The 254940-nt window shown below is 40.1% G+C and overlaps 2 protein-coding genes and 1 pseudogene across 2 annotated transcripts; all 3 read left to right on the top strand.

The window, feature by feature from the left end:
• The first annotated feature begins 7124 nt into the window (after positions 1-7124).
• On the top strand, positions 7125-7235 carry LOC149318852 (U2 spliceosomal RNA; annotated as a pseudogene).
• Positions 7236-43049: 35814 nt separating this feature from the next.
• Positions 43050-56447, top strand: LOC149318851 (protein NDNF-like). The gene is made up of 4 exons (XM_089510570.1): positions 43050-43440; positions 45418-45618; positions 48856-48989; positions 52661-56447. The coding sequence occupies exons 2-4, from the start codon at positions 45431-45433 to the stop codon at positions 54016-54018; spliced, it is 1680 nt and encodes a 559-aa protein (XP_089366696.1). The 5' UTR covers positions 43050-43440; positions 45418-45430; the 3' UTR covers positions 54019-56447.
• A 37201-nt stretch (positions 56448-93648) lies between these two features.
• LOC149318850 (protein bicaudal C homolog 1-like) lies at positions 93649-238913 on the top strand. The gene is made up of 21 exons (XM_089510569.1): positions 93649-94270; positions 149018-149064; positions 161097-161166; positions 199574-199653; positions 203786-203944; positions 205988-206041; positions 206825-207019; positions 209092-209343; positions 211844-211975; positions 214918-215104; positions 215909-216067; positions 216863-217059; positions 218718-218859; positions 220536-220692; positions 223013-223178; positions 226415-226454; positions 228053-228207; positions 232936-233089; positions 234240-234400; positions 235615-235714; positions 236163-238913. Exons 1-21 carry the CDS (start codon positions 93649-93651, stop codon positions 236291-236293), a joined length of 3360 nt encoding a protein of 1119 aa, XP_089366695.1. The 3' UTR covers positions 236294-238913.
• The last annotated feature ends 16027 nt before the right edge of the window (positions 238914-254940 follow it).

The raw sequence follows: 254940 nt of genomic DNA, 5'->3' as shown, positions 1-254940 counted from the left end.
AATAGCATTGTGTGTGTAATTTTCCATTCACCCACATCACAGCACAGAGTTCAGTCACTAATTTTTCCACCATTGCAAACAGGTTTTTTTTTTTTTTGTGTTCCAGTTATTGCTAACCAGTCTTTAAAAAGAGCCAGTGTGGTGTAGTGGTTTGAGCGTTGGACTATGACTGTGGAGACCAGGGTCCAAACCAACCCTGTGATCAGGTTCTCTGTCAAGTCCTGTAGGCTCAGGACCATGGCCTCCGATTGAATCTATCCACCTAGTATATGATTTTCCTCTTTTTTAAACATTCTCCAGCTTTCCTAGCATTATTATCTTTTCTAGTGAGTTCTGTCTGCACATCCTGTGGCCAAAGTATGACCGCCTCAGTTTAGTCATCAAGGGAAAGTTAAGGCTTGATTTGTTCTAAGACCCAATTTGTTTCTCTTTTTTCACAGTATCCTCATCATTCTTCTCTAGCACCACATCTCAAATGAGTTGATTTTGTTTCCATCTGCTTTCTTCGTTGTCCAGCCTTCACATCCATACATGCTGATGGAAAATACAAAGGCTTGGACAATCCTAACTTTAGTGTTCAATTTTATGTCTTTGCACTTTAGGCTCTTCTCTGGTTCTTTCATAACTCTCCAGTCCTGGTCTTCCAATTTCCTGGCCACAATATCCATTCATGTCAATGAGTGATCAAAAATAGGGGACATCTTTAACTATTTCAATTTCCTTGTCATCTAGGTTGAATTTATATACATTATGCACGGTCATTAATTTTTGTTGTGCTTTATGATGTTTCTTCTACCTGTTATTTCAATACCATGGGCTTCTACTGTTTAAAAACATTATAATAATAATAATAATACATATTGTTCTCATATGTAATTTTAGCTAGAGAACTGGAGGAATATCTTATACATTGCATGTCAAGAAATAAAGGTTTGCCGGGGGGGGGGGGTGTCTAGGACTATCATACTTTGGCCACATAATGAGAAGGCATGGATCACTAGAAAAAACAAGAATGGTAAGAAAGCTAGAGGGTGAAAGAAAGAGAAGAAGACCACAGGCCAGAGATAGACTCAATCATGGAGGTTATGGGCAAGGGCTTGCAGGATCTGGGCAGGGAAGGGAGGATAGGGATTTTTGGCAATGACTCATCCACACGGAGCCTTATTCATCCACAGGCCCTTATTGCATGAATCAGAGTCAACTCAAGGCCAGCTAACAGCAACAAAAGACCTTGTCTACATTGCTTAAAAACTTGTTAAAAACTCACCCTTCCCCTGGATTGGGGTGATTAGGTGGCATGAGACATGGCCATATCTGCCCCAGATTTGGCCTCTACTACCTTATTGCAATTTTAAAACTCTGGAGTTTGTCCTACAGTTCATGCCCCTGCTGCTTCTGCTGCAAGCTTGCCATCACCTTAAAATGTTTCCCCCTCTTCCTCAGGGGCAACACCACCAGCGGTTCTCAGCTGCTAGATGAGGTGACCAGATTACATGCTGGGTGTCTTGGTGTGTAGAACGGGAGTGTCAGTGGAGAGAGGAGGAGATAATCTGTTAAGGGCAAGAATTGGCCCTTAGGTTTGACAGTGGCAGAGGGGGCAGCTGAAGAGGAGAAAGCAGTAGTGGCAGGGGCAGCAAAGGCAGGTATGGGGGTGGCGCAGTGGGGAGCAGTAGTGTCGGGTTCAGGAAACTGCAAGGACAGTCAGATAGTGTAGGCAATCTACCCAGTATCCCTGCAGATACAAAATACATGAGGTAGTTCCAGGGCGGGTATTGGATACCATTCAGACTTTTGCCCGTAGACTAGCCCTAACTTTCGAAGTCACGCTTTGGAAATAGTTATATACTCTTGGGGACAACAGCTCTAGCCAACATAGAGATCTGAGGTTTTGTGATTAGCCATGTTGTAGCTTTCATCAAATACAGTCAGCCCTCCTCATTTGGTGCTTTGACTTTTGCAATTTGATTATTCATAGATTTTATTAACATGTTATCTATAGGAATCTCTAGGTCCTCCAGCTTGACTCTGTGGCCAACATCCACCAGACACTGCACTGGTAGATCCAGAATTCCTAGAAAAAACACTTACCTGGGCATTTATAAATCTATCAGTGTAATTCCATGGTCAACATCCAGCAGATGTTGATCACAGACTTGCGCTGGAGGACCTAGAGATTCCTAGACAGGTTAAAAAATCAGTGTTTTGTTATTTGCAGTTTTTCAACTTTCACATGGGTCCTGTGGTCCTATCGGCAGTCAATGTGGAGAGCAATACACATCCATTCAGTAGTAAGCCCCTCTAAATTCAGAAGATGGTATTTTGCCAGCTACTAGAAATGCAGTCAAGATGACATATTTTGTGCTGACATTATTTTGCTGTTGGATCCCAGCAAGGCTAGCCCAAGGCATTTTTCTGCTAAACTAAGCCATGTTATTCTAGCAAACGAGAAAGAAAATCTGACAAGTATCTTTTTCACTTACTGTTGTTAATAGCTGTCAATGTGCCTTCAATTTATGGCATCCTTATGAATGAAAGACCTCCAAGTCAACCTATGATCAACTAGTCCTGCTCAGGTCTTGCAGACTCATGGCTGTGGCTTCTTTGATTGAGTGATCTCAATCAATGTGGTCTTCCTCTTTTCCTACTGCCTTGTACTTTACCAAGCATTATTGTCTTTTCTTGTGAGTCATGCCTTCTCATGATGTGGCCAAAGTATGGCAGCCTCAGTTTAGTCATCTTGGTTTCCAAGGAGAGTTCAGGCTTGTTTTCCACTAGGACCCATTGTGACAGAGTTGTTAGGCAAATCTGGTCTCCTGGCAACAAATCATTGTCCAGGAAGGCTATGAGGGAATTAGAATGTATAAAGGCAGGAGTGAGTATCAATTCATTTGGGCTACAGACAGGAAGACAGAGGGTTTTCAGTTAAGATCAGATAAGGATTTTGACAGGGGAGGGAATTCGGTCCAGTTAGTCCAGAGGGGACTGTGATTCAGTTAGACTAGACAGGTCTGGTTGGTATTCTTAGGGGCTGTACAGACATCCCCAAAGGAACGGCATCCTACCACCCCTTTCAGCATCAGATCAGAGCTGCGGCAACCACATGCTGTGGCTCCAGCACCCTATTTTTAAAAAGTTGATTTTCTTCCTAACAGCTTTCTTCACTGTTCAGCTCTCACAAACATACACAGAGACGGAAAATACAGTGGCATGGAAAATCCTACCTTTATTGAATATATTTTTAGAATTCAGGATCTTGTCTAGTTTGTTCATAGCTGCTCTTCCATGTCCTACATGCAATCTCTGCTCTTATAACTGTTTGATCCAAGGTATGAAAAATCTTTTAACTATTTCAGTGTCTTCTTTGTGTATTTTAAAGTTATATAAATCTTACATGGTCATTATTTTTGTTTTAGTAATGTTATCAGTTGTAAGCCTGCCTTTGCACTTTCTTCCTTGTTTTTAATCAGTAATTCCTATATAGGTCTTCAGTGTACTGTTTTCATCAGCTCTTTATTTCTGTTTGGTCATGTATTGTGTTCCTCTGCTGGTTTTGGAGCATACCCACTTTTGGTTTAAATTTCCCTTTGGTTTCTTCAATTTTGTGAAAGAGATGCCTTGTTCTTTCTTTTTTGTTGTCTTCTATTTGTCTGCATTTATCATTGCTTTGACTCTGCGTTGACTCTTTGTTTCCCTTTGTTTCTGCACACTTAAGATTAACAAGTTCTTCTTGATGTGTGATCAATTTCCTCATGGACTCCAGCACTGAGTCTTTCCATCTCTTCTTGTTCTGTCTCTGTTGTTGGAGCATGACCTCAGATTATGGTTATGTTGACAGATCTCCCCTGAAGTCTTATTGATATTATTTGGTCAGAGTTTGCATTATATCCTTTGACAGTTATTTCTCCATTTGTCTTCAATATTAATGTCACCCCATTTCTTCTTACATTTTCATTTCCTGAGAAAAACACTGTGTAATTACCTCATCAAAATGTCCCATTCCTGCCCACTTTAGCTCACTTACTCCAAGTATTGCTATGTTTATATGGTCCATTTAATGTTTTACTACATCTAGCTTTACCTGCTTCATGCTTCTCACATTTCATATTCCTATAACATTTGTTGTGCTTTGAACTTTCTTTTCACCTCTGTGCACTTCAACAGCTGAATGCCCTTTCAGCTTGAGTCCAGTTGTGTCATTAGCAACGGACCTACTCATAGTTGTCCTCTGCTGTACTCCAATAGCTTGTTGAGTGTCATCCGACCTGGGATTTTCATCTTATAACACTGTCTCTTGTTTTATTTTGGATTTTCTCATCATTGGGGGGTTTAACTGTGCCTCCTTCTGTGCAGTACTAACTAGTGTTGGCCATGGTGCTGGTGTCGTTATCTCGGAAAGTTCCTCCGACAGTGTCACTCTCCTCCACTACTGCTATAGGTGTTTGGCACATTTAGTCTGACTCTTCAGCAAAAGTCTGTCCAACATGGGAGACCTTACCAGCAGTACTGCTATCATCAGCAGTACTCTTGCCTCAGAAAAGCACAACATCGCACCAAGGAACAGCAGTGTCATTGGCAAGTCTCCTTACCTAGGTGACCCTAAAAATACAATGCAATGCAATACGATGCAGTACAGTACAAATAAATAAATATCAATTTTTTGTGGGTTTTTCAGGCTATGTGGCCATGTTCTAGAAGAGTTTATTCCTGACGTTTTGCCAGCATCTGTGGCTGGCATCATGAAGATGCCAGCCACAGATGCTGGCAAAACGTCAGGAATAAACTCTCCTAGAACATGGCCACATAGCCCGAAAAACCCACAAAAAACTATGGATGCCGGCCACGAAAGCCTTTGACTTCACAAATATCAATTTGATGCCCTTACATATTACCCAGAATTTGCTGTCTGAAGTGAAAACCACACATTGCCTAATAATAGGGTCAGTTCTGGTACCCATAATGAACTTTGAGTGCATCAACATTCTACAAAATAAAACAATATGTTATTACCAGTCTTTGCTTCATTGCATCTGACCTGCCCCTGCCCCATATGAATGTCAATCTGTGTTCTGCCTGATTACTGCATGTGCACTGCCTCAGTCAACGCAGCTCATAGTCATAAACCTGTGTAGAGCTGAGGGCCAGATGAGATGACATATTTAATGTGTCTAGCTTTGATTTTAAAAATAACCACCACCAGGAAGGGAGAGGGTCAGGGAAATTAGGATTAAGCCCGTGGTCTATTGGGAAGAGGGTTAACTTTTCACTTTTCATTCACCCCAGGAGAGAATCCAGCATTGGAGGAATAGGAACACTGATCCAGTGGTTGGTGTGGTCTTCACTGGGCCCAGGATCCAAGCAGAAATGTATTCCTTCATCGTGTGCTGTGATCTGATCCTCATTACTGATCTCCCTCTTCTCGGTGTTATTTTTAATGTAAACCAAGATGAGTTAACAAACATTCAAATTTGATCCTAACATTAGCTATGAATAAGAAGTCATTCTCAGTATTTACTGCAGTGAAAACGCATGCTTTTTGTTGTTATCTTGGCACCACACAAAACTGAAACTAAACTCTCTGTGGTGTCCTTCCTATTTGTTATCCCTCAGAGTGAAAAATCCTGCTGCTGCAGTGCAGAGGCTTCAGCTAAAGAGGAGAGACAACAGCTGCAGACAAAACTAGGGGATGGCTTTATCGTTTTAATATGATTAGCCTCAGACAAATGTCATTTCTTTATCTTGGTCACAGGATGGTCTGTCTGACCCAGCATTAACTAAAAATTAATCCTAGTTGAAATCCTTTGTCAAGTTATTTACCAGACCTTGGCTTTTGGAACAGCACAGTTCCCTCACCACCACAACCTTGCAATAAAAATAATACTACCCCACATCCCTGACTCAGTAATTCGACTGTGTCTTTGAGAAGGAAAATAAAGAGCACTTGATGTCTGGTGAGAGCTGATTCTGCAGCCTCGGGGCTCAGCATCGAAAAGGCTGCTTCTTTTTGTTGGTTGGTCTTTTCCCTTTTGTATAGTGAAAGCTTTCAGAATATGACGTGGTCAGCTGAATACATATAACACAATTCTCAGCTGATCATATTGACTGGGTGGTTTGGGGAAACCCTAATCCCAAAAACTCACTTTTCTGAGCTCTGGATGACATAAAGGAAGGGAAATGGCATCAGTCTGTCCAATTGTGACTGGGCTGTGTATTACACAGAAACTTTGAAGTTGTCTCTTTGGGATACTGTGAAACTGCATTATCCCTCACTTCCTAAAAAGCACTTGACAGAAATGTTTCTTTTACAGCAGGAGAAGCTTGTTGGCTGATGAAGATTCTCTTGAGAGGGTTCAAGCAAAATGAAAAGAAGAAATGGAATGATCATGGCATGGTTTCCTGTTGATATCTGTAATGAGATCATCAGCACCATTCTTTTTTCTTTGCCCATTGAGAGGTTTTTCAGAAAAGTTTTAAAAGAAGCAGTTCTGTTGGCCAAGCTCTCACATAGAGATGAAGATATATCTATTGCTTAAGATTTCAGTGAATATTTATTTTGGTTGAAGGGGAAGTGGTGGGCTAATTTTTGAAGTGATCACTTTGGAAAAAAGAGAGAGAGGAGGGGAAATATTTTGCCTAAAAAAGGTTGTGAATTTATATAACATTTATATATGCTAATTTATATGTACAGACACATATTTAGGAATAATTACTATAACAATACAATACAAGCAGAGGGAAAAATCTGTGACAGTCTGTGACTAGCAATATAAAAAGAAAGAGAATACAACAAGGTTATTTTTTAGAAAATGGACAAACCAAAGAATAAGATGGATGGCACTTCCAAATGAGGGAGGGTGATGGTTTCTACACAGGCTGGCAGAACAGTCCGTGCAGCTGCACAAAATTTAGTGACACTAAAAATAATTCTTGCATTTTCATCAAAAAGTGGAAAGGAAACATAAAAAGAATCTGAATGACCTGGTAATGTAACTAAAGCAGGTTCAATCAAGGTTTTCCTAATGCCACAGTAAAAGCAATAAAGAAGAACATTGGTATGGTCACTGGTAATCAGAGGCCCACAGTTAAGCATGACAACTTTCCAGGGTAGAAATGAAGATAGCCAAATAATTACTTCTTTTCCTTTAGGCTAAAATGCAGTATAGTGTCTGTTCTCATCACTTTAATCTGTGATGTGCACTGAATCATATTACATTGTATTGGATTGGATTGGATTGGATTGGATTGGATTGGATTGGATTGGATTGTAGACCCAGCTTGGTGTAATGGTTTGAGCATTGGACTATGACTCTGGAGATTAGCATTCGATTCCCCACTTGGCAGTGGAAATCCACTGCATGACCCTAAGCAAGTCACTCACTCTCAGCCTCAAAAACCCTTGTGACAGGCTCACCTTAGGGTCTCCATAAATCATAAATGACTTGAAAGCACATAACAATATCATATTTTATTGAGAACCAGTATGCTATAGTCAGTGGTTAGAGAGTCAACTGCTGGTTGTAATCCCCACTGATCTATGGAACACACTGTGTGACCCTACAACATAGGATAAAGTGAAGAAGATGAGGAAACCCACATCTACCACCTTGAGCTCATTGAGGGAAAGATGGAAAATACAGTGGACCCTTGTTATACATTGAGGTTTGGTTCCAAGATCCCCCGTTGATAACAAAATCCATGGATACTCAAGTCCCATTAAATATAATGACATAGCAAAATGGTGTCCCTTATAAAAAATGGAAAATCAAAGTTTGATATTTGAAATTTATACTTTTTTTGGAACATTTTCAAACCGTGGATGCTTGAATACGTGTATAAAAAAATCTGTGTATAAGAAGGGCCGGCTGTAGTTATAACTAATAAATAGAAAGAACAAAATAGTCTAGAAGACTTTTTAGGAATACATTTTCACTCACACACTCAAATCTATACGTTAGTCAACAATGTAGAGAATGGATGGTTTGATATTGACCTTCTCAAATACTGAGTTCTTCAGGCATCACTAGCGCCAGTGCGACATCCAAAGTCAGCTCTTTGATTTTGTTAAATGCCACAGATCGTGTCACATAGCAAAGTGCAACAGTAAATCTCATTCTGCCCATTCATTTTCTAGTCAGTCCAAAAATTACTCTAGCTAAGTCACATTTCTCCAGAATGTAAAGGGCTCCCAAATTTATGCCATGCTGCACAGGATGATTCTTTAATGTAGCATTGACTACAGTATGATTTATGCTTTAAAAAATCCTGTCCGAAATCATGAAATTCAGAGACAGAGAAACATATTACTAAGAAGGAATGGATTTCATTTTACATGCATAGAGTATTGCATCCAGCATGGTTTCAAAGGTCTTTGTTCACACAGAAGAAAGAGTGGGTATGCCCATGACAGATAGTCTTTTTTGATCTGTAGAGAAACTGGTTTAATTATTTCCCATTCCTTCTTTTGCAGATTTTGAACTTAAAATTACCGAACATGATTCAGATAATCAATGCCATTTTGACATCTACTCCATGATATAAATCAGAGAGCCAATTCAATTTGGGCCAAGTGAAAGGAATCACTATTGATATAAATGTCATGATATTCAAGTGCCTACAAAGTCTATCTTTCAGGAAGGGACTTGTTTATATCTCCAAAAAGAAGAAAAGATTGAGTAAGCCATGCTTTCAAATGGTGGGATTCTTTAACTTTTCAAATTTCCAAAGGGTTAGCCGTGTTGGCTTACTGTTGCAAAGACAATGAAATAGTCCTGTGGAAGATGAACAAATTTACTAGATAACATGATGTTTTATAGACCGTAGACCACTTCCTCAGGTCTTTGGAATATTATCTGTGCTTGATGTTTAGACTCAGTACTCAGAGTTGTGGGCAGGAATATAGGCAGTGAGATAAGAGTGGGAAATTAAATGCAAAAATATTGATAATACTGGTCATTCATAACATGCATACTGCTATCTGAAACATCCTGACACTTGTGTGACAGTTTACAGCCAGATTATAGGCTGTCATCCTGTAGGTTTATTCCAACTAGAGTAGACCCATTCAATAAATTGGTGAACAGTGAGTCAACATGTGGGTAGACCCATTAATTCAATGGGCCTGCTCTAGCTAGGACTAAAAACAGGATTTAGGTCATAATGCTATAAAAAATCATTGTCCCAATTCAACCTTCTGCTGATAGACTGGAAGTTCCTGAACTGAAGTGTAACTCAGCAATCTTTCACTTCCATCTCCCTTAGAAATATCATGACTTGACAGGGACACCACTGGGTTTAAAGCTGATTCCATAAAAATCACAGTGTTTGGAGATGAGTTTCTGTATGTTTTTTCTTCTCTCATATGTGCCTTTAATTCCTTGTAATGTTTAGCCACCTAAAATTAGCATGTAAAGAGATCTTGTAGCACCTTTGAGACTAATTGAAAGAAAGAAGTAGGCAGCATGAGCTTTCATAGACTTAAGTCTACTTCCTCAGATGCATTTGGTGGAGTGGAAAGCCAGGGACAGACCTATACATGCCATTACTGTGTGAGAATGTTGATTCAAATTTAAAATCATTTGCGTATGGAAATGAAGTGGCAGGTCCAGTTTTAATGATGGCTGATTGGTGAACAAAGGCACTGGAAGCTTTAGCCTGTAGGTGAGGAGAATGGATGACTGTAGGGAACAGAGAGTGATATGATGAACAGGTCAAGGGTGACCTCATGAGGAAGGGTGTTAGATAGTGTTGAAATGTGTGTAGTATGCCAGGAAATCATTATCTTTGTTCAACCAATTGTTGATGGACTGTAGTCTGTGGATGAATTCCGGTTCTGTTGTTTCAGTTTCCAATCTCCCTTTGTAGTTCTTTTGTTCAAGGATCACTATTCTGACGTCTGAGATAGAATGCCCAAGGAGATTGAAATGTTCTGCTACTGGTTATATCTTTGAATTCTAGAATTAACATGTTGATCTTCTTCTGCCTTTCTGACCAAGCCTGGGGGCTTTTGCACAATACATTGCTTTGAATTAATTAATTCTCAAAGCTATAGTTTTTTGTGGGCTTTTTGGGCTATGTGGCCATGTTCTAGAAGAGTTTATTCCTGATGTTTCACCAGCATCTATGGCTGGCATCTTCAGAGAATGCTGACCTGGAAGAGTGTGTGTGTGTGTGTGTGTGTGTGTGTGTGTGTGTGTGTGCGCGCGCACGCACACACACACACACACACACACACACATATACTGTGTGACCCTGGGTAAGGAGTAATGATTCCATGTTAATCTGTGTATTGTTCTGTTGTTGATGGCAGGGCCTCGGGGCCCTCATGAGTTTCATCTTAAGACTCAGGCAAGTGAAAGCAAGGCTGTAGTGGCATTACTCAGAACCACCTGGGCACACTGCTGCGCCTGCTGAGTGGATACCCGTGAGCAGTGTACAGAATCTTCCCCATGGATGTCTCATGGCTGGTGAATTTGCTCTGATTTTTAGTTCAATCTTTAAAGGAACTATCCAGCATGCTGTGCTTTTTTGGAGGTCCTCATAGATAGTTCCTTTAGAATTCTGATTTTTGTCCCCAGAGCCATATCTGGAACAGAAGGAGTGATGACATTCTGGCACATTTCAGCCAAGTCACAAAAGGATGAGGCCACAACATGTGAGACCAACGACATCTGATGATATTCCAGCTCTTTCCAGGACTTACAGTGAGGAATCAAATGGCCATATGTACTGGTTAAGTGACAGTTTGCATCTGTGCATGTGTATTTGTGTACATGTCTTTGTATGTATACATGTGTGTTCACAAGTGTACACATAGTAGGCTCATAACTCCCAAGCCAGCATCATGTGTGACCCTCAGGATCAAAAAAGTTGCGTTCCCTTGTTGCATATCTAAATACAAGAGAATGTTAGTAACAAACTATTTGAAGCTGACTGTAACTTTTTATCAGTTCTATTCTTTTCCCCCTCTTTAACCTACTTGCAGACTGTTAATATTAGTGACAAATTAACTTTAAAAGAATTTGGTGTACAGTTTTCATGGCTTATCTCCAGGCAGAAAGCAAGGGTACAAGACATGAGGAAAGGGTTGTATGCAAATTTTTAGCTCAGCTGGCACAGCAGCACCTTGATAGATTTGTTGCTACAACTTGAAAAGACTCTACTGGTGGTATTAGCTACACCTGATTTGGTGTCAATCAAATCTGCAAATTTTATAAGCATGCCCTCTATTCCTTAATTCAGATCATTGGTAAAGATATTCAATAGCACTGGGCCCAAGACAGAACTCTGTGGCAACTCTCTAGTCACTTCTCTCTAGGATGAAGAGGAGCCATTACAGAGCACTATTTGGGTTCAGCTGTTCAACAAATTACAACCACCGAACAGTTGCATTGTCTAGCCCACATTTTACTAGCTTGTTTTCCAGAATATTGGGGGGACTTTGTCAAAGGCCTTACTGAAATCAAGATATGCTATATTCACAGCATTTCCCTCATCTTCCAAACTGGTAATTTTATCAAAAAGGAGATAAGATTAGTCTGGCATGACTTGCTTTTGAGAACCCCATGTTGACTTTTTTGCTATTATGGCATTCCTTTCTAAATGCTTACAGGCTCTCTGTTTAATGAGCAGCTCTAGAATCTTCCTTGATACTGATGTCAGATTAACCAGGTGGTGATTTTTTGGGTCCTCTTTTTTTCTCTTTCTGAAGATGGGGACAACATTTGCCCTTCTCCAGTTCCGTGGGACTTCTCCTGTTCACCAGGAATTCTCAAAAATTATTGACAGTGGCTCTGAGATTACTTCTACCAGTTCCTTTAATATCCTTAGAAGTAGTTCATCTGGCCCTAGAGACCTGAATTTACTTAGATTAACCAGGTATTCCTATACTACATTTTTACTTATTCTGTGCTGCATTCCCTCTACTGCATCATCTGCTCCATTTCCCTTTTTCTTTTGTGAGAAGACTGAGGCAAAGAAGGTGTTGAGGAGTTCTGCCTTTTCTCTGTCCCGTTAGCATTTTGTCATCTTTTCCCATGGAGTGGCTCTACCATTCCCTTCTTCTTCCTTTTGCTATGAACATACTCCAAAAAGCCCTTTTCATTGGTATTAACCTCTCTAGCAAGCCTGAGCTGAATCTGTGCTTTAGCTTTTCTGATTTGCTCGCTACATATGCTATCTATTTGGTAATTTCCCCCTTTTTCCATATTGTACATATGTCCTTTTAAAAACATACCACAGTCAAAAGTTCTTTAGTCATCCATCCTGGTTTTTTAGAAACACCTTCTATTTTTCCTCTTCATTGGAACAGTTTGACATTGTGCTTTCAATATCTGCTTTTGAGAAATTCCCATCCATCCTGAACACATTCTCTTTTACTATTCATGACCCCCAATATTTCCCTATGTTTACTGGAATCAGCTCTCCTAAAGTCTAGAATGTGTGTCTAACTATGCTTGGCTTCTCCTTTCCATTGTATAACAAACTCCAGGAAAGCATGATCACTCCCACTTAAGGATTTTATCCCTTGCACCCCGTTATCTAGGTCATCCCTGTTGGTTAGGATCAGATCTAAAATAGTTGATCCCTTCATTGCCTCTTCTATCGTTTGGACAATGAAATTGTCTGCCAGGCAAGTGAGACATTTACTGGAACTTAAACTCTTGACTGAGTTTGACTTTGAGCAAATATCAGGATAGTTGAAGTCACCCATTACTACTACATTTCTCATTTCTGAGTGTGTGGTCATCTGTTCTAGAAAGGCATCATCCAGTTCCTCAGAATGACTTGGGGGTCTGTAGTAAACTTCCACAAGACATCCCTGTTGTTTCCATCCCCTTTAATTTTTATCCAGATGCTCTCCACCTGGCTTCCAGGATTTAACTCCTGGATCTCTTCACAGGTGTAAACCTCCCTGACATATAATGCTATTCCTCCTCCTTTCCTGTTCGGCCTACTTCTCTTAAAAAGTTTACACCCCTCTATTACAACATTCCAGCCATGAGACTCATCCCACCAAGTTTCAGTGATGCCTATTATATCGGTAACTTTCTTTACCATTAGCCCTTCTAGTTAGGGCAACTGGAATGTGAAGTTCAAGCAGAGCTGAAGGAGCATATGATTCCCACCTTTCTAAAGTAAACACTGAAACTATACAATAGGCCCAGTTTTTCATAGTACCCCTACTCCTTTGAAGAAAGAGATACTACAGCTCAGTGCTTAAGCACCTGTTTTTCCATCCAAAATGTCCCAGACTCAATCTATAACTGCTCCAAAAAGGGCTTAGCAAGTTTCTTATTTCAAATTCTGGAGCATCACTGTCAGTTAGTGTAGGAAAACACTCTAGGCTTGACTTAGGATAAATGTTCATCCTCTGTTCCACATCCACCTGCAGAGGAGAAGGTGAGAAGTGAATAGAAAACACTCAGTTGGTTCCAGAGTTTGTGTTTCTTAAATCACAGTGGCATTAGATAAAAGCACAGGTAAATTGTTCTTATATACTGCAGTTATCCATGTAGGTGCAACCAGGATATATGTGCAAAATGAATTCCAGAGAAAAGAAATCACATTGGAGGCTATTAAGACTTAAGAGAAAGGATATACCTTTGATCTCAGTGGATGAGCATTTCATAAGTAGGAACTTCAGACAGAAGTTACTTTGACATAGAAAGTGCCTAAATGGATCATTTGGTATGCTTTGCAAAGATAAAAGGGATTATCTTTTGTTTTTACAATTATAGCAATCTCTTTGCTAACAACTTGACGGTAAAGATAATTAGAAATTATTTGGATTTGTACGAAGTACAGCCACAAACTGGCAAGCGTCACCAGTGCTCTATTCATCTTCCCCTCGTCTTCTTCCTAGCTGATCAGGGAATAATAAACACAAACATTTGAGAGAGGAAATAGCAGGTTTTAATTCAATTAGCTGCTTTAATCGCAGAATGCAAAGGCAATTTTCATAGCAAGACCATTTTAAGAATATCTACATGCCTAATCATTCTGTGCTTCTCATTATGCAAAAATGTAGCTTTCATCGGAAGTATTTATAGTGCTGTGTAACACAGGGAGGATAAATACACTATAGAAGGATATTAGAGAAAAACCTGTTGGTTTTTTCCTATTTGCATAAAAGTGTTAGCCTTTCACATTCTGCCCTCTGCTGGCTACAAATAAAAATGACTTAAGAGGAGCAACATTGAACTACTGTATAAAGAAAATCTGTCACAGGGCAAATCAATACTGATTAAAAAGACAGAAAGTCCTACATTTTGTTCCTGTTCTTTCCAATTGTACTTTGGTAGTCTATAGATGTTTCGTTTATTCCAGTATGATCAGATACTTTTTATACCAGCTGTCTAGGTCAGTTTATTTTAACCCAGCATAATACTGTCATTGTGGTGTAGTGGTTTGAGCATTCAGACTGTGATTCCAGAATCCCCACTCAGCCATGGAAAGTCATTGGGTGACCATGGGCAGGTCATACTCTCTCAGCCTCACAGAAGGCAAAGGTAACCCCCCTCTGAATAAATCTTGCCAAGAAAACCTTGTGATGGGTTCGCTCTACACAAAATTGGGAAAAACATGAACAATTGGGGACTTTTCAGTTCATCTGGGAAGTGTATGGAAAATTGTGCCGCTGGGAAATCAAAGTGCTAACAAGCAGCTGCACTGAGGAGAGAAGATGTCATCTTTTTCTCTTGGAGAGCCAGTGAGGTATTGAAAAATGTTAACAATGGATTAATCAGGGATTTGGACCTAGGTTGAACTGCTCCAAAAATCCAGCCCTACCATCAGGCAAAGTGTGGTGACCATCTCAAAACAACTGGCTTTCAGTGTCACAAAAAGGCACGAACTAATTTTTGTTGTTGTGTGCCTTCGAGCCAGTTCCAACTTATGGTGACTGTAAGGCAAACCTATCATTGGATTTTCTTGGTCCACATTCCTCTGAGGTCTGAGAAAGCATTACTCGTCAAAGGTCACTTAGTGGATTATAGTTATTTATTATTGCTGTGTTTTTACTGTCAGGGAAGACAGGAGACAAAATTCAGATTTTCCGTTTCAGATGCCAAAACAATTTGCTTGGCCTTGGTAGGACCAAGCTGTCAGTTTGGTGCATTGAGGGGGCTACTTCAAGTGGAAGAGTGGTGAATGTTGTTGAGGACCCTGCTTACCACTGCTGAACCAGGCTTCTGATTCTTGATCTGAGATGTCTTTAGAGGCAGAGATCTTGGGTGTGGTGACCTGGTAAATGTCTGGTGCTGGCAGCATAGGAGTTCTTTCTGGGCACTCCACCCACAATGCCTGGCTGTGAGAGAGCTTTAGCTTTGGTTTAACTTTGCATCATTTCACTGTAGCAGCAATTCAATGTGACCAGAGTTCAATTCCCAGCTTGGCTATGAAACCCACTGGTTAACCTTGGGCAATTCACACACTCTTAGCCTCAGGGGAAGGCACTGGTAAACCTCTGAACAAATCTCCCCCCCCAAAACACACACACACACACACACACACACACACACACACGATAGGGTGTTTTAGGGTCACTATAAGTCGGAAACAACTTGAACATACACAACAACAAAATGGCTGGGGCACTGTATATCTTAGGTTGCAAAAGGTCTTAGGCACCCTTGCTGATCCAAGTATCCTATTAACTGCTACACCCCAATGGGTTTCATTCTCGGTTTCACATACTAAAATGAAGCTGGGGTCACTGTAAACCCTTTGGAAGTCAATCAGCAATTCTACGAGTTCTCTTACTGCTAAGCAAATTTACAGGCATAGAAAATTTGTGCTTAAGAAGTCTGCTTTGAACTAGTGTTGTCCACTGGTCTACTATAGACAACCTGAAATTTTAGGAACATACAGAACACAACATTTAGTTGTGGTACCAGTGTAAAGGAAGTTGACCATAGAGCTTGTGAGCCAGTATAATACACACACACACACACACACACAATGAGCTGCATGGCTAAGAAGGGGAAGAAAATAAAATCCACAGCTGAGTAATATACCTACTAGGACCGTGTGTGTGTGTGTTTTTAAAGTGAAGCATTCTGGTTGCACACCAGGAGTGGAAATACCATTGTACTGAGTATTGTAAGACTGTGCTACAAAGCACAGTATTATTTTGCAAAGTTATTAATTCAGCTGTCCACTATATTATTATTATTATTATTATTATTATTATTATTATTATTATTATTATTATTTCTATTCATAGAGGTGACCAAAATCAGTGTATTAACCTCTCACAAGACACTCTTCATCTTCATCCAAGTTGGCTCAGCCAGAAAAGATTCCTATATGGACTGCCTTCTAAAGTTGACACCTGTGGATTAGGATTTGACGGTTTATCCAGTTTAAGACACATGCATGGCCAGCAGATGGGGAAACGATATTACCTGGCAAATAGTACTATATATAAATGTCAGCTATTGGCATAAATAATGGCAACAACGTTGCTCAGATGACACATGAGAATCCACAAAGCTCAAAGTGTCTTTGCTTCAAATGTGAAATAGAAAGTGCTAAAAGTGTAAAAATAATAGCCTAGTCTTGCTTTTGTCAACTACGCAGCAGGGTACACATGCCTCTAACATTTTGCTCTGAGTACAGTGGGCCCTCAAATCCCATGATATACAGTGGGGTAATAAAATGGTGTCCCTTATATAAAAAGCCAAAATCAAGATTTGTTTTTGGAAATAGGGGGGGGGGGGTATTTTCAAGCCATGAATGGTATAATGCATGAATGCTGAATCCTATTGTTTACATGACACTCCTACATAGGGAATTGTCAAAAGGTAGGAACAGCCTGGGCATTTCAGGTCAATAAAATATTGTACAGTGTGAGAACCAGCTTTGCAATTGTGCATGCCTATAACTGCTTACAGATATCATGTGAGAATTTTGTGTGTCCACCAGGATGTATTGATATGCCAGTGATTCACAAACAATTTTCTACTGTCCTTCTCCATGAAATCTTTGTTCTCTTCCTACCAAGCATACATAGAAATCAGAAATAAGATGGTATGGAAAATCTTGCCTTTATTATTCAATGATATATCTTTACACTTCAAGTTCTTGACAAGTTCTTTCATAGCTACCCTTCCAAGTCCTAGTCTGGTTTTTTTGATTGCATTCCCTATTTTGATTAATAACTGATCCATGGCATAGAAAACCTTTGTAGACGTCTTCATCATCCACTTTAAAATTATGTAAATCATCTGTGATCATTATTTTTGTAAATTAAAATGGACAGGAATGGCCCACTTTGAAGCAGGCACCCACATAGTCTTCTACTCAGGGAATGAAAAGATACAAAGAAATGGGGTGGCTTTCATACTAAGAAAAGATAACAGCGAAAGTAGTCTTTGGTGCATTACAGAGCGCCCAAGAAGGGTGCTCTGCCACCGCCGCCGGTTGCCACGTCCAGGAACCGCAGCGGCCATACTGCGCAGTTCCTGGGCACAGCAAGAAAGAAGTGCCGAAATGGTGCTTCTTTCTGTGCCCTGGAAGTGGCGCCGCGAGGCACTTGTCACGCACTCACGGTGTCACTTCTGCTGCGCGACATCCAGATGCTATGCATCCGTGACGTCAAAATGGCGGCCCCCATGTGGATGGGCGCTGCCATTTTGTACGGACTCGGTCCGTACTAGGGTTGAGGGGTGTCTGGAAGGGACGCCCCTTCTCAACCCTACTACGCCCCTTCCTAACCCTAGCACGCCATGTCTGTAACGCGCCATAGAATACAAAGTAAAATCAGACTAAATCATCTCAATAAGGCTACATGGGAAACCAATGAATATCACCATAATTCAAGTATATGCACCAACCATAGATGCAGAACAAGAAGAAATTGATAGATTCTACAAAGGAATACAGGAAGAAATTGACAACACACCAGCACAGAATGTCAAGCTGATTATTGGAGATTTGAATGCCAAAGTTGGAAGGAAAGAGGATTCAAAAACAGTAGGCAGATTCAGATTAGGCATAAGAAATGAAGCAGGTGAGCATCTGATAGATTTCTGTGAAGCCAATAACCTATTCATTGCAAACATATTTTTCATCCTACCAGAAAGAAAGTTATACACATAGACATCACCAGAAGCCAAGATGACAAAACTCAGATTGTCGTACTTTGGACACATCATGAGAAGGCATGAATCATTGGAAAAAACAGTAATGCTGAGAAAGGTAGAGGGAAGTAGAAAGAGAGGAAGGCCACATGCAAGATGGATGGACTCTGTTAAAACGATCACAAGTATGAGTTTGCAGAAGTTGAGCAGAGCAGTGGAGGACAGAGGGTCTTGGAAATGTCTCATCAGCAGGGTTGCAGTGGGTCAAGATAGACTCAAGGACAGTTAACAACAACCCATACATGTTCCTTCCTCTAATTACTGAAGCTGGGTTTATGATTCTACCACATTTGGGTTCCCCTGCTAGCTTATTAAAAGACAGCTACAATAAATACCATGTGCAACCAGTCAGTAATTCATTTCTCATGACTTTTTAATCCCCCAGTGTAGACCAGGATGTGAATGGCAAACTCCACCAATATGAGATGGGAATTGCTATTTGCACCTGCCCTGGGAACTTTATTATCTGAGCAAAGGGGAAAGTCTCTCTCTCTCTCTCTCTCTCTCTCTCTCTCTCTCTCTCTCTCCCTTGAGCCAAATAGTAATACACACTGTCTTGTTAAAGCCAGGCTGGAAGCAGCACCGCTACATACTTTTTCCAGATGTGTCTCCATTCCCTCACGTCTCTGACAAAAATTATACACCTGACTCCCACACACTGCTATTTGAGACCTAACTTGGGATACCGGAGTCCTTAGGAGATCTGGCTCCTTTCAAATGTATTAACCCTTCCCTTGCATGAGATAGTATCAGCCCACAAATATTAACACCTGAGGCAAAGGATGAGATAACTCCATTCCAAGTGTGGAATCAAAGTGGACTGGCATCTAAATATTATTATTTCAGCGCTGCTAGTTGGATAACACCTGTTCAGTTTAGGATGTGCAGGACTGCAGAAGAGAGAGATCCTCTAACAAAGGAGAAAGGTCTGGGGATTTAAGAGTAATTGTTGTACATCTGCCACTCTTGCCCCTAGCTATCTGCCATCTGAGGCAGTTGCTTCACTTTGCCTAATAGTAGTGTCAACACTAAGGGTATATCTACACTGTAAAAATAATGCAATTTGACACCACTTTAGCTATCATGGCTTCGTCCTACAGAATCCTGTGATTTGTAATTTTGTGAGGCACCAGCACTCTTTGGCAGAAAAGGCTATCTTGTAAAACTACAAATCCCAGGGCTCTGTAGGATGGAGCGACAACACTTAAAGTGGTGTCAAATGGCATTATTTCTATAGTGCAGATGCATCCTAACATACACAGGCAGGAAGGGGATTGCCAATAGAAACATTTCCCCCACAAATATAAGAATCTGTGGCTCCCAAGAGGCATTGGTTTGTACCTGAAATATATAGAGCTCTCCACCAATAAATATAATCAGTTATTGTTCAATTGACTGATGACATATGCATACATTTTGTATGACATACAAAATAAGTCTAAAGAGGAAAACACATCACTCTGCCATTACAGAAAATGCATGAGATGTTTAAGGCTCAGGAAATGGTCTTCATTTTCTCTCTATGGTTGTAAAAACTGAACAGTGAAGAAAGTTGGCAGGAAGAAAATCAACTCATTTCAAATGTAGACAGTGCTGGGGAAGAGTTGTACAGATACTGGCTGCTACAGAGACAAATGAATGGGTCTTACAGCAAGTCAGCCTGAACTCTCACTAGAAGCAAAGATGACAAAACTAAGGGTGTACTTTGGACATATCATTAGATGACACGAATAACTGGAAAAGATGATAAAGGTAAAGTGGAAGGCAGTGGCAAAACAGGGAGACTGCAATATAGGTACACTGATTCAATCAAGGAAGTAACGGCTCTGGATTTGCAAGACATGAGCAGAGTATTTGATGACAGGGTCTCTCAGAGGTCTCATTCATAGGGTTATCACAAGTCAAAGTCAACTTGATGGCAAACAACAACAACAAAGGCATTCAAACATGGCTGAACAATTCTGGGAAATGCAGCCCAAAGTAGACATATTATTCTAAGCTATGTTTTGGAATGATTGTCTATAGGTCAACAGTAGAGCACAGGCTTTACATGCCAAAATTTCTGGGTTTGGTCTGAGGCATCAATGTACCGCAAGCAAAATCAACATCCACCAATCACCTTCTGTCTAGAACCCTGGAGACCTGCTATTAGTCAGTATATTCCAGGGGGTGGGTTATGTGAGGCCCTCTAGATGTTATCAGACTGCTCCTTCCAACAACTCTTGCCACCATCATTATTAGCAAAGACTGACAGGAGTTGTAGTCTATCAACATTAGGAGGGCCACAGATTCCTATACAGTCAGCCCTTCTTATACACAGATTTTTTTATACACGGATTCAAGCATCCACGGTTTGAAAATGTTCAAAAAAAGTATAAATTTCAAATATCAAACCTTGATTTTCCATTTTTTATAAGGGAGACCATTTTGCTATGTCATTATATTTAATGGGACTTGAGCATACACGGATTTTGTTATCCAATGGGGGATCTTGGAACCAAACCCCAGGGTATAACAAAGCTCCACTGTATAGATGACCATTCAATGTAGACCAGTGTTTTCACTTTAGGCAACGCAGCTTCAGAGTATGGTGTAGGGTTTGGGTGTCAGACTAGGACTCTGGGCAACTGGGGCTCAAATCCCACTCAAACATGGAAACCACTGGGTGGCTTCCACTGGGTGACCATGGGAAAGTCATACACTCAGCCCTGGAAAACCACATGATAGGTCTACTTTAGGGTTATCATAAGTTGGAAACTACTTGAAGGCACACAACAACAAAGGCAGCTTGCCCTGTTCCTGAGGCATCCAGAAGAAACTATGGCGCGTTACAGACCGCCCCTTTGGGGCGGCCTGTAGGCGCACCTTTCCCCGCTGGATCGAGGCCTCAGAGGCCAGAGTGGCAGCCACTGAGGCCCCGATCCGCCGCTTTCCTGGCTGTGGGGAAGCGGCAAAAGGCCCCTTCCCCGCAGCCTGGAAATGGGTGTCCTTGGGGCTTCAAGCCCCAAGGACACCCCGCGGTGGCGGGGAGAAGGAGAAAGGGGCCGTTTGGCCCCTTTCTCCTTTGGTCCACTGGGCACAGCCGTCTGAAGGCTGCGCCCAGCGGACCAAACCAGGAAGGAGCTCTGAAACGAAGCTCCTTCCGGGGTTGCGGAAAGGGCGCCCTAGGCGCCCTACCGCGACCCCAATACGTCACAACCGCGCCGCCTTGTTTGGAGGCGGCGCGGTCGTGACGTATTGATGGTGGCGGACGTGTGGAACAGCCGCCGCCATTTTGTGCGTGCGCAGTGCGCACTAGGGTTAGGGCGGTGCAGAAGCACCGCCCCGCCTTAACCCTAGTACGCGCTCCGCGCGTACTTTTAAGCCCGTCTGTAACGGGCCTATGTTTCTTCCAATTGCAATCCTTTATACATGTCTGGTCAGAAGTGGTAGTCCCATTATGTTCAAGGGGACAAATTCTCTGGTGAATGTGAATAGGATCCCAACCGTATGGCTTTCTGAGGCTAAAGAGACTCAAAATTACTTTAAAACCAGAGAATGGTGTGATTAAAAAAAAAAACACCAGGGTCTCCCCAGATTTTCAATAAAAGAAATAGCTGACTGTGAAGTATTGTAGTATCCTATTGCTTTCTCCATCCATTATACAATATGTGGGTCATCATCACTTATAAACAAGAGTTAATCGCAATTTGATTACTCTCATCTCCACTGCCAAATTGACATGTCTGAGCTTCACAAATATAAACAGGGGAAGTGAAAGATGGTTTGAATGACTATCAGTCACAAAGATAACCAAAATGGAAAGGGATCACTTTCCTTCATCCTTAGGCCCAAAGACAGTAGGACATGTACCAAGCATAGTTCCATTTGAATTCATTTATTCTGTAGGTGGATTTTGATATAGGCTGGTGTTTGCAAGAGTTCTGCCTTTGCTTAGGATGTAATTTTGCAGCAAAAGTTAAACACAGAGAGAAGCCAACATCTTTTTAGAGCTGAAATAATAATCATCAACCTTTTTTCAATTTCAGCAGCTTTGCATTTGAGCAGATTATCTTTTCTCTTCCCCCCTCATTTTTTTTTTAAAAAATGCTCTAAACCACAACCAAAATCTTGGAGCGTGATAGGCTTTATAGGAAAGAGATTAATGCAATATTATCTAGCCGAATTGAGGGAGCTCAACTGGGTTTTAACCTTTTGAATTTGTTACATTTGCAGAAGCAAAGCAAATGTAATAAGCAAAAGCTAAATGTCAAGTGTTATATGCTGTGTTGTCGCCACTAAAGAGGCTAGCCTGACTCTGAAAAGGAAAACATCTTCACTCTCAGGTTCCTGTTAACATTTGGCAGAACAAGAGTGGGATTTTTAAGTGTCTTCCTGCTTATTAACTAAATTATATATATAGTGTTGCTCAAAAGTAACATCTTTTGCACCAGCTGCACCTAATGCTTAAATAGGCTGTTTTATTATACTTTCCAATTTATCAGGGCATATTTGTTCCAACTTCCCAAAACCTGCCATTTTTCTTTCGTATATATTTTCTAATGCAGTTCATGCAGATCTGCAGCAATTAGCATTCCTTCTAATTCTTTGTTCAGGTTTTGAGCACTGTTGCTTGTACAAAAATGACAGTGGCACCTGCCCATAACTAGAAACTATCAACAGGCTTATGGGATAGTTCATAAAATAGTCCACTTGGCTCAATGTTATGGAATTCTGGAATTTGTAGTTGCGTGATATATTTAGCTTTCTCTGTCAGAGAGCTCTAGTGCCACATTAAAGTACAATTCCCAGGATTCCCTAGCACTGTGCCAGGGCAGTTAAAGTGGTCTCAGACTGGATTATTTCTGCAGTGCAGATGCAGTCTACCTTTCTGTTTACTCTCTTACAACCAGAAGCGGCATTATTTCTGCAATACAGGTTAGACCAGTGAGGGCAAATCTTTTAGGGGCCATGTGCCCGAACTAAAAGGTCTCCTGGCACCAGGTGTTACCCGGTGCAGGGGACTAGACTTCTGGGGCAGGACTTCTGGGGTGGGACTGTCCAGACAGCTGAAGGCCCAGGGGGTGAGAGGAGAAGAAGAAGAACATGTGCTAACCACTATTTTGTGGTCTTTCAGTCTTTCTCTTCCATACTTAAGTTCATGGTTAGCACATTTCCTTCCCTTAACTGTTTTGCATTCTTCCCTTCATTCTGGAAGCCTTTCAACTACAACAATCCTGATCGCTTCGTATCAAGAGTGCAGGTATGATGTTACTTGACCGCTGTGCAGCCATCTTATTTGAATAATCACTAACATGAATAAAATCAGGAATCTTTGGGCTGCTTCAGTGGACATCTTACAAGCAAGCAAGTTTACATTAAAAGACTAATGAAGACCTTGGGGAGAGGTAATATAATACTGAGTTGGATAGAGAATTAATCTTCAGAATAGGGTGGCTTGCTACATATTACCGCAGGCAGCCATGACAAGCCAGTGGACTGTTACATTCTGAAGAGAGATAATTGGAAACGCTTCTCCTACCATCATTAAGGTAATTTCTGGAAAATAAATTGGTGGTATTGAAATGTATTGGGGCAATTAAATAGCGAAGGTCATCTGAAGGGCAAGTAATGGCATTGGTGCGATAATGGAGATAAGTAACATGACTAATGTGGTTTGGGTTGTTCCTAATGAATTAATCTGTCAACCTTTTGGCCTACTTTTCTCCTGTTTACAGTCCTGGAAACAGAACTATCCTCTGCTATGTTTTATTAACTTACTTTTGAATAATGTGGTCAGCCTTCATGATTTTATCTGCTGCTCCCATACAGTAGAAGATGAAAAATATTTTTCCTTGTCATCTGCCTAAGAGAGCCATAATTTGGATGCTGTTGTTGTTGTGTGCCTTCAAGTCATTTCCGACCACAAGGTGAACCTATCACAGGGGTTTTCTTGGCATGTTTCTTTGGGAAGGACATTGCCATTGCCATCCTCTGAGGCTGAGAGAGTATAACTTGCCTAAGGTCACCCAGTGGATTTACGTGGATGAGCTGGGATTCAAACCCTGCTGTCTAGAGTCATAGTCCAATGCCCAAACCACTACAACACACTGGCTCACAATTTGGATGCTACTGGTGGCTTTTATGTATTTCAGTACAGGGTTAATAATGCCTACAATTTTGTGGCTAAGTAAATAACAATAATATATATTGTACAGTGCTTCGTATACATTGATCAGGTTGGTATGATGTCCTATAACATGCATCAGATATTGTCAGTATATAAAAGAAGGAAAAACAGAAACTGGGGAGCATCTAAGGGAAACCACGGGAGAACCTGGAGACACATCTCAAGATGCTCAATACTAATAAAATAACAATATTTGGGGCATCTTGAGATGCATCTCCAGTTTCTTCTAGACAGTGCCTTTACTTCTGGTGTGTGTTAGGATACATTCATACAAGATACAAGATTGTATGTAGATTGTAAGCCTGAGGGCAGGGAACCGTCTAATTAAAAAGATTGTATGTACAACGCTGTGTAAATTTACAGCGCTTTATAAATAAAAGTTAATAATAATAATAATAATAAGATGATTTTCTCACCAGAAAGGAGGCATAGGAAGGAACAACAGCAGCTGCTTATTGACTTGACCCTTTAATTATAAAAAGAAAAGTAACTTGTTTTTATAGTTATAAGCTTTTATAGTTACATTTTGGGATATTTCACAAGACATTCTTTGTGTGTGTGTGTGTGTGTGTGTGTGTGTGTGTAGCTCTCTCACTCTCACACCTTAATTTATATTCCTTAGACCTAGTTCCACATTTGAGCATGCATATAGTGTATTTTTTTATTTCAATCGCTCTGTTGTCCCATTTTTCTTTCCACTGTACAGTATTTTCCTGTCCCTTAGGAAATCATAATTGCCCCATTTTTATAATTTATATCTATTTCATGATCAAAAGGACCACGTTGCTGTTACAGCTGTAGGATTAACCTTTTTTAATGCTACAGCCACAGTCCACACTATTTTGGGACCACATTCCATTGCACAGCCAAGTACACTTAATGTTGTTATCGTATACACACTTTGACTCAATCCCATTGAAATCCTAAGAATATATTCTAAGTAATCAATCAAAGCATGGGAATTAGAAGGCATACATTTGAAATAAATGAAGTTTAATTCTGTGCTGGATTTTGGTCCTAAAGTGTTTTTTTAATATCCCTCGGTGCGCATAGCAGAGCATTAGATAACAAACACACCACCCAGTGGGAGAAAGAGAACAGTAACATACTTTTTAATGAAATAAAGCAAAAAATAGTATATCAAAGACTTTCTGCTTCATTAGCATTTGGTAAATTGGCCTTGTTTTAAAAAAAGTATTGATTTTTTGGGGCTTTTTTATTTACAAAAGGTAAAATAAACATTCAAGCTCAAGCTTGAATGTTTCCTTGTGATTCATCTATGCTTGTTAGCAGAAATCACATAGGTTTCTAGTTACTGATACAATAAATGCAGACATATTTTTGCTCAAAAGTAGCATACTTTTTTCATTAATTATGAAAAGGCAAAGTCAGGTTTTCAGAGTTTTAACTCCTAACAGATATTCAAAGCTAAACCTAAACATGTACCAACGTTTCCACACAAATAGTGGGCATCAGTGCTGCATATACCTATCTAGGGACCCAGTAATTGGGTTTCCCTTGTAAAGTGTGATGTTCCACCAAGTCTCTGGTTCATCTACATGACCATACCAACCAAAGGCTTTGTAGCATCCTAAAGATTAATAAGACTGTTATGTTCACTGAGTTGATACTACCATAAAACAGACTGGATGCCTCAGGTGGTTGATACAAAGGAACAAGAAATTGTGAGTAACAAAGAGAGGGGAAGAGAGAGGAGTATTTTTTACTCTTACTGATGGGAAGAGGCATTTTGTTGATTTTCTGCTGCATATGTCAAAATAGCATGCCGGGCCATACATATACACTTTAATTTGTGTAGGTAGAGCACTATTTGCCTCTATTAACAAAATGTTTACATTGGTCCTGCCCTTCAGGGAAGTTTTTTTTCCCCCCAAACACATACTCATCTCATTCACATATTACACTTTTAGGTGTACACTTGAAAAGTCTTTGGTATACGTCTATATATTTCAAGGTAAGCACTGATCCCAATTTACACAGAAATTTGTCTTTTAGGTTGGGGAAACTACAGTTTCTTTGCAGGTAGTACTGCTCTTCTAGGCAGAATCCTCTGGTGAGGAACTGAGCTAGGACTCTGGAAATTTCAGTTACTGTTTGCAACAGGCTCTTCTTTCTCTGAAAGCCCAGATGTTTTTGAAATGAAATTGAATTGCATTCCGTGGTTAATAAAACAATCTGCAAATGCTGCATATAAGCCCTGAAGAGTGGAAGAGATGCTGTCCCAATTATACAAGAGCCCTCCCATATTAAAATAACATTTACTTTAAGCAGATCACCCATAGTTTCTGGTGAGCAGTAAATCTGAATCTATGTGCGTAACAGCATAGCAAGCTGCCTTATGCCAAGTCATGTCATTAGCCCAACTGTCACCTCAGTACAGTCTATATGATTGTCAGCAGTACTCCAGAGGTTCAGAAAGGATCATCTCCCATCATCAGATGGAGATGTCAGTCATTGAACCCGGGACCTTCTGAATGCAAAGCTGTCTCACTGAGATATGGCCTTCCTTTGGCTAAGGATGCTAGATTCAATATGAGATCCTTTTGCTCACAACAAACAAGGGTGGAATGGGAGAGACAGCTTCTGCAACTGTGCGCAAAGCTGCACACAGTGAAATGTCCGTTTCTGGGGTACTATGGCTGTGCATTACAGAGGGAAATTGGCAGTTGTAATATGTGCAGCCTGGAGACCTCATATGATCCTCCACGACTCTTCAGGAAGCCATCAAACCCTCCAGATTTCCCAGACAACCCTCTCTGTGCCAAAATTCCCTTTGGCCAATGACTTGCCTTTTTCCATTTCTCCACCTGTCCACTTCGCAGAGTATTTGATGGGACCACACAGTGTGTTGGGCGCTCAAATGTGGCCCTCAGACCAAATTTGTTGGCCATCCCTATTGTAGACAAGCTATCCTTCAGTAATGCTTCCCTTACCAAGTGTTAGAAGCAGATAGTGCTTTATTATTCTGAGAAATACCGAAGGTCAATACTGAAAGGAGGTGATTTGCATGCCAGGCACTGGGTCAACCCACTGAATACAGAATGTGCTAAGACAAGACTCTGAGTGAACATGCCTAGAAGGGTTGTGCTGCCAGTGCATCCAAAGAACTCCATGATTGAACTTTTGACTTCCCTTGTGTTCAAGCTATGCTGTTAGAACTTCAATGACATATTTGCTACGGGTTTCATATTTCTTCATAATTATCAGAAAACATCCCTTCTGCAGTTTTTATTTGGTGCAGGGCAGCAATATTCTTAGTCCTACATGAATTGCCTGAGGTTGCACTTTACAATAATACCAAGTAAAACACAGAAAGCTCAAGCAAGGATTGTTTTATAAAAAATGAAAGAAAGGAAATGAGAAGGAAATGAGAAAAGGAAAAGAATAAGGAAAAGAAAAAAATGGGATGCTGCTCTATTTAGCCCTTGCTTTGATCAAGTCATCCTGCAGAGAGATAACTAGAGGCTTATTTACTGGGGCCTCATTAAAGAGATGTTCATTCCCAAAGGGCAACAAAATGATCTCCCATTACTATTTTTATAGGAGCATCTATGCAAACTGTCTCGCGGAATGCACTTCAAGCATTTTAACCACCCTCCACCAAGCCGTTAAATGCACCAAGCATTTAAAAACAAAAACAAAAAACCCAAGAGTACAAAAGTGTAAAAGAAATCTCATCATTTAACATGTAGCTAAAATTATTGCTGATGTAAAATAAAAATCTTTCCAGTTATTGATAAAAATATACATTGTCATCATAAATATCAGATTAATACTTTGAGTCTCTATGCCAATTTATGGCAATTTAATTTAACACTCTCTTCCTCCAAAGCTCTTGTTAATTAAACCCTGACCACCCATGTCTTTGTCACAGTTTTAATGGTGTCTCCCCACCATGATGCCTGATGTACTTTATGAACCACCCTTTCTTAGATTTTTCAATTCCATCAAATAAACAGGCAAGGAGAATGCTGCCCGAAGGGATGGATTTTTAATCCCTTGACCTATAATGCTGTGGTCCAGCCGCATCTCTCTAGAAGCTCAGCCCAGCTGCTTATGAAGGGATTTTCCTTCAATACAGGTTGATTGTCAGCTTGCTTGGTATCAGGGGTGTATCAGACTGGTGCATCCAGTTTACTTTAAAAATGAAAATGAAAATAAAAGAACAGATTGTTCAGTTTTATATGTAGCTGACAGGTGATTGTTAAAATCAATGGTGTGTCAACATTAAATCCCCCCCCCCCCCCTTCGTTAGGTCTTTTACCATTCTTCTGTTGAGTGAAAGCAAGAGCAAAATACAGCATCACTGAAGATTGTACATTTGGGTCACCATATGTTATACAAAACATTTTACAAGGGATGACTGGGATAATGTGCGTTTAGCTCTTTTCCACTTCTCTGACTGGACTGTTAAAATGGAAAGCATTGAGATAAGAGAGAAAGCAAGAGAGTCCAAAAATGTAAACATGATGCACTCCTTTTTGAGGACAACAGGGGCTGTGAAATTAAGTTGGAATTATACAACCTCTCTTTCTCTCTCATTCAGGGGTTACTCAGAAATAATCCTGGCAGAATGTGGTTGAATCTTTGTTATTTGTATGCATTTTGAATGCATCTGATTAAGTTTGGGGACAGGCTGCTAAAAAACAAACAAACCACTTAACCTGTGATAATTAATCTCAGGGTTTTTATCAAGTTTTCCTAAAAGATCCGCATTGTCAGTTGTGCGAATAACTGATGTGAATAGACTCGGGATAAACTGAGATAAAACTTTGCATGCTTTGAATGGGTTTTAAATACATCTGCATTATTGACTCCATCTTTATTCCCAGTGCTGACACGTGTCAGCAAGAGAACTCACAGAGATGCACAGAAGGAAAATATGGTGTCAACAACAAAACTGGAATGCGTGACTGAGGTTATTTGCATAGTTGCAGTATTATTATTATTATTATTATTATTATTATTAGCCCGCCTCTCCCTTTCAGATCGAGGCAGGTTCCAAAAAATAATCAAATAACAATTACATAGTACAAAAGTCATAAAATCACAGTCCTGATTCCCAATGCTAAAAATCATTTGAACGATCCCCTCACTGTCTTTCTCTGTCTCTCTCCACATTCTTCAGTATCCTTGCTTCTGATCTTTAATATACCAGGTTCTTCTTTCCCATTCTCTAAAAGGTGGGTGGCAGATAAATCTCCTAAACTGCCCCAGTCAGCTGGAAAACCATGTCTCCCCCCCCCCCCCTTTGCCTAAGTGATTTTTTTTAAAAGAGAGGAAATCAATAGTCAATTATGGGGTGGGGGGGCTTCTTTTGACCTCGGCTTCTGCTTCTTTCCCACCTCGGTCTATTGAAATATCAAAGCCTTCCTCTGGGCCCCCACAATTCTTCTAATTTATACCCTTGAGGGGTAATCATTCTTGCTCCTCTTTCATCTGTACCCTGCCACAGTGTCTACCACAACCTAAAGCCCGTTTCTAGATGTTTACCAGCTAACATGCTGCATAATGGAATATTAAAAAGTGTTTTATGATATTTTTGTATAAATTGTAAGAGAACACTTGGAATCCCTCTATAATTCTGTATGAGTGAGCTGCCAGACTTTTGTGAGGCTACAGTTTTCATATATATTCCCCCCGCCCATGGGCTATATTTTAATAAACGTTTTCTTATTATTATTATTATTATTATTACAGAGATTTTTTTCTATTCTGACACAGCTGCGGGATTATTAATTTTCTTTGAGGGTGTAATTCATCCCTTTCCCCACACCATTTATATATGCCCCTTGCATTATATTCCTATAGAGATATTTTCAAATTTAATAATAATTGTCATAAAATTAGATCATGTTGTTATTGCTACTCAACTTTATGGGGGAGGAGGATTTAGTTATTTGTCTGTTTGACAAAAAGGAAAAGAGAAAAACCCACTGCTCCAGCATGTTCTGCTATATGTGTGTAAATTAAAATCGATTTTAGGACTTAAAACAGAAAGAGATATATAGAAAGTTTGTCATAAACCTGGTGTAGTGGTTTGAGTGTTGGACTAGGACTCTGGGAGATCAGAGTTTGAATCCCCACTCAGCCATGGAAACCCACTGGGTGACATGGATCAAGTTGCACTCTCTCAGCCTCAGAGGAAACCAATGACAAACCCCCTCTGAACAAATCTAGCCAAGAAAATCCTCTGATAGAGTCAGACTTTCATTCAAAATTAAGGGTTGAATGTATCTGGTTTAGACTTTCTATATTATTGTTATATGTCTTGAAGTTATTTCAGATTTATAGTAACTTCAATGCATATAACAATACTGAAAGTCTAAACCACAGATATTTGACCCTTACCTTTGAATGCAAGTCTGATTAAAAAGAGTCTTATGCTATTTTCTAAACAGTGGCAAGATTAGAATCATTATAAAAATATGACAGGAAAGAAACTGAGATACAGAGAAAACCTAGCTCCATCTCTGCATAGCTGAAATGTCATTATCATTAGCAAAAGTATCATCTCTAGTGGACTGTAGTTCTCATAAATGCGCCACCACAAATGTCTTGCTGAGGTTTACCTTGCCACAATCCAGTGGTGGAAAATGTGTCAATCTCCAGATGTTGTTATTTCCATGAGTCCTAGCCAACATAATGAACAGCAAGGCATCATGGGAGCTGCAGTCTCACGAAATCTGGAGGGCCACACACTCCACACACTTTGTCTGGGTTGCAGATTAAATAAAACATGCCTATTTCCCCAATGTAGTTAAAGTGGAATCATATTGCTATAATCGTGTGGTGTGAAGGGTTCCTTACTCTTGTCCTTGAATTGAGAATTTCTTGAGGGGTTGGAGAATCTTCAAAAGACTATGGCCTGTTACAGACAGGCCAAAATAAAGCTGCTTCAGGTCACTTTGGAGGTATGCTATTTAAATGATGCATGGGTCCTAAGAGTCTGGAGGTCGCACCAAAGCCACACTCCATTCCTAAGCACTGGAGTGCAGCTTTGATGCAGCTTCCGGATTCTTCGGATGCATGCATAATTTAAACAGCATACCTCCAAAGAGCCTCGAAGCAGCTTTATTTTGGCAGTCTGTAGCAGGCCTATGCTTTGATAGCCACCTTCAATTCAGATCTCAATAGTGGTAAGATTTCTTCCCATCCCTAATAATAGTGTTTGCCCCACTGTAACCAGTCATTTGAGATGTGGTGCCAGAGAAGAGTGCTGAGGATTCCATGGATGGCCAAGAAGACAAACAAATCAAGCCGAAACTCTCCCTGGAATCAAGGATGTCTAAATGGAGGCTGTCCTATTTTGGCCACATCATGAGAAGGCATGAATCATTAGAGAAAACAATAATGCTATTGAAGACAGAAAGCAGCAAAAAGAGAGGAAGACCACATACCAGATGGTTGGACTCAATCAAAGAGGCCATGGCCCTGAGCCTGCAGGAACTGAGCAGAGCAGTGGAGGACAGGGGGTGTTGGAGACATCTTATCCACAGGGTCAGCTTGAGAGCAATAACAAGAACAACAACAAACCAGTCAAGTGGGACTTCAAGCAAGGACCTTCCAGGGGATGTGAGTGGGTCCCTTTTGTTTCAGGAACTGCCTAGCACACAGTTCAGAAGTACTTGAAATCTATCTCCCACTCCAGTCTTCAACAGCTATCCTAATGAAGACCTGTAGTTCCCAGAAAGCTCCACCTCTTTCCTTAACTAAAACAGTAGGAACATGAGATTATTGGCTCCCCAAAATCTGCGGCATCCCAACAAGTGCATTCCAATTGGCTACTGCAACATGCTGCTTGGTACACAACCGGAAGCACTAACTGGGATATCAATGGCCCATTTCACACTGTAATTCAAAGACGAAGTTTAGTGCAGACAACTGCCAGGCAAGTCATAAAAATAAATGAGTGTGTTTGGAGGGGATAAATCTTGAATGTCAGGCGCCACCAGAGCTAATCTAATATCAGAAATAGGGCTTAAGGCATATTGACTTCACAGATCTGCAGCTGTGTCAGCAGAGGGAAGGAAATTAGTTAGACCAGTTAGTCTTCCTAGCTGTGTCCCATTCCACTGTGAATATCTGCACATAAGATAATGGAAAGCCATAGTGAATAGTATAAGAAATGAAGCTTGTTTACTTCTGCATTGTAATAACAACAAGCAGGAGTGATCACAAAATGCTGCAGTATGGTGTGTTCTGGTTCAGGGTGCCAGGTAAAAGCCCAAACTCATTTCCAGTTTATTCCATTTCATATTCGAACCCTTAATCAGGGTTCTATAGGTATTGATCTACTTGGGATCTATTCCAAGTTGTAGTTTGAATTTTAGAGGAGTAATCCAAGGTCCAAGGTTCTGAAATGTTATTTCCCAAATAATTTCAGCCCTATGGACAATTCTTTTGATGTCACTCTTAAAATCCAGAGCTGATTTACCAAACCTTTGATATGGGAATCACCAGCAGCTTTTGCCATTCAAGTAATGCAGATATCAGTTGTCAGATACATTTGTATGAACTTCTTCTGGTAACAAAAGGATTGTACAAGAAGTGATATGACAGAATTCCCAACGGATTCACATCTAGGAAGCCTCATTCACATGGGAAAGACATCAAATAATGAGCATACAGTTGTGAGATAGATTGTCAGCATCACAGATGGGCAGCATGAAATCCATGCTCTGCACGTGGCCTTCAGCAGCTTTAAATAAAAGCTGCTGATCCCAGAGGAGCCTTTTTATTCCAGTTTTGAAACATATGCTTGTTTTTTTATGCTTTCATATATACACTTACATCTTAGATAAACCCCTTGAAAGTAATATGTGCAAAGATTCTTAAGGTAAGCCCTGAAAAGCATCTCCCTATATGAGCTCATTAGAGTCATCTGGAGAGGTCCTTCCCTCTGTTGCACCACCTTCTCATGCTCTTTTGATGGGAACAAGGGAAGGGGCCTTCTTGATGGCTGCTCCCAAGCTCAGGAACTCCTTCCCCAGAGAGACCAGGATGGTTTCATCCTTGCTCTCCTTCCAGCAACAGGTCAAAGTATTTTTATGCCACCAGCATTTTTCAAACTGACATTGATTAAAGGGTTTATATATTGTTTTAAATGCATTTTAATATTTTAAGGTTTAATATTTTAACTCATAAATTTTAACTTATTAAAAAATCTTATATTTATACTTTTATTTTGATGTCTCTATGTTTTTAAACTTAGAATCCCAGAATCCTAGAGTTGGAAGAGACCCCCAAATACCATCCAGTCCAACACCTGTTATGCAGGAAGACACAATCAAAGCACCTCTGAGAGATGGCCGTCCAGCCTCTGTTTAAAAACCTCCAAAGAAGGCGATTCCACCACACTCCAAGGCATGTGTTCCACTGTCAAATCACTCTTGATGTCAGGAAATTCTTCCTAATGTTGAGGTGGAATCTATTTTCCTGCAGTTTGAATCCATTGTTTCTGGTCCTGTTCTTTGGAGCAGCAGAAAACGATTTAAAACATGTATTGTTTTAAATACATTGTTAGCCAGCTTGAATCCCATTAACAGGCAAGTGATGAGATATAAATGTTTAAAATTAAATAACTATTTTCCCCCATACATAGGACTCTCTCTAGATTTTAGAGCAACCTTAATACTGTAGTTGGGGGAGCAGCAAAGTGAAAGCAAACCAGAGAATTTCTGGTTAATTAGAACATATCAGAGAGGTTGAGAAAAGCTAAATGAATGTCAAGAAGACAGAAGAGTTAGACTTCCCCAAGGGAGACCTAGGTTCAAATCTCTATTTGGTCTTGAAACACTATCTTTCAGTGTACCTTACATTATAGGGTTGTTGTAAAGATAAAAATGAAGAGTAGGAGGTCCATGTACACTGACTTAAGCTCCTTGAAGCAAATATTATAGGCTACACCTGTACATAATACAGCAAACTTTACATCAGCCCTGTCAAGTAACTGGTAGTATTTTCCGATTATTAAAAATAAGAAAAATAAGAACATAATAAGTTATTTTAAAAATGATTTCCCTATTAACATCTTCTTCATCCTCATGGATTCATGGCTAAGAGGAGATGGTGGTATTTCCACTATTGCTTCCAATGATATTGGTGTAATTTACAATTTCTCAAATGGAAACCTTGACCAGGTCCATATATTTTATGAATCCTTCAAGATGTCAGACACCATCTGGCTACAATTTTTTCCACATGCTTCCCTTATACAGATCCATGGGGGATGGGAGAAAAGCAAGGCCATAATAGTTCATTCCTCTGATTTCCCCAGACACCATTTCCACTTCTTTTTCTTCAGCATGCAATAAAAGATTATGCTCCCTCAGTATCATCAGTTGTTGAAATTGGACATCTCTTGACTATCAAAATATATTTGTAATTGCAAGTTAATCCCTCCTGTATTGTCTATAATCAAATTCCCTCTTTGGTGTGTTGCAACATAAGGCTCACTTTGAAAATTGTACTCTGTTCAGAATTAAAATTTTATTCAGCTCAAAAGTGAGAAGCTCTTGAAAGCAATTTAACTCCTCTTAACTTGCTGTCTCAGAATTCCTCAAATACTTTATTGACTGAAGTGAAACCACCCCATGAATCAAGGGCCAAAAGCAGATGGAAGGGAAAAGCTTCCTGGGGTTTCCTAATTCATGGGGGGTTCATCCTGGGGTTTCCTAATTCATGGGGAGAATCCGCTAACTGCACCACCAGATCCCACAACAGGCCGACAACCTATGCAGTCCACACCACCCCCTATCATTGCTAGGATGGTCCTGCCATAACAAGCAATTGTACCTACAAGTCATGCCATGCCATGTCATTACTTTCTCTGATCTGCTGCACATGCATGTGCACAAGTGCAAGGATAATCTGCTAGTAGCAATCAATCACTTCTCCCATTCCACCCAGTGCCATCCTATTGGACAGCTCATGTGACTGTCTGTTTGAACACATGATCAATTGACTGTTCATATGGTGTATTAATGCGCCCAGTGACACATTGGCACAGCACATGCCTGTCTAGCCATGACACACACACACCCTGTCTCCTGTCTCCCTCTTCCCCAAGGCCTCCTGTTGGACCAGCCAGTTTGTTAATGATTTTATTAAATCCATTTTATTGTTTGCAATATGATGTGTTTGTCATTATTTTGCTTCACAGGGTATGTGACGGGTCAGTGGTGCTGCTGACCACTCATGCGCTTGTGCAATTGATTTGTGGGTGAGCGAGAAAAAAAATTACGGCAAGCAATGATACAGAGGCCACTTGGCCTCTTACTCATCTCTGTACCAACACACAATCCGCTTCGCTTTTTCATCCAACCACCCACCCTAAGAGCTCAAAACACTGCAAATTGCAGCAGTTTTCACCCTACACCCGAAGCCCTTCACATCCTCAACCTCAAAAGCAAACAATGAAAATAAAAATAAAATGGCTGAAACTGGAAGTGACTAACACCACTTCTGGTCATGCTGGGTGCACTAGTATGGCCCGCCGGGGGTAGGCCCACCTACTCAACAGTTGCCCACCTTGATCTAATGGTAGGAATGACTCTTATTCCTATTTAGGCTTTTACTTGAGCATTATTTGAGCATAATTCAACTTCAAATGGTAGCAAGACAACCCATTGACACAATAGTGGTTATGTAGATTTATCATGAAGTTCTTTTAAATGCCCTTGAAATTCCACCATATACTCTAGCTGGCTTGGAACTTGAAAATTCACCCCAAAATTTGCTTAAGGTGAAAATTTATGTCAAATGGGCTACTCTTTGATTTTTCTGAAAGCCGGTGACAGAAGGGGGCATAGGAGGGGGGAGAGCCACCCAAATTTTAAATGCCCTCAAATGCCCTACCTGGATGAATAGATTTGAATTTGGCTGTGAATGTTTATTTCCATATATGAACATGCAATAACAATTTTAAAAAGAGCCATAGATATACTGAAGTTATATATAGATAATAACATTAAGAGGAAGTAAAATTAAACTTCTGGAAACAAACACACAAGGCAAATGCTATCAAATGGAAGCATATTTAGTTAAAATTAGTGGGAGGAAATGAAGCACAAAACAACTAGGATGGTTTAAAGATACAATTTTATTTAAATACTGGTTATGCTTGTTTTGTTTTGTTAAGCCAAACATAAATGTATATAAGCGCATTAGTATAATATGTTAAGGTTTTTGTAATCTATTTCGTAATATGCAATAATAATAAAAAAACACTGAGGCAGGCTTTTAATGGTTCCCTTGCTTTTGCCATATTGAAAAAACAGGATAGTGGTGTATATGGCTGCAATTATAATAGGTGGCAAAATAATCAGCATCTGTGAAATGTAAGGCTAAGATATTCATTAAATTCCTACAATCAAATACTCTTGTTTATATGGTCCCAGTGGGGATAGAGAGAAAGAGGGCAATAGCAACCATCTAACCTCCATGTTGTATAAAATATTCATGGCACCATAAAGCATCTGAAATCCAGCATTTGAAATACAAGTCTGAGGTAGCCAATGTGATTGGGTTCCTTATGATCTAATCATTTTGGTCCCATATGTAGTCCCCAATCTGTTTAGGATTGTTAACATTCCAGGGTATTGTACAGCCTTCCCTAGAGAATGCTGGGAAGAATTACGGATAGTGATGGGAACAGATGGGATGTCAGGGACTGAAAAAAACAGTGAAATATAATTTTTTAAAAGGGGGGATGGAGAAATGAGGACAGTTCTTAACTCCTTCCCTGCCTGCCATGCTTAGAGGCGATCATAAACAATTGGGTCAAATCAAAGCTTGGAAAAGTTAAACCCCTGCTAGCATGGCCAGAGTTGTCATCAAAAAACTAACTTTTGCCAAGCTCAGCTCCTAACCTAGTCTAGTTAATTAACAGAAAGCATTATTAGTAGCATTTTAGAAAGAATTTCTTTTTCCATACCATATGAAAGCAATCCTCTGTGCCCTGTCTTCAAGGTGAGATTGTAGATTCATGGCACTTTTTTAGTTTGAAGAGGTCTTGGTGGTCATCTGTGCTAGTGCTGCCAAAAGTGTGGTCCCCAAACCCTAAGCTAGTCAATGTGGGTCACTGGCAAGTTTCAGGAAAGAAACAGTTTAGTTAGGGAACTCAAATATGGTGCCATTCCCTTGAACATAGCGGGGGGGGGGGGATCTGCCAGACTCCTACATCAGATAGCCTGAGAAATATTGACTTACTCCAGATTTCAGTGCAAGAGTCTTGCAACTCAAGCATCCTTGGAAGATGGGCATCCAGCCTCTACTTAAATACCTCCAATAAAGAAAAGCTCATTGCTGCCTGAGGAAGTCTATTTTGCTGTTTGCTGGTTCTTACCATTAAGATTTCTCCTAATATTTTTTTTCAAAATCTGGTTACCATATATAGTCGACTATAAGTCAACCTCATGTATAAATCTAGGGCAGGTTTTGGGGCCAAACATATGGATTTTGATATGACCTGTGGATAAGTCGAGGGTAAAACCTAGCAATACATGACAAAGGATGTAAAGGTTGAAGTAAAGGAAAACGATGCTAAAGATCTTTAAAAGTTTTGACAGGCACAATTATTTGTTCTTACCCTAAAGACTGCATGGATGAGATAGTAGGGAGGGTTGATGCTTCTTTTAAGTGCTTCAAAAAGAGATTAAGCTCTCACCTTTCACCAGGGCATGGTTCCTTTTTTAATAAGAATTAAAGTACAGTACTTACATTGGCCCGTGGATAAGTCGACCCAGGTTTTTTGGATCTTTTTTTGACTAAAATTTCTAGACGTATACATGAGTATATACAGTACTTGACATTGGCACCCAGCCATTTTAGTCCTTCCACCTGGAACAGCAGAAAACAAATCTGCTTCACCTTCAGCCTGACAGTCCTCCAGGTAGACTACTTGAAGACTCCTGCCATCTGTCCCCTTAATCTTTCCTTCACCAAACTAGGCATACCCAGTTCTTTTAAAGATTTTTTTTTTCATAAGACCTTGTTTCCAGACCTCTCACCTTCTATACCTGTATCAGGACTACATCATTCCATAAAGAATGCAATGAGCAAGTTCTCCCTTTCCACAATCCCCTGGGACATTGACAAATGGTTTCAGCTTCAACTGTCGGTCAGAAATCATGTACAAAAGAGTCCTCGACAGGCTTGAATTATTTTATTTTTGATGTGTTCCTTTCTTTAGATATCCTGTTTCTGCCTGGTAATTAAAAAGAGTAGTTGTTGTTGTTGAATTGGTGCATGAGCAGTGATCTTTGAGCACTACTATCTATTGGGAGAAGAGAGCGAAGGATTAGTTCTATTTGTGTTTGCTTAATCCTTTGGCATGCATGACAGCAACGCAGTAGCCAAAAACCAAAATGTAGGATTATCCCGTTAAAATGATGCACAGATTATGGGGTTAATGTGGCCTCTTTCTGTGATCTTTTGCAATTTCATGATGAGGTCAGAGGAAGAGCCTGGTGTTTTGAATTTTCTAGCAGAAACAAAAAGAAACAAAAAGGTAACAGTTCTAAGAATCAATATAGAAAGAAGTGAATCCAGTTGAAGTCAATGGTATTTATGTGCACATCATTATGGTTTAGGCATGGAGCAGGCAAAGAGGCAGAAAGAGAAAGATAGGAGAGGACATGAGGAGGGAAAAGGAAAGTGGGAAAGAAAGTGCATAGGGGAGCACATGGAGGATGGGAGGTGGCAGAGAGCATGTTCTCGTACTTGGAGGTAGAAGAACACTTGGGAGGAACACACAAGGGACAGTAACATAGGATGTGGATTAGGATGATCATGGGGGGGGAGACACGAGGGTCCTATTTCACAAAGTGTGAAAGCTTCACTTGCTGAAATCTTCACTGCCTAATTATGAAAAGTACAAGAGCCCTGTCTTCTTCCCTATGTGGCCACTGAAGGAAAGATACCGGGAGAAAGGAGTAATACACAAAGAGGAACAGAACCATAGGGGGTCCACTCAGTAGCATCACTAGGGGTGCGGGTGTGCGGATTGCACAGGTGACACCACTTCTGCTCAAATACTTGTATTTTGGCAGAAACATTGTAGCATTTGTGAAGTCGAAGGCTTTCATGGCCGGCATCGATAGTTTTTTGTGGCCATATTCTAGAAGAGTTTGTTCCTGATATTTCACCAGCATCTGTAGCGGGCATCATCATTTTTCTGAAGATGCCAAACACAGATACTGGGAAAATGTCAGGAACAAACTCTTCTAGAACTTGGCCACATAGCCCGAAAAACCCACAAAAAACTATTGTAGCTTTTGCCTGTATCTCTTTCAAATGCGTTAAGAGATTGTGGGAGTCAGGTGAACCTCAATGGGAGAAGAAAGGAGGGGCCCCAGAATTTTTTTAAACTTAAAAATTAATATTTCTAATTTTTAATTTAAATAAAATAAATTTTGATTTAAAAAAAAACTTTTAAAATTTTATTTAAAAACATTACATTTTAACCAGATCGTCACTGTGTATAAGTAAATACATTTAGATTATGCGTATGATATTGTAATTTGAAGATATAGTTTTAATTTTGCTAGTTGTTTATGTCAGAACTATTAGCATTATATTCAGTGGTATATGGGAATTATAATTTATGAATAACATTAGTGCCAAATAAATTTACTAAAGATTCTATATGGTGTGAAATGGGAGAAGGAGGTCAATGAGGGGGGTTACACCATGACTTACTGCACTGGGTGACACCAAACCTAGGGATACTACTAAGTCCACATGAAGTGGGAAGGGTCTGCCTGTGAGAGTAAGAAAGCAAATAAGTGGATTCAGCTTTGAAATGATACTGAGCACTGCTTATATGTTCAAAAATACTGTACATGTAATTGCCGTTGAAGGATCTTATAGGCTGACAGAGTGTATCTACACTATACAGTTATATCAGTTTGGAATCACTTTAACTGCTGTGGTTTAATGCTATAAATACTAGTGTGTGTGTGTGTGTGTAATGCTACAAATACCAGGATTGCCAAGGCTCTTACAATTCTCCACAAGAGAGTTCTAGCTCTCTCTTCCAAATTATAGCTCCAGAGTTCTCTGGCAGAGAATTTTAAGCAACTCACCAAACTGCAAATTCTAAGATCCCATAGAATGGAGCCATGACAATCAAAATGATATTGAGCTGATATATCTTTATATAGGTAGATATAGATACACCTGGAGAAGACTGCATGCGTGCATATAGCCATGTAAAGATGGAACTGAAACAGATACAGAAATTGAGATGCTTTGATATGTTTGATGACCTGCTGTTAATGTCCTAATTCAGGACAATCCCTATAGATTAATACCCCACCACTTTTTACTCTGCTGTACTGCTGTAACACTACTCAGAACCCTGTCATAAAAAGACAGACCTTCCCTATTAATTGTGCGACAGTGAACTGTAAACATGACCTGCCATCAGTTCAAGAATGTTACCCTTTCTTTCCTTTCCAAAGCTACTAGGATTAAAGACCAAACATGGGACCAAAATGACTGCTCCAATCAAGAGAACTTTCTTCCATCTCTAACAGCCATTATTTTTTACATTTTGGTGTTCTTGTCTCCATTGTTTTACAGTCTCACATGCAGTTGGTGAAAGAGATGTGGCATTTTTAAGGCCAGTTAGGGCCAAGAAACTGCATTTGCTCAGCGGGAATATTCATTGCTGTTGCATGAACTCTTCTCTGTAGTAGCAACAATGTGATATGTTGACTCTTATCAAGTTGGCAGTAGGAAACTGACTATGCCATACAGAGTGAGTCCAGGCAGAAAGGAAGACAATGAAGCAATGCACAGCCTATCAAACGGAAGTCACCTTTACCCAATATATAGGGGGAATATACATACACACAGCATGCCACACAACTCAGATTTGACAATGCATTCAAATATACAAAGAAGGAAGATCATCATCATATTTCTAACTCTAAATAGGTGCAGGGACTGAGATGCTTCTATAGAGGTGGGAAGGATTTGACCTAAAGCCTATTTTTATGGGGCGGACGATGATAAATATCAGGACCACAGTGTGGGCTAAAGTTTTAAAAGCCCCCCATGCTGATGATAGGGTCCTAATCAGTTTCCAAAAATGTCCTACAAAGTACAAAATATAAGGTCTTAAAACCTAAAGGGCTTCATTTTCAGTTGTACATGGAATGGGTAGTGTGCCATCTGGTCCCACATCACAGAAAAAAAATATATCCTGGAATCATTCTGTGCTGAAGGACTATTTGAGAAAAGGTGTTTGGACCCCATTAGTTAAATCCACATAGTTACAAATTAAATCACCAGCCTGGTAGCCATACTAGTTTCACACTTCCTCAGAAGCAAGATAAGAAGTTTCAAAGGAAGGTAGAGGCCTTATACCTATAATAGCTGTTTAAGAGGAAAAAGGATTTTAACAATATGCAAGTTAGAGAACTGCTAATATCTATCCGTACTAAGTTTCTGTACAATTATTAAAAGGAAACTTCTATTCATTGTATTTTTCATGTGACAATTTAATTAGTCTAAACAATCATTGTAGCCCCCAAGCAACTGCCCTGGGGTCAATATCCTGTGCATCTGTTCATATTCTGAGCACCCACCTCTTTCACTGTTGCTCTCTCACCAGTGTTTGATATTAATCCATTTCTTCTAGGAATTCTATGCATAGTGACAGTAGAAATTGGCATCAGGGGATGGAAGGGCCCATATGGCCTCAGGAATGGGACTTCTACCTCCATCCCACACATACATCATCTGGACCACTAGTTGGGTCCTGGCTGGGGTATGGGGCAAGTCAGCCTCCCAGATTAAAACTGTTCCTCACCTCTGCCTGTGGACTTCTACTCATACAAAATATTTGCCCCGGTAATATACAGAAGAGGCACTTTAGTACTCCCATATAGTATTTCTATTCATATGATAGTGGGTTGATTTGCCTGTTCTTATCTTTGCTACTGAATATCCATTTATAAGTATAACGTAATAAAACTGTACTGTAGGAGCAAGCCTATGTATACTTGGGGAAAACATTCCACTGAGGAAAGTGTGAAGTTACTTTACTTCTGAGTAAACATGTTGAGTAGCCAGCTGCAGTGTAGTAGAGTCTCCTTCCTTAGAGGTCTTTAAACAAAGGCTGGATGACCATCTGTCAGGGATCCTTTGATTGAGATTTCCTGCATGGCAGAATGGACTGGATGGCCCTTGTGGTCTCTTCCAACTCTATGATTCTATGGTTCTATAAAATGGAATGTTTACCCATTTCCCCCTAAAGCTATGTTAAATTACTTAATGGGTTTAGTGATTGCCTTGGATTATGGGGTGAATCTCTTTGTGGTTTCTTTTTTTACAATATATTTTGGTTATCCAGTCCCTGCTCCCGCCCTCCCACACACACCTTTTCACTGTTGATGTTCTTTCCTCTGCATTCCACAGATCTTAAAACTGAGCATACAGATAGTGGAATATTTTTAAAATTAAATGCCCATGATTTCTTGAAGTGCATGCCCAAGATCAGTGAATTCTCAGATTCCAAAAACATGCCTACAGTTCTAATGGAAAACACTGTTGGGGGTATGTTCTGTTCCTTTGCACCCAATTGCTATTTGTGCAGAGAGATAACCAAGCTCTTGACTTGCTCATACTAAGAAAGGGTTAAATGAACACACACACACACACACACACACACACACACACACACCACTTCACAGGCACAGGCACTCTTTTGCATTTCTGTCAAAGACCCATCCTCCAAGCAGCACCAGTGGGGCACGGTGCACCTTCACAGACTAGCTGCGTGCCTGACACCTTCCAGAAGGGAGGTGTTCTCAAAATTACAATAGAATTGTCAGGGTGGGACTGTCTGTTTCTGAAGATATCCCAATGGGCCAGGTTTAAAGAAAAACAAGAGAACTTTCTTGCTTTCTTTGCCTGTAAGACCGAAGGCATTTTATGTACTCCTTCTGCTTGGAACAGATGGAAAAATCCATTTAGAGCTGTTAAACAAGTTTCTCAATTGTGTTTTCCACCTGCCAGTGAAGTATTCAAAAGTGGAAACTGGAACATTTGACTTGGATTTCTGGACAGAAAGAAAGTTGCCCAGATAACATCTGCCTTCAGGTAAGTGAACTAAACTGTTGTGACTTCTTCCATCTCCTGGGGAAAAAAGGTGAGGGACATTATTTCTAGATATATGTTTCTGGCAGTTTTATTTAATTAAGAAAAAATAGATTTAAAGGCATTATTCTGTTTGGATTAAGCCTGTTGTTTCTGTCTTTTTTTCTGGAGTCAATATAAAATGGGGACATTGTTTACCTTTTGGATGTGTGTGTGCATAGGAAACCTGAAATCTCCGTCTATGCATAAAAGTTAGAACATTTTGTTTAATAGATGCATTTTGAGCAAAAGAATGGGGAAAAAGATATCTCAGTATAAAGCAAGAATAATAATATGAAGGCTTTTATTTATGTACTCAATATGCAAAAGAATGTTTGCAAGCATCATATATTGCTGTTCAACCACTTGCTTTTATACATTATGCTCCATTTATTGACTTCCCTTCAATTTTTCCCATCACATTTTCAAACCTGGTGGCAGTAAATAACTGCCTAAGGTACAGAACAGAATGGGACATTTCTCAGCTGGTGACAGCTGCTAGCTGCTATACAACATCTTTAACAAAGATTTGAATAACAAATTCTGTTTCAGTAGAATGATAACTACCACTGATCCAAGACAGGCACATTAGACAAAATTGTAATGGCTCCTTGCTTTTGGAGAAAAAAGAACTTATGCAAAGTAACAAAAAAAAATTTCCCTTGTCTATGCATATTTACACCTCTTTGTTGACATTTTTTACAAATTGTATTTTCCTGTTACCTTACTGTTTACTGCTTAAGCAGGCTTCCTCTCAAGCTGATGCTGTTCAAAGAGCACCCCCTGCCTACAGACACTTTGTTCTGCAACAGCTATCTGTTTTCCAACTTGGCAGCTCCCCTTCTTTCAATCCTTCCCTCCCTCTTCTTTTCTTTCTCTTTCTCTCTATTCACATCTAAAACAATACTCTTTGCATATTATCAGTTTTTATTGCAACAAATATTAAGTGTTTTTTGTGGGTTTTTCGGGCTATGTGGCCATGTTCTAGAAGAGTTTCTTCCAGATGTTTCGCCAGCATCTGTGGCTGGCATCTTCAGATATTCAGTGATTACTCCTTTGTTATATGGGATCCAAACATCTTCCCACAAAGAAGCACTTTTGTTTGAGAGGTCATGTTTCCCCAGTACTAACAAAGAAAACACAGTCCTTTCCCACAACAAGTTCCATCCTGTGCACTGTAGTTTAAAGTGCTGCCTAGATCACAGATGTGGGATCTCTGGTCCTTGGACCAAATGTAGAGATGGTAAGAGTATTGGAAGTATGCAGGAAATGGTTGAAAAACATATTTCTAGAGTGTGAAGAAACCCCAAAGAGAAGAATACTGGACTGATAAGACTTTTCAAAATTCAGGACTTATTCTACAGAAAATTCACATTCTGTTCTGATCAGAAAAAAAGATTTCTGCACAGAAAATAATAACAATATCAGATGTGGATTTTGTGCAGAATAAGCCTTGAATTGCAAATTGTCTTTGAAAATAGCACAGTTCTCAAAGTCTCCCTTGCAAAAAGAAGAAAATTGCTAAAATTACTTACCGCTTCCTTCAAGAAGAAAATAATGAAGGATTGGATAGCTCAGTGTGGCTTGTGCATGTTACCCATCCAGCCACAAGCTTCCTATGTTATTAAATGAGAGTCTGTGTAAAACACAGTGCAATGTGGTATACAATTCAGGAAGGTGCCCAGGAAAGAGGGTAGAATTGTCTTAGATGGTGCCTGTTGCTGGCCTGGCTTGTAGGGACATTCCCAGTGGATGTGAAACTGTTATAAATGAAACTCATATACTGATATGAAATTAATATGTAGGAAGGACAGATCAGAGATGTAAAAGTAATCACAGACAAAGCCTCAATGCTGTATTTGCTATTTAACATCTTATAGCTAATTATTAGAAAACAATAAAGAGGTAAGAAAGTCTATTCTTTTTTTCATTGTCCACCAGGCCTGTAGCAGAGATGACGTCAAGATTCCAACCCTACCTGCTTTCCTGGCTTCTCTTGGCCTTGTGTTTCTGTCACTCTGTGGAGATGGCCACTAGTTTACAGCAAAGCTTCAAGAGTGATCTCCTCCATTTTTATCACACGTTGATTCTTCCAGATGGCAAGGAAACCACAGTCCATCTCTTGAAGGATGTACTGAAAAGGTACAGGGAATTTTATATGTCCTTTCATTTTTCCCCATGGCAAGCACTGTGTCTGTCTTTCTGTTCGTCAGTCTGCCTGAGTATGAGCCTTCAAGTGATCTGTCGACCTATGGCAATGTCATGAATTTCATAGGGCTTTCTTAGAATTGGAAGAGACCACAAGGGCCATCCAGTCCAACCCCCTGCCATGCAGGAACTCTCAATCAAAGCATCTCCAACAGATGGCCATCCAGCCTCTGTTTGAAGACCTCAAATCTAAGGAGGGAGACAAAGACTATTCAGAGGTGGTTTTGTCAGTTCTTTCCTCTGATATACAGCTGGCCTCAATTTTGCCATTTTATATAAGGGACACTATTTTACTATGCCATTATATTTCATGGAACTTGACCATCCATGGATTTTGATATCCATGAGAGATTATGGAACCAAAACCCAGTGGATACCAAGGGCCTACTGTATAGCCTAGAGCACTTGGTATTCACTGGCAGTCTCCCATCCAAGTACTAAATTAGCTCATTTCCAACTTATAGCAATGCTAAGGCCATAAGGAGGTTTCTTGACAAGGTACATTCAGAGGAGGTTTGCCTTTGCCTTTCTGTGAGGCTGAGAAATTGGAACTTGCCCAAGGCCACCCAGTGGATTTCCATGACTGAGTGGGGATTCAAACCCTTATCTCAAGAACGATATTCCAAAACTCAAACCACTACACCAGGCTGGCTCTCTTAGACATGTGTACGATTAATTTGAATACAATATTCCTCCACCAAGGGAGTCTCACACAAAGTAATTAGTATGTAGAGAGATCTTATAGCACCTTTGAGACTAACTGAAAGAAAGAAGTTGGCACCATGAGCTTTTGTAAATATCAATCTACCAATGTATCTGAGGAAGTAGACCAAAGTCTACGAAAGCTCATGCTGCCAACTTCTTTCTTTCAGTTAGTCTCAAAAGTGCTACACAATCTTTCTACATAGTGACTCCACAGGCTAACATGGCAATATCTTTGAATTCAAAATAATTAGTCAGTATATCTCAAAGTAAAATGTAAAAGTAATGCCCAACAATTCCCACTCAACCATGAAAACCCACTGGGTGACCTTTGGCAAGTCACACGCTCTCCGCCTTAGAGGAAGGCAAGTGTAAACCCTCTCTGAACAAATTCTGCCAGGAAAACCCTGTGGAAGCCTTAGGGTCACCATAATACAGAAATGACCTGAAGGCACACACCTGAACAACACCAGAAATGACAAATGAGAACAAAATACTTTTTTAAAAAATGTAATATTATATAATATTTTAGTAATCCACTACTTTTTAGTCATCTTTCCAATATTCCTGACAAAGACATAGTTGGCTGGCAACAATGCTGAACAGGAGAACTTCAGTTCTATATTAGGATGCAATACAATATTCTGTGGCAAAATTCACACAAAGGAATGTATGATTTACCTCTTGATGATATTTCCTTGACCAAGTTCAACGAATATGTGTTACACACTAGAATCTGAAGCTCTATGCAATTACCAGATTTTGGAGGGCAGGCAGTGCTTCTTTCTTTCATCAGATTTTCCCCCTTTATCCCTAAGATACCAATTAATTATATTACCATTTGTGGATCGGATGCATGTTCAGGTAGAAGAGCTACAGTGAGGAAACCAGATGGTTCACTTCAGACAAAGGCACTGTTCAGAAAGCTTCCATAAGCTCTGTACTGAATACCAAGTTACATAATATATAACATGACTGCAAGAGCAAGCTGAAAAACTCTCTGAGGGACAGTAAAAATATAAATTCAGATAATTGGTTGTGGTTTTAAAATATTGCACCTGTTCTCAACTATGGCATCTGGATGAGATGTAATTCTGCATAGCTGGTCTCTGTTTGAAGCATACTCACAAAATCACGTCTGTTTTATGAATATCCCCATTTAAAACTTAGGCTTTTAAAAAAGGAAGGAAGGAAGGAAGCCTATAAATTCAACAAAATTCAACAAAATTCTTTGGGTGTTTTTGCTGCAACAAGATTAGCAAGTCTCACCTCCACAAAAAATCAATTCACATAAAATCATAGTATGACACAAAGTTTAGAAAGCATAAATGCCAAAAAAAGAGAGGTGGGGAGATGCAACTGTGGATCAGAAATGATACCACAGTTCTTCTAGATTGCTTTTCCTCCACCAAGTGCCCTCTTACAAATCCTAGCTTCTTCCAGTTGGCATTGCCATTGGCCATGCTGACTGGGGATGATAAGAAATATAGCCTAACACATCTGGAAGGCACTGGGTTGCTCCAGTCACCCTCAGCAATCCAAGGCCCCATAAATTTGTGGTTGCAATATTGGCCATGTTTATACATAACATTGAGCCAGACATCCCAGTTTAATAAACCACAGTGTAAATAATCTGTTCGCTCTTATATGATCCCCCTTTGCATGAACAGAAAACATGATGGGAAGAGTTTTGAATGATACTTGAGCCTGGAATGAATGTAGCTGAACAAACTGGGAGCATAAGCCAGTTTTAAACTGGCATATCTGTTTGGTTTACAAATCTTGGTTTGTTTGGATATAATCTTGGGCTTGGACATCTCATGAAACTTACCCCCTCTTCAGATTCTGGTTTATTTACCTGTGTGCATAAAAGAAAGAACAAAGCACAAGTGACTGATCAACGTACATTATTTCCCAGTTCATTTACATTGTAGTTTATAATGCCAGGATTCCTAACCTATCATGACAGGTGAATGCTTACTGTAGCTTTGTGATGTCCTTCATTAATTTTCTTTTTATATACTGAGGAAAATCTATTTTCCCCTCAGATATGTTTCTCTAGCTCTTCACCTACTTCATACATCAATTGCCAAGGGGTTTTTTCCCCCTGTATTGCCCTAGTAATCTCCTCCCTTCTCATACTCCCTGTTATATCTGCCTAGGCATTTCAGGTACTATTATTGCAGAAAATCTCACAAATGCTTTTTCCTTTTCTGGCAGTGAACTTACCAACCAACAATTACAATTAAGTAACTAAGGATTTACTAATCTTTCATGACACCCAGAACACAGGTGTCTGCCTCCCCCATTCCCTCATGATAGAAGCATTTGTATAACACCTTCACTGACTACAATGGGACAAAATTCCAAGTATCTTCTCTGGCTTACTTGATGTATCTTCTGTGGCAAACCTGTGCTGTAAAGTAAGCCTCAACAGACATTTCATTCCATGTATCATTTTATTTCCAGGTACTATTTTGTTTTAGGGGAAGGCAGAACATCAGCACCTCTCACAGTGACAGTGACCCCATGCGATGTCCCCATTGAGTGGAGTTTACGGGTCCACAGATCGTCAACAAACTACTTTGGAAAAGCAGCTCAGGGTAAGAGGTACATTCAAGGACAATCTCAGATGGATAATTAAGGTCACAGAAAGAGAAGAAAAGAAAAATATTGATTCCTTCCTTGGCTTTAGTTCTCCAGACACCAAAACAGTTCCTAGTATCAGAACTGGTGGACTTGAGGGTGAGAGAGGAGATAGGAAGAGCATTATGAGAATGCACTGAGAAATACTGATTGAGAAATACAGTTGGCCCTCCACATTTGCGGCTTTGAAGTTTGCAGATTTGATTATTTGCAGGTTTCATTAATATGTTCTCTCTAGGAATCTCTAGGTCCTCTAGCGCAACTCTGCCAGAAGTTGACCAATGAGTTGTGCTGGACAACCAAGAAATTCCTGGACAAAACACTTCTCTTTGTAGGTCCTCCAGCATGACTCTATGATCAGCTTCTGGCAGGGCTGGAGCGTGGCTTTGGCGCAGCTTCTGGCCTCTTAGAACGCATGCATCATTTAAAAAGTGTACCTCCAAAGTGACCCAAAGCAGCTTTATTTTGGCCTGTCTGTTCAGCCCATAGTTTGATTAGGTAGTTAGAATCTTGTGTTAGAGAGTGCTGATGCTGAATATGAAGAAGTCTCTAGCAGAGAATTCAAAGTGCCTCAATAAACCACAACTCCCAGGATTTCATAAGATAGAGCCTTGCCAGTTAAATTGGGATCAAATGGCTAAATTGTGCAGTGCATGTCTATATCTGATGGCTTATTGAGAGCTATACAGTACAACTGGAAGTAACACATTGCAAGCAGTGGTGTTGCCCAAAATGCATTACTTTGGGAAGAAACAAAAGTATAATGACATAATGACCCCATTGCCATTGCTCTGGAGGGTGTAGTAAGTAACATTTACTAGGTACTCCTAAATTACTAGAGTGGGCAGTAATTTTGTGTGATTTCTTTTTACAAATTCTTGGCTGTTTAGTAGCCATCCAGCAGTTGTTTAAAAAGGAAAGGGAAGGAAAGTCCATCACCTTCCCAGGCATTCTGTTCCACTGTTGAATAGCTCTTACAATCAGGAAGCACCATATATACTCACGCATAACTCAAAAGAATTCCACCAAAAATTGACCAAAAAAATCATGGGTCAGGATGGAACTGCTGGGCTGTGGAGGAGGAAGAAGGGCAAAAGGCTCTTTTACCGCTTGGCTTTCTCCCAAGGAGATAGCTATGCAATGGAGGAGCCCCACAAAGCTCTTTCACTGCCTAGCTTTCTCCCAAGGAGTGGGCTAGGCAGCAAAGAGGGGTGATTGCTTGCCCCTCAAGACTCCTCCACTACCTAGCTTTGCTCACCTATGCTGAGCCCCAAAGTTTGACCCTCAAGCTATCCATGGGTTATGCCAAATTCCATAATTTTATCTTCAAAACCTGCCCTTGACTTATACCTGAGGTCAACTTCTAGTCAAAGATATACAGTACTTCCTAACATTTAGTCAGAATTTGTTATAAATCGAATCTATTGGCTTGAGTCTTATCTTCTAGAACCCCAGAAAAAAATTGTCCAATCTTTCAAAGGCCATCTTATGATATATTTAAAGATGGCCATTGTATCAGTCTGCTCCAACATACCAAGTCCCCTCAACCATGCCTCATAGGGCTTTGTTTCCACACACCTTAACATCTTGGTTACCCTCCTTTTGGATGTGGTCCAGCTTCTCCTTCTTGAATTGTGGTGAGCAGAACTGGATATAATATTCAAAAGCAAAATAAAATGATGTTAATACTTTTCTTGAGTTGGACACTATACTCCTGTTGATGCAGCCTGGAATTGCATTAGCTTTTCTTTTCTTTTCTTTTCTTTTCTTTTCTTTTCTTGTCACCATCTCACACCATTAACTCCTGTGGTCTACTAAGCCCCATAGACTCAGGGCTTTTCCAAACTACAAAACTATAGTACTTTGATTCCACTTTAACTGATATGGCTGCATCCTATGGAGTCCTGGGATTGCTAGTTTGGTGAGGCACTAGTGCTCTCTGGTAGAAAATTCTTAACACCTCTTAAAATAGGATGTGATTAGGATTGCAGATGGAACCATGACAGTTAAAGTGCAATCAAAGTGCTATGATTGCATAGAATGAATCAAATATGTTTCTAAGTAGTATTGCTCTGTTAAACAGTGTAACATAGTGGTTTGAGCACCTGACTATGACACTGGAGAACAGGGTCTGAATCCCCAGTTGGCCATGCAAACCCACTGGGTGATCTTGGGAAAATGACACTCTCTCAGCCTCAGAGGATGCAATGGTAAATCTCTGAAGAAACACGGTAAGAAAACCCTGTGATAAGTTTGCCTTAGGGTTGCCGTAAGATGGAAACAACTTGAAGGCAAACAACACACAAGTATTGCTCTGCCTACTAGTGTTAGGATCTGAAGCCCTAGCATACTGTGCTTGTCTCTCCCTGCTTCTTGTATGTGGAGAAGAGGGGCTAACAGCACATTAATCCTCTTTTTCCTTCTGCCTGCATGATGTGCTGCTCAAAAAGGCAAAGGTGGAGGTAAATCCAGTGCCAATCATAGGATAAAACAAGTTGAAACAATCACTTCAAGATGCAGGTTTAGTTTATCCTGAAATGACAACAGATTGTTAATTCTTTCATTTGTAGTTATTATATTTTTCCTGCCAGAGATAAGAAGAACTGCTTGTGGGATGTTATTGTCTCATGCACCAGAAGAACCTGGCTTAATTTGAGGAACTATGTACCTTGACTTTGGGTGTAAGGGAGAAATCATTTGCTTTTCCAATTCAGGAAGCCAATGTCTCAAGTTAACCCTGGATAATCTTCTTCATCAGCCCTACCATCCAATCTTTTAAAGCAATAATATGGACTGTATATATTTCCTGAGGCATCTAAGCCTCAGGCAAAGCATCCAGGGCCCTGGGTGGTGATGGTTAGCAGCCATCCAAACCATTCTAGCCATCCTCCTGCTCCTTGCTTCTTGGTACACAGCTAATAGCCATGCCAGGCAAATTTCCTGACAGTCTCTTCTGGCTTTTGTTGACCAACAAACCAAAGCTGTCTGGCTGCCTTACCCTACCCTGCTAACCTTGCTTGAAGAGTGACATCCTTGGGATGAGATGGGATGCCAGCAAGACAGCTTACAATAAGCAAAAACAATAGCCACTCACCACATGAATCAGAATGAACCCATAATGAATCAGGTGTTTTAGGAGTGCTTTGGTGGTGTATTTCTGTGTGGCAACGGTTAGATTAGATAGCCCTTGAGTAATGCTTCCAACTATGATTCTGTGAGTTTTTGATTAGTGGGAACATTGCCTTCCTCTTGCTTCCTTGTCCCAGGCTTCCCTGCTCTCTTTGAGGATAGCTGCCTTCCTGACAGTAGCTAGGGGAGGAATGGATATTGCTGTGATCTATCCCTGTTGTAATGCAAAGTATTTGGGTGTGTATATTATTCTTTGTCCTATTAAAATCCATTAGATTTACAAAAGACCTTTGCTTGTTGGATATGAAGACTGAAAGAATGGGTTTCTTGATATCCAACACAGCAGTCTGCATTTTGGATCTTCCTTGGTTCCATAGCTATGGGGGTTATCATGATGACTAGCTGTATTTCAGAATTTACCACTATAACTTTGTCAACTCATGCCTTCCCATGTCCCGAAAATGTTTAAAGAATTGACATTTCTGTGTTTCACTGACAGATAAATTGGATGTTGAGGAGTCCCTAAGGTATCAGAAGACTACAAAGATAGTGTCAACTCTCTTTAGCTACAGAGGCAATTCTGTGGAAACCTACACAGGGACATCATACTATTCTGCTGTCTATATGTTTGAATTCCTTTCCATTGAGAGAGATACTCACATTACAGTGTATCTTGCCACTGACACAACTTCAGAACACCTATATCCAGAACTACCAGCAGATCCACGAATAGATGTCATTGGGATTGGCCACACCACAGTAACTCTAGCTTGGAAGCACAGTCCAACAGCCCTGCAACACAAAGAAAACATCCAGTACTGTGTTTTGATGAACGAAGAACACAACTACAAGAGTCTGTGTGCTGCAGAAACTGCAATAAAATCTTCTGGGATGAAATCATCTCAAGCACTGGCAATTTCTCTGCCTGCACAGGGACTTTTGCTGGACCCTCAGCAAGTGATGGTATTGTCCAATGGTGAGTTAAGCATCATCAGCAAAGCTAGCAACGGGGAGGTGAGGCAGACATGTGTGGGTACCAAGAACACCTATACCATACCCAACCTTACTCCCAGCACTCAGTACTACTTTGATGTTTTTGTGGTCAACTTCCTTACCAATGCCAGTGCCACCTATACTGGAACTTTTGCCCGAACTCTTGAAGAACCTGAGCCCAAAGTGACTGACATGAAAGATGGGAAGGTGATACAACTCATCCTGGATGGAAGACAGCAAAAATTCTACACTTTGCAATATCGGGCAAGGCATAAGCAGGTCCAGTTTGCCTTCCAGTCTTGTAGTGGCCAAGTACACATTGAAATCTCAAGAGAAGATAAAGTGCTGATGTCAGAAGGCTTTGCCGGCTTGAGGCACTTCATACTGAAAGGAAGGTTGGGCGACACCTATGTGATACGCCTGGGGTCTACTGAACCTTCAAATGCCTCTGTCAAGGTTCAGGTGTCATCTCTCTTCCACAAGCCTTTCTTCCCAGCTCTCCCAGAGAGTTTAAAAATTAAGTCCTTTAGCAAGCTGAGGACTTGTGATTCAGTCACAATTGCCTGGCTAGGAACACAGCAGCTCAGCAAGTACTGCGTATACAAGAAAAAGATTGAAGAGGACCAAGTTTGGATGGAAACGAGGAATGCCGATAGGTGCTCCGGACCTGAGTCAAGGCAAAAAGGTGACAAGGTCCTGTGCAAATACTTCCATGAAGCTAATTTACAACGAGCGGTGACAACAGAAACCATCAAGGGTCTGGAATCAGGGACCGTCTACTTGTTTGATGTTTATCTCATTGGTCCCTCTGGGATTCCAGTCAGGTATTACAGCAAAGTTGTAAAGACACGGAAGAAATGTTGAGCATCCTTTAATTGTTGGCTCCTGAAGAATTATGAAGCTAGAGGAGCATGATGTACATTTATGGCCCACATTGCTCAAAATGTGCCAGAACAGAAAACAATGTTTTACACCGTACGATTTGAGAGTAAGCAACTCTTAGTCTAGAATTGTAGACTTGCTTTTGGGACCTTTCTCCTATCATTTGTGAAATTTCTTATCTGCAATTTCTCAAAGAGCACTTTATAAACCAAATGTTTGACATCAGAATTGAAATATTCATCTCGAAATCTGTAAGATGTCAACCTGAAAGAAGGACTAACAACAACAATATAGCAGCAAGCACATTTTGCAAGGTGATTTTTCAACGAGCATTCAACTATTGCATCCCAGCCCCTTAAACTTGCATATCCCAGTTAATATCAGTTCGGATAACATCACAGATGGACAGAAACAATGTTCAGTGATAATTTGACCCTGCAACATGGGAACTGAATACTTGGATTGGGGATGAACTGAAATTAAGACTCTTGTCTTTGCATCATTTTGTGTGATCATTTCTAATGAGGCTGATACCTAGAGATGGAAAAGTCAAGGGAAGGGAAAACTTTTCATTTCAAAGACATTCCTGCTTCATATATTTCTGCTCTGAATCTAGTGATACACCATAGTTCCTAGTCATCCCCTACTGTGAGGGGGTGCAATATGAGGACAAACATGCATTGGCTGAACCACTATTGACAGGGCCCTCTGTATATTGTGTCACCTTTATGTAAACTCTTTCCCAAGAAGGACAGAGAAATTGTCTCTGCCATAATCTGAGCCAATGTGGTCTAGTAATTTGAGGGTTTGACTAGGATTCTGGGAAGCCAAAGTGCACAGCCATGGAAATTCACTGGGTGATCTTGGGCAAGTCACGCTCTCTTAGCTTTTAAAAAGAGCGATCACAAAAACAAAAACCTCTGAATAAATCCTGCAAAGAGTTTCTATAAATTGGGGTTGACCTGAAGACACATATCAATAAGTATGCCATAATTTATTTTTGGCAAAAATGTCACATGCTTACTTATAATAGTATTTGATATTCTGCCCATAACTGATATGCTTTTTGCAATTAAAATGTTTTAAATTAAACAAAGCATATAAACATGACACCCTCCCCAAACTAAGAAATAATTTGGTGGGTTTGGATTATTTCTGAAGCTCATTCCTTAACTGAGGTATGCCAAGGTGAGGAATGAAAAACACTCAGCTTGCAGCCACAAAGCATAATTTCAGAGTTGCTTAAGAAGTTTTCTTAGTCTAGACAAGTCCCTTTAGGATTTCCTTCTAAATGTACAAATTTCTGGTTCTGCCATCAAAATTCAGGTTGAGGTTTTGTTTTTTTTTCTTTCAGATTTAGGGAGGCACTTCCATAGGGTGCAATCATAAGGAAACAGGTGGACAAAAGAGATTAACTTTCTGTCACTTTTTTGGTGTGTGTGCTTCCAAACACATGATAAATAAGCAGCAAAACCTGTAAGACCTCAAAACCTGTAAGATCTCAACCTAGAAAGTGAATTTAACAACTGCTCTCCTTCTTTAGCAAGACCTTGGTCAGATATTATTATACTTAACACCAGAAACCCACAAACATTTGCTCTGTTGATTCTTTTCCTTGAGTGTATGAATCTCAATAACACTCCTTACAAGGAATTGGCTCACTCTCAGCTGTCTACCTTTTTGCATGTCCTTTTGTAGAGTTATCTCTTTCATTTCTAATCAAGTGTAATAAGTTCCATCTGACACTGAATGTTTGAAACCCTGTTACTACCTTGAAGTAACATGCAGAGAGGGGAGCATGTTACTCTGTGTCCCTCCATCTCTAGTTCCATCCTTCTCTTCACATAGAGAACAATGACTGTACTGTGTTTTGCATGGGACTCTGGGAAATGGTTTCGGCACAGTCTCAGGTCATGCCATCAATAGCCAGACCAGATCAGCCTCATTGTTGCTTTTTATGAACTGAAACTGTGTTTTAGAGAACATAAAACCCTTCTCTGTAACTGAAAGTTGCAGGGGATGGTCAGTCATAGTGAGCAAGACTGTCTTTCAGGGAAGATATGACTAATTTTCTCCAAACTGGCCCTACTATTAAGCAAAGTATAAGGCAATTACTTCAGGGAGCTGATTTTGGCTATCATGAAGGGGCTACAGTTTATTATTTATTTCAATTGGTTTGATTGTATCTGTTATTGTTAGAGATGGGGAAAGAGGCTTGTAATATTTTCTACATAAGGTGCCATGATCATTTCCCTCGTATGAATACTCTGCACCTTGACTTCTTCTGTCTTAGGCCAGAGTTGGCACTCCTAGCAGAACAGGTCATCAGGCCTTTTCAAGAAATCCCAAGATTTTCCAAAACATGAATGTACAAATACAAGAACGTTTTGTTGAATAAAATATGATACAGACTTATATTGTTTTATAGATGCTGTGTGCTACCATCACCTTCTTAGTGGAGAAGTTCATAGGGCTAGGATCTACAAAGTTAAAGGATGGTGAAATTCACATAATGGCCAAAGATTAATCGTTGGGGAACTGTCACTTATTTATTATACACTGCCATGACACTTTAAAAGTTTAAAAATACATTTTTAAAAAAGGAAAATCAATACGCTAGGCCAGGTTCCTATAGATAGTTGTGTCTGAATAACTGTTATTGGATAGGAAAACAGAGCCTAAGCCCATTTTGGTCTCATTTGGAATTACGCGAAGTTCCTTCCCAAGTATTTCATGCTTCCTGTTAGCATGAGAGACTAGCAATTGCTATCCTGGAATGCCTAAATTTTACCACAACACAGGGATCCAGTTGAATTTTATTTTAAAGCTGGAATGTCAGCCTCCACCTGATGAACTGTCAGATCCTCATTCCCAAAAGTTCAGCTGCCAAGCTTCAGATGTCGTTCTGTGGCTTAATCTTTGGAGACAGAGACTGTTTCTACAACAGATTTGCAAAATTCTTTGATGCAGGGCTCTTTTCCTCTTTGGATTTTTTTGACTTAAAAGGGAAAACCTCTTTCTTCTCTTACACAGATGTGGAATTGAATTATATTATTGAATTCCAATCCAATCCATTAGAAGATATAAAAAAGACAATGGCTTCATGACACACTACGGCTCCATTCCCACTGGCAGTTTTGCACTGGAAGGAACTGGGCAGATTTGGGGGGGGGGGCTCCTGAATCTCTCTGTAAGCAAGTGCTCACTACGTATCAGGGGCATTTTAACCCGAATGCCCTCTTGGGGAAATCGGGTTTAACACGAAGGCGCCTGCTGTCAATCAAACAATCGTCATAGGTGACGTTTGCAGCACTCATTGGGGCATCGGAAGTATGCTTCCCCCCCCCCCCTTTTATAAATACAACAATCCTCACTAGGGCACATGTAACAAGAGGAATCTACTCAGACAGTTTTGAACCCAGGGAAACTTAATTTTGCAAAGCAGATCTATTACTTTCACACATCAGTATTAACAGAACAGTCCTGAGAAAAGATTATTACTATATCAGCCACTTGAAAGCCCTGCATCATCTTTACACAGTTCTTTGAAGATTTATGGTCAGGACCAACATTTGCATGTTTCTGCACTCTATCCCACTCCCACAATTGTATAATTATGTTTTGTTTTTTACTTTAATATCAGTTTGAAGCCATGGAATGATATCCACAAAACCTCATGGTGAAATAGATTAATTACTTAAGGGCACAACTAGATTCCTGCTCCACCATCCCTTTTCCCCATTTTTATGCTCCATTTTCCTTATAATAACAAAGAGATTGACTTACCCAATGCCAAAATGCTTGCATTTTCAGGAGCAATTTTGTGGATGGCCAGTGCTGATAAAATAATTATCACTGTCAATCTTTCCACATTTAATTTCCCTCTCATCTCAGTATTTACCCTATCTACATTCCCACACTCAGTCATATCTACTGTATATGTATCACAAGCTTTGGATAGTTCTGATGAAGTGGATTATAGTGCACTAAAAAGAATGCTGTAATAAATGTGTTAATCTTTATGGATTCACAGGATTCTGTTGCTTTGGAGCAACAGGCTAATACAACCGATCTCTGGAAATGACAAGGAAATACAAAAACCTATGTATGACCACTAGAGTGCAGCACAACATTAGGGAAGAGGAAGAAAATGTGACTAGCAGAGTTGACAAACCCCCCAAAATAAGGCCTTTAACATTGCAATCACAGACATTTTTGGAAGTAAATTAATTAACTTCAGTAGGGCTTACTCTCAAGTAAGTCTTTGGCACACAGTGAGCATGCAAAGAAAACCCTAACTAACTGAATATTTTTTAAAAGAACACAGAAATCAATAGCCCAATCCTCAAATAGTGTATTTGTTGAAGAACAATATACTATATATACTCATGTATATATAGTATATTGGAATTCAATATATACTTTCCATTGTTATACAATGGAAAGGAGAAGCCAGGCATAGTCAAACACGCATTCTAGACTTTAGGAGAGCGGATTTCAGTAAACTTAGAGAAGTATTGAGGGTGATCCCGTGGTCATAAATACTAAAAGGGAAGGGAGTTCAGGCTGGATGGGAGTTTCTCAAAAGAGAGATACTGAAGGCACAATTTCAAACAGTTCCAGTGAGAAAGAAAAATGGGAGGTGTCTCAAGAAACCAGGATGGATGACTAAGGAACTTTCAACTGAGTTAAGTTTGAAACGGAACATGTATAAGAAATGGAAAAAGGGGGAAATCACAAAAAAGGAATTCAAAGAAATAGCAGGCATGTGTAGGGGTAAAGTCAGAAAAGCTAAAGCACAGAATGAACTCAGGCTTGTTAGAGAGGTTAAGAACAATAAAAAGGGCTTTTTTGGATATGTCCGCAGCAAAAAGAAAAAGAAGGAAACGGTAGGGCCACTGCGTGGAGAAGATGGCAAAATGCTAACAGAAGACAGGGAAAAGGCAGAATTACTCAACACCTTCTTTGCCTCAGTCTTCTCAGAAAAGGCAAAGGGTGCTCAACCTGAGGATAATGGAGCAGAGGACAGAACAGGGGAATTTCAGCACAGAATAAGTAAAGAGATAGTAGAGGAACACCTTGTTAATCTAAATGAATTTAAGTCTCCGGGACCAGATGAACTCCATCCAAGGGTATTAAAAGAACTGGCAAAAGTAATATCGGAGCCATTGGCAATCATATTTGAAAACTCCTGGAGAACAGGAGAGATCCCAGCAGACTGGCGAAGGGCAAACGTTGTCCCCATCTTCAAAAAGGGGAAAAAAGAGGATCCCAACAATTATCGTCCAGTTAGTCTGACATCAATACCAGGAAATATTCTGGAGCAGATCATTAAACAGAGAGTCTGTGAACATCTAGAAGGCAATGCCATAATCACAAAAAGTCAACACGGGTTTCAGAGAAACAAGTCATGCCAGACAAATCTAATCTCTTTCTTTGACAAAATTACCAGCTTGGTAGATGAAGGGAATGCTGTGGATATAGTATATCTTGATTTCAGTAAGGCCTTTGACAAGGTTTCCCATGACATTCTTGCAAACAAGCTTGTAAAATGTGGGCTAGACAAAGTAACTGTTAAATGGATCTGTAATTGGTTGACCGGCCGAACCCAAAGGGTGCTCAACAATGGCTCTTTTTCAGCCTGGAGAGAAGTGACCAGTGGGGTCCCACAGGGCTCTGTCCTAGGCCCAGTGCTATTCAACATCTTTATCAATGACCTGGATGACAGAATTGGGAGCATACTTATCAAATTTGCAGATGACACCAAATTAGGAGGAATAGCTAATACTCCAGAGGACAGGATCAACATTCAAAATGATCTGAATAGACTAGAAAGCTGGGCCAAAGCTAACAAAATGAAATTCAACACAGAGAAATGTAAGGTACTGCACTTAGGGCGGAAAAATGAAATGCACAGATATAGGATGGAAGACACATTGCTGAATGAAAGTACATGTGAAAGGGATCTAGGAGTCCAAGTAGACAATAAGTTGAACATGAGTCAACAGTGCGATGCGGCAGCTAAAAAGGCCAATGCAATTTTAGGCTGCATCAATAGAAGTATAGTGTCTAGATCAAGGGAAGTAATAGTGCCACTATATTCTGCTCTGGTCAGGCCCCACCTGGAATATTGTGTCCAGTTCTGGATACCACAATTCAAAAAGGACATTGAGAAACTGGAATGTGTCCAAAGGAGGGCGACTAAAATGGTGAAAGGTCTGGAAACCTTGCCCTATGAGGAATGACTCAGAGAGCTGGGGATGTTTAGCCTGGAGAAGAGAAGGTTAAGAGGTGATATGATAGCCCTGTTTAAATATGTGAAAGGATGTCATATTGAGGAGGGAGCAAGCTTGTTTTCTGCTGCTCCAGAGAACAGGACATGGAACAATGGATGCAAGCTACAGGAAAAGAGATTCCACCTCAACATTAGGAAGAACTTCCTGACAGTAAGGGCTGTTTGACAGTGGAACACACTTCCTAGGAGTGTAGTGGATTCTCCTTCCTTGGAGGTCTTTAAACAGAGGCTGGATGGTCATCTGTTGGGGATGCTTTGATTTGGATTTCCTGCATGGCAGGGGGTTGGACTGGATGGCCTTTGCGGTCTCTTCCAACTCTATGATTCTATGATTGTATGAATAAGTCTAGAAATTTTAGTCAAAAAGCTGACCCCAAAAACCTGGGGGTCAACTTACATTGATCCATGGGTCAATGTAGATACTGTACTTTAATTCTTATCAGAAAAGGAACCATCTCTGGAGAAAGGTGGGAGCTTAATCCCTCCTTGGACCAGCTAAAAGAATCACCAATCCTCTCTCCTCTCTCATCCATCTAGCCTTTAAGCACTCCTGTCATAATTTTTAAGTTCTTTGGCATTGTTTTCCTTTGCTTCATCCTCCAAGTCTTTTTACATGCCCCTAAGTTTTACCCTCAACTTATCCACAGGTCATATCAAAATCCATTATTTTGGCCCCAAAATCTGCCCTCAACCCGAGGTCGACTTATAATCGATTATATATGGTTGTACTGATCAGTACTGTAAATTTTGTTGGAGAGGCTGTGTGGTCCAGAAAGCTGAAAGTGCTGTCAAGCAGGAATGCCAACTTGAGTGCCATCAAGTTGGGGCATAACTTGAGAAAGGGAGTATGGCCTGAGGAGGGCTCTGGAGTCCAGGTTCTGAGGCCTTAAGATGCAGTCTTTGGCTGTGGTCTAAAGTTTTTCATCCTTTGCTGTAAAGGCTCTGGTTCTGCCTGGCTTCTCAGTCTGAACAGCTTGTCTTGGAACAGTGATGCAGACCAAGTTGCCCTCATATGGCCCCAGCTGCTCCTCTGCTCAGTGGTTTACATAGGAGCCTGTTTAGCTGCCTGCCTGTCTGTGTGTCCTCATTTATTTCTTCCAGACTACTAGCTCTGACAGGCTTTTCCAGGCTTTTCCAGAAAATCAGTCTGCAAGACATAAGAATTCTTCTGTCACTGATTTGTTACATGGAACTAAACAGCCTTCTGTTTAAATAAATCCTATTATTATTATTCTAGGGATGGGAGGAGACACCTTCCATCACAGAAGTTTTCTGCTATTGGGATATTTCATTTTTAATGTATAGTAGCTGGGAAATGCTGGAAATGCTGTTGCTATTCAGAGGGGTTTTGAAATGTGGTTTCATCATTAGCACCTACAGGGCAATGTGTGTGGCATCACAAGTAAAACAGTTCTTCCCTATTTCTCCATCATGTTGTCAACTGAGTCAGATCTTAGCATGCCAAAGGGGAAAGTGATCGGCAGTTGAAGCATGCTTGTCTTTTTAACACAAACTTTTGAGAGGACATGTTAGTTTCATGACATACAGTTTTCACCACTTGCAGCAGGTTTCTAAACTTTGCTAATAGGACCTGTTACTAAGGAGAAAATCTGGACATTTGCCTTAAGAGTGGACAGTGTCTGTTCTCCATGAAGAACTTCAGCCCTGCTGGATCAAACTACACCAGCCTGTTGTCTCACATCAATTGGGATAGTTAAGCAAATGGAAACATACCAATATGGAAACAAAAACTTGTCACACCTTCTCTGCAATAGCACTATGGTACCACTTGGGGATGCATGTTCCCACAATTAGTCTTCCACACTGTCTTGCTGAACCCAATTTCCTACCAGTGTATGCTCTATAAAGCACACTGTTTACTTTATCTTCTTTTTTTGCTGCAATTGTTCAATTGTGATGTTTTGACACTTTCCCAATAAAAAAATTTTAAAATTGTTTCAGCCTAATTCCCTTATTGCACCATTGTGCAATATGAAAAAAATACCTACCAAATGAAAAAAATGATACCTACCAGAGAACAGAGCAAAAGCAACACTCCTGTGCACCATGATGATCTCTTTGTCCAGACATTGGAAATGGAGTAACTTCACCCTGCATGGGGATAGGGAAACTATTGGCAACCGTAAAGCAAACCTGTCTTGAAGTTTGCTCAGCAAGTTTCTTCATAGGGGTTTGCCATTGCCATCCTCTGAGGCTGAGAAAGTGTGACTTGCCCAATGTCACCCAGTGGGTTTCATGCCATAAATACCCATCATCTAACCTTCTTAGAGCAGAAGTGGTTACTGAGTATTTTCATTGGAACATGTAGGGCTGCCCTGCAAACACTAAAATACAGCACAAGCACACTTTGCCCTGAGAGTCAACGAGCTAAGAAACTGAAATGATACCTTTAGGCCAGATTCTATTTTATATTTATTGAATTGATTTATGTAATCATTTGTATGGCACTGCTTAGGGCTAGGTATAAATCCAATATGCCACTTCAGGTAGCATAAAAATTTGTGGGCCTTCCCTTTCCCAACCTTCGGAGCCACCCTCAAACCAATGGAGGGATGTTGCTGCCCTCCAGAGCATTGAAGGAGGGGAGGGTAAGGATGCTCATGGAATTTTGCAGGGAGAGAAATCGTGCTCACATACACAAGCACAGATATACTGGTTCCAGCTCTTATACAAATGAGCATTCAGCAAAACATACACACTCTTTTCATTTTCATTTTTCCTGTTTTGATGTTGTTGTTGCTTTCATTAATTTTTTTATACTGTTATGAGCTGAAATTATGTTTGGTTTCTTTGCTTGTATTTGTGGTGGTACTTCTAATAACAATTTGTAATGTTAATAACGATCTGTAATTTGGAGATGTTTCCCTCATGTATTTGTTTGATTACCTGAATTTTTCAAGAATGAGTTACATATTTTAAAGAGTGGGCTACCTGGTAAAGCAGCAGAGCAAAGAAACCAAACATAATTTCAGCTCACAACAGCATAAAAAAATAAATCAAATCATCAACAACAAAATAGGAAAAATTAAAAGGATAATGCAACCCTCATTAAAATGTTCAAAACTGAGGCCACATCTAGTCAGTGAGCAGAGAGCTCCAAGGGGATGGACCCATTATTGAGAAGTTCTTCACTCTTGTGTCTGCTTAAACCTTATTGGCAGTCCTACAAGCAGGGACTCTGGAGATTATTACACATGACTTCTGAACCACAATTGCAACAGGAAAAAAAGCAACTTTGGCGATACTGCATGATGCCACCTCTGACCTGCAGCTTTTCTGACACCAACCAATCCTTCTCATTGATGAGGAAAACCTGTCAATGGCCTCACAATCATCTCCAGGTTGAAAACGTTACTGCTAGGGCAGTTGCATAATTGGGAGTCATGTGGTGTTAGTGTCCCCTTCTTTCCTCTGCCCCTTCCCCCTAACTATCCCCAAGCACTCTGATACCCTAGTTGTTATTGAGGGGGTTTTTTTCTATTTATTTCCTTCTTCTTTAAAAAAAACTTAACTCGCAATAATTTGTGGTAGCACAGCTCTGCAATTGTGTGGAAAAAGTGGGAAAATAATATTTTAAAAAAATAACCAAAAGGCAAGCTAGATAAGACATAAGGCAGGGAGACAGAGTTAAGGGAGAACAGGAAAAGAGTGGCCCCAGTGGCACAACTGAAAAGATATGCAGTGATACCTGCTTTGAAAGCAGTGTGTTCCCATTTATTTCACTAACGTGATTGCAGGAAGAATGGAGCTCATGTGCTAAAGCCCTCTAAAATTGATCTTAATCCCAAGGCAGGTTGTTTTGAATACATGCAGCAGTCCTTCAAATAATCTGGATTCAACCCATATCCTGAAAGGTGGGCTGGAAAGAATTGTACCCTCCTCATACAGATATTTTCTACATTTGTTTGTTTTTGTACATAAATACCCAACTCTACATCCAGTGAGAAAAAGGAAGTGTGTGTGGCTTTTCTCCTCTCCACTTTATCCTCATAACAATCCTGTGAGGTAGGCCCAGCTGAAAGTGAGAGAGTGACTGCAGGTCTCTGAGTGAGCTCAGCAGGCACAAAAACCTGGGTCTCCTAAATCGATGGCCCATTCCACATGGGCGTAATAGTACGGACTGGGTCCGTAATAGGGTTAGAAAGGGGCATCCCTTCCAGACGCCCCTAACCCTAGTAAGGATCGAGTCCGTACAAAATGGCGGCGCCCGTTCCACACGGGCGCCGCCATTGCTACGTCACCACCGCGCTGCCTCCAAATGAGGTGGCGTGGTTGTGACGTACTTGTGCCGCACCAGGGCGCATAGAGCACCCTTTCCGTGGCGCCAGAAGGAGCTCCAGAACGGAGCTCCTTCTGAGATTTGCATCACTGGCGCAGCCTTTAGAGGGCTGCGCCAGCGACGCAAGACAGAAAGGACCAAGTGGCCCCTTTCTGCTTGTCCCCACCGCCGTCGGCTGTCCTTGGGGCATGAAGCCCCAAGGACACCCCTTTCCAGGCCGCAGGGAAGCGGCCTTTTGCCGCTTCCCTGCAGCCTGGGAAGCAGCAGATCGGGGCCCCAGAGGCTGCCGTTCTGGCAGCTGAGGCGCCGATCCGGCGGGGAAAGGAGCACCTACAGGTCACCCCAAAAGGGCAGTCTGTAACACGCCTAAGTCTCATATTCTCAGACTCTGTCTGTGCTGGCACTCACAAACTGTGTATCTGTAAATATATGATGAACAAATGGGGAAAGTTACTATCACCCAGGATTGGGCCACCTAGTATTTCGCTCAAACTGTTAATCTGGATGTTTTTTCTTTGTTTTAGACAATTTATATCTTGCATTTTCAACCCTAAAAGGGAGCTGGTAACCAAGATAACACCCATTCTAACAATCTAATGTTTTCTCCCTCACATCCTTGAGTCAAAAGTTAAATATACCAGCTATTTGGATAAGACTTTCATCACCTGTAGCATGCTGCCTTTTATTTGCTCGGATGTCTTAAACTCCTGATTAAACAAGGTATTCCTAAAATGTGTGATAATAGATGGGTCAATCAAAACATACCAAACATTCTGTTCCAAAATGGATTGAGAAACAGCTTTTTTTTTTTTTAATTCAAACACTCTTTTGCAACATCTTTAAACTCTTCCATCCCTCCCACCACCATGGAAGACAGCTGCGGAATTTTCACATGTTATCCTGTTTTCTTATTAATCCCAGGATTTTTTTTTAAAGTCAAAAATAAAAGGCAATAAGGATTGCAACAAATAACACAGAGAGTTACTTTTCAAACACTGCAATGAGCAACTGCAGCTGATTGTTCTATAACAAATAACAGGAGCAACTTTTTAAAAGTCATATACTATTTTATGCTATTAGTGCATAGAAATGCAAGCAAGATTTCAAGCATCTGCAATAAGATATTACAATATGATATAATTCATGGCTTCGTGGCTGTAGTTCTGCACACGTACAGCACACTCCATCTCAACCCCCCCTGGTTTTCCATTTCCTCTGCCCAGAGGTTAGCCACTGCCCAGTTTTTACTGGGATAGCCTGGAGTCCCCCCCCCCCCCATGAGTTTTTCTCCTCTAAATATGCTTTGTATTAGAAACATTTCCAAATTTCCTCCAAAGCTCTTGACACCTCCCCTAAGAACATGAATAATGTTTTCATAAGGATTGGGTAAAATAGGAATTGGTCTTAGTGTAGATGTAAAAAGCTTGTAACAAAAGGTTGCAATGTAGAATCTGTTTTCAGCATTCTTGACAACCCATTCCATTCTGTTCCTCCTCTTCTGTCTAAGGATTTCCTGTCCTCTCCACCAGCACGCACTATTAGATTGCCACTGAGCATATTCAGCCCTCACTGCACTGTGTAGTTGTTTTTATTTTTAAAAAATGTACTTCTGTGAATCATGTGGATCCCCTACCCTGCTGGTACCTCTGTTTGGTGTATAGATTGTGCCATTTTTGGCATGTAAGCAATGCCGCTTATACAATTTGTGATTGTGAGATGCCATGCCACAAAGTCACCTTTAATACAGCTACCATGGGTGCAGAAATTATTCACATGCGAACAAGCTTGTTATGGCTCTCTCTATTTGAAGCATTCAGTTGCCACTGAGCATTCACCAGCATTCAAGGACTGGCCCTCAGTCATCAAGTGCTTGTTCACACAGAGGGATCTTTACTTGGAAGTGGAAGGAGAGTAAGGAGGGAGGCAGCCTAGTCCCATGGGGAAGAGCAGGGAGTCTGGGAGTAGTTACACAGTCTGGGAGCAGCCACCAAGAAGGATCTTTCCCATATCCTCACCAACTGCCTGTGAAAGCAGTGGGATGGAGAGAAAGCCCCTCTATGAGGATCTTAAAACTCAGGCAGACTCATATGGGGAGATATGGTAACTCTTAGGGGTGAAGTAGGCCAGCAGCTTGGAGCAGACTCTGGCCACTCCAGTCTCAATCAGCCCACAATCTGCCAGGGATCCCAAATGAGCCTTTTCTGTGCAACTTTTGCTGGCAGTTTTGGGCTTGGAGAGACTTCTGGCCAATCCAGAAATGGCTGGAAGCTGCTCTTTTTAGCCTTTCTGTTTTGGGCCTTAGAGTGATTTCAGAGGGATAGCCATGTTAGTCTGGAATATCAGTAGGCAACGGGATCTTTTAGCACCCTTCTGCCTAACTGAGCAAAAGAAGCTGTATCATAAGCTTTCATAGACCTAGTCGGCTTCCTGAGATACACTCTGGTTTCTGATTGATTGATTGATTGATTGATTGATTGATTGATTGATTGATTGATTGCTGTTTGTTGGCTGAAGACTTTTGGCTGGCCTCTAAGTACCACAATGTTGTTGTTTGTATTGTCATTATACACTATACATTTCTAGAATTTGAATGTGCAAAGCCCAGGAACCAATGAGTGGTATAAAGATTTTAAGAATAAATAAATAAATACATAAGCAAGAGCCACCGAATTCCAAAATGTGAGCAGATGTGATTGTTTCCCTCTGTAGTTTCCCTTTCGTAGGAGACAAATTGCTCTGCAGCTTTGGCTATTTGTCTTGCTACTCAGATTCATCTGAGCCTGTTCATTTCTAAATGAAGTCTAATAAAACAGTCCTCTTGCTCACTCGCCTGCTCCAGTAATTCCTGTGTGTATGTGGTTCTTTTCCAGCTAGATCTATGAATAATTTACCCGCTAATGACCCCTTTCTCTGTTTATGAAATGATACTCTTAAGAATAGTAAGGCAGGACATAAGTAGGAGCCATATGTTTCTTCTCGAATTCCTGCTCGACAAATGACCTGAAAATTGCTGTTGCAAGAACTTCTAAAACATATGGCTACGCAAAGGGAATTTTAAGTTCTTGTGTGGGTTCCAAAAACTTTCCAATTATCAACAAAAGATGGCATACCAGCCCAATTACTCCTGAAAGATTCCAGTCAAGACGGAGACCAAGTAACCAAAGTTGTGTGGGCGTAGGCAGTTTGAAATGACAGGAATCGCAATGCATTTCAAGTGTAAATAAAGTACGGAGACCATTTATATATCTCTCGCACGTCCAGACAAATGCATCCCTGCTGTGCTGAATGTGCTTGCAGAAGGAAGTTGGGACTTTTTCGGCATCTGACCAACACTGATCTCAAGCCATCATAAACTATTAGAGGTAGTGCTCATTCTCTAGTGTCACAAAACCCCTGCAACAGCCTTTTCACTTCATTTGTCAACAACGGGCAGACAAAGGACAAGGGCCAAGCTCTTACATAAGGAGATAAAAATGTCCTGAATGGCTATCAGTTGTGTTGTCCCACAACAGGATTAATTATTAGAGGGAAGTGAGAAGGGGGAGAATCTTTCACAAACTCTGCCAAATAGCCTTTGGCTGTAGGATTTATATCTGCCTTCCTCTACCTCTTGATATATTGGACTGCAACTCCCATTACGTCCACATGACCTGGAGCTGTGGAAAACCCATTACATCTGGAGGGTACCAGGTTATGGGAAAGATTAATATAAAGCGTTAGCACAAGCATAGATAGTGCTTATCCTATTGGAATGGTAGGTTATGCCATAGGCAGGAGGACTCCTATTGATGCAGGAGTAGTTTAGCATTTTTGTTCAAGGCTGTGGAAGACAGTGCACGTGTTGTTGTGAATTCACCTATATAATGCTTCCATTCAATACAAGTGTTGAGTAGCATAATCAATGTGTGACTCTTATGTGGAAATTGTTTAAATTTTGAGACTTAATGTCACTTAGGGGTGAAGCAGATGGGTAGCTTGGAGTGGCCTTTGACCGCTCCACGCGCAATCACCCCCATGTCAGCCTGGGACTGCGACAACCGGATAGCGCTGTAATCACAAACTCCCATTGGTTCTTTTCCAGCTAGATCTATGAATAATTTACCTGCTTTAATCCACTCCTTTTGCTGGTGGCTTTGGACTGCCTTAGCTGGTCTCAGAGCGGCTTCCAGCTGCTTCAGAACTGTACATCATATAAACACCATGCCCTTGAACCACCAGAAGCCACTCAATTGGGCCCATCTGCTTTGGGCCCAAGGACTTTATCACACGAGTCCCATTCTCACTGCAATCATGCAAATCAATGAAAATACAAGCATACCGGTTTCATGACCACCAGTCATTATCGCACATCTTTACAATAATGTGACAGAGGCTGCTGCTGCCATTGTACTCTCTTGTGCACTCCCCATTAATCCCACCTCCCTACCTTATGTCCCATTAGCATGCCTTTCATTTAATTTCATTTCATTTTTTAACCTTTTTAAATACAAGTCCTCAGTTTGGGTAATGCAATTTAAGATTTTAAAAAACAAATCAGGATGCTTTGGAGTAGAGAGGGGGGAAATAGGGGAAGAGTAGGAGGTTTTGACATGATGTGACTGCCAGTGTTGCGACTGCAGTGCAGTTTCACACTTTAGGAGTCCTGGGACTGCCATGCAAATGGGAGTTACTGCCAGATTTGCTCATCAATGAAAAGGGATGCCCTTGCCACACTTGGCAGACACAGCAGCAATAGGTTGAAGGCAACGTCATGTGATATGTACCACCAAAGGCACTATTTTATGACTTTAATCCTGGTTTCAAAACTGCATGTAGTAATCACCTGTGAGTGGATCCCACACGATATGAATCACTGCTTCCAGACACAGTGTAAGGAAGTGGTAAGAATCATGCAGCCCTCCACATGCATTCATTCATTAAGGTATTTGTATCCCACCCTCCGTCTCTAAAGAGTCAGGGCAGTGTGCAAAAAAATCAATGTGATCATGTTAAAATGATGTAAACAGTCCATTTTAAAAGGTTAAGAGCTTGTTTAACAAGATAAAAGAAGACAGATTAAAACTGGGTTAAAATAGTTTACAACAAATTTAAAACCATTGACATGTGTAGATTTTAGTAAGCAACCATATTCTGGCTTGTTACAAGAATGAGAGCAATACTGGCATCCATCAGATATTCAAGGGAAGGTATTTGGTAACTGGCATGCCACAGCAGATGTTGTTGGACCACAACCCTCAGCATCCTCACATCCTTATTGTCTATGCCTGCTAGAACTGCTGCACCATCCAGGGGCTATGTAGTTCCCCACCACCACCACACACACGCACGCTTAAGGCAAATTATATGTCTAATAACGAAATCAGTACCCAAGAAAATGTAATGTGTGGATATGCAATATTTGTGTCTCTATAGATCATGTAATTCAGACCTGTGAAATCAGACTGATTTGATCTTGACTTGGCAAGCTGCCTCTGGCTGTGGAAATACCACAGATTCCTGAGAACTGTCCAGGGGGTATAAAACTGCTTTCTCAAAGGAGACTTAGAGATGGATGATGCCAAATGGTTCTGCTCTGATAAAAGTTTGGGCAGACTCAAATTTTCCATCCAGATGTCTACCATACTTTTGTCTTCACCAAGAATCTGTTTTGCCCAGGATTAACTCAACCAGCAGGCAAGATGTGATGAATGTCTAAGAAAGCAGGCATAAAGGAGATTGAGGGAGGGAGCAAGGAATAGCAGAAAGACATTGAAAGAAACTTTCTTTCAGTAGAAAGATGCTGAACAAAACAGCAAAAGACTGTGCCGTGTGGTGTTCTCTGTGCCCCCCGAGCAACCCTGCTTCCCTCAAGCACAGTGGAAAAAATGTCTGTTCAGCAATGTTCTAAATGAACTCCAGCTTCCAGTCAAGCCAATGTATACACATGCAATGAGGTGGCAAGGTTTGCCTTGGTCCTTACCTTAGGCAGCAAGCTACTCTGGGCTTTCCTTGGCTATACATGTCCATTTGTCTCCTGAATTAACACTGTGCAGTGACATGGATCATGAAACTGTGGTCCCAGAGGCCAACAGACACTGGATGTTAGTAGCTCCCATGTCAGTGGGATACTGAATCCACTCTGGGTTTTAGTCCAAACTTTAAAGCACCTATCCATTGTGCTGTACCTATTTTGGAGGTGGGGTTTAGCACCATGGATAGCTCTTCTTATGTTTGCAGTACAATCCACAGCAGCTGCTGCACCATCCTGGAAACCACCAGCTGGCAAGGCCAGTGATCATGGCAGAAAATAACCTACATTGAATGACTGCCGCCTTCTAGTTCACATAAACATGCTAGACCCTTGTGATTCCTTGGTCTGGCTCAGGTTGTTTCTGTCTGAAGAGAAAACGTAAAGCCATTGCCAGATGTGAGCTAAAGTGAAATCTGCTGGCTTCCTGAAGGGAAAGACAATCATGCCATCTCTCTGACAGAGATTGATAACCTGCACTCTTCTATTATAGGGCCAGGTTATGAAAAGATGCATTTTGCAAGTCTGAAGTAGATTTTGCAAGACCAGGGAAGGTTTTCAGATATAGCTGGCATATTAGGCACAGCAAGACAATTGCTGCATGCTGCAGACTTCAGCCATTAGGGAGGAGCAATTTCATTTGTTAATATTTTATTTCAGGGATGGGGAGAGGCACGAGTGAGATATTTTACCTGACAGGCCAAAATAATTTAGTGGCTTTGGGTACTAGGTACCTTGATAGGGAGTCTTTGCTGATCTCTCTCAGGGAGCAAAATATCCTGGGGTGGACCTAACCATGTTTCAGTGGTAACAGAAAGATTTGTTTCTGGAAAACAGTTCAGAGCTGTCTTCCTGCAACAGCCTCACTTGTAAAATCATTGAGTGCCATAACTTTATCAATTATATCATGTTATTATTTCATTAATATGTCTTAAATGGCAGCTGTCTTCCCATTCACTAAGTTTCTCTTTCCATATTTTCCTGTTCCCTGTACCATTGTAGTGGCTGCCCCCTCAGATCCACTATCTCCTATCCTCTTCTTAGAAGGCTGAATGGCTGTACACCTATAGATGATAATGATATGCAAAGGAATCTTGTAGGGGATAATGCTGTAATGGTAAATTGCAAATTAACAGAAAGCAGCCACCCTCCTTGTGTTCCCCTGAAATGGCTCCACCAAAGGGACAAACCTACTTTGGTGTCACACCTGTGGCAACCTCACCAATGACAGACTCACTCCTGTTGGACTCATGCATTTATTTGACAGCTCTACAGTTGGGGTAGGTGGAACTGGCTGGAAGAATCTGCTGAGTCCCAACTGATCATGGGCCTGAGTCTGCAAAGAGGTATATCCTCCCCACCCTCACCTACACCCCCACCCCAAATTTGCACACAATTGCACTGGTATAGCACAACCAGAAAGTAGCAACAACAGCAGTTGGATGAAGAGTGCTTGCCTTTGGTTGACTCTCCTGGGCAGGTCTCAACAGAGGTGGGATGGACAATATTCAGCAATAATTTAGGTGGATATATTTCATCATGGAAAGATGTTGAACAAGGTGGCTGTTGGCATCTCTTCCAATTCTAAGATTCTTTCATTGTCTAACTGGCATTTTAGAATGTTAGTGTCAGAAGAGAAGGCAAGGGCCTTCCAATGGAACCCGGAGGTGTCATGTATAGAGACTGAGTGAAAACAGTCCTGGTGGATAGGAAGCCAGGATCCCTGAAATCACCTGGCAAGAAGCAAGCTCTGCCAGTCTAGAAGAAAACATCTTCTGTTGGGCAAGATCTCTTTCCATGAGGAAGTTCCTTGTGATGGTCAGGTGGAATGTGTTTTTCAGTGTTTGGAGTCTATTTCCCGGTGTCCCAGTTTGTGGAGTAGGGGAGTGTAGACTTGCTGGATTGTCAAAAGTATAGCTCTTAAAATATGTGAAGCCCTTTCCAAGAGAGAGTGTGGATTTATAGGGGAGTCCTACATTTTTGGGTTGGCCCAAATTTATAGGGGGCATGCTTCATTTTTACACTGGTAGAGCCAGAGTTGGAAATCCTATCACACCAGAAGCAATTTCAATTTGAAACACACCCACCACAAGCCAAACTTTTTAACCTATCAGTGCAAGATCTATTTCCTGAGCCCCTTAACCCTCATGAATGTGGACGGATGACTGTAAACAAAACACAACCAAACCATTGAAAATCTTCCTTAATAGTTTGGCCTGACTGTTGAGCTGAACTATTATATTCAGAAGCTCTTCACCAGGAGTGAGGAACTTTCAGCTCTCCAAATGTTTTGATTTGAGCTTCCAGCAGCCATGAACAATAGTAAGGAATTGTGGGAGACGTAGTCCAAAAAAATCTGGTAAGCCAAAAGTTCCTTACCTCTGTTCAAAGCCTTGTTAGCATCTCATCTTTCACTTTGTTCATACATATGGTTCCATCCACACACATCCCAAGCTGTATTTGATCACTTAGCAATATTTGTAAATTAAAATTGTTCAGCGCTTTCTTTCCAGCAAACTATAGCAATAAACTCTTGTGAGACCAAATGCCCTTACTGACATCATAACTTTCCCATCTGTATGTATTTATGTTATCCCTTTTATATATATAGATATATAAAAGGATCATGCCATGAGAGCCAAGTATTACATCAAAAACAGGCCAACCATAAAAATTCTGATATTACTGTATTAAATGAGAAAATTTTCTCAGGCTTAGAAACATTTACTTTTTAGACTACAGCTCCCAAAATGCCTCTGCCAGGATGGTAGCCATCATGACTTGGAAAACTATAGTCCAGAAGTAACTTTTCCAATCTCTGGATTTTCTCCAAGCTTCTGCCTCTCTTTTTATTCATATAATGTGTAATGATTTTCATAATCCCCACTTTGCATTGAATGAACGTAACAGGGGAAAATATCATTCACAAACTCCATTGATGCCACACATTAGCAGGAAAGTAAGCAACCAAATAGATCCTTGGGTTACTCTCCCATACGTTCTTGGAAGTGGTTTCCAGATTTGTCTAGAACAAAAAATAAATCAAAATTCATTCTTAACAGAAACCAGGGCTTTTCATACAGTATTGGAACACATTTTATTACAAAATATTATGACACAATGTAATATACTTTTATTGAAGAAGCTCTCAGAAATGTTAGCTGTGCACACTAGTAAACCAGCCATAAACCTAATAATGTTTAACACAAGGGCAAGGAACATGTGGCTTTCCATATGTTGTTAGAAAGCAGCCCCTATCAACTTTACCCAGAAAAACCAATGGTGAGGGATGATAGGAAGTGCAATCTGATGTCTGGATAGCCACATGTTCCCCTTCCCTTGTTTAATTGAATATTTAATCTTAAAATGAACCTAATCACATTTACTATGGAAACAGTTATACATTTACCAACACTTTTGGATGAGCCAAAGCCATTTTACTGCCAGGGAAACAAAACGATACCCACATTCACACTCAGTTCCTCACATAGATACTGGCTATACATACAGCTTAAAGTTCTCATAATGAGACAGCATCAGAATTGGCCCAAAACATTTTGATATCTCAGCCCACAACTTCAAAAACTGTGTAATACCCTGAATCAATCAAAAAGAGGGAAACTCACAAACACCTCTCCTTGTAAAAAAATTAATTAAAAAATATTAAATAGTGCTTTGCTATCCTTTTATAGCACCCGAAGTCTGCTATCTAAGGCAGTTACTTCTCTCTGGCAAATAGTAGGGCTGTCTCTGCATTTACTAACAGGATATGTGGTTGTGAGTAACCATTTACATGTATTTGGACTAGAGCTGAATCACATCTATGCTCTCCTTGCATCAAGCCTAAAGCACTTCAGTACCTAAGAAAAGACTGTGTTGATAATTTAATCCAACCCGCTGTTCACAGACGTATTTAAAAGGCATCCTAAAGATCCAAAAAATTAGGAGACAAAGTAGGGGTGCTATTCTGTTGAGAACAATTACAAAAGGGAGAATCATTCCTAATATACAGAGGCTGTCGGAATTAATGGGAATTCTAGGTGCTTGACAACCTTCCTTGTTCATTGGTCATTGAACCTTTAAAACAAGAAGTTTAAGCCACTCTTGTGTCATACAGAACTGATGGATTGCATTTGACGTGTGGGTTTCAAGTTGTCTAGTCTACTCTAGAGTATTTTTGTACAGATTATTTAAACATTTCAATTTATGACTGATCTACAAGTAGATTACCAATTTGCCTTTGAACAAAACCAAACCAAATTCATTTCAGGTTTTATTTCCTATGCTATAAACCCATTACTGTTCTTTCAACTTATATCCCACCTTTCTTTTTTAAACAAGACCTCAAGGCATGCTTTATTTCTTTGCATTATACATATAGCACTGAAAACAATATCAGAAGTTCATTTTAGTATACAGATTTGCCTTATGCCAAATGTTTCATTAATATGAGCAAAAAAGCAACAATGAGAGAGGATAAACAAGGAGATGGGAACCGCGGTGATGCCAATATTTTCCTCCCAGACTGAAGATAAAAAAGTATTGCTCTTTATCAGAACAAACAGTGGTATCTTGCAAGCCCCACTGGAATTTCCAATATTAACCTACCTGTAAACTAAGGGAAACATTTTCTCATAGCTCAGGAATCACATTAGCATAGCAGTTGGCTTTCTACGATAAGGAATGTAGCTTGTCGGAATTCAGACTAATTACAAAAGTGAAGGGCTAAGGGCCACTGAAAGGAGGCACAGGTTTAATTACTTATCGCTTTGCCTCTTTTATCATTCATAGTCTTAAGGGGGACCAAAACCTTTCTTTCACTGAGAAATCCAAAGAAGTTATTCAGTAGATGAATTACTTGATCAGTTTTAAACACCATGGAGATAATTGCACACCTTTTTTCACTCAATCTGGGCACAGGGCTTAAATGGGTAAAAATGGATCATAGCATACTCCTCCTTGCCCAACTCAGTCGCATCATGAACCCGATCCAGACTTCTGGCATACTTTTCGAAGAATGGGAAAATATTGTTCATTCAAAAAGTATGGATCAGGTAGACAATGCGGCTGAGTTGGGCAAGGAGGCACGCAATAAGATCCATTTTCACCTGTTTAAGACCATGCCCAGATTGGACAAAAAAAGGCATGCGATAATCTCCTATATCATCCTATGTGATCCAGCCCAAGTTTTAAGATTCTTGGGGCGGGGGCTTCCTTTCAGTCCCACACCACAGGATTTTATCACATAGGGAAAATCTGGGGTTTAAACAGCTATTATCCTGTGAAAATTGTGTAATCACGATGAACCCTCACACACATCATGATTAAAGTGCCATTATCCTGAGAATAAACAGGCAATAAACAACAACAAATCATTCACAGGATTTCCCTGTGAATGATTTGTTGCTGTTTATTGCCTGTTTATTCTCAGGAAAATGGCACTTTAATCACGACATTGTGTGAAAATGTTAATCGCAATTGCGCAACTTTCATGGGATAATTGCTGTTTAAAACCTCAATACATGAAAGGAACTTTTTGGTGGCTGGACCCCAAGCTTCAGACTCTCCTGAGGAAGACTGAGCTGCTCTCTTCTTTGCTCTTCTTCAACCAGCAGGCAAACCACTTTTTATTTAGACAGGTTTTCTGTTATTAACTGGTTGTTGGAGAAGGATCTTTTCATGAGGAATGCTGTACTTGTAGTCTCGTTGTTATTTTAAATGATTTCAAACTGCAATGGGCCCTTGGTTTCTGCTGGAGTTTAGTTCCATGAGACCCCATGGATAGTGTGCTATAGTGTGCAAGTAAGGGCCGGTACAGAAGGCCCTAAAGGGGTGGTTTGACACTGCCCCTTTCAGTACCGGATCGGGGCCACAGCAACCGCACGCTGCAGCCCCAATCTGGCATTTTTCCAGCCCAAAAAGAAGCAGCACAATGCCACTCCTTTTGGGGGCAGAAAAAAGCCGCCTTTTCTGTGGCAGCGGCAGCGGCAGCTCTTCTGCACTCCTGTGGCACGCAGCGTCTGAACACCGTGCCAATGGAGTGCCAAAACACTGCCCACTGTCTTGTAGGGCAGGTGGCATGACACTGGTTTGGGGTGGCATTGGGGCGTGTGTCATCTAAACACCAAGGCCCCATGTCACCGCCAAGCCAGTGCTTACTGCAGGTCTGTTTTGGCCCTTTGTCAAGAAAATGTCAGTCTGCATAATGCATAATACTTGGTATCCACTGGAGCTTGGTTCCAGGACACCCCCTTACCCCAAGTCCCAGTAAACACAATACCAAAATCCACGAATGTTCAAGTCCCATGGCATAGTAAAATGATAAAATCAAGATTTGCCTTCTGGGTTTTTCTTTTTTTTTTTTTTTCATGTTTCCATGCCATGGATGGCTGAATCCATGGATAAAGAACCCATGGATACAGAGGTCCAGCTGTGGGGTATCTCTGGTCCTGTTAATATGAAAAACAATACATGCTACAGTTGACCCAGGCCCTGACAATCCCAGCTCAAAATCTGGGTGGGACCTAGAGATGCCTCCAGTGATATCATATTATATACCAACCACAGTGTTATGCATTAACTACCAACCATAGTTCCTCACATCTTGTCATTCAAACACACACACACACACACACAGAGAGAGAAAGAACATACATTCCTGTTTTGAAATTAAGACAGAGTTAGTTAAAGGGGCTGTTTACAGATCAAGGCAAAAAAGTGGGGATTATTTCTTCTCTCTTACTTCAGAACTTATCGCTCCACTTAAAAATCAGCTTATCTCATCTGAATTCAAGCCTAAATCGGGAGGCGAACTCCAGTAGCCATTTTTCCAAGTGGGAAAGCTCCTGGTTTCAAAATAAGGCTGCCGGAGCTCACATGGGATCTGGGCTGCTGCTGGGCTGTACTCACCCAGTGGCTTCAGTGGCAAAATCCTTAGTGAAATAAGAAACATCTAATCTACCCTACTTGCTTTTAGCCAGAGCAGATGGTGATTACTATGAGGGTAGGAGGAAACTAGCACAGGAGTAAATGCACAGGCCCTGTGGTGAGTCTTTGCAAGTTGCAGCAAGAAATCAGTTAAGCCTAGAAAATTTTGTCTCACACTGCAGCTTTAACTGACCTGAAGGTTTGCACCCAGCCCTTTCTTCTTGCCCAGAGGCAATTCCACCAAAACTAAATCATTTGCACACTTGTCTCCTGACTGAAAATGATCCATGAAAACTAGAGGCTCAGGGCCAAGCCCTGAGATATAGCCTACTAGTGCAAACAGAAAATCTCAGTGTCCACATTGCACAGATCATTTGAAAACATGGTCCACTAATTAAAACAGTCTATACAAGGATGGCCCTGCCAGCAGCTACAGCAGGAATGGGCACTGTGTTGCTGGACTGCAGCTGTCAGCAGTTCTAGCTAGCAGAGATAATGAAGAGGAATGCTGGGAGTTGCAGTGCAACAACCCTTGGCCATACAATTTCTAGCCCTGAGATATCTTAGGTGGCAAACATAGGGGGGGCAGCAGTCACAGTCCCACAGTTGTTCTTCCTGAGCCCAGCAACAGCAGCCAGCAGGCATAGTGTGTCTCTGTTGGGTTGGCATGCATAGCTAGTAGGTTGTGGTGGGGGTCTCAAAAATCACACAGTATTTTGGTCAATAGAAGCACAGCAAAGACAAAGCCATGCCAGTGGAATTCTGTAATGCTGAAATGCAGTGGCAAACTAAATGTAATGGTATGTATTTTTCTTTAAGCAGAAGTAGTAGGATACCTTCATGTTTGTTTAATGATTAAAAGAATGTTCTGACTCGGTGAAGTTACTTATTATTTCATCTTGGCTTTTAAAAAAAGAAAACAAAATGATGCCACAGGAATTTGGAGATAATGGTAATATTTTAACCTATGTTGCCTTCCTTCTAATGACATCATTATATTTACAAATCACTGAAAGGCATGAATCAAGGAGTATAAAGTCTAATAGTCACTACTTCCCCCAAACAGCATAACATTCCAGGATAGCCTTGCACAGCATCAGTTCCCTTGTAAGGAAAGTATACCAAAGACTGGCAGTAGTATCTCTTTATTTACAAACATATAAGCTGATCAGGGAAAGGAAGGCAAGCAGCCAGACAAGCAAATCTTTCAAGCGATTATTAGTTCAGCCCCTAAACAACAGCAACTCCTTAAGACTGCTTCTTGTCAACTTGAGCTTTGAAAATGCACGGTGCAATTCTGTGCATATTTACTATGAGGAAAATAGCATGGTGCTCAGTGGGGCATAAGTAGAGGAAAGGCATTTCTTTCTTTGTTTATTTTATTTCCTTTATCTTTCTAAACCCTCCTGCACCTCTTTTTTGTATTTTATTGTGTTTTCCTTTTATCCTACCCTTCTCTCACCCAAGGTGGCTCAAAAATAAATGAAAACAAAATGTATTTCAAAAACCAATAAATAACCAACTGTCCCAATTAGGCATGGAGAGTCCTGATTAATGCTCTGTTGTCCCACTTTTTCAGCTGCTTTTACAATGTTCCAGTTTCTCTCTTCTCCTCCCACTTTCCACCATCATTCCATCCTTTACTTCAAAATTGCTACAAACTAAGTTCAAATTCAAGTCATCTGAAGGAGAGGAGAGTTGGGGAGGATCTTGCCATTCCCTGTAGAGTTAGGCAAAAGTAGACTATTGCAGCTCTTCTTGGGCGGGATACAAACCGCCATATAGTACGTATAGGATACGTACTAGGGTTAGGAAGGGGCGGTGCTTCCGCACCCCCCTAACCCTAGTACGTATCCTATACGTACAAGATGGCAGCGCCCCTTCTACATGGGCGCCGCCATCTTTACGTACTGGACGCATAGCGTCCAGACGTGTTGCGGCGCCTATGACGTCACGAGTCCGTGCCAGGCGCCTCGCGATGTCATAGAGGCGCCGCAAAAAGAAGCTCCGAAATGGAGCTTCTTTTTTGCTCCGTGCGGGAGCCGCGCGGTTTGGCTGCTGCGGCTCCCGCACGGAGCAAATGGCGCCGGCGGGGAAGCGCCGCAAAGCGGCGGTTTGTATCCCGCCTTAGTGTGTCTGTTCTTCCTCATTAACAACTTTTTCTATCTTGATCATACTCTGATGTTGCTTGGCCGTATGTGTCCTGGCTTTCATCTGTGAAATATTGGAGGGTCTGGAAATCACTAGCCAAGCTCCATTCCAGATCATCAGCCCTCACATATAATTAATTATCAGAAGGACAATTTTTATTGCAGACGAGGAATCAATTGTGAACAAGAAATCTGGCTTACAGGGAAGCTCTGTCCTCCTTGGACAAAATTATGTTTTGATCCATACTTTTTTGTACCTGTAATAAATAAATAATAATTTGTCAAATTCCAGGAGTATTTTGTTTTAGTTCATTTTTCACAATTGCTGTCATAATGTGCTTTCAAGTTGTTTCTGACTTATGGCAACCTTATCACAGCATTTTCTTGGCACGTTTGCTCACAGGAGGTTTGCCATTGCCATCCTCTGAGGCTGAGATACTGTGACTTGTCCAAGGTCAACCAGTGGGATTCAAACCCTGCTCTCCAAAGTCATAGTGCAATGCTCAAACCACTATAGTACACTGACTCTCCATTACTTTGCAAAAAAACAACAACCCAAACTTGCAAACTTCTTCATATCTGTGACACAAAGAACTTCAGTTTTTTTAAAAAAAAAAATTGTAAGCAAGCAAAGCAAAATATATTTTATTAAATCATCATCATCATCATCATCATCATCATCATCATATAGCTTGCCCATCTAGAATGGGAAGGGCAGCTATAAAAGACCTAGATGAGAAACTAAGCACTCAAGTTAGAATTGTCCCATCTTTTGTACTTCCCATCTCCATGTGCAGAAGTGAGAGTTGGACAGTGGAAACACAAGACAAGAAGAATATCAACTCATGAGGTCCTTGAACAGGTCAAGTCTGAACTCTCCCTGGAAGCCAAAGTGATCAAACTGAGGCTGTCATACTTTGGCCAAGGCATGAGATGGCATAACTCATTAGAAAAGACAATAATGCTAGGAAAGGTAGAAGGTAGTAGAAAGAAAGGAAGACTGCAATCTAGATGGATAGAATCAATTAGGGATGCCATGGACCTGAGCCTGCAGGATCTGAGCAAAGCAGTTGAGGACAGTGGGGCTCGGAGATGCCTCATACACAGGGTCACCATGAGTCAGTGTCCACTTGAAGGCATTTAATAACAAGCAAAAGAGTGGTCCCCCTGCTATTAAGAAGAAAGAGAGGCTCTTGAACCTCCCGAGTCCCAAGCAGGCAACAAAAACAAAGTGGCTTATCACCTTCTCAGAAAGCGATTGCACACAACTGATAAGCAGTGCTGATTGAATGTGGTAGATAAAACATGCATGCCAGGTCCATGATTCACACGCTACTTGCAAGCTTTGCTTCAAAAACAGAAGACTTGAAACAAATATTTTGGTAATTCATAGAATGATTAAAAAGACTGAGATGGGGGTTAGGAAGAAGCAGGTTTGGGAATGACTATAATATTAGGGATCTCAGGGCCACTCTCTTCTCTGGTTCTTATAGCAAGGAATTTTAGGATGAGAGCACTGCCTCGAAAATTACACACATCTGTGTGTTCTTGGCCTCTTTCATTGCAGAGTGCATTGGAGTAGCTACTGTAAATTGTTTTCTCTTCAAAGTAAAGTTCGGAAAGATTTCTTTCATTGGACTATAATTCCTATGTGCTTTTAAAAAATACGCTAGCACAGTGGACTAGCAGAGCTAGTACAAAACAGAGCTGGAAAAACCTGGGATATTTTTTTCCTAGTTAATGTAGAGCTTGGAAAACATAACGTCCAACCACACAAATATTTTCATATTTGGACAAATTTGGTCTTTATTATTTTAATTATATGCTCTGGATAGCTTTGGTTGATACTTAATGCATCATGCTTCAATACACCAACAGCATATTCAATACACCAACATCTTTCAATTTCAAGTTTTGGCCCTGAAATCCCAAGGCCTATGATACTCCAGACACAGCAATCCTCCTTAATATAAGTAGGTAGTGATTTATAACTCAAAACAGATCTGATCTGATTATGTCCAGACACATTTAGAAAGTGCAGGGGTTTGCTATTTCTTACCACTGAGCTATAGTACTTACCTAAAAATAGAAGTAGATGGGGATTCCCATACAGGCTGGTAAAACTTTCTGAAAATTACTGAAGTTTCCATAAGCAACAAATATGCCTCTTCTGGTACATTAAAAGACTTACACATTATTTGAGCCATAACTTTTTGTGGACTGCAACCCACCTCATTTGATGCACGGTGTTGCTCAATGGACAGGAGATTATTTATTATATACATATTTGGAGTGGGATAGGGTTGGAATGATTGCAGTAAGTGTGGTCACAGAGGACTTAAATGAAATAGGTATAAAAATCAATTACAATTTGGAAAAAGTGGAGGCACATTCTTGCTCCAAGCCCTTAACCAATACAAGCATTTATTTCTCATCCCATTTGGGAAGCTTGATAGGTAGATATGTTTCATCCATGGTACAGCAGAGGGGGTGGTGGTATGGTGAGAGACCTATTTGTACATGGTAGACCCAGGTCCAGAGAGTGTCTGATCAAGACCCTTTCTCCCTTTGAGACCTCTTGGATGCAATTGAATTAAATTGCATCCTTTTTAGCTCATCTTGTTAGGAGGAAAGAACTCCCTTGCTCACTTACTCTGTTTGAATGCATGTGTATAAACGAAGATGCTTGCATTAAAGGGAGAGTGGCAAAAATATATAAGTGGATGTTACACGAGACTTTCGGTTGTGGGCTGATTCACAAAGTGGGGTGGGAGATGGATTTAAACATTCAAATAACAGATTCAGAGTTTCTTAAAATCTGGAACACTCCCCCATATAAATCTAATTCTATACCCTTGAAAGAAACCACTCTTAAAATTGTGCATAGATGGAACTTCACACCACTACAACTTGCACACGTTGCTAAGAACCCCACCTCGTGCCGTTGGAGAGGGTGTAGTAATAGAGGTACCTTCCTGCACATGTACGATTGTCCAAGTGTATTTGCATTTTGGCATTCAGTAGTTAACTTAGTTTCAGAAATCACTAATCAAAAATTGTCCCTTCTCTAGAATTTTTATTGCTTTCAGTGTTTATTAATGAAAACAAGACATCACACAATAAAGATATTATTACATTTTTGTTGGCATTGGTCAGGATTGAAATTGCCAGGGCTTGGAAAACTGGAAAGGTCAATATGACTGATTGGTGGTCTCGATTTTGGAATTTTTGGTTTATGGAAAAGCTCACTGATCAATCTAGAAGGTTGCGGGAGTGGAATCTTCCTCTGCCTTTTGAAGAACTATGGTCCCCACTTATATCTTATCTCAACAACATTGGAGCAGAAGTGGGTCTTCCTTTGCAGTATGATTCCTTTTCGATGAGCGAACTGGTGCAAAGAAGGTATCTCTGTGTTCTGAGTCCATCCCTTTTTTAAAAAAGAAAAAAAAAGAAAAAGAAAAAAATCAATTACAATTTGTAACTATGGCCATTATGATGCATGGATATTTTTGTAATAATAGGTTGGTTCATACTGTCATATGATGATGATGATGATGATGATGATGATGATGATGATGATGATGATGATGATGCAGCCATTTTGAGGCCACGATTAGTACTCTGGAAGACCAAAGTGTTTCCTCGCTGTTTTTCCTCCCCTATTTATATATCTGGTATATCTTTACTTTCTTGCTTGGAGGACCAGCATGTTTGTCATAGACTACTTTCTGACTAATGGTGGCATATAATACACTAACATAAGACGTTTTACTCCTGATGTCGTGGATGATGGTATGATTAACGCTTGTAATAGTGTGGTCACAGTAAGCATGGGGCAGTGTTGGGTCTGCTTCCTGTTCTTATATTTCTGCATGTATCATATAAAGTAGTCTGCAGTCTTTCAAGACTTACTCTGAATAAAATATCTTAATCTTTAAATTGCTGCCAGGTTCCAGTCTGATTTTGCTATGACAAATTTAACTACTCCCTTTAGAGAGGTTTAAACACATATTCCTGAAGTTTGATATATGTTTATGGGTCAGTTGAATAAGCTATATTTATGGGTCAGTTGAATAAAAACAAACAAGCAAACCTTAAAAGACAGACAGAAAGAGAGAGATTCAAACTCTTCGGTTTTATTAGTTGCTTGCTAATTCTGTAAAAACTCTGTATTGTTGTTTTGTGCCTTTATTTCTACCTAATGGTGATCCTAAGGCAGACTTATCACAGGATTTTCTTGACAATATTTGTTCAGAGGGTTGGCCTTCCTCTGAGGCTGAGAGAGTGTGACTTGCCCAAGTTCACCCAGTGGGTTTCCATGGTCAAACAGGAATTCAAATCCTGGTCTCCAGAGTAGTAATCCAATGCCCAAACTACTGGCCTCCCAGTCTACTTTGAAGGCCTAAGCACAGTCTATGCTGCTCCTGCTTTTAGTTGACACTATTATCAGAGCCAGTATAGTATAGTGGTTTGAGCATTGTACTATGGACTTTATTATGGCCCCATACAGACAGGCCAAAATAAAGCTGCTTCAGGTCACTTTGGAGGTATGCTGTTTAAATGATGCATGGGTCCTAAGACTCCAGAAGCCACGCCAAAGCCACACTCCAGTCCTAAGGATAGCATTTCTATTACTTGTTCTTTTTAACAATTAAAGTATGTTCACTTTATTCAGAATATTTAAATATTAACCAGAAACTAACAAATTAGAAAGCATTCAGATTTTTGCCTTTGTTTTACCATGGCTTTAGATTTCTCCAGTGGAGCAACATCATGAAAGCTTAGCTGGCTGGCATTCATAGTTATCGCTTTGCTCTGGACCCACTCACATAAATTCAGGGAAAATTCCATATGCTTTCCATTTAATGAGGTCCAGATTATATAGTATAAAATATAAACCAAGGGAAATACTACCAACCTCCTATATGGTGAAATACATACCCATTATGTGTATATTTTATTACTCAATATAAATGGAACAAGTTAAATGAAAATAAGATATAAATAACCATAGATTTCATTTTATCAATATGGTATGTTAATTTATATTTATATGTTCTGAATAGCAATGCCTAATTATTTTAAATTGTTACCACCCACCCATGTACAGATAGGTACCACTGAGATTTAAGCAGAATTCACACCCATAATTATGCCTTTTAACAGTGTGCTTAATTTTATACTCATGATCAATGGGAATAGGATTAGTTCTGGGTGAGGCCTACACTCACAACTCAGTTCAGAATTAGACTGGACAACAATTTGTAAAAAAATAATAATAATTTTATTGCATTTATTTTTTTATTTAATTTAATTTTAATTTTAATTACATTTACATTTATTTTACTTAATTTTTGGTTAATTTATTTTTAATTTAATTTTATTATTTAATTTATTTTAATTATTATTAGATTTTCAATTTGATTTTACTTTATTTTTTCTAATTTTTATTTTATTTTAATTTTTATTTATTTATTTTCCATTTATTTTTATCATATTTTTAATTTCATTTTTATTGTTTTTAGTTTGTTCATTTAATTTAATATTAATTATTTTTTATTATTTTATATTATTTTATATTATTTTCTTTATTTTTATTTTTTATTTTATCTTTGTTCTTTTTATTATATTTTTAATTTTAATTATAGTTCTTTTTATTATATTCTTAATGTTATTTTATTTTATTTTATTTTATTTTTAATTTAATTTTTTCTTTTCTTTGTCTTTTACTTTGAGGTGGAACAGACTGCCATGAAGGGGCTTCAAGCCAGAATGCCAGATTGGGGCCACAGCAACCGCACACCGCAGCACCAATCCACCTTTTTGCCAGCCCAAAAAGAAGTGGCAAATAGCTGTGCAGGCAATCAGCTTCCAGGCATCATGGTGTCATGTGTATGCCATGCCCCCAAGTCAGCTGGAAGCTGGCTTTCAATGGCAGTTTGTACCCACCCTTTTTATTTAACATATTGTTTTAAATTTAATTTAATTTTTATTTAATTTTATTTTTATTTTACTTTATTTTATTTTCTATTTTAATTTAATTTAATTTTTAATCTAACTTTTATGTTTATTTTATTTTTGATATAATTTAATTCAATTTTATTTTATATAATATTATATTGTAAATTTAATTTAATTTAAATTTAATTTTAATTTAATTTAATGTTTTATTCTTCGTTTTATTTTTATTTTATTTTGCTTTATTTTATTTATTATGAGCCAAAGCAGATGGCTCCGAAAGTCTGGCTCTCTACCGCACCTCAATTACACACCAGTCGACTTCTATCCAGTTTGAAACCCTGGAAACCCTTATGGAAACCCTAAGGCAAACCTATCACGGCATTTTCTTGGCAAAATTTGTTCAGAGGAGGTTTGCCTTTGTCTTCCTCTGAGGCTGAGAGTGTGTGACTTGCCCAAGGTCCCCCTGTGGATTTCCATGGCTAAGCAAGAATTTGAACCCTAGTCTCTAGAGTTGTAGTGCAGTGCTTGTACCATTACACACGTTGGCCCTACCTCTGCATTCGTCTTACCCTGTTAGTGTCAGAAAAGCATTTTCTGCTACATCTCAGCCAGCAAGCTTGTTTAGGGTATATTGGCCAGTTTCCATTGGACCCAGACCTCTGTCATCTATTTTTTTGTTGCTATACTGGGGTGGATTTCTCCCAGTGTGGCCAGCCCTCCTAATAGTACCTCTGTCTCAGGTCACAATTCTTGAAAGAAGTTGTTCCCCCTTCCCCTTTCTGGTTGGCCACATGGAGAACAAATTTAGGATCAGTGTGGTGGATTGCTGCTAATGTACTAATAAAACTTCCTTTTAAAAGGAGTCTTGGGTAAGCTCTGCTTTCCTGCTCCTGCATCAACAAGCAGAGAGGCTTCAATATAAGGTATCATTTTACCTATTCAATGCTGCATACTTGGTACTGGAGGGAAAGTTAATCCTTCATTCATTGTGGGATTCTGAGACCACAGAGCAGCTGAGATCATTATAGGAATCATTATAAAGGAATATAACAGAATGAGAAAATCGGTGTTATTCTTTGCTTTGATCAAAAACTACCAGCCACACAAAAAATTACCGCGTTATACATGCCAAAGTCAACTTCAACCAATATTCTGTCTAAGTACTGGTGCCACGATCTGCCAATTTCCCAGCTGTCTGCACATGTCATGTTTTTCTAAGCATTAAGAATGTGGCTTTCCGATTCATTTAAATGTAATTTAATCTGAGCTGTGCACTTGGTGCTTTATGGCTACACTGAAATGCTTGGGAGGAACACTCTAGATTGCATGGAACCCATGCTCTACAATGTGATGTGTTGAGTCTAAGGATTTTGAAGGGGATATGGGAGATGCTATGTTAATGGCATCCAGGCAGGGATGTGCCCTGCTCTTACAGCCAATGGAAACAGGTTCATGGCACTTCTGGGCAAGGATACTGGTCCAGGATTTTGATGGGGTGGCCATTAGAAGACTCAGGAACAGTCAGATTCAACCAGAATCTTTCCTTTCATACTACAGTACAAAACTGCAGCACTATGATTCCACTTTAACTTGTCATGGCTGAATCTTATTTGCAGTTTAGGAAAAGACATTTGCATCAACTTGCAACCCCTGAGATTTCATAGGATTCAGCCTTGGCAGTTAAAGTGGAGCCATAGTGCTATAACTGGGTAATGTGAAAGGACCCAAGTTCTCAAAGAACATTATCACACGGGAGGAATGTCTCTCAATTTCAAAAGAAAAGAAAGTAGGGCCAATTCAAAAATGAACGTAAGTACGTGGATGGTTATCACACTACAGAAGAACACAGTGCCCATCCCAAAGTCAAAGCAGTGCGAATGCAAAAGAAATTGTCATATGAGCACATAATTTTTGTAGTCTAGAATTCAAATTAGCATTCCTGCACATGTGCAGTGAGGGCAGAATCGGATTGTGACCCTTTTACACTTTCCGCGAGTCTTGCTTCCGGTTCCCATGGTTTTGTTGTTTCACGTTATTTGTTCATTCATTACCCCTTATTTCACGTTATTTAGGCAATTCACATTATTTGTTCATTCATTACCCCTTATTTCACGTTATTTAGGCAATTCACCAAGTCAAAATCAGTCTAAAGCAACCTTGTACTTGGTCTGAGCTTTGGACTATGGCTCTAGAAGGCAGGGATTGAATCCCACTGGGTGACCTGGTGCAAGTCACACTCTCTCAGCCTCCTCCGAAAATAGCAATGGCAAACCCCATCTGAATAAACCTGCCAAGAAAACCCTGTGACAGGGTCATGAGAGAGAAAGAGAGAGCCAATCCCTTCCTTCCAGTTGGAGAGGATGAGTTTGCAAAGGGAAAAAGCTGGAAAGGACTGAGAGGATGAGGGAGGGAGGCAGTGTGTGTGTGTATTGTATTTCTGTGGGGAGAGCTGCTTTTGGGTAGCCTTCCCATTTAGCAACAGCCAGTTAGCACCTCCTCTCTTTGGTCATCTTTCCAGAAACCAAACTATAATATAAGGAAACAAAAATGTGTGTGTGGAGGCTGTTTTATATCTCCAGTGAGCCACTGCAGCTTTGCCCCCACATGTTTAGAATTAAGGACTATATTGCCAATTGGAGCACACTGACTTTAATAAGAGACCTGTGTATCCATTATACAGTTTTGCAGCTAAAGGGGAGGAAAAAGTGTGAAAGACACCTTAACCCCATCCCTCTCTGTTGATAAGTTTTGTGGTGAAGAAAGGAGGGAATGGTGGAAAAAGTTGTAGGCACCTTACCCATACTTCCCATATGTGATATAATGACTAAAACAGTATTATTTTAGAAATCTTATATGATGGGGTAAATATAATGTAAGTATAATTACAGTAATTAATATCAAATTGCCACCTTAAATATAGGCTTTGGAGAAAAAAGATGCTGAGTCTTTACCTTTAAGTAAAATATAGGATCCCATAATTAAAGGTTTATTTCCATTGTAAATAAAATAAATGTAAATGTATAGGATGTATGGCTTCTTTTGTGTTTATTATTCTTTATAAGCCCCCTTATTCACATTGTCATTTACATTCCTGTTGATACAGGGTTGGAACATAGTAGACTGAATGCCATCCGACTTGCACTGGGTTTTTCATATATTATCTTAGGAACAGTCACAGCAATCCTATAACAAAAAACAAAAGCATTATACTTGTATTACAGATCCCGTTCGATCTTGGAAGCTAAGCAGGGTCAGCCCAGGTTAGTACTAGGATGGGAGACTGCCAATAAATTCCAGGTGCTGCAAGCTATATTTCAGAGAAAGGAACTACCAAAACCACCTTTGAGTACTCCTTGCCTAAGAAAACCCTATGAAATTTATGAGGCTGCCGTAAGTCAACAAGCAACTTGAAGGCTCACCAACTTGGAAGCATCTGAAGAGGGATTAGACAAATGCATGGAGAAGATGTCTATCAATGACTAACCACTAATAATGCTGCCTTTTTCCCCGCTTTCTAAATCACAGGCAGTATGCTTTTGAATACCATTTGCTAGAGAATACAAGCAAGAGTAAGCTATTGCGGTCATGTCCAGCTTGAAGGCTTCCTTCAGATAGCTGGAAATAGAATGCTGGCCTACACAGAACTTTGGACTGATCCAGCATTGCTCTATGTTCTCACATTCTCTAGACCAATTAACTCCCTTCTGAAGTACCATTTTCCCATGAAAGAAAAAGCTATGTGTGGTTTACATGCATATGTTTGAGTGCATATGTTTCAGTGTAAACACTCACTCATACACACACACTTTTTGAAACAGATAGTATTTACTTCTGACTGAATAATTCATAGATAAGACTTCATAGCTAAGATGACAGTGTAGAAGTATTTTGCAAGGTCTGTGAGCTCTATAGCACAGAAGGCAGAGAAAGAACTTGTGACCCTCCAGATTGTTGCTGGATTCCAGCTCCCATCATTCCTAACATTTTCCCCTACAAGCTGTAGTTGATGGGATTTGGAATCCAGTTTCTGGACCAATTTGAGATATAAAGGCCATTTCTATTCTCCTGGGGGAAAAAGGGACTGAATGCCTCCTCCCAAAATTTTCCAACATTTTTCTAGACTTTCACATATCTGGGAGAAGGTGATCAATTTTCCACTCCTCTTTTATAAGGTGAGGAGGAACTCCTTTCCACATTTACTTGACTGCCAAGAACAGTGTTGCCAATCACCCTTGAAGGAAATGCCCCTGAAAATCCCCCAAACGCCCCCAAATTCTTTCACTAGCTCCAGCATCTCCCTGTGTGCATTGCATCGGGGGCATACACATCCAGTGTACCTCCAGTGCTGATCTGGAACAAATCTCAGTGCCACATCTGTATGTTATAGATGGAAAATAAATCAGGGAACAGCTTTACAGGAATATCATGTCTTCATCTGAAAAGGTCCTCAGGAAAGAGGAGGAGAACATCTGCAAGAATACCATTCCACACCATCTGAACTGAGGACAACCACCACAGCATCTGGATTAAATGAAGGGCTTATGACTAACACCATCATGTCTGTCTGTCTGTCTGTCTGTCTGTCTCTTTCTTTCTTTCTTTCTTTCTTTCTTTCTTTCTTTCTTCTGTATGATTTTTAACAGTTGCCTGATGAAGAAGCCAGTAAAGCTTCGAAAGCTTGCAACACATATAATATACATTTTGGTTGTTCCAATAAAGGTATCACTCTTTGGTGGCTTTTGGATGACACTGTACTTTGCTATATGACCAACACGGCTACCCTTGGATATGTTCCCACAGAAAAGTTACTTTTGGAGACCACAATCACAGGCCAGGCTGCAGGGAGTGGAGGTCACCTCTGGAAGCTGTAGTCCCGCCCAAAAAAGTAACCTTTCCATAGTCTGGCATGACCAGAACATCTGCATGTGTGCATGTTTCTTTCTCCATGCTTACTCTGCAGGACCTTCTGCCTCATCAATGCATCTCCAGGGAGTCCTTGAAAGCATATGCTGAAAGAACCCTTTGTGTGTTAAAGTCTTAAAGGGATCTGTAATACAAGTGTAATGCTTTTGTCTTTTGTTACAGGGTTGATGTGACTGTTAATAAGATAATGTATGAAAAAGCCAGTGCAAATGGGGTGGTGTTTGAACGTCTGTGTTCCAACCCTGTATCAACAGTAATGTAAATGACAACACGGATTTGTTGTTGTAAGCCACCCACAAGTTGATCTCGACTCATGGCGACTCTGTGGATGAGATATCTCCAAGACTCTCTATCTTCTACTATTCTTCTTCGTTCTTGCAGATTCATACCCATGGCCTCCTTAATGGAATCCAATCATGTAACGTGTGGTCTTCCTCTCTTTCTCCTTCTCTCCACCTTCCCTAGCATTTCTAGGTCTTTTCTAATGAGTCGTGTCTTCTCATGATGTGGCCAAAGTATGAGAAAGCCTCAACTTAATCATCTTGGCTCCCAGGGAAATCTCAGGCCTGACTTGTTCTAAGGCCCATTTGTTTGTCTTTTTGACAATGTGAATAAGGGGGTTAATAAGGAATAATAAACATACAAGTATGGAAATAAACCTTACAGTGGGAATAAACCTTTAATTATGGGCTCTTATATTATATTTAAAAGTAAAGACTCAGTATCTTTTAAAGGGACCACAGAAAGGATATGCTGAAAGAGAAGTATGTGTATCAGGGGTTATTTACACTGTGAAAATAATCCAAAGGATGAATCAGGGTTAAATCTCTGCAGTTCACACACATGCCGAATGCATCCGATTAATTTTGGAGGAAGGCTGCCAAAAAACCCCGCTTAATCGGGGATAATCTGTATTGGGGTTTCCCTGAGTTTCTTTTTAAAAGATCTGCATTGTTGGTAGTGTGAATAACCGATGCAAACAGAATAGAGCCAGGATAAAACAACACATACCAAAAAAGGAGAGGTTCTGAATGCATTTGCATCATTGGCTCCATCTTTTATTTGTACGTGTGAAGTACCAAACTTGCAGAGATGTGGGTCGATTCAATTCCATAGTCTGAATAACAAACAAAATGCATGAGATGGTTTGCACAGTTGTGCTAAAAAAAATACCTGTGTGAACGACCCCTTAGTCTTAAAATTGCCACCTTGAATATCTGTATTGCTGCCTTGTTTTTCTACATTGGGGAAAAGGTGGGATATAAGTAAATAAAATAACAATAATAATTAAAGGAAAGAAACATCTCCTTTGAGTTGCAAATGGACGTTAAATTTCCTTGACTTTGAAAATCTCCCAGTGACCGCATGGCCAAAAAAGGGGGAAGGTGCCAGCCTGCAGATAGCCCTCCCTAACATCTGTTCTAAGACCAGAAACAGAAAATGCAGGCCTAGGAGTTTATCAGACAGAGGCAAATTGCTGAAATCCCACATAGAAACAGGATTTAAAAGTCTGGGGGGAGGGGGGGCTGCAAAATTGGGTTGTTTTTTAGATGTGTTTGTGTAGAGGAGAAATAACGCGGCATTAAAGCCAAACCCCGCTTTTTTACCAAAAGTAAAAAGGAGTGGGTTTTGGAGACTTTCCAGTCAGGTTAATGTGGCATCATTTTGCTTTCATATGAATGTCGTCTGAAAATCTACCCACTTTTGTGGGTTTTTCCCCACTTTTTGTTTGGATTAACTTCCGATGTCATTTGAAAATTTACCTGCTTTCAGTTTAAATTCAGTTTCTGCACAGGATCCGTCCTGTGTGATAAACTCCTATGACTAACATCTCCGTATTTTTACCCCCTCCTGTTTGTCTGACAAACTTGGAAACCTTGCGACGTGTTATTGTGCCATTTTAGTTGGCCCCATAAAAGTATCCTTGTTTGACTGTTATTGGATTCACTATGTGGCCAACAGGGCCACCCTTAAATAAATTAAAGAGACGTGTGAGCTTTCAAAGATATAGCTGCGTTAGTCTGTAGAACCAGTATGTAGAGAGCTCTTGCAGCGCCTTTGAGACTCCCTGAAAGAAACTCGCAGCATGAGCATTCCTAGACTTGTCTACTTCCTCAGATGCATTTAGTAAGCAAGGGCCCAAACAGACAGGCCAAAATAAAGCTGCTTTGGGCCACTTTGGAGGCACGCTATTTAAATGACACACGCATCTTAAGAGGCTGGAAGCCGCGCTGAAGCTTAGGACTGGAGTGCAGCTTTGGTACGGCTTCCGGCCTCTTAAGAGATGCTTGTGTCATTTAAACAGCATAACCTCCAACATTATTTATAGCTTTATTTTTCCCTTTCAGGCTTTATTTATTACATAGGCTTTATTTTATTTTATTTATATTATTTATTTTGCCCTGCGTGTTCAGGCTTTAATTATTACATAGGCTATATATATATATATATATAGAGAGAGAGAGAGAGAGAGAGAGAGAGAGTGTATATGTATATATATATATATATATATATATATATAGGCTCTCTCTCTGTGTGTGTGTGTATATATATATAGGCTTCTTTCTCTGTGTATGTGTATATATATATATACACAGACACATATATAGGCTCTCTTTCTCTGTATATATATATATATATATATACACATATAATACTTTCTAGCTTTCTTTTTGGCCCCTTGAGCTTCTAAAGGTGGTAGTAAGTTCCTAAAGCGCTGCCTTTTTTGAGGAGGAGAGGTCTTTGCAGACCAAAGTGATTACAAAGTCCCCTCAGCTGGGCCCTTCCTTCCTTCCTTCCTTCCTTCCCCTCAGCAGCCCCACTAACTTTGCAGGACTGGGGCCCCAAAGATAAGAAGCCAGGAGGGAAGGAAGGCAGCCCTGAGGGAAAGGCGGCGGCGGCAGAAGTCGGGTTGGCGCCTTAAATCCCGGCCCTTTCCCCCTGAAGCAGCAGCAGCCCAGTCCTTTTCTCTTTCTTGGTCCCTCTCCTGGGGCCGCCCTTTTGGAGGAGGCTCTCCCTCCCGCCCTCCCCCTCCCTCCCTCTCGGCCCCATGGAGGAGGAGAAGGAGGGGAAGGAGGAGAAGAAAGAGGAGGCGAAGGAGGGGATGCTGTGCGGACTGCGGGCGGGTTGGGGGCGCAGCAGAGCCGCAGCCGGCCCGGCGGGGCAAGGGCTTTGCAAGGAGGCGAGGGGCTGCAGACACAGCCCCCCTCGGAGCCCCAGCCAGGAGCAAGAGCTGGAAGCTCTGGAGGGAAGCTGGGATGGAGCCGGGGGGCTCTGGGGCCAGATAGCTTCCCGAGGAGGAGCTGCTACTACTACTACTACTACAGCTGCTGCTACTACTCCGAGGCGGAGAAGAAGGGACGAGGACGGGGGCTGCTGCTGTTGCTGCTGCTCCTGCGGGGAAGACAGGGCAGCGCTGGCCCCTTCTTCCTCCCCTTCCTCCTCTGTGGCGGGGATGGCGGCTCCTGCCCAGGGCTACTCGCTCCCGGACCCCAGCGGAGGCGGAGGCGGAGGCGGAGGAGGCTCCAACGGCAGCGAGCGCAGCGCAGACTCCCCTCTTGCCGACCACGAGCCCCTCGGACCCCCGGCCTCCGCCTCCGCCGCCTGCAGCCCCGAGTGGGGCGAGGAGAGGTTCCGCGTGGACAGGAAGAAGCTGGAGGCCATGCTCCAAGGTGAGAGAGGGAAAGCAGGCTTCCCCATAGGGATACCTAGGAGGGTACTTCCCCCATTGGGATGCACTGGGGGATACTTCTCCATAAGGAAAGCATACTTGGCCCATAGGGATGCATTGGGGACACTTCCCCCCAAAGGGATACGTTGGAGGATATTGGCCCATCGGGATGCATTGGGGAATATTTCTCCATAGAGAAAGCCTACTTGGCCCTAGGGATACATAGGAGGAGTCTTGCCCCTAGGGAAAGCCTACTTCCCCATAAGCATGCATTGGGAGATACTTCTCCATAAGGAAAGCATACTTGGCCATAGGGATGCATAGGAGGAGACTTCTCCCATAGAGATGCACTGGGAGATGCTTCTCCATAAGGAAACCATGCTTGGCCCTAGGGATACATAGGAGAAGACTTGACCCTAGGGAAAGCCTACTTCCCCATAAGGAGGATACTTGGCCTTAGAGAAGGCATACTTGGCCATAGTGAAAACAAACTTCCCCATACCAATACATTGGGGAATACTTATCCATAGGGAAAGCGTACTGGGCCATATGGATACATAGGAGGATAGGTTTGTTTGGAGGCTTTTTTTTTTTTTGGTGGGTTTTCAGGTTATGTGGCCATGTTCTAGAAGAGTTTGCATCTGGGGCTGCAGGGATGTAGCCAGGATTTTGGGAAAGGGGGGGGGGGGTCCAGACCAAGTGCCACCATTATAATAGGCCAGTGGTGACGAACCTATGGCACGCATGCCAGAGGTGGCACTCAGAGCCCTCTCTGTGGGCACATGCTCTGTCACCCCACCACAGAGTTTGTTACTAGAAAGCCAGGGGAACATGGCACTTTGTGATAAATAAGTGGGTTTTGGGTTGTAGTTTGGGCACTCAGTCTGTAAAAGGCTTGCCATCACTGTAATAGGCCTTGGGTGCAGCAGCGCAGCAGCACACACCATTCATTTTATCTAATGGAAGGGGGGGTCCGGACCCCAACCCCCCCCCCCCCGGCTACGTCCCTGGTGGCTGGCATCTTTAGAGAAAACAGGATATTTGGTCCTAGGGAAAGCATACTTCTCCATAGGGATACATAGGAGGATACTTCCCCATAAGGATACATTGGGGGACACTTGCCCATAGGGAAAGCATATTTGGCCATAGGGGGAAAATTCTCTATAGGGATGCATTGGAGGATTCTTGCCCATACAGAGCATACTTGCCCATAGGAATACATTGAAGGACACTTGCCTATAGGGAAACATTGGGAGATACTTGCCCATAGGGATACATTGGAGGATACTTGCCTATAGGGAAACATTGGGAGATACTTGCCCATAGGGATACATTGAAGGAGACTTGCCTATAGGGAAACATTGAAGGAGACTTGCCTATAGGGATACATTGGAGGATACTTGCCCATAGGGAAACGTGGGCAAGTATGTAGCGAGATCTTGTAGCCCCTTAGAGACTAACTGAAAGAAAAAAGTTGGCAGCATGTGCTTTGCCAGACTCAAGTCTACTTCCTCAGATGCGTTAGGCAAGCATGGTTTCTCTATGGACATGTCTGATTTTTTCCATAGGGAGCTGAATTTCCCTCTTAATAATGGAATCCTATGAGCAAGTATGGTTTCTCTGTGGGCAAGTACTGCCATTGGTTTTTAGTACCTCCCCCCCTTCCAAGGCAGCGACCCTATCATAGGGTTTTCTTGGGAAGTTTTTTCAGAGGGTAAGGGTTACAGTTGCCCTCCTCCTGAGGCTGAGAGAGTGTGACTTGGCCCAAAGTCACCCTGTGGGTTCTTCTGTCAGAGCTGGGATTTCAACTCAGGTCTTCACTGAGTCATAGTCCAGTGCTCAAACCACGCTGGCACCTCTTGTTATTGTTTTTGTTTTAGTCTCATTCACTCTATTTGTGGCCCCTGTTTTCCACAGCAGTATGAGGAGGGTTCTGGGCAGAAGATGTGTCGCCCTCCTTGACACATGGCAAGGGGGGAGACAACAAACTACACTTCCCAGAATTCCATAGCCTTGAGCCATGGGAGTTAAAGTGGTATCAAACCGGATTATTTCTGCAGCGTGGATGCAGCCGCCGTTTTATTCCACTGACTCGCATAACTTGCTCTCTCCCACCAGTCAGGATCCACTGCCCTACCCTGGGCGACTGGCTGACAACAGCTCCCCAAACTAATCCCTTGGAGAAAGGAAAGCTGGTGGTTGCTTGCTATGGGTTTACCCCAGGTGTGTGCCAGCAGGGCCCTTTCCCAAAGGGAAACAGTTTGATCACACATCAAGGGCAGACCCATGGCAAGGAACAAGAGAGGGGTATCCCTCCCTTGACTTGGTAGTTTTCTTAATGACTTCAGAGCCCCAAACAATTGTTGTTGTATGCCTTCAAGTCATTTATGACTAACAGTGACCCTGTCTTGGGGTTTTCTTGACAATATTTGTTCAGAGAGGGTTTGGCATTGCCATCCTCTCAGGCTGAGAGAGTGTGACTTGCCCAAGGTCACCCTGTGGGTTTTGCTGCCTGAGCAGGGATTCAAACCCTGGTCCCCAATCACAGTCCATTGTTTAAACTGCTACACCATCATGGCTTTTAATGACAAGTCTCTTCAGAGGGGGTTTCCCTTTGCTATCCCCTGAGGCTGAGAGAGTGTGACTTGCCCAAGGTCACCCAGTGGGTTTACACTACCAAGCTGGGACTCAAACCCTGGTCTCCAGAGCCCTAGTCCAACATTCAGCCACTGGCTCTTGCCTCAAAGAATAGATAGATTCAACCATGCATCTGAGGAAGTAGGCCCAAGTCTAGGAAAGCTCATCTTCTCAGCTTCTTTCTTTCAATTAGTCTTAAAGGTGCTACAAGATCCCTCTGGGTAAAGAATAGATGAGGTGTCCTTGGACAGCCTTGATTGCCCAAGATAGCTCCCAGGGCCTTTGAGGGCACAGCTGGCAAAAGAGTAGTGGATGCCCCTGTGTCAGTTGCTTAGAAATTCTCCCTTCTAGTTCTGAGGAAGGTGTCACTCTTTCAGACACTACTGGGATAAATTACTACGAGGAATTGGCCTTGTGGAGTCAGGATGCCGTAGTGGTTTGAGCATTGGATTATGGAGTTTATCACACGGGAGGAATTTATCTTAATTTCGAATGAAAAGGAAGTGGAGCCAGAACGCATTCACGTGAATTTGCCAGTTCAGCGAATTTACGTAAATTCGAATTGCGTTCGAACTGACTTCCTCTTGCCCCAAAATAGCTTGCCATTGCCCGAAATTGCATGTGGTAGTCTATCACGCAATAACGTTAAACCCCATGATTGCATTAGGATTGCCATTGGATTATACTTCCAATTTCCCTTGTCTGATAAACTCCCATGACTCCTAAGACCAGGGTTCAAATGTGATTTTGGGGAAGCCCACTGGGTGACCATACTTAAGTCACAGTCTCTCAGCCTCAGAGGATGGCAGTGGCAACCACCACCACCCCTTTGTCAAGATAACTTCATAATAGGTTTGCCATAAGTTGAAAAAGACTTAAAGGCACACAACAAGAAATTGGCTTTGACCCAGTGGATAGGAATGGAGGCTCAAGGGGTACTGGTGGACCAGGGGGATGTCTGCTGAGACAGAGAGGCTGTGCCTGCCAGATTGTGATAGAATATGATAGAGTTTCCAGCCACGTCTTCCTTTTCTCCATTTCAAACCAAAGTATCTTTTTTTTTCCTTTCCCTCTCTGTCTATTCTGGGAATGGAGGCTGCTGCAATTTGATGCTTCTGGGATGCCTCAAGTTCAGCCTCTTCCCCTCCCTGGAAGTGGCTGCTAAAACACAATGCTAGAAAAAGTCTGCAGAGGAGACACTCTCGCTTGCTGTTTTCTCTCCTCCCATCTCCCATTTTTCCTTCCCGGCTTGTTTCCCAAATTCATCCAGTCCCAGATGTGTTTAAACTTTCCTTTCTGCAGATGTCAGTGTTTGTAGCCTCTGCTCCTTTTAGGGGGGAGGGCTGGAAGTGTTTCACTCACTTAAGGCTGCTAGATGCATCCAGAAGTGAACTTTAATAGATGGCTTGTGATAAATGAATATTTAATTAGGCTTTTCTTGGGTTTTGTTTTTTTTTTTTTTTGCCTTTGCTTTGTTTTATTAAAAGAAGACACACTTTAACACAAACAAAAGTTGGTTTCACAGCATCCTTGGGGCAGTAGGTTTTACTGGCAAAATCTTGGCTCTGCTTTATTAGCTTTAATTATGAAATCCATACTTTGAAATGAATGAAACTCAGCGCCAAGTGATTCACCAGGTTTTAGGTCTACAGGCAACCTTTTCAGTAAAGACAGGGGTTTTTGGCTCATCTAGCATTTTTGGCATGTGAATACTGTATCACAAGCATCTGTGGCAGCAGAAACATTTAGAAATGATCTCAAAGTGTCTGCAATATCTGTGCTCTGAGCTGATGTAATCTGGCCCATAGCCCTGCCCCATGCACAAACCAAACAGAATATTCTTCTGGTGCTATACTTTTCTAACATATGGAATCAGTTTCCTCCTAATCCTTCTCTGTTGTTGACTTGTTTTATATGTGGGTGTAGCAAAGGATTCTGCGACATAGGATAATATGTGCTGCCAAGGTCGCTTGAACTTAGTTCTCATCCCAGGCAAATGGATGTCACCCCCAGACAAATTGACAGCATGATCTGTATTTGAAGCTTTTAATAACTGTATGATAGTACCATCTTTGCTTGTGATGTGCACATGGAGCTGTGAGCCAGCATGGAGTAATGGTTGGATCATTGGACTGCCACTGAAAACCTGGGTTTGAATCCCTGCTCAGCTGTGGAAACACAATGAGTAGCCTTGGGCAAGTAATACTCTCTGTCTCAGAGGATGGCAAAAATTCCCTCTGGACAAATCTCGTCAGGAAAACTCCATGATAGGTTTGCCTTAGGATCACCAGAAGTCAGAAATGACTTGAAGGCACCCAACAACAAAGTACAGAAGGGGGGAAAAGTTTGACCTGTGAGCCTCAAGTGGCCCCTAATCCGATGAGGTTCATATGGTCCCTCATCCTTTTATAACCCTAAAGCTTCTTTCCTGACCAGTTAGAACCATTGCTCACAATTTTAAAAAATGCAATTTTGGGATTATTTTCACCTGAACCCCATCCTCATGCCTCTGCTTTCATTGGAGTCCTTTTCAGAAAGACACTAGGAAGTATCAGAATGTCACTTTCAGTTGTCATGTTGAAAGGGACTGGGGGGGGGGGAACCCTAGAGGTATTTTCATGTGCTGTAGAGAGCAGTGGAAACAGTGTAGTTGAGGAGGAGATTGGCTTCTCTCCCCTGCCCCAAGTTGCACACCTCTGGACCAATGTCTAGTTAATACAGATTTTGGAAAGTTTTGTAGTACTAAAGAATGCCACTTATTGAATTAATATTTGTGCCATGAGTATGAATAGATTTCTCATCCTATCATCATTTGTGTAAAAAGTTTTCATTGCCTTTAGCAATGTGGGCCTAGCAATTTTCTGCAGTTTGGGTAGCAGGAGGTTTTAAGTGCTCTGTAAGGCCGCATTTGCACTGCAGAAACAATCCAGGTTGACACCACTTTAACTACATGACTCAATACTATGAAATTCTGGGATTTGTAGTTTGGTGGGGCACCAGAGCACTCTGGCAGAGGAGGCTAAATGTTTCACAAAAGTGCAGTTTTCAAAATTCCATAGCATTGAACCATGGCAGTTGAATTGGTGTCAACCTGGATTATTTCTGCAGGGTGATTCAACCTAAGTCACCTTTGAGATAACTTATCCAGCATTACAGATCATCTTGTTATGGAGCATAGTAATCTTCGTATGGAGCTTCTGGTTTCTCTGGGTTCTGTTGCACACTGTTTGCAGCCACTGTTCTGCAAAGGAAAAGTCAGTTGTATTGCACAAATAAACTTAAAAACCCAAAAAGCTTGCATATGATGAAAAGTGCATATCGGAAAATATTTGAGGCCGAGAGCTGATTGTTTCCCCGATTGTATTGTATTCTCTTGCTGGAAATCAAGGTAATCAGTTACTGACAAAATATGTACTGCGAGTGCTTATAAAGGCAAATATACGGATTAGAAATGATTAGATAGGCACAGTAGTTGCGTAACAAATTGAGCTTGTAACGGTCCTTCAGTTTTATTGATGGAAATCAAAAATAACATTACATTCTCCTTTATAGATTATGTAGAAGAAGAGAGATGGGGAACATGAGGCCTTCGATGTGTTTTTGGACTGCAATTCCCATTATTCTCATTATTACAATGCTATCTAGGTCATGCTTCATTACAGTGCATCAAACCCTAGAATGCTACACTCATCCCAATTCTGATATATCTGATAATGTTGACACCAAAAACAAAACAGAGTAAAACAAAGAAACCTAATCATACTTTTACTGAAGGATGTGTAGAAAATCTGGTCTCATGTTCATTGTTCTTGTTTACATGGTTACTCTTTCCATATATGCGTGTGTGTGTGTTTATGTTGTCCATGTGTAGGCATCACATTTGGAATGCTCTATTCCAATGGTCATACCACAGCTTTTTATCACTTCACTGAACTTTGGGTAGCAGGAAAGTGGTTGGTATGGCTTGACCATAATGTTTGGAATTTCTTTCAAATTAGATTGAGTCTCCTGGGGGTAGGTTAATCTTTAAGCAGTTGATATTTTGTTTTGCTGATAGAGCGATTTTGGTATGCAGCTGAACAGAGAGTTCACAGTGCTTACTATAATTGGTACAGTTTAGCTTTAAATCTGAAGATGTCTGTTAAAAAGGCAGAAAACTATTAGAAAATAGTAATGGGGTGCTTGTGGGATGGCACAAATTGCTGAACTGCAAATTGCTGGTTGATTAGGGAAGAGTTGAACAGAATTCCAAACTGACGGCAAGTTTGAGACCTATCACATTAGATATGTTTGCCCATCATGGTTATTAAAAGAATCCAAGTAGGGCTGAACAATTGAGTTCAGAGGTAGTAAATTCTTAGTGAAGAATGTGGAGCTTTCATTAGACCCTTTTAACCTCCTAGACAACTGCCATTCAGTATCAACTGCAAGCCCCATTAGCCCTAATCAGCATAACCTGCGGTTAGGGGTAATAAGAGTTGTCATTGTATGTCTTCGTGTCATTTCTGACTTACAGCAACTCTAAAGTGACCTTATCATAGAGTTTACTTAGCAAGATTTCTTCAGATGAGGTTTGCCATTCCCTTCCTCTGTGCCTGAGAGCATGTGATTTCCCAGGGTCACCCAGTAGGTTTCATGGCTGAGCTGGGAATTGAGCCTTGGTCTTCAGAGTCATAGTCCAGCCCTCAAACTACTATACCATGTTCTCAGTATTTCAGGCCTTCTATTGCATTCCTGTAAATTAGACAACATGTTCTCCATCCTAATAGATTATTTGAATGAAGGACTCGGTGGTGAGTGTGGAGTCTCCTTGGTTCTTGTGGCTATCTTATCATTTTGACATTGGACAACATGGATCATGATAATCCTTCTGGCCTATGCTGTGGAGGCACTACCTTGTGTAGTGGTTCCACTTCTCACTTTAGTGTAGAGAAGGAGGTACTAAGATCTGGATGTGGGGAACCAATTGATCTAAATAAAGGTGTGTAAAGTGTCATCCCTTGAAGGAGTGGTCCCCAAACCTTTTTGGACTGCTGTCCCCTTTTCTCTTGGGTGACATGTATGGAGTGGGCGCACAGTGAAATAACTAGAGTAGCTTACCTGGCGTGATAGGGATAGATGCCCTTTCACATCAGTCCTATATTAAGAGTAGAAGCTTACCCACAGCTCTGAGGGAGTAGATTCCAGATTGTGGGAGCAACACAACGGAAAGCCATCTCCTTCATGCCTTTCTCAAGCAGGACTCCACAGATGAAAGTAGTCCTAAGTGAACATGTCCTTAAGATCTTAGTATTTAAATAGGTTTATAATGAGACAGAGTATCCCTTGGATAGTCAGATCTCATGCTGTTTGTGGCTTCAAAGTTTAAAGACAATAGCTTGAGTTGGGTGTGGAAAGCAATTGTCAAATGAAACAATGTGAAGTTAGTAGCATGTAGCAGTTAGCAGCCTAGCTATCTTCTGGATGTGTGTCTCAAGGACAGTCTTGAAGTGTAGTTATGATGCACATACGAACCATTGAAAACTGCCTTTGGAGTATCATGTACCATTGGTTTGTGTCCTCACCTCCAAGGTTGGCTTCTAAGGCTGGGAGGAGGCTTGACTCTTGTCATGCTCCCCAGAGGGTGGCACAACACTTTGTGTAGTCCTTTAACAAACTGCTCATAATCAGTAGAGAAAAGTCTTATTCATTCCACATGTAGAGTACTAACACGATGTACCACTGTGAGATTTTCCAGGAGGAGAAAAATGGCAAATTACCCAGTTAAAATTTATCATATATAACTAGAATGAGCAACTTGCTGGACTCTGGAGGACTTCATTACAAATATGTTGCAAGCTGGAGGGCCTTGACTGATTTGAATAATTGCATAGTGGAATGCGATTCCACTAATTTGATCAGCATACTGCTTTATGACCATGATGGATTCCTAGCTGTGGGGAACTTACTGGCATTAATTCTGTATTAGCACTGGTATTACATTATTATCTCAGGGAAAAAAATCTGGAGCAGGCCTTGTGTGCCAATGGGAAATTTTACTATATAAATATACAAATCTTGAACAATCAGCCTGTATTTATTGAGGGCTAGGGGTCAAAGGATTGCAATAGGAATGTGTGAGCAATGTCACCCAGAGAAAACATGCAGCCCATGCGCAATATATTACTTGTGAATGTAAAATGCACTAAAGAAAAGCAAAATGTGGATACCATTGTGCTCCTGATTTACTGCTGGTAATTGATGGATTTATCCCAACTGCTGTAGACTTAGTATTTTGCCAACAGTAGCTTGCCATGAAATTACTTTTGGGAGATGGAGTAGTAATTTACTACATTTAACGTTTGGTCTGCTGGAAAGAGGCAGCATGGCTAGTTTGAGAGCTGAGTATTATGCAGCCTCACGCATCCCCAAAAAGTTAAATGTGTACAAAACTCTTTAGTTGCTTGCCTACGTGTACCTGTGTTAGTCATCTGTGCCACATTGATGGCATATACAGGGAGGAAAATACCAATTATATCACTGTTTCTAAGTGCTTCCCTGGCTGGGTTTGCTCACCACAAGCCTGGTATAATACCTCTGTCCCAGACAGATATAGTTGCCCTTTTGAAAAGCAGAGCCATTCCATGCTTATTTATCCAGTGAAAGGAGAGACCCATGGCTGAGCAACAAAGAAGAGCTCCAACAATTTTATCCTCACTGCAGTAGCACTCCAGATAGCAGAAAGAAAACAAATGTCCAGGAAGAATGCCTCCAAAGCTTGTTGTCAAATGATTCAGACTTTCATATATGTTGATTCCTCAACTGCCAACAGGAAGATTGGCAACTCAAGGCCCTCAATAGCTAGAACTTCCATGTCTATAGATTTATAGTCCTCTACAGAAGACCTTGCAACATGAGAAGAGTTCCTTTCCCCCTTATTAAATTAAAGTATCTTATAAAACTAGGTGTGAGTCTTAAGGCAAACCAGGTAAGCTACATGAAGACACCATTCTAAAACTGTATTTCAGCAAACGTGCTTTGAATAATTCTTTCCAAGACCAGTTTCAGGTCATTGATGAAGATTTACTAAAGCTGATATCTACAAAGACTAGCATGATACTCAAAGGCGGCTTTCAAAACTTTTAAAATTTATTTTATTTGAATGTTTGCTTAGGCATATTTGTTTACTAGTCCATCTTCCAGGAATCATTTAAAAATATGACAAGTTATTTAGTTAGGTTCAGAAAAATGTATACTAACCGTGCCCAGTATTGCTTCAATGATGAGAAGCTGATTGGACCCTGTGAGTATGTGTTCAGGCTTTAGAACTTTTGAGAGATGAGGGGATGGTTCTCTATTTACACAGTGTTACTACTTTTTAGTGACAACTTGTTTCAAAATTTATGTACAGTGTGTCAATGAGTTTTGTTTTTTTTTTAAAAGGGGGATAGGGGTTGATATGTATTCTTTGTTATAAAAATGTAAAGGTAGTCCCTTGACATGAATGTCTAGTTGTAACCAACTGTAGGCGGCGGTGCTAATCTCCGTTACTAAGCCAAAGAGCCAGCGTTGTCCGCAGACTACTCTGTGGTCATGTGGCCAGCATTAATGCACAGAACACTGTTATCCTCCCACTAAAGTGGTACTTATCTATATACTCGCATTTGATGCTTTTGAACTGCTAAGTTGGCAGAAGCTGGGACTAGTGACAGGAGCTCACTCCATCATGCAGCACTTGAGCCTCGAACTGCCAACCTTCCAATCATCAGAATTGGTGTCTTAACCACTGTGTGCAAAACAATTTCTTAATATACCCCTTTAAGTTTGTTTTTGAGTTTGATGAACTTTCTTCAGGTTGATGTTACCGAACTGACTTGGTATTTTTGAAAGGACAAAGTGATGCATCACAGTTTACTGGGTCAGTCAGAAACCTTAGCAAGTATTGTTTATGCTCAGATTGGCAATAAGGGGGTTTAGCCCAAACAATTCTGGAGAATTTCAGGTAGCCCATTATATTAATGATGTCTTCTTTTATACCATGGATTGCCAGCTTGTGGGGGCATATTATTTATCCCTGACTGTTGGTGGCTGCACCCGCCCACCATTGTAAATGGTAAAGCTGCCAAGAAGTCAGCAATAGTGCATGGAAACATGCCTCTTCCCACCAACAAAACTGCACCCCTGCCAGCTTGCTGGGAGGATGCTGCTGCTGATAACCATAGGGTGCCTGTGTCATGTTGCCAAGCATTTTGGGATATTGGTTGGGGTGGAAACATTGGTGGTAGTGGGATGGGGGGAAATGTAGAAATGAATGAGTATATTGTGCATGTGATGCACAGCAGAACAGTCATCCCTTCACATCCATGGATTCGGCATCCACAGATTCTACCATTCACACCTTGAAAATAAAGAAATATCAGAAGACAAACCTTGATTTTGTCATTTTATATAAGAAAAACAATTTTACTGTGCCATTGTATATACCGTGGGCCCTTGGTATCCGCTGTGGTTTGGTTCCAAGACCCCCATGGATACCAAAATCTGAATGCCCAAATCCTATTAAATACAATGGCATAGTAAAATGGGTGTCCCTTGTAAAAAATAGCAAAATCAGGGATTGCTTTTTGGAATTCATATCTTTTTAGAATATTTTGAAGCCATGGATGGTTGAGTCTGTGGATAAAGGACCTGTGGATATGGAGGGCTGACTGTAATGGGACTTGAGTATCCATGGATTTTGGTATTCACGGTGGGTTCTGGATAACAAGGGCTCACTAGATTATAGTGCAGAAATATAAGGGAAATAGTCCTTCATGTATGGAAAAAGATGTAAATACACATTTAATAAATACATTGTTTAAATGGTTGTTACCATTTCTGAGCTTTATGTTTTTCTATTTCAAATGTGTTTCCTTAAAAATGGCGAGTCAGCATGGTGGCTAGAAAACTACATTCTACCACTGGTTTAAAAGAGCTGGGTTTGTGCTGACCTATGCATATTCAAGTATTTGGTTTTATCAGGGACATAGCCAAGGGGGGGGGGTTCTTGGGGTCCGGACCCCCCCTTCCATTAGAAAAATGAATGGTGCGTGCTGCTGCCCCGCTGCACTCAAGCCCCATTATAATGGTGGCACTTAGTCTGGACCCCCCCTTCCTAAAATCCTAGCTATGTCCCTGGTTTTACCTATCATGATAAAAGGGCTCTCTGTCCTTCAGTGATCAGCACAGATGTAAAAACTATTTCCAACAGTTCAAGTTACTGTTCAGAATAAGAATTAAATTCTGGCTTCTCTGGAATAGGTAGGTGCACAAAGCAGGAAGTTCATTCTTTCCTATATAAATACTTTACAGTAATAATAAACCGCTGAAAGGATCCAAGTCGCCATCTCCCTAAGTTTTTAATGTACCTCTGTAGCAATTTGCTTAGCAAACCAAAATACTGAAGTTTCAGGTTAACCATCCACATTCTGCAGTAACCAGGAATCTTTAATAGCATTTACATTTTGCATTTCATGTGTGCACAGCAGGAAGGCTTCAGTTTCTTTTTCAAGCTTTCATGTGCCAAATTTGCTGATTAGGCTTTCTTAAAATAAAAATAAATATACAAAATGGATTTGTGGGAGTTGTAGTTTTTAAAGTGTTCTTATGTTCCTTTGTTAACTATTGTGATAATACCACTTTCTCAAATTTCAGTGTTTCTTTAGTAGTATAACAGGCTATCTTGGTTTGGCATGAACCTCTTGGTTAAGTATTGCTAGCTTGCACATTCTTGTTGGTTACATTATAATCTTTACCTACCATTGGAGAATTTGTCCTGTTAAATGCTTATTGTGGACAGACTGATTAAAAACCTGCCTGAGTAAACATTTCAGTATTTATTCTCCACACAACCTAGAAAAATGAAATATCTTCATAATTGTATGTATTTAATATTTTGAAATGGTTAATGGGAACCATGTGTGTTCTGTGCGCACACACACAAAAGCACATTCGGGCATACATTCCCATCCACTCACCAATCTTAGAAGGCTTAGAAGCTCCTCCTTAAGAAATTAGGTGAAAGAAAAAGATAGAAGCTGCCTGTTAAGCAGGTTCAGAAGTGCAGTAGCAAAAGAGGTAGTGGCCAAAGAGTTTGGAGGGAGTTGGAGGGAGTGCATGTGTGACTGCATGCACTCTTAGTGAAAGATTATACTTAATAAACACATTCAGGGGTACTGTGTTGGCCATATTAGCAAAATAAAACACCCCAAATCCATAAAACAATGATACCTTTATTGGACCAGCCAAAATGCACAATAAAGAGTTAACTCAATTGCCTCCCACCCTAAACTTACTATTGGAACCAACTAGAGCCAGCTGTGATACTTTTAACAACTTCTTCGTGGACAAAATCACTCAGATAAGGGCCGATCTGGATGCGGACATTATGACAGAGATAGAAAGAGAGATGTCTAGTGACTCTGTGGACTATGTTAGACTGGATCATTTTGAGTTTGTAAATACCAATGAAGTGGACCAGCTTCTTGGAAGTGTCAGGAAGATGACATGCCCCCTCGATCCTTGCCCATCATGGTTGACTGCCCAGGTAGGGGATGCAACAAAAATACTATTACAATCCATAATTAATGCATCCCTCAGGGAGGGTAGATTTCCATCAAAATTAAAGCAGGCAATTGTCAGACCACTTTTAAAAAAAACCCTCCCTGGATCCCCTGGTGAGAAAAAACTACAGACCAGTCTACCTTTTAGCATTCTTGGGCAAAGTGATCGAGAGAGTAGTTACCTTCCAGCTCCAGGTTGTCTTGGATGAAGCCGATTATCTAGACCCATTTCAAACCGGTTTCAAGGCGGGATACAGAGTTGAGAGTGCCATGGTTGCCTTAGTCGATGATATCTGGGCATTGAAGGGGGAAGTGTGACCCTGCTGGTGCTCTTGGACATCTCAGTAGCATTCGATACCATAGACCACGGTATCCTTCCGGAACGCCTGAGGGAGTTAGATATTGGGGGCACTGAGTTCCAGTGGCTCCGGTCCTGCCTCTTGGGCAGATTCCAGATGGTGATGCTGGGAGACAGCTGCTCTTCTAAGAGAGAGCTGACATCTGGCGTCTCTCGGCACCATGCTGTTCCCTATGCTTTTTAACATTTACATGAAGCCGCTGGGTGAGATCATCCGGAGACATGGGGTTTGGTGTTATCAGTACGCTGATGACACCCAAATCTATTTCTCTGTGTCTCTGACTGTTGCAGTGACTAGGGATGGCATCTCTCCTCTGAATTCCTGCCTCGGGTCAGTAATGGGTTGGATGAGGGAAAACAAACTCAGGCTGAATCCAGAGAAAACAGAGGTACTTGCGATAGGTACCTCAAGATGGAGATTTGTCAGCCTGTCCTGGATGGGGTCACACTTCCCCCTAAAGGATGAAGTTCGCAGTTTGGAGTACTCCTGGATCCGTCTCTGCAGTTGTCATCTCAAATAGATGCGACGGCCAGGAGTGCTTGGCGTCAGTTTTGGTTGATACGCTTAGATTTCTGTAATGCACTCTACTTGGGGCTACCCTTGTACCAAGTTCGGAAGCTTCAATTGGTCCAAAAGGCGGCAGCCAGATTGGTCACCAGCACATTTAGGTTTGACCATATAACACCAGTGTTAAAATCTCTTCACTAGCTGCCAATTAGCTTCCGGGTTCAATACAAGGTGTTGGTTATTACAGCGCTACAGCGCTATATAAATATTATTATTATTATTATTATTATTATTATTATTATTAACTTTAAAGCCCTACATGGCATGGATCCGAGTTACTTGCGGGAATGCCTCTCCCTACACAATCTGCCCCGCACTCTCCGAACATCAGGGAACAACAACTTCCCATAGGGTGTTTACAGCTGTGGTTCCAAAATTATGGAATAGCCTACCGGAAGAGATTCGTCCCAACAAAACCTTAGATGCCTTTAAGAAGGCACTCAAAACAGATCTCTTCCGGCGGGCTTATCCATCAGACTCCATATAAAAGCTTATGATGATGTTTCACTCTCGACTGTGATTATTGGCTACTGATTAACAGTTTTTTAGAGAACTAATAGGAATGTGGTAAATTCAATATTAGTGTTTTATCAACTGTATTTGTATTATTGTATTATTTTATTGCTGTAATCCCGCCTTGAACCTTGGGAGAGGCAGGAAATATAAATAAACATCATCATCATCATCATTATTATTAGCCTGTGAAGCTCCACTGGCTTCTTCATCTGGTGAACATGTTAAAAACCATACAGGAGAAAACAAAATATGATGATGCTAGTCATGCATCTATGCCTGCCTGCATAGATATCCCTCTGTACCATCTCAGCTCAGGGCAACACCAACAACATCTTAACAAAATGCAGGCCTGTGACTAACACAATCATATTTTGTGTTCTCCTGTATGTTTTTTAACATCTTTGCCTGATGAAGAGGCCAGTAGAGCTTCAAAAGCTTCCAACGTGTATTTATGCATTTTGGTTGGACCAATAAAGGTATCATTGTTTTGTGGATTTTTGATGTTATTGTATTTTTATTACCCCTAGTATGAGCCATTAACAATTGTAGCAGTAGAGAGGGAACACCATGTACATAAAACGAGGTCATTAAAATAAATGCATTTTTTAATGGCCAGTGATTAAAAATAAGATGCATTTTTCCTCAGAGATTATGTGCCTATTGGTCTGTGCCTTTCACCTGTGTGGAATAGGAATTACTGTGTTAGATTATTCAGTGTACAATAAACAAGATGGATGCATGTGATAAACAGACATTAAGGTTTCATTTATTCCTCTAAAAAAACCATCTTGTCTTATAATTCATTTACCTTTTTAAAAATTATATTGCTTCTTCATCATAAGTGATCTCACAGCCATGTGTGTAAAGTTATAAAAACAGTGGAGTACGTATAACAGTGGAATTAGACAGAGGCATAAGGCCTCTAACCCAGGTATGGAGGTTTGTCAACCGGTCCTGGACAGGGTCACACTTCCCCTAAAGCACTGTGTTCGCAGCTTGGGAGTGTTCCTGGATCCATCACATTAAATGCCAGCTCAAATAGAGTGCTTGCTATCAGCTTTGGTTGATACGCCAACTGCGTCCCTTCCTGGAGCCTGGGGACCTAAAACCTGTGGTACATGCACTGGTAACCTCATGACTTGATTTCTGCAATGCGCTCTACATAGGGCTACCCTTGTGCCTAGTTCAGAAACTTCAGTTAGTCCAAAACATGGTAGCCAGACTGGTCACTGGGAGTTCCAGGTGTGACCATATAACACCGATTTTAAACTCCCTTCATTGGCTCCCCATTAGTTTCCGAGCACAGTACAAGGTGTTGGTTATGACCTTTAAAGCACTCCATGGCTTGGGTCCAGCTTGTCTACAGGATTGCCATCTTCCATATAATCTGCCTTGCACACTTAGGTCCACTGGGAAAAATCTACTGCAGCCAGCGAAAACTAAGCTGGCTGCGGTTACCCAGAGGACCTTCTCTTCTGCCGCTCCCAAGTTATAGAATGGCTTGCCAGAGGAGACCTGCCATATTACCAATCTTGGCAGCTTTAAAAAGGCGGTCAAAACAGATCTCTTCCGACATGCCTTCCCAGATAAGCATCTCGGTCGCCCCCATTGACTACCCTATCTTGTCCGTTTTAATAATTTTAACGGTATTGTTTTATTGATATTGTTTATAACTTTGATTTATTGGTTATGGTGGGTGGGTTTTTGGGACGTTATATTTTATTATATTTTAATATTTTAATGTTGTTAGCCTGCATTAGAGCAGGGCAAAAGGGCTTTATTTTTCTCTAGTTTTTGCCTCAGAGCACAGCTTCATCTCAGTTTCATCCTGCTTTGGACTCATACATCATGTAAAAGCTGAGGCTCAAAATGGGGTTAAACTTACTCTTTTTTGCCTGTGTGGACAGGCCCTAACTCAGCCGTTTTAATACTATCTACTTAATTGTGCCTTATTTTATACCTCATTGTTTTTATTGCTATCAGTTTTTTACTTATGATGTAAACTGTCTTGCATGCCAATGTTGGGAGGAAGATGGAAAATAACTAGTCACTGTCAGGTGTCAGTGTTATATTAGGATACATTTGAAATATGGGGCACCACTTAATCTGCTTTGGGAACAGTGTAGTTTTAGTCTTATTATGAACAATAGCAATTTCTATTTAAAATATTTCCATATCACACTTCTGTGCAAACACCTCCATCAGTCTGATGGAAAGAATATATTCATTGGTGTCACCAAATAGTTGAAGTAATGCCAAGCTTAGGTAGGTAAAAAATCAGTCAGTCTAATCTTTGTTACATTTCTCAAAATTTCCCTAGTTTTTTGTTCTGTCCCAGTTCTGTATCAGGTTGCAAGACGTCTTCCTGCATAGAAATTTTTGCATATTTTGATTTGAGTTTTCTTAAAAGTATGCATTTCCTAGCTGACTAAAACATTGTGCCCAATTTTCTGAAACACATGCATTTTTATATGTATGTGTGGTTTTGTGGTAATTTTTCTTTGCCAAAATGTATTGAAACTCTTGAAAGTATAATATAAGCTTTCCCAGCCAAGATGCCATTCGCCTTATTGCCAGTTCCAAGAGCTTCAAAATGGGTCTTTTCAGAAGGGAAATATGAACCCAATAAATTCCTTTTCCTCTTCTAAGGGATTCAGGGAGATACAGCAGTGTTTGTGCTTATAGCTTTGGGAGATAAGGTGGTCCAAGGGTGATTTGCCCAGGGCTTCCCAGTGATGTTGCCAAAATCATTAACTTTTTCTTTATTAAAATGTTTATATCCCACACTGTAGTATAGGAGCTCAGAGTAGCATACCAATTTAAACAATTTTATAATGTTAAACAGCAAAATACAATTTAAACTAACTAAAAGCGTATGAATCAGTTCAACAGTTTAAAACTATGGATGTATGCAGATTTATATGAAATCTTTAAGTTTCAAAGGCTTTAATAAAAAAAACCATGTTTTAATTTTGCACAGGAATGAAGTCAAAGTCAGCAGCACTTAGGCCTCCAAGGGGAAGCTATTCCACCACTGTGGTAGCACAGTAGCAAAGGCCTTTTCATTAATTGTTGTACCCTTATAAGGCCTGTGGATGAAGTTAATTTGTTGTACTTGAAATTCTTTGGTCAGTAAAGCAATCTTTGAGAAATACTTCTTTAGCTCATAATACTGAAATGTTGAAATTGAAAAGTCATCACCAGGAGTAATCTAGACTGGAACTGCAGGGAAGGCAGGGGAAAAGCTTCCCTCCCCTGCCGTGTGCCCCATTCAACAGCCCTTAGCAATGATTGATAATAAAGAAAGCTCTCATTGGCACAAATAGATATCCCTTTTTATTATTGGTAACTATTGCATATAGAGTTCCCAGATCCAGGTTACAGGATAAGGGAAACAATCTTATGATGAGAGTACCACCCTAAGAAGATTTTTACCCCCTGTATGTTGCTCTCCCCCATTGTTACTGTATGATTTGGGGAAGCTATCGACTCTCCATAAATCTCCTTCCCGCTCTCTTTTATCACATTATTTAGGCTTTCTTGTTTGATAGCTTTTTATTAGAATGCCATCCTCTCTGCAGCAGTATCTGATGCTGAGTTAATATACTTAATGACAGTACCAGCACCTGCCCCTTGTGGCATTCCTAGGCCCTGTCTCTCAGGTTTAGGGTCTGGGATGTCTCTAGGTCTCAGGGTTTAGGGTCTGGGATGCTCCACACCTGGCAACTGACCTGGCTGGCAGGTAGGGGTGGAAAAGTCACCTCTTGGAGAGAAAAGGATTTAAAAAAATTTGCACAATCTGCAGTTCTATAGAATTAGAGAATCCCTAACCTCAGGCTTTCCATCTAAAATACTTCTTTTTTCCCATTTAATTTATATCCCGCCTTTCTCTTGGAATGAGATAAAGAAGATGAAAAAGGAGGGGAGTACAATACGATGGTTGAATTGGGTTGTGTAGATGAATGAGAATACTCCTTTTTGGGATCAAAGTGTTTTCAGGCTTGCAATGCATCTGTACCCCTTCTGGGGTGTCATGCTCTGTGCTAGCCTACTCATCTCTTTCTTCTATTGTTTCTCATCTCATTTTTCACTTTCTGACCATGAGCTTGATCTTAATCTGCTTGCTGCTGCTTCTGTTTCCTTGAATCACAATGATAAGTCCTCCTGATGGAAATCAATGCCATTTGTGTTTTTCCCATTGGAAGGATTTATTTACCCTCATAGTAAGATGTTACATCACAGATTGCATCCATGTCCCTGAAAATATTACTGATTTGCTTGTTTGGGTGGAGGGGTAGCTGAATTTTGAAGCAGTTTTCCACCATGGTTGGTGGTACAGGGGCTGTGTTATAGAGAAGCTGAACTACAGTCCCCACTGTGGGCAGGGGTGTAATATAATTTGTATGTGCACGGCACAAGAAAGAAACCTCCATATATAGATGAGCTTGTTTCAGATATTCCTTCCCAAAAGAATGTGAGGAACTGAGCTGATTTGGCTAGAAGGCAATGGGAATTTGTCCATTTCTATTGTAGACATGGGGTTGGAGGATAAGGAGAAGGAAGGGAGGACTTGGCATCTGCAAAAGTTAAATTTTGATTCATTTGCCATTAAGTTTTATTTGCTTCAAGGTTAGAAGATCTTTGTTGAGAGAATCCAGTTGTCTATCTCTCATAATCCCTTACAGTTGGTCCTGCTGTGAGAGTTGAACTTCAAAGACTGTGGAGGGCTAAAAGTTTCTCACCCCTGATTTACACAGTTTCTCAGACAGGCAGATAAAGATATGTGCACATGGCACACATGCCATGTTTGGGCAGACATTTTCCTAGTTTATAGTAGAGTGAGTGGCTTCAGCCTTCAATATGTGTAAATAAGGTTGCTTCTCATGACAGGGGCCTGCCTGAAACTATGCGGACCAGTGCTTTAAAAAATCCTGAAGAGGTCCAGTCTTTGAAAACAACATCCCTTCCCACAATCCATGCTGTAGCATAGAACAACACAATAGACAATAAAACAAGGATGGGGAGGATTTGCCACGTGAGTGATACTCTTAGCTGATCCTGATGAATAAACCAGTTCTTAATATGTGTTGCTAATAGCAAGGATACTGCACCTAAGACTGCATTCACAACTCTCATCTATAGTTCCAAGAGTTACTGTAAGACTGTCTCACTAAGAATGTAGGCTCTGGTATCTACACAAACGTAGAACTTCCACTGACTTGAAACACTTAATTGTGGAGTGTGTGAACTGATTTTTACAAATTTTGTTAAACATTGTTGAAGGTCCCCTCAACTATCTAAATTTTTTGAGAAGTAGACCAGGGTGACTGCTACAAAAAACTACAAACATTTCTGTCAGTTACAAAGAGCACTGTCCCATTCAGAATTGGCTTTTCCATTGACCTTAATGACATCACAAACTCCTTTCCCTTTCAGTGTTTATAATTGGGTGATATCCCTTGTTCAGTAATGCTCAAAGGGAAAGGAGTTCATGATACATGGTAGTTTGTTGAACACAAGATATTGAGGGCACAATTGCTAACAATTCGAGTATGAAAGAAAACTGTCTAAAGAAACCAGGGCGGATATATCAAGAATTTTTGGATGAGCTCATATTTAAAAGTTCAGAGTGAGCTCAGGGTTGCTAAAGAGGCAAAATAATAAAAGGGGGAGGGAGGGAAATGAGGCTATGTTCAGAGAGAAATGTAAGGTACTGCATTTTATTATTATTATTATTATTATTATTATTAACCTTTATTTATGAAGCGCTGTAAATTTACACAGCGCTGTACATACAATCTTTTTAGTTAGATGGTTCCCTGCCCTCGGGCTTACAATCTAAAAAGACATGACACAGAAGGAGAAGGGAGTGGTGGAGGGAAAGGATAAGAGGTCCAGCAGTTCCTCTCTACCTCCAAGGCCTGGACCAAGGCAGATGGACTGGAGGGAGGGCTTGGCTAGATGGATAGATTCAAAGAGAGAACCCACAGCCATGAATATGCAAGAGGTGAGCAGAGCAGTTGAGGATAGGGTGACTTGGAGGGATCTCACTCATAGGGTTACCATAGGTTGAAGTCAACTTGTAGTTGATAACATAACAAAACATCTGCAAAACCATATCCATTTTTCAAGAGAGATATTGACAAGTTGGAATGTGTCCAGGGAGTAGCAACCAAGATGGTAAAAGATTGAGAAACCAAGTCCTATGAGGAATGATAAAGGAAACTAGGTTGAGAGGTGTGATAGATGTATTTATATGATGTCATGTAGAAAATTGAGCAAACTTGTTTCCTGCTGCTCCAGGGACTAGAACACAAGCCAATGGATTCATATTACAAAAAAAAATATGGATAAAATAGATTGCTAAACATGGGGAGGAACTTTTGACTGTAAAAAATTTTCGATGTAAAAGACTACCTCAGAGAGTGGGTGGATTTTCCTCCTTTGGAAGTCTTTAAAGAGTGGTTAAACAGCCATTTTTGGAAGTGTTCTAGTTGTGTCTTTCTGCAAGGCAAGAGGTTGTACTACATGGCCCTTGTGGCTCCATCCAACTCTATGATTTTATTATCATTGGCCAAATCAGAATTAGTATACAGCACTTGACATCACTTCACTGCTTTGAGTTGTCTGTATGAAAGTTGCCTAGAAAAAGGAGTCAAAATATTAGAAAGGGAGAAAAAAGACATTGAAATAGTATTAAATTATGGAAAACAGTGGAAGTGAATAGGTTGAAAAAGAATAACACTGACTCAACTATTTTCCCCATAGAGGAAATACTTTCACTCTCTGAAAGCAATACTCTCAATTGCAAAACCCAAGCAGACTAATACAAGGCCTTTATTTTATTTTATTTTTAAAAATCAAAGTATTAGCGTTCCTCTTTTTCATAACTTTGTATCTTCAGGTTGAGAACTAAAATCTTTAATTCTTCAGGTTTTGGTGCACTGAAGCATACTAATGGCAAAAATGTTCAGAGCAATGAGATGTATTCTGAAGATACTGTATTCTTGGCTTTAACTTAAAGAAATTTACAGTATAAATGAAGACTAAATTAGGACTTTCTGAAACTATTTGACACAGAATTCTAAAAGTGCAGAGAGTGTTGATATTTTTTAAAGAGAATGCTTGATGAAAGAATATACAGTTTACTTTGGAAATGTCTTTGAAGGAGCTGTTGCTGGTAATGGGTAAATTCTACCCTATATCCACACATATTTGGAACTGAATTTTTGAAATAGTTTCAAAACCCTTGACCAAAACCCTTGCTTGCTCCCACAAACAATGTTTGACTTTGCAACCCATCTATCCCTTAATTAAAAACTTGAATTTTGAAGATTGTGCTGGCTCCCCACATTGTCATAAACTTTGTAATTCTCTTGGGAGGTCCATTCTGCCTATGAGAATTACTGTCTGAGTATTTTATTTCTTCCAAACTGCATAGGGTGTGCAGTTCTCTATGGTACTTACTCAGGCATCAGTGCTTGGTTTATTTTGTCAACTTCTCAAACAATAGTTGCTGTAAAATGAGCAGTGTGATGCTCTTTCCAGGCCTTGGTAAGGAATTGTGAAAGTGGGCACAGTTCCCCATAGGTTAGCTGTTGATGACTTGTGTTAAGAAGTCTAATATGACCTGGGCCTAACATATCTTAGGGCTCAAAAAGACAGGCCAAAATAAAGCTGCTTCGGGCCACTTTGGAAGTGTGCTCTTTAAATGACACATGTGTCCTAAGTAGGGTTGCCATAACCCTCCTGCCGGTGGGACATTCCCGGTTTTTCACCACTAGGGGGCGTCACTGCATGGTTTCCTCCTTGACTCCCGGTCTGTTGCCAATCTGGTGACTTTCACACCAAAATGGGTCCTTTTCAGAGCCTTTGGTGTGATTTTGGTGGTTGGTTTTAATGGTAATTTTGAGAGTTGAAATAAATTCCAATTATTTTTATTCAATCAGGGCTACGTTTTATTGCCATATTAACATTACAGGGACTTTTCAGGGATTTTGACTGAATATTTGGTGAGATACGGGGGGATTTGGTGAGTTTTGGCCAAACGTTTGGGGAATTATCTTCAAGGCTTGTTGGCAACAGGAGGTTGCCAGACTCAGGAAGAGGAGCACCTCCTCTGAGCGCCTCCTCTGGTCCCCACGTGGACCGGTCAGGAGCAAGGCAGCAGAGGGGAGAGGGCCATTTCCTTTGGCACCGAGGCGAGGATGATGATGAGGAGGAGGAGGAAGAGGAGGAGGAAGAGGTGCGTGGCCATTTTCAATATTTATGTTGCCCCTGTGTATTTTTTCTAACTTTGACTGCCAGGGCTCAATGCTCTGGAATTCTGGTGTCTGTGAGGCATTTTTTAGCCTTCTCTGTCGGAGAGCTCTGGTGCCACAATAAACTACAATTCCCAGGATTCCATAGCACTGAGCTCTGGCAGTCAAAGCAGTGTGTTTTGGACACAGATATCCTCCTTTTGTGAGTTAATGAATGAATCCAGTCCCTAGCCTTTCTATCTCTCTCACACTCTGCAGGAGTAATAACCCACTTTGAGACTGCTTTAACTCAATGGTAGGGAATCCTGGGAATGCTAGTGTTTGGGAGACGTTGAGACTACTCTGTCAGAGATGGCTCTGAGGCCACAATAGACTACAATTCCCCAGATTCCCCAGCACTGAGCAGTCTCAAACTGGACCATTTCCTCAGTGTGGATGCACCTGGGGAGGAATTCTAGGCACTGCAGTTCAACTACGTTTGGAGGGTTATGTGACTCCCTGTCAGAGATAGGTCTGGGGCCACAGTGTACTACAATTCCCAGCATTCCCCAGCACTAACCCAGGACAGTTAAGTCACTCTCGAATTGGATTATTTCCTCAGTGTGGATGCAGCTTTGGTGAGGAACTCTGGGCATTTCAGTCCAGCTATGTTTTATTTCTACAGTGTATTTTGGACCAGAGACAAGGTGACCAGACATCCTCCTCCTTTTCCAGGACATGTCCTCTTCTGTCAAATGTCAAAATGTCCTCCATTTTGCTCATGCCTAAGAAACATGCATTTATATTAACATTTTTTAAAAAATTATTTTTTTCCGCGTGTCCTCCATTTATTAAAAATGTGTCCTACATTTGAAAATGTTGTCCTACGTTTGTCCCGGTTTGGAGGTCCTGGCTTATGGCAACCCTAGTCCTAAGAGGCCGGAAGCCATGCCAAAGCCACGTTCCAGTCCTAAGGACTGAAGCACAGCTTTGGCACAGCTTCTGGTCTCTTAAGATGTGTGTGTCATTTAAACAGCATACCTCCTAAGTGACCTGAAGCAGCTTTATTTTGGCCTGTCTTTTCAGGCCCATAAGCATCATCTTACTCTTACTCTTCATAAAACTCCCTCAGCCATCTCGTAGTAGATGCTCTTCAGTTCTTTTCATGAGTTGAGATCTGTTAGATGATGCAGGGTTTTTTGCCTTTTCTGATTTGACTGAAGATCTTTTGTTTACTGAGGCTTCTGCTCAGTTTTTCCCATCCTGGTGTCCACAGTGTTGGGCTGTGATGCCATTATTCCCAGTGAGCAGGAGACTCTAGCTCCCAGGATCCTCTTCTGCCAGAATTTCCTAATCATTGCAGCTGGCTGAGGAATTCTAGGATTTGCAGTCAATCACTTTTGAAGGTCATCATGCTGGAGCACCTGATGTTTTTACTTTTAAATGTTAGTATTTTAAGGTCTATTGTTTACTATAGTTTCTTTTGAATCTTAACTGTTAAGATGCATTGCTTTGGACAACTTGTTTGGACAGCCTGCAAATAAAAAGGAATGAATAACATCATCAAGGATCCTTGGATACAACCATTCTGTCTAAGCAATCCCCCCGCCTCTTGCTTGGTTCCAATGTGGAAATGATTTCTAGTTTCATTGTGATGAAGACTGAAAATGTGAGTGAGTCATTCTTTCCCTCTACCACTGCTGTAAAACAGGAATTCCCCTGTCGATTAACTCAATATGTTTGATACAGAAAGGATGACACGTTTAACATCTCTAGCTCCAAAGCTGTTGATGTTGCTAACTACCAGTTAGCTAGATTTTAAAATAAGTATTGACTAATCACAGGCTTTCTAGTACTGAGAAACTCAAGAAGACCATTCCCACCAGAACACTCAAATGTTCAGATCTGTACTTATTTGTTTGAAAATTCTTTTGGAATGACTTCTAGTCTAGTCAGTGATCACAAATATGGCTACTTCTTGAAATTAAATACAAGAAGCTGAGAAAATGAGAAAGTGTGACAAGTTTAACACTGCCTTTCTGTTTACTCCAAGCAGAAACCTTTTGTTGTATATCATAAAGTAGTGGCCATGTTTTTACAAAACAGTAGCCAGACTTCTGGCTGGTTCAGCCCCTCTGCTATTAAGAAAAGCTAGACACACTTAACAGCTGTATCATCCTCAACACACCTGATTTGGTCTGATCCCAGTTGTTCATGCGTGATCAAACCTGGAGATAATAAATTACTGCTCCATTATAAGGCAGAATCATAATCTACAGTTAACTCTTGGTTTACAAATTTTGGCTTATTAGTGAGAAATAAATAATAGGCTCTTGGTTCTCACAACATGCTAAACTAACAATTTTTGCTTAGGTGCTTATGCTGGCCAGAGGAACTAAGCAAATGAGACAGAAGATCCAGCATGCAGGCTTTCTCTTGATAAACCAGGATGCTGCAGAACTAAAGTTTGCCCTTCTGCAGAAATGCATCCTTCTGTGTAATATTTATAAAAGGAAACTATCAACTGAATTTGTTCGCATAGTTCATATTTTTAACATAGCCCATTGTTTTCTCATTTTAGGCCTTTATTTCATTAAGTTAGATATTTATTGTTTATAAATTAATGTATTTAGTGCAGATCACTCTCAGTTTTATTTTCATCTGCAAAGTCATCTAAGATTACGGTGTGTGTTCAGTCCCTGCTTGGCAATGAAAACCTACTGGTTGACCTTGGGCAAGCCATATTTTCTCAGAGGAAGGCAAAAGCAAAACCTCTCTGAGCAAAACTTGCCAAGAAAACCCGTCATAGGTGCCCCTTAGGGTTACCCTAACAACAACAGGCACACAACAACAATGGGGTAGAACCGTCTTGGTGGCTGGTCCCAGACTATGGAACACTCTGCCACAGGAGGCTACACTGGCCCCCTTCCTGTTCACTTTTCACTAAGAAGTAAAGATTTTTCTTTGGTGGCTAAGGGATTATGTGGAAAGGTCTTTTAATGGCATACCTGTACCAGCATGGTGTAGTGGTTTTGGATTAGGACTCTGGAGACCAGGGATTGAATTTCCACTCGGCCATGAAAACCTAATGGGTGGTCTTGGGCAAATCACACACCCTCAGCCTTAGGGAATGGCAAAGGCAAACTGAACAATTCTTGTCAAGAAAACTCAATGATAGATGTCCCATAGCATCACCATAAGTCAGAAACGATTTGAAGACACACAAAAGCAACAATGTTTTCCTTTAGTGTAATGTTTCCCAAAAACTCTAGAGTGCTTTTCAACGTTTGAGACCTGCTCTCATTTTATTGATGTCATGTTTGTTGCTTGAGCCCTGTGGATCATCTAATGCTCATATCTGCTTCCTATAAGCCGAAAGACACACCTGTCCATTAGTTGGCCACTGTGTTATAGGGCCCCTAGAAGATACACCACTGTGGAAACTTGACAAGAATCTTAGCCTCTCCGACAAGACCAGAAGAACAGTAGGAAATACTAGACTCCACCTACCTAATGATTAAATGATACAAGTATTTCTGTCCACTTAGCCCCCTGAGAAAGGAGCAACAAAATTTGCATTCTTAAAACATCTGGGCTGAATCTGAAGTGCTGGATTTTGTCTTTAAATGCCTGCATAGATTGGAGCTAAGGTACTTGAAGGACTGATTTCTACCATATTTACCTACCTGGCTAAGGCCATCATTTTAATTCTTCCCCTAAGGGTGCCCACCAAGTGAGGGGTGGCAGAGAAGGCTTTTTCAATGTTGATTTAGGGAGGGAATGCCCTCCCCAGAGGGGTTGGCCTGACACCTGTATTACATGACGGAGGGAGGTTTGCACTCGGTAAATACTGTTTTATTTCCTAAAGAGTTAAGGACTTATTTTAATACATTTCTTTTTTTAATGCATTTCTTTCTTTTTTATTTTAATGCTACTGCTGGCTTTTCTTTTGGCGTTACTTTGTGTTGTATTGTTTCATCACTGCTGCCATTTCTATGTTGTTTTCATCTTATGCTGTTTTATTGCCATTGTTTTAAAGTTGTGTTATTTATTTAAGCGCTTCGATAAAAAAGTAAATAAAGGCCTAAAATGGGCCATGGGGACTAAAACATGGAAAAATCCCCCCCCCCCCCCACAGCCCCTAGACTGGATTGGGGACATTTGGAGGCAAACTTTTGTTTGTTAGTTTGTTTGCAGCGGAGGTTTGCTAGCTGGAGTAATGTGGCCCCTGAGCCTTGCACAGTTGTCTACCCCTTTTCTAAATGAAATTCTTAGGCAAAAATAATCTAGGCTTGGAACAATGGTTGGTTTGGGGTACAGAGTTGGAAACGATGACTAGATGTTATACTTCTTTCTTCCAGGTTCACCTATTGTATACATCAGTGTATCTTGATGTTAAAAAATTATCTATATAGTTACTATCTTTGGTTGAGCAGAAACTTGTTTAGTTCATGTTTCAAGAATAGTGCACTCTGACTGCTCTTTTCTACATGCTTTAGTATATCTTATGCATCATTTGTCAAAATGATTTTTAAATGATTTAATGAATATTGTTGACAGAGTGCTTTAAAATAATATTGCCCTAATAGAGTGTTGAAAGGTTCTATGAAATGGAGTTCTTTTAAAAAATGTAGCTAAGGCTTTGAAAATAAATTAGGGAATACTTGTGGTTTGCCTGTAGATTAAGAAATGTCTGAGTAAGAATAGAAAGTTTCATCTCTGCCTGAGGATGTCTTATTCATTAAGGCAGCCTCAGCAAAAGTTTGTTCTTAGAAATTCTTGGCTAGAGCTCATCATTTTTCTCCAGGACCTCTGTTATTGACAGTGTTCGATAGTTAGCAGTCACTGATTGACACTAACCTCAGATTGTCTGATATGAACATGGTAGCAAATCATGGCCATGTAGATCAAGAAACAAGGGGAGGATATGTGTGAGTGTGTGATAGGATGGAATAGCAAACCACGGTTTGGGTGTAGCTTGGAAAAGATAGTGTTCTCATCTACAATTTGTGTCCATGCTGACTGATAGATTTTGAACGTAATAAACATAAGGAGGTTACCTTTCCAAACTGTAGTTTCAGAAGAGTAGGAATGCTGTGTTTGAAATGAGCCTTTTCTTAGGGAGAATGGTAATGTATTTTCCATGTGCATACGGACAAGCAGATCAGAAGTAGGGCCAGGGCTTCAGCTGCATTTGCTGGGCAGATGAAGGGCATCCATATGAACCAGCCTGGCATTCTGAGAGAAATCCAGAGGGCTGTGCTGTCCTTACATGCTAGGTTTTCCAAGTAGCATGTTCTAATAAAACTAAAGCATACATTTATGTGTGTTTGGCTCCTCTGTCCTGAGTGACATCCTAAGTAGTGACACCACTGCTTGTTCAGCATCCAGGCACACTGAATTCTGAAAGATATGTGATCATGCAGATCAAATAATTTTTGCATTGATGCTTGTGTTCCCCATTTGCTGTTTCCAGAATATAGTTCATTCTAATTTTGTTAGCCATGGGAGGAGCAAGAGCATTGAAGACCTATCCCTTGCAGCTGAAATACAGTTAACTCTCTGCCTTTTGAGAGAAACATCTTTAGTCTTTCCTTAAAGGAGCACTGCTCTTTGCAACAATCTGGATTCTGCCTCTTGGTGCAGTCTGCTTTTCTTTGCTATTCTGATATTGTGACAAGTACATGCAGCCCACTCTGTCTTGGTCTAGGGATGCTTCAGGAATTTGATACTGGCAAATTCCAATTGCTAATATGTGAATCAGAACATATCCATCCATTGGAATACATGCAGAAATAACACAGGCTGGAAATCAATCTGTCCATCCCAATCCGAGGTCATCTGAGAGTACAGGACACACAGCTGTTCTTACTTATTCCCTCCCTACTCTTGTACTTGCTGATGCAGCCACATCTGACTTCCCAGCAAATGCTGCAGGTTGTTGCTCTTTGGGCTAGTGACACATAAAACTGGCCGTCAGACAGCAGCAGCTGAATCAACATGAGACAAGAGCTTGGACAAATTACTATTTAAGACTGTAGCTCCCAGAATCCTCAACCAGAATGTAACTTTCCATCTGCAGAACAATGTGTCTAAGCTTTTTGGGAGACCCAGGAGATCATAGAATGAGGTTGCTTCGAGCAGAGAAACTGGGTTCTTGTTTCCTTTGCAAAAGCTCTCTCCAAAGTTTTGAAAATGAAAGGTCTGTACCCATTGGTCTTATATACGGATACTCTTTTCAGATCCTGATGCTTGTCCCATGAAGACTTCTTTAGATTAGCATGATCTGTGTTTAATTATATATAGAATGATCAGTCAGTTTGGCTTCCAAATGTGGAGACAGTTTCAGTCTGTAATCCATTTTCTGCAGAAACTCATGGTCTATAGTATTTCATTCCATGGAATGGAATGTAAAAAACACCCTTTTTTGTGGCAATGTGTTCTTTTGTCTCTGTTTTGTTGGCTAAAATGGCAACAAGTGGAATGTTGTGACTTTATAAGGAAGACATCTTTTTTGGCAAAATCTTGCATGATAACTAAAAGATGTCTTCACTTGAAGTCAACAAACTATTCCCATCCCTGTAATTATTTGTAGACCTACAAAATTTGCAAATACTGAGGTTGAATCTGTTTCTGGTAGCCCCATCCCATTTTGACATAAAGTGACACCAGTCTCAAGATGATATCCTTCAAATATTGGAGACTTGCACTTGGACAGCTGCAAATTTCAAGAAGAGCAGATTGTACTTATAGGCTGTGTTGGTGAAATGTTTTCAAGTAGTTTCCTTTCATTAAAATTACAATCGGCCCTTCTTATACACTGATTTTTTATACACGGATTCAAGCATCCACAGTTTGAAAATGTTCCAAGAAAGTATAAATTTCAAACATCAAACCTTGATTTTCCATTTTTATAAGGGACACCATTTTGCTATGTCATTATATTTAATGGGACTTGAGCATCCACGGATTTTGTTATACATGGGGGATCTTGGAATCAAATCCCAGCATATAACAAGGGTCCACTGTACATGACTAAGGGGTCGTACAAACAGCTCCCAAGGGGCGGCATGCAGCTGCCCCTTTACTGGCCAGATTGCGGCGACAGCCACTGCACTCTGTAGCCCTGATCCAGCTTCTGGAGGATGGAAAAAGGAGCTGCGATGCAGCTCCTTTTTGCACCCTCTAAAGGGCGTCACAGCCGCGGTGGGGCAGCTTTATGATGTCCTTTTGGAGCTGCATCATCTAGATGCAGCGCCAGGGTTACACCATGATGCTGCATGCCATCTAGAATAGTGCGCAGCATCGTGACACGAGGGGGATAGAGTCACGGCATCCAGTGTGCAGATGCTCCATCTTGACTCCACCCACAGGCCAGCACTTTGTCCCAGCCTATACCGGGCCTTATTGAGGGAATTCTACCAATTGGTTGCTGATCATTCTTAGCACGTATCATTTGTTACCTCCAAAGAGCCCCTTGTATATCTATATTTGAGATCTATATCTTCAGCCCTCCCTTCCCAATTTTGGGCTTGGCATCAGCAGATTTAAGCATCCACACATGGCAAAACCCATTGCTGCTAATGGCCATGTGTGAATGTAGCCGTAGCAGAGTGACCACGCATGCACCACATTAAAAACCACAGAATTGAGGTCCTACATTTTTTTATCTGCAGAGGGGTCCAGAATGGAGCCCGCATGGATATTAAGGGCCAACTGCATATACTTCCATAAATACACACTTTAGCTCTTCCATCTCTACAAACCATTTGTCATGTTATCCTCTTTTCTCCTCTTTTCTTCTCTTCTCTTCTCTCTCTCTTTTTGCCTTAACAGCAATGTGTTCTGATTTCTCAGTTAGGGAAGCTATGGATAGTGCTAATCAGGAAATTCCTCTAAACCGAGGTGTGTGGTTTTGCATGGTTGTGGTGAACCAGGAATGTTGTGATGTCTGAACTAAGCCACTATGTCTCTGTGTTTGCAGCTACAGTGGCCAGCCAGTAAGTGTGGGACATCTTTGGTGCTAAAATTGTACCTTTCCTCAACATTTTTATATGGGCCCATTTGTCTAACATTTGGGGACTTGTGCTGTAGAGGATTGTAGGGTGGGAAATAGCCAAAAGGAAGGTTATACAATTGATTCTTCTGCATCCTCCTCCTGTTGAGATAGTTCTATGATTTATAATTTTTAAAAGGCTGGCTTCTATATGCATAAAGAAGTTCTTGACTTCACAGATTACTGGACAGTACTAGGTCTATAAAAGACAGACGATTGGAGTTTCCAAGCAAATAGGCTATCAGATTATTGAGGTGTGGTGAGTGTGTAATGGCCTTTGGGATGCTAAGAAAGGGAGCTAATTCCACGATACAGGAGGTCAAGGATGTTACTGTGCCACTTAAATGTACATAATTAGCCTTTTGCTAGACTCTTCATTGCCTCAGGCCAAAGCAGTGGAAGCCACTTTCAAGAGGGGGTGACAGAGAAGAGATACTTGATTGTTCAAAGGATGAAGAAATTGAAGCACCAAATATCATCTGCACAGAAAGAATTTAGCTGTGAGGTTGAGAATGCCAAATAGTTTTAAAAATATTGAAGTCATTACCCCAAATTCTCTGGTGATTCTTCCAGTGTTCATAATGCTGGGGGATGGGCAGGGCTGGTGTATTTTTAAGGTCGTCTGTGAATTGTTGGTAGTTGAGCAATCAAAAGAGCCTTGCCTGTGTATTTGAGGATAACAGCATAACATCTAAACCTCATCTGTTTCTCTTTCTGAACGAGTACCAAGTTTTCATATGAAGAACACGTGTATGCCAGCACTAAATAAATATAGAATCCTCTTCTATTTCTTCTTGCAGTTTGGGTGTGCTAAATACACAGGAACATACAAGCCAGTTACAGGTCAGAATTGTTGGAGTTTTTAACCAAACCTAAATAAATGCTGCTATTTCATAGCTCAGACTGTAGTCTGTTTTAGTTTCAGTCCAGAATAGAATAGCCTGCCACTAGTGGTCAGTAAAGATCTTTTGTCTCCTTTCCCTTGTTAAGTATTTCAGTGTTCTGAACTTTCTTACTGCCACTGTTCATTGTAAAGCAGAAATGCCTAAGCTCACATTTTCTTGGTGGGTTAAACATTCTTCTGCCATTCCTAGCCTACATTTCAGTAAAGACAACATTTTAGGATAATATTACGTATTTCTTACCCGCCTTTCCCCATGGATCAAGATAGGGAACAACATATAACACCAGTTAAAAACACATAAACTACTTAAAACACATAATACTAATTAAAAAACAAACAAATAAAACCAGTACATATTATAACAATCAATCCATAATGGAAAGGAAGTCATAATTTAAAATGCACAATTTAAATATTATCTGGATAGGCCTTCTGGAAGAGACTGGTCTTTAATACTCTTTTAAATTCTGACAACGTATCCAGCTGTCGAATCTCTTCTGGCAGGTTGTTTCAGAGTCTAGTGATGTCTAAGGAAAAAGTCCTCTGAGTGAGAGTTCCCAACCTAGTCCTGGCTGATTCAAGTATAGGTCCTCCTGAGGACCTGAGTGTATGGGGTGGATTATATGGGAGGAGGCTATCTTGTAGGTAACCTGGACTTAAACCATGTAGAACTTTAAAGATAACAGAGGCCCCATATACACAGGTCAAAATAAAGCTGCTTCAGGTCACTTTGGAGGTATGCTCTTTAAATGATGCATGTATCTTAAGAGTCCGGAAGCCATGCCAAAGCCATGATCTAGTCCTAAGGACTGGAGTGCAGCTTTAGTGCAGCTTCCAGACTCTTAGGACACTTGCATCATTTAAACAGCTTACCTCCCAAGTGACCCAAAGCAGCTTTATTTTGGCAGTCTGTATGGGACCTAAGTGACTATACATACAGCCTCTAAGGAATGGTGCAACACCACTCTTTTCCTAGCCAGATCTGGGGGAGGGGGGGGCGGAAACCTGATTCTGCGGCCCCAATCCAGTCCTTTGAGGATGTCATAACCATGATGCCACAGCTATACGATGCTCCTTTGGTGCTGTGTTGTATAGATGCAGTGCTGGAGGAGCGCCATGATGCTGCATGCTGTGTGGAGTGGCACATGGCATCAGGGTGCCCTGGGGGTGGAGTTGTGCATGCATTGTGAGGATGCTATGCCCCAACTCTGCCCCCATGCCAGCCTTAACGGTCGGTGTGTACAGGGCCTAACACTCTGGATCTTGGCTAGTCACTAATTGGCAGTCAGTGGGGGGATTGTAATACTGGTGTAATATGATCACTCCTAGATGCATCAGTGACCAATCTAACTGCTGTGTTTTGAGTTAATTGAAGTTTTTGAACTTAGAACTCCATGCAGCCCAATATACAGAAACCTAGCCTGAGGTTATCAGTGTGTGCACTACCATTTTTTAGTTCCTCTAGCTTTAGGAAGGGACACAGCTTGCATAACAGCTGAAGCTGATAATAGGCATTCTTGGCTGTTGCATCTATCTGATCTGTCATTAGGAGTGACACATGTAGAAGCACTCCCAGGCTGCAAACAGTCTTTTTGGTGGAAGACTGGTTGACACACCTCCAAACCGCAGTTAGGAACCTTGACAGTAAGCATTTCTGTCTTGTCTGAATTCAACTTCAGTTTGTTTTTCTTCATCTAGCCCATTATCTCCTCTAGACATCCATTTATTCCTTTGCTGAGGCTCTTTTTGAAGGCATGAGGAAATATATTTGGATGTTATCAGCCAAATTACAACATTGTAAAAGTTTAACTTGCATTTTCCATGTTTGATTTGTATGCAGTTTTCATATGTCCCTCCTTGTATGTGTGAACTTTTGAATCATACCTGAACCTGAAGTTTAAGAAGCCAATGAATGTCCTCTCCTCAGTTGCGTAGAACTTGGTACAGTGTAATTGCCTGGAATATTTAAAGGAACCTCAAATGGTGAAAACACAGAGTAAGTAAAATAAATATAAATAAACAATTGTACTGCTTGGAGGGTCATAGTAAATAAACCACTACCTCAATTGTCTCCCTGTTTTTTTTACAGCTGAGCATGTTCCCACCCCTTATTTTTCTATTATTTCACAGTGATTGTAAAACAGATCAGTGTCACAGTGTTTGCTAAAAATTTTACCTGTTCTTATTACTGTGATAAATCATGTTCCTCAGGATTTTCATCTATTTTATTTCCTGTATAACATAGTGAGAAGCATTTCTTAATCAAGATCCTTAAAAAGAATCTACTAGACCCATACTGTTGTTAGATCAGAATCAATAAATGTCACCTGACAGAAATGTCACATTCTCTTTCTGCTTCCCGCCTGAGTCCTTCTTGGTTGCGGTCACAGAACACAGCAAGTCAGGTATCTGCAGGAGTCCAGGGCTGTTTCTTATGAGATGGTTCATGCTGCCCAGTTGCTCCCATCTGCAGAAGGAACAACTAAACAAATCCTGAAGTGTTATCTGTGTTTTTTTATTGTGTCATCTGAACAACAGTGCAGTTTCTGGCTCATATTTCTCCCAGAAAAGCACAGAAGCCATCCACAAGTTTGTTTCTCTGATTTTTGAGATGAAAGAGGTAAAGTAGAGAGTTGACTGTGTCTGCATTCAGACAACAAAATAAACAATGCTCGGTGTTTTTGCCATTTCCACTTGAAGTGGGAGTGATCGACAGCATATCTAATCATTTGTATATAGTATACTGCTCAAAATTGGTAAGTCAGAGTTCCTGTGGATCCCTGGCTTGCCTCCTTCAAACAAAGAATAGAGTAAATGTACCATTCAACTTTTCTACTTTGCCTACCAGTAAGAACGAATGGCATTTCTGTGCTTCATCCAGTACAAATGCCTCATGCATATTCTAGGATTACAGGTGCTCATAGCCTGGATCAGATTTAATGGCTTTCCTTGTTTATCTTTGTAAGTCTTCACCACTTCATTGTGATCAATAACAGTGAATACCAGATTGAAGATTTTGGACATAATAATTTGACTGTGAAGAGAGTTTGGGAGAAAATGAAATAGTAACACATAGTCTCTTACATTGCTTTTTGTTCTTACAATGCGAATGTACAGATGAGATGGAATAGCAAAGTAAAAATTAGATGGCTTTGGAATTTTAAAACACCCGCTGTCTTGCCAGAACTAGCCTTCAGCAGCAAATACAGCATTCTCCTTTGCAAATGGATGATACTTCAAGGAGAAAACTGGAGAGTTTAAAAGTATGTTTAAGTTTTCCTGGTCCATTTCTTTTTTCTTTACAATCCCAGCCTCTACAGCCTTCCCATTCCTGGCCCAGGAAAGCATGGGGTTGGAATCAGGCTGGAGTAAGGAGTGGTTACAGAACAAAAGCAGTGAACAGAGGAAGAGTTAATACCCTTGTATCTATATCTCCTTTTTTCCTTTGTTAATGTCTACATCCTTCTTTCTACACTTCTTTCCACACTTTGAAGGTGAACATATGCATATACACCTTGATTTGCTGATGATCTAGTTCTTACATTAATATTTAATCTGAAAAGACAAATAGATGCTGGAAGAAAATAATGACAACATGACTCCTGAATAGTTCTAATTACTATGCAGGAGTAGGTATGGCTCTCGCTTTAAAACAGGTTGCACTTACACTAGATTTTTTATCACGCTGAGGTAAAGCAATTACGTTGAATGCCAGGTCTGAAATAGTTCAGGTTTGTTCTTTTTTGGACACTTTGAAGCAAAAAAAAAAAAAAAAAAATTGCTAGGAGGATATTATTTAAGGGGGGGGGGGATTCCTCCTGGGGACCAAAAAGTGATCCTTGGGGCTGCCTGCAGTCCATAAGCCACACTTTACCCACCCTTGACCTAGCTCATATCAGTACTCATAAAACCAACCAGGTTATTGTGCTTGATGTGAACAAATGTGATGGTGGACTTTAGGGTTCCTTATCTCCTGGAAAACCCTGCTATATGAAGAGTAAATGGGTTGCTGCTGTCTGGTGGTGGTAGTAGGGGGAATACAAAGCAGAGCTTATTGAATTCAGCTGGAATTGTGGTCTTTTATCAGTTTATTCCTGTCTCAGTTTTAAACAATTGCTTGCTTGAGGTAGTTACATGAGAGTGAGCTGGAAGTCCAATAGCTTTATTTTATGTTTTTTAAAGGCATACACGTACTGTGCTGGCAATGAATTTGGAAGGTTATTTAAGTCAAGTACACAGAGCTGGTTTTACTTAACTGTTTGTCTAAAGAATGCACCCTGGCAGTAGACACATATAGCAGTATCCAGAGCGGTTTAAAAAAAATAGCGTTGGCTTTTCCTGTTGGGTCCCTAACATTCCTTCCAAATTAGTGCAATTCCTATGTTTCCTTTAAAGTGAACAGGCCATTTGGTAAAAGGTTTTGAGAGTATTTGCTGGAGGGATATAATTTAGTTGGAAATGTTAAGATTCACTGCATCCTGAAGTCACATGTCCTCATTCTCTAAACTATCTCACCCTCTAAACATTTGACACACCATGGAAATATAAATGTGATTTGAAAATACTAGATAGTGTCCTGTGCTATGCTACTAAACAAAAACCTGCTGTCTGGCAAACTGTACTGATTCATTCTTATTTAAAAGCATGCTCCATCAAAAAGAAAAAAGTGTATCTTTGTGCATGAGGGATTACTCAGCAGTTGTAGCTGTGGATAGGAGAGAGCCGGATGTGTTTTGCTATCTACTCTGTATGTTGGTGACAGTGTTTTCTTCTATTGTGATGTGATTCACAAATTTTTATGAGCTGTCTTCTACTACTACTTGTGTGTGGAACTACCTTCATACTTTGCAGGTCAGATAGGAGCCAATGTTTGCGATTAATGGTTGATGAAGATGTCTCCCCACTTCTTCCGGGCATTAAGTTCCAAATTCTAATCACGCTTGGCCTGGCTGTGAGATAGGGGCTTGTGTGGTCTACTTTGTTTTTCTCTAGACCCCTGAGGTCCACCTATTAAAAATAGTACTAGGAAGGAGAATGCCATACACTTGTTGCACAATCCTATGAATGTTTTTCTGAAAGCATTTCCTGGTAAGTGCATTTTGGGACTGCACCCTAGGCAGGGTGGCCAGAAGTCTTCCTTTTCCAGGACATGTCCTACATTTCAACCTTCTGTCCAGGAGGAATTCCAAAATGTCTTTCCTTTTGAGCATGACTAAGAATTTATATTTATATCAGTGTTTGTAGCTTTTATCTTCTAATGTACAACGTTTTTATTGAATGTCCTACGTTTTTCAATGTCTTGTCCCCCTTTGTGGTTATGACATCTGATCACCGTAATTCTAGAAAGTGAGGAAGAAAGGTATTACTGAACCATTTTGGTTTTGTCCTGAAGATGCCTTTATGTTGATTGTTTTTCCTAATGAAGATGGAAAGGTATCATTTTAATCATCATACTTAAAAGAATTGGACCTGAATTGGGTTGCCTTTACCATTCTCAGAGGCTGAGAGAGTGTGATTTGCCCAAGGTCACCCAGTGAGTTTTTATGCTTGAGCAGGCAATCGAATCCTGATCTCCAGAGTTGTAGACCAGTGCTCACACCACTACGCCACACTGGCTTACATCCATTTTAATATGCTGTGGTTTCAATGCAGCCTTATGTTTGGTTGTTTTTGAGATTTACTAATACATTCCATGCTTTATTCAGTTGGGAAATAAAGTAGAATACTTGCATGTTGTCATACGCACAACTGGGAAAGAACACAGATGTGCCTATAATTGTTTTGTGCTCTTTTAATTTGTTCAACTTCATCTATTGCAGTTTTAGCAGTTAATCATTTGCTTTTCAATATTTTTTTGGTGTTGTGCAAAAATAAAATGTTCCTTGGCTTGAGCTCTGCTGCAAGGGAAGTCAGGCGGCTCTGTTCCAAACAACTTCAGTTTTTCATTTGTTTCAACATTTGGAGAAATAGTGTGTGATACTTTTGTTGTTTTTTCAAGACCTTTTCTATCACATCAGTTCACAAATATTACCTTGTAGAATGCTGTAAATATGGAAGCCATGAAAGAAAATACCTTGCTATCAGATGATAGTTGGACTTTGTGCTCATTACTTATATCATTAGACATAGTTTTCTGGTAAATATGGTAAACATGTGTTTATGTAAATATTCTGAATTTGTCGCCGTATAATGTGCCAACATAGTGGGATGTATGTTAGGTTATTAACAAAATATATTCATGGGGTTTAGGGGCAGCCCCCTCTGTGAAAATGAAAGTGAATTAGACCCAAGTGGGTCTAATTCTGTAATGAAATATAATTAAAAATCACAAATGCTATCTTTTTGTCTGAGTGAACACTTCTCTAGGAATCTCTAAGTCCTTCAGGGTGACTTTATGGCCAATTCTGTTGGATCATAGAATCACCCTGGAGGGCCTAGAGATTCCTAGAGAGAACATACGGATCAAATATGTGAATAATCAAATCCACAAAACGGAAACTAGTGAATGTGGGCAGCCAAGTGTACTCCATTTTTTCTTCTTTTTTAAATCACAGGTTGTGGGTGGTATAGTATAGAGAACTGGAATTGCAAAGTTCTTCAGTTCAGATCTTCACTCAGGGACTTTTCACGCTACACTTTTATAGGACTATGGATCCATTTTAACTGTCATGGCAATACCCTGTGGACTCCTGTGCGTTACAGTTTAGGGAGAGATGCTTAGAGTTCCCTGTAAAGAATTAAAGTGCGACTACAAAACCTAGGTTCCACACAATTTAGCCATGCCAGTTAAAATAGAATCATATTGCTATAATTGTGTGGCATGAAAGGAGTCCTATCTGTATGCCTCAGCTGTCTCCCCCTACTTTGAAGGAAGAATAATAATGCTGACTTGATGTATTGGATTGTAGTAAGGTTTACAGTCCCTTGGTAGGAAGCACTTTCAGTAATTGACAGTACGATGCAAATATTAAGTAGTAGGAATGTGCTTACTTCAAGTCCTCAGTAACGAGCGACAGAATGTGAAACAATCATTTATTTGAATCTGGTCCACCACCACCATCACCACTCCCATTATTGAAACTTGTTACTTTTAAAACCAGATTGTATGGAGGTTTGCTATTAAAAGATAGGGTCCTGAAACTACTTTAGGTTTGCCCAGGACTATATACTGAACTTTTTGACTTGAATCCTAAATTTGCTTTGGGAAGTCCCTTCAGCAGAAATCGACAAATGTTGACTTGACTTATGGGAAAGCCAAGATGTCATTCCTGATGGTTGTCTGAAATTCAGAAGTACCCTAAAAGCATCTAGAAGGCTATTTACAGTATACATTCAAATCCCAGTGAGTTGCTGGGGATCAGTCCTTTCCCTTAACTAGGCTTGCTTTGTATTAGGTTCTGGAGGTAAAGTATCAGGGAAAAACCTTCACACATGCCACCAGAGCTACCCACTGACCTGTCTGCTCCTAAACCCTTTGCTCTTTATGGTTTTTTAAAGAAAGGACAAAAAAAAAAAACAACCAACAACAACAGAGCAATATAACACAGAGCTATGATTGTTTGAACTTGACATGTGGAAGTAGCTCTGCAGTTCTTTGGAGCTGGACCATTATCTCTAGCTGTAAGGGGTATGTGACAGACTTTGAGAAATGCGTAATGGTATGGAAAGACTTCAGTGTAAGTATTTAGGGAAGTGTCAACAAAAGTGAAGTCGAAGGCTTTCATGGCCAGCATCCATAGTTTTTTGTGGATTTTTCAGGATATGTAGCCATGTTCTAGCAGAGTTTCTTCCTGACGTTTCACCAGCATCTGTGGCTGGCATCTTCAGAGAATGTTTGCCTGGAAAGGACTTGGCTATATATTTTGTGTGACCTGGAAAGGCAGGAGTGATTTGCATGTATATTGTTTGTTGCTAATGGCAGGCCTCAGGGTGTGAAAGTCTGCACAAGAGGATTAATGTCTGCTTGATAGTGCTCATTGTCTGCTGGGAGAGTTCTCATTTGCATTTGTTGAGTCTTTATCTTGCTGTCTTTCAGGACTGGTAGCCAAACCCTTAAAGTAAACAAGGGTTTACTGCATTGCCCACCTTATACTGCCAATCCCAGGAGTGCATTGGATAGAACCATGGCAGTTAAAAGGGGAACCATAATTTCTATAACTACATAGTGTAAAAGGGCTTCTTGGAGGCTTATGCTACACAATCATGCACATAATCCTTGGAACTTCCTTGTTTGTTTTTGAAACCGCTGTACTGGATTCAAATTTACTCATATAGTGAACACATACATCAAAATGGGTGGAACTTAAGTTGTGACTAAGGTCCAAAACACACTGCAGAACTAATCCAGTTTGAGACCTCTTTAACTGCCCTGGCTCAGTCGTAGGGAACCTTGGGAATTGTAAGTTTATTGTGGCACCAGAACTCTCTGACAGAGAAGGCTAATGTTTCACAAAACTACAGTTCCCAGAATTCCCTAGCATTGAACCAGGGCAGTTAAAGTGGTCTCAAACTAGATTATTTCTACAGTGTGTTTTGGACCTAAGTGAAGTTTCAGTAATTATAGTGTGTTGCCTATAATTATAACTAAGGGTGCAGCCACACTACAGAATTAAGGTACACCACTTTAACGGCATTGACTCTGTGGGATCCTGGGATTTGTAGTTTGGTGACATATTCCACCTGGTTTGGGAGAGAGCTCTGGCGCCTCACCAAATTACAAATCCCAAGATTCCACAGGATAGAGTCATCACTGTCAAAATGGTGTCAACACGCTTTAGTTCTACAGTCCGACTCATCTTTAAATAGGGAATGAAGGAAGTTGGAGAGTTGGAGGTTTTATATTATGCAGCAATAAGAAAAAAGAACATTACTCAGTAACCTTAATGTTTCTTGGTGATGCCTGAAGCCGGTCTAAAGATACATAGATACCCTTCTTGTGTCAGTAAAAACCTTTTCTGTTTTGGTACCTCATATCTGCATCCTCAATCTGGATTTAGTACATTGTCTCCGGAATGGACTGGTTACTAGTTCTACATTGTCCTGCTAGTAACTAGTGCAGTGCCAACAAATTCTCTCTTCCTTGATTATTCTCATTCAGTTTGGTAGGGAAAAATGTTCCTTTGCAAAATAATTTCAAAGGAATAAACACCAGAGGAATTCTAATGGATGATGTTCAGAATCCATGTGCTTACCTGACAAGGTGGCTGAAGGCATGTGCATGTGAATGTCTCACCTCTATGGTGCCAAGCAGCTTCTCACACTTGACTTAAGTCATAAGGTGATTTCCTCCCCTAGGTTTCTCCAGATCTGGATGTGATCTGAGTTCTTGTAGAGTCAGGGAACCTGTAGACTGATGAGGAAATGTTTATTTGAAAGAAAAGATAAATACAGCATCCTTGGCTGCCTTGCAGTATTATGGTAAGCTCAGTGATATCACCAAAGAAATTGCAAAGGCCCCTGAGAAGGAATTTAAAAAGAGAGACTTTTTCGAAGAAGAACAGAACTTGTGGAAAACTGGAGGACAGCACTAGGTTCACTTCTTTCCTACAGGGAAAGAGCTGTTTTAGAAGCATATGCAGCTGAGAGAAAACAATATGTACAATGGCATCTATGAAGTGCAACATTTCCACAACCTTGGGGAAAGTACTAAACACTGATATTTTGGCTGAGCTAGAATCCTGATTTTTTTTCCTTGTTGTCCTTTATATGGGACACATAGAAAATGTTTTCCAGATATTCTCCATTCTTTGGTGAATTCTCCCCATTACAGATCCTGAGAATGCTACTGCATAGATGATGTGAGAAACAATGTCTTAACTGCAGCACAATTGCATGTGTAGTGGAAGTGCAAAAAAAAAACCAAACTTGGGTGCAAGGGGAAAAGCAAGCAGTTTTGCAACCTCTAGTAATTAATGGTGAGCGCCACCTCTGTAGGAAAGCTTTTCAACTCGGTGAAATTTAATGAAATAGTCCACCTTACATCCTCATCCCCCTGAACCTAGTTACATCAGTAGTGGGCATACTCCAGAACCTGATTTTTATAATGGCTCAGAAGGCCACACCACATTGTCATGATTCCCATTGAGGGGACTAGAAGTGTATGACTTCTGACACATAGGAACTGGATGTATGTTTACCCGACAAGGTAGTTAAAGATATGTGTAAGTGGGTTACTTCTGATACATTTCTTCCAAAATCTGGGAGAAATAGAATGTTGTTTGGATTTTATGCTCACTGGCAAGTGCCTTGTGTATGATCAGTAGATTTCCAAAACAGCAGAAAACCCCTTCATCATCCCATCTCTTCGAGTCTGTTCAGATCCCAGAAAACCTTGGAAAGACATAAATATTGCCAAAAGCTACACCCTCAGTGGTGAAACATGCTTGCTTATAGGCAGGTTGGCTTATAGGCAACCTCCTAAAACAGTGGTTGCTACCCTACTACATGATCACCACTGGCTTTGCTGACTATGCCTGATGGGAGTTGCAGTCTAAGGAAGGGCCACAAGCTGCCTGCCCTTGCCTTAAAATGACCATCATGCTGGCAGCACCTCACGGTGGCTTGGTTTTGATAGGATGTGCAAAATATAATGCATATGACCACATCCTCATAACTGATTGCAGCAGAAGAATGAAAATAAGTAATAATACTCCCATGTAAAAGTGTTTAGATCGTAGGAATGGTAAACTACCAGTTGCTAAAGTCATTTATTTAACATCTATATGAAGCCGCTGGGTGAGATCATTTGGAGTTATGGAGCTGGGTGTTATCAGTACGCTGATGACACCCAAATCCATTTCTCCATGTCTCGTTCGTCGGCCTTGAATTCTGATGGCGTCTCCTCTCTCAATGAATGTCTTCGGGCAGTAATGGGCTGGATGAGGAAAAACAGATTGAGATTGAATCCAGACAAAACGGAAGTGCTCACGGTAACGGCCCCGAAACCAAGAACTGGGTTGCAACCTCCAGTCCTGGATGGGGTCACACTCTCCGTCAAGGACTGTGTTCGCAGTCTGGGGGTGCTCCTTGACTCATTGCTCCTGATGTCGAACCAGGTAAATGCGACAGTCAGGAGCGCCTGTTATCAGCTTCGGCTGATACGCCAGCTGCGCCCTTTTCTGGAAGTAAGGGATCTTGAGACTGTTGTGCACACGCTGGTAACCTCATGTCTAGACTTCTGTAATGCGCTCTACATGGGGCTACCCTTGTGCTTGGTCCGGAAACTGCAATTAGTACAGAATATGGCAGCCAGAGTAATTTCTGGAACATCCAGGAAGGACCATATTACACCGGTTCTAAAGTCCCTCCACTGGCTGCCCATTAGCTTCCAGACCCAGTACAGGGTGTTGGTTATTACCTTTAAAGCCCTAAATGGCTTGGGTCTAAACTATCGTCGGGACCCCCTTCTCCCCTATAATCCTCCCCACGCACTCCGCTCCTCTGGGAGAGGCCTACTTCAGCCACAAAAATCTAGGCTTTCGACTACCTCCCAGAGGGCATTTTCCATCGTCGCCCCCAGACTGTGGAACGGCCTGCCGGATGAGATCCGTCTACTTACATCCTTAGACAGCTTTAAAAAGGCTGTTAAGACGGATCTCTTCTGGCAGGCCTTCCCAGAATAGAGAACCCGGCCTTAGAAGAACGTCTGGGAAAGATACTGCTGCTCCCACTGATTGTTTGCGGGTGTGAAGTTGCTGACTTTTTGGTCAGTTTTTAACTTGTATGTTTGTTTGTGTATTTTTTGTTTTGTGCCTTTTTAAATACTGTATTGGATTTAATACTTTTTTAAGGAGGGGAGGGTATTAGGGATTTTATATGTTCTGTATTTTTAACTTTGTTAGCCGCCCCGATTGTTCTCAGAGGGGCGGGATACAAATAAATTTTATTATTATTATTATTATTATTATTATTTATATGGTAGTGAAACAGAAGCTGCAGGAGCTCTCTGTCTTTTGGCTCTTTGCTACTCAGTGAAGACATTTTTATTCTGCAAGGCATTCAATCTTCTTGAATCAGTGGTTGCAATTATTTGATCACTTGATATACAATGATGTTTATGCTACCTGCTGCACTTATCCTGTTTTTTTAAATTTTATTTTAGCACTTATGTGATTTGTCTGGGCATTAGCAGACCTTGAGAAATGCAGCTAGGTGCTTAAAGTGTGATGTGATATGATGAGTATTATGAGATGATGGCTATTCCACCCTGCATTCCCTTGTTTCTTTTTTAAAAGGTACTTACACTGTTCTTGGCTCAGAGTCTATTTTTCCATCTTTCCTTTTGTTTTTTTCTCTACTGCTTCTCTGAACCCACTCACCTAGGGGAAATCAAGATAGGTGTGATTTTGCACCCTGTTTTATTTCAATACAAAATATTGTTTTTTCTTCATCATAGTGGTATCTAAATATAAGACATTTTGAAGTCTCTGTAGTCACCTGAATTTTTGCCTGCACTTCCTCTCCCTTTCTCCTTTCAACTAACCCTGCCCTTTCCCTCCCCTGTGCCCCATTAATTTTGAGGCTGCTATCTTCATTTTTCCCTCCAATGCAATAATGTGACAGATGGTAGAAGGAGAACCAACCTGGCGTAGTGGTTTGAGTGTTGGACTACAACTCTGGAGTTCAATTCCTAGTTCAGCCATGAAATCCACTAGGTGATCTTGGGCAAGTCACATGCTCTCAGCCTCAGGGGAAGTCAATGGCAAACCTCCTCTGAACAAATCTAGTCATGAAACCCCATGATGGATTCATCTGAGGGTCACCATAAGTCAGAAACAACTTGAAGGCACACGACAGTAACAGAAAGAGACAGAAATTTAAAAAAAATCAAAAGTAGTGATAGCCAGTCTGTAAAAACCATAGATGCCCCACATGAAAAATAACTAACAAGATGGTTTCAGTTAGCAGACCTCCAGGATAGACACCTGGTAGGGAAAAAAAAGCAAAGTATCATATATGGTTAAGAGTTCAGGCTAAAACCAGGACGTGCAAGAAAAATACAGGTAAATGGCAAGGTATCTTTGTAGCATAGTGAAATAGCCCAAATCCTTTTAAACAAACCTGCAAGACCACTTGGCCAATTCACATGTCATCACAGCATAGCTAAACATAAAATATCAAAGAAAAGAAAATTCAACATCTCTTTGCTGGTGACAGCAAGAAATGTGAAGACTTGGAGCTAGAACTCCAAAAGGTGTTGAAAAATAAATAAATAGAAAGGTGTGTTTATCATTACTAGTTTGTTCAGTAGCAGCAAAGATCACATCTGAACATTCACCAGAACTCAAAATGGAAAAAGAAAGGAGAGGACAGGGAGGAGTGAGTTGCCTAGATTGATTGGGAACAACATGTAGCTAGTGGGAATCCATAACCCTACCCCACTTCAAACACAAAAAGAGGGAGAGTGCCCTGGCCTCCAACAAATACTCTGACCAGATCAGTTCTGGACCGAATACCACAGGCAATAATGGAAAGCACAGAAGGACACCAGGTGGATTGTTTGGATCACATCAATGTAATTGGCACAGTGCCATGGCCAATATGTTTAAACAATGTTTAAAGCCTGTCTTGATTTCTTTTTACTTTCTTGTTGGATTAATTGATTCTGAAATGTGAGGCTGGATAGAAAAAAAATTTCTTAATTTTTTTCCTGTTCCCATCTAATACATTGTATAGATGGAAGCTCATTGTTTGGTCCCAATTGTTAGACCCATGGTTAGACCCATGCAATAAATTGTTGAATGATGAGTCAATTCATACATTAATTTAGTGTTAGCTATGGCCTCCCCTAGTCAAAAATAAAAGAGGATTTAAGATGTAGTGTATCTCCATGTCACATGTTCTACCTGTAAGCATGACACCAATTTTTACCTGTAAGACATACACAGTCATGGGGCCAACCAACTATGGTTTGTTTGAAAATATTCAACCACACAAAAATTCCAAAAGGCAAACCTTGATTTTGCAGTTTTTATATAAGGGACACACCAGTTTACTACTGCATTGTATATAATGGGACTTGAGCATCCATGGATTCTGGTATCCATGGGGGTCCTGGAACCAAGACCCAGTGGATATCAAACACCCACTGTAATCCCTTAATTTATACGTCAGTAATGTTTACCAGGCTTGCCTTCAACTGCATGTTGTAAAATTTCATTAGTAAATTTAAATAATGTGGTGCTTCTGGGACATAAGTTGGAAATGGAACAAAATATTACAGTGTGTTCTGCCCATTCCCCTTCGCAAGAAAGGTCCAGTTCCTGCCTCCAGAGACCTAGAATAAGAAGGATGAATATTTCATTGATTGTGGGGGTGGAGTGAAATCCCTCCTTGAAAGAGGGAAGTTGTCCCTTTTCCTTTTCCTTGCTCTTGAAACATTATTGTATAATATGAGTCCATCTTTCAAAAAAAATTCTCATTGCATTTATCTCCTCAAACGTAATCTCCTCTCACAAGCATGCTCCCTGTAAAACTGTGTGGCATGTCAGCATCAGCAGGTCAGTTTACTGTATCAGAATGGTGTGAATTATTATAGATTTTCTTACCTGTGTAGAAGGAGTGGTGAAGCTTCGGTTCTGCAAATTTTGTTGGATTACAATTCCCATCATAGCTCATCATTTGCCATAGTGGTGTGGGCTGATGGAGCATGTCCAAAGGAGAGCAACTAAAATGGTGAAGGGTCTAGAAAGCATGCTCTATGAGGAACGACTTAGGGAGCTGGGGATGTTCAGCTTGGAGAAGAAAAGGTTAAGAGGTGATATGATAGCCCTGTTTAAATATTTGAAGGGATGTCATATTGAGAAGGGAGCAAGCTTGTTTTCTGCTGCTCCAGAGACTAGGACCCGGAACAATGGATGCAAGGTGCAGGAAAAGAGATTCCACCTCAACATTAGGAGGAACTTCCTGACAGTAAGAGCTGTCTGACAGTGGAACAGAATGTAGTGGAATCTCCCTCCTTGGAAGTCTTTAAACAGAAGCTGGATGGCCATTTGTCGGGGATGCTTTGATTTGGATTTCCTGCGTGGCAGTGGGTTGGACTGGATGGCCCTTACAGTCTCTTCCAACTCTATTATTCTGTGATTCTATGATGGGAATTCAGAATTCCAAGAACTTTGGAAGGAGCCACACATCATTCATTCATACACTCTAAAGCAGGGGTAGGCAACCTTTTTGAGCCGGGGGCCGGGTTGCTGTCCCTCAGACAACTGGGGGGCCGAAGCCAAAAAATAAATAATTAAATATTTTTTTTTAATTAAATAAATAAATAAACCGGGACAAATGTAGGACAAAACTTTCAAATGGAGGACACTTTTTTTAAATGAAGGACACGTGAAAAAAATGCTGCTTTTTTAAAAAAATGTTAATATAAATGCATGTTTCTGAGGTTTCTATAAACAATTGCCCCCCTTGTCTGCCGCTTGCCCCCCCTTGCCCACCTCCTCCTGATAGGCCAAAGGCCCCACGCCCTCATGCGAGAGGCCAAGGGCTCCGGCGGCAATCGGCGGCAGGACCGGGCTGGGGCCAGTCCCAAGGCCTTGCCGGGCCGCATCCGGCCCGCGGGCCGTAGTTTGCCTACCCCTGCTCTAAAGGCTCTACTGCTGTCAACATTATGCCAATCCTGGAACCTCATGCCTCCTTGTTGAGTTTTTAAATGTCACCTTCCCTTTGCTGTGCAGTTCTGTGTATTTAGAGTGTGAGACAGAAACTGTTCCTTTAGTGTTAGATGGCCTTACTTTCATTTATAAGGATATAGGCACATAGTCACCAGAATTTATTTTAAGTGATATTTGATGGTATAATTATTTTTACCCTCAGGTATGTTAGTGAGCATATATAAGGCCATAATAGTTGTAATAGTGTGCTACAACTCCATCCCTTATATGAATTAATATGCTGGCTATATCAATAACTTAATCATTTGGAACATTGTAATCTCCTAGCCATATACTGTGAGCTATCTGGTCCTTTATAAGCCCTACTCCACATTGGCTGTGCTCAATTCATTGTGTGACTTTAAAAAAGATTTAAGATGTAGGTGTATATTCTTGCAGTCAGTAACTCTCCATCGGCCCAGTACAACACAAAACTCTAGCGCTGTTTAGGTGTTTGAAACGTAGCTAAGAGTAACAATTTTTTTATGAATTGATTTAATTTGTTTAACTTGTGAGGGGGAGAGTACTTTAACCCGCCACCCCAGTGGAGGATTAATCTCCATAATCTCTATGGAAATTATCAAATGGGGAATGAAATGTCCTTGTTCCATCCTTTTCCCATTCTCATAGTACGATCGCGAGAAAATTTTCATACGACGTCACGCTTATCTGGACATTATCCCATCCAGAAAGCACAATTTACCACAATTGTGCGACAGACTTCCACACAACAACATGCATAATTGTCCTGTTATTGTCCTGTCATTGAAGCAGCATTGCCTAGCATTTTGCATTAACGGGAGTGTTAATGCAATGCTGCTTCAATGCTGGGACAATAGTGCTGCAGTCTGAAAGCCTTTTGCAGGATCACAGTCAAAGACGGGATAAGGACGGGGTAGTGATGATCTGAAGAGGAAAAATCAGGATTCCCTCTTGCATGGAGAACCTCCATGTATAGGGAAACGAGGTGTGAAGAATCCTTACAAATTTTCTCGTCTTTGAGAAATCTTTATCTTGATGCATTGCTCCCCATGTGAGTGACAGAATTGAAGAGGGAAGGACAGGTCCTCCCTTCCCATGTGTTTACTGTCAATGTGTCCCTTCATAGGGCTTAAGTTTTTTTCTGGAATCTACATGTCTTTTTCTAGATTTGCCATGTTGAGTCTGATTTCAGACATACAGTGGAAGCTTTTGTTGGATCTTTAACAAGAATAGACAATTCATTTCTCCATGTATCAGTGCAGAAACAGCTGAGAAAATACAACTGTGCTCACCAGTCTAGTTTTCTGTTGTGCTTTGATCTTGTTGACTTAACAGTGACTTCATTTCCTTGATGTCAAAAGTAGGAGGATGCTGATAATGCGAACAGACTTAGAAAAGTAGCTTTCTAATGTATTTGTACTAAATGCAGATAAATTATATTCTGAACTTGTATCAAAATGGTCAGTGTATGTCCTATTGCTGTCACAATTCATACTGAGTTCTCATAGCACAGTTGCTTGACACATACATTTAGCTGCAAAATGGAGTATTGTGATGGGTTTTGTACTACTGAAAACCAAGCACTTTTGAACAGGATGAATTAGGTCAAGAAACCATAAATGAAAGGTTGCCAATGTAAAAAGGAGTAGGTTACTTTACTATTAAGATCCTAAATCCAATGGTTAGTCCTGATTAGAGTAGGCCCATAGGCTCCATGTGAACTTGGTGAGTCCACACTTAAGTTTAATGAATTCAGTGGGTCTACTCTATCTTGTACTAACACTTAAATTTAGGCTAGTAGTTAATTGGTTTTAGGACTGTGGATATTGAGAGTATAAATAGGGACCTATGTTGCTACTACAACCTCTAGATACATTATGCACTTTGTATTAAATGGATAATTTTACTCTAAAAAAGACAACAATTCTCCATTCTACATTTACACCAAATTTTCCTTGGCTTAATAAATCTTTATGCTCTTTTAAATGTACTAAGGGTTGCTACAGTAATCTGGAATTAAAATAACATGTAAGTAGAATTTCAAGACCATTTGTATAAATTTGATCTCAAGAATATTCAATAGTACTTTCTCGTGGCTAAGTAGACAAAACCTTGAAGTTCTTGGGTACTATAATAGTTAACACCTGTTTCAACTTTCTGCTGTTAGTTTTGGATAGAATCTTTGCAGCCCCATATTGGCTGAAAATGAGAAGTGTATGAAATGCAATATTGCAAGATAACTATGGAAACCACAGGAGTAAATCTGAAAATATGAATTGTTTGACATATACGTTTGGAGTGAAATAGATACAGTTTTCAGCACACCTGTAGTTTATATAGAATAGACTGCTTTCTTAGGAATGGTCTGCTAGTCTTTACAAATAGTATAACAGAAAAATGCACAGTCTGTTAAACTAGAGACGTTAACAGGAGACTGTGTGTTTTAATAATGGGAGAAAAGGACTTGCTGTCATCAGATTAGGCCAGGGATCCTCAGTATTTTAATTTCTGTGATACATTCTGTTCAACTAAGCAAGAATCCAAAGGTACATTTTGTTACACAAATCAGCCTCTTCGGTGGTTTTCAGATTTTATCATAACTAGCATAGTCGAGTAGTGAAGCGTTATTGAAGTCGAGTAGTAAAGAGTTATTTCAGACTATTCAATGTTCCACATGTTACGGAAATCGAGAAAGAGATGCAGTACAAGAAGGGTCCAATGTTTCCATGCCTCAAAGGATAATGGCCATTTTCTTATGAGCAAAGTGCCTAGCAAAATTTGTAGTATTTCTAAATTAAAATATAGAAATATTTGCCAGAAAGCAAATAAAACTTACTGGGTTTGTTTGTTTGTTTGTTTGTTTGTTTGTTTTTTGCTGGGGGGCATGTACTGTAAAACCTGTTTTATGACTTTCCTTGGTTTAGTCAGGGCTGGCAGTTTGTTTGCTGTAAAGGGCATGAAACCAGTATAGAAAAGCTGTGGTTGTGATCTAATAAACATATATATCAGAGAAATAAATGTGCAGCATGGATAGCAAACCTCATAAATCATGTCTCTTTTGAGAATGGCATGAATAGTTCTTCTTGATTGTCATTACATTTCCTCAGAGTTATCTGTTGGGTCTGGTTTGGATGTTCAAAGGTCTTTTGCAGTATGGCCCATGAGAAGAAAGTAAAGATCACTCACTTGTGACCATTTGAGTTAGGCATTGCAAATAAAATTATGCATATCTACGTCAACTAGATACTGTCAGTAGTACAGATCTTGATGTGATGTTGGCTTCTGTCTATCTAAATTTGATAATTATCATTGTGTATAGCCTGTGGATAGGGACAGAATTCTTGAAGAAACTCATCATGTGTATAGAGTTTATCACACTAAGGAGATCCCGCTGAAAAATGGGATTTAAACTAGATTTGAATTTTTTTAAAAACCCCGCAAATGCAGGAAGTTTATCACACATAAGGACTGCCAAAGTGAAATAATGCAAAATTAAACTAGAAGCAAAGCAGAGAAAAATTGCAGCTTTTTACTTTCAGGAAGTTCTGAAAGTAAAAAGCTGCCATTTTTCTCTGCTTTGCCTCCGTTTTAACTTTGCATTATTTCACTTTAACAGCAACATCATGGGATAAACTTCCCATATTTGTGGGTTTTTTTAAATTTAAATCTACTTTAAATCCCATTTTTCAGCGGGATCTCCCTAGTGTGATAAACTCCTATATGAAGTCGAAGGCTTTTATGGCAGGCATCCATAGGTTTTTTGTGTGTTTTTCAGGCTATGTGGCCACATATCACCTTGTGTGTGTTTGGCTCTTTCCCTTCTTGGCTTCTGATGGGGGGAAGCACTAGCTAAGGAAGAAAAGAGTAGTAGAGAAATGACTCCTTGCAATGAAGTATGGTTTTTCTTATAAGAGGGTAATGAGTCCTCAAACAAAGGAAATCTCTCCTGGTTTTTGTCGGTAATGAATCCTCAAACAAACGAAATGTCTCCTGGTTTTCAACCATTTTCCAATATTCTGTTCTTAAACAAGATGCTGAATAATCTAGATGAATGAGATTATTTGGCTAGTTACAGGATAATATTACATTGCCTTCTTCATGAGAGACCTATATTAGGAAATAGACAGAGTGTGTATCCCTGTTCTACTTCATATGTTGTCAGCTTTCAGTACTATCAAGGCATATCTGTCTTGGGATGGGACATAGGGGCATTATTTTACTCTAGCAGCCATCCCTCTTGGTATGTCTTTTCCAGAAGGTTGTCCTGGGCATGCCTGTTTGATGCTGTGACTACTAGCCTGTGGTGTTCCTCGGGGCTCCATTTTGTTCCCATGTTATTTAACATACCATTAAAACAGCTGGAAGATGTTGTTGGGAGTTTTGGTTTAAAGTGATTGGATGAGGATGAAAAAGTTCTGTTTAATTAGTATTATAAATTGAAGTTTAATCCAAGCAAGATGTAACTGCTTCCAGCCATTTGAAAACCAAATCAATGTATTCAGTCTGTGCTAAGTGCGGTTACTGTATGCTTCTCTTCAAAATTTAAGCTTACAGTTTGGGTAATATTAAAGGGAAGGAAGAAAGGATGAAATTTCCACCATTGTTTTTATATCCACAGAGGGGAAAATAATTGAATTGAGTTTGTTACAAAACATACATAATTGTAAGTTCAACATTCTTGAATCCATATTTTAGTACCTGTACTGTTTTGAAAAAGAGAAAGTTCTTTTTAAAAATGAAAACACAGTTCAACATTTTACTGTAAAAAAGGCAGAATTTTGAATTGAAAATGGATGCAAAGTCTCATGCAAAATGGCCAGTCTTTTGATGATCCTCTGCTGAAACTGTCAGCCTACCATTTCTATTCCTTTCTGCCTTCTCTTCCTCCTCCTCCTCCTTAAAAATAGAGCTTTATGTTTATCATTAAATGTTTAGCTGCATTTTGAGTTGCCTCATATCTGTCCCACAAGGCAAAAACAAACCCGCCAAATCATTTTGTGATGAAATTGTGCAGACAGTCGGTTTGGCAATTTTTTCTCAAGACATAATTCCCAGTAAATATGGACCAAAGAACTCATTTCAATTTAGTCAATACTTAATGGTGAACAGTCTAGTACAGGTGAAGTTCTTCTGAAGAGATTCTCAGCTGCATTTTTTAAATCTTGCTAGTCAGCTAGATTTTTGGTTTTCATCTTTTATAGTGAGGATAGTAAACTTTGGAGAGCTTTGGGAGAGTTTGGGAAATTCTCAGGTACTCTGCTGTTCACAGTCTCAATAGCAGTGTTTAGAAAATTCAGATATTTATCCAATACTATGAAAGTTTGCTTATCCCCAATAAATCTTAAATGCTTGGAACTGGCAGTGGAACATAAGAGCTTTATTTTTAAAAAATAGCCCTGTATCCTTAGTATGTATAGCAGAGGTTTCAAGGTTAGTATAGTATTCACTGGACTTGTTTTTCTCGTGTGAAAAGCTAGATATTGCTTGCTTATCATTAGTATGATCAATAACTAAGAATGACAACCATGGCTTTTTAAATGAAGCATGTTGAATTATGTTTAATCTCAAACTGAAATATCAAAGGGAGCATTTAACAAATAAAAAGTCTGTGGCTGAATAAAGTCAGTAAGTTTTATGAGTGATAAGAAACTGATTACTTACAAATATGCAGACACACTTGGTTTATTCATTGAAGGAAGTTCAAAGGCTACATATAGTACTTTAGCTGTGATTAAATCTAGCCCTAGACTCAGACCCAGAGAACCACACAACTGATTCTTAGTGCACATGATAGTTTTATTGAACCAAATTTATTGAACAGACCCTCTCCCTAGTAAGCCATTGATGAGTGAACATTAATGAACAGGCATTAAAGGCAGATTGTCATATTGCAAGGTGATTGTGATTGTCTGTTCAAAATAATAATAGTACAATACCAGTGGACATGCCCAGGTGTTTAGCATTGCCTAAAGTATCTCTTTGACTCCCAACCCAGTGTTTGAGATGTTTAAAAAATGAGCAACAAAAAGTGTGGACTGCCTGGTCAACTCTTAATAGCGACGTAGTCAACTTGAGCCAACATGACATAGTTGTTTGAGTGTTGGACTATAGAATCATAGATTTGGAAGAGACCGCAAGGGTCATCCAGTCCAACCCCCTGCCCTTCAGGAAATCTAAATCAAAGCATCCCCGACAGATGGCCATCCAGCCTTTCAAATGTTGTGGGACTATCACATAGCATTCCTCAGCACTGGCTATCCTGGCTGGAGCCGCTGGGTAATTGGAATCACATCAAGACTATTTACACTTTAATTGCATTATTCTAATGCTATTTAGCAAGAACGATACAATGGCAAAATTGCAACACTTTCACACGGTGTTGCAATAATGGGGCATTAATGATTCACAGAGGTAAAATAACGCTTTTACATTCTGCATGTTGAAAGAAGAGCTTGTGATCAGAGAGAAAAATGTGTATTCTCTCACTGCTAAGGAATTCTCCTGTGACTCACAAGTGTGACACAGAATTCTGCCAAATGGCAAACTGGTGGACTGAGGGATTCAGTTTATTTCCAGAAGGTTTAATGATGTATTCTCAGTGGCATTATTGAAATATGATTGCCTTTCACACATTCACGATATCACTAATGAAGTGCTATTGGCAAGCCATTAACAGCTTTTTGTTGTTAATGAGAAGTTGCACTAACATAATAGTTTGATGATGGGACAAATACAATATGTGTACAAAGTCATGTGAAAATCTTCCTGCGAGCACACAAACATGGCAAGAGCATAGCACGTTTTTCCCATTTCTTATCCCTGTGCAATATCTTGTGCTCTTGATCCTGCAAAATGAAATTGATCTGAAAGTGCAGACTTCTTCCACTTAAATTACAAGTATTGAAATATGTGTTAAGCAACCAAAGTCTTGTTGTATATTGTCTCATCTTTCATTATTTGCATGAATTATGCACAATTCATATACACATATGCGAAAATAATTCCTTTGTAATGTCTCTTCCATTTTAGATAATACTGTTGTTGATCCCTGATTTTGCAAAGGAAATTTCAAACATAATGGATTGAAAGCATCATTGCAATCCTGATTAATAAATAGTGCCCTCTGTGCCTTTTGTGGGAGAGCTAGTTGATGATATTCCTTAATCTGAGATATGGAAGTACTTCAGGGACGATGCTGCACATTAGGAGGGGCATTATGTACATTTATTTAATTATGTCCTTTTTTATTTTCAGCTGCTGCAGAAGGAAAAGGCAAAAGTGGAGAAGACTTTTTCCAGAAGGTAAGAAATAGTGCACTCGTTACTGTCTGCACTAGTTATTATGGGTTAACTTTTGAAAGAATTGTGCCTGGAGTATGATCTGGGTGAGAGCCAGCATGGTGTAGTGAAGACCTGATTAACTTGACAGTAGGTAGGGGCCAAAATTAAAACAGGTTAAACTTCTTTGGGCTGCAGATAGGTTTTAATGAAATATTAATTGATACTATTAATTAGAATTAATTAATATTAATTCCATTCTCATCCTCCTCTGCCCAACCCTCTCCTCAGGAGAAAGGCAAGTGGTAGAGGAGCTTTGCCTGTCCTCCTCCTCCTGGACTTATCCTCAGGAGAAGGCCAAGTGATGGAGGAGTCTTGAGGGTTAAGCGTTTGCCCCTCTTCCTTCTCTGCTGCCCGGCCTTCTCAGAAGAAAGCCAAGCAAATGAGGAGCCTTGCAGGGTGAGCATTTGTCCTTCCTCCTCCTCCTCCCCCCCCCCCCATCCTTCACTTTGGGAGAAAGAGGGGCAGTGGAGATGCCTTGAGGGGCAAGTGTTTGCCCATGCTCCTGCTGCTCCTCCTCAGGGGAAAGCCAAAAAGTAGAGGAGCCTTGCAGAGTAAGCGTTCACCTGTCCTCTTCCTCTTCTTCTCTGCTCGTCCTTCTCAGGAAAAAAACAGGTGGCGGAGGAGCCTTATAGGGCAAGCATTTACTCTTCCTCCGCAGACCGCAGGGCACTCTCCTCAGGAGGAGGCCAAGCAGTGGAGGAGTCTTTAAGTTGTTCCACATCCTCACAGGCTGCCCAGAATGCTTTGGCAGGCAGCTTGCAGCCCCTGGACCATATGTTGTGCAGGCCTGATGTAGTGGCTAGGACTCTGAAAGTCCAGGATTCAAATCTTCATGATATCTGGGCCTCAGAGGAAGCCAATGGCAACCACACTGTGGACAAATCTTTCCAAGGTCATCTTATGTCAGAAATTACTTGGAGACACACAACAACAGTAGCAATGATCCAGTCAGTCAGTTTATAGTGCCTCCTTCTGTGCTGTACTAACAAGTGTTAGCTATGGTCCTACTGCCATTGTCTCTGAGAGGTCTTTTACCAGTATCCCCCACTCCCAAAAAATCTGCTGCTGCCGCCGCCACCCTATAACTGTTTGGCATGTCAGCACATTTAGGCTAGCTCCTCAGCAAAAGTCTGTCAGACATGGGGGACCCTATTGGCAGCACTGCTTCCATGAGCATAGTCTCTTGCCTCACAGGACCATGCAGTCCCACCACTGTGGAAAAGCAGTACCATTTGTGGTTAACATAGCAAGATTTAAATATTCATTAACTTTAAGCAGGTAACAGAAAATACAGACTTGCAGGAGCTTGCATTTTAATGGCATTTGAAAGTGTTTCTGATGAAATTTGGTGAGAAAATCCTTTGAAACACTTTAAACTGTTTTTAGACAGTGAGGTAGTTGCTCATGGCTTACTCATTGTCTTGTTTGTCCAGTTGCTTCCAATCTTTCTTTTTTCTTTTTTAATTCTCATGTGAAATTAAAAAAGCAAATTTTGTGAAAAGGGAAAACTATACAGAACTGGAAAGCAGTAGTAGGAAAAATTATCATGTGGATTCAGGCAACAATGATCATAGCATAACTCACCAGTTTTTCCAGACAGGAAACTTTTTCACAGCGAACACACACTTGGTGGGATTTGTGAAGAAATGAGGAAGAGATCTTTTGGCTACTATGCAATAAACAAATAAGTGGGTTATTATATTCAGCTTTGTCTGTCTTTCGGCATGAGTTTATGTGAGCCAGAGATGTAGAATCAGTGGAACTGTATGCACAGGCACAGGAGTAGATATAGACAACAAGTTTTGAGCATTCAGGAGCAACTTTTGAAAGTTCCCTGTCTGTTTCTCTGCCACTCTCTTATATTCTCATTCTCTCTCTCTCTCTCTCTCTCTCACACACACACACACACACACCATCCATCCCCAATTTTTTCTTTATGCTTTCCTTATTTCTCTTTCTCATGTTCCATCCTCACATATCACATCCATACTTGAGGGTGATTTTGTGGGTGTTTAACAGCTGGGATTGTTTTTAGGCATCTCAATAGATGCCTACTTTACAAAAGAAATAATATACTTCCTGCACAGATTCGCCAAATATTGCCAAATGCAGAAGGCTGGTATGGCTTTCCACACAGATACATGCCCCCTGTGAGTCATAGGGCACATATTGAGCATGGGATGTGACAAAGAGATTCCTCTGGGACAGCCATATGTGCTGGAAGAGGATTGTGCTCTGTGCTATAGCATTGCCACTGGTCACTTACTTTCTTTATTTGAATATTGAAGTAAACATAATAAACCACCAAACTATTATTTATTAGATTTATTACTTAAATGGATGCATACTAATTCTTTTCCCTTTCTGGGGTTGGATAGTTCTCCTCCATTAAAAGGATAAAGTCTTCATTACAAGACCATACAATGCAGAGACACAAAAGAAATCAAAAGCTGTTTTTAACTATGAGTATTTGTATGAATATGAGAAGATGGCTTGAGTACTCGAGAATAACTGCTCAGTCAGACTGTTTTACATTTTACACACAGTTGGGGCTGGGGCAGGGATTCACAAAAACCTGATGACTGTTTCTCCAAGATCTGTGTTGTGTTATACAACAGAGCCAGACTTTTTAATGGCTTCAGTTTAGAGAGTTTTAAAAAACTATTTGCATAGATTTTTCTAGCCAATTTCATGTGTCAGAATGTTGATTAAGTTTAATGTCCAAAACATGATTTAGTTACAATCCTTTGCATTTGTTTGATTTTATAGAACTTAAGCTACATAATATAATGTGCTGAAGTGACTGTAGTGGATGCCTTTGTGAATGCTAAGCAGGGGTGCTGCTTTGCAAGAGCCACTAATTACTCCTTTTGGAGTTAAGTTAAATGCAAATGTTATTAATGTAATGTACTGTGGCCAAATCGGTCTGCTAGAACTGTGAATTAGGTGATTTCCTGGATATGAGAATTGCAACCCAACACTGCCAGTTAAGCCTTGTTTATAACACTGCCCAAGCAGCTGTTTATAGCCTATGCTGTGCTTTGGCATCCAAAACACAAATGTAACATTCCTTGGAAGAAGATTTGGGAGTATGCCTATAGGAGGGCACACAATTCTTTTGACCATAAGGGGCCACATATGATACTGCTCATGGACATTATGTGCATTAGAGATCTGTGTGAGTGTGTACATGCACACATGCATACACCAGCAATCCTTTTTCCACACTGGGAGGGAATGGAGAGCCCACTCCCCCCTCTCTCTCTGACACACACACACCCCAGCAAGAAGAATGTGATCTGTATAAGATCCCTGAGGGAGGAAATAGAGATTTGGAGATTCTGTGTAAGTTATTTTTCCTTACTGCTAGCAACTGCAGGAGGAAACCAGTGTTTGTAAAACTGGTAGGAAACTAAGGGGGGAATTAACAGGGGAAGGAGAGGTATCAGCAAAATCCTGAACACATGCTTAAGGCCTTGTGCAGCCTTTAGACCATGGGTCATTCAAATCTAGGTTACATAATTGCATGCTTGCACCATATCACGTCTACCCACAGACTCTTTATGTTTAGACAAATTTACACCTGGCTATTCTCAACTGTAACAGAAATGAACCTCTTTCAGAAACCCAATTAAAAATGGAGTATTTTAATGAGGATTAACAGAAGCCCATCTGTAGCAAACAGACAGTGAGAGAATGTAGATGTGAGAGAGTAGGGAAGTTGTGGTCCCATGGACATTATTATGTCTGCAGCTGAACGCGAATCAAAGCCTTTTAGATGGCATCCCTTAGAGGAATGCCATCCTAATGTTTAGCATATTTTTTCTTGTTCATTTGCTAGTTGGATAGCTTCAGATGTAATGATTTCAGCTTTATAATGGTTTATTCATCCAGGAGTGAAATGCATGCCTGTTAGTGTCTAATGCTGTCCAGTAATTTGTGATGGTGCCCACAGCTACTTGAAATCTTTGGAACCATGGGTGACACTCTTAAAGCAGTGATAGAAATTATTCTCCTTTATAGGCTTACTACATCAGTCGTTGATATTTTGGGCAACATCTGACATATAACATGGCTTCTGCCCAGTGACTGATGGATGTGACCCTTTACCTGGGTTCTGTGCCACACTGAGTATGGCCATTTGAGGGGTAGGAGTACCTGGTGGATATTTAGCTTGCCTCAATCAAATCTTGGATTGTTACTCATTAAAAAGTAACATGTTGGCAGTGTTGCTTTTAAATTAATGAGATGTGTTACTTCAAGAGTGGCAGTGCAATAATACATTACAAATACATATGTTAATTAAAAATGAAAGAAATAAATTCAAATGTTTAATAAATATATTTTAGGAAATTGCCCCAAATTTTCCAAATGACCTTCCCATATCATTTCAGAAGTACTGAATAAATGTTATTTGGTACACTATTTTTTTAGAAACAATGTTAAAGTTAATTAAAGCATTATATGCTTATTGTCCCATCCCCAATAGTAGCAGGTACTGTCATACTTTCAATAATACATCCAAGCTATGATTGCAATTTCAAAATAACGTTGCACTTCATAAATTGTTGCTCATCAGTTAATTCTGTTAGTATCACCTTTGGCCTGGTTTTATGCATGCAAGCATACAAGTGTAGCACTCTGATTTGCAACTAAATGTGTGTACCACCGCCACTGTTTTTTGAGATGATATGCAAGATTTCTTGTGTGGTGGCTCTTCCACAGATATTGGGGGAAGTATTTATGAAGCTGCTGGTCAGTTCAATAGCACTCATGAGATACTGTGGCAATAATGCCATTCAAATACATGTAAAGAGCTTGTTTGTATAAAGAATGAACTTAAGTCTGTCTATCTGTTAATAATGGCTTGAATATGTAGAACAGCCATCACTCATCCTTACAAATGGAAGGCATAAATTTGATCATACTCTTCACTTTAGTGAATTAGGCTCCGATCCAGATATTATTGGACTAGAATTCCCAGCATCATTAATGTGCAATTCTGTGAGGGTTAATTTGGGAACCCAGCTGTTTTGTTGTTGTTGTTGTTTTGCAAAGTTTAGAGAGGCTGGAGCTCCAATTCCAGAGTGACAGGTATTGAGAGAGAATTAGTTAATGGGGAATGAACAAGTTGGAAAGAATATTGTATAGAGAAGGAGGGAAGGTGGGGCAAGAAGGTTAAATGGGGAAGGAGGGAAGTTAGAGTGAGAGAGCTAGGGTATAGCCACACTGCAGAATTAAAGCAGTTTGACACCACTGCAGTGAGTATCCTAAAGAGTTTGTAATTTGTAGTTTGGTGAGGTGTTCAGCCTAGTCTGTCAGAGAGCTCTGCTACCTCACAAAACTACAGTTCCAAAGACTCTATAGGTAGAGTCATCACAGTTAAAGTGGTGCTTTAGTTCTACAGTCTGACTACACCTGTAGATAGGGAATGAGGAAAGTTGAAGAGATAGAGGCTTAAGTTATGCAACGGTATGGATTATAATGATCAGGAAAAATAACAATGTACTCTGTAAACTTAATGTTTTTTGGTGATGTTTGAGGCCAGTCTAAGTTACCTTTCTTGTGTCAGTAAAATCTTTTTCTGTTTTGGTACCTCTTACCTGGATTGGAAGTGTTGTTTGGGATCTCTGCAGCTAGATCATAGTCACCTGATCCCAGGCCCCATTCACACTGGCCCAGTTAATGTGGGTGGAACTGGGTAGATCCAGATGCACCTCCCCTGAATCTCTCCATTAGCGAGTGCCCACTACGATTGAGGGGCATTTTAACCTGAATGCCTTATCGGGTTTAACTTGAGGGCGCCTGCTGTCAATCAAGCAATCGTCATAGGTGATGTTTGCAGGGGCATCGGAAGTGTGATTCCCCCCTCTTTTTTTTTAAAGAGCCAGGCACAAAATGCCCCAAAGTGCGCACGTCAAAATTTAAAACCTCTTTTTTCTATGTGTGTGTGTGGGGGGGGGGGCATTTGGGCCAGTGCAGGTTATGATCTGCCCCGGCCCCATTTTCAACCCCAAAATGCAAGTTAATGCATCCTGTATCCCCCACTCCTTGCCACCCCAGAATGCCTCTTAACATGTAATAATAATAATAATAATAAATTCCTCACCTCGGAAATGCCAGAAAAGGATGCGATTGCGTTGCATTCTTTTTTGCAATTAAAAGGCTGCCCCTGAATTCCTTAGAGACAGTAGCAAAAGTATGTATCATTTTTGCCAGTTGCCTAATTTACAAGAGGAACAAATGTAACATTCGAATTGTAGGATTGATTCGCAAAGGGAAAAAAGTGTAGCCCATTTGTAACATTTCCCCTTTGCTGGAAGCCAGCAAATAGAAGGGAAAGTGAACAAGCCATGTTCTATCCCTCTATATATCTGCCTCAGGGGAAAAAAACATGCACATATTTTGTCAAAAATAATTTTAAAAAATAAAAAAGGGGGATGGGAAGGTGCCTGATGGGAGCTCCATTCATGCCCTGCCTTTGACTTGACCTGAACTGACCCCTTTCGTCCTGCTACATTCTCTTCAGAGGAGCTTTGCCATTGCCTTCCACTGAGGCTAAGAGAGAGTGACCTGTCAGTTCCAACTGACCCATGGAATCAATTGGGAATAAAAGGGAAATGCAGCACAGGCATTCTGACTGTAGCACCCGCATATAACACCAATAATAATAATAATAATAATAATAATAATAATAATAATAATAATGGCTCTTAAGTTCCAGGAGAAAGAGGAAAGCAAGCACCCAAAAAATCATGCACATAAATTGTCAAAAGAGGCTGCTTCTGCTGCATCCATTTCCCTACATCCCCCAGCTTTGCCCCCACAGCCCTACTTCCCTGGGCAATCCTCCTCCTCCTCCTCCTCCTCCTCCTTCCTTCTGACCCTCACCTCCCTCTGCCCTGGCTCTTTCATCCTCCTCCTCCTGCTCCATTATAGGATGCCCTCCAGGCTCCCTTCTTCCCACGGCTCCTTCCTCCTCCTCCATCATCATCACTTTCTCCACTCCCCTCTGACAGCCCTTTGCAGCCCTCGTTACCCTGATTTCTCCTTTTATCCTCTTCATGCTTTGCATTCCCCTTTTTCCTTCGGCTCTTTCCTTCTCCCCCTCCCCTCCAATGAGGGGAGGGAATGCTCTGACCTCTGCTTGCCCTCTGACCTTAATCCCTCCCTGAATTTGCCCCAATCATGACTGAGGGCAAGTTCATATTTAGCGGAACCCGGGTCTTTTGAGAAAAGACGGTTTTTAGCCCGATTTTGGATACACCGGGGGTAAGGGGCATGGATTGTGACAGAATCGGGCCCAATATGAACTTCACATGGAAGAATCAATTTCAAAACTGGTGTAAAAGGTAATGTGAATCCCCCACAGTGAACCTACATAAACATACTTTACTTTTCAAACCAGTGGTCTGGGGATACCTTAAGACCTTGATTAGGATCTTGTGATTAAAATGGCTAAGGAAGGTGGCAAGTAAGCCAGGAATAGGTTTCTGAGGAACCACCCTAAAGAGGGGTATTGTGACAGTGCTTCAGTCCAAAGGTTGTTGGACTAGAGTTCTCAGGATCCCTAGCCAGCTTAGCTAATACAGTGGATCCTCCCTATACGCGGGTTTGCCATACGCGTATTTGAGCATACGCGCATGGCAAACCCGGAAGTTGTTCCTCTCCTCCCCTCCCCTCCCCCCTCCCACCTACCTACCTACCTACCTAAACTAACCTACCTTCCCTCCCTCCCTCCCTCCCTCCCTCCCTGTGTCGCCGCACCGCTGCTGTCGCCGCCGCCGCTGAAAGTGGCCCGGATGCAGCCTGGAGGTCTCTTGGCCTCCAGAAGCAGCACCCAGCCGTTTTGTGGCAGCGGAGGCCGAGGCTGTGAGGGAGAAGAGGCTTGGCCTCGTCCTCCTCGCGGCCTCGGTCTCCGCCACCGCAAAATGGCCGGCTGCTGCTCCTGGAGGCCAAGGGGCCTACAAGCTGCAGCCGGCTCTTGAAGAGAGGCGGCGACCAGGGAGGAGGAGGTCAGGCCCCGTTCTCCCTGGTCACCGCCATGGGGAAGAGCCGGCTGCAGCCTGGAGGACAAGGGGCCCTTGTCCTCCAAGCTGCAGCCGGCTCTTTAAGAGAGGTGGCGGCCAGGGAGGAGGAGGCCAGGTCCCGTTCTCCCTGGTCGCCGCCGCTCAGGAAGAGCCGGCTGCAGCCTGGAGGACAAGGGGCCCTTGTCCTCCAAGCTGCAGCCGGCTCTTCCTCAGCGGTGGCGACCAGGAGGACAAGGCCAGGCCCCTTTCTCCTGGTCTCCGCCGCCGAAGGAGAGCCGGCGGGGCCTGGAGGCCCCTTGTCCTCGAGGCTGCAGCCGGCTCTTCCTCAGCGGCGGCGACCAGGGAGAACGGGGCCTGGCCTCCTCCTCCCTGGTTGCTGCCTCTCTTAAAGAGCCGGCTGCAGCTTGGAGGACAAGGGCCCCTTGTCCTCCAGGCTGCAGCCGGCTCTTCCTGAGCGGCGGCGACCAGGGAGAACGGGGCCTGGCCTCCTCCTCCCTGGTCGCCGCCTCTCTTAAAGAGCCGGCTTCAGCTTGTAGGCCCCTTGGCCTCCAGGAGCAGCAGCCGGCCATTTTGCGGTGGCGGAGACCGAGGCCGCGAGGAGGACGAGGCCAAGCCTCTTCTCCCTCGCGGCCTCGGCCTCTGCCGCCACAAAACGGCTGGGTGCTGCTTCTGGAGGCCAAGAGACCTCCAGGCTGCATCCGGGCCACTTTCAGCGGCGGCGGCAACAGCAGCGGCGCGGCGACACAGGTAAGGAGGGAGGGAGGGAGGGAGGGAAGGTAGGATAGTTTAGGTAGGTAGGTAGGTAGGTGGGTGGGTGGGTGGGTGGGAGGGAGGGAGGGAGGGAGGGAGGGAGGTTAGGAAGGAGGGGAAAGAGGAAGGAGACTTTTCTGTCCAATGGCAGCGCACGTGCACGCGCGCCGCCATTGGACAGAATACTGCTTTGAGCATACGCGGATTTTGGTATACACGGGGGGGCGGGGGTCCGGAACGGATCCCCCGCGTATACCGAGGATCCACTGTAGTAAGAAATACTACAAGTTGCAAATCAGCAATACTTGGTGAGCTGCATGATTTCCATGTCTGTTTTACATGTTCACTGGGCAATATAATTGTTCTAGTCTGTATTCATGTCAAAATATGTGCCCACATGGATCCGCTAATGGCCCATCCACCATGTCATGCCAGTGGTGTCCATCTTCTTTGGAACTGTCACATGTTTAATGTAAAGCATTTTGTTAAATAATCGCATTGGACAGAGATCTTTATGCAGACTCCAGTTGGCATGGAAGGCAGCATTCATAGAGATGGTGACAGTTATGCTCCTTGGGCTCATATAAAGGGGGCATTCATCTGTGATGACTAACTCTTGAGACTGCTTAAAATGTTGGAAGTTGAAATATATACGTGCTTCCATCTCCAGTCCGTGGGCTGAAATACCACAGAAACCTGAGCGATTTTGCATTCTAACTTAATACCACTCAATTTCTTATTTCACATCTGGCTTTGGGAATTCTCAGCTATAGATACATGTCTTGGTAGAATTTCACTCGCTTGGAAATAGTCTTCCAGCTGCAATTTATTATCCCATGGCTGCTGAAACCCATACAAAGTAAAGTGTGCTGAGCCCTGGCTGACATTTCTCACTTTTTCCACATGGCATCCCACTCTGGAAATAGTGGCTTTAAGGAATTCTATTGATATAGGCAATAGAAATGAGCATCACCGTAGAGGTTTTTAGGAGTGTGTGTTTATTTTTCAAAGTTTCCTCTGTAAGGGACTAGCAAAGGATGCACCTGAAGTTTCTCTAACTTTAACCATAGACATATGTTCTTAGATCTACATTACTTTAAACTAGATTATTTCTTGCAGCTCTCTCCTGTATTCAGGTTACTAAGACATACTTTGTTTTGATTCAGAATCTGAGGCCCCCTTGACCATGACTGTGAGCATAATAACCAGCTGTATCAGTCAAGTTTATTGTTGTCCTGTTCCTGAGGATGTCTCCTGACTGGAACAATATGGGAATTCATGCAAAACTCAGCAAGGAACCGAGTGCATCCTTGCTGCAGTTTTGGATCAGTCACATCACATGCAGAAATGTAACAGAATTGCCCTTCCCGGCAGGAGGAAAGTTTAGAGCAGCGAATCATGCAGAGAAACAGCAATACACCTCCCTGGTGGGTGGATGATTTGGATTTAGAAGAGCCTGTATTAAGTTAACTTCTTGGAACAATCCTGCATTTCTCTTTTGCTGTGCTAATTGCTCCTTTAGCAATCTTGTTCTTGCAGTAAATAACCAGTTGTGATCCTGGAACATGTTTCAGGTGAATGTATGAAAAGTTCAATAAAAGGTATATTTTATATAGAATGAAGAATGTTTATACTGACACATAGCTACAGAATTTCCCCCCTAAAATAATATATTAAATTGCACTGTTAAGATAACTATCATCTCTCCTGCTGGCTCAGTGTACGTGTTTCATACTGTGTGAGTATAACACCAAGTTGGATTGTATTATGTTTTCAGTAGTGTGATCTGTGCAGCTTTCAGTATGAGACTCAGCTGAGATATATTTCTGCTTAACCGAGGCTAAGCAAAGATAAGCATCCCTTAATGAATTTGTGTGCTGCCAAATCAAGATAATGAACAATTTGTTACATTCATTGATTAATTTTAAAAAAATGAACAGAGCTTTAATTTTTTTGTGTGTTAGGAGATAAGGCATGGCTAATCCTGAATTAATCTTTAGAAATAAATGTGGAATCCCTGTGGTATCTGAACTAAGAAATCCTTCTCACTGATGAATTCTGGATCCTGATCATGTGCCATTCAACACAGTGTTGTTGAATTTCACATAACCTGCTTGTCTAAATCGACTTTAAACTTTAAAGGGCTCACCACTGGTTTAACTTGTAGTTGGTATGATATTTTAAATTACAGTAAGCATGTAAGCCTTTCTTGCTTTACAGAACTGCTTTCAGGGGAATAATATATGGTAATTCAATAATAGGGAGGCAGTGTGTTGTAGTGGTTTAGATGTTTAACTACGACTCTGGAGACCAGGGTTCGAATTCTTGGTCAGCTATGGAAACCAAGCTTAATCAACAAATCTTGGCAACAAAAACCTGTGATAGGTTTGTCTTAAGTTCCCCATAAGTCAGAAATGTCTAGAAGGCACACAGTAACAATAATTTAATAATGTTTTGAAGACAAATGATGCTGATTTATGTGGATCAGATCTAGAACTATACTCTGGCTGGCTGGGCAACATCTTGGGATTATTATGTACAATGTTTTGAATCCTTTGGAGAAAGGACAGGATCTACATGTAACAAATACATTTCAAAGGGGACTTTATAATTAATTTTTAATAAATTTGAGAGAAATCTGAGGGAAAATGTGGAGAGAAGGCCTTTGAAAGCACAAATGTAACTGGGAAGTTAATAGAGAAGAAGAAATTGGTTAAAATTTAACTTCTCCTTGACTTTTTATTAGATCACTGTTTTGGTAAAGTACATAACAAATTAGAAACTGATATACACTATGTAATAATTACCACTGAGGTTTCATTAAGCTTGTGTTCAGATAGCAAATGATGGCCTGTTACAGACTGCCAAAATAAAGCTGCTTCGAGTCTCTTTGGCGGTATGCTGTTTAAATGATGCATGGGTCCTAAGAGTCCGGAGGTCGCACCAAAGCCACACTCCATTCCTAAGCACTGGAGTGCAGCTTTGGTGCAGCTTCCGGATTGTTAGCACTCATACATCATTTAAATAGCATACCTCCAAAGAGACTCGAAGCAGCTTTATTTTGGCAGTCTGTAACAGGCCAATGTCTTGCAGAAAGGTTCAGAACAACCAGATATCAATCTTGCAGAGATTCAGAACCACTGCATAATTCTGTATCTGATAGTGGTAAAAGACAGAATATGTTTACATTGAGCATTTTTGTCCTTTTAACAGATTATGGAAGAAACTAACACCCAGATTGCTTGGCCATCTAAGCTGAAGATTGGGGCAAAATCAAAAAAAGGTAAATGTTTGTTTTGCTCTATAAAAATAAGGATACATTTTCATTACTGTCAAATGAAAAATCTCCAGCTGTAGCTAAAAGTAATCAAATATCTTGTAACTAAGGATTCTTTTGTCTTTTCTGGTTTGTTTTGGACTGTAACAGAATTTATAGCAGGGGTGGGCAAGTGTGGAAGACTAGGGGGCCATATTAGCCTTCCAGGAGACCTAGGAGGGCTGCACCTGCTCTGGCAAAAAAATGTTTATTATTTGGCCCCCAAACACCATTGGTGGGAGATTTGGGGTGTTTTGGTGTCTTCCTGAGTCCCTGGAGGGCATTTTGGGAGTTTTGAGGCAAATGTGGGTTTTGTTTTGTTTTAATGATTTGACTCCTGGAGATCAAGGAGGACTCATATTTTTGGAAATCCCCTCTATGCCCCTTAGAGATCATTGTTTGGGCATTAGGGAGCAAAAAACAATACTCCAAAATTTTTTGCTTGCAACCTCCCCCCCCCCCAAAACCCCCTTTGACTCCTGGGAGGCTCTGGTGGCCAAAAAATGGCCCTAGAGAAGGGAGCGCATGCAGGTTGCAGACCACACTTTACCCGCACTCGATTTATAGACTGTGCACATTCAGAGTTATTGGATATATATGTAGCCTGTTTGTAGACGAGTTTGTGTATAAACGTATTATGCACTTGTGTTATCAGTTTATGAAACCTGGTTACTAATTTTCTCAACTGGTAATGTTTTTTTAAAAAAAGGATTGACAGAGTTAAACACATTTGCCTAAATCCATTTGCTAATCCTCGATATAGTAGACCCATTAAATCACCAGAATTTACACAAGTGATGGAAGAAGAAATTGGTTAAAATATAACTTCTCCTTGACTTTATATTGGATACATATTTAAGTAAACAGCACGAAATAAATGTGCCTGTTCTAGTTGAGTCTTACATTTAGGCCGTTATGCATGCTGAATTTAAAGAGTTTGCCCTTCTGGTAATACAGCAAAGTTAACATCCTATGGTCTTAATATTGCAATCAAACATTATAATCATCCATTTTGTTTAGATGACACAACCCAACAAAGCTCTTAATGATACAAAGCAGGATTTGTGGATTATGTTTAAAGAGAAATATGGTACTGCTGCTGATGCTTACTGAATCAAATTCATGTTATAAGGAATTTTGTAGCCATATTTGGACAGTGTTTTTCAAGGACATGAAATCAGCCTACTAAATTCAGATGTATAATTCTGTGGCTTGAGTGGTTTTTTCAGTATCAAGTTGTATGGTTTTGAATGAAATACTGTATAAACCAATTCTATAGCTTCTGGAAATGTATCATATCGACAGAACATATGGTTCTCCTTCCCTATTAGAGATCCCTTCACATGACTTTACATAAAGGAAGGTGAAAGAAAATAAAAGACTATTCCAGTTTATGTTCTTCATCTTCAGACACAGATTTTTTTCATTACAGTCCGCCCTTCTTATACACGGATTTTTTATACACTGATTCAAGCATACACGGTTTGAAAATGTTCCAAAAAAGTATAAATTTACCTTGATTTTCCATTTTTTATAAGGGACACCATTTTGCTATGTCATTATATTTAATGGGACTTGAGCATACACGGATTTTGTTATACACGGGGGATCTTGGAACCAAACCCCAGCGTATAACAAGGGTCCACTGTAATGTTTTCAGTAAATATCACGTTAGAAATGAATGAGCATATAGTTCCATGTATTTATGCAGTAGATGTGCCATCAGTTGCAGTGTATGTGTTGCGTGCCTTCAAGTCGTTTCTGACTTATGGTGACCCTAAGGCACTTTCTGTTTCAAAACAGGTCTTACATTTGAGGCCTAAATTGGCCCAGAGTGGACTCATAATGTGATAGAAATCCTCCCTCCTCTTTAGAGGGTGCTTGAGGTTAAAAAAGAAATTGGAAATTTTTATAAAAGATTTGACCCAGGGGGAAAAAGGAATAATATTACAAATTACTTCCTTAATGGCAGCTCTCAAAATGGATAATAACATAGGGGGAAAGTCTAGTTCATCATTCGAAAAAATGATTGCCATATGTAGAGACTTACACTTGGACTTTATAATGTATAAAGATGGGACCATTTGGGCCACTTGGCATGTGTTCCAAAACATCAGTGGCACAATTTAAAAGGCTCTGATCCCTGCTCAGGCATGGAAACATTCAAGTCACACTCTCTCAGCCTCAGAGGGAGGCAAAGGCAAACCCCCTCTGAACAAATCTTGCCAAGACAACCCTGGGATAGAGTCACCATAAATCAGAAATGACCTAGAGACACAACAACAACACTAACACCCATCCATCAGATCTCATACTGTGAGGGCACCTGGATCAAGGCTTCAGATGTTGACCAGGTGTATCAGTGTGTGTATGCTAGTGATTTAAGACTTAAAAAGTGAGCTTAAATTGAATCCCACATTTAAAACATCACCAGTACACATTGTGAGGACTGGGACTATGTGCATTTTAGACCAGTTGGTGATTTGACATAGCTCCAAAAATCCTCATTGTTAAAATAGTCTAATGTAGAAGTTACCTGTGCATGATTGACTAGATCCTTCCCCCCTTAATCATTTTGCACTCGATTTTTATATCTTGGGAAGAAGGTATTGGCAACTAGTTAAATTTGGAAGTGAATGGACATTTTTGTAATCATTTTAATATCTGTAATGTGTTATAAATTATTGGACCTAATTGCAATTTTTATAGCAACCATATGTGTATGCCTAACTGAAGTGAATGAAATTTATCAGCGGGGAGGCTAAAGTTGTGGCATAGTAGATATGTTCACATGATTATAATTGATGTATTAAATATGTGAAATAACTTTACAGTCAGGAATTTCTCACAGAAAATGTAAAAAAGCAAAGCAGTCCTTTTTCCCCTAATTATGTTGTTATAATTCATTTGTTACCTATCAGGGTATGGCAGACCTTTTGACTCAGTTACTTCCTAGCTTTCCAAATGCTGCATGTGCACATGGATTTTATTTGTGTACAACTATTCTCTCAATCTATGTGCACCATCGTCGTAAAGCACTGGGGCTGCATGAACCCCACAGGCTTCCTTGGAGGACCACATTCCCACTATACCTGCTCCTACTAAAATAAAGAAACAAATAACCACAACCCCCATGGGGGACATGGGAACATTCCCAGCATGTCTTTAGCCTTTCCTGGCCCCTTAGAGTGCTTTTTTAGACTTTTGAAACAACACATTTGAAAATTGTTGCAAAAATTTGTTTTGACACGAGGGGTCTGGTGGGGGGGGGGCAAGCATGATGAAAATGGCCTCCACACCTCCTATATGTTATTTTGAGCTATTGTGATGCAAAACACTTTTTATTTCCCCTCCCAAAAATTGGTCTCCTGGGAGCAACATACATAGCCCCCATGCAGCCCACAGGCCATAACTTCCCCATCCTTGTTGCAAAGAGATGCTCTTGGTTTTTTGACTAATTTCTTGTTTTCTGTCTGAAAAACTGGCACAACAACAGGTGCCTATAATAGGTTGGCAGATAAGATCTAAAATGAACAATTTTAGTGGGGAGGGCAATAATAGGTTGGTTCGTCATAAAATATTATGTGTGGCTAATCTTTACTTTTAAATATGGACCCTTCTTCTGCATCTTGGTTTCTAAGAGCCAAAAATTGTTGTTCACCTTGGGGACAAGCTTTCACAAAACTCCATTATGTAAAATAAAACCTTCCAAAGAATTTGGCATCTCAAACACATTTCAGATTTTTTAAAGAAAACGGCTGGATGAACTTATGCAAAAAAGAAAAGGGGTTTTTTTTACATAACACTGAACCACACTGTAAATATGTGAAAGCATGATGATGTTGTAACTTACCGTAGTCTTTGCAGCAGTTTTATTTATTTTAAAAAATATGTGGAAACAGAACAAAAACAGTGAGTCATGCTGTTATGAAAAGTAGTTTCATGTAAAAATGTGTTATTGAATGTGGATAGAAATCGGGGGTGTAATACTTTTATATCAGAGGGCAACATGGATCATCCCTCACCACACCAAGCCATGCCTCCAACGTAGTTTTTACATTGTCAGATCCAGTCAGATAATAATTTCCTTTATGGAAAACAGATCAGCTTTGTTAAGAAGACTTATTTATTTCCACATCTTTGCAGTCAACTTCCCCCACCTTTTTTTTCTCTCCCCCTTTTCTTTTCTTTCTTCAGATATTTACAGATTAAACAGATTCACATCCTTTTCGGGTTTAGTTCTAGGTTCTTGGCACTGAAAAATCTCTCTGGGGGAAAATATATGGGACAGGGTAGATGGGCATTTTAGAAGTAGCTCTTTCTGCCCTTGAAAGGGTCATGAAATCTGGCCACCCCCCCTCCTCCGCTTTCTGTCTAAATCACCTATGATGAAAATCCACAAGTGCTTCTCACCTGCCCAAATTTAATCTCACAGGTTTAGGAATAGTGTAGAAATAGCTTGTATAAGCTAAGGCTAAACATTTAAGCATGTCAAGGAAAAAAATACTGGTTTAGTTGTGAGGTTCCCCCCTCCTCTTCCTTACAATAAATATCCTTCGAGCCACAAATTAATCATTTCTGTCTCCTTTGAGTCTGAAATATGACTTTGAATTTCAACTATTCATTTATTTTGGCTTTGACTTCATCTATTGTTTCCTGTGTTATATTAAGCACTTATTAAAGTCCAACATCATGCTCTACAAATGGTTTCATATTTCACTGTTGGCTGCTGAAGAGGTAGTTGTGGATGCTCTTCTTCACTTCACTGTTGATGAATTGGACTAGTTTATTACCTGACTGAAATTTAAATCTATCTGATGTCTGGCCAATGGCCTAAAGTTAATGGGCCATTTTAAAATCATTGTTATTATTATGTTTTATTTATATAGCGCTGTAGACTTGCACAGTGTTGTACATACAAACAATAAAATAGATACGAGTAAACCTGCCCATGGCGTACAGTCTAAGAAATAGTAGCATAATACATATAAATAATACATAACAATACAGGAAAGGGTTCAATAAAACAGCAACAAATTAAAAACGTCAAATAGCAAATAATTGTCACACAATGCCTGGGAATGCTTCTCTGAACAGGATGGCCTTCAACTCAGTTTTGAAACTGGTTAAAGAAGTGATGAGCCATGTTTGTGGGGGAAGGAGGTTCCAGGAGTGAAGGGCAGCAAGTGAAAAGGGATGAATCCGGGATGAGACAGTGAAAATCCTAGGTTGAGACACCAGACCTTGACTACTAGAACAGAGGGCCCAAGCAGGAAGGTGAGGAGAAAGAAGGGTAGATAAATAAGGAGGGGCCAGCCCATGTCGGGCTTTAAAAGTCAACAGCAGGAGCTTATACTGAGTATGGAAATGGAGGGGGGCAGTGAAGGGATGACAACAAAGGAGAGATATGGTTGGAGCGGTGGGTGGATGTAATAATGCATGCAGCTGAATGCTGGACAGAAATTAAAGGATGGAGGTGAGAAAGAGGAAGCCCAGCCAGAAGGATGTTACAGAAATTACATAACTCTGTAAGCAAACATGTTACATATACTGTATAAATGATACTCATCTCTTCTCTGGCCCACCTCATTGCTATAGTCCTTAATGACAAACGGGAAGACAGTCTTGCTACCAATGATAATCTCAATTGTCAAGCTTTTGAGCAATGTACCTTCAGTTCAACTTGTTGTTGTTAACTGCTCTTGAATCAATCTGATGATCCTGTGAGTGAGACATCTCCAAGACTCGCTGTCCTCAACCTCTCTGCCCAGGTACTGCAGTTTCAGGCCCATAGTCTCCCTGACCGAGCCCATCTGGCATATGGTCTTCCTCTGTACTTTTCTTTGCATCATATTCTTTTCTAATGATTCATGCCTTCTCATGATTTGACCACAGTACGTCAGCCTCAGTCAGGTAACCTTGGCTTCTAGGGAGAGTTTGGACTTGATCTGTTCTAGAAGACATTTATTTGTCGTCTTGGATGTCCATGGGATCCTCAGCAGTCTTCTCCAACACCACATTTCAAATGGGTTGATTTCCTTTCTATTGGGTTTTTCACTGTCCAACTTGCACATCCATACATAGTGATTGGGATTACTATGGCTTGGATGATCCTCACTTTAATGTTTAGAGTTGTATTTTGGCTCTTTAGGATCTTGTTCAATTCTTTCATAGCTGCTGTTCCTAATCCTAGTCATCTTCTAATTTCTTGACTGCATTCTCTGTTCTGATCAATTTTTGATCCCAGGTATGGGGGACTCTCTGACTAATTCAGTTTTCTCGCTGTCTAGGATGAATTCTTGTTGATCTTCCATGGTCATTGTTTTTGTTTTCTTAATGTTCAGCATTAAGTTGATCTGGGCACTTTATTCTTTAACCTTCTTCATTAATTTTTCCAGGTCCTTGTTGTTTTCTATTAGTAATATTGTGTCATGTGCACGTCTTAGGTTGCTTTTCTACTTTGTCATTGATACGGTCAGCTGACTAATCAATAAAATTTGTAGTCTCAGTTTGCTATGTTCTTTCCTCTGATCTTCAGTCCCCTTGTCTCTGAGTCTAGGCCTGCTTTTTGTACTATATTTTCTACAAACAGATTGAATAAATGGGGTAATAGGATGCAGCTTTGCCTGGTTCCTTTGCTGATTTGGGAACCATCCTGTTTCTGCATATTCAGTTCTGATGGCAGCCTCTGTCCTGAGTACAAGTTACACATTACAACTATCAAATGTAGTGGCACTCACATTTCTTTGAGAGCATCACATAGCTTTCTGTAATCTATGCAGTCAAAAAGTTTGCTCTAGTTCATAAAGCACATGCAGATTTTCTTCTGGAGTTCCCTGACGTGCTCCATTATCCATTGTATATTTGTTGTGTGATCTCTAGTACCTCTTCCTTTTCTGAGACCAACTTGTACCTCTGGAATTTCTCTCTTCATGTATGGCAGGAGTCGTCGATGCAAAATTTAGAGCATGATTTTACTTGCATGGGAAATAGTGCAACGATTCTGTAGTTATTGCAATCTTTTGTGTCTCATTTTTGTATGGAAGGGAATGTCTTCCAGTGTGTTTTCCATATTTGTTGGCATATTTTAATTAGAACTGTATTTTAGTTAGAACTAACTCTGTGGATTCTAGCAGTTTATCGCTATGTCACCTTTTTCTGGTAATTTATTCTTAGCAATTGCTTTGAGTGTGGTTTTGTGTGTGTGTGCAGGAAATAGCATATCCTTCATAACACACACACACACACACACACCCCACTTGCAAATTTGTTGCAGAGTAATTCTCAAAAAGCAAATAGTCTTTGAAAACTGTGATGATTTTGAAAACTCCAAGCAGGCAGAAGATTGCTAAAATTTCTTGATTTCATTCAAGAACAGTGTCAGTAAAGAATTTCTTTCCTGCTGTTTATATAGCATGAGCAGACATGGTTAAATCCAATTTTAGCCACATCTAGAGTGGATTGATTGAAATAAATGGAGCTTGCTAGTCATGAAGTGTCAGTGGTTTCAGTGGATCTGCTACAGTTAGGATTAGCTATAGATTTAGCCATTACCTGTGTGATGGAAGAAGTCCATACGGCAAATACCTGTCAAGAGATATTGTGTACCTGTTGCCTAATGGAAATCTTGGATAGAAATTGCTATGGAACATACCTAACACACATACGCCCTTGCAAACATATGTGCCACATGTACATGTGCCCTGGAAAAATTGGTACTGCTTGTGCGAACTGGGTACAGTGACCCTCTGTGAAACATACTTGCTTTCTTTTGTTTAGTATATTTTTAGGTTATATTTCAGTATAAAACCTCCCAGGTTGGCTCAGTTTAAAATAGTAAAAATAGCAAATACAATAACAATGTAATATTAAAAGCGGCAGAAGCAACAGAATGTAACAATTCAGTGAAATCCATGAAGAAGTTTTAAAAAGCGATAAAACTAGTAAAAATCTGGACAAATGTTAAGTGCTTGCCTGATGGTCACATTTGGTATTAGGTAATGTTCTCTAGCAAAACCACGCGGTAAAGTGGAAGACAGTAGGAAAAGAGGGAAGCCACACTCCAAATAGATTATGTAGCTGAATCAAGACCCTGAACTTGCAAGATCTGAGTAGGGCAGTTGATAACCAGGGGTCTTGGAGGTCTCTCATTCATAGGTTTGGTGTAAGTCAGAGTTGACATGATGGCAAATAGCAACAACAATGTAGAAGACTGTTCTACATGCAGGATAACACAGCTGAAGAAGATTTATCTCCAGTCATTACTTGAGACTATTGGGGGGGGGGGGGGGGGGACAGCATTTGTTTAGCAGCATGCTTTAGAAGGCATGTTTTCCACTACCTAATTCGCATGTCTTTTGAGAGAGCAGGAAGGACTTTCTAGCAACAAAACATAGTTTGAATTGTGGGAGCTGCAGTCCAAAAAATAATCCAAGCTGCAGAGATAAATGTCACTTAAGATTACTAGACATCTTGACATTGTCACGTAATGAGCGCACGGCAATGTACCGATTTTGAGATAGAATTCCAAGCTTATGGTGGGACCTTTTTTGTTCGCCACATGAAATGGAAGCTTGTAGTAAGATAACATCGCATGACCTCAATAAGTAAGTTTTGAATTGCCATGCATCTGAGATGATCTCATTATTCTGTGTTTATGAATGTTTCTTATCCCCCCTTTGTTTCAGGCTGTATACTTTCCAAGTCCCTTTAAAAGGAAAAGGCATTGCTTACCGCTCTAACCAGAAATGAAATAAAACAAGGAGACGGCAGCTGTGAAAACAGCCTAAATTGCGTGGTTGCTGTCTTATCTCTTCATGCTTGTACTGAATGCTTACCGTGTGTCTCCTTGTTTCCATAGCTACCTGCTAAGCAGTTGTGTCCTCTTGTTTGGTATGCTCTAGTGTCCGTCAGTCATTGCCACCATTGGAAGGAGAAATCAAGATCACTTGCTTTGTTGAGGCCTGTCTTATTTGTCAGTAGCATTTTATGTAAAGTACTTTTTGGAGGGTTTGGTTCCCAAGATATAAAGTGTAGGTCTGGTGTTGGGTTTTTTCCTTTTTCTTTCATAGTTCACTAAGGCGTGTATGTGTAAATCTTGGCATTTTAATGTTTCCTCAGTGGTCCCCATGACGACTGAACTGCTCATAGATATTCTGTCAAGTTTTGCTGTGGGATCAAGTAGCATTCCTTCATGGTTCCCTTCTGGACTTCCATTTGCCCAAAGAAGCAACAGGGAGGGGGAAGTGAAAGAAATGTGTTCCAGTTGACAGAAACCACCAAGAGAGCCAGGAAAGGCTTGAAAGGTGTGAAGCATTGTGGCTCGGCATGGGAAGCCCCCTTAGACGAATATATTTAAAGGCACTTTTAAAATGAATTTAGTATCTGCCCTACAGCTGAGTGTGATCGTATGTCAGTGTTGTTTTGGATTTAGGTCTTCAAGATTGCTGTTTTGTACACTGTTGTCAGAGTTCAAACTATTTTTGATGTATGCATACAGTGCTCACAAACACCATTGCATTTTTGTGTTAAATACCCAAATGCAACATGGAAGACTCCCAGCAGACTGCCAAACCCAACTTCTACTGTAAATGCTTCCTAAATTGCCTCGTTTTAATATTGCTTTCTAAATTTCAGCAGAAAGGGGTACATAATAAACGAGCCTTTAATTATGAGAATTTGCAACCCCCCCCCCCCCCCCCAGGCCTTGTTTTAAACAAATGCAAACATTTTAATTAAAAATCCTTATAGTTCTATTATGCCTGTCTGGCTGAATGCCTATAGGATGAGCTACCCTGGTGAAGAGAGCCAAAAAGTGGAACTAAATCCATAGTCCCAAGCAAGATGATCACAAGCAGATGTCTCGTTGTTTGAGAATGAGTCATTATTTTTTCTATAAACAGGATTCACCAGATCTGACATAACCTGCCTTTCTTTTCTTTTTGCATATTGGTTAAGTGTGACTTGGCCAGTAAGAAAAGTTACTGGAGCATAACAGTTTGTACCCAGCCTTAGGTAGTGGGGGTGAAAATTAGGCCTAGCCCATGAGTAGCTGCACTAGTATGTGGAAGGGAAAATATTGATAGGGCATGTAGACAAAGCATGGCATTTTGTGGACGTGGGGGAAAAATAATGAAAAGGAGCAAGACCTATTTGGAGAAGACCATGAAAAGCAAGGTATGTCATAGAAACAAACTTTGGAGGAGAATTTAGAAGCATTGCATGTTGGAATATGAATTCCCAGCCAATATGACAATACTGTAGCAATGTTGGATGAGGAATTCTAGGAGCTGTAGTAATCTTTTACTGTTCAGTAACCCAGTACGCCATCAAGGTAGGATTGGGAAAATCTGCCAGTTTAAATTTCAAAAAAATTAAACTTAAAGTTCTTTATGTCCCATATACAAATAACATTCTGAATTTACTGAAAACTATACAAATATCTGAAAATTATCTGAAAGAAAATTCTTACCCATTTAAATGGATTAGGTAGGCATTGAAAACAGCATACTGGAAATGCACCCGCTTCTGCTTCATTGCTGTACCTCAGCAGCGCACTTCTGCATCTTATTGCTGCAGCTGCATTTTTCTCTTTTCACCGCTAGCATGGTTGAATACACAGGTATTTGAAATCAACATCTGTAGAGTTAAGGAGTCAGAGGTGTGGGCCTCTGTGTGTCACTCTTTGCAGGTTTAGTTTCTCTCACAATGGGATTTTGTTGATCTAAAATTATTATCTTCCATAATATGAAGACGTTTGTGAAGTTCAGTAAATTTTTACCACAAATGAGCAGGAATAGCAATGTAATCTATCCATCCCTACATCACGCATGCTCCTCTGACACAATTGGGAATGCCTCTTAAAGTTATCCTTGTTATCCACTCTTTGAGATTTCTTCACATTGTCCAGCAGTCTTGTCTCAAGACTGTTGCAAGCTGAGATAATTATTTATTGGCATTCTTTGGAGGAATAAAGGAAGAAAAGTGAAGGAGAACAGTTGTCTACGTCTGGTTGGAAGTAGGTCTCATTGAGAATTCGTCAGGGCTTACTTCCAGGAATGCATACATAGGATTGCATCCTCAGCCTGTTATTACAATGCTAAACGTTTTCTGTGGCTACTCCAGGGTCCCTAAATCCTATCAGATTTCCTAGGGATAGACGTATCATCCGGTACAATTCTTTGAGTATTTGTAGAAAACAGTAATCCATGTTTGGCAACACCACCTGTAGTATATCACCTGTAGATTACTGTTAATTGTGAAAACACACACACACAACAACAACAACAACAACAACAATAATAATCTACGCTGTCAAATTTTGTATTCCCCAAAGATTTCAGAGAGATATTTTAATACAGTAAATTTGCTAGTTAGGTTGGGACATCTAAAGGCCAACTGTTTTTCATAGTGAATTCTTTATTTTCCCCACTCGCAAAGCCACATACTTTAGACAACTATTTTAAATTGCCTCTATATCTCAAAATTCAATTGATTCAATCTGCCTTCAGTAATCACAATTTAACACAGCATAGCAGGAAAGGCTTCACCGGCATTTGGACACAGTGTAGGGATTAATCAGAACACACTCCCAAATGAGTCTCATTGTTGGAACAGTTGTTGCCAGTTCTGTTTCAATTAATTAATGTTGATTAGTCAGCACTTCATTTGAGTCTTTAATAGCTCCTAGAAGTGCTGTACTCATATCAATAGTGTGGAGTCTCTGGTGGGAATTTCTTGCAGCAACATATGTGCACAAGAGAGCTCCAAACTGTGATTTTATATTCATAAGAGGTTGCTGCCAAAATATTACATGTGCACTAGAAGCATATACGTATACATTTACTCATCCCTCTCCTTTCTCTGTGTATTATGAAAAATAAGATCCCAACAAAGCCATGCAGCTCTGATTTCTCAGGTGTCTGCTTACCTTAGCTTCTCATCCACCCTTTTTTCAACTTGCTTCTAATTACTAGGGAAAGTTAGCTATAAGAGAATCTTTGAAATTCTTATAGGAAGCTTATGGATTTCCCTCCTAGAGTTCCATCAGTCATTGTCAGAAGCACTGCAAAACTCTGCTTATTTGATCTGGAGTCATAGAATCATAGAGTTGGAAGAGACCGCAAGGGCCATCCAGTCCAACCCCCTTCCATGCAGGAAATCTCAATCAAAGCATTCCCCAACAGATGGCCATCCAGCCACTGTTTAAAGACCTCTAAGGAAGGAGTGTGTTCCACTGTCGAACAGCCCTTACTGTCAAGAAGTTCCTCCTAATGTTGAGGTGGAATCTCTTTTCCTGCAGCTTGCATCCATTGCTCTGGGTCCTAGTCTCTGGAGCAGCAAAAAACAAGTTAGCTTCCTCCTCAATATGACATCCCTTCAAGTGTTTAAACAGGGCTATCATATCACCTCTTAACCTTCTCTTCTCCAGGCTAAACATCCCCATCTTCCTAAGATTCAACAGCCAAGATTAGGTTACTAATTTGTGCATTGTGTTTTGTAGGTTGATTCTCTTATTTACAATTGTGAAGATTGAATCTTCCTTATCTGGAATTCCAAAATCCAAAATAATCCAGAAACCAAAACTTTTTTCATGGGTGGCTGACATAATGAGACCTTTGCTTTATGATGGTTCAGTGTACAAAAACTTTGTTTCATGCACGACATTATTTTAAAAATATTGTATAAATTTACCTGGAGGCTATGTGTATAAGGTCTGTATGAAACATAAAGGAATTTTGAATTTAGACTTGGGTCCCATTTCCAAGATACCTCATTATGTAAATATATGCAACTACAGGTATTCCAAACTCTAAAAGAAATTCAAAATCCCAAACATTTCTGGTCTCAAGCATTTTGGATAAGAGAGACTCAGCCTATATATACTTGTTACCCATTATGAGGCCGTAGGAAGAGATTCATCCAAATAAAGTAAACAAAATGACACAGCTGAAATATTTTAAGGATATTGGCCTGTGAGATCTATGTTAAGCTATCCAAAGCACTCTCTTCTGTCTAAGCACTTGGGCCGTTGTGGTCTTTTCAGATTTTTTGTACTTACTCTCATAAAGGTTTTTCCTTTGACAGGGTTGTCAAGTTGTGTCAGACTGTAGGGGGCGGTGCTCATCTCTGTTAGTAAGTCAAAGAGCCAGCATTGTCAAAAACAACTTTTGTGATCATATGGCCAGCCAGACTGCACAGAACCCTGTTACCTTTCCACTGAAGTGGTACCTATTTATCTACTTGCAAGTTTACATCTTTTTGAACTGCTTGGTTGGCAGAAGCTGGGACTAGTGACAGGAGCTCACTCCATCATGCAGCACTTGGGCCTTGAAGTGCCAGTCTGCTGATCTTGTAGTCACCAGAGTCAGCATCTTAACTGTGGATCCACCGCGTGTCAGGGTAATGAAGATAAATTGCACAAAAAATTAACATGCATTTAGAGTAAATGTATCTTAAATCATACAAGACAATAAAATACAGAACAGGAATGATGGGGGGGGGAGGGATCAAAACTGGGGGACAGCTTAGAACTCGCAATCCTGATACAATAAAAATGCTTTGAAAACTCTTCTAAATGAGCCAGTGGAACATATCTAATGGTTCTCCCTTGAGAGGGTGTTCTATGAAGAGAGAGGAATAGCACTCAAAAGTCCTTGTTCTAGTGCTGTACTAATATAGTCTTAGGCATCTTCATGACCTGAAAAAAGGATGTATAAGTATATCTCTGTTCATGTGGGGAATCACATATAGAAGATGCTCTCCCAAATATCACTGTATTAGCACTGCCTATATAGGCTTGTAGCAAAATAGGGTCAGTACCTCTTCTGCCAAAGCTGCTTGGGTAGCTGGAACAGAAAAGATTTTACTAATTTGAAAGGAACCAGCATGCCCTTTCTTTTCCAGTGATGACAGGAGGAAATTGCTATTAATGCCCTAGACTGTAGTATCTATGAAAGCATATCATAAAAATGTGGAAGAGGTATGTGTTTTCAGTGCTTGCCACACTTCTGGGGAAAAAAGTATTTAACGTGTCAAGTTCCAAAACAGCATATGAGTTTTTCCAGTAGTCTGACAGTTTTAGCCTATTGTTGGTAAGTTGTAAGTTCTAGGAGTTTTTTAATTAGTATAACTGAGGGTCTTTGGTTGGCTGACTATTTTTAATTTTTTGTGGGTTTTTTGGGCTATTTGGCCATGTTCTAGAAGAGTTTATTCCTGATGTTTCACCAGCATCTGTGGCTGGCATCTTCAGAATATTTCTCTGAAGATGCTAGCCACAGATGCTGGTGAAACATCAGGAATAAACTCTTCTAGAACATGGCCACATAGCCCAAAACCCCACAAAAAACTATGGATGCTGGCCATGAAAGCCTTCAACTTCACATATTTATTTTTACATTTTTATCCTATCCTCTTCTGGATTAAAAGAGTTAAATATATATACAGTCGCCCCTATTTTTTTGTGGACCTGAGGTCCACGGTCTTGAATAATTCATGCCAGGGCAACCTCCATTATTTTTAATGCCCCCCCCCTCTGCACCATGTGCCCCATGCACACTCAAAGGCACGGGCCCCATTCAAGCCTATGGGGCTTGAATATAAGTGAGTCTCCATTTTTGGGAGGGGCGGAACAGATCCCCCCATGAAAATGGAGGTCCGAATGTAAACTCAGAGAATCTCTTTCCTAAGCAATGAAATATTTAGTTGGTATTCAAATTTTTGAGCACGTTAATAAAGCAATATTAAAGCGATCTAACTTATAACCATACACAGACTTATATGTTTTGGCACAAGCCACAAGCTCCATTCTTTCAAAGTACAGTATTTCATCAAAAGCAATCAGCAGTGGAAAACTGTATGTGAAACAAAGAAATCGCTTCTAGTCACATGACCTAACTCATCCTTCACCAGTAAATCTTTCCTGTCTCTTTCAGAAAACAAACTTCTAGAAGAAATAAGTTGTTGAGCAGTTTCATGGAGCATTCTATTTATTTTCTTTACATTTGTATCCTGCCTTCCTTCCAGTGAGCTCATAATGACAACAACTGTGTGAGCTTGGTGAAGCTAAGAGAGTACCATAACTGTCTCAAAGATGCTCACCACAGTGACCTTCTATAGATTCTTTGTTTTAGTTTGCAGTACAGAGATACTAAGGTATTTTTGTTCTTGAATTAACAAAAAATCCTGACATGTTCTTCTAATCACCTCTTATTTAGTAAAGGAAGGGCAATCTCTACATCAGAGCATCGTATAAGGCTAATAGCCAAGCCTCACATATAGAATGGCTAGTAATCTAGAATACATTCAGAACATCAGATATATGGAGAGCTGTCTGTACACATGGGTGGTGAGTTGTGCAACACAGTGTACAGATGCCTGGTATGGTTTCTTAGCAGTTGATAAGAGAAAATTAGCTTTTGGCATGCTCCGAAGTATACTAGTGAGCTTTACTTCACTTGGAGCACATAACTGAAGCTAACAGTTTCCACATGTTTCTCCCTGTAAAGCAGAGCTTTTAACTCTCGTCTGTTCTCATGAAAAATAGCAGGGAGTACTGACCAGTATTCCATTTCATATTTCAGATATAATTTCTGTGCTACGGCAGATAGAACTTCTGTTGCTGGTGTCACTCCTGCTGGTTTTCATACCTCATGCAGTATCATTGCCAGACTTGTTCTTGGTTCAGTTCCAATTATACCTTAAACCTGATTTCTTTACACATGTTTTTGTTAGAAATGATATTCTTCAGACCAATCTCAGATATAGAACTGTAAAAATAATTATGCATATTGATAGCATGTAACATTCATTTAAAATCTTTCTCATGATAGAGAGGGTGCACTGGGGCGATGGCTTGGAATGGGGATGCACTGAGCAGAAACAGGGTTAAACCCACATTTCCTTTGCTGTGTGTTCTCAGCTCTTTTCTTGACATTTTTAAAGGCATTAGAGCACTGCTGAATGCATTAGCATGTGACATGTCATTGCTTCCCTGAGAACAGCTTCACCCCCAGGTTTCCTTGACATTAAGTCTCACATTTTGGAAAACAGTGTGTTTGTGTATCATTCCTTTACAATATGCATCCCCCCAATACTTTAAAGAAAATGTTGCATGATTGAGGATGCCCGAAGCACAGTTGATTATGGGCCCTTTCATGCAACACAACTGTAGCACTGTGATTCCACTTTGTAAGTACTGTAGTTCCACCCTGTGGAATTCTGGGACTAGCAATTCAGGGTGGGGGGCATTTAGAATTCTCAGCCAGAGAGCTCTAGTGCATCACCAAACTACAGATTCCAGGAATTGCATGGAAGGTAGCCAGGCCCATTAAAGTGTTATGATAGTGTGAAGGAACCCCAGTGTTCCCTTTCAGAGCAAACTGAAGTGGTGAAGACCACTAAGATTGAAGCCAGAATGGGACACTGAGAAAATGCATTAGCTTATTTTATGGGAATTCTAAATTTTGGAGTAGTACCGTAAAAATATTCCTTGGGATGCGGTGGCTTAGTGGTTAAGATACCAGTTCTGATGATCCGAAGTTCAGAAGGTTGGCAGTTCAAGGCCTGAGTGCTGCACAGTGGGGTGAGTGCCTGTCGCTAGTCCCAGCTTCTGCCAAACTAGCAGTTGGAAAGCATGCAAATGCAAGTAGATAAATAGGTACCACTTCAGTGGGAAGGTAACAGCATTTGGTGCAGCCATGCTGGCCATATGACCACCAAAGTAATCCTCGGACATCGCTGGCTCTTCGGCTTAATAATGGAGATGAGTACCACCCCCTACAGTTGGTTGCAATAGACATTCATGTCAACCTTTACTTTTTTTAAAAAGCCCATATCAAAAAAATTGGTAGACTTGTTCATTAGCCTATGAAGAATGTGCACCGTGTATACCCACAAAATGCAGAGTGCTAGAAAAGAAAGAAAAAATTTGAGCTGCATATGGCCTTTTGGGGAGTGTAATGGTTTTGATTCCCAAGTAGAAGAAATATAGTGGGCCCTTGATATCTGCTGGGGTTTGGTTCCAGGACCCGCCCCACCATGGATTACAAAATCTGAGGTTGTTCAAGTCCTGTTAAATATAATGCCATAGTAAAATGGTGTTCCTTATATAAAATGGTAAAATCAACATTTAGTTTTTGGAATTTATATGTTTTTAAAATATTTTCAAGCTGTGGATTCTTGAATCTGAGCATAAAAAATCTGTTGATATGAAGGATTTACTGTACTCATGTCCTGTCAGATTAGGCTACAGCATTTTTGTAGGCTCTGTTGGTTGGAAATTTGTTTAAAATGGCAGCTATGAAAATTATTTAGCGGACTGTCCTTCTGCCTTCCCATTTCTAGGATTGACAAGAGAATTTATGCGTGTGTGCACTCATGAATCAGCCTGCTCACAATTGTCTTTACTACAGATGTCCCAGACGAGTACATGTGGAGCAACCTCAGCATGTGCTACAACTGCTCTGCATACTTTTCAATCACGCATGTGTACTGTTCTTGCATGTGCGGAGGAAAAAAATTTCCCAGTCTGAGGAAATTGTTCATTGTGCAAGTGTTCCCAATTTGCAGAGCAGAACAAGTTTACAGCTGACATATTACTCAGTTTGATCTGTGATTGTTTCTTCAAGATATGAGGAATCATGTAGCCTTCCAGTTGTTGTTGACAGCCCTAGCCAGCATAGTCAGTGATGAGGAATACTGGGGGATGCAGTCCTACAACATCTGGAATGCTATATGATTCTCACCCATCTTCTAGAAATTCAATTTCCTGTTTAGTTTGAACAAGTAGATTCCCATGTTATACTGATAATCCCTTTACATTTGGGGTCTTGGAAAAGAAATAGTAAAAACAAGTAGAACTTAGTGTAGGATTGGCTAGGTTGAGTGAAATTTTTCTCCATGTCCAATCACTTCCTTATGACTTGAGGATATTGCTGTTGCACTCAAAACTGATTGATAAAGTAAAGGCAACCTATTCTCTAGGATTGGAAGAATGATTGCACCTTCTAACTTGATTGAGGAGGGAGTTAGCTTGTTTTCTGCTGCTCCAGAGACTAGGACCTGGAGCAGTGTATGCAAGCTACATGAAAAGATATTCCAGCTCAACATTAGGATGAACTTCCTGACAGTAAGGGCTGTTTGACAGTGGAACACACTTCATTGGAGTGTAGTGGAAACTTCTTCCTTAGAGGTTTTTAAACAGAGGCTGCATGGCCATCTGTCAGAGATGATTTGATTGAGATTTCCTGCATGGCAGGGGGTTGGACTGGATGGCCCTTGCGGTGTCTTCCAACTCTATGATTCTATGACATTTTTCAAAGACAAAGTTTTGCTGTGGAGTCAGGAGTCAAGCTGAACCCAGAGAGAATGTTTGTGTGTGTGTGTGTGAGAGAGTGAGAGAGAGAGAGAGAGAGAGAGAGAGAGCAGAGACTGAATCCTGGAACTGTGAGCATCTAGTTAGTTCTATTAGTATTCTGTAATATTGATGGATTGGGTTTGTTTTCCAATCCAGTTGGCATCCCTTTTAAACAATTTTCTTTATTATTATTTCATAATGGACCACCTTGATTCCCCCATCCTACCCCCCTCTCCAAACTGAAAATCACTTACTGGGTTCCTGTGTGGATTCAATTATGCATATGAATTCTCAATTCGTGCAAATGATTAAATGTTTTGGTAGGTTTTTTTGTGGGTTTTCAGTCTATGAGGCCATATTCTAGAAGAGTTTATTCCTGACGTTTCTAGAACACAGCCTCATAGCTCAAAAATCCCCACAAAAATTAGGGATGCCGCTCAGAAAAGCCTTAGACTTCACACTAAATGTTTTATTTGAAACTATGAGCCACTTAGGATGCATTTCTCTCTAAGTGTCTGACTTAAACATCTTTCTCTTTCAAAGCCCAGACCTCTTTGGACTGCAAACTCCAGTACCCACCATCCAGCATAGCCTGTGGCAATGCTGCCTTGATTGCAGTAGTAGTCCAAAAGAGTGGGTTTTCCATACTGTATGCTATCCCCACAACTTCCTTAGTATGGAAAGGATGCACTTGATTTAGGCTGTATTCTCTGTTTCTGTCATCTCCCCATAAGTTCTAGGAAGGATTTCAGAGGGCTTAATCATGGCATAAGGAAGGTACTGTATAGGGAGTGGGGACAGGGAGAGATCATGGATGGTACACCAGACATTTCTTTTGTCTCACAGTAGGGGAGATGTTTCTGTATTTCTATACATACACTTACCAGGTTGAGATTTCTTTCTAGAAAATAATATTTGAAGAAGCCCTGAGCTTAAGAATCTCAATGGCACTGGTATTCATGTTGCATTCAGATAGGTATTAGGCTTGTGTGGAAAAGCCAATCCAAATTCTTGCATCTCCATATCAATGTATTATCTTTAAATCTTTATTTACTGTGCTTCACAAGGTTAGCTCAGTTTTTGGTCTTGAAAGACAATTTTAATGCATTATATTTCTTTGCATGGCAGATGAGAGGAGCAGAGAGAGGAAAGAACTGGTTTACCTATTGCTTCACTATTTGGTTTTAGAAAAAACAAATCACACTTGGGACAGCATTCCACTGCTGCAGCAACTGAGACTGAGTAGCTATTCCATTGACACGAGACACTGTTTTTGATGTCATAAGCAGCTGGGCTGAGAGAGCCTCTGGAAACATTGGAGCACTGTCTGGGCTCCAGGGACAGTGAGCGCATGTCCCTCCAAATGTTAGCTGATTGCTGTTTTCACCAGTCTCAACCAGCATACGCCAAGGAATCATGAGAGTTGCAATCCAACAAGACCACCTCTTCCTCAATCCTTCTATGCAGCAAGCCCCCTATGGGGTGGAATGGGCTTTTGGACCATAAAATAATATATTAAATAAAATATAACATTGTTGTTGTTGTTGTTGTTGCTGCTGTTGTGTGCCCTTAAGTCCTTTCTGACTTATGACAACCCTAAAGTGACCCTCTCATGGGTTTCTTTGCAAGATTTATTCAGAGGAGGTTTGCCATTGCCTTCCTCTGAAGCTGAGAGAGTGTGACTTGCCCAAAGTCACCCAGTGGGTTTCATGGCTGAGTGGGGAATTGAACCCTGGTCTCCTGAGTTGTAGTCCAACACTCAAACCACTATGCCGATAGAACATAGAGGATGTAAATGTCATTGAAGAGAGCTATCATGGTTGTAATTATTTGAGCATTGGATGATGACTCTGGAGAATCGAGGCCCCCATAATACCATAGGATTGCTATAAACCCCACTTCAGGATTGCTACAAATTGGAAATAACTTGAAAGCTCTCAACAACAAATGCCATTAAAGATGAGATATGGCTAAATATTACCTACTCAGTTTAAATGGCATTGCTGTGTGTAAGAGACGACTAGCAACATTTCAGAAGGACCATGCTTGTATGTAGGTTGTGTGTTGTAAGAGAGTGAGAGTGAATGAAGAGGGAGAGATTTATGTAATATTACTGGAATCGCTTACCTTAAGGAAATGCCAGCTGCATTTGCTAATTCCCAACTGTGCTTTTATAGCTTTCTCTAAAATCATAAGCAACTTAAAAATAAGTTGTTGTAAAGTTTGAAATTGTAGGAACTGTGTTTAAACATATCTGGAATTGCACTAACAAGGTTCCTGATAACCTTCTAAAAACACTTAAGTTGTTGTAGTTTTACAAGTGCAATGAATTTGGGTTGGTATTTGTGCTCACCCTGAGATGAGGGACTGTATTTTATGCATACACATACCAATTAGAAAGTACAACAAATAAATGTAGTTTGACCATGTACTTTGGTTCTTAACTAAACTATCCCAGTACACCTACTACTTTCATAAGCTCTTGTCCAGGGTTTGGAAAAGTTACATTTTTGATTTAGAGCTCTAGAACAAGTGGCCATAATGGCTGGGAGATGCTGCTAGTTGTAATATGAAATAAGTAACTTTTAAAAATAGAAAATTTGTTATTTTCCATTCCTCCTCTTAGGCAGATCTCTAGTGCAATTTATTGAATTCAAGGATGCATATCCACATTTGGTTACATATGTATATATTTCCCCTTTTCATTTAAATATGTAATGCTGACTTGTGTTTTCTGTCACACATCTCTTTAAGCTTCAAATCTCCCATATTTTGTAGTTTTGCTCTGAACGTGCCAGCAGTGGATGGCTTTACTTAATGTTTACCCTGAACTTCTGGAAAGAAGGAGAAACCCTCTTGACTGGGTGGTCACTCATGTCAAGAATGTAGCATATTGCTAGGATTTCTGGGTTTTTAAAAAATGTGGTTTATATTTGATTATCGGCTTTGTGGGTAAACAAAAAGAATCTGTGCTGTAGTCACTGTGGCTCCAAACAGTTGCTTTACACATACTTGCTTGTGTTTTTCTTTTTAAATTGGCTCACAAAATACATGCATCTTAAAATCACAACTTTAAGTACCTCTTGTAAATCAAAATATTTTACTTAAAGTATCACTAAGGCCATTAGTACTTATCTTTGCTCAGTTCAAAATTTGTACAGCATGTTTTTTTCTGAAGATGTGTTTATTGTTTAGAAAGCCATGTGAACTATTACGTTTTTGAGCCTTTATGTTAGAAGCTACATCTGTTTTTTGTTAAAGCATTGTCTGCAGTTGAGAAACACAGTGTACAATTTGTGTCCGTGAAAGAAATAGGTTTATTTAGAAATAGGTTTATTTTACATTTTCAAAACATTTCTTAACATTCTGTGTGGATAGTCTTAACATGAGATTTCCATAGGCATTGTTGATTGATCTCTGTTAGATCATAAATGAGAGATGAGGATAATGTCTACCTGTGCTGTATTGAGAAATGAGCAAAGTACAGAACCCAAAAGAGGGAGGTCACAGGAGTCACGTTGATTATTTTTTACATTTAAACTCATTTCCTCTTGTAAGAACAATGAAACCTGACAGACATAACCTATGAACCTTTAAATGGCCTAGGTTCCATTATAGATAGATAAATATTTATTATGGTCACAAACCAGCATAAGAGGTTCGATTATAGGTTCCTCGCATTCAGGCATTCAAGAAAGCTCCAAACTGGTCTTTCCTTTTTATATCTGTAGTCCATTCCCAACAACCTTGAATTAGGCTTGCTTTTCTTAGTTCTGATATGGCTTTTAAGGTATATTATGTTCAACACCTTCATTGAATATAAAACAATCTGTTCAAGTTTATCTTCTGAGAAGGAGAATATAGGGCTTCAACAGACCAGCACTAAATGCCAGCCTCAGGGCAGAATGGGGGCATGGCATGGGCACGACGCACACCCCAATGCCAGTGTTATGCATGCGCATGATGGGTGGCGTCATGGCATCCTGATGACGCATGCCAAAAAGGAACGCTGGAAAGTGCCACCATGGCAGCAAAGGTGCTTTTTTCCCTGCTCCAAAAGGAATAGCATATTGCCACTTCTTTTGGGACTGTTATGTATAAGGCACCTTCGTGTGTCCACATAAAGTGAGTTTGTAATTTGAGCTGGAGTAACAAATTCTCTAAAAGAAAAGAGGTACAATACATGTTTTGCATATAGAAACCCCTAAGTGCAATTGCTGGCATCTCCACTTAGAGAAACTGTGGAGAGCTGTTGTGCCTTAGAGCAAGCTTTCTTAAGCTGTCTGATGTAGCAAACTACCAACTTTTTTTGTAAATATGGTGTCTGGGACCAGCACTGTATTTACACTCATTGGCTACAATTATTTCTTTGTGAAGTCGAAGGCTTTCATGGCCAGCATCCATAGTTTCTTTTTTTTTCCTTTTTTTTTTGGGGGGGGGGTTGTTCAGGCTATGTGGTCATGTTCTAGAAAGTTTATTCCTGACGTTTCACCAGCATCTGTGGCTGGCAATTATTTCTTTGTTTCCTGGAAACTCTCCAGGGAAAGGCAACTGATGGCTCATGGACTGGCACTGGCCCATGACTACTGCACAAGGATAGGTGGGTTATTTCTGTACTATTAATTAGATGTAAGTGAATCCATCATTTGAACTCTTAATATTTTTGCCAGATTTTAACCCAGAAAAGCTGACAAACATACACAGATGGCTTCTTCAAATCTTACAAATACTGTTTCTTCTCAGCACTCCTTTGAAGGGAAGAGCCAAAGAGCTGCCCTGCTACCATTTTCCCACATAGACATTCAAAAAGGCCAGAAGCGGTGCCATGACAGAAAGAGTAGTGGGATCGGTGCTTCTTTTAGGTGCTCTAAGCTCTCACCTTTACCACTCTACATAGAGAAGGACATTGTTGTTGTTGTTTTATAAAAGTGATAGTACAGTACTTACTTTGACCCGTGGATAAGTCAATGCAGGTTTTTTTGGGTCAAACTTTGCATTTCAGCTCCCATTTAGCCTGGAGAAGAGAAGGGTAGGAGGTGATATGATAGCCCTGTTTAAATATTTGAAGGGTTGTCATATTGAGGAGGGAGCAAGCTTGTTTTCTGCTGCTCCAGAGACTAGAACAGGATGTAAACTGCAGGAAAAGAGATTCCACCTCAACATTAGGAGGAACTTCCTGACAGAAAGGGCTGTTTGACAGCGGGAGACACTCCTTCCTCAGAGTGTAGTGGAATCTCCTTTCTTGGAGGTCTTTAAACAGAGGCTGAATGGCCATCTGTCAGGGATGCTTTGATTGGGAGTTCCTGCATGGCAATGGGTTGGACTGGATGGCCCTTGTGGTCTCTTCCAACTCTGTGATTCTATGATTCTAAGTCCAAAGCGCCTGGAGGACCAAAGTTTGGCAATCAATGATGTAGATGGTGAAACAAAGAAAAATTATGCCAAAGAATTTAAAAATTTCCGCAGGCATAACTGTGTTCACACTAATGGATGGCTGGATGGATGGGAGAAGAAAGAGGGTTAGTGCTTCTTTTGGGTGATCCAAGAAGAAATTAAGCTCTTACCTTTCACCAGGGATGATTCCTTTTTTGATAATAATTAAAGTACAGTATTTACATTGATCCATGAATAAGTCGACTCAGGTTTTGGGGATCAATTTTTTGACTAAAATGTCTAGATCAAGAGTTCCCAACCTTTTTGACTCGCGGAGTCCTTTTTAGAACCAATCTCTATGGCAGAGCCCCTAAGAGGTCTACCCTATGTCTTGCAAGCGAATGGTATTTAGGAGTAGTGTTACTTTTTGTTTCTTATTCTTTAATTTCATTCCGTTTTTATTTTTTTAAATTTTTCCTAGAGCAGCTACAGAGCACCTAAAGGCTCCCTGGAGCACAGGTTAGAACCACTGGTCTAGACTTGCACATGAGTATATACAGTAAGTCCTGAGAAAAATAAAGCAAGTGTTCAAGTACAAATGCAAGAGCCCTTTCACACTGTATGGTAATAGTACTATATTTCACTTTAGCTGCCGTGACTTCATCCTAATGAGGCACTAGAACTCTCTAACAGAAAATTGTAAATGGCCCTCTCTAATATTCAGTTCCCAGGATTTTATACAATGTTGCCATAGCAGTTAAAGTGCCATACAATGCTGTAGCTGCATAATGTGAAAGAGACCCAGGAGTGCATATTATCAGTCTCCTGTTCATGCTGAATTTCCTGTTCATGTAATTTAGCTGAGTCTTCCAACCAGGCCAGCTTAACCAATGTTAGTCTCAGGTCCCCCTGTAAACTTTATACCAAGGTCTCTTTGCACAAAGTTCAACACATTGTAATCCAGTCTCTGTTCTTAAAGCTGAGATCAAGCCTGTAATTGGTAATTATGACCCAACATGGTGTAGAAGCTTGATCTGAGCATTCCACTATGACTCTGGAGACCTGGGCTTCAATCCCAGCTTGGCCATGGAAACCTATTGGGCAAATTACATGCACCCAGCCTTAGAGGAAGACAATATAAACCTCCTCTGAACAAATCTTGCCAAGAAAACCCCGTAATAGGTTCACTTTAGGGTCTCCCTAAGCTGGAAATGATTTGAAGGCACACAAGGCATCTCCCAAAACTATGAAAATGAACAATTCTTATTTTTGAAACAACTTGAGATTAGTATATGGTAGCTTCAGAAACACAGAAGGATATTGATAAAAGCTAACTGAAGAATGGGCTAGTGTGATGACAAGGGAGTGGTTTAACTAATAGGATTTGAACCAAGGGAGAGAGAATGCACCTGGAAACAGTAAACTATGGAGTCCCTTTGATGGTTGTGGCTGGTCTGTGGTTGTTAAGCTAGAGTAGAAAGGGTCTAACAGTTACCAGTCTCTCAGGATTTAAAGCTGGCTCCAGCTGTAGACTTCCATGTGCCTCTAAGCAGAGGACAACAGTATCTTTAAACACTGTGATGTAAGGTTTAGCACTTGGAATTCATATAATACCCTATCTTGACACAATGTGTACTGTATGATGAAAAACAAAATTAAATACCAAGTTTGTTGCCAAGATATTTGCTGAATGTCATACTAGAAGTTAAATCATTTTTGGTATATTGATGCTTTTTCATTGCTTTACAGCCCATCTGTTTTTTGTTCTGTGCTCATGTTAGTGTCTCCATATTAGAAATACACCCATATCAGGTTATTTTGAGGAAGTGGGCTGCCTTGAGGATCTGTGACTTTGGCTTAGGTTCCATTCTCACAAGTCCATGTTTCCTCCCCTTGTTAGTGTGTATGTATTTTTTATCTTTCTACTTGTCCAGCTGTAGTTGTGGATTAGGAGGAGAATGAAACAGCTTCCTTCATCTTTACCTTGCCATGACAATGTTTGAGGCTGATAGCATATAGTGAAAAGAGAGAAAACAGCTGTTATCAACCTTCCAGTCCCAGGAACATAACCATAATCAGTAAGCTGTAAATAGTAGTAGTATTGTTGCCTTGTCATCTCATTGTAAGTTTGCTTTGAGATTCTCATGCAAGTTTCTGTGTATCACCTTGGATAAATTAATTCAGATATAAATGGTCCATACTCCTTTTGTTGTTGTTGTTGTTGTTGTTGTTGTTGTTGTTAACTGCCTTTGTGTTGATCTCCACCCATGGTGACCCTGCTGATGAGACATCTCCAAGACCCTCTGTCCTCCACTGCTCTGCACAACTCCTGCAAATTCAAACTCGTGATCTCTTTAAGAGAGCCCATTCATCTAGTGTGCGACCCTCCTCTCTTTCTACTTCCCTCCACCTTTCCTAGCATTATTGTTTTCTCTAATGATTTATGTCTTCTCATGATATGTCCAAAGTAGGCAACGAAGGCAGTTAAGAACAACAACAAAAATGAGTATCAGCCCAAAATGGTATGTGGTGGTTGTAGAATAAATTAAAAATGGTGCTTCCCACATGACAGCAGAGGTTGAAGAATAATCTAAATTATTATACATCTACTATCCTTTATTGGAACTCTGAAATCTGATGTCTGGGGTAGGCTGCTTCACCATTACTAACCCAGGAGATATGCATCATCCAATGGTAGAGAGAGATGGGACCTCTCTTTACATCTCCATGCAGATGGCACACACACCATTCAACAGTATATGCATGCAGATATTTTGTTCCTTTATTGAGCCGGGGGGGGGGGGGTGATGGCTTAGATGGGCCCCGCCAGAGGCTATGATCCAGCAAGCTCCACCACTCTCCTCTTCCCTCAGGCAGGGGTAGATCCTCCAAGTGCCCTCCCCACTCTTCTCTTCCCCTCTAGGACACAAAAAGTTGGGGGGCCTCCAAGTTTTGCAAAATTACTGCTGTAAAACATAGGAGCCCTGGTGGCGCAGTGGTTAAATGCCAGTACTGCAGTCATTCATGCACAAACAACAAAGTTGTGAGTTCAATACCATCCGGGGCTCAAGGTCAACTCAGCCTTGCATCCTTCTGAGGTCGCTAAAATGAGTACCCAGACCGTTGAGAGCAATTAGTTTACAGTTGTAAACTGCTTAGAGACTGCTTAGTGTGGTGTGAAGCGGTATATAAATGAAGCTGCTATTGCTCTGATTTAAACATATAATGCCATTTATGAATATATTATTTGATACAAAACATCATGACAATAAAAATACAGAGAGATATTTGTATGAATTCTTAAAAAAATAAAATGACAATTTTATTGTTGTCACATGAACCTCATTCTTGCATAATATGAAGCATAAAGGTATTAATTCACAGCTACAGTGCCAAATTCTGGAGAAGCTATGGAAGAATGAAAGGAAGGAAAACACGTACATACATTTCAAGGATCAGTAGTATGATGCTTTCAGATAGTGACCTCAGTTCATCATCACGTCAGTGTAGCAATAGCACTTACATTTTTATACCACTTTATAGTGCTAAGCACTCTCTAAGCCAGTGGTTCCCAACCTTCCTAATGCCGCAACCCTTTAATACAGTTACTCATGTTGTGGTGACCCAAACCCATGAAATTATTTTCGTTGCTACTTCATAACTGTAATTAAATAGGTGTTTTCCAATGGTCTTAGGCAACCACTGCTCTAAGCAGTCTACAATATTTTAGCCGGTTGCCCCCAACAAGCTGGGTACCCATTTTACCGACCTACTAAAGGATGAAAGGCTGAGTCAACCCAGAGCCCTGCAGGGTTGAGCTCACAATGTTTTTGTTGCAGTACCAGCAATTATTTGGTATTTAACAACATTGTAATAATTGTGCATCTTGCTTAAGGAGGGGATTGCCAGACACTTCTCCTGATCCTGCTTGCTCACTTTGAAGCACAGAATGCCTGTATGGGCCAGCTTCAGGGCTCTGAAGTTAATCAGAAGGGGAGCTTTTGTTGCTACGCGAAGAGGATCTGTCTGTGGCATCCGAATAAGACAGCCACACACATAAGGGATACTTATATTTGCAGCTTCCTCCACCTGAATTCTGGCCATTGCCTTGCCTTGTCAACATTTCTTAAGTGCAAAAAAAATGTTACTAGCATGTAATACCTCAGTCTAGATGTCTCAAGTAATACTTGACAGAAATTATATAGAGAAAGGTGCATTTATCAAGTAGATATTACACTTAGAAATGTTTGGGGAGCATGTTAATATGAACAGAAGTGCAGGTTTTCAGGTATAAGGTGTACCAGATACTTTAGCAAGTGAGTCTAGGAAGGTCTGCCTAGGACTCTGTTTCACTCTGTAGATCTGCCAGGAGCATAGGAAAGTTTCAGGACTAAAAGAAGCTAAGGGACCAAAGTGTCAACCTGGACTACATGCTAGTTCTGGCAGAAGGCCTTGTGTTTGACATTCTTAATCAGAAGCACATGTCCTTTGCTTGTAGCTAAAGTCCCAGAAGCTTTTAATACAGCACTATGTTAGTCATAACCTTGGTAACTAATGTAAATTAACTATGTAGTCCTGTTTCATTTATAGGTGTCATGGTGCTAATACAGTACCAGTCAATAGAGATGAGAATTCTGTTAAATTATTTTTTAGTCATTGCTTTCCACTATATGGCCTACTGTGAGCGTGTGACAAACTGGCAGTTTCAGTATTGTTCCTCACAATTGGATATTTGTATGTAAAGAATGTGTTGTCATGCTCAATAATTATTTTGCTACTCATCCTAGATTGCAGGTCAGCACATTTCTTCAGAGGCCCTTTTAGTGCTGTTTGCTGTTACACACTAGAGTGCAAAAGATTCCAACTTTCTGGCTCTCCTGGTTGCCAAGTCCCAAAATGGAAAGGGGGAAAAATACATAAATGATCCTGAACAAGCAAGCAAATAGGGCTCAATTTCTTTTCGAGGCATGGTATTTAAAGTCCATTTTGAATCCTCCAAGCATTCCCCACTAAGGGCTGACTCATAATGAAGAATATTGTTGGAAAGGTACCACCAGAATCATTTTACATCTTTTGGAATGAAAATGGGGATCTGTTTAAAATATGCTCCCTTTAAGTGACAGCAGCTGCAAAGGTCTCTAGAAAGAGAACATGTTCTTTTCTACAAGAAAGAGGAAAACGGTCTGTCATTCAAGGACTCTGATAATTGATTGCAGCAAAGAGTAAGGTTTTTGATTAATTCTTTGTAAACAAAACAAAACAAAAACACAAAATAGAAAAACTACATGTATATCTATATTTAAGAAGCTAATTGTGAAAGAAACTGATTCTGATATTCCCAGGGATATTCATTTTACTTTTGCTGCCTCTCAGAGTTTTGCTTCATAGTTTTAGCACAGATTTCCATGTGTATGTTAGGTTATTTTAAATGGCTTCTTGTCTAACGGTATTAGAGCAACTTAAATGTGATATGAGGAATTATAGATGTCCACTACAGTCTACAGAAATCCTTGACCCCCGCCCTCCCACTTCTTGAAAGTGCTAGTTTTCAGCTAGCAATTTATCAGTCTCTTAATCTAGCAAATGTTGCTAATGTGGGAGTCCCAGTCTGATACTCTTAAACTATGGGGCCTGTAGAGAAATTCTGCTTACATAGTAATATATAGGAATTTGGTAGAAATCCAGATAAATAACAGCTAGCATTTTAAGGGTTTGATGGGATTACCTAAATATCCACTCTCATCTTTGCATACAAAATGTATGAAGACTAAGAATTATGAATTTTGGCACTAAATGAAGTAATGACCTGGTTACAGTTTCAGTGCATTGGACCTATTTTTGCCTACAAGTGTAGAGGAAACAATTTCTGAAATCATTCTTGTTGAATCCAAAACGAATGTCACTTGAGAAGGGTGTTTGTGTACTCACTCAAAACACAAGCTCTGTGATTCTTATTGTAGCCACAGCAGGGACAATTCAAGACCTTGGTGTGTTTCTCCTCCAATAAATTGTTGAACACTAATAAATCAGTGTGTGGAAAAAGGTTTGCTTTCATGCCTTGGGGCAACTAACGTAATTGCTGCAGCAGTTCTTGTCATCTGCATTTACTGGATGATCTTAAAGTTGTTGAGCCAAAAAGTAATAAATCTCTTGGAACAAAGATATTAAGGTATTTGGCTGCTAGCTGGTTACAACTTTTGCCAAAATCCTTTAGAAACAGAACTGAATGTTTCCAAAGGAATGCTTCATAAAAAGCACAATAAACTTTGATAAGACGTTGAGGGATATTGTGTGTGTTGTGGTTGTGTTCACATAACAGAGTTTCTGCTGAAAGAAGTATACAGTAGGATAAATGGCTTTTTTTTTTCTTTTCTTTCCCCCCCCCCCCTCTTCTTTTGTTTTTCTTTTCTTTTTCTTTTTTGCGATTCAATCCAATGTGTTAGTTTTAGATCAAACACTACTTGGTGGAGTGAGATTGCTTTGTGTAAGTATTCTCTTGTAGTTTGCACGCTTATTGTGGTAGCATTTACTCCTACAACACTGGTGACTACTCAGACATAGGGGTCATTGGCTACTGTGCACTCTGTGCTGGACAATGTCAGTATGTGCAAATCTTCTTTGTAAGGATTTTGAGTCCTTTCAGTGCCTCTTCTAGTATTATAAGATACCTTACAGTGTTAGACCAGCCTCCCCATCATCACTCTGTGTGTATGTACACATGTACCTTTATCCAGCTATTAGAACTGAGTTTAAAGAAAAAGCTTGGTTGCATCCAACCTACACTATTTTCAAAACAACCACTAGCAGCAAAATGGCAGCACTGACTTCTGAGATGTTATCGGACCTTTTTATCAGCACAGATTCCTTAGAAGATCACTGAAATGTTTTGTCTTCGATATTCTGGCCTAGATCAGGGGTAAGATGAGCCCTACCCCTAGATCAGGGTAGGCCCCCCAGATATTGTTGGTCAATAATTCTTATCAATCCTACCCAGCCTGTGATAAGATTATTGGAATAAGATTATCCAGCAGCCACTAAAGGGTCACAGTTGCCTTGTTATATAGCCTTCATCTCCCATAATGATGGGAGAATCCTCATTGGTAAATTAAATTCATAATGTGATTATGGGACCCAAGGCAGATTTTTGATGGGCGATGATAAAGAAGCCTAGTTGGCCACAGCATGTATTGGGTTCTCAGTTTTGCCAGATGAAGAGTAAGAGTGTACACACCCAATCACATTTACGTATAGAAAAGATTGCCTTACCACATTTATATTGGTGTGGGCCATTCAGATGCTAGGAATCCAATGAGAGGATTATTTTTATTATTGTTATTATTATTTGGAGGATGCTGCGCCTAACACCAAGACTTTTGTGCCTTTTATCTATTGACTCTTCTGGGCAGGATGGTCCTATAAGGATAGGCTAGATGGAAAGACAGAGGCAAATGGAAGTTCTCTAGCAATATTTTATTGATGGACATCTTCCTAAATGGTATACATTTTGTGAGCTGTCTTGCGTCCAGTTTAGGAGAGAAGAAACATAATAAATAAAACAAGCAAGCAAGCAGACAAGTGGTGGCTATTTACTCTTGAGCAAGTAAGAGCTGACAACAGGATTTGAGTGCTAAGAAGTGTCTGGAACCTATATGGTTTTTAAAAAATTCAAATTTCTTTGAGTTTAGCCATGCCTGACCAAGGTTTGTGGTTAGGAAATCCAGTGATTGAGCTTCTGAATGCGTTGGTTTTGTTATGTGCCTTCAAGCTGATTCCAACTTATGGTGACCTTATCCTATGCTTTTCTTGGCAAGATTTATTCCAAGGATGTTTCCCAGTGCCTCATTCCTGAAAGAATGTGATTTGACCATGATCATCCACTGGGTTTCCATGGTTAACTGCAAGTTCTAACAGCCATAATCTGCAGAGACTATGGTCAGGAAAGCTTGGATTTGCAGTCCAGTATCTGGCTGAATTATTTCCAACCATACTTTAAAACAACTATTGCTAGAGAGAGCAGTAGTCATTTTCTGTGGTCTTTGTTCACCTGTGTAAATTAAAATTACACACTCGATGGATGCATTTTGTGGAGTTTCCCACACAGTGGAATTCATTTTGTGGAAAACATGTTCCTACTTAACAGATTCAAACATGGTTTATATTTGTAGTTTTTTGTGCTAATAAACTGCTGGTTGGAGTGGGAAGGAGGAGAGTTGGAAGACGAAATGGGATTTCATTGTTCATATAAAAAGATAGTGCCAAATAGCAAAAGTCTGTTGTTCATTCCTGTGCAGAAAGCTTCCAAGATTTCTATTTCTGTTGTCCTCAACTAGTGGCAGGGTCATAGTGAAGTTTTTGGGGGTTTTCAGAAAATTACACATTGTCCTCTAGATCTGTGGTCCCCAAACTGTGCCCTATAAGGGATTTTGGACTTCAGCTCCCAGAAGCCTGGGCCATGTTGGCCAATAGTCTGGCATTCTGGGAACTGAAGTACAAAATCCTTTAAAGAGCAGGTTGGGGACCACTGCTCTTGATCCTCTTTTGTTGTGTATGTGGTTCAACAAAAAGGGCAGAAACACAGCACACGTGATGAATGTGAAGATGTTAAACTCCATTGCTCTTGATCATATGGCATTATAGATAATTTGAAGAATGAATGTTTATTGAGGTACCAGTGCTCCATTAATCATAACAAAGTGTCAACTGTGTTTAAGATTCTGAAGCATGCTAATTTCATTTCTCTATTGTAAATTCCAGTATTCCAAAAGTGCTTACCAATGCATTAAATTAAATAGCTGTTCCAGATAGAAACATTTGCCATTGATACAGACTGCATGACAATATTGGCTTGACTCACATGAACAGAGTTCTCATTTCAGATGATCCTCCAAACTATTTAGATCAGGGTTGGAAAAGCACTTTGGGTCTAGGGGCCAGGTTTTTTTTGGCCCCAAAACTTACAGCAGGCTTAAAACAACGAAACCAAAAGAAGCAGGAAGTTCATAAGGCTGAACATAGTTGTGCATTTGATATTTTATTTTTTCCATCAAAGCAGGATCAGAACCATGATTTGAAGTGATTTTGTTAATGCTTTGGAAGGATGCTAACAATGAGAGTGAAATCATGAAGTTGAAGGGAAGAGAGTGCATCTTTTTCCAGTCCTCCTAACTAATTTTGAAAGAAAACAAAACAAAACAAAAACAAAGTAAGCATTTGTTAGGGCCAAGTTGAACATTTAGGCTCACTGTGTATTTACACGTTGACATCTGTCACTTTGCCACACTCTGGCATTTCCTTTAAGTTTCACTAACCCAATTGGGGCACGAGGCAAGGATTGCAGCCAATAATAAAGAGATATTTAATCTTTCCCTCCCCAGCTATAACCCCTCTCCTTGTAGCATTATGAATGATTTTAAAATAAAGACATGAATGGGAACTTCTTTATAATCTGTATTTGCACCAAGGACAACATTCTTTGAGATGGTCATGGCCGGGGACAGAAGGATGGACTCCCTTCCCCATACCCTGCAACCTCCCACCATGCCTGTCAAGATCAGACTTAAAAGGCAAAAATGCATACTACCTATTAAGAATAACTTCTCATTGCTCCCTAAGTTATTGGATAACTTGTGAATTTCATTGTCCAGTTGAATGGTTCAGCTTTATCATGTGAAAACATGATGGAGCTTGAAACCTTACTCCAGTCTACCAATCCAGTCTTCAGTTTTCACTTGTGTGTTCAATTAATGATAGTTTCTGTTGTCTAAACCCAATAAATTGCAGTTACTTTTAAATATCACTTCTTTCAAGCATACCAAATTCAAGCCATAGTGTATGAACTCGATTTGTTTCCACAAACCACAGTTAAGCTTTATCACAGTTTAGGGTTCAGGTGTAACATTACACTATGTTTAATGAAATCTAAAGCAGGAAGCTTCCAATTTCCTTGTAGCTGAACTGGGGAAGGAAAGGGGAGAAGGAGTATGGCAGCCTGAAGGGAACATGCCTACATGGTAAGATGCAGTTTATCACAGCATCCCAATACAACCAACTTGTTAGATGATGTCCTTCAAAATTGTTGTCATAAATGTGTCTCCAATTTGATTGTCATGTTGAAAATATAGATCAGAGCTTCTAGAAAACAATAATACTGTATGTGTTTTTTAAGGAATTTAAACATTTCAGAGTTTCATTTTTTTGTACCTTTTGTACACATGCATTTTGCATTTTCTCACTTTCTTAAATAGTTTTAAACTGTTGATGGCAAGTTGAGATGCATTCTTTGTAGGTGGGTGAATGGAGAGACCAGTATTGTTGCAAAATGTTAGGTGTGTTTTAGTCATAAAATTGCTACACCTTGTCTTCTATCAAGGTTAAGTGTGGCCTGTTTTAAGTACTTTAATGGCTGTCAGGTTCTTATGTTTAAGTCAGAATGTAGCTAGCTTTAATATATAAAAACACTAGATGGTGCTATCCTTCTGTGATTATATTTGCTACACTTTTTCTATTATCTGAAGTTGGTTCCGCCTCTATTTAAAATCCTGCCAGCAGAATTTGAAAGCAGCAGCACTTCCAGGAAGTGGTTATTCCTCTTTGTTCTCTCAGTGCATAGTGTGAATTGACCCAGCCACATATGTTTTGTGTGTATTGATAAGGAGTTGCCCTAAAAGCATTTAAAAACATGTGCTAATTTAGACAGTACATGCTAATTTTGCAGCCATAGATGTTTTTTGCTGTTTACAGTTAGGGCAGTGGTACTCAGAACATTTTACCATTGGGATCCCTTTTTACATCTACATGTGAATGTCATGCTCCCCAACTTGGCATAGTGTGTGAATAAAAATATTTTGTTTATTTACTGTATCTATTTTCATTTGCACATTCATGAATATTCATATTATAACATTTTATACTTTGACTTTGATCAAATCTGAACAATTTTATTTTATTATTTTCAGTATTTAACTCAAGGCATATGTAAATGTTACACATAAAAGAGTTTAGTAAGAGAAGGAGAAGGAGGAATCAAGGGCTCCAACCTCATGCTCTCCTTAAGCAACTCACATGTGCCCCACTGGGGTTCCCACCTCACCTTTTGAGAACCACTGGGTTAGGGAAATGCAGTGTGCCTTATCAAGAAACTATGCATATATGTTTTCAAAGAAGTAGCTATGTCAATCTGTTGCAGCATTTTAGCAGCATTTTAAATACAAATTGATCTATTTCAGAAATGATCTTGTGGATATCAATCTCCTTCTTCATATGTCCTGACAGTGATATGAAAACTACAGACTTTCAAGGACAGTTACACAATTGTAGGAGGGCAATAAAGTGTACTAAGATAAAGAAAAATGCAGATTTTGACCCTGGCCATAAATCGTCCACAAGCTATGTGAGATAATACGTACAGGTCTTTCAAGTGGCTGCTGGTAGTCTATAAAATGGACAGTTAATATTGATGTGTGAAAGTAATAAATCTACTTACCAAAAGTCAGTTCCTTTGGGTCAAAACCTTCTCTGAGGAGATTCTTTTGTTATATGTACAGTTGCAAAGACTTGTGTATTAATATACGTTGTATGTCATAGAGCCATTGTCAGTGTTCATACCTCTGTGGATGGATTGGAATTGGTGACTATATTGCAATCCAACCATTCCTCTTTCTAGTTTTTCTTTGAAAGTTTTCTGTTCAAGAACCTCCACTTTGCTTATTGCATATTCAGCAGAGTTGAAATGCTCATGTATAAGTCTAGAAATTTTAGTTTAAAAATTGACCCAAAAACCTGGGTCAACTTATCCATGGGTCAATGTAAATGTTGTACTTTAATTGTTATGAAAAAGGAACCACCCCTTTCTCTGAGTAGAATGGCAAAAAGAGACAGCTTAGTTTGCCTAAAAGAAGCACCAACTCCTGCTACTCTCACTGTCATGGCACTGATGCTGTTGTAAAACATTTGGTGCTTCCCCTCAAAAGGAGGAATTGGGCTTTGAAGGATTTGGATAAGACATTTGTGTATGTTTGTCAGTTTTTCTGGGTTAAAATCAGCCAAATCACCACATTAAAGGCTGTAATTACTGCTATTGCAGTCGCCATTTCCTTTGCTTTGGCATCTCATCCTTTTTGACATGTGTGCATTTTCTTAGCCCTGCCAGAGGCTGGTTGCCTCTCCCACATTTTGGCCCTCAAACCTGCCCTCAACTTACATATTAGGTCGACTTATATTCAAGTATACATGGTAGTTTCTGGTTATTGCTATTTCAAGTGTCTGATTTGTGTCCATTTCTCAACCAGAAAAATGAACAGATTCCTCTCCTTTTTACCTCCCCCCCTTTTTATGTTTAAATGTGTTATCACTTAGAAGAGATTTTAAACAACATTCCCAAAGATTAAAAATACACTGTAAGTCAGATGGCAAAATCCAAAGAAAACCAGATATTTCTTAAGTTGAACATGGGGAACTTTTGAACCTCCTTATGTTGGCAAACTACTACATAGTCCATCATATATTGTTATTTGCCAGGCCAGCTAAAACTCATGGGGACTGACGTTGAACAATATTTGGATGTGCCCAGTTTGTTTGCCCAGTCCTGACTTAGGTTTGGTCAGTTGCCTCAACTACTTGATGAGCTCTCTATCCAAATAGTATCAAGCATTAAATGCAACACAGAGGTGAAGTTGAAGGCTTTCACAGCCAGCATCCATAGTTTGTAGGTTTTTCAGATTATACAGCGGTGTTCTAGAATAATTTATTCTTGAGGTTTCACCAGTATCTGTGGTTGGCATCTTCAGAGAAATCTCTGCAATTCTCTGAAGATACCAGCCACAGATGCAGGCAAAATGGCAGGAATAAATTGGTCTAGAACACAAGCCATATAGCTCAAAAAACCCACAAAAACCTATGTAATACAGAGGCAAAGCTAACATAGATAATGAAATTCTAATTGCAATCAAGTATTTATAATATGTGAATAAAAATATTTGTGAATGATATTCAGGAGGTAGAACAGCTCTCAGCAGTTTTTAAAAAACCCTTAAAAACCACAAGGAAAGCCCAAAGAGTGACTTACTCAAATAAGTGACTTATTTAAGTGAAATTAAATCAATATGTCTATAGTAACTAGAACACAGCCATTACGTACAGTGTGCAAAGGGATATTGTAGCACCTCTGATACTAGGAGAAAGACGTTTGTAGCACATGCTATCATAGGCTGAATCTGCTTCATCAGATAAATGGAGTGAAACACCTGTGCTCACGAATGAGCAGGTGTGTGTGTGTGAACTGTAATAAAAATGCAAAATTTGTGAGCATGGTGATGAGGGGACTAGTTCAGTTTTAACTGTGGTAATTTTGGGGGGGGGGGGGGGAGTTGAGAAGAAAGGTATTGCCTAAAGTCAAGATGGATAGATACTGATATGAATGGCTGAGGGAGTTCTTGGAATGTAGTATGGTGCTGGCTGAGAACCAGAAAGGAGTTGTGATCAAATGGGCAAGAGAGCCCTCATGAGGCTTAACCCTGTGCATTTGGCACTTCACTCCATGCATCTGATAAAGTAAACTCTAGTTTACAAAAGCTTATGCTACAAACTTATTTCTCTCAGCCTCAAATTTGCTACAGTATCCCATCGCATACTGGTCCAGGATAACACAGCTATACCTTTGAATTTCTCTTGGCATGTGCCTTCAAATCACCTGAGGACCCATGAATTTCATAGGGTTTTCTTAGGGAAGGACTACTCAGAGGTGGTTTGGCCAGTTCCTTCCCTCTGCAGTGTAGTTAATCTGCTGAACAGAAGGTGCCTGATTTTAAAGGCTGTAAGTGGTATTTACCTTAACATATTCAAGGCTGGAGATATGCCCATTCCTGCCATTTTCTAGCAGATGGTACTTTAAAAATAAAGTGAGGCATCCTTCTTGAAAGCATTTTTGGTGGTACCAAAATCAGTTAAAGTGGCCATCCCAATACTATCACTCCTATTTCCTTTTATTTAAGTCAAGGTTGGCATAACAGGTTTTATATTGATGAGCTCTAAGCAGGCTTGTCAAATGTACTCTAGGGAATTTGGGCAAGGAGGCATTCTTTGTGTGTATGTTTTCCTCCCTGCTTTAGATGGCTAAGATCATAGGTTGACTGGAAAGCCTTTAGCCATTTTTGAGGGCTGATAATGCCATCAGTTGTTTTAAAAACTAGCTTGAAGGTTTCTCCCCCGGTTCTGTTTAGAAGAATATCTTCACATGACTTACTCTGCGTGATTCTGTGATAATGCACTGAACCTGTTGTGCATGGAAGCAAGCAGTTTTACATTCCAAAAATGTTAATATATAACCTGGAAATTCTGTTTCCTTAAAGCAGAGTGCCACAACTGGCTTACACATTCTGGAATAACTCAGTTTGAAATTCCATAAAATGCACTTGTTTAGAGAAGCAAATTTGTAAACAAGCTGCAGAAAGTTATGGATGGATTCTCTAGAAAGGACTGTAGCAATGATGTTCATGTGTTGTATACCTAATGTGATGTATCTTACCAGTGAGAGACGTTACCTAAGCCAGAATATTTGATTGTATTAGGAAAGGGGGGTAATTTGTTGGTCTGTTTCTATAACCTAATGCACAAAATAATGGTTCTGTGTTTTTCTGTTTTTCTTTCAAGATCCCCACATTAAAGTCTCTGGAAAAAAGGAGAATGTTAAAGAAGCTAAAGAAAAGATCATGTCTGTCTTGGACACAAAAGTAAGATGAAAATCAGCTACGAGTTTTGGATTAGAATTTCAGGTTCCAAGCTTCTGTTTTTTGGAAACTCAGCAATGCTGAATTCATCAGCATATTAAGGTTAACCTTCTTGGGTTTCATTAAAAAGCAAACATTTTTCATTGAAATTTACATTTACATGGATAATACAGCCAGTGGATATTTGCATGCTAAATTTGATCTACTTTCAAGTAATTTCAAGTAGTTGATGTGTGCATGCTGTAAAATGAGCCAATGACAGCACCCAAAATTAACTATGGAAGGATTTGGGAGTTTTTGACAGAAAATTTCTCTTTAAAAAGATCATGAACATCCTGATCGGATTAAGTGCTTCTTTTTAGCTGCTTCCATACAAGCTACTGTCAATGCTGTAGCATCTAAAGATTTCTCCATCCTGTGAGTTTGGATTTGAATGGAAAACCCCCCTAAGAATGGTATGGTAAAAACAAAAGCATCTAGTTGTCCTGGTTCATTGTTGTTAACTGCCCTCAAGTTCACCCTACTCATGGTGGCCCATAGTTGAGATAGCTCAAAGACCCCCTGTCCTCCACTTCTCTGTCTAGGTCATGTAAATTCAGACCTGTGGCCTCCCTAATTGAGTCCATCCATCTAGTGTGCAGTTTTCCATGTCTTTTAAAGCAAGGATTGGGATTGTGTGGCTCTCCAAATGTTGCTGAATTGCAACACTCTTCAGTGCTAGATGCAGAGTCATTGTTGAGGAATGCTGGGCTTTGTAGCCAACAACATCTAAAGATGTTGAAGATGCTACAGCTCCCTAAGGAATTCTGGGACTTGCAGTCTAGAAAATGACTTTTCCAAGTTCAATGAATATGACTAATGAAGTCATGTTTGTTTCTTTCTCATGCTTCATTTCCACTCCTGGAAAACACGGTAAGTATCAAGTGTCTGTAAGGCTATCAACTGGTTAGGAATGTGAAGCAGCATAATCTACATTCAGCATTAATAGCTGCTTTACTTTCTTCTATAGGTGTGATACACAAACCCACAAACCCATCCCCCACAAAAGTTTCCAGTGTAACATAATGCATATTGACTATAGATCAAATTCTGAAAGTAAAACAAATGGTTTTTAAAGTTGCACTATGTTGTTGTTTCTTCTTTTGCTAAATGTCAGTATAATCAGCTTTTCTACAGTGTCCTAAAACATTTGAAATATTTGAATAGAAAATATTTTGAGCTGGGCTGCATCCTCACTGCAGAAACAATGCAGTTCGACACCACTTTAACTGCCACATCTCAATCCTATGGAATTCTGGGATTTGTAGTTTGTTGCAATAGCAGAGCTTTCTGATAGGGAAGACTAAATGTCTAACAAAACTTAAAAAACAACAACAGAATTCCATAGCATTAAGCCATTGCAGTTAAAGCAGTGTCAATCTGGATTATTGCTACTGTGCCGATGCAGCCTAGGTAATTAAGATAGAAAAGCTCAATATCGCCTCCCACAGCCACACATATGTTGCTGAAATGGTATGGCAACATATATCACTTATATAAAGAAAATAATTGACAGCCTGGTGTCTGGAAATCTGTTTCTCCAGTAATTATATTACTGTTCCCATTACAATCCCCCTCAATCTTGAGTTATTTGAATCTTTTTTATAGTAAGACACTTTCCTGTACTAGGACAGTCATATATTGTAGTGTACTTACATTCTTCTGCCCCATGCGTGCAGCATATGATTAAAATTAACTGCTTATAATATAAAAGTATAGAGCCAGATACTTTGGATTTTTAGACATATAAACATAGTCAATGTAGGCTTTGAGGAGGTAGAAATCCCTTTCAGGTACCACATGGGATCTCTGCAGCTGAATATTGAATGTACAATAAGAGACGTGTAAAACAATATTTAACCTATACCAGCAGAATTCAGAATACACATGTGGAACTAGAAAGCAGAGTATATAAATAGCATTTAAGTGAAGAGCGGCCAAAAGCTTTGCAAGTATCAGAATATGAAACACAAGCCGATTACATTTGGAACAGTCTCTTTACCTTGAAAAAATGTAAGAATTTTTCCAGTGTGTTTTGGCTTGACTCTAAAATGCCATGGATTTACCTTAGCTATTGGATCTACCAGAGACTAGTAGCTTTGTTTATTTGGAAAAGCAGAATGTTCTTGTTGAAGTTATTTTAGTTATTAAAAGTGGTTTCAATATAATTTACAACTCTAATATTTGCCTAAAACAAAACCCAGAAATTCAAGAACTGTGTGGTGAACAGGTTATTTTGGCTGAAGAAATTTAGTGAGACCTTGAAATTCGTGTTTGCTGTAGGGAGAGAAGACATCAGTAGTTTTTTGTGGGTTTTTCAGGCTATGTGGCCATGTTCCAGAAGAGTTTATTCCTGACTTTTTTTTCCCCTCCTGGTTTTAGAAATAAATGGTGGAGGAACTTACAGTTACACATTTTTGCGATCTTCGGCTTAATGTCAAAGATATAGCAGGAGGTTGGACAGAGAACTGAAACAGCTGCAATGTGAACTGTTGGGTACATAAGGCCTGCCAGAATATTTTGCCCAGAATATATTGTACCCTTTAAATTAGTGCAGAAAAGTACTAACCTGGGAAAGATTTGACTAGCCTGCATTTCTTTCCATTATAAGAACTGGTTGAGGGTGGAAAGAGCATTCTGTCCATCCCTTGCCAGCATTGTCATGAACAAAAAGCTGCCTAGTAAAAAAAAGAAGTGCAAAATAGAAACAGAGCAGGCTGATTATATTGGGTACAAAGAGCACTCAAGAGTCTTTGTATCCAGCCTGTGTTGTTTCTGTGATGGTGGTGCAGGATGGGCATGAAGCATGAAAACACAGGTGTTTGGATGCAGAGGGTTGAAGTAGCGTGTGACTCTGCAACCACTGCATTTGGTTTTTATGCTTGGCAAGCAGGAGGTAAAACTCCAGCCTTCACATCCAGTTTAGAACTCAAGGAGGTTGGCAATTGCTGAGTCTCTTGCCACTGCCCCATCATGTTCCTATGCACCTTAATGCAGAAGGAGGAGTTTGCATCCTGTACATCCAGCATAGAAATATAGTAAGTTAATAGGGGAGGAGGGTATTACTCTGTCTCTCCTCTGGCGGTTTGTTTGATTTAATTACTGGAAGCAATCTCTGCAGCCAGCATAGAAATTCAAGCAATCTAGTTGAGAAAGCACAAGAGTGGGCCATCATTCCTGTGCCAATCTATTGTGTTTCTGCACTTACTGGGGATTGGGGGATTAGTTTCATTTCCTCATTTCCAGCATGGAAGTCTAGTGAACTGGCAGAAATGGGATGAGCCAATTGCTTCAGAGTCTGCATCAGTCCCTTATTGCTTTGGGTGACCAGGATAGTACTGAAAAATAAGACTGATTGAGATGTCTCAGGATGCTCAAAAACCTGAAAAACGGTAGGGGTATCTGCTGTTTATAATTTGGTATTCAAAGGTACAGTACCTCTAAGAAGATTCAGTTCTTCCATTTTTGATGGCTATTGGTAGACAAAATTGGAGAGAACAGGACTAACATTTCTTAAAATCTCTGCTGGATGGAAAATGGTTTATGTGAAGAAAATAAAAACAGGGTAACAAGAAGAATGGTAAGGAATGGTAATAAATCCTAATACAGTTTTAAAAAGTTACTCAGGTTTACTGCTTAGAGAAGCCTAAGAGATTACTTATCTTTGTACAAAAAAGTAAAGGAATGCACTATGTTTTTAGACTGTACAGATACATTGATAAAGGATGCAAAGAATTTTTTGGATGTTTTTACAATAAAAAAATTATTTCCAAATTTCAGTTATCAATAGATGGCAAGAACACTTTGTTAAACCACAAATTATTTCTAACAGATTATGCATTCTTTCTCATAACAGTTTTCATTTCACTTGCTATACTTAAAAGCAAAGATGTTTAAAAATTTACAATACTAAACATTTGGTTTCTTCCTCCTTCATCTTCTTTAGTAGGTGAAGAAGGCGGAGGCCAAAACATGTTGTTCATTTTATATATTTTAGATCTGTTTAATTGTGTGTGTGTGTGTGTGTGTGTGTGTGTGTGTGTGTATGATTGCATATTAAAAAAACTGAATACAATGTACCTTGGCCTTTTTTCAGAGTAATCGTGTTACCCTGAAGATGGATGTATCTCATACAGAGCATTCTCATGTGATTGGCAAAGGAGGAAATAATATTAAAAAGGTGATGGAAGAAACAGGCTGCCACATCCATTTTCCAGATTCTAATAGAAATAACCAAGCAGAAAAAAGCAATCAGGTAAGTATTGTCCAATATTGTGTGTAGCCAATTCATACATATGAATCATGTTTTAATTGTATCCTGTTTAAATGCATATCTTACAATTTAGAGGGGAAAGCACATAGCACAGTCTCTTTGGGATAGCACTTTGGAATTAGTATATATGTATATTGGAAGAAGGAGCACCTAGCATCTTGTATATGTATGATTCTGCATTAAGAATGTTCCTTTCCTGCACAGAGTGTTAAGAGAGTGGGAGGAAGGCTAACTTTGAGAGTTTCTTATTGATTTTCTGATTTTCCATTGATAGAAATCTATGCATTCAAAATCATTCTGCTCCCCTAACCCACTTAACTTCTTATCTGTTTTCAAGGTTCATATAATGCAGACCCACTTGATGTTACATCCAATTTTGTTTGACAATCTGTATTATTTTGAAAAATTGCAGAATTTTGGTTTACTCTCTTCTGAAATGTAACTAATTTTGTCCAAATGCTTAATTCATTTTGTCCTTACTTAAAATTACAGTGTGTACAGTTATGCACAGATAGTAGTTTTTTTTCTGGCCTTGGCCATGCAGTCTTTTGTGGTGTGTGTGTGTGTGTGTGTGTACGCTCATGCACATGTGGATCATACTCAATTTCCATTTTCTTTAGCAGCTTCCATCATGCAGAAAAAGCATACAGTCGCCCCTCCAAGTCTGCGGACTTCAGATCCACGGACTTGAAAATCCACAGAGGGGTGACTGTCATTAACATCAGTGGGGCACACACCATGCATGCATGTGCCCCATTCAAGCCTATGGGGCTTGAATATGCGCACATTTTGGAACTCGTGGGGGGGTCCAGAACAGATCCCCCGTGGGTTCCAGGGCTAACTAGTTGTAAGAAGGTGGTACAGTATACTTTCTTTCTTTAAATTGTGGATTAGTCAAGAGTACTAAGGCAAATCAGCAAGACCAATTTGTATGATGTGTTTGCAAACCCTTCACCAGATCTTTGCCGCCTATGGAACACCATTTTTTTCCACTCCGTTCCTTTAGTATTTACATTGAAGGAGCAATGGAAGTAACTTATAGTGTTTTTGTAGGCAAACAAATAACTTGGCCGCATGATCAAAAAAGATCAAAAGATTGCAGAATGCATACATACACTACAAATTGTTGTGTGGTGATAGTGGTGGTGTGCCTTCAAGTTCTTTTTGACTTATGGTGACCCTAAGGTGAGCCTAGCACAGGGTTTTCTTGGCAAGATCTGTTCAGAAGGATTTGTTTTTGTCTTCCTCTGAGACTAGGAGAGAATGTGACTTGCCTAAGGTCATCCAGTGAGTTTCCATGGCTGACTAGGGATTTGCATCCTGGCTTCCAGAGTACAGACCACTACACCACACTGAATACAGTAGCCATACTTGACAGCCAAAAAAAATTAGCTTGTAAATGTTACCAAAAATAATACTAACATAAAATACACTCGTCCCTCCACATTTGCAGCTTTGTCTTTTGCAGTTTTGATTATTCACGAATTTTATTCATATGTTCTCTCTAGGAATATCTAAGTCCTCCAGTGCAGCTCTATGGTCAACTGTAAAGAAAAGTCACACTGAAGGACCTAGAGATTCCTAGGGAGAACACTCCACTAGGCATTTGTAGATCTTCCAGCACAATTCTATGGTTAATATCTGGCAGATTTTGATCTTAGAGTTGCACTGGAAGAGTAGAGATTTCTACAGAGGTGTTCTATTAGGTAAAAACATAGTGTTTTTGTTATTTGCAGTTTTTCCACTTTCACCAGGGTCCTGTGCCCCTAAACCCAGTGAATGTGGAGGGATGAGGGTAGTTTAAACATCTAATTTTATGTACAAGCAATATTTAAGTTCATTTTTCTGCTTTGAGGCTTAAATTACTTTCTATAGGTATTTAGTGTGTACCTCACATTTGATGCAAACCATCTTAATTGTAATTTGATTCAAAGTAAGAAATCAATAATTCTATCAGAAGAGCCAACAGACTCTTTACTGTTGTAATCATGATTTGAATTTAGATTTTTGTTCCAATTTCCATAGGTGTCTATTGCTGGACAACCAGCTGGAGTTGAGTCTGCTCGAGTTAGAATACGGGTAATTATGATGTTAAAGCTCAATATAACATTATGTTTTAAACAAGTAAAACAAAAAGATTTTTTTCCACATTTGTTAATTCTATGTACTTCAGAGTTTATGGCTCAATGAAATAAAGGTGCTATGTGAAATATTCCTCAGCTTGTTCCCAGTAGCATTTTCTATCTGTCTAGGTCTTCCCCCCTCCTGCCCCCAGACTACTTATTCCAGTGAAATAATGTGGATGAGAACGTGTGTTCTTTCCTATGCTCTTGGACCGCAGCTCCCATCAGTCATAATGAAAAGTGATGAAAGTTGCTGTACAGACTACACATAATGCATTTCAGGTCTAGATAGTTATCTTGGTCAAAGACAGGTGACACTACAAGCCATTTTAAGTAAGAAACATGGGAGAAAATACATGGAAATTGAGGTCTCATGCTCTGTACTGCTATCCAAAATGGCTCTTGCAGAACAATTTATGAACTTTTCTTAAATGTCTTTAATTTGTTTAGATAGTTATTTTCAATGTAATGTATTCTGTAGGATCACTGCTCACCAAATTTCAACTTGCATGTTTGTGAACTGAGTTCATATTTTAGCGTTTTATATAGAAACCATAGCAAAATGTGACTTCTGTTCCATTATGAGGGTGACTTTATGATGTGACTGCTAGCTTGTAGACTTCATAAAATATATCTTGAGATCATTTATCTTCGTATTTTTGATGTGTGGATTCATAATAAACTGGATTCTTAATTGTGCTGAATATTTGCTGTGGTTTTGTTTTTATTTTTGTTCTAGGAACTGCTCCCTTTAGTACTGATGTTTGAATTACCAATAGCTGGAATCCTTCAACCAATCCCTGATCCCAATTCTCCCACAATTCAACACATATCACAGACGTATAACATTTCAGTGTCCTTTAAACAACGTTCTCGGACCTATGGTGCTACAGTTATCATCAGAGGATCTCAGAATAATGCTAGTGCTGTGAAGGTAACATCTGGCTAAAACTGTTGTGATTTTAAGCAAAGTCTAGGTGGCTTAAATGTTTGTTTGATCATCTGGCTGTTGGTCAGTTCCTCCCAGCACCAAACATTTCCCAGGAATTATAGATATGTTTCACAGATGCTTCCAGAATATAGCTGTCTCTGAACAAAAGGACAGAGTAAGCTTTGTTTCAGGCTTGTCTGCTGTGCATAGTGGAAATTGCTATTTGAGTTATTTTGCAGGTTGTAATTTTATGATACCTCAATATGGATAGAAATTTCATGTGTTGTATACATATATTTAGAATGAAATGTGAACATCAGACACATTTGAGTAAACGGGCAAAACTTGTGCACATTGGGCAACTAGATTGCACCCATCTCTTTTAGATCCCACAAACTCCTGTTTACAATCTAATGTATTTAGGATTGACAGATGACAGTGTTAAACAAAGAAAAGTGGGGGACTGGAAGGTCCCCACCAAATATGTCAGTGTTACTTTAAATGTTGGGGAAATTAGCTTTGCTAGAGCCTGGGTAACCTTTAAGGTTGTTGGCACTTGTGTATACTGGTAATAACTGAGGAGAACTCCACATTTGGGTGAATTGAGAGGGTTTTATTTAGAAAAATGCAGAGTGCAGCCACATCCACAAACACACACACACAAAATAGCAATTAACACAGACACAGCATTGAGAGCTAACAAAAATGGAAATGAGGAACCTGGAAAGTGCAATGTGAGTTGTTGATTTTTTTTAAAGAGGGTGATATTTACCTGTCCGAAGAGTAGACCATGAAAAGCAGCAGTGGCTCATATTGAGGTTTGAGGGCACCACAAAACATATATGGAGTGCAACTATATGCATGCTGCAGAGAGGCTAGGTTTTTGAGACCAATACTTATACTTGAAAATTAGTCTCTGGGGGATAACAAACACGTGATGTTCTTGCTCAGGAATCAAAAATGGCATTCCAGACTGGTTGATGGCTTTAATTTTAAGATTTTTTTTTTAAAGTGATTGAAGGAGGACAACCCCAGGGTGAATTGATAGGGAGGTTGGCTGGAAGCATGGTTGTGGGTAGGCAGAAAGACCTAGTATACTACATCAATGTGTATTCATGTGTTGTATACAAAAAAAAATGCAATGAGACCCCCTTTGTCTCTTGGTGCAAGAGGATATACAGATAACTTGGGGGAAGGAAGGCGTAATCCATTTAGCCTTAGTTGTGTTATTATCTGGATTGTCCACATGCCTCGAATCTTCACTCCTTTTCTCCTGGTAACCTTACCTCATGTTCCTAAAGGTCATTGTGATATCTCAAGATCATTGTGGCTCCAGATGCGAAATTTGAAAATATGGGAATGCTAATCTAGCTCAGGGTATGAAGGATACCAACAACAATTATTCCTGATCATGCTAAGTTAAGATTGTGGCACTCTGTACAAAACACAGTGGATTTCTTGTGTGTGTGCGTGTGTGCATGTGTGTGCATGTGTGTTACTTACTATGATGAAAAATGATGCAGGCATGTAGATCAAGCAGTGTCCATGGTCCCACTGTCATGTGTCATAGCATGTTTGTCTTTTTCCTTCAACGTCGAACACTGCGCAGTTAAGAAAAAGAATACTGAGAGTACTTACTTGCTCATGAGTTTGCATTGTCTGTGGCTTCATGCAAATGCATCTTGCTCATGTTCAGTTTATTGCATGAGAAAATATCTTCCAGAGTTTTCAGAAGAAGGAGTTGATTTAATTTTGATTTTAGAAATCCAGTTCACTTAGGTTAGGACTCACCGCCATGGATTTGTAGTTCTTACAATTATAACACACCCTTCAAACAGATATTAGATAGGTCATCATATCCTTACACAATCCCATGAGAGTGATCAGAGAAGGTGGGTCTGGCCCAAGATCAGCTGGTATGGATTCAAACTTGGATCTCTGAATTGCTGTAACATAGATGTGCAAATATTTATATGTCACTTCACTATTACTTTAGAGATGTCTTAATTCTTTCTTGGTGTGCAGAATATATGGTGAATAATGACAACTTTTCTCAATCTTTTTTTTTTAAATAGGAAGGAACAGCTATGCTTTTGGAACACCTGGCTGGTAGCTTGGCTTCTGCGATCCCTGTGAGCACGCAGCTAGATATAGCATCACAACATCATCTCTTTATGATGGGTCGAAATGGCAGCAACATCAAGCATATAATGCAGAGAACTGGTGCTCAGATCCATTTTCCCGACCCTAGTAATCCACAGAAGAAATCCACAGTCTACCTCCAGGGCACTATTGAGTCAGTCTGCCTTGCCAGACAGTATCTCATGGTAAATTCATCCATATTAAAATCTGGAAGCAACAATAGAGATGCTGGTGTGGTTCTTCAGTATTACTCATGTAAATGTTAGGGATGTGAGTTGGCCAAAAAATACACATTCAGTAAGGAGCAGGGAGTGGTTGCCATTCCCGGTCTCCAAGATCAGAGGTGCTTAATTTTCTGCAAAGTAGTAGGCAGTCATGTGTGTGGTCTGTATCACTTCAGATTCACTGCAAGTATTATTTCACATTACTGAAAGCTTTGATGCAAAAGAGAGGGAAAAATCACACAAAACACTGGCAATTTAGGAAAGTGAGCTTGGTTGAAGCCATTCTTTCCTTGCATCTAGTTTTGTAAACAACATTATTTTTTTACAGAGCAGAGAAACCCAAATACAGATTACTGTTTCAGACCTGTTTGTATGATCTGTCTGTTTCTAAATGCAAGTTTGTCTCCTTCATATGATATGTACTTCAGTCTTCTCATAACACATAGATGTACATATAAATGAAGGTATCATGAGTATTTGTTGTTAACTGCATTCAAGTCAATCTTGATCCATGGTGACCCTGTTGAGACATCTGGAAGACTCCCTGTCCTCCACTGCTCTGCTTAGTTCCTGCAAATTCATACATGAGTCCATCCATGTAGCATGTGGTCTTCCTCTCTACTTCCTTCCACCTTTCCCAGCATTATTGTTTTTTTCTAATGAGCCCTGTGTTCTCATGATCTGTCCAAAATTTGACAGGCTAAGTTTTGTCATTTTGGCTTCTAGGGAGATTTCTGCCTTGAACTGCTCTAGTATCCATTTGTTTGTCTTTTTGGCTGTCCACAAAATCCGCATCACTTTTCTCCAGCATCACATCTCAAATGAATTTATTTTCTTCCTCTCCCTCCACCACCACCATTTCTCTTATTACAGCTTTCACCTTGCCTTTTTTTTTTTTAAAGAATTTGGGGTTCATCTTCACATGGCTGTTCATTCCATATGTATTTCATTTTGTCATCTCTTTTATATTACTCTTCTGTGTATTGTATCCAATGTCTTTTTATTCCTTTCTGGACTCAAATTATGTTATTTTTAATCATATAGTGTCCCTGTCCTTGGTCTGAATTTTCCATTGATTTCCCGGATCTTGTCAAATAGATCTCTAGATCTTCCCTCTTTTTTGTTGTCTTCTATTTCACTGCACTGGTTGTTGCAGTAATTTCCTTTTCTTTATGCAATGGACATTGTACTGTTGCATTCATAGTTCTTAGTATGTTCCTATCTCCCTTTTGTTTTTGGATTTTGGAATACTTGCATTATAAATAATGAAGTATCTCTGAGGTAGGACCCAATCTAAACATGAAATTCATTTCAGTTTCATATACACCTTATACACATAGTCTGAGAATAATTTTATACACAATATTTTTAATGATTTTGTACATGAAACAGTGTATGTATACTGAATCAGAAAGCAAAGGTGTCACTATCTGAACCACCCATGTGGACATTTTTGGATTTTGGAATTCTGGATAACGGAAGCTCAACTGACATAAAGTTTTAGCAAGTAGTAATCCTGTTTATTAAATAAGACTTAGCATAAAATTAGAAAACTGAAGAAAATATTCACAGCAATAAACTTACTCCTATTTGACTTGTTTGATACCTTTTGTTGCTGCAGCTGTATTTATATAAACTTCATGTTTTATTATTATTGAAGCATTCTGTGATCACAACTGTTGACTTAATGTGGAGCATCTGGACTGTCAGTAGGGATATATGGGATAGTTCAAGTTGGTTTATAAAAAAAATGTCTTTGAGGTACTACCTCGTCTCCAAAAACGACTTGTAGGAGGGCATATTATCCTATGGGCTACATTTTACCAACCACATCTTCAACCTGTCATCTTTCCCAACAAAACTGAATTAATCTAGGTTGTACAACTGAGTTCGTCCCATCTGTTTGTACATCACTGTATATTGTGTGTTTTCTTATTTCACCCTATCAACACTTACCAAGAAAATGTTTATTGTAACATTTGTTTACACTCCACTTTTAAAAAAAACATATTTGCATCCAATGACAAAGGAGATAACAGGGAATAGGGTCCCTCTATCTGATTTGTAGTCCTTATGTCTAGTCACATTCTTGTAATGGAGAATAACTGGGAAGATAGATAGATAGAACATAGCTGCCCCGATTGCATTTTGTAGAGAGGCAGATTTATTATTATTATTATTATTATTATTATTATTATTATTATTTTCTAGTGTGTGTCATTTTTTTTATATAAATGAACTGGGCCTTTCCAGAATCTGTTAGTGCTAGAGTTTCAGGTCAGAAATATGTTAAAGATATCTTGAATTCTATATAAACCTGGTGCAGAAATGTTGCTCATACTGATAGTTAAATACATAAGATTCTACACTGCTGGACTGCATAAAAAGCACTAAATTCTTTCTGTAGTTTAATAAAACTACAAGAGCGATGTCATGTTGGGATTTGTATTTAATGTTTCAGGGCTGCCTTCCTCTTGTGCTGATGTTTGATATGAAGGAAGAAATCGATGTAGAACCACACTTTATAACTCAGCTAATGGAACAACTAGATGTCTTCATTAGTATTAAACCAAAGCCAAAACAGCCAAGCAAGGTTAGTAGAATATTTTTACTTTCTTGTTAGTAGAATATTTTTACTTTCTTGTGCAAGTGAACCCTTCATTGTGTAGCCTGAACTAAACTAAATAACTTGTTGATTCTACATAAATTGTTTGAAAATCCAACTTGTTTTTTTAAAGGAATCACATACAGTTATTGTTACAAAGGATCTATGTAGCTAAAGTACAAACTGGCTTTTGCTCAAACCAAGCTGGACAAAATTGTCCCTCAAGGCTGTTTCAGTAGCAACCAAGACTTCTATTTTTTTTTCCTTTCAAAAATTGTATAATTGTCCATCTGGGGGATGATGTTCTACTCTAAAACAAGGTATATCTCCTGACAACTCTTTTTTAATTATGAAAATCCAGTTATACTGGAAGTGGGTTTCTCAGAGCCACATTAGAGGGACTGATCTACCCTGAGAGAGTCCTGAGGCAAATGGAAAAATTCTCCAGAGATTGCCCACACCTATAATAGGAGGATACTCAAGTCAAGGGATGAGGAACCTTTGGCTCTTTAGATGTTTTGGATGTTGTCCATGCTAACTGAGGCTGAAAGGAATTGTAGGACTCAGTATCTGGACCATTACTCAAAAGTCTCTTTCAGTTACTCAGGAGTTTTGTGAAACCCTACCATTTAATCTTTATCCTGAATACTCCTGTCCCATGGAGGGCTATAGGCAGACTGTGCTCACCATCCTACCACTGTCTTATCATCATGTGAGCCCCCTGTGTCATTGCTGCAGTCACCAGCTTTCTCCTCTGGTGTGTATAATGGGCTCCCAAACCATTATATAGCACTGCAAAGTAAGGCTTTTCTGAGTGAATGTTGTAGGTGGGGATTCTGGTTTCTGCAGCAGCACTACCACCAGAGGATCCATGTGGTAGTGGGGAAACACATGGCATTGGAATTTATGGGCCTCAACAGATGGTCCTAGTATGTTGGTTGCTGATGCTAGACCTGTGAATGCCTTCAGTAATATGCTTCTAATGGCCAAACAAGGAAGATAAAAGCAAACATGCATCTGTCCAGTGAAAGGACAGAATCGCTTTTGGTGTCTTTCAGTATGGGACATCAGAGAAGAGAGAGGAAGAATAAGTGAATCATGAATCAAGGTTGCCCTCAAATAGAAGTAGAAACATGATTCCCCCCCCCCCCCCCAGAGGAATACACATTTCTCTTTGTGTGAATGAGATGTGCATCTCCCCACACAGGATCTGTCATCATTCTGCATGATATACTGCAATTGTGTCTTGTGCAGAGGCAGCTTAAATTGTCTGGATTTAAAACAGAATTTCTTACAAGTAGTAGGCCTGTTAAATTTTATACACTAATGCAATTTTATACAGCCCTGTAAATGAACAGGTAGGAAGAGAAAATATATATATATATTCATTCAATATTTCTTGGGAAGCAAGTACTAAACATGACAGCACTTTTATCTAATCAGTAATGAGAAATACCTATCCTATTATTCTGATTTCAACTTACAATGATAACCATTTTAGTTAATAAATATTAATTAATAGCTGGTTTTATTTAAACTGTATTTGTTGGACTGAGTTCAGAACAGTTGAACTACTCATATTTTAAGTTGAACAGGCAGCTTTTCCAGGGAGGCAACTTGGGTAAAAGCCATATTAAACATTCTGTGGTTTGTTGGTTTGTTTGTTTATGTAGCAGTACTTTTGTAAATTTATTTATTTATTATATTTATTTGTATCCCACTCTTTTCCCAGGACTGGGACTCATAATAATTCCATTTTTTAAACAAAACAAAACAAAAAAACAATTTCCACAAGGCTTCTAACATCTTTATTTCTACCATTAATTGAGAAGTTTGAATACTTGAACAGCAGTACAGAAATCACTGTTATACTATATTATATTCAGTTATATGTGAATAACTGTACCACAGGTCATCATACCGAAAGTATCTGTACAAGTCATCACTCAAAATATGTCAAAAACTACCTGTGTAGAGATAGTTACCAGTATACACATATACAGAATGTATATAGAACCTGTGCTGCCTGTAGCATGAACATCCTTTATGTGTCACATGCAATAGAATATTAAGTTTCTCATAATTCTTGTTCCAGTCTGGACCTTTTCACGTGTTAGCCACAGCAAATCTCAGAACACATGTAACACAAAACTACTATTACCACAAGGAATTAATAGGATACATATATTTATTAGGTCCTTACTATGTAAGTCATAGGTTTTCTAGAGGACAGTGTTACATATATATCAGACAGTTGGTGGGGATAGGAGTATTAGTGGGTCCAGAATATAGTGTTCTGGGGCCCTGAATCTAAAAATAAGAATAATCAGTAGCGTCCAAAGTTTTTTAATAAGCTTTCTTCCTAAAATAGAAGCTTTCAGCTCACATACTTGGAAAAATGGTGTTTGCTGGCAAATGTTGCTTCTTAAAATGAGGAACAGGTGGGAGGAGAGGTTATCTTGGATAAATAAGTCATGGAATGCAGGCCATTAGAATATGCATCTTTCATTGGAAATCTTATTTTCCTGTGTACATAAAAAGTAGGCAAGGTATTCAGTTACCTAGCATGATTCTAAACATTATTTACATGAATTGATTTCTGCCTAAATGCTAGTTTAGTTCCATCTTTTGAAGTATTACAAAACATAAACTTAGTTTGCAATAACTGTGTACTTTCTCTCATAACTAAGAAAACAACATGCATTTACCATCCCTGGGTTCTGCAAGTCTTTGATTTTAGGAAAATTTACCAAATGTTACATAAGGACTGCTAGTTTTGGAGCCTTGGGTACTCGCTTTCTGTTCATGCCAGAGAATAAGTTTGGCTTTGAGAGTGGGCTTTTAAACGTTTCCTCTTATTGATGCCAGTTGTAGAAAATGGTTTAAGTGTTTTGTTATACTCTTACAATTGTCTATTTCCTCTTTTACAGTCTGTAATTGTAAAAAGTGTTGAGAGAAATGCCTTAAACATGTACGAAGCACGAAAATGTCTCCTGGGCCTTGAAACCAGTGGAGTCGCCATCGCAACAAGTCCGTCCACCATCTCCTGTCCAGTTGGTCTCTCCTGTCCTGGCTTGGATATCCTATCCTCAGCTGGACTAGGACTTACTGGACTTGGTACAGTTTATTATAGTTTATAATATTTTGGAACTTTATTTAATGAGAAGTCAAAGGTTTTCATGGCCGGTATCCATAACTTTTTGTGGTTATTTTTAGGCTATGAGGCTGTGCTCTAGAATAATTTATTCCTGACATTTCGCCAGCAGCTGTTCTAGAACATGGCCTCATTGCTCGAAAAACCCACAAAAAATTTAATGAGTTGAAAAAATAAACTCTGTATATTGACTCTGTGTATATACATTGCTCTTGAACAGGAAGGCTGCATCTGTGCATCAGAAATAATCCGGTTTAACATCACTAACTGCAATGGCTCAATTACAACTCCCAGAATTTTGTAGCATTGAGCCATAGCAGTTAAAGTGGTGTCAAACCGGAAACTGGGTATGTCGAGATAATATGTAAAATACACACTTTTATGCATGTAAAAATCTGTCAGCGAGGCTGGGAAAAGATGAAATGAAAAATACAGGAGAAGAAAACCAGTCAGGTTCAGTGTTAATCAGAGTTCCAGTTAAGACACAGTGTATTGCTACTGGCTTCCAAATTAGGTTGTTGACCCCTTGAAAAAGACCAGGATAGGGGAAGGAATTTGTGTATTATCCCGAATAGTATTTACTTAATGATAGCATCCTGGAAGAGAATCAGTTAAATTTGTAACTATTGGGTGGACTCCTCTGTGAAAATACAAATCTTTTCTAATGTGATATTGAAACATTTTTTTTAAGAATTTGCTTTTTATATTGTTTCTCTTCTCTGTGAGATTATGTAATCTGACATTGTTGTATGTTTATTTTTTTACAGGTCTCTTGGGTCCAACTGCCTTATCTGTCAACACATCCAGTGCTCCAAATTCCCTATTAAATGCTCTAAATAGTTCTGTTAGTCCTTTGCAGAGTCCAAATTCAGGCACACCAAGCCCAACTTTGTGGGCGTCATCAATAGCCAATACAAATGCTACAGGTTAGTATAACATACAGATTTTTAAGTTTTGTTTTTTTTTAAGAGCAAAAGGGGAACTTGAGTTTGTTCTATTTAAATGTAGCATTTTAATTCTGACGAACAATAACAAAGGTGTATAATGTTAAAGTAATGCATTCAACATAACATGTCTTCATTTTGTTCTCTTTAATAATGTAACATCTGCCACCCAAACCTGGATTATCTGTCTCTGATGAAGATCATATTTGAGTTAGGCTGCATCTGTACTGCAGAAGTAATCCAAGTTGACCCCACTTTAACTGCCATGGCTCAATGCTGTGGAATTCTGAGATTTGTAGTTTTGTGAGATATTTAGCCTTCTCTGTCTGAGAGCTCTGGTGCCACAACAACCTACAAACATCAGAATTCCATAGCACTGAGACACGAAAGTAACAGCAGTGTCCACTTGGATTATTTCTGCAGTGCAGATGCAGCCTTAGTATCATAACACAGCCTTGTTATTATTTGAGCCTTGCCTTGCATAGTGAAGGTCCCAGGCTAAATTGCTGGTATCCACAGTATCAATGATATGAAAGATCTGTGCCTGAGATCACAGAAGTTTGCTACCAGTTTAAGAAGGACTTTTTGGCTTAAACGGAGCAGTGATCTGACTCACTACATGTTCATAATCCGTATAATTTCTACTCTTATTTTAATTTAGCTATCAACTCATCTGTTTTTTTTTAAAATTCAGGGTATTTTATTCTGCCAGATACTTTTTAAAACAGCACAAGTTAAGAAATATACTAATTTAGACTTCCTTAAATTTCATTACAGGTTTTTCTGCTATTCCTCACCTGATGATGCCATCCACTGCCCAAGCTACGTTAACAAGTATACTTCTATCAGGAGTGCCAAATTACAGTCAGAATACACCATCTCCCCCTCCAGGTTTAACCCCAGTTGATATCCACATGAATGGCATGCACACAGAAAACAAGAAAAGCCCTACTTCATTAAATGGTCATGTAAAGGTAAAAATTTAGGCTGCAATCCTGGACATGCCAAGGACTGTGCTATCTATTCTGTATATTATGTCCAGGCTAATTGAATTTGTATACAGGTTGAGTTTCCCTTATCTGGAATTCTGAAAACCAGAATATTCCATAATTCAAAAGTGTCCACAAGGATGGCTGAAATAGTGACAGTTTTGCTTCCTGATGGTCCAGTGTACCAAATACACCAAATAATTTAAAATATTGCGTATCAAATTATATTTAGGCTGTGTGTACAAGGTGTGTGTTGTTGTTTGTTTGCCTTCAAGTCATTTCCAACTTATGGCAACCCTAAGGCAAACCTATTATGAAGTTTTCTTGGTAAGATTTGTTCAGAGGTTTACCATTGCCTTCCCCTGAGGCTGAAAGCATGTGACTGGCATGCTGGCATATGAAACCTAAATGTATACGGTGTATAAATTGTATATGAAACCTAACTTAATTTCTTGTTTAGACTTGGGTCCCATCAGGATATCTCATTATGTATATGCAAATGTTCCAAAATCAGAAAAATTCCAAAACATTTCTGATCCCAAGCATTTCAGATAAGGGAGGCTCAAGTTGTAAATGGAGTGAAGGGGTGGATTTAAAAAAAAAAGACACAGTATACATTTTGATGCCCTGATTGAGGTCATTTTTAAAGTCCGTATTAACTGTCACAAAATGTGACATGATGTTCAAAGATAGAAATTATAGTAAAAAAAAAATGTGTATGTCTGTATGAAATGGGACACAGATGAGATATATGTTTTGCATTTTGCCCTGAAGCAGACAGTATTCCAACATAATGGTGCCACTTGAATTAGCAGTGTGTATTATAATATTTTGATTTTTCAGCTTTGCAGACTGTGGTATCCTCTCTACACTATAGCTTTCTTCCCACTTGGCTTCTGTCATTTCTGTATCCTTAAGGAAATACCAAATGCCTAGAACTGTATAGTGTGTGTTGGGGTTGGTGCCAGGGGCAAGTACTTTTCCTCTTATTCAAGGTTTTTTCCTCCTGCAATCTGCCTAAATTTTTTTCTGGCAGAAAGTAAATAGCCCACAGTGACTAAATCAGCTCACTTTGTTGAAAGAGAAAAAGTATTCATAGATTCTATAATGTATATGATCAAAATCTTATATTTATTAAAGTCATAAAGATTACTTTCAGTTGCAACATCCTGAATTGGATGGTAAATTGGCATAAATTTGTTGCTATGCAAAGCAGCAAATGAATCACTTATGAGAATTGCAGTGACTTGCCTACAATAAGGACTGAAGGGCAGAGTAGATGTGCTAAAATCAACAAGAGTATTAGATAAGACAAATTTTGGGTCACCAAGGAGCAAATCCAAGATGCTGGTTCAGACCAAAATCTCTCTGTTTTTAAGTGGTCTGATTTCTGTTTACTGAGTGGTCTGACCTCTGTTCACAGAAGGTGGAGTAGAAAATGCAGGCTGCAGTGGCTTTTCCCCTATATAGGCTTTCTCACACTTCTTTTACTATTCATAATAATCAGTGATTTGCTAATCTGAAATTATCCCAAATTATACACTGCCAGGCAGAAGGTTGGAATGCAAGTTCTTAATATTTGTTTTCAATAACATTGTGTTAAAGCTTAAAACAATGATTAAATATGCTTGTAATTATTCCAGACCTCAGCTATGAAGTATACCACACTTTCTGCTGCAGCACTTGGTGAAAATGTATTGAGCACAAACCACAGTGATCCATCCAGACAGACAAATAGCCATAATGCCTCTGAACAAGTGACCACCAAGGCAGATGCTGGTGAAGGTATAATCAAAATTAGGGTATAATCAAAATGAGGATTATGTTATTCATTTTTGTAATCATTCTCTACTCTAGGGGGACATTATTACCATTCTTGAGAGATTCAAGAGAAGCTTATGGCTGAAATGACAGTGAATCTTTCTAAACACCAGCTGAGATAAGAGTGTGCTGAAAAGCTAAGGAGATTTTGAGAATTTAATGAGAGGCTCCCTGCATAACCAGGACTCTCAAGTACATTTTGCTAAATATTAAAGATCAAATTGACCTTGTTTTTGTTCAGAAATCAAATTGCTGGGTTATGGGGTCTTAAATTTTTTTTGCCATGCTTCACATGATTGGGTTCTTCAGTGGTTTGGTACAGAATAGCTTTGATTTGAATAATAGCTTTAAGAATCACGATGTATTGTTACAGGCATAGTTCTTGGGCTTGTTGAGGTAAATGTTCAACATGAATTTTTATTGGAGTTTTTGGAGGCTAACAGATTTCTTACAGATTTTACCCATACATAGTTTTAAGCTATTTTAAACTATAAAGTTGTTTAATATGTGTTTAGTTCATCTAAATTATTTTTATTATTTTAAATTGTTTTAAACTGTCTAAATTGATTTTTCTTGCACACTGTCCTGAGGTCCCATTGTACAGAATGGGGTAGAAATATATAAATTAATAACTTGTTCTTCCCTCCCCTTAGTTGACAAAAGGAGGAGGTTTAAAGCTTCTTGCTATTTTGTTGTAAACATAATTTCTCAGGTTTAGGCAAAATCGGAAACTGTGTTTTAAGTCAAGCCAGATCTTTAAATCTCTTCCATGAACACACAAATGCACATCTGAATGCATAAAGGAAAGAGTTGAATGTGGGAGCTCTGAGGTTCATGTTAATCTTTATGTCTGACAATAAACCATGATTTTCTGTTATGTCTGAACTGGACCAATGAGTGCTAAAAACAGTTAGGTTTTAAAAAAAAACTAGTCATATAACTAATCTCTGTTAATTTCATAGATGTTTTATGGATTATGTAGATACTTTATACACTAAGAGTGTGAGATTCAGTGCCCATATAACCTAAGTTCTGCCCCAAAGAAATGGGAATTCTTGGGTCTTCATGGAAATTATATCAAACAAGCATATGTCTCCTTTATTATTATTGTATTGTTTTGCCTATTACTGTAATAGTTCTGCAAATATTGTATTTAATTTGTCATTGTTTACAAAGCTGTGAACACAAGATCTGTTGTTGTTGTTGTTGCTGTTGTTTACAGAGATATATGGTGTTAAAATCCTGCTCTCCTGATTTCTAGAGAGCTTCATCATCTCCCCATCTCTTTCACCACCATTAGCCTGCATACTTTCAGTCTTTTCAGAGTGTTCTTCTCTTTAAAAAATATTGTTTTTCAATTTTTTTTTCTCAAATGAAACTCAATTCTTTATGTAATTCCATGTTCAATGCTTCCAAAGTGTGGTTTCAGAGTACTTGCCATCTAGGTTGGACCTAGAATATTAATGAATCAGTACTGGTCTCTACAGTTTAAAACATCATCTGTGATAGGGTCACTATTGTTGAAGAATGTCACTGATTATCTGGTGAGCCCTTACAACAGTAGCATTTTACTCAGCTTAAATTAACCCTGTTGGATGCTCATGCTTGATATGCATGCACTGTTTCTCTGCACTTTGTAGGTTGCAATGATGCCTTTGTGGAGGTGGGCATGCCACGAAGTCCTTCACATTCAGCAAATACCAATGATCTCAAACAAATGATGAGTTCCTCCAAACAATCTTGTTCAAAGAGGCAAACAGTAGAACTGTTGCAAGGCACCAAAAACTCTCATTTACAGTATGTAGCATTTTTAAATATAATATTGTGTGAAGTAGTAGCAACATTTTTAGATTCCCTTTCGTATGGTTTGGGTATTGTCATCAGTAAAAATCTTACTCTGTATTTCAGGCACATACCCTAAAGTGCCTTGCTTCTCAGAATCATTCATTTACAGGGTGAAGTTACTGTATTTACATTCATAATGATGTGTAATTGGTTTATATGATTTTTACTGCATAGAAATGCTGTCTGTATGCTAATAATACTTAGGATTTATGTAGCATTTCTGTGTTACTTTGCTATATTGTTTACATCAGGTAGATAAGCTAGTTCAATATCAGTATAATCCTATATCAGACAAAAGGTTGGTTGAAGCTGAGAGAGAAATAGTTAGAAAAGTCTACCTAATTAATTTAAGTGAGATTTAAACTAAGAATTTGCTTATTTACAGCTCAATCTTTTACCTTCCTGATTAGTTCTGGGTAAGAAATGTGTCACATTCTCAGAGTATTCCTCAGATTCCTCAGTCAAGAGTTCTCTTTTCTATCTGTAAATATAAAAGCTTCTTTTTCTTTTCTTTTTTCTCACTGGCCTGGTATATTAAGCTGTGGAAGGACTATATGGAAGGGGTTTATGATGTAACTGATACTGACAAAGAGTGAACACATTATATTCTTCTTTGTCATGGTATTTTCATTACGTGCTTAACCCAGTGTGTGTTGTAGGAAATGAGTACAACAAGATGGCAACTATCATGTAAGATGTTTTCATAATGAAGGTCAAGGTGGTTCATCTGGCAGCCTTTCTCATGGTTATCTAGTTCTGGACAAGCTAATAGAAAGCTTGGAATAACAGGAAACATCACAGTCACTGGCCCTACAATATAAATTTAAACTGAAGTATGTTTAGGGAATGGGAGTGAAAATTGATCATACCTCCCTAAGCAACCACTCTAATATTAACAGAAAAAAGAAGAGGAGAAGACTTCAGCATAGTTTGGAAGCCAGGTGGCTTTACCTTTTGACTTGTAGCCCAATCCAGATACACATTGGGAATGGTAAGAGAGGGAATAATGCAGTCTCCCTAAAAAATCTTGCATCGTAATTTGAACTGCATACTAGTATGTACTCATTCCATCCTGTTGATAGTCATGACAATAAAAACTCTATGATACCTTTTTTGTCCCAAAATACCACTAAATCCATGGTAGGGGACAGGATCAATCCCAGGGACTGGATTGACATCGAGGACACCCCCAGTAGGGTAGACCATTGCTATTCAAAATGACAGTCCAATGATCATTGCTGATCCACATGCTGTTGGCTGCCAGTCTACAGCAGGTTCCAGGAAATAAAGAAGCTCCAATAGTCAGTGAGCACAATTATGTTGTTGGTCCCTGGCACACTGGAAGAAAAAACCTACTGGTCCCACCCACACAATAGTTTGCTTTAGAAATACTGGAGTAGATGACATGAAGCAGACACATTCCCTAAACCTCTCCTCTCCAAAGTTCTGTCTGGGCATCGTCTTTTTCCCTTTTCAGTGTAAAAACAGCAATATAGCTGAGTTGTTCTGTGCTTCTTTCTGTGGGGATAAGCTCTCTACCAGCTACATTCCTTTTTGAAAGGAATGAGTGAAGCCTGCTGCATATCCAGCTCAACAGCTAAGCATGCAGAAGACCTTACTCTTCCCTTTAGTTTCTCTGTCACAAAAGATGAAGGACAAATAGTGTCCGTCATCTTTCCTGACACAGAAACTATATAAGGTAAAGTATTTATTGCTTTGAGAGAGACTGCATTATTCAAACAGTAAACTCCTTAAACAGCATTTAATAACCAAAAATCTCTGATGAAATCTTGTACAGCTAAGGGGTGATATCAGAACATTTCCATATGTTTACTGTGATAGAAATGTTTAATACTAGATTAGTATTAATTATATGTCGTGTTCATTGGCAGTGTTCAGTTTTTCTAGGCATGTTTCTCTATCTAGGAGAGAAAATGCTGGTTTCTTAAAATAAGCCAAATTCCATTAATACTTTGATCTGAGTTTTCCATATTAATCCTTGCCATGTAGCAAGCATTAACAGTGCTTACTGTGTCATATCTGGGGGGGGAAAGCAAATTTAAATTCTGGAGAAATATGTACTGAGTTGTTTATTTCTAGCCATTGATAAACAGGAGTTTCTAATATGTTTATAGTCAGTTCTTAGCTTTATCAAAAACAGAAACTAAAGTAAAGCATGTTAGATCTCTGCCTACTGTATAGGCTCTGAAAACAGATCTCACTCTACCTCCATCAAGAAAATAATCCTTCTCACACCCTCATCTTTTAACAGCACGACAGAGAGGTTGCTGTCAGATCCTGAGCTAAGCGCTTCAGAAAACCCAGTGGCTGATAAAAAAGCACCTGGAAGTGAACGAGCAGCTGAAAGAGCGGCAGCAGCCCAACAGAATTCAGAAAGAGCACGTCTTGTCCCACAGTCATCATACGTGAATATGCAGGTACTGAGCATGCAGCCAAGTCAGGCTTAGATGTGTCTATCACATCTCTTGTAAGTGAAAAGTAATTTGGTTTCAGAGAAGATTAAGATTTCACTCCTAATGTTAGTTTCCTTTTGGGTTCTGCATGTAACAACCTGCATAATTCTGGTTTATGATGATAAAGCTGCTAAAATCAATGACCCATCTTGATTAGAACAGCCTGACTGTCTTTCTAGAGGCAGATTTATTTGGTAGAATACATTCTTGATCTGGGACCACTGACAGGAGGACAGCACTTGTTCATCAAGAATACAGATGTTAGCCTCTTCTATGATGATGAGCATCTCTCTGGATACGTCTATTAATGATAGATATAACCCAAAATTATTAAGTGTGACTAGATGAGTCTTGGAAGACTTGTCTCATTCGTTCTATTCAAATGTGCCTAAAGCAAGACAAATTTGATCTGAAGCCAACACAATTACTCACTTGAAGGTCTTCAATTTTGAGCCCTTTCCTATGGCAGTTAATAATTTTTGAAGTACAATATAATGGAAAACAAAAGTCGAATATCTGTCCGCAAACTCTCAAGGATTAGAAGTCATGGTCTCAAGAACCTTAAGAGGAACTCAGTGTTAATACATATTTTTGCACCCTTTTTGTTACCATCAACTGAAAGTAAGTGACCCCAATAGATCTTAGGTATAGTCACACTAGACAGTTGTACCTCTGTTGTACCTGCAGTGATTCTGTCCTGAGGAATCCATAGGATGGAATCATAGCAGTTAAAGTGGAATAGTAATACTATAATTGTGTAGTGTGAAAGGAACCCTGATCAAACAGAAGGAAAAGAGCAAGATAGTGCTAGAAACTGAAGTGCCATCATGGAGAGCTTGCAGCTCCCCGGCACCTGCTTGCATTCTTCTAGTCCACAGATCACAAGTGTTCCATTGTAAATTTCTGAGAGACGATAGACAATTTGACATTTCTTTTATGGAGTCAGTCCATTCATCCATCTCGCCTAGTATATTCACTGTTCTCAAGCAAAGGTATTTCCCAGCTCTGCTGCTTTTAAGTAGAGATTCTGAGTCCTGAACCAGGGACTTATTGAATGGAATGCCTATGCTCTGCTACTGGCCTTACAGAAAACTGGGAGGGACTCTGTAAAGTTAGTAGAGTTAGAATCAGGAGACAAGATGTGCTTAACCTCAAGCACCTGACAAATGTATGCTGGTATCTCCTTTGCCAGGGAAGTCTTTTTGGAGAAAAGTGATAATAGAAATAGAAACTATTATGAATATAAAAATAGATAGAAGTCAGAATATAGTATTATTATCATTATATAACTCAGAGAAATGGAAAAAAGAAGAAAAAGATTTGGTAACAAATTTGATTACAGCAGCGAGATTAATTATAGCAAGATGTTGGAAAACAAAAATAACTGTACAGTTGGAGGACTGGTATAAAGAGGTATGGAAATTAGTGATTAATGATAAATTGACATGTAAATTGAAAGTAAAAAGGGAGTATGGAAAAGAGGTGATTTTGATGGAATTTGGAAAGAATTTATTGAGAAATTACTGAGAAAAGAAGATGGAAGGTTACCTCCACGGGAGGAATTGAGATTTTGGATGGAATATATAAGGGTGAAAATGGCTGTGGGGAAGGGGAGCACTAAGGTGGGATATTAAAGATATTTAGACAAATTGTAATAGAGTGTAAGAAATATATATATATATATATATATTAAATATTGTACAATAATAAAAATTCAATGTATGAATTTTTATAATAAAAAATTTAAAAATTAAAGCAATTACTTAGTTACCACTGTGGTGTCAAGCTCTCAGTCCTGAGTCTTGTTGTTGTTGTATTTTGTTGAAGTGTTGTTTATTTAGCAACTTTCAATTCCTGTTTCTCTAAAATAATTGCTTTTTAGTCAGTTTCCTTTAAAATAAAGGAATGCTACAAGCTTCTGGCTTGTGGTACAAAGCACATTCTCTTCCTGTGCACCTTATTGTCATCCCAACATCAGAGTGGAGCATGAGGGTATAGCAGAAGGCACAGCGTGAGCCAAACTGTGAATCAAGGCATTTTTCTCCTCCACCATTTAGTAAAGAGGCCACATGTAAGGCATAACTGAGAGAGCAAAAAGTAACTATTACATAGAAGGAGTTACAGTTATTCATTGTTAAGTTACCACTGTAAGGTAATTTATTTTAGGGAAAAGAAATTAATTACAGCTCTCCATTTATTTGTAACTGACCAGTTCTGTGCTGTGGGAGAAAGCTGTCTCTTGGATTCTTGAACTATAGGCCAGTGAACCTGGAAAACTATGAAGTGGAATAGTCCAGGAATCTTAACCTGAATTTTGTAGATTATATGAACTGGCATATAGAACTGAATGAATGGAGTGAAAGAAAATAGAAAATGTTATATCCACATGCTTCTTCCCACTAACACAGCAATCTTTTTATCTATTTGTGTGGAAGTTGTTGCTACTGATTTCACTGGGAATCAATATTTCAGTGACTGCACAGGGAGTGTATCCTTTATCTCATATTCAGCATAGTTGCATCAGACTAGAGGAAGGGGAGTATTTGGAAGCATTTCAAGCAGCCTTTCACAACAGTAATATTTTTTTTAAAAAAATGTAGTGGTTCACAACAGAACAAACCAGAAGAATAGGAAACATAACAGTTGACAAAATAGAGTGACGTGGTTGTTCCCATATGACTCCAAGAATGTTTAAAAGTTCTTGTCCATGTGGTTTTGCTTTACTGCATGTTTACATAACACACAAGCAGCTTGCTTCCAAAGAGATGAGTGTTGAGCCTGTATGTTATCTAGGTACATTCTAAAGCAAGATTCAAAATAAGCAGTCTCAATGTAGTATTCTTGAAGTAGCCCATAGGAAGAAGGTTATAATACACTTGTATAAAGAGCAATGTTTTAAGAAAAGTGCTTTTAGTGGGGAGTACCTTGGAGAAGAAATTGTTTTTGAAAAATGTAGACTGCCGATATTCCCAAACCTTTATCAAAGGTATTTATAGCCCTAATTAGCTAGTTTTAAATGAAAGTTTCAAGTACATCAAATGTTCATAGGCTTGCTGGTACTTTGCTGTTTAGTGCTTTGTGTTCCTCCTAGACAAACTTATGGACCATGATCAAAATCTTTGTGGTTTGGAGAGAAGAGTACTGGCATGACATTTAGCTAAAGCAGTGATTAAACTGCCTTCTGTGTGTTTCATTTTTAGGCATTTGACTATGAACAGAAGAAGCTATTAGCAACCAAAGGTATGTGGGACAACTGTGACTTGTAGCATATATCTGTTTGTTAGTAGCACAATGAAAGAGTTGCTGCTTCCCTCTCCCCACCTCCCTGTTCTTTGCTGCCCTGAGATTTGGCTGTGTTGGTTGCTCAGTTTGAGAAACTGTATCTTAGACAACTTGTTTTGCAATCCAAGATTTTCTCTATATAAAAACTTTCAATCTCCTGTTACATTTTCCGTGAGAGAACACTGTAATCCTGAAACATGATAAATGTTTCTTGGGGTAAATAGCCTGAAAAGATGTTCCACTGTTTATTACTGTTTTATATGGCACTTTACATTTTCAAAATATGTGGACCTTACATACTATTTTACATCTTTTCCTCCAGTATAAATGTGCTGGGTCTATATTCCTTTTTATGACACCTTGGATATAAGAAGTATTCACAAACTTAAAATACATCCTATAAACACAAATGTATTTTAGGGAGTTGATGCCTCCCAGAAAAGATGACCACTGTTATGAGTGGTAGTAAATGCATATGCCTATATACACAAGTGGTTATGCTGTTATTAAATGTTATGGAAAGGGAAGTCATTATGACCATTGTGTGTCCAAATTGACACATTTAATCAGTGAACAGTGAATCAAGAACACAGATTGGAAACTATGCCAACTAATGCTAGGACATAATGGCTGAGGTCTTATATTGAACAGACAAAACATAACTCGTGGAGTTATGTGGCAGTTGCACATCAGCTTCTTAATGAGTTGTAGCATTGCACAACCTAATGGACAGTGCAGATCAACCAGGTGCCTCAATGCTTAACCATACACAGTTTACAGCGGTGTGCAGTGGCATCCATGCACAGTGCACTACATGCATATCTCCACACAGCCAACCCATATCAGGCAAAAATACCCAACCAATTCTGTTGGGGAACTTCCATATGCATAAGACACCAAAAGGATTCTGGCCAATGTGTGTAAATACGTTTGCAAATGCACGTACTCCCTAGTTTATAAAATCAGTTTTTCTTCAGTGAAGGTCAGACTGTATGTAGCAGAGAAGCTACTGCTCATGAAACATTTTACAGTCCCCTCCAAATCCATGGACTTGAGATCTGAGACGTGGAAATCCGTGGAGGGGTGACCTCCATTAATGGCAATGGGGCGCGTGCCCCATTCAAGCCTATGGGGCTTGAATATGTGCAATATTTGGAACTCGCGGGGGGTCCGGAATGGATCCCCTGTGAGTTCAAAGGACCAGCTGTACTGAGAAAAGGGACAGCCAGTAATACATTCTTTAAGAATGCATTGAGGATCACAGAAATCATAAGTAGATAAGTGGAACTGGCAAGAAAAGGTTGGAATGTCCAAGGTGCCAGGCAGCCATGTATTCATCCTTTAGAAATATTTAATTACACATTCCCTCACACACTACTAATTACATACCTCTCTTTTACATTTCCTCCCAATTGATAGTCACCATGCTACACTTATTCAACATGTCCATCACAATTTGGCTTTTTTTCCATTAGATTTTTCAAAAATATCTGTTTACCCTTGTGCATACCTTCCTGTAAGAGCTCTGTACTTAGTTACTTTTTCTTTTCTTTAAGCTATGTTAAAGAAGCCAGTTGTTACAGAGGTGAGAACACCCACGAACACTTGGAGTGGGCTTGGCTTCTCCAAATCCATGCCAGCTGAAACTATTAAGGAATTAAGGAGAGCAAACCACGTGTCATACAAACCATCTATGTCAACCACTTATGAGGTATGTCAAACAACAGCAGGGGTGGGCAAAGTGCAGCCTGTGTGATGCATGTAGCCCGCAGTAGTGGCGGCACTAAGTTTACTGTCAGCCGGTGTGGTAACTCCTTATGTCACCCCACACACACACACAAACACACATTGACCTCCTCCCATACTACACCATACAGAATCCTTAGTAATGTTTTTGTACTGTTACTCATTAGTCAAAACTCATTAATCATTAACTTGTTAATTGATTACGCATTAATCAAGGGTTCAAAAACAATTTTGGCAAAAAAGAACTAAAATATTGCCCCACAATGCTCCAAAGGATGGGTGGTGCATGCCCACCACATTTTTCAGGGTTCCTGGGCCAAAATTGGTAAAAATCCCCCCACACCCCTAGAGGTGTTTGGAAGCAAAAAAAATTGCTGCTGCTGTTCCTTTATTTTTTATTTGTATTACTTACATTAAAAAAAAAAAATCAAAGCAGTGTACCTCGATAATATGTGAAATATCTACAGTAAATAAATACACAGAAAATAACACATACATTATTTTTGAAGTCCAAGAAATAGAACTCTGAGTGGACAAAAAAGGGAAGGCTTGCTTAGATAATTATAAAAAACCAAAAACAATTGTCACTATTGAATTTCTGATGGAAGAGTATTTCATGTAATAGGTGCTGCTGCATTGAGTCCCCTGCTCTGACTGACTCGTAAGAAGGCATCAGAAGCACATAAAGCTATCAGAAGGACCTCTCCATATGATCTCAAAGGCTGAATGGATTTATAAGAAAGAAAGTGATCTAGTAGCCAGGTCCCAATTTGTTTAGAGTTTCATAAAGTAACAATAAAACCTCTATCCTAGTCCTATAGCAGATAGAACAATTCTTTCAGCAGAGATATTATGTGCTACCAGTTTGTTGTCCCACTGAGAAGTCCTGCTGAAGCATTCCATACCAGATGCAGTTGCTGGAACAGTCTTAAAGTTAGCTCCAAACAGAACACATCACAGCAATTGAGTCTTGATGTTACTAATGCCTGGTCCTCTGTAATCAATCTATCATTGGTTTGCTTTTGACTCAAGATTGCAATCGTAACATGATGATTTCACTTCTGGCAAAGGCACCCTGGTGGCGCAGTGCTTAAATGCTAGTATTGCAGCCACAGCATTGTGAGTTTGATCCCAGGCTCCAAGGTTGACTCAGCCTTCAATCCTTTCATGGTTGGAAAAATAAGTACCCAACTTGTGGGGGGCAATTGGCTTCTAGATTGTAAAGCGCTTAGAGTGCTGAGTTCACTAAGCAGTATAGAAATGTAAATGTTGCTCAGCTATAATGGTTATTGGACACAGTTGCTGACTAAAATATACGCCCAACGTCTCATATAGGAGTTAGCAACAATATAAACCCATCTTTCTGGCTTTCAGCTACATAAAGTACATTATATTAAATCAGTTGACTAAATGCCTCAAAATGTTTGAAGCAGTGTGATTTCTAACATGGAGGGAAAGGTCAGGGGGCAGGGTCTTCCTGTTGGACCCTGACCCTGGTGTGGCTGTGTTTCATGCAGTAAGGTTAAGTGTGTTACTAATGTTATGCCCCACTGGATAGTGCATTTGCTATGGGGAACTGTTTTACAGTGGTCCCACATGAAAAGAGAGGATTGATCTGCTATATAGCATTGTTGGGTGAGAAAGTGACACTGTTTAAGCACACTTCTTGTTTGTCATTTCAGAATCTTATACATTGTGCTTCTCTTGCAACATCTCTCCTTTATACCTAGCACTAAAGTACTCTCTTTTTAAGAAAGAGAGGGTCCAGAGATGGAGGTGCAGTGTCATGTTTTTCCTAAGCCCAAATGATCTGGGTTATGTTGCCATTTGATCTGGTTGCATAGACTGATAAGGCAGTGCCTGGTCCATTGCCTAACTTATGCATGAAAAGCAGTTACGAATTTTTAAACCATGGCAGACAGTTGCATATCCTTACAAATTCCTTCTCTCTTGCCAAGTCGCATTATTGTATTAAATGGGATATCGGCTTTCTATAAATCCGCTGCATATCTTTTTGATGGATGCAAATAATAAAATGGGTTTTCCTTAGGAACAAGTTTAGCTTTAAGCACATTATCCATCCTGTATATGTTAAGCAGATATGCTTTCCAGCGTGTTTCACATTATCTTCCAGCCATTTTACTTTTGTCTCATTTTTCTAAGGAGTTTATTAGGAGACTAAAATGTTTTCTGGGTCTGAGTCACTTGGCTCTGACCCAGAAACAAACCACAGCCTGGGTTCCTTGCTCTGTAAACTGTTTCTTCAGAGACTCTAATGCTCATTGTTTTTGTTGTACTTGAGACATGTGGGAAAAATAAAAACCATGTATCCCTTTGTTTTCCTGCTTACTCTGGGCTGTTTTCAGAATTTCCATTGGTATTAGAAAGCACTCTCATCACAGTATTTGACATCACCGATTCCAAAATGATTAGCCAAGACTTACTAGCGAGTTGAGAAAGCTTGTGGGTGTGGACACAAAGCTGGCAGGAGGAAGAGAGGACTTAGTTAAAATGAGAATATGGAGAATTCACTTCAAGGTCAGAATTAGGAATATCCAAAAGTACTGTTAAACTGGTAGGGCACCATATCCTTTCTAAAAACGGCTTTGCAAAACATTGCTCAACAGTGAAGTCGAAGGCTTTCATGGCTGGCATCCATAGTTTTTTGTGTGTGTTTTTCGAGCTATGTGGCCATGTTCCAGAAGAGTTCTAGAACTCTCCTTCTAGAACATAGCCACATAGCCTGAAAAACCCACAAAAAACTATTCCTCAACAGCTTCGTTCTGAAGTGACTGTTGAGTACCTTTTCTTGTAACTAACATTTCTGAAATATCTCCTATAGAAAATATTTTTAACTGTTTTTACAAGAGACAGTCTCTGCTACAGTTTCTTAGCTCCACATTTCATTTTCTAGTATGGCATGTGGATAGTGAGCAGTTACTAATAACCTTTTACATTGACTGTATGTTTGAGCAGTCCTTACTCTTTGGGGGGAAAACTTAATCCGATGTGCTAATAGATCTTTGTTCAGCATGAGTTTTCTGGATTTTTGTGTTCGTTTCCTTGAGAGAAGGATTAGAGTATAGGTTGGAGGGTTTGGGGGACTAACAGTGTTACACTTGAATAATGCTGTTCAAGCATAGCATTATATGATAGAAATAACAACAGAACTGAAGGTTAAAGTGGGCAAGAAATGATTGTGTAGTTTTTTTAAAGCATGTGGCAGCTTCTAGATAGATAATTATTAGATTAGAACAAGTGCAGATGAAAGGAGCCTAACTCTTTCTTCTCTTGCTTTATTCTGACAAAAATCTGCCCTCTGAAGCTGCTATATGCATAGGGAAGAAAGGTCTGTTTAGCATCACTTCCTGAGTCCTTTAAAGAATATCCTTCTTTCATCACATATTTCATGATAGGGTTGATTAAAAAAAAAAGCATGGTTCATTTTAAACAAAAAAAAAATCCCAGATTGTTTTTAAAAGTATTTAAATCAGATTTCGTTTTTTTCTTAAAACAATTAGTAAAAAAAAAGTGTCTGCATCAGAGTTATCTTTATGAATACTAATTTCATAACTGTAGTTATATTCTATTAATATATTAACAGGGGTATAAGCAGATGGGATATAAACTTGATAAGTCTTATTCTGCAGATGGTGCATATCAGGGCTTCTTAAGGATCTGACTTGGTGAACTGGCAGGTAGTTCTCTCCTTCCATGTGCCAGGGAGCAGCAACATATTCATGCCATTGACTACATCTGTTTCTTTCTTTCCTGTAAACTTTTCATGGAGCCAGTAACTCACAGACTAGCAGTAGCTCCAGGGATCACCACTTTAAATATCACTCATGTGAGCATGAAGCAGATGTGCTGTCTCGCACACACATCCTGGATTGCTCTGCCTTGCCTCTCTTTAAGTGCAATGATACAGAAGGGTAGTGAATACAGGTTTGGGGAGAGGAAGTAGTTCTGAACATAGAGAAGGTTATCTATGCAAACATTACTTTTTTGATGAATTGAAAAATGATCCAGAATAATAACTGTGTATCTACCTGCTAATATCTCTGAATATGTATTAAGTTAATATTGAACAATAATGTACCTGTACTAAACATGATGATTAAATAGAATCTTCCTCCCTGTTTATTTAGTCTGTAATTTAAATTTAAAGTCCTTTAAAGAAGAGATTTAAGTCATAATTAAAATTACATTAAAGTAGGCCTGATTCATCAGCATATTTTCATTATCTGAATCACTAAGTGTTGAAGATCACTGCCTGTTGCCCTTGAATGGTTTGGGAGGGCGGCTTGTCTTTTAACTGGAGCCCAGAGTACCATTTCCATCATATAGTCCTGGTGGAATTTCACCACTTCATACTTGTTTGGTCTTCTGTATCAAATACTGCTTGTCTGAGGAAGCTCTCTCAAGGAGAAAGCTATTTAGCTTAGCTTTCTCTGATGTGTTTCTAAACTTGGAATGTATTGAAACATGCAGCCCATCTCCTGCAGGCTAAAGAGAAAAATGCTATCCCATCTTCTTCCAACTAACATCCAGTAACACATATACACATACCACTTTCTCAGGTGACTCTGACCCATGCAGGGTGCTTCCCCCTAATGAAGGGAGTCCCAGAAGGATGGCTCAAGTGACCCTTTTCTTTTCTTTCCACACTTATTCCTTCTCATCTCCTTTGCAGGGTTCATCAATGTCTCTCTCAAGGTCCAACAGCCGGGAACACCTAGGAAATGGTAGTGACTCTGATAGCTGGAGAGATCATAATGGCATTGGTCCCACAGCTCCCGGTGACTTCGTGTCATCCATTGGTAGCCCTAAACGGAAACAAAAATCAAGTAATAAATAGCTAATGTTGTTCTTTTATTTCATTTTGAGCATAAGTTTTCTAAATCAGTACTGTTGACTTGGGATAAAATTTTGCTCAAAGTCTATGAAAACAAAATCAATGTAATTACTTCAAACGTTAGCTATAAGTGTTAGAATATTGCATATACCCATGTACAAATCGACCTCATGTATAAGTCGAGGGAAGGTTTTGGGGCCAAACTCATGGATTTTGATATGACCTGTGGATAAATCGAGGGTAAAATCTAGAACCGTGTAACAAAGGATGTAAAGGGGAAAGCACCATTTCCTTCCCTCCTTCTCCTTCTCTGGACCTCTCCTGACCACCTAACACCACTTCCCGGGTGCTGGAGGAAAAGGTTTTAACATTGGATTGGGAAGGGAGGGAAGTGAAGTTAAATGGGGACAGTGGTGGGGAGAGAATGCTTTAATGTTAGATTGAGGAGGTAAGGGAGTTAAATGTGGTGTTTAGTGAGGAGAGAGAGCCAGAGGAGGAGGAGCAGGAGGAAAGGCTTTAACACCAGATGAGGAAGGGAATTACCTCTTACATACACTCCTGCCTGGGCAGCTCTTTTAAAAATCACTGCTGAGGAACAAGGGGTAGTGCTTCTTTCAGGACCTTTCTAAGCAGTATTACTGTATTGCCCTGTATATAAGTCAGCCCAGGATTTTAGATCAATTTTTGGGCATAAGTTTTTTTTACTTATAGTCAAGTATATGTTGATAGAAATTTTGGGCTGCTGCTGTTGAAAATGCTAATCCTAAACTGTGTTCCTTCTTTCTGACTGTATGTGTAGTTCTGCTTCATACCCTGATGTCACATATGTTTCCATACACACATCATGTCATGATATATGAAGCACAATGAAGCACATAAAACATAGGTAGTAGAATTGACCCCAGACTGTCATTTTGAACAGGAGCCCCCACATTTTTCCTGATAGGTAGTTCTTTCTTAATACCCCATGTCTTTTAATTTCTTCTGCAGTATTTCCATGAAAATAGAAACATTAAGGCTTGGTCATTTGATACTGGGTGAATACTAAAATCTGCTAATTTTGGGTGTAGTTTAAGTAGTTGAGTAGGATCTGTCTTCAAAGTGATTGGAAACTGAAAGATACTTTCTCTCTGAACTTGCAGCTGAACATTATCTCAGTAGCAGCAATTACATGGACTGCATCTCCTCGCTGACAGGAAGCAATGGCTGTAACTTGAACAGTCTATTTAAGGGATCTGACCTGCCTGAGCTGTTCAGCAAACTGGGTTTGGGCAAATACACAGACATATTCCAGCAACAAGAGGTCAGTGTCTGGAAAAGGCATTTTGTTGTTGTTCCTGCTAGAGTGTTTTGATTACTTTCCAAACTAAATTGCTCAATTGCTACCATATGCTGTACTTCATTGACTATTCTATGAAGACCACATATTCATTCCTTGAATGTAGAATGTAGCCAGCTTTAGACCTCAGTGTTTTATAGGCCTGTGCTGAGTGGAGCAACACTGCTTTCCCCAAACAGATTTCTATTGTTCATAATCATATTTGAATAGGTGCTGTTTCTAATGCATGGGTGTCAGATATGCAGCCATTGGTGGCAGTATCATGTGGCAACATAGATAGAATGAGGTGGGCTTTATCATCCTTACGAGACATTTGCCTGATTCCCAGCCAGGACTGGCCCACCCATTAGGCAGAATGAGGCAACAATCACAGGCAGTAGATTTCTGGTTCCACTAAATAGTAGCAAATTCACATGTGTTTACTCCCAGGGAAGTGGTGGAAGTACTTTTCTATCACATATACCGAAATAACATAGTAGGTTTTGGATACCTTAATCTGGGAGTGGGAATTACACTATTTAAATACCTTCTTTCTTATAAATCAAGTAGATGCCCTGTCTGTCCCTGTAACAACGATGCCAGGAATTAAGCTTTGAGCTGAGTTCTGTAGGCAAAGATATTTCTTTGCTATGCAGCATCCCAGAAGAAATCAACTTTCCATGTTTTGTTCCCTCTTTGATACCAATTGTAAACTGGAAGGGGAAAAAAACACTTTTTTTCAATGATGTTACCCATATCTTCATTTATAGATGTGTGTGCGTGTGTGTTATACACATTTTGAATCTTAGGACCCTATCACATGCGGTTAAAAGAATGGCTTACCTTTCCGAAATTCAGCGCTAATTCAAGAGGCAGCCAGTTCCTATCGCAAATCGCTGGTGAATTGCTGCCTGGGTTCATCCCAGATGCAGCGCAGGTTTTCTAATCCACTTCGGCAGCTATTTTTAGAAGTCGGAAGCTTCAATTTTTGAAAAGGGGCCACGGAAGTGGCTTAGACGACCTGGGCTGCATCTGGGAAGGACCTGGGTGGCGATTTATGTGTGATAGGAACTGACTGCCTCCTGAATTAGCACTGAATTAAGGAAAGGTAAGTCGCTCTTTTAACCCCATGTGGATAGGGTCCTTAGCATGAGACTCCTAAATTTTGCATTACTTGTCTGTACATGTTCTTTTTGTAGATTGATCTGCAGACCTTCCTCACTCTCACAGATCAGGATCTGAAAGAGCTTGGAATCACTACTTTTGGTGCACGAAGGAAAATGCTACTTGCAATCTCAGGTAAAATAGGTATCTTGTACATATTCTGTAAGTTTCTTATATTTTTGATTTTAGTTGATTGTTCAGTAACAGTTGTTTGGCATTTATATAATTTTGAGGGGTGTTCAGATTAGTCCACATACGTTGTTGGTATACAGAAGAACCATCTATGGCATAATCCTATGCTCAAAAACCAGGGAGGGAAACAGGTAAAGTAGATAACACGTATTTATTGACTACTTTTCCAATAATTTTTTATTGGGATCCCAGGGGTCACACTTTGCTTTGTTTGAAGCCTCAAAAGATCTGTGAGAAAATGTCACCAGTTAATCATTCACCTACAATAATTAATTTCACATTTCTTTTTACCTTGTACATGTTAACTGATTTTGCATTTTAAACTATTTTTGTCTCAATTCATATTTGGGTTTTTTTTTTTTAATGAGAGCTTTTCCTTCCCTCCTTACAGAACTGAATAAAAACCGAAGAAAACTGTTTGACCCCTCCAATATCCGTGCCTCGTTTTTAGAAGGCGGCGCTAGTGGAAGGTTGCCACGTCAGTATCATTCAGACATTGCTAGTGTGAGTGGCCGCTGGTAGCAGTAAATGGAGGCTCTCACTGTTGACTGCACAAAGGGGCATGGCAATCCTGTGGACGGCCATCACTGCACACCACCCTCTGCACTTTGGGAGTTTAGGTAACAAGGACCAAAGCCTTCTTTTCTGCACAAAAACTTGTGCCAAAAGAGAGAAAGAGAGAGAGAACACTTGTCTTTCCAAACACCAAATGTGGATTATGTTTTACTCATGTAGATTGGACAGAATTTGCAATAATAATATAGGGTTCTTTATTTAGTATTTTATTACTTATAATAACTATATTGTATGCACTGAATTATTTTTTTACTTCTTTAAATGGAGAATGAAGGGCTGGGATGCCAGAGGGGCATAGTATGTGGTTTTATCAAGAAGGTATTTCTGGTACTGCTTAATAATTAATTGAGGTCTTTCTGCACTTTACGTGTTCTGATTGCTTGTCCTGTGGAAGTTATATTGTTTTCCTCTGATTTCCACAGGGAAAAAATGTTGTATTGGCACTAATCAACATTTGCCAGGTGTGTTCCCACATAAGATGAAAAAACGTTCTATAAATGGTACTAGCAAATCAAATTTTGATTATTATTTGTCTTTAACTTTGGAAAAGCCTTTCACCATCAGGTCGCTTAGTGTTGGACTGAAACCTCTTTTCACTTTTGGGAGACAGTCTAAGAAATTCTTGAAGTTAAGTTTGTGCACTGTAAAAGATGCAATGAAAGACCAAACGGACCTATTGCCACCAGTTAATCCTATTTAGCTGCTGCCTGTAATGCTAAAACTGATTTTAATGGTTGTCTGAAAGCAAAAGACTATTTTAGTATAAACTGCCACTAAGGGACACTTTATTTATAGCAAACATCTTACTTTTTAGAATCTGTACACTTACAGTGCATAAGAGTAAACTGATCTACTAAAAAGTTTATGATATAGAATGGAAGGCAATTCATCTTACCAGAGCTCTGGGCCATTGCTTTGTTTAAAACAGAGCATAAATATCATTTGACAAGACAGCACTGTTGCATTTATTTCAAAAAGGACATTGCTTACATGACTCTTCATCCATTCATCCATATAGAACAGCATAAGTTAAATAGCTGCAATTACATCCCTTTCCTTAGTTGATATAAGTTTGTAATTGTCAGCTATAGACATTCTGAGATGAGCTATTTCCAAAAATCTGTATCGACTATCACCAGAAAGAATCCATGTTGTGCATGGATAGAGTTAACAGTTGTGTTCTTATACTGTGAAAGGTCAAGAAATCTGATTATACTATTTCTGTCTTTTTGCAAATGACTATATATAAATTTATGAAGTGAGGGATAGCATGAAGTGCCCCTCTGTGATGCAATATGATGTTTCCAAACATGAATTTGTCAGAAGAAAAACATTCCCATAGCAAATATTGTGAATTACCTGTACTGTAATTTCTTATTTATGTACAATGTACAAACCCTTTAAGGTGGATGTAAACCACTGTTAACGAAGGCATTAGATTTAACCAATTACCATAGCTGTTTTTTATATATGCAAAACTGGGGTGAGAAATGGGTTTTGACACTTTCTGTGGATTATTCTTTTCTGTGGTGAAGCAAAATACACACAAAGGGAATTTTTTAAAGGTGAAAGCGTAGACAATGCAATAGTGATGAGTTACACATCTACATTAGTTACAACCATGCTAGTGATGGCTTTTATAGTTAAACAACCTCTTACTGCTACTGAAATAGCCACTGATCTGTCTCTAGTGTTTGAAAAACCATGGGACAGATTGGTACTTGTAGGACTGCATTATCTTTTTTTGTGCTGCCAAGTCATGCATTATACTGGAAACCAAATATCCTTGTATTTGAAAAATAGCAGGTGCATACAATATGGAGGTCCTGATCTTTAAAACACTAACCTTTATCACGAATACTCCCTTTGGTACGAGTCTCTTCATTTGTGTACAATTTAGCACTTGTGTTAGCAGATCAGGACCTCAATTTGTCCATGTAATTTATATTACCAAAATTTGAAACTAACTTGGTTTTATCTGTGCCATAGTTACTCAGCTGAAGATGATGAGCACTTGCAGTCTTTCAGTTTACATTGGGCCCCCCACCCCACCCCAATAGTATTCTTCTCCCATGAAACTATGCATGTTGACATTTTCTGGTTTGTACTTAAATGCCATGTGTTATGACAGTATTATGCCTGGAAGATGCAATTAAGCTACTGTCGTCTATGCTGAAGTGAACAATTTCCCGGATACAAAAATGAAGATAGGGCTGCACATACATAAACACAAACTCCACACTGGAAAAACAACTTTCTCACTCCTTTTGATTCCACAAAAGGGAATATGACAATGCAGTTTCAGTATTGTCAGTGTTGTATTATGCACAAATAATATTGAAACATTTGTTTTAAAAATTTTGTGCCTTTATAGCGACCAGTTATCTGTAAATATAGAGCAGATACAGATTGTATTTTTGGGAGGGACGGGGTCCATTTTAGTGATTTTTTTTAATAAATAAAGAAATGAATGAATGAAAGATTGAATAAAACGTTTAAAAATGGGAATTCTCCAAACTAATCAAATGTTACATGAAAAGAATAAATTTATATAACCCGTTTGTTACACTGCCTATTAAACGTGGTCTGTTGTCTTTTGCGTAAGCCTATTTCCAGAGGCAATATCATGATTTTAATGGGTGTGATTGTCCCAAAGACAGAATGAATACATGCTAATGATCACTATAATGTATGGCTAGGTTTTGAGAGAACTATTCCAAAGTGTGGTAAGAACTTAACATATTGATCATTATTTGGATATGGACCAAATGTCTTGTGAATAATAGTCATCTTTCCTTTTGGGTTGGTGGGAATTTTGATTGCACCTATAATTGTGAAGGTTTATAGGAAGTCTGAGAGCCAGCATGGCATAGTGGTTTCAGTGTTGACCTATGACTCTGGAGACTAGGGTTCAATTCCCAGCCTGGCCACTAAACCCACTGAGCGACCTTGGGCAAGTCGCATGCTCTCAGCCTCAAGGGAAGGCAATGGCAAACCACCTCTGAACAAATCTTGCCAAGAAAATCCCATGATAGCTTCGACTTAGGGTTGCCAAAAGTCAGATACAACTTGAAGGCACTCAACAACTACAGTGGGAAGTCTATGGCAGGTTACACACCGCCATTTAGTACGTAATGAATACGTACTAGGGTTAGGAAGGGGCGGTGCTTCCGCACCCCCCTAACCCTTGTACGTATTCTGTACGTACAATATGGCGGCGGCCGTTCCACACGGCCGCCGCCATATTTACGTATCGGACGCTGTGCGTCCGCACGTGTCACGGCGTCTATGACGTCGTGAGTCCGCCCCTGGCGCCTCACGACGTCATAGAGGCACCGCTTAAAGAAGCTCCATTTTGGAGCTTCTTTTTCGGTCCGTGCGGGAGCCACGTGGTGTGGCTGCTGTGGCTCCCGCACAGAGCAAGCGGCAGCGGCAGTCTGTAACCCGCCTACATGATCAAAAAGAGCAAGTGCTACATCCCTTCCTAGATGGTGGTACTTCACAGAGTGCAGGCCAAAGGAACTCGTTGTTGAATACACATCAATCCACTTTTCAATAACTGCCTCCTTAAGGAAAGCCAATCTATCTGTGAAAAGAGTTCAAGCTAATATTGGTCTCACTTTGCTAGTTATCAGTGGGCAGTTGGAAAAAAAAAGAGGAAATTTTCAGATATGTCAGTCACAGCCATTCCCCATCCCATCCAATTTTATATTTTTCAGTTTTATGTTTCTGCATAATGCAGGACCTTAGTGCACTTCAGTTTAAGTAGGAAATGAGTGGAGAAGGAAAAAAACACAAAAAGGAAAATAAAAAAATAAAAGGAAAAGAGAGAAAAGTAAAATAATCATTCATTGACTTATAGTGTCGTATGCTCCAACTATCATGAACATAGACCTTTATTTCACATATAATTCAACAAAGCCATGCCAAATTATTTGAAATTTGGCCTCTTTGTAATTTAACATAGAATATCTTTTTATGAGCTGCCAGTATTGGAAGATCTTGGATCTAAGGGCTGATACCAGGGTGGTCTTAGGTTTTCAGTTTTGCCAAGATGATAAATTGTCAGTCGGTGTGTCTCCAAACCATTCTCCCAACCATCCTTCCAGTCCCCACTATTGGGTACATAACCCACCAAAACATGCATATCTTTATTAATGATTTGTTAAGGACCACAGTAATTCCTACCTTAACATCTGTCCCAGAGGGAGCTGTAATTTGAGATGTTCTTAAAAGATATACAAAATTAGTTCACAGTTGCCTACATGATTACTTTATTACAATGTCCAGTTGTTGGAAGCACACTGTTGTCCAGTATGTTCTTCTTTACATTGCTTTTTGTGGTTCCAGGAAGTTTTTATTAAGAGAATAACATTCTCCACTTTATAGTTTCTCCAAATACTGTGAAATGAAATCCATATACTGTACAACTCTTTCCCTGTTGTTTGTATTTTCCCCTCCTAGCTGTAATGTGCTTTTTCTTGTGTGTCTGACTTTTCCCACTGTTGTGGGATGTGAAGATGATCAGTAGCTTTACCAACTTCATCCCAAAATTGCTTTCAGGCACAATGAAAGCACTATCAAGAAGCGTCCTTATGATCTTGCAAATGAGTCCTCCTTTAAGAGCCAGTTAACATTTGACCATAAAAGTATGGGAACTGTTTCCTTCTGGCATACTTTGCTAACCTTTAATATGGAAACCACATACCATGGTCTAGATTGATTATAGTGTTTTGTCCCTTTCTGTATTTCTTCCCAGCCACATCATGGACCCTATCAACACAATTGCTTCATATATTCCTAGAGTAGTCTAAGGCTGCACCAAGCAACAGTGCCTCCCACAGTAATGCAAGTAAGTTTGCCTTAAGAAAATCAGATACCAAGTCCAGTGAAGTGAATTGGTTATATAATTGGCCCTCCCACATATATTTTTATCCATGGATTCAAGCATCCACAGCTTGCAAATATTTTTTAAAATAAAAATTACAAAAGACAAAAATTGATTTTGCCATTTTTTTAAATGGGACATCATTTTACTATCCATTATATTTAATGAGACTTGAATACCCACAGATTTTAGTATCCACAGAGGGTCCTGAAACCAAACCCCAGCAGATACCAAGGGCCCACTGTATAATGTAAGTGTAGCTCAGGTGAGAACTAACACTTCTGTGTTCCCTGATCTCAACTGTAGACAGAGCAGTCAGTGTGAACTATTGCACATGTCCACAGATGCACAAGGTGGCCTATTGCATAAGCTGTTGAAGGCAATTAATCTAGATAACTAATAGGAAACAGAAATTTCCTAACAATGATGCTGCCCTCTGAAGGACTCTTGGTGGCAGGCCTCTACTCGCCTATATACAATACAGTCTCAAACCTCAAAACAGTTACCTACCTATAGGAGGACACACAACACAGATGTAGACATGGGTACAAAGCCTTTCCACAAAGCGAGATGCCACACATCTATTAAGGAAATGTAATCACCAGACCTAATGGCATCACCCACCATGTTAGAGGTATTTTCATTTGCTCATCCTCCAATGTGATTTATGCCATACTGTCAGCAATGCCTTTCAGCTAATCCCTGTGCCAGAGGATAAATGGACATAAATCAGTCATTACAAATGGGAATGCACAAAAACCAGTTGCAGAACACTTCAATCTTCCTGGGCGTTCCATCTCAGACCTCAGAACAGCAATCCTTGAGCAAAAAGCTACAAAGGAAGAATGGAAAGAGAAACAGCAGAACTGGAATATATCCATAAACTGCAGTCCCTCGATAATAGGTTAAACACAGACAATGGTTTCCTGGCACAATAACACTTACACATAACACTAGTTATGTGTAACACCTTCATGGGGGCTTTCTTGGCCAGTTTTCTTTTTGTTTAGCTTCCCACACTACATTCTAATACTCATTCATATGGTTACCTTGGCTTTAGACAACATCCTTCCCCCTGCCTTGTCTCCCAATGACCATCATTAAAACTGAACTTGTCACCTCATCTCCACACTCAAAAGGTTTTGCATTCCTATGGACATTCTCACACAGGGACTGCTTATATAGGTCTGTCCCTGGACTTTCTACTCCATCTTATGCATCTGAGGAAGTAGACTTAATGTCTATGAAAGCTCATGCTACCAACTTTTTCAGTTAGACTCAAAGGTGCTACAAGATCCCTTTGCATAAGGAATATCGTAATTGACTCTCTTTAAAATGATGCATTTAAATTAAACAGTAACATATTGAATTCAGATGCTTTCACTTATCTGGTTAAATTCCTTTTCTTGTGCAAAAAGGTTCTTGCTTAAGCAAAATTGCTGAGGCTTTGAAGATTTTTCTGTATCATATCTCAAGGCTTTCAGAATCCTAACAAACCCAAGCCTGTCAAAACATTGCATTAATAAATATACTTTAAAGCTGGGCAAGAGGTCCATTGTAGAAAACTACATTAATGTTCCTTATTCTGGAAATACTTTGGCATTATACTTGTAAAAAGGTGGGATATAAATAAAATTGATTTAAAAAATGAATGAATAAATTATTCTTAAACAGAGTTATCTTATAAAACAAAGTTCTGTGAAGTAAACACTCTGAATAAGCTGAAAAGGGTGATCTCTACATCCTGCTTGGTAAACCTTAAAAAAACAATCTACCACTCATATCGTATTGTAAATTATAGCTACTAGCCAGAATCATTTTAAGGAAGACAATTCAAATTCTTAAAAGGTCTGCCAAAACATTTGTATTAAAAAACGAGTTTAAACCTGCAGGGTGAATAACCAGTCAAATATTTATGAGTTGACCTTATCTACATCCACATAGAAAGACTTCACAAATTGCTTTTTTGAGTCAGTTTTAGAAATAGATAAAATTGTGAATGGAGGTGACGTGGAAATTCTGAAAAGGAAAGCACAGAGAGCACAAGATCAAATAAGCAGACTTGAAAAGGAATGGCTTCAGCAGTTTAGCAAACAATGTTCTATGGAAATCAGAATACTTCGGGGAAAGGAACTGTTCAGGTGTAATGGAACTTCCTAAAAAAGATATTACAGCAATCACAGTTTTCAATTGTCAGCACACACAAAAAAGAGAATGAAAAGTAGAAATGGTTGCCCCAAAACTACTACAGACAATATGAAAATTAAAAGAGGAACTTCATCAGAACCAAAGAATGGGCCACACACAATTATATGGAAGAACAAGCAGAATTAATCAGGAACAAAGGTTAGTGGTGAATTACATCTATACCAAGGAACAGGAAAACAATGCAAGTACATCAGGCACTTCTGAAATAATATAGAAGTTGTGGTATCATTGCTCATTGGTTGAGACTCCTGTCTTCAATATGGTGTGATAATAAATACTAACATATTTTGCAGGGCTGACATAAGGAAAGAAGACATAATAGGTTGAATTGAAAAATTCTCTTTCTCTGATTCAGCATACTAGAAAGCAAGTGTAACTCCACATTAAAAATTGGTGCGTATGTTTTCCTTTGGGAAAAGCATATGAACATTTTAAGGAAACTATTGGCATCCCTGTCTTACAGTTCTTATTTTCAACTTTGAATAAGATCTTTCCTACAAACCTTAAGGGAAACGACAAAAGGGGGCACTGCGCTCCAGTGGTTCCGGTCCTACCTCTCTGGGAGGTCCCAGATGGTGCAGCTGGGAGACGTGTGCTCCGACGAGAGGGCCCTTAAAACTGGGGTCCCTCAAGGAGCCATTCTGTCTCCCATGCTATTTAACATTTACATGAAACCGCTGGGAGAGATCATCCGGAGACATGGGGCGCGGGGTTATCAGTACGCTGATGACACCCAAATAATCTCTATGTCTCCGACTGACGCAGTGACTGAGGATGGCGTCTCTCCTCTCGTGGCTTGTCTGGAGTCAGTAATGGGCTGGATGAGGGAAAACCGACTCAAGCTGAATCCAGAGAAAACGGAGGTACTCGTGATAGGTTCCCCTGGTCCAGGAATGGCGGTGGTTCCACCTGTCCTGAACGGGGTCACGCTCCCTGTGAAGGACTCCGTGCGCAGTCTGGGGGTGCTTCTTGACTCGTCCCTTCACCTGACTGCTCAGGTGAACGCGACGGTCAAGAGCACCTGTCATCAGCTTCGGCTTATTCGCCAGCTGCGCCCATACCTGGCCCAGAGGGACCTTGAAACTGTGGTACATGCTCTGGTAACCTCGAGACTGGATTTCTGCAATGCACTCTACATGGGGCAACCCTTATACCAAACCCGGAAGCTACAAATGGTACAAAATATGGCAGCCAGGCTGGTCACTGGTACTTCCAGGGCCAGCCACATTACACCGGTGCTAAAAGATCTGCACTGGCTGCCCATCCGCTTCCGGGCGCAATATAAGGTGTTGGTAATGACCTATAAAGCCCTAAATGGCTTGGACCCAGGATACCTGAAGGACCGCCTCTCCCCATATATTCCGTCCCGCACCCTCAGAACATCTGGGCAGCAACTACTTAGGGTTCCTGGGGCCAGGCTTGTCTCCACGACTAGGAAGACTTTTTCCATCGCCGCCCCGGCCCTTTGGAACACGCTGCCCATAGAGCTCCGCTCGGCCACCTCCCTGGCCCAATTCAAAAAGGATTTGAAGACCTTCCTTTTTGGCAACGCATTCCCCGATTAAGCTGTCCTACGGACCTCCTTCCGCCGCACTGGCAAGAGGATCCGCTAACTCGGGGCTTTTTTTTGTTTTCATTGTAATGTTTTTAATGTTGTATGATGTTTTTAAAATGATGTAAACCGCCCTGATCTGAGGAAGGGCGGTATATAAAAAAAAAATAATTATTTTTATTTATTTATTTAAAAGATGCCAGAACATAATTGTTTCATGTTAGTAATGCAAACTGCTCAACTCTCATTGACCTGTGACCTTCTTGACAATGTCTGCAAGAGTCAAGCTAAGGTTCCCACCTTTAATTTTGTACATTGTCCAAAACATGCACACATTTCACTGCAACACTGTGGTTTTTGTTACATCATTCCAGTTCTCAGGGTACGGTATATAACTCCTTACTTCATTCCAGATTGTCAGTTTTCAGTTGTAATATCACACTGCACTGTGACTTAGACGTTTTCCATTTCCCTTGAAAAGAGGAGCTGGGGTTCATCCTTGAAGTGTGTCTTGTTGTCATGAATGTGTGTTACAGCTCTCATTCTCATGTCATGATGCTCAAAAGCAACAGCATTTGTATTGTATTTTCTCTTCCTTACTATTCTGTTATAGAGGGTGATTCAAAAAGAATTGAGCAAAACCTATTAAGAACAGACTTACTTTTTCACCACACCTTTTGAATCACCCTTTATATTTTACTATGCATTATACCCACTGTGTGATAAACCCTTTAGAAAACCAGCGTGATGCATCAATAGAAGTATAGTGTCTAGATCAAGAGAAGTAATAGTGCCACTGTATTCTGCTTTAGTCAGGCCCCACCTAGAATATTGTGTCCAGTTCTGGGCGCCACAATTCAGAAAGGACATTGAGAAACTGGAGCGTGTCCAAAGGAGGGCGACAAAAATGGTGAAGGGTCTGGAAACCATGTCATATGAGGAACGACTTATGGAGCTGGGGATGTTTAGCCTGGAGAAAAGCAGGTTAAGAGGTGATATGATAGCTCTGTTTAAATATTTGAAAGGATGTCATGTTGAGGAGGGAGTAAGCTTGTTTTCTGCTGCTCCAGAGAACAGGACCCGGAACAATGGATGCAAGCTACAGGAAAAGAGATTCCACCTGAACATTAGGAGGAACTTCCTGACAGTAAGGGCTGTTCGACAGTGGAATGCACTCCCTCGGAGGGTGATAGAGTCTCCTTCCTTGGAGGTCTTTAAACAGAGGCTGGATGGCCATCTGTCAGGGATGCTTTGAATTGGATTTCCTGCATGGCAGGGGGTTGGACTGGATGGCCCTAGTGGTCTCTTCCAACTCTATGATTCTATGATTCTATGATTCTATGTGGTTATGGTGTGAGACCGGGACCAAAAAAAGACTATTATTCTGAGCCATGAAGTTGGAGAGGCATAAATTCTCATCTGCCTCAGGTGGAAGTTGTGTGGATACAGTAGGAGGAACAAAAAATAGCTTCTTTGAGCACCTTGGAGGAAGAATGGGATTAAAACTGGCAAGGAAGTAAAATAATATAGGATTTTCCAGTTTGTTTATGGAGACAGTCAAATAGTTTGTTCCAGAACCTTTTCTTGAGAGGGTAGGAAGATGCTAAATTACCTGAGTGACCAAAAGGGTCAAGCTACTCCAGGACAGATTAATAACTGAGTGCTGAGAACTTCAGTGCATCTGTTATGCATAAAAGCCAGGGTCCTATATGCAATGGTTGACTCACGGCCCTCTTTTATTGAAATTGGCTACAGATTATTCAGTTCTTGTTTAGTCATTTCTTCATCATATCCTGTCTCCGACATTTGAATGTTAAAGCCCCAGAACATCTTTTGGAACCACACACAGCTTTGTCCACTTTATAGTTACACAAACATTATGGTCTTGGCCTGATTTTAGCTTCAAGTGATGAATGTGGAAGATGTCCAGGCACGCAAGCAATACAAAAGGAACACTCCAAGGATGGTGTTTTGTGTGTGTGAACAACTCAAGGCAAGTAGCTTGACATGGTGCAAAGGATCATTAGTATTGGGGGAGGGGAGGTTGCTGTCAGACCTATTTGCGTATCTTTCTTAAACTTTGACTCATTTATCTGTTGTTTTCACGTCTATTTCATTCCCTTTTCTCCAAGACAGAGGTGAAAAGTTCAGAGTAGTTTTTCCAGGATCAGCTTTCCTCCAGGGAGAAAGCACCACAGAGCCTATGGAGTTGTTCTTACATCTTCAAGCAGAGAATGCATAAAGGAAAATAAAAGTGTGGTTCCCAAGTTACAATTTCATCAGGCTTCAGGTTCTATAATTTTTGCAGGCCTCGTGCCAGCAAATTCAGACCCTATTAGCTTGTTTCTGCCAAGTTTCTGCTACTTCTGTGAACCAGTGCAAAAAATCAGGCTCAGTTTTTCTCTGAAAGAATCTACACTGGATTTTAGGAAAAGTGAATTTTCTGGTCAATAATTCATTTTACAGCAGAGCTGTCCTGGTGAGAGGACTTGAGGCCAATCAGCACCTCATCCTCTGCTCCCAGTTCTATAGTCACAGTTTTAGTCTAGTCCCATCAGGATTCCTCAACAGGATTCCGTTTGTAACCACAAAGATAACACAGCATCTTGACTGGTCATAATAAGGACTAGTGCTGTGTAATGCCTTTTCAGGAAGCAAGCTCAGAAGGCCTCAGTTTTAACATACCTAATGGGAAGAATAGAAGGAATGTTTTCACTTTTTACAGAAACCACAGTGATCCCCAAATTCTGACCTTCCAGGTGTTTTGAATTTTGGCTCCTAGAATCCTTGACCAGTGGCCAAGATGTCTAAGGTGTCTAGGAGCTGAAGTTCAATACACCTGGAGAACCAGAGTTTGGGAATCACTGAGCTAGAAGAAGCAGTTGACAGCTACAGCATTCAGTTAAGGCTTGTGTTTTTTCAGTCAGATATTGCTCTGTGTTCTGAGAGTTAATGTTTGCTTAAGACATACACAGTATGTGGTTCTGTTTCCCTGATATAGCCAAGGTGGGGGTGGTGGTCCATGGGGTCCCCCCTTCCGTTAGATACAATTAATGGTGTGCACCGCTGCACCATCACGCCCAAGCCCCATTATAATGGTGGCACTTAGTCTGGACCCCCTCCCTTCCCAAAATCCTGGCTACATCCCTGAACACATTGCTGCAGAGGGAAGTCACCAATGAAGACAATCGCACAAGACGAAGAAAGGCCACAACTTTATTATAACCAAACAGTAACAAGGGTAGGGTTTACCCAAAGCCTGAGATCTGGATCTGCCATCAATCAACCCCTGGTTGGTTGATGAACCGAATTGCTTGGTCACAGCCAAGCTTTGGGATGACATGGGAGCAACAGTAAATGCTCTATCGACATGCAACTGGTTGATCGCATGTTCATTGTTAGGCCCCCTAGTTACTGGGAGATGCTGACTCAGTGTTGCCCCTGCAATAACCACAGATATGCCCTCAGCACTCCTGGGTCCCAAAGGACTCCCGATCCAGTGCTATGCATCCCTGGAAACCACAGCCACAATTGGTTGACCGGACGAACCCAAAGGGTGCTCAACAATGGCACCTTTTCATCCTGGAGAGAAGTGACCAGTGGAGTCCCACAGGGCTCTGTCCTGGGCCCAGTACTGTTCAACATCTTTATCAATGACTTGGAGGAAAAAATTGGGGGAATACTTATCAAATTTGCAGATGACACCAAATTAGGAGGAATAGCTAATACTCCAGAGGACAGGATCAAAATTCAAAATGACCTGAATAGACTAGAAAGCTGGGCCACAGCTAACAAAATGAACTTCAACAGGGAGAAATGTAAGGTACTGCACTTAGGGTGAAAAAATGAAATGCACAGATATAGGATGGGGGACACCTGGCTTAAAGAGACAACATGTGAAAGGGATCTAGGAGTCCAAGTAGACCACAAGTTGAACATGAGTCAACAGTGCGATGCGGCAGCTAACAAGGCCAATGCAATTTTAGGCTGCATCAATAGAAGTATAGTGTCTAGATCAAGGGAAGTAATAGTGCCACTATATTCTGCTCTGGTCAGGCCCCACCTAGAATATTGTGTCCAGTTCTGGGCACCACAATTCAAAAAGGACATTGAGAAACTGGAGCGTGTCCAAAGGAGGGCGACTAAAATGGTGAAGGGTCTGGAAACCTTGCTCTATGAGGAACGCCTTAGGGAGCTGGGGATGTTTAGCCTGGAGAAAAGAAGGTTAAGAGGTGATATGATAGCTCTGTTTAAATATTTGAAGGAATGTCATATTGAGGAGGGAGCAAGCTTGTTTTCTGCTGCTCCAGAGACTAGGACCCGGAGCAATGGATGCAAGCTGCAGGAAAAGAGATTCCACCTCAACATTAGGAGGAACTTCCTGACAGTAAGGGCTGTTCGACAGTGGAACACATTTCCTCGGAGTGTAGTGGAGTCTCCCTCCTGGGAGGTCTTCAAACGGAGGCTGGATGGCCATCTGTCGGGGATGCTTTGATTTGGATTTCCTGCATGGCAGGGGGTTGGACTGGATGGCCCTTGTGGTCTCTTCCAACTCTATGATTCTATGATTCTACTACCGCCCCCCAAAAGTTGTGATAACACAGGACCTTGACCAAGGGAGGGAGGGTGGGCGAGCTGAGCGAGAATGATGCTCAGGCAAGACATCACATGGCCTTAAATAGGCCTAGGACCCAATGAGGACCGTAAGAGGGAGGAGGCACCACCTCCCCAGCCCCTATGCCAATAAGCTGCACCCGGGTACTCAGGGCAGCCAACCAGAGGGCACGTTCAGCCCAAAGGTATGCCAAGAGTTGTAGTCTCCCAACGTTGGGGAGCGGAAGGCCCGTCTTTTCTCTAGAACATCCAGTGGCGGGCCCACCCGGTACCCGCAAAGCATGCTGGGAGCTCGGGTAGGCCTGAGAGGACCCAGAAAAGATGGCTCCCCCACCCCCGGCAGCAACCAGGCCGGCCCAATAAGTTACACATAATGTAACAAACCATTTAACAAATTAAAACTGTAAAATCAGTTCAAATAGTTCAAAGACAATGTAAAACCATATACATGTGCAGATTTGAATGAAAGGCCCCATAAAGTGGCATATCTTTCCTCGGTGCCAGTATAAATTTGGCTTTGGCACCAAGCTGACTTCTAAGAAAGAGGGTATTTCACAAGTGGCTACAGTAGTTAGTGTCCTCACTGGGCCCTTCCAGCAGTTCTCTCAGTCCTCAGGCAAGCATACATAAAGAGGTACACCTTCAGGTATTAAAGTCCCAAGCCATTTAGGGTTTTGACTGTCATCACTACCATCTTGAATTAAGTCAGAACTTCAGAGTCAACTTCAAATACAGCCCCAATGTGCAGTGTACTGCAGTAATTTAATTTGAAAATTAACAGTGCATGAACTACTGTGGATAAGTTATCTGCCCAGAAGAGGTCATAACTGACAAGCCAATAGAAGGTGGTTGCAAGCATTCATAGCCATAGAAAGGGCCCCCAATGATGCAGGAGGATGTAGGAGTACTCCTAAGCTATCTGCCTTCTGTGAAGTCGAAGGCTTTCATGGCCAGTATCCATAGTTTTTGTTGGGTTTTTTGGGCTATGTGGCCATGTTCTAGATTAGTTCATTCCTGACATTTTGCCAGCATCTGCGGCTAGCATCTCTGGCTGGCATCTGTGGCTTCTCTGAAGATACCAACCCCAGATCCTGGTGAAACATCAGGAATAAACTCTTCTAGACTGTGGTCACATAACCCAAAAACCCACAAAAAACTATATCTGCCTTCTCCCTTAGTGGAACTGCAACCCCATTCAGGCAAGGAAGCCTTTCTAATACCCAGGGCCCATTCAGACTACACTTTACCCCGGATCAGGAATCGATTCTTGCATGTAAAGTTCATATTGGCCCCGAATCTGTCACAATCCATTTTGAGGCATGCACAAGCAAATGCCCTTTAGCACAGGTCATCTAGAATCGGGGCAAAAGCCATCTCTTTTGGGGAAAAAACCCCGGGTTCCGCAAAATATGAACTTGCCCCGATCATGATCGGGTCAAGTTCAGGGGAGGGATTTAGGTCAGAGGGAGGGCAGTGGGCAGGGCATTCCCTCCCCTCATCGGGGCAAAGGAGGAGGAGAAGGAAGAAGAAGCCAGAGGAAGGATGCAAAAAATGGGAATCTGACAGGAGGCAAAGGGTGACAGGAAGCAAAAAGGGGGAATCGGGGTGACTGACGGGGTCAATTCAGGGCAGGTCAGAGGGCCAGAGCAAGCCAAGCCTCTGCTCTCCAGCAGGGACCTTTCCCTTTTTTATTATTATTATTTTTGGCAGTCTATGCACATGTTTTTTGCAATATATAGATAGAACGTGAGCAGGAGGAAGGGTCAATTCAGGGCAGGTCAGAGGGCCACAGCAAGCCAAGGCTCTACTCTCCAGCAGGGACCTTTCCCTTTTGATTTTTAATTTTTTAAAAATATTTTTGGCTGTCTATGCGCATGTTTTTTGCTTCAGGTAGATATATATTTAGATAGAATGTGGCTAGCTGCTTGTTCACTTTCCCTTTCATTTCCTCGCTGAAAGGAGCACTTTGCAAGAAGCTTTTTTTCCTTTGCAAATGAATGCTATAATGTGAATGTTACAACGTTTCTCTTGCCAATTTGGCAAACTGGCAAATTGATACACAGAATGCTTTTGCTACTGTCTCTAAGGAATTCAGGGGTAGCCTAGGAAAAGCAAAGAATGCATGGCATCACTTCCTTTTCTGGCATTTCTGAGGTGATGAAATTATTATTATTATTATTATTATTATTATTATTATTATTACATGCATATGAGGCATTCTGAGGTGGCAAGGAGAGGGGGGAAATAGGATGCAGAGATGACATTAGCTTGCATTTTGGGGTTGAAAATGGGGCCAAGGGCAGATCATAATCTGCACTGAGCCAAATGCCCACAACACACACACACATACACACACACACACAGAGGAGGTTTTTAAATTTGACAAAATGTGCACATTCTGGCGCCTGGTTCTTTAAAAAAAAGGAGGGTTTCCAATGAGTGCTGGAAACGTCACCTATGACGATCACAAAACTGAAATTTGATTGACAGAAAGCACCTTCATTTTAAACCTGATTTCTCCAAGAGAACATTCAGGTTAAAATACCCCTGAATTGGTAGTCAGCACTTGCTTCTGAAGGGATTTGGGGAGGAAGAAACCGAAGCTTCCCAGTTCCTTCCAGCGCAAAAGTGCCAGTGAGAATGGGGCCCCAGATTCATTAACCACCAGCCAGAGTTGCTGTCATCGGCATTCAGCTTAATTTTATTGACTTCATCCAGCCCATTCCAGCATCCATTCCCTCCATCATTTCAAAGATTCAAACCAGGATGCATGTGGCCAAACAATACCAAAGTATGCTCAAAGTGGTAAAGGTAATAAATGAGGAGGCGCACACAAGCTAGGAAGAGCTGCAGCAGTTTGCTTTTGTCTGAACCTACAGGGAAAGGGGATATTCTAGCCCCTTCCTCTCTTGTCCTTCCAGCTAAGTTAATTGAGTGCAAACTACTTTTGCACTTTGTAATCAGTTTGCACCAGCTGAAGTAAGCTAAAGAGGAAAGTGGGAGGAGGGGAGAGAAACAGCTGAAGCAATACAAGAGACACCAGGGGATTAATCAGGACTGTATGTGCCAAACTGGGATGGAGAGTATGAGCATCCAGGTGCTGATCCATTCCCTGGACCACTCCAGGTGATTCTAATGACAAAGTGCAGATGAGTGTCATCAGCACATTCTAAGTTTTGGTAAGGGCCAGGGGTGGGTTTACTTCGGGGAGTAAAATGAGGTCATGTCCCTCCTGCAGAAAAATAAGTATTCTCTGCCCACCCAGATCCTGTCTGAACTTGGAAGCTAAGCAGGTTCAGTCCTGGTTAGTACTTGGATGGGAAACTGCCAGCAAATACTAGGGACTGTAAAGTTATATTTCATAGGAAGGAACTGGCAAAACCATCTCCAGGTATTCCTTGCCCAAGAAAGTACAGTGAAATTAATGAGGTCACCATAAGTAAAGAGGCAATGTGAAGCCACATACATCCACACATGCACACCCAATGCAATTTTCCATCAATCCCCAAATTTCTAGCATTGCAGTAACTTAAAATTTCAGATGAGCATTTAGAAATATAGTTTAGGGCTCTCAAAGAAAAGGGGCCCACAAGGTTACCAAGGGAATGTGATCACAGCAAAAGAAAGGATTATAGATGTTAATGATTTCCAATGTCTCACTCTCTGCAATGCTGGAAATTTGAGGACTGCAGGAAAACTTGGGAGGGGGGAGGATTGGTATGTGGGCATTGCTTTCACTTTGCCCCTTCATGGCAACATCCCTAAGATGGCCCTGAGAGGAGGAGGGGGGTTCTTAAAAATAACCTGCGCAGCCCATGCCATTCTGAAGTGAGCCAAAGCAATGAGCTTTCAAAAACGAAAGCATTTGATGAAAATAACAAAGCTGACATTAAACTTAACTGGGTGTCAACTGCACACAACAAATATTCAGTTGATATTTCAGATCATGTCTGGAAAGGAAATTCATTTTATGTCTTTAAGCAAGCAACCACAGACATACTAAAATTTTACCCAAGTTTCTCCAACCCATTATAGATATCTGCAAGCAAATGTAACAGTGAATACTTTGCAGCTTTAGAAACAAATGCAGATGTCCTGTGCAGAAATCACTGATGTGGTTTGCCGGCAACAGCAGATGGCAGAGTGTTTCCACACAAGGTGATTTGAGAGCTAAGCTAGGATTCTTCCACTCCCCTGCTGGGGAAACAGATGGGAGTACTGGCTGGAAAGGAGGACACGACACTGCTGTGGTATGTGGTGCCTAGTGCTGCCTTTGATGGCCAGCCAGGTAGCACTAGAGAGTTAAATAAGGTTGAACAAAGTAGAGAGAAATCTAAGCACATAGTAAAAACGTATCAAGGAATGGCAAGGGGGAATTAATGGTCATCCAGATCCTATGCCTGTTTTCTTAGAACCCAGTCCTACTTCAGATGTGAGTTGTTTTCAAATAATTGTGCACAGGATGGCAACCACCAGGCAATGTCAGTGTGCGACCGATGCATACTGAAATCATTAGCATGCGCAGAGTATAAAGACAGAGGATGCCTTCATTCACATCTGTCCCCCATTCAGTGCAGTTAGAGAGGCATGCTTGTTGTCTCTTTTCAGCATTTTTGCTATTTTAGTCCAACTCCTGTGGTTCTTTTAATATTAATCAGAAACACAAGATCCTATGAATCCAGTACAAACTGCACCTAGCTTTTAAAAGCCTTTTTGTTAGAAATTCAGCAGGTACTGATTCCTTTAGATAAGGGATGCAGTGTGTTTGAAAGCTCCCTCATGAATAAAATATAGAGGGAGAGTGGCTGAACATGAGTTTGTATAGTGAAAGCCCAGTTTCAACCCTGGCATCTCCAGCTAAAATCAAAAAGTAGCAGATAGCAGTTGATCTCAGAGACCCCTGCCTGAGATCCCAAAGAGCTGTTTCCAGTCAGATAGAGATGAACCAATGGTCTGAGCTTCCTATGTTCCATCTTCCAGTATTATGACCAGAAAATACAAGAGCATTTGGGATAACTCACAAGTATCAGGCCCTTACTTTCAGAGCTTGGAAATGTTTCTGTTTTTCAACTATAGTTCCCCAAATCCTCCAGCCAGCATTCTGGGAGATGTCATCTATTTTTTTCCATATGGCCCTGGAAAAAAAGCAGTCTAGAGTCCAGGAAATAAAATTTGAATTCAATTAGCAATACAAAAAGGTAGTTCCTGAGATCCAAGGTGTTACACATGTTTCTTTACTTGTGTTCATGTTCTGGAAATTCTACAATTATTCCTTTCGCCTATTAGAAAATGTTAACCACCACATTTTTGCTTTCCTAATGAAAACCTTGA

Source organism: Sceloporus occidentalis, unplaced genomic scaffold, assembly GCF_023333645.1.
Source record: "Sceloporus occidentalis isolate IW3139 unplaced genomic scaffold, rSceOcc1.0.p SCAF_2, whole genome shotgun sequence".
Classification (NCBI taxonomy): Eukaryota; Metazoa; Chordata; class Lepidosauria; order Squamata; family Phrynosomatidae; genus Sceloporus; species Sceloporus occidentalis.
This window is presented reverse-complemented; position numbering and strand designations above follow the sequence as displayed.

Coding starts and splice junctions, on each gene's coding strand:
- LOC149318851 (XM_089510570.1), top strand. CDS start 45,431: ATGACGTCAAGATTCCAACCCTACCTGCTTTCCTGGCTTCTCTTGGCC. Junction 45,619..48,855: donor TTGAAGGATGTACTGAAAAG/GTACAGGGAATT, acceptor TTTTATTTCCAG/GTACTATTTTGTTTTAGGGG. Junction 48,990..52,660: donor CTTTGGAAAAGCAGCTCAGG/GTAAGAGGTACA, acceptor TTTCACTGACAG/ATAAATTGGATGTTGAGGAG.
- LOC149318850 (XM_089510569.1), top strand. CDS start 93,649: ATGGAGGAGGAGAAGGAGGGGAAGGAGGAGAAGAAAGAGGAGGCGAAG. Junction 161,167..199,573: donor TGGGGCAAAATCAAAAAAAG/GTAAATGTTTGT, acceptor TTTTCTTTCAAG/ATCCCCACATTAAAGTCTCT. Junction 223,179..226,414: donor CATCATACGTGAATATGCAG/GTACTGAGCATG, acceptor TTTCATTTTTAG/GCATTTGACTATGAACAGAA.